Raw genomic sequence first — 282,621 nt, 5'->3', positions numbered from 1 at the left:
TCTCTACCATACTTATTTTTAAGCTTTAGTTCTCCTTTAAATACACCTGAAAATCATCCCATATGAATGATCTATTTCTGGCTACATGTGATAGTGGATAATGCATTTTCTTACAATTTTATACTAGTAAATACATTGCACAAATAAAATAACATTTTCTTAATAAAACAGTTAAATTAATCACAAGTTTATTGCCCTGTGGTGTCACACAGCTGGATATATGATTCTTAACTTTTTTATCTGCTGGTGATTCTCCTTTCCTGCTGGATTTTCTTCTGTCTTTGATTACGTAGACAAGACAATGTTGGTATTTTAAGATGTACTATAGTTTAATCTAAGACCTAAAATTCTGCCTAATAAAGTAAAATAGCATTTCCAGTATAACAGCTAATAACTAAATAAAATAAAAATTACTGATAATGAGGGTAAATAGACCAATTCATTTTTATGCTCTACATAGAATATAGTGCCAAACATTCTCAATATGTGCTGCTGAAAAATATATTTTTATCATAATAAATAATGGGTTACTTATTGTTTACCACATTACTATTAGACTTGACAATACATCTTTAAGCACTTAAGAGATATTTAAGTATTTAAAATCATATTTATTTTTAACCATAATTGAACTAACAAAAAAAGTATCTCTTTTATTGCACTCAGTAAATTTACTTCAATTTTATTTTACTTTAATTAATTACTCTGAAATCTCCCAATTTCATCAAACACCCAAAATTAACATCACAATAAATTCAAATATATTACACCAATCACATTAATAAATAGCATATTATATTGCACATTTGAGTGGATATTTTACATTTAGATATTTAAATTCACCCTGAGAAATAACCCCATCATCTTATGCTTCTAAAAGGAGTCATTCTAATCTTTTTTGAATTTCTACTTTGGTATCAAACTGGAGTCTTTCATACTGTTGTCTGTCATTTAGTTGTCTTTTAACTTCATGTTTGTACTTTGTTTCATCCATGAGGACTACATTTCCCCCTTCATCTGCCACTTTTATAACCAAATCTTTTTTACTCTGTAATTCTGTTAAAGCATTGAGTTCCTGTCTTGTTAAATTATCTAGGCTGATCGATTTTTCTGCAAGTGTCAAAATCTCTTTCTCAACTTTCTGGACAAATGCCTTGATGTTAGGTACCTGAGTTAAAGTTGGTATGTATGTTGATTTCTTTTTTAGTATGTATGTTGATTTAATTTTTTTAGTGAGGAAAAGCCCATTGTCTCATTTACATAGTTACATAGTTACATAGTTAAATTGTGTTGAAAAAAGACAAAGTCCATCAAGTTCAACCCCTCCAAATGAAGACCTAGCATCCATACACACACCCCTCCATAATTTCACATAAATTATATATACCCATATCTATACTAACTATGGAATTATTATCACAATAGCCTTTGATAATATGTCTATCCAAGAAATCATCCAAGCCACTCTTAAAGGCATTAAGAGAATCAGCCATCACAACATCACCCGGCAGTGCACACAACCTCACTGACCTCACTGATTTGAGTCTGTGCTGTGCATGATTCTCATGGATAAAATTAAGGATAATTTAGTGTACCTGCTTCACAACACTTCCATCTTCTTGTACAGTATATCACCAGTATATATGTTACCATAGGTTTTCTAAAATTAAAGGAATATATATACATATATATATATACATATATATATATATATATATATATATATATATAGATATATATATATATACATATATATATATATATATATATATATATATATATATATTATATATATATATATATATATATATATACATATATATACATATATATATATATATATATATATATATATATATATATATATATATATATATATATATATATATATATATATATATATATATATATATATATATATATATAGTTCCAAAGTCGCACACCATTTGAATGGAATACCTGGGTGCCAGAGCCAACAAAATAAATGTTGAAGTGAAGAATGGTGACACTCACAGGATTTTCAGGAAAAAATAAAGAAAACTTTTTATTTAACTCGACATTTTCGATCTCTCACAGAGATCTTCTTCAGGAGTATACAAACAAGCCGGGCAGGCACTTTTGACCAGGGCAGCCTGGGTGGGAGAATGGGTGGAGACATAAGGGATTAAAGGAAGAAAGAAGAGAGGGGGTGTTCTATTTTACCTTGAACAGCCACTCTCCTACCCTCCCTACCCAGAGCATGGGGGGATAGTGATGTACAGTAGGAGGATTTTATTAGTGTAGGGTTGCAGCAAGAGAGGCTCCCCTAGGGGGTGGGGGAGCCAGTAATAGTGGTATCAACTATAGGGGTCACAGGGGTTAGGTCTGGGGCCAAAATGACATAAGAGGTCTAGTGGAATGGGATTGAGGAAAGCTGCACCAAGGAGGAACAACAGGTCGGCCCCTCACTATTGTGTACAATTGTTTTCAGCCTTCAGAGGCAGAGATGTTACAAGAAAGGTAATGGTAAATATTATATAAGTGTAATTGTTTACATTGCCCTACACTTAACTGACTGTTGAAATGTTGGTCATCATTTATGTGAATTTGTTTTTCACCCAAAATATCTCTTGTGGTTTGGTATGGTATCTTAAGGAAGTGGGTAGGAGCTTGGGGGCAAATTCACTAAGCCGCGAAGCGCCGAACGCTAGCGTTAATTCGCTAGCGTTTGGCATTTTCGCTACTGCGCAAATTCACTAACGAACGCTGGCGTAGTTTCGCTAGTGTTACTTCACAACCTTACGCCAGGCGAATTTTGCTAGCGACGAAACTACGCAAATTCACTAACTTGCGCAGTGTACTGAACGCTACCTTTTACGCTAGGCTTCCTTTGCCACCTCAGACCTGGCGAGGTGCAATAGAGTAGATAGGGATTGTTTAAAAAAAAGTCAATTTTTTTTCTAAGTCCAAAAAAACGCTGGCGTGTTTTCTACATGATGGCTGATAGGCTGAAAAAGATCGAAAATTTTTTGGGGCTCCCCTTCCTCCCCCCTACATTTCCTGACTCATGGCAACTTACCTAGACAGTGGGCACATGTGTAGGGCAAAATACAATTTTTATTTGCTGATTTGAAGGTTTTCTAGGCATTTGTAGTGCAGATACGTGTTCCTCCATTGAAATTTGAATTTCGCGCCCTATGCAAATTAGCCTTCGCTAGCGTAACTTCGCTTTATATAGCGAATCAACGCTAGCGCAACTCCGCAACCTTACGCTACCCCTGTGCGCAACTTCGGATTTTAGTGAATTTGTGGAGCCCTGGCGAAACAACGCCTGGCGAAGTGCGGCGAAGTTGCGCCTGGCACAACTTCGCATCTTAGTGAATTTGCCCCTTGGTGTTTTTGGGAGGGCCCGTCAGATTGACATTGACCCTGTCAAGTGACTAGTGGGAGAAAAGGTTACAGAGAAACATGTATGTGAAGGGGAACGAGGGAGCATTGGGGAGGAGACACTATCTGCTTCTTTCTTTTTACCAAGAATCCAGAGCAAAGTTGATTTAGGATAAATAGACTTAAGACAATAATTACTGCAGAGTGGAACTTAAAGGAAGCAATATGCAGGCAAACATCTCCTTTGACTGTGTTGTTTCTTTCATACAACCGGGAACAGCACAGTTTAGAATACATTTATAGTCAACCTGCTATGTGAATGAGTTATTGGGTACTTGTCTTGTACTCCACAGGAAATAATTCAGAAATACTTTTCAGGGAGTGGCTTCTGTTGAAGCTGTAGTAATATATAAATCTATTTTAGATGGAATGCACAGCTGGCTGAAATGTTTATAACTTTAACATAGAAAATAAAATAACAAGAATTGCAGTTTGCTTCCTAGAAGACAGTTTCAGGGCCTGTAATCTCCAAACAGCTGATGAACAAGGCCTTATCAACTATCTTATCTACTTCCCTTTTACTCCCTGTCAGAAGTCACTACTGCAAACTGATATTTGGGGGTGAAGTTATGTCTCCCCAGGACCCATGTTATAGCACTAAAATCAAAGTTATGTTTTTGATCACATCCAATTCTTGTGCTGGAAATGAAAGTGAATGAGTCCAAGAAAGTGCAATTTAGCTTTGAATATGGCTATATCTATATTTCTATATCTATCACTGTCACTGTCTTGGCTATGTTAGCATTATGAAACTGCAAGAGCCATTGAGTTTTATAGAGTTCCTAGATATGAAGCTAAATGTACGAATCAATACAGGAGTCATACAGGCCCATTTGCCCGATGGGCCGCTCCCAGGGGCGATCCTGGCCCCTCCGCCGCCTGAGGCAGCAGCAGTTGCTGCTGCCCCCTCCCCCGGAAATTCGCTCTTAAAGTACCAGGAGCAGCATTTTTGCTGTACCTAGTGGGGCGCTGCCGCCTGAGGCGACAGCCTCAACTTGCCTCAATGGCGAAGCACCCCTGGCCGCTCCGGTTTTAGTAAAGTGGGCCGGGGAACCTGCAAATAGAAGCTGAGAGCCACTGAATGGGAGTCAAACCTGAAGCCGGACACACAATGATACAGACTCGAGGCAGAAAGCGTCATGTTACCAGTAAGAAAGTGGCCAGTCTTGGATCCGAATTGCAAGCACTGAGAGGGAAACTCAGCTGAGGCCGTCAGTCAGCTCACAAGCAGAGCCGGGTAGGGCTGAAGTCGGTGCATCTCCAGTCGCTTTGAGATTGGATAAACTCGGAGGGGCAGTCCACTGTCAGGCTGGATGGTGGAGGGACCCATCTCTCAAATTTGTAGACAGCAAGTTGTAGATAACCAAGTTTATTTTACTACTGACACATTCCTACACCCCCTCCCCCATGCTGTCAGTTCAGCGTGAGTACAGGCTTTAATTTAAATGCAGCTATTCTTTTTTATGTTTGCCTACCCCAAACACTCCCCTAATATATAGCACCCTTTTGGCTCATCTATGGCCCTTCCTTTCTCTCACAAACATGCCATTAACCCTTTCTTACATTAACCATCCTTGCTTTATTTTTTTTTTTACTTACAAAGCCAAATCTGCACCTCTGTACTATCCCATATAATCTCATATATAATAATCCCATATAAATGTGAATAGGTTGGAAATGGATGTTTCAAAATCTCTCGTTTCTGTGGATTACTTATTACTACACTGGGGCACAGAGTTTTTAAATAAGTCCCAGCTTTATAGAAATGTGTCTGTTCAACCTCAGTTCTGAGTGCTACAGCCCTGAATGGCACTTTTAATAACTGTGCATATATTTATTGTTGTCTCTATAAGGGTTAATTTTAGTTAAGGACACATTGGTCATTTGCAGTGAGCCCCTTAAAGGAACAGTAACGTCAAAAAAATAAAAGTGTTTTAAAGTAATGAAAATATAATGTAGTGTTGCCCTGCACTGGTAAAACTGCTGTGTTTGCTTAAGAAACACTACTATTGTTTATATAAATAAGCTGCTGTGTAGAACAGACACTGTGGTTGCCTCTTCTACACTATTGTATGCCACAGCACCAGATACAGTACCAGGAGTGCATGTGCCTTAGGTTATGCTATCATCCAATGATGATAGCACAACCTAGGACAAAAGCTCTCCTGATTGGCCCGTTGCCCAACCTCATCTCTACTTTGAAGCTGCGGTGCCTTGTCCAGAATGAAAATTTGCAATAGGAACAAGGCCCCCTAGGAAATTTGGTCCCCAAACACGACTCAGGCCAGATGATAATCTGCCACTGCACAGCAATTGCCACCAAATAGGAGTCGAAGCTGCCATATGGGAGCTGAAGGTCTTTTTTTCCCCTGACCACCATACTTTTTTTTTGTTTTATGGGGGGGGGGCGAACACCAATTATTATTTTTTAACTTGATGGGGGGGCGACTGGCCGCAAAAGTTGCACATTTATATGTGGGCTGCTTTGATTTTTTGCCAGGGCTGCTTTTTACTCCCAGTCCGGCCCTGGAGTCATATATATATACTAAAGACCTTCAGCTGAAATCTTTTTATTGCCCAGATCTGACAGTATACGCAAAGTATTTATGGCAAACAAAACCAGCATTTTTAAAGCTTACAGTTTAACTATTGTAGCTAAACTAAACTGTAGCTATAATTTCACCCATTTTAAAGTCAATAAGAAGAAAAGCAAGTCCCACAGATCCCTTCATCCTAAGTGTACCATAAAAGCCAAAGAACATTCACAAATACACTAGTAAATAAATACCAAAAATATCAATGTAAATGAGAGCACATTTCATATTAACATCCTTGTAAATACAGAAACTTCCAGAAAAAAACAACCTCAACCATGAGTCTCCATGAGTCTAGTTTATTTGTTTAATTCTCCTTTAGCAATCTAGTGCACAAATCTGCACTTTCTTCAGTTTATTAATATACTTCTTAAGGACTAGAGCCCAAAACGGCACATCATACTCAAGGTGAGTCCTTGCCAGGGAACTTTAAAGAGTCAAAATCATGCTTTCATCCCTCAAGTTATTGCCGTTTTTTTATGCAAGACATAAAAACATAGTTAATTTGCTTTATTAGTGACACTGCCTAAACTTGCACAGCTAGTTATCTACAAAAAATATACAGATCCTTTTCAATTAATGTTGCCCCCACACACTGCCATAACACACTGAATAACTCACTTGAATTTTTTTTTTTACAAAAATGCATACAATGCATTAATAATTCCATAATTATTCCGCTATACACGACCATTTCATTGCAAATTCCTTTAACCTACTCGCACTTACTGAAACCTGGCTTTCTCCTACTGACACCGCCTCACCTGCTGCCCTGTCCTATGGGGGCCTACACCTTACTCATACTCCCAGATCTGGTAACAGACCTGGAGGTGGGGTAGGTTTGCTTCTCTCTCCCCGCTGTACTTTTAAAGTTCTTCCACCTGTTCCCTCTTTATCATTCTCCTCATTTGAGGCTCACTGCATTAGGCTCTTTTCTCCGGTTTCACTGTGCATTGCTGTTATATATCGACCACCAGGACCAACTGCACAATTTCTGGACAACTTTGCTGCCTGGCTTCCTTACTTTCTTTCATCTAACATACCTTCCATCATATTAGGTGACTTTAATATACCCGTTAACAACATTAACAACTCTTCTGTCTCTAAACTTCTTTCACTAACCTCCTCCCTAGGCTTATCTTTGTGCTCAGACTCCCCCTCTCACTCCAATGGTAATGCTCTGGATCTCATATTTACCAGACTCTGTTCAACCACCAATTTTACTAACTCACCATTTCCCCTCTCTGATCACAATATGCTCACATTTCAACTCTCACTAACTCCCTCCTCACCCCCTGCTATTCCCCAAACACGTACCTACCGTGACTTGCAAGCTATAGACGTGTCACATCTCTCTTCTTCCTTTGACTCTCTTCACTCTAATATCTCAGCCATCTCATGTCCTAATGTGGCTACCTCTGTCTACTATAGTACTCTCACCACTGCCCTAAATGAGCTTGCTCCTTTAAAAACTAAACGTTCTAGACCCAAACCACTTCAACCTTGGCATACTGCTCATACAAAAGCGCTCCAAAGACACTCACGTGCACTTGAGCGTCGCTGGCGCAAATCCCGTTCAGAATCAGACTTTTGGAGCTACAAATCTGCCCTGCGCTCCTTTAACACCAGCCTCTTCCAAGCCAAACAAACATACTTTACTTCACTCATTAACTCCCTTTCTAAAAAACCAGCACAACTTTTCTCCACCTTTAACACTCTCCTTTCCCCTTCTCCACCCTCTCCATGCACATCTGTCTCTGCTCAAGATATTGCTGAGCACTTCAAAAACAAAATTGACACTATCAGAAGGGACATTACACTACTCAACCCCCCTAGACTTCCACCACCCTCCCTCCACACTCCCCAGTCCCTCCTGTGCTCCTTCACCCCTGTCACTGATGAGGAAGTCTCAAAGCTTCTGGCCTCTTCTCACCTTACCACCTGCCCGCTTGATCCAATTCCCTCAAAACTTCTCCGCAATACCAATCCGTGTCTAATCAAAGCCTTAACTCACCTATTTAATCTTTCCCTCTCAACTGGACTGTTTCCTTCTCAACTAAAACATGCTCTTGTCACCCCCATCCTGAAAAAACCCTCTCTTGATCCCTCCAATCTTGACAACCTCCGACCTATCTCTCTGCTACCTTTCATCTCTAAACTACTTGAGCGCCTAGTCTACAACCGACTTACCTCATTCCTCTCTGACAATAACCTGCTGGACCCCCTACAATCTGGTTTTAAGCCACAACACTCCACGGAAACTGCCCTGACTCGACTGACTAATGACCTTTTAACCGCTAAAGCCAACAATCACTTCTCACTACTAATACTGCTTGACCTCTCAGCCGCATTTGACACTGTAGATCACCCTCTCCTCCTCCAGTCCCTCCAGTCACTTGGCCTTCGTGACACAGCCCTGTCTTGGTTCTCTTCTTACATCACCAATCGTTCCTTCAGTGTCTCCTACAATGGAGTAGCATCTTCTCCCCTACCTCTTTCTGTTGGAGTTCCCCAAGGCTCTGTCCTGGGACCATTACTATTCTCCCTCTATACTTCCTCCCTTGGCAAATTAATAAATTCTTATGGTTTCCACTACCACCTCTATGCTGACGATACTCAGATCTATCTCTCATCTCCTGATCTCAACCCAGAACTCCTAACTCGCGTCTCCTCCTGCCTGTCCGCTATCTCTACCTGGATGTCACAACGCTACCTTAAATTAAACCTCTCTAAAACTGAAATGGTTCTCTTTCCTCCAACTAACAACAGTAGCATCCCCGAAGTATCCATCATAGTTAACAATTCCACTATCACCCCCTCTCCCCAGGCCCGGTGCCTTGGGGTTATCCTAGATTCTGCCCTGTCATTCACTCCTCATATCCAGTCACTTATTAAATCTTGTCACTTCCACCTAAGGAACATATCCAAAATACGATCATTTATCACCCAAGACGCTGCCAAAATTCTTATTCACTCTCTCATCATATCGCGTCTAGACTACTGTAACTCTCTTTTAATTGGCCTCCCCCTCCAGAGACTGTCACCTCTCCAGTCCATAATGAACACTGCTGCGAGGCTCATACACCTCAGCAACCGCTCCTCCTCTGCCTCGCCATTCTGTCAATCCCTGCACTGGCTTCCGTTACCTTTCAGAATCAAATTCAAATTAATGACACTGACTTTCAAAGCACTTCATAACTCTGCCCCACCCTACATCTCTAAACTCATCTCTATATACTCACCCACTCGCTTACTACGCTCCTCTACTGACCTGCTACTCAACTCTTCTCTCATTACCTCCTCACATGCTCGCATTCAAGACTTTGCAAGGGCTGCACCCCTCCTCTGGAACGCTCTCCCACGGTCTGTCCGACTTTCTCCCAACCTTTCTACTTTCAAGAAATCTCTGAAAACGCACTTCTTTCGAGAAGCCTACCCTCACTCTGCTTAACTACCAAACGCAATACCACATTTCTCACCCACTTAATTCGATCTTGCCCACTCCCACACCTTGTGTATTACTCCCTTCCCTTTAGACTGTATGCCTATGCATAGGGCCTTCCTCACCTTTTTGTACCTGTATTGATTGTGATGTTTGTTACTCCATATATTCTATGTATGTAATTCATGTGATGTAGTTGTATAATCACATTTACTTTACAGTGCTACGCAATATGTTGGCGCTATATAAATACATGTTAATAATAATAATAATAATAATTAATATTGTGGAATGTTGGTAGCTTGCAGCTAGTTTTCCAATTTAGTCACATTACTCTGCAAGTGTCAGAATCCTTCATGGAACTTATAAAGGCTCATTTATGTCTGCAAGTGAGCTAAATGCTTGATGCAACTGCATCCAATTCACCACATGCAATTCATCTAAAACTGAGGTACACTTCTGTCAATTGGTCATCTGACTGGCACGTCAATAATTCCCATATCAATTGATTGTGAGTTTTTTTCCCATGACTTTTTCAGATTTTTGGCAACAAAAAGCCCAAGTTTAGTAAATCAGTCCCTTACCTTACAAGTGACACTCAGCATGCTGGGTTGCTTGTAATAAGCACACTTGCTTTATTTATTCTGGAATGCCAGTCCTTATAGTCGATGTAATGCTGTCAATTAACCATGGACCCATTAAAGGCAGATTTCATTTGAATACGCTCTCTCTCTTAATCCCATATTCTGCAAAACCCTGCCCCTTCCTCCATTCAGTGGCAACATTATATGAACATCAGAGATAGGTCCTGATGGGAACCTGCAATCTGCATTCTCGTCTGGTGCTCTCCTGTCCCTGTCTTCTTGCTTTCATAACACCCATGCTTTTAATGGTTAATAGGTTACTCAGGGCTGAGGGTTGCAGGGGGTTTGGTGATATATGTGGCTGGTCCCTATGGTAGTGGTCTGTCTCAATTCCTTTTTCTTCCTTTACCACATCTCTGTTTCCCTCCACTTGCCCCCCTTACCCCCCATCTCTGTTCCTCTTCACTTCCATACCCTCTACTTTCTCTGCTCACCTCCAACCATTAACTCCTGTTTGTCTTCAGCAGTGCTATGCAAAGTGAAAAATATGGTAGGCAGTTGTGGGAAGGGACTGTGGGCAAGTGGGGGTGGCTAGGGATTCTGGCATGCTGTAGAGTGGGTGCAGTGAAGGGGGAACTGGGCTGTGGCAGAAGGTGTGATGGGTGACTGCTGAGTCCTGGGTGCTGATAATAAGGCAGTTGGTTATGGGCAAATAACACACTGGGGGTCATTTATAAAGTTCGCGCAGCACATATTTTTTCACAAATGGTTGTATTGCCCATGTTTTTTCCTGAACGCTTATATATTGCACTGCTCTGCCCGTCTTTCTGGTTTTTATGAATTCGCATTGTGAATAAATCTTTGCAAATGGTGCGAAATCGAGACGGGAGTCTGCGCCAGCGCACCCAATGTGCAAGGTAATTCTTTTGCAGAGTGTGCGCATAAATATTCGCAATTTGTGAATATTTTACATATTTAAAAAGCTCTTATAGACATTCGCATTGTGAACATTTTTTTGCAATTTTGTTTGTACAATCTTATTCAGCTTTATAAATATAACCATGCGCAGGGCAAATATATTCACTTTGCGAACCAATCTGCCCTGTGCAAAGTTTATAAATGACCCTAACTGAATACAGTGTATGTTTCTTTAAGTTATAAATAGGGCTTTCTGGGGTCAGACCACAAGGGTATAATAAACAGTATGGTGTAGTGAAACATACTGTATTATATATATATATATATATATATATATATATATATATATATATATATATATATATATATATACACACACTGTACCTGCAGTATATTTAAAAACCATACCTGCAGTATATTTAAAACCATAGAGAACAGTCAGGTGGAATTTGATGGACAGTTACCTTTTTCAACTCAAACTATCTATGTACCATACATAAAAATATCCGTTTTGATATATAAAACATACACATAGGGGCAGATTTATCAAAGGTCAAGGTGAATTTTCATATGAAAAAAATTCAAATTTCGAGTACTTCGACTAGGGAATAATCCAAATTCTATTTGAATTTGAAAAAAATAAAATTTACTGTCTCTTTAAAAATTTGACTTTGACCATTTGCCATCTAAAACCTGCCGAATTGCTGTTTTAGCCTATGGGGGACCTCCTGGAACCTATTGGGAGTCAATTGGTGGACTTCTGGAAAAAACTTTGAATCAAATTCGATTGAATGCTATTTCTTCGATTCTTACGATTCAAATTCGGCCGAATACGGACCTATTCGATCGAAAACGGACCTATTAAACTAAAAAAAACTTAGACTTAATTTCGGTTGGTCTTTTTGAATTTCGAAGTTTTTCAATTCGAAATTCGACCCATGATAAATATGCCCTATTAAGAAAACTTTCATCAAAAAATCAACATTACTTTGGTACACATTTAAATTACACAATATGAATTAGAAACATGTCTAGTTTAGTTCCATGAGATTTGTATATTATATACTGTTTACTTATATTGTTAGAAAACAAAATATTCCTAATTGCTTTCATTACTGCTGTCTACTTTGAGGTCTTTTTTTAAAAATTGCTTTCAGGATTTGTGGTTATTCAATTTTGGTAATGAAAGTTGTATTTCAATTAGAGCTAATGGAAATTACTTGACTCTTTGTGGTTACATTCAAACATAATGTACTGTCTTTGGTCTTAGAACAAATTAGACATTAGTTAAAGGGGAGTTTCGCCTTTACCGGTTACATACACACAACTCACTATTTAAACCATATCTTCAGCAGTAATCTATTAAAATGGTCTGAACTTTGGTCTACAGCTATGAGAAAATGCCATCAAGTTTGGAATTGTTTTCTCTGAAAAGACAGTTCTTGCAAAGGGACATTAATCTTAATAAGTACATTAGAGGACATTATAGACAGATAGCAGGGTTTCTTTCATCCCTTAGAAATGATCAAAGAACGAGAGGCCATTTCAAATTCAAAGAACTTTAATTTGAAGCAGCATAGGTGATTCTTCACAGTGAGGGAGGTTGTAGAATGTCCAACTGCTTAAAGAAAAATTAAATCCCTGCATCAAACTATAGACCACTATAGCCTCTTTCAAATCACTATTTATTTTCCTTGAAAATTCTTACTAACAAGCCATATTGGATCCACCAACATTACCCAATAGGCTACTATCGCCAATCTAATTTGGGATTTCCTTGTTCTTTATTGTCTTTAAGAACAGCTTGGATGAATTCTTTAACAAGCCTAATATCTAAAGTGATCTTTAGATCTACAGATAGTTGCTATAGTTATTAGTATATATTGTCTACAGTATATATGTGTGTGTATAGATAAGTTGTTTATGTATGCGATACATGTGCATTAGGGTTCATTTGTATGGTGTGAACTTAAAGGAAAAGGAAAGGCTAAAATGAAGCAAGCTTTATCAGAAAGGTCTATATAAATACACCAGTAAACCATGAAAGTAGTGCTGCTCTCTCTGTCCTCTGTCAAAAGAAACACCGCATTTCTTTACTTCTATTGTGTATACATGGGCTTCTGTATTCATCTTTAACCTCCATTGCTAGTGCTTGAGCATGCTCAGTTTGCTCCTCTCCCCCTCCCTTCTCCCCTCTCTGATGTTATCTGAGCCCAGGGCTATAACTGAGCAGGGAAACTCAGGCCAGCTGTGATGGCACACCAAGTGAATATGGTAGCTGCTATCCTAAACAAACAGAGAGCTTCTAGAGCTGTTTACTCAGGTATGGTAAAGCATTCTACAGAATAAATATAGTGTTATAGCTTGCACTATTGTGGCTAATCTGTTGATAATAAATTGCTTAGGCAACTTTCCTTCTCCTTTAATGGACTTATATCTGCTTTTCAACCCAAATTAACCATGTAACTATGTAACAACACATATTTCTATGCTGTTGACAACCATTCTTCCTCACTGATGCCTATATTATTAGTATGTTGACAACAGACAAGGCAGTGATAGCTCCACCCATTAGTATGCACACGTCAGGTTGAAAAAGGTCCTAATTTCTAATTTCAATTTGTATCATTTAGAGGTTTAGTCAACATTTTTAGATATAATTGTTGGGCAGGAGAACAGAGTAGAAGAAAAGTAGTATAGGGAGAAGAAGTAGAAAGAAGTAAGTTAGACTTTCTGCTGGTTATTTATTATGAGTATGAGGCAGTGGGTGCTAATATTTTTGTTGCATCTTTATTATGTATGTCTCATTGAATCCAGAGAGTATGAGTCCTGTCTTCAGAATTAGTGGTGAAGAAGTTGCCAAATGTAGAACTCAGAGTTTAGTGAATTATTGGCTGTTTATCAACATTTTGTACACTAGTAAAGTGGCTTTAACACAACAGGGTGTAATTTTTTTTACATGACTGATAGGATCATATATGTTTCATTATTTATTACTGTGCAGCATTTGTTTTCAGTTGGTAGCTGCCATCTGACCAGTGTCAGACTGGGACACCAGGGGCCCACTCAAAAACCTTAGACCAGGTGCCCACTCTCAGTACTATTTTTCTTCCTCTCCTCACTTAACCTCTATTCTTCTAGTTTCTTTTCTTTGCATACTACAGTATAATACTATAAATCTATTATTCCATCTATTTAGCCTCTTTGTTCTCATAGAAACAGGGAATGGCAATAAAATATGCCACATTTTTGCCAGTAGTTTCCCCAAGAGAAGGTAGGAGTGGAATAGGGTTAACTGAGTATCAGCTAGACCCTTTAATAGTCTCTCAAGGAGAACCAGTCTGGAGTAGGGCATCCTATATTAAGCAGCTCTGGGCTTCACCAAGGAAATTCGCAAGGACTAGAGTCCCAAAGGCATTGTGGCTTAGACAGGGAACAAGAGCCAGTTTATAGGGATAGCTAGATTCCCACCTGGATTCAACATCAGAGGTGTCCCCCAAGAGAACAGGAAAAACTCAACATGAACCCTTGCAAATTGAAAATGTCAAAATAAAAAAGGTTGAAAGCATCACATTTCTAGGTCTATACTGTACATTGATAATTCTTTAAAATGGGCTCACAACACCAAGGCCAAGGAAGAAAGCTTATCAACAACTTGAATTCTTTAGGTGATTGAAAAGGTGTGGAGTCAACAGGACTACGCAAATCACCTTTTGTAAAGCTACGAAAGCATTCTAACAGGCAACATAGCAGTGTGGTATGGTAGCATCACACAACAGGAAAAAAAAATCTCCCTTCAGAGGGTGGTAAAAGCTGCTGAACGAATCATCTCCACACACTTCCATCACTGTCTGATCTAGACATGGCCAGATGAAAGCTATCACTAGTAGTGATGGATGAATCTGTGCCGTTTTGCTTCCCTGGAAAATTTGTGAATTTACTGGAAAATTTTTAAAACTGAGAAAAATTTGCAAAACTGATTTGATGGCTATTTGTCGCAAACCTGACTTTTGATGCACGACATTATTTTTGCGTAAAAATGTAATTTGATGAAACAAAATTAGAGTCTATGGGTGTTTTGTTTGTGTTGCCTTTTTTCAACTTTGGGGCAACCATTAAACCATTTTCCCTTACTTTCAAGCTTTGTAGACTGTGATAAATGAATATGGTATGTTTTGCTTTGTCAAAATGTGCTCAATTGTATTGGAATCAATGGGAAGACCAATTCATACTCATGTTTCGCTCAGTATACTGCTACACATGCTCTGCCTACATTGTTAGAGGACTCCTATCTTTTAAAAAAAAAAGTGCCAGTTTCTTAAAAACATCTGTGTTTTTTTACATTAGCTTTGGTCGACTGGTAATGGTATCTACTACTACTCAGTCTATTGCTGTTTAACCAAAAAGTACCATCTAGTTAAAACAGTATTATTACTAATAGCTTACTAATACAGGCACAACTAATAATAAATCTGAACAGATAATATCTGTGTGCTTTGTATCCCACATTACAATGAATAAACCATATATTTATGTAAATGACCCACATATTTATGTGTAATGTAAAAAATCTGAAATACTATGTAATTTAATGTGACACGAGAGACTCCAATTGAGAATAGTTATAGTTGTGTTATATTATCCAAACAACTTCAGGCACCATCTGAGTAGTAGTTAAATGAAAAATAACCTCCAAATACATGGGGTTTAACAATTTTTTGTTAATAAAAAAAATAAAGCATCGTACAACGGTGCTTATGCTTGATATAACAATTAATTATCTTAGACTGGAGGAGGAGGAGGGTTATCCCATTAATACTAGAATGATGTCCCTCACATCATTCTGTAACTGTAACTCTCTCCTCATCTGTGTGACCTGCTGGACCAGGCCAGATATCAGGTTGTGATGGTGGTGGTGGTGCTGGTCTTTTTGGGTAGCAGCATCAGCTGCTGCCATGCCTACCACAACATTTCCTTCCTCTCCTGACAGCTAGGGAGCATCTTCTGGAGATGGAGGCAGAGGTATACTGGAGGACCTGCAGCAGGTTCCACTGCCTCTTCCTCTTCCCCTTCTGCTGCCTCGCCCTCTTTCTCTGTTCCTTCTGCAGATCCACTCAGCAGGCAGTGAAAGAATTTCAGTTTGAGTTATACAGCACTTGAATTTGTACAGTACGAATTATACAGGATGAGGTGTGTCCTGATACTACAGGAAAATTAACCAACATCTATAAGGATGGCAATTATGGGACGGGCAACAACATTAAGTTTTTTTGCAGCAGTTAATCTCCATTTGATTTACTTGTTCTCTGCAGTTATCTGTTACTGATAGGCAGGGCCGCCATTAGAAATTATGGGGCCCCAGATCCAGCCCACAACACAGTTAAAAGACCACACAGACATCAGCGCTAAAAACGGTAAACCTCCCACACACACAAGTTATAAAAAGCCATTGATGGGCAGGGCCTCCTATAAGTTAAAAAAACTGTGGCACCATAGCCCCCCATAAAAGTTTGTTTTAGAAAATTGGTGGTCAAGGCCCCCCTACAAGTTAAAAAAAATAATTGGTGACCAGGGTTCCCATATAAGTTAAAAATAACATTGGCGCCAGGGCCCCCCTAACAAGTTAATAAAAAATTGGAGCCCCAGAGAATAATAAAAAAAAAACATTGATTGCAGGGGCCTATAGAGTATTAAAATAATACATTGGTGGCTAGGGATTTGAAAAAATAAAAACACACACATTGGTGAACGCGTGGCTTCAGGATTTTAACTTCGGCTCCTTTCATTACTCCAGGTATTGTCGTGGCTTCAGGACTTCAGAAGAGGCGGCACAGGAGTACCCCCTGTGCCCCCCTGATAGTGGCCCTGCCCCTACCAGAACTGACTCTCCTGAGGAACCTTTATAAGCAGAGGTGTTTCTTTTGGGCACAAGTAGCTTAGAACCATTAAAGGGGTTGTTTACCTTTGCATTAAATTTTAGTATGATGTAGAGAGTGATATTCTGATACAATTTACATTTGTTTTTTATTATTTGTGGATTTTTAGTTATTTAGCTTTTTATTCAGTAGCTCTCCAGTTAGAAATTTTGGCAAGCTGGTTGCTAGAGTACAAATTACCTTAGCAACCACACATTGATTTGAATTAGGAGACTGGAATATGAATAGGAGAGGGCACTAAATATAGTAATAAAAAGTAGCAATTACAATACATTTGTAGCCTTACAGAGTATTTGTTTTTTAGATGGGATCAGTGACCCCCATTTGAAAGATCAAAAGAGCCAGAAGAAGGCAAATAATTAAAAACCTATAAAAATAAATAATGCCAATTGAAAAGAGTGTTTCAAGGTGGCTGTACTCATACTGTGGCAGGGCCCCTGCTGCTGTCAGAGAGCTGCAGAATCGGGTGAGGAGGAGGGACCTGTAGTGCCTGCACATTGCTAACTCCTGTGTGTGCTAGTCTGGGACACTTGCACTTACCTTGGCTAAGCCTCCCCAAACCAACAGGGCAGTGGCGTAACTAGATATTACTGGGCCCCAAAGCAAATTATTTTTCAGGCCCCCAAAATGTTTAGTGGTTGACTTGTTTCTCCAATATTTATTGAAATTGTATATGAATTAGGGCCTCATGGGACCCCTATACCTCCTGGGCCACCTGCAGCCGCAGGGTCTGCTTCCTCTATAGTTACGCCCCTGCAACAGGGCAAATGTCCTTAAAACTTGGGGATTTGAAAGACTGATTCACACACACAGCCATACCGTGCAATAAAAAGCAGAGAGTCCGTTTGACTTGCAGCTCACTGTAGTCTCACACAGGCTGAGAGATCAGCTGACTGAGGGAGGGGGTGGGACCTGCAGAGCTCAGAGCTGATCTTCCTGGAAGCAGCAGTATATGCTAAATAAAACTTCAGCTATAGCCAACTTGTGCAACATCTACAGGACTGCAGTGAGTGTAAGAGATCCCAAGTAGTTATATTTATTTATTGCACAAACCAGGCTGCCTCATTGTCATTTATATATATTTAGGATCATGTCACTGAAAGACTTAAAATACATTCAGAAACGTAAGCATTGAGAATGGAACAATGATTTGCTGTGTGTGTGTCACATGTATTTGTAGCTCCCTTTAACCCATGGATTAGAAATATGTATTAAATCTGAGTCAACTTGCTGCAGTTTTACCCCTTCCTGCCCTGATTCACATGCCAAGATGTGCTTGTCACAATGGAATCCTGGTGACAAAATTGGGTACAGGGAGGAGGACAGTGAGGTGAAATAAAGTAAGGAAACACTGCTGTGTGGTTTTTATTTAGAGAGACTAGCCTAAGTCTGTATCTGTTTCATGTGATCACATGACTTTATATTTTGGGGAAAATATATGTATTAGGTGAAAGCTTCCACTAGGTTCACAAAATGTATTTGACATATACTATTCTGCATTTATTTTTCTATGTTTGTCAGGGATGTTATACAGTGTACACAGAACTAGTTATTTTATCAGAGATACACTCCAGATGGGGCAAACAATAATACTTGTACTTAAAGGAGAACTAAAGCCTAACTAAAGAAGTAGGTAGAAATGTTGTACATGATGTTTTGTGCTTCTGTACCAGCCCAAGGCAACCACAGCCCTTTAGCAGTAAAGATCTGTGTCTCCAAAGATGCCCTAGTAGCTCCCCATCTTCTTTGTTCATTCACTGCACATGCTCTGGGTTTAGGGACAGACACATAATATATAGATAGATAGATAGATAGAAAGATATATATATTGCAATATAAGGCTGATTAGTACATAATTGAGATTATTGGTACAAACCAGCACAATTAGCATCAGAATTTAATCATCAGCCCTGTAATACCAATTTATATAACAGGGCAACCTCATTTCCTGATTTGCATCAAACCCTAAGCTCAGCTGCTCAAAGCTCGCTGAGCATGTGCATGTCAATAACACTCTTAAAGGGGTTGTTCACCTTCAGGTTAACTTTTAGTATTTTATAAATTGGCAAATTCTAAGCAACTTTTCAATTGGTCTTCATTTCTTTTTAATAGTTTCTGAGTTATTCACCTTCTTATCGATCTTTCCAGCTTTCAAATGGTGGTCACTGACCCCATCTAAAAAACAAATGCTCTGTAAGGCTACAAATGTATTTTTATTGCTACTTTTTATTACTCATCTTTCTATTCAGGCCTCTCCTATTTATATTCCAGTCTCTTATTCAATTCAATGCATGATTACCAAGGTATTTTGGACCATAGCAACCAGATTGCTGGAACTGCAAACTGGAGAGCTGCTAACTTAAAAGCTAAATAACTCAAAAACCACAAATAATAAAAAATGAAAATTGATTGCAAATCTCTACATCATACTAAAAAAATGTATTTAAAGGAGAAGGAAAGTCTTCTTCCACTTGGGGGTGCCAAATGTTAGGCACCCCTAAGTGATTGTATTGACTTACCTGAAACCTCGGGCTGGTGCTCCTATCAGCAGAAAACTGCACCGGCCTGGGGTTATTCCAGTGAGCACCACGGAGCGATCCTCTTCAGCTTCTTCTTTCTTCAAATTTCCCCGGGCAGACGCATGCACAGTAGAATGAAATAGTCGATTTTTAAGTTAAAGTTCAGCTCTTCACTCTAAGGCGCATTTGCAGCTGCGAGAAGCAAGAAGAAGCTGAAGAGGATCGCTCCGTGGTACTCACTGGAATAGCCCAGGGCCGGTGCTGTTTTCTGCTGATAGGAGCACCGGCCCGGGGTTTTAGTTAAGCTAATACAATCACTTGAGTTGCCTAACATTTGGCACCCCCAAGTGGAAGAGGACTTTCCTTCTCCTTTAAAGGTGAAAACCCCCTTTAACAAAATACAAGATAGGGAGTTCTATGTTGAACTCCTGGATCATTACTACCATAGAGATGCTGAACCTTTAGGCTGGTTCCGCATGTAAAATATAGCATTTCTAGCCATATTTACCGTTAGGGTTCAATTCTCTTTTAAGAAAAGACCACTATCAAGCACGGTGGGCAATGCACTAAGAGAGATCTCCTAGTGTGGATGGCTGCATTGGGGCACACACATTTGCTTAAAGGACAAGGAAAGGCAAAAAAATAAAATCCCATTTTTACTTTCTTTAATGAAAAAGAAACCTTTCTCCAATATACTTTAATTAAAAAATGTGTACCGTTTTTATAAGAAACCTGACTGTATGCAGTGAAATTCTCCCTTCATTTACTGCTGTGGATAGGAATTGTCAGATGGTCCCTAGCTGCTATGGGGAACAATTATACTTATGAACAGCAGGGGGAGCCCTTGTCTAACTTCCCAGCCATGCAGAACTCAAGCAGCTTTGTTTATGACGATCCCTAAGCAGCCCAGACCACACTAAGCATGTGCAGGGTCAGGGTCAGGCCAAGATGTTTAACAAAGTTGCAAGATGACAGCCCCCTGTGGCCAACTTTGAAAGCATAAATAATTTGTTTGATTAGGCTTTGTGGTGCAGTCAGTTCATGCTTATGTTTAGTATACAAAATACAGCATTTCTAGCCTTATTCTACTTTAGACTTTCCTTGTGCTTTAATGAGTGAGGTGACTATAGCACTCTATAGGGGACTTTTCTTAAAAAAATACTATTGTTTCCCCTATCTGCACTGAAAGCACTGTTAGCCTGCACCTCTGGTAGGGGAACATTTTTTTGGTGATAGGCGATCTTTAATTAGCCTTCCCAAACTGGAAAGTCACCCTCCGCCCTTGCCCTTGCCCATACCTCCAAACTGTCCCACTTTTGACAGCTCAACCTGAAGTCTCTCATTTGTACTGGAAAGTCCCGTTTTTCTCTGCACTGAACAGCCAGAAAAAAAAACGAAGTTTCTAACTTAATTTCCTTTTTGCAGAGAGCCCAGAACAGCCACAGTTGCTTATAAGATACTTTTATAACAATTTCAAGATAAGGAAACAAGTAATTGTAACAATATAAGATAACAGGTACCTTGGGAAATGTTAGAATCACAGCTTAAAGGGCAATTTAACTTCATTAGCTAAACTGTAATAACTGGAAAACAACATAAACATTTTCAAACTTTCATAACCTGCCAAATTTTGTAAAATGAACATGGTAAATATGGGGTGTGGCCACAAAATGGGTGGGGCCAAACAATTTGGCCGCGCTACGAGCAGAAACTTTTTGTCCATCTTTTTATTCCCAAAATGTTGGGAGGTACGCTTGCCATCCTTGTTCCAAGTGCCTGTATTCCAAGCTCCTGTTTTCCTAGTTCCTGATTCCAGTATTCCTGTGTTCTGATCCCAACCTTTGTGGATTTCCCGGTATTGACTTTGCCCATGTTTTGAATATTCTTCGGATCCTGCTTTTGTACTGCGATTTGGTGTGTTTAAACTCAGCCTGTGACCCTGAGATTCCCCAATTCTGACTTTGGCCTGTTTCTGACTATGATTCCTGTTGTTGTCTGTACTGTGGTTTGCACCTTTTCTGTAAGTTTATTCTATATTAAACTGTGTTATTATGGCTTCAACACTCTCCATCCTGCCATCTATGGGCATACCCCAGGCTTCCCGCCTTACCTATTACCTCCTGAGTACCTCTCTGCAGTGGCAATGCCTATGACTACGTATTTTAGGATATGAAATGCATCAGGAATAGATGTTTTTAATTTGCTAAAATAAAGTTTCCGGAGTGGTTGCCGATTCTTCTCTATTATTTTGGTAGGCCTAAACACACATTTGCTCAAAAATAGCAAAACATATAGGAATCAAGTGGCTTTATTGTAGTTAAGAAGAAATATCTATTCATTCTGTTAAAATAAATCAACCTTTATGTGCCAACTATGCGGCAGTATTAGAAGTAAGATTATTATTAGCCTTGGTAGGCCTAAACACTTATTTGCTCAAAAATAGCAAAATAAATAGGAATCAAGTGGCTTTATTGTAGTTAAGAAGAGAAATCTGTTTATTCTGTTTAAATAAATCTATCTTTATTTGCCAATTATGTGCAGAATAAGAAGTAAACTTATTATTAGCCTTGGTAGGCCTAAACACACATTTGCTCAAAAATAGCAAAATAAATAGGAATCAAGTGGCTTTATTGTAGTTAAAAAGAGAAATCTATTTATTCTGTTTAATTAAGTCTACCTTCTACTTCTGCCCTTAGCTGATTCACGAGGTTTGCATGCCACCCCTTAAGATCTCTCCAGATCAGCTGGATGACACACAGCCTCAGACAGATGTTAAACAACCTCTTCAGCCTGCGCCACAGCCTCTCCATTATGTTGAGTCACAGAGACTGTATCCCGGGGGTCTCAGGGGGGATGTTGTCATTTCCCTCCCTTATTATTTTTATATTATTATTATTAGGAGCCTTGACAGACCCCAACCAGAAGAAATTATACAATTATGCTGACACCTAATTTGAAGAATTTGCTGTTGAGTTGAGTGGCCGTAAAATCCATTTTAGTTAGTTTTTGGTTGTACCTTTCACATAATGCAAACCTTTACACTACACAACAATAGCATTAGTTGAAGACTTTGAATAGATTGTTAATTTATTTGTATGATGACTGAGGCAGCAGGACTTTTGCCAGCACTCGTTTCACAGATCTCATATGTGTACTTGCAGACATCTCACTTAGAGGCAGCACTTAGCAGGACTTTGGGTCCTACATTTGCCAACCATGCAACAGTATAAGAATTAACATTATTAGAATTAGATTCAACCAAGAAATTTGCAAACTATGTGGCTGTAGTAGCAACAGCAGCAGCACTATTTGAATCAACATTATTAGAATTAGAATTAGATGAGGTAGTCCTCAACTAGAAGAAATTTGCCAACCATGTGGCAGTATTAGAAGCAACATTTTTAGAAGCTATGGTAGGCCTCAACCAGAAGAAATTATTGGCAGTATTAGCAATAAAAGTATTAGAAACCATGACAGACCCCAACTAGAAGAAATCTGCCAACCATGTTGCTGTATTAGAAGCAACATTATTATTAGCCTTAAAAGGCCCCCACCAGAAAAACATTTGCTGACAATGCAGAAGTACAGCAGTAGGAGCCTTGATAGGCCCCCACCAGAAAAACATTTGCTGACAATGCAGCAGTACAGCAGTAGGAGCCTTGATAGGCCCCCACCAGAAAAACATTTGCTGACAATGCAGAATGCCTCCTAGCCGCATTCTTATTTTTATAGAACTCACTGGGGATCATGATCGGCCAGTGTCCGGGAGGATGACTGTGCATGTGTGCTCTTGAGGGTCACAATGGGAGGGGAGTGAGTTTTACCCTCCAGCCTAGGGTGGACGAAACAGAAATCCAGCTCTGAATACAGCAGTAGGAGCCTTCATAGGTCCCCACCAGAAAAACATTTGTAGACAATGCAGCAGTAGCACTAGGAGTAGCAGGCTGCAGCAGCATCAGGAGCAGACATACCGGCCAGATGGGGAATATGCAAAATGAGGAAGAGTCTATGAGAGGAGAGTATAGGCAGCAATGGAGACTGGAAGGTGCATCTGTGAGGAGGAGAAGAGGCTAGTCTCTGATGTCTGCAATAGGCACTTGGATATCCCCGCTTATCCATGTCTAATTCATTTTTTATAAATGTCAGCATATCTATGCTGCCAGTGTATAGCCATGTCCGATTCTCAGTGACACCCTACCTGTGGCACTGATGACATGCTCTGACAGGACACTGGCATGGGGGCAAGCCAGTACCTCCAGAGTGTACTGTGCCAGTTCAGGCCACTGGTCGGGCCTCAACACCCAAAATGCATGGGGTCATCAACAGTGTGCATGTCGTCCTTCACACTGACAGACCCATGTAGTCAGCCACCATTTACTCCATCCACTGTTGGTGGTGACTTTGAGTGCTGACTGGGCCTGCTGCTACCTGATTGATGAGACTTGAAAAAGCTCTTCCACACATACATGAGAAAACCGCCTTTGCTGCTGCTGCTAGGCACCTGTCTCTGCTGGATGTCTGGAGTAATGGAGGCCTGAGAAGTTTCAGACTGGGGTAAGGCCTCCACCAGTTTTGTGCAAAGAGCCCTCTTCAAGTGACCCACTCTCCTCTCTCTGGCTGGGTATAAGGAACTCCCCCACCTTTCCCTTGTACCGTGGGTCAAGTAAAGTGGCCACCCAGTTATCATCCCGGTCTTTGATTGAACAGATCCGGGGATCACTCCGGAGGCAAATCTGCATATGGGGACACATGTAAAAGAGGTGTCCCCAACCAAACTCTCCTTCCCTGCCATCCAGATGCAGCAGATCATCTACCTCCTCCACCTGCTCTGTGCCCTCCCAGCTGTGGACAATAGCTGGGGTGGTTGGGTGGCGTGTGCCCTGCTCCCAATGCTGTGCAGGCACCCAGTCCTCCTCTCCATTATCCTCCTCATTGGGCAGAAATTCCTCCTCTTCCTGCCTCCCAGCCCCTTCTGTCTGCCTACGGGGCAATTGAGGAGGAAAACCAGGGGTATAACATCACTCACACAAGCATTGTCCCTGCTAACGGCCAGCTCAAAGGCGGCAAGTACTCGGCAGAGCTGCCTCATCTTCTGCCACTGCTCTGCATTGAAGTACCCCAAATCTGCCCCCTGAGTACCCCTGGTATTGTGCTCCAGCAGGTAGTTGCTGACCACCCAGTGCTGATCTACAAGATGCTCCACCATGTGCAGGGTGGAATTCCAGTGTGTCAACAGATCAGCCGATGGGGTGGAAGATGATGCTGCTGCTGCATCCATGACAAAGACACGCTGGTGGTGGGGGCAAAAGTGCCCGCATACATGACTTGGAAGACACTACCATGAGTCTTTCAATTCATGGTAGCTCTTCAGGAAGCGATGCACCACAAGTTGAGGACATGTCCACTGCCACCCACCCGAGCCCAAGAGTTGCCTAAATTGTTTTTGCCTATTATTTTATTAGCTTGCAGTTTTACAGCACAATTTAACCACCTGGACACGGTTGTCTCTCAGGCTCATTCCCAGGCAGCTAGCTAGAGCAAGGCATGCGGGGGCAACGGGGTGGTAGCAGTAGCACCCCTGGTCCTGCTGCAGCAGTCAGTGCCAGTGGGCAGAGAATTTTGTTTTTTCAGGTGAGGGGCCAGGTCTGTCAACAGCATGGAGAGTACAGAGCCAGCCTACACCTGAAAGAGAAACAGTCTGATAATTTTTGTTGCACTGCAGCCAGAGAAAATCTGCAGCCCCTGCAGAAAATAATTTTTGTAGCCTGCAGACAGTGAAATCATTTCTGCAGACACAGTGTATATAATTTTTGTAGCCTGCAGCCAGTGAAATCATTTCTGCAGAAGCAGTGAAATCATTTTTGTAGCTTGCAGACAGTGAAAACATTTCTGCAGACGCAGTGAAATCATTTTTGTAGCCTGCAGACAGTGAAATCATTTCTGCAGACACAGTGAAATCATTTTTGTTGCCTGCAGACATTGAAATAATTTCTGCAGACACAGTGAAATAATGTTTGTAGCCTGCAGACAGTGAAATATTTTCTGCAGACAGTGAAATAATTTTTGTACTCTGCAGACAGTGAAATAATTTCTGCAGACAGTGAAATAATTTCTGCAGAACGTAAAATAATTTGTTGTCTGCAAACAGTGAAATAATTTCTGCAGACAATTAAATAAAAGGTCCACTCCATATTTAACTTTTGGACCAGGATAGCACCTTGTCTATTGTGTCACTCTCCCCGCCCTGCTGCAGGTGCACCCTGCCTGCAGAAAGGCTCAAATAAAAATTAAAAGATTTTCAAATAAAAATAATAATTCAATTGGCTATCAATTTGACAATTTGTGTCAATCTACTCTGCAGACAGTGAAATAATTTCTGCAGACAGTGAAATAATTTCTGCAGAACGTAAAATAATTTGTTGTCTGCAAACAGTGAAATAATTTCTGCAGACAATGAAATAAAAGGTCCACTCCATATTTAACTTTTGGACCAGGATAGCACCTTGTCTATTGTGTCACTCTCCCCGCCCTGCTGCAGGTGCACCATGCCTGCAGAAAGGCTCAAATAAAAATAAGAAGATTTTCAAATAAAAATAATAATTCAAATACGGAGACTTGTGTTATAGTTGACTATTCTTGTGGTGCTTCTGTTTGTTATACAGTTGGTTTTAGTCAGAAAAGCAAAATGCTCAGAAGCTGAAAGACCAGCAACCGGTGAACCTGCTAAAGAACCTGCTGGATTTCCATCCACTCATTCTGAATCAGGCCTTGAGCTTACCACTAAAGGAGAGGTTACTTTAGAGATCACAAAACAAGTCAACAATCATTGCTCTGACGGTGATGTATCCACAAATGAACTTTTGTCAGCATCACTGACAACAGAAACACCCTTTGTTTCTACCAACAACCCAACATGCGCTGATCCAGATGTGGCAGACTGTTGTTTCTGTCTGATAGTGGAAGCAACAGGATCAAATTGCTACAGCTCAGACCCTGCATGCTGTGGTAAAGTCAATGAACAATTGAGGGAATACTGGACTAAAATGGGCCCAGAGTTGTATCAAAACAAAGATGCAGATTTTGCAGCATCAGAAAGATTTCAAAAACATCAAAAGAGGTACTTCTCTAAAACACTTTTCAAATAAAAACTAGCAAATGTGGAATGCGTTTCTAGAGAATGGCTGTTATATTCCCCTTCAACAGGTAACATTTACTGTTTTTCTTGTAAATTGTTTGGTGATAGAGAGAGCCATTCTGCTTTGACAACAGGCTTTAACGATTGGAAAAATGTATCTGTTTGCTTGGCTGAACATGAAGGTTCAGAGAACCACAGAAAGTCGTTACTTTCTTATGTTGTTCGGTCTACCAAGAGTGGCACTGGCAGTCAAATAGATTCAGAACTTAAAAAAGAGTTTGACAGTGAATATGAATATGGGACAAATGTTTGGTGGTGGTCGTAGTTAAATTTTTGGCAGAGTGAGGACTACCTTTTAGGGGACACAATGAAATGTTTGGGCATCCTGATAACGGGAACTTTATGGGTGTCCTTGAAGTAATCAGTGAGTTTGACCCCTTCCTTAAGAAACATATAAATTAATTTGGGAATGCTGGCAAGGGAAAGCCCTCATACCTTTCTTTGTGTTATGTGGAACAACATATTGAGCCGATTTCACAAAACAAATACTGCTCTGCAGGCAGTTGACTTGGATTTATGCAATGCAACTGATTTGGTCAGGTAATTGAAGGGTTATGTGTGAAGGGTTACGTGAAGAATTTGACAACTTTGAGAAAGAAGCAAAAGAAACTTCTTCAGTTTCCCAACAGTATAAAGTGGATAAACAGATGAAGCCGCAGAGACAGAGTGCATACAGACAGGACGAGAGAGGTTCAGAACAGGTGTTTTCTTAGCTGTAATTGATCGAAATGGACCAGAGGTACCAGTCTTACAGTGGTATACAGTACATCACACATTTGGATTTTTAAACAACATTTATTCTGTTTCTTCTGATGATCTATATTTACTAGCTAATAATGTTCAAAAAAAATATACAGATGATTTGGAAGGTGATTTTGCTAATGAAATATGTCAGATGAGAGAATTTTTGCAAGTACATGAAACAACACCAGTAAGGGGCCTACTGCAGTTAATAAGGCAGAATAAATTGCTGTCTGTTTTTCCCAATGTTGATATTGCTCTTCAGCTCTTCATGACTTTACCTGTTACAAATGCAAGTGGTGAGCGCTCATTCTCAAAACTGTCACTTATAAAAAACAAACTAAGTTCAACAATGCAACAGAGTAGGCTGAATCACCTGGCACTGATGTCAACTGAAAGTGATGTCCTACAGAAAATGGATTTCACAACCTGATCAAGGAGTTTTCTGTCAGGAAAGCACGAAAGAAAACATTCTATTGATAACTCGTTTTATATATTTTTTAAATTTACCTGTTTATCTATTCATTGTTATTGTGTGTTCAGCTCAGTTACAGTGCAGTAGACACAAACAATCAAAGTGCAATCAATGTTTTAAGGTTGCTTTGTACTCTTTCTTTTTTATGATATGCCTATGATATGCAACCGGGCCAAGTAAGAAGCCTTAAAGTCCCTGTTGACTTAAAGCTAACCAGTTAAGACGTACTACAAATGGTTAAAATAAAACGTAACTTTTAATCTAGGTTAATAAAACACATACACACACCTCCAACAAACTGGATAACAAACAACTTCATAGTGGAAGTGATGAAGTCCGGGACATTGTCCCTAAAAAACATCTTTAAAAACCAGGCTCTAGGTGGAAAGGTGAGCTAACAACGCCTTCAACGCTGCATATAACAGCGTGACTGAGTGGGAGCTACTCGCCCACCGTCCACTTATGCCACCTGCCCGAGGCGGGTAATCACTTTTACATAAAATGATTGAAGTTGCTAATAATTCCTTCTAAGGTTAAATATAGTTGTCCTTAGTAGCATGGAGCCCCATAGCTTTATTTATTTATTTATTTATTTATTTATGTAAATTGAATCGACTTAGTTTCCATCAATCACTTACTAATCCATTGTGGATGTTATTAGCCTCATTGGCTATAGTAACCAGGAGCATTTGGGGCACGCATGCGCAATATGAAATGCCAGAAGTAAGGATGCGCAGGACTTGCAAGCGGTAACGCCGTATGAGAAGCAGGCTTTGACCGTTGTGCACAAGTATGGGCAGCGCATGCGCATTGGTTAGTTGAGGCATTTGAGGGCTAAACATTGAGCGCAACAGGAAGTAACGCATTAAGGAGGCGCCAATGCACACGAGCGGCTAGGGACTTCTATTTAAACCGCATTTGGACACGCACCCGGCACTTATGCCCCTGAAGAAGCCGTGCAAACGGCGAAACGCGTCGGGCGGGTGGCATAGGTGCATGGTGGGCGAGTAGCTCCCACTTGTTCCCCACGTAGTTAGGTAGGAATTTTGGCTGGGGAACGATTGGAAGGGAGGGTTCTAGGACTGCTACTGGCATTCACACTTATAACTCATTGCAGCAGTCATGCTGTTATATGCAGCGCTGAAGGCGTTGTTAGCTCACCTAGAGCCTGGTTTTTAAAGATGTTTTTTAGGGACAATGTCCTGGACTTCATCACTTCCACTATGAAGTCGTTTGTTATCCTGTTTGTTGGAGGTGTGTGTATGTGTTTTATTAACTTAGATTAAAATTTACGTTTTATTTTAACCATTTGTAGTACGTCTGAACTGGTTAGCTTTAAGTCAACAGGGTCTTTAAGGCTTCTTACTTGGCCCAGTTGTCTTTGGTTGTCTTTGTTTTGGTAATACATGTTCTTTAATGAACCCTAACCTGCAGACAAACTTAACTTTGAACGAATTTATACTCACATCGGGGTAATTATATGCCTATGATATGACTAATGTTGTTTTTTTTAGAAACTATTTTACTATTACTGTTAAGTTAATTGCAGATTACTGTGTAAATATGCTAGCGTCATGTGCCATTGCCTAAGGTTTAAACCACTAGTGTATTTACACAGCGGTCTGCTTTTTTTTTTAAAAATATAACATGGCGTGTACTGCCCTAGAAGGGGGCACTGTGGAAAGTGTAGCCTAGGGGCCTCACATGTCCTTTATCCGCCACTGACAGCGGAGGAGGAGGAAGTAGCCATGTCGGGTTTGCCCTGTAACCCCTGTGGGCGGTTTATGAGATGTACATCCCCTGCCCATGCCTGTTGGTCCATGTGTCCATGGTTCAGTGCACCCTGCCGCCAACAGCATGATCCAGCGACAGGGACACATTCTTCACCACCTGATGGTGGAGGGCAGGAATGGCCTTCCTGGCAAAATAATGGTGGCTGTGGATCTGCCAGTTAGGGGCAGCGCAAGCCATCAGCTTTTGGGTTAGGAATGCAATTTTGCATAGCAGAGTGAATTATTTGCTGTGTGATTTTAAAATCATGACAGAATCCCTTTAAGAGAACATTTGTAGTTAAACAGTTATTGAAACTTGAAATGTCTTATGGTACATTAAACAAAAGATAATATACTTAAATGAAATGATGGTGATCATAATCTGAATAATAAAAAATAGTCATTTAAAATATTTAATATATTCTAAAACTGAGTTTTTAAGACACCAAAAATAAAACACCATGTCAAACACATTATCATTAAAAGTTAATTTTTTACTTTGTCTCAAATTTACTTTATTCAGTGTATGTGTTTATTAAAGGGATACTGTCACGGGAAAAAAAAATTTTTTTCAAAATGAATCAGTTAATAGTGCTGCTCCAGCAGAATTCTGTACTGAAATCCATTTCTCAAAAGAGCACACAGATTATTTTATATTCAACTTTGAATTCTGACATGGGGCTAGACATATTGCCAATTTCCCAGCTGCCCCAAGTCATGTGACTTCTCATGTGATATCTCTGCTTACAAGAGGTCCTCTGCACTCAACCCATTATCAATATATTTAAGACACAATAGACATTTTGTGCATACTGCTACTGAAAAATGCCTTACCCTTTAAAAAACAGGGATTGTTTGTCCATATATTGCAATATATTTAAGCTGGCCAACTAGGTCAAAGTCATCCCGTATCTGGCTAGTCCTATGCTCAATTTTCATCTGATTCATTAAGAATTATATTGCTTTTACATATATACTTTTTTTTATATATTTTTACAAAGGGACTAAGTTTTACCTGCAACTTACTAGCTGCTTTCAAAGTAAAACTCCCAAACTTGGCTGCCCTTTTACTAGACACCAGTGGGATCACCTGACTATAGCTGGGAAGGGTGGGGGCTACAACATGCAGCTGGTCAACTGCTCCTGTATGACTATAACAAACAAGGAAAAGATGTACTCACCATTAATTTTTAAAACCATTAGGCAGGGGGTGCAATGAGGCAGTGACCACAAAATACATATAGACAAGAGGTCCCCTGCACTCAACCCATTATCAATATATTTAAGACAGAGACATTTTGCGCATATATATATATATATATATATATTCATTCATACCAATAGATGCTTGCATATAAATTGATCTATAGCAAAGACTGGAAAGTTGTGCACACCACTAAGTTTTAAACAATTAAGCAGGGGTGCAATAAGGCTGTGACCACAAAATTCAAACACACAAAGATTCTCAACCCTGCATTCAACAATACAGTATATTAAGGACTCTGATACATGTGTGCATTAAGCTACTAGAAAAGCTACTAGAAAATGCTTTCTCCTTCAAAAAAAAAGCAGCGATTTTGTCCAAAATTAATAATGGTTTCAAATTTAGTAGTAAGCACAACTTTCCCTGGTTTGTGATAGTTCATACAGGAACAGTGGCCAGCTCCATGTTCCCTGCTAAAGTCAGGTGATCACAATGGTGGCCAATAAAAGGGTTTTAACCTTGAAAGCAAATGAGTAGCAGATTAAACTTAGTCCCTGTGTAAAATTTATAATGAAGCAGTAGAATTCTTAATTAATCAGATGAAAGTGAGTGTAGGAAGCCTGGACTGTTCTCCCCCCTTTCTCCCCTTTTCTTACCCCCCTTTATATGTTCTTTGATCAGATTGCACTATACTAAGATTGTATACTTCTGGCAGCGTACCGAAGATAGATCTGTTTGTTTTATGAAAAGATACATTGCTTAGCCTACTTTTAGGACTTTTTGTTCTTATGCAAGTCTTGATAACTTTAGTAGCAACAAAAGTAATGTGTTTTTGGAATGTTGACTTATTGGCTATGTCTTTAATGGCTATGTGCAATTGCTGTAATGTTTCTTTTTTGCTTGACAAAAAATAAAGATTTAAAAAAAAAAAGAAAGTGAGTGTAGGATTGACAAAACCAGGGATGACTTTGATGTACAGTAGTAGTTGGCCAGCTTAAATATATTGGATAAACAATCCCTGTTTTGTTTAAGGGATTTAATGCACAAACGGGGGAATGTAATAAAAGTCGGTAATAGAAAAACTATTCACAATTCGAAAAGTTATGCGTTTGCGCGAACAAATTTTGCTTTGTGCAAATTCAATATAGCTTTTGCGAACCGGGAAACTGTTTAGCGACCACTTCCGACAGTGAAAGACCGTTTTTTTCATTTTATATTTTATAGTTTGCGCCAATGCACAGTAAATGTCATAAAACGTCTTACTGAAAAAGTTATGTTTGCTCCAAAAGATTACGACTTCAAGCACGTCTTAAGAGTGCACAATTAAAATTCACAATGCGCAATTAAAATTCGCAATGCAATAACAGTTTAAGGAACAATATTAGATTGTGAGTTGTGCATTTTTATTCTTATTGGTGCAATATTAGATTGTGAGTTGTGCATTTTTATTCTTATTGGTAGTGATGGGCGACTTTGCGGCGTTTGCTTTGCCGAAAAATGACTAAAAATTCACGAAATGGCGCCGGCGTCTCGTTTTTGATGAAGTGAAGTTACAGTCACAATATTTAATTTTTAATTTATTTTGTATTATTTCTCTATGTACCTACTTCTCTATTGGTGATTTATGGCTAGTGTAAGGTCCCTGCTGTGTCAGCGTTGCGCCCTGGTCGGTGTGGTCGCAGGTGCAGTAATCAGGCAACTGATGTGCGCCTGCGCGCCGCATCGAATGCGGGCGACGGACGCCGGCGCGGAGGCGCGGGCGACGGTCGCTGGCGCCGGGGCGTGCGCGACGCAACGGACGCGCGCGACGTAGCGGACGCGCGCGACGTAACGGACGCGCGCGACGGACGCACGTAACGGACGCGGTCTGATGACGTCAGTTGGCGCCAAACTAGCGCTATTTAAACCTGCTCCAGTCTCTGCTCTGTGCCTGGTTATTAGGTTTATAACTGAAACCCTAGCGTTGATACCTTCCTGTCGATATTGTGTTTGACCCCTGCCTGTTCCTGGACTCTGATTCTTGCTTGTTGCCTAGACCTTCTGCCTGTTTACCGTTGACGATTCTCGCTGCCTGCCTTGACCCGGATATCCTGACTACGCCTTGCCTGATCCTTCTGTACCTCGTTTAGTCTCACTGGCTACTCTCCACACCCCTGCTCCCCGTTTCCAACCTCGGGTGAGTTAGCGGGTGTGTGAGGCGCTTGTGGTTCATTGTCTTCTGTTCCTACTCCTTCTACGTCTGGATCATACTGGTAAGCCTGACACTATAACCAGGCCATGGATCCAGCTGAAGGGGCTTCACCGCTTACCGTACTCATCCAACAGATGTCGGAATTGACACAAGCAGTGAGGGAGCTTCAGAGCGGATATACCCAGATGCAATCCCAGCTGAGGGCCCAACCATCCACCGCAAGCCAATCCACTGTAGCTGCTACCACTTCTGTTGGTCCCACTGAGGTACAAGTTCTCACCTCCGAAATCTCGGAACCTAAAGTTGCTTTTCCCGAAAAATTCTCTGGGGATCGGAAAGCCTTCCGTAATTTCAGGAGCAGCTGCAAACTCCTTTTTTCTCTGAAACCTCACACATACCCCGATGAGAACACACGAGTAGGGGTTATTATTACTTTTCTGTCCGGAGAACCCCAGACCTGGGCCTTTCGTTTAATGGATCGACGGAGCCCTGTATTAGCTTCTGTGGACACTTTTTTTGATGCCATGGCGATTCTCTATGACGACCCTCATAGAGTCTCCACCGCTGAAGCCGCCCTTCATGCTCTCAAACAGGGAACTCGTCCTGCGGAGGACTATACGCTTGAGTTCCGGCAATGGTCCGAAGATACGGATTGGAATCCTGCGGCCCTTAAGCACCAATATCGTTTGGGTCTTTTCCCTGAACTGAAAAACGAGCTCGCTCGTACAGGAATTCCAGACACGCTGGAGGGTCTCATCACTCTTGCCATTCAGCTCGACCAGAGACTCAGAGAGCGCAGAGAAGAGGAGAAAGCCGAAAAGGCTGGCCTGATACCTCATACCTGGGTTGTACCTACCGCCCCTCCTCCAGTCCAAGTACCTTTTTCCTTGCCTTCCTCTGCTTCAGATTCGTCCTCGGAACCGATGCAAATTGGAGCCATCAGGTCTGCCCTCACTGCGGAAGAACGCCTTCGTCGCCGCAGATTAAACCTTTGCCTCTACTGTGGCCAGGCCGGTCACTTACTAAGGAGCTGCCCAACCCGTCCTACGGGTAAAGACTTTTTTAGTAAAGACTTAAAATGTTGTAACAAACCAGTACCTTTACTGACAGTCTCTCTCTTTCTGCAGTGGGGAAGTCAAACAGCAAAACTCCAAGCCATCCTTGATTCCGGAGCAAGTGGCTGTTTCATGGACAGTACGATCGTTTCCCAACTCCAGATTCCTCTCCAACCTAAGAAGAATCCCATTTCCCTTCGGGTGGCTGATGGTTCCTTAATTACTTCGGGCCCAGTGGTGCAAGAAACCATTCCTCTTTTTGTTTCCCTCAATAAAAAGCATTCGGAAATGATGAATTTAGATGTGGTCACGTCTCCTCTTTTTCCTGTCATTTTGGGGTTGCCATGGTTACAAAAACATAATCCATCCATCAATTGGGCCACAGGGGAAATAACCTTTCTTTCGCAATTTTGTCAATCTAAATGTAGATTCGAAAGTTATCCTTCTTCTAGTCAAGTTTGTTCGTTATCCTCCTCATCCGAAGTTCTTCAAATTCTTCCTCAAAGCTATCGGGAGTTCGCAGATGTGTTCAACAAGAAAGGTGCCGATTCTCTACCCCCTCATCGCATCTATGATTGCCCAATTAATCTTTTGCCCGGTTCCCAAGTACCCTTTGGTCGTATTTACCCGTTGTCCGAACCAGAACTAGCTGAACTTCGCTCATATCTTGATGAAAATTTGGCCAAAGGTTTTATTCGTCAATCTTCTTCTCCAGCCGGGGCAGGGATATTCTTTGTCGAAAAGAAAGATCACTCATTAAGACCCTGTATTGATTATAGAGACTTGAACAAAATAACGATCAAAAACCGATATCCTCTTCCTTTAATTCCAGAGTTATTCCAACGCTTAACGGAGGCCAAGATTTTTTCTAAGTTGGATCTGAGGGGAGCATATAACCTGGTCAGGATACGTGAGGGAGACGAGTGGAAGACGGCGTTTCGTACTCGCTACGGCCACTTCGAATATCTGGTGATGCCGTTCGGCCTTTGCAACGCTCCCGCAACATTCCAGCATTTTGTCAATGACATTTTTCGGGACTTTCTTGACATTTTTGTTATAATTTATCTGGATGACATTTTAATTTTTTCTAGTTCCTTAGATGAACACAGGATCCATATGAGGAGGGTTCTTGCTCGCCTTCGCACTCACCAACTCTATGCCAAAATTGAAAAGTGCATTTTTGAGCAGTCCTCTGTTGAATTTCTAGGATTCTTTATTTCTCCTCTAGGCATCCAGATGGATTCAAAGAAGATCTCGGCAATCCTCGACTGGCCAGCTCCCACATCCAGGAAGGCAGTTCAACGCTTTATTGGTTTCGCAAACTTCTACAGGAAGTTTATTAGAGGTTTCTCTCAGACTATTCTACCAATAACAGAGCTGACTCGCATGAATAAGAAATTTTTTTGGTCCTCTCAAGCCCAAGTATCTTTCGAAAACTTAAAGAAACTTTTCACATCAGCTCCTATCCTTTGTCATCCTGATTTATCCTTACCATTTGTTCTGGAAGTCGATGCCTCTGAAGTTGCGGTGGGCGCTGTTTTGTCCCAAAGATCTGGGATCCAAGAGGAGCTCCATCCAGTAGCTTTTTTTTCCCGTAAAATGGCAAAATGTGAATGCAATTACGATGTGGCCGATCGGGAACTACTCGCTATTAAACTGGCACTGGAGGAGTGGCGGTATCTTCTGGAAGGTTCCAAGCACCCTATTCTTATCTTCACCGACCACAGAAACTTGGAGTACCTTCGTTCCGCCAAGAGACTGAGACCAAGACAAGCGAGGTGGGCTCTTTTCTTCATGAGGTTTAATTTCCACCTTACCTATCGGCCTGGATCTAAGAATACTAAAGCCGACGCCTTATCCCGTATGTTTACCCTCGATGACGAAATACCTTCTTCTCCTGAAACCATCCTGAAATCCAACAATTTCCTTTTACTACAGCCGACCCTTCTTAAACAGATCCAGAACGCTTCCAAGTCCATCATGGAACCAGCCCTCGTTCCTAAGGGAGGATTTCTTCTTCTAAAAGACAAGATTTTTGTTCCTGAGGAGATGCGGTTGGAGGTTCTTAAAAGTATACACGACTCCAAATTGGCCGGACATCCAGGGGTCAAGAAGACTATTATCGCAGCTAAAAGATCGTTCTCTTGGCCAGGATTAGCCAAAGATTGCTTCCAATTCGTTTCTTCATGTGAAATTTGTGCCAGATCTAAAGACTCTCATTCTAAACCCTTTGGCCTTCTTCAACCCCTTCCTGTCCCTTCCCGTCCCTGGAGCTCTGTTTCGTTGGACTTTATCTCGGAATTACCACAGTCTGATGGATGTTCTACCATAGTGGTATTTATTGACCGTTTGACCAAGATGGCTCATTTCAAGTCCTTGCCCAAGCTCCCTTCCGCTTCCGAAACTGCAGACGTTTTTATCAAGGAAGTTGTTAGGCTCCATGGTCTTCCGCAGGAGGTGATATCGGATCGAGGCCCACAATTCACATCTCAGTTCTGGAAAACCTTGTGTGGCGCCCTTCAAATTTCTGTTTCCCTTTCTTCAGCCTTTCATCCTCAATCCAACGGCCAGACGGAACGAACCAACCAGACTTTAGAACAATATCTGAGGTGCTACTCTTCTCATCTTCAAGACAACTGGGCAAACCTTCTACCTCTTGCTGAATTCGCTTACAATAATGCTCACCATTCATCCATTAACCAGTCTCCTTTCTTTGCTAATTATGGTCTCCACCCTTTAACCTTTCCTTCTTCTATAGTGGCTGATATTCTGGTTCCCGCAGTTCAAGACCGCCTCAACTTCCTAACAGACAATTTTCGGAAACTGCAAGAGAACATGTCCAAGGCCCAGAAGAATTTCAAGTTATACGCTGATCGGAGACGGAATAAAGACCCAGAGTTCAAGGTGGGTGATCGAGTCTGGTTGTCTACTATTAATCTTAAGTTATCTTCTCCCAGCAGGAAGCTCGGCCAACGTTTCCTGGGTCCTTTTTCTATTGTTCGTCAAATTAATCCTGTGGCCTTTCAGTTAAAGCTTCCTGCTTCTTGGCGTATTCATCCGGTGTTCCATTCGGCTCTCCTGAAATCTGCTTCCACCTTCCAGTTTCCAGGTCGTACGACTCCTCCTCCTCTCCCAGTTCTAGTGGATAATCAAGAGGAATTCGAGGTCGAAAAAATTCTGGACTCTCGTATTAGAGGCAGGCAAGTACAATACTTGGTGGGATGGAAGGGCTATGGCCCTGAAGAGAATTCCTGGGAGCCAGTCAAGAACATTCACGCTCCAGATCTGTTGAAAAAATTTCACGAAGAGCATCCTAACAAGACCGCTGGTTGTCGTGTCCTGAGGCCACTCCTTGATGGGGGGCAATGTAAGGTCCCTGCTGTGTCAGCGTTGCGCCCTGGTCGGTGTGGTCGCAGGTGCAGTAATCAGGCAACTGATGTGCGCCTGCGCGCCGCATCGAATGCGGGCGACGGACGCCGGCGCGGAGGCGCGCGACGGACGCACGTAACGGACGCGGTCTGATGACGTCAGTTGGCGCCAAACTAGCGCTATTTAAACCTGCTCCAGTCTCTGCTCTGTGCCTGGTTATTAGGTTTATAACTGAAACCCTAGCGTTGATACCTTCCTGTCGATATTGTGTTTGACCCCTGCCTGTTCCTGGACTCTGATTCTTGCTTGTTGCCTAGACCTTCTGCCTGTTTACCGTTGACGATTCTCGCTGCCTGCCTTGACCCGGATATCCTGACTACGCCTTGCCTGATCCTTCTGTACCTCGTTTAGTCTCACTGGCTACTCTCCACACCCCTGCTCCCCGTTTCCAACCTCGGGTGAGTTAGCGGGTGTGTGAGGCGCTTGTGGTTCATTGTCTTCTGTTCCTACTCCTTCTACGTCTGGATCATACTGGTAAGCCTGACAGCTAGTCACTCATATTCCCCTGCTGAATGTTGAATTCTCTCTTTTCCAATTTTCCCAGGGATAGGTTTCTATTTCACACTATACTATTCATCCATTATGTAGTTTGTTGAAAAGTGTCAATGTTCTCAGATTCACACATCAGCACCGAGAAAATGTTTGAAATATACCAGGACTGAGAAAAAAATGTTTAAAATAGGGCTTACATTTCCAAGAGTTGACGTGATGGTCAGGTGAAAAAGCACTGGGAACAGGAGTATTTTCATAATGCACACATGAACTAGTTGTTTTAGAATCTCATGAATAATAACCTTTATTGTGATTCATTCTGTAAATACTGCTTTGTTTAGCAAAGACTGTTATGCTTTCATTTTCAAAATTATTTTATTTATAAGATTTTGTAATCCAGTCAGACAAGTGAAATGCATACTGAAAACAGCTTGAGTCGAGCAAAACAATGCTCTAGGTTGATGTTGGCATTATTGTTTTTCTATAGTTCTGTGGGTGGAATGTAAATGTCTGATCCTGCATTAATGAAAATAAGCTAAGAATGAATTTGCACACATACCTTTCCAGAAAATAAATGGTGGAACTTGTGTTACACTGGACTCTTCACCAGATAAGCTCTAACTGAGTCGAGGAAGAAGGGAGAGGGTGTTGTGCAGCTTCTCTCTGGGTTCAAATGAACCACACAACAGGGTTAATACGCACATATTTGATTGTGGTAGTATTAGTACAGACAGATACATTCATGGATAAAGCTTTTATCTGTGATAGGATATTGGCTTGTTTAGGAGATTGGCTTGGTGTCCATTCATTTGAATTTTTTTCATTCGAAAATTCACCTTGACCTCTGATATAACTTCTCAGACACATCCACCAGGATCAAAAGAGGCCAAAGAGGCCAAAGAGGAGAACCAGTCCCTTCGGACTAGTCCCTGGATCAACTGGTACTATGAGCTATCTTCCATAAACCTGTATTCCCTCACTTGCTAAAAAGCCATCCAACCCCTTCTTAAAGCTATCTAATGTATCAGCCTGTACCACTGATTCAGGGAGAGAATTCCACATCTTCACAGCTCACACTGTAAAAAAAAAACCCTTCTGAATATTTAGGCGGAACCTCTTTTCTTTTAAACGGAATGGGTGACCTTGTGTCTGCTGTAAAGACCTACTGGTAAATAAAGCATTAGAGAGATTATTATAAGATCCCCTTATTTATTTATACATAATTATTATATCACCCCTTAAATGCCTCTTCGAGTGAACATCCCCAATTTGGCCAGTCATTCTTCATAGCTAAGATTTTCCATACCTTTTACCAGCTTAGTTGTCCTTCTCTGTACCCTCTCTAATACAATAATGTCCTGTTTGCGTGATGGGGACCAAAACTGTACGGCATATTCTTGATGGGGCCTTACCAGTGTTCTATAAAGTGGAAGAATGACCTCTTCCTGTCGTGAATCAATGCCCCTTTAATACAGCTTAAGACCTTATTTGCCCTTGATGCTGCTGACTGGCATTACTTGCTACATCTACAAGGACTCCAAGGTCCTTTTCCATAATGGATTTGCCTAGTGCAGTCCCATTAAGGGTATAAGTGGCTTGTATATTTCTATATACCAGGTGCATGACTTTACATTTATCAACATTGAATCTCATTTGCCACTTAGCTGCCTAGATTGCCAGTTTGTCAAGATCCTGTTGCACGGATGCCACATCCTGGATGGAATTTGTTGGGCTGGATAGTTTTGTGTCATTTGCAAACACTGCTACATTACTTACAATACCCTCCTCTAAGCCATTAATAAACAAGTTAAATAAAAGTGGACCCAACACTGAGCCCTGAGGGACCCCACTAAGAACCTTACTCCAAGTAGAGAATGTACCATTAACAACCAAATTCCAAAACCCACCAGCACACCCTGGCCTCTCTGGTACAAGCTGGCCTGGTGCACAGTTGAAAGGGATCGGCAACCCTTAATGAAACACGATTAGCAAGAAGAAAACCGGCACTCAATGCATGCGGAGCTCAATGCATGCGGGCAAAGCCATGCGTGTTTATTGCAATGTTACGTTTTGGGGGCGTGCACCTTCGTCAGAAGGGGCACGCCCCCGAAACGTAACGTTCCATTAACAACCACCCTCTGTACCCCATCCTGTAGCCAGTTTCCTATCCATGTGCAAATGACTTCATTAAGCCCAACAGACTTAGTTTAGAAAGCAGTAGTCTGTGGGGTACTTTATCAAATGCTTTGGCAAAATCCAAATAGATCATATCTACTGCCCTCCCCCCATTGTCCAGTATTTTACTTACCTCATCATAAAAAGCAATCAAATTTGTCTGACATGACTTATCCTTCATAAAGCCATGCTGATTGCTGCTCATAATGCCATTCACTAGGACAAAATTTTTAATGTGGTCCCTTAACAAGCCTTCAAATTATTTGCCCACCACAGATGTCAAATTTACTGGCCTATATTTGCCAGGCTGAGATTGTAATCCCTTTTTAAATATTGGAATGACATCAGCTTTTCTCCAGTCTGTAGGTACCATAACCAGATGAAAGCTGAGAAAATCAGAAATAGGGGCTGGTCTAAAACTGAACTAACTCTCTTAGAACCTGGGGGTGTATGCCATCAGGCCCTGGAGCCTTGTTTACATTTATTTTTTAATAAAGCTTTATGGATAATATGCTGAGTCAGCCACTGACTAGATTGAGCTGAGCCATCAGTGCAGCTATGAAGTGAGCCTGGGAACTTCGAATCTTCTATTCTATACACTGAAAAAAGAACTGATTTAGCACATTTGCCTTTTCTGTATCTTTACAACCATACTGGTACCATAATTTAATGGAACATCACTCTCAGCCTGCATCTTTTTACTATTAATATATTTGAAAAACTTTTTGGGGTTAGTCTTAGCCTTCGCTGCAATGCATTCATCATTTCCTTTCTTTGCCTTCCGGATTGCTGATTTACAACATTTATTATAGTGTTTACATTCATTAAAATGCAGCTTCTGTCCCAACAGACTTGTAGTTTTTAAATGTCTTTCTCTTATTTCCTATTAACTTCTTTACTTCTATATTAAGCCACATAGGGTGATTCTTAGAGCTTCTACATTTACTCCTAAAGGGAATAAATTGAGAACAGTAATGATTTAATATCATTTTAAATTACAACAATTTCTGTTCTGTGTTTTTAGCTGAAAACTTAATGCACCAATAAATGCTCTGAAGGGCAGCCCTCAGAGCAAACTATCCCCCAAACTAGCAGCCTTTTCTATTTGCATCAGGAGCTTAGCCTCCTCCTCACTTACATTAGGGGGTCTATAGCATACTCCTACAATTAATTTGGGGGCCTTTTTATCCAAAAAAGGATCACTGCACCAGAGGTCACCCCTTCAGACTAGAGGAAAAGAACTTTCATTTGAAGCAGTGTGTGGTTCTTCACAGTGAGGACAGTGAAGTTGCGGAATGCACTGCCGGATGATGTTGTGATGGCTGATTCTGTTAATGCCTTTAAGAACGGCTTGGATGATTTTTTGGACAAGCATATATCCAAGGTTATTGTGATACTAAAATTTATAGTTAGTGTATGAGTATATATAGTTTATGTGAGTGTATGGAGGGGTCAGTGTGTGTATGTATGGATGCTGGGTTTCATTTGGAGGGGTTGAACTTGATGGACTTTGGTCTTTTTTCAACCCGATCCAACTATGTAACTATGTGTAACCCAAATTTGATTACTGTCTCTTTAAATCACAATTAACCCTTGGCAATCCAGGGGCCCTGAGGCTCTTTTGCATATGAAAAGTACTGGGAACTGGGATTTACAGTACAGTGTCTCCACCCAGGGAACACTGAGAAGCACACTAGGAAAAATAAAAACATACAGTTTGCAATAAAACAAATATAAACTTTATGTAAACTATATTTAGTAACTGTAAATGCAAATCACGCAATATAGTTTTTACTCTGGGGAACCTGTGTAGACTATAAACCCCTAGCACAGTCTCTCAATGCCACAGTCCCACATCGGGTGGATAAATGCAGAATCACTCCGTTCAGTTCAATGTCCCTTCCCTCGGTAGCGCTACCTCACCAATTGCCTTTCCCTTTAAAAATAGTAGCTGCTCCCATGTGGTAGGTACACAAGCAAGACCTGTCCTCACCCTGGGGAAACACACAGTAGCTAAAATATCCACAGGCAGGAGATAGAAACTGGCTCTCCATAATGCTCAAATACTTCTCCAGCAGAGCAAAACACAGCCTTTCCTTTTACTTCTTCCTGGAATTCCTTTAAGCAGCTGTGTCACTCTCCAAATGATTCTCTCTAGCTGCTGCAGCAGGGATTTTTCCTTTTCTAAGCTCTGTGAGAAACCCTGTACATTTGGCTCCACAGCCAGGCACTCCCCCTCTCCCAAGGATACACTGGGGTGCCCAGCCAATCTGATGGCTCTCCAGCCTGTACCTGGGCTGGATGATGTCACAGACAGAAAAACAGGGGAATGTTTTGTCTGATCCCCTACACAAATATAAGGATAAGGGACACTGCTAAGGGTGTGCGTTCTTCTATGTGAAACCCCAGTCACAAAGGGTAGGGAGCACCTAATACAAGAGTAAAGAGTTATTAATACCCACTCATCCATTCATTCATTTAACATATTCTTGGTACACTTAGGGATTTCCCTGCCCTATATATTGACAAGCTCACATACATAGGTTTAATGACCTAAAAGAGCTTGAGGGTTTACTAGATTCTTGCTAGGAAATAGATAGCAGGATATTTTTTTAAAAAAACAGTTATAAGATGTAGTATATTTTCATGTTTACTTGGGGCTTTTTCTTATACTGTGCTTGCATTGCATGCAAATGTACACAATATTGTAGGTTCCATAAATGTAAGCAATACGAAATACTATGTCCAAAAACTCCTCTAATAAAAGCCTCCATCATAAATGAAAAGCAACAAAAAGATTACCATTAATGGTTTACCATTATCCCATACATCAAGGGGCAGATTTATCAAAGTCTAGGTGAATTTTCTATTGAAAAGTATTTGAATTTCAAGCTATTTTTGTGTACTTCGACTAGGGAATAGTCCAAATTCAATTTGAATTTGAAAAAAATTTGAAAATTCGAATATCGAAATTTATTATGTACTGTCTCTGTAAAAATTCGACTTCGACCATTCGCCATCTAAAACCTGCCAGATTCCTGTTTTAACCTATGGGGGACCTCCTAGAACCCATTTGGAGTCAATTGGTGGACTTTGAAAAACTTATCAAACTAATCAAATTCGATTGAATGCGCTATTCCTTCGATTTGTACAAATTTGGGCGAATACGGACCTATTTGATCGAAAACAGACCTATTCGACCAAAAAAAAACGTTGACTTAATTTCGGTTAGTCTTTTTGAATTCGAATTTCGACGTTTTTTCAATTAAAAATTCGACCCTTGATAAATATGCCCCCAATGTTCTTGAGTAGTCATCATAGTTACTCTTCACGTGAGCTGACATTGCAGCAAGGAATCATGGTGGTGTGGGGTGAATTCTTGATAGTTTTTCCCACGTTATTGGATGCTTCTCTTGGACAGGTGCAAGTGTGAAACAAATTTAAGTATTGCAAAGACTGATAATTATCATAGTGAAAAGATTTCGGTACCTAGTAACCTAAATAAATTAAGTGTCTGGATAGGTGGCAGAGTAGGTGGCAGAGTAAGGACCCTGCACTTCAGTCTTAGTCTATCAAATTTATTAGGGCTAACAAAAAAAAACCTCTAGTTTCTATTGGAATAATATCATGATTTGTATGCAGAAGCCCCAGACCTATTGATTCTAGTGATATTCACCCTTATTATATTCACAGTAGGACAAAGTAGAGTGCCCAGACCTGTACTCCCTGGAGAAAACCGCACCTTAGGTCACAGAAAACAGCTTTTTACCCTGCAATAGATCACAATTGGTTCAGCTTGTATAGTGCTATAGAATATAATAGACACACATAAAAGAGTATAACTCAACTTATTTTTACCCATGGGTTATAAAGTGGAGTGGTTCTCATATGCTGGGTTAGAGACTATGAAGGTGGCCAGGAGGCCTTGGAAATAGGCAGGAACAAAACATTTTTTATTTAGAAATGCTGTTGATCATGTCACTGCAGTGCAGTGGTAAGGAAAGACTGAAGTTCATCAGAGCAGTCACATGGCTGAAGGCTCTTGGGGTAGTAGGAAAATGGGTAGCCTTAAGTCAAATTTCAAAATTAAATATAAAAAAAATCTTGTTTGCTCTTTTGGAATATATTGAAATACAATACATTATAGGACATTATAGACAAATAGCAGGGGACCTTTTTATCCATGAAGAGGATCATTGTACCAGAGGCCACCTCTTCAGACTAGAAGAAAAGAACTTTCATTTGAATTAGCGTAGGTGGTTCTTTACAGTGAGGACAGTGAGGATGTGGAATGCATTGCCGGGTGATGTTGTGATGGCTGATTCTGTTAATGATTTATAGAGTGACTTGTATGATTTATTGGACAGACATAATATCAAAGGCTATTGTGATACTAAACTCTATAGTTAGTATAGATATGGGTATATATTATGTGAAGGTATGGAGGGGTGTGTGTATGGATACTGAGTTTCATTTGAAGGGGTTGAACTTGATGGACTTTGACTTTTTTCAACCTGATTTAACTATGTAACTATGTAACTATGAAAAACAAATCTCACTAGAGGATTCTGTAGAAGGAGCACTATTTACTGATGTGTTGTGTTTTCCCATGAGAATATTCCTTTAAATGTAAATATGTATCTGGGCCACCTTCCCAGATTAAAATGTATGTAGTACCTTCTCTTAAATTTACTGGATAATACTGGTATCCAAGCCTTTACCACACCACCCTCCACATAACAAACCAAACTATTTTATGTCCTAATTTTGGTATGATATTTAATTTAAGGGACATTTAAAAGATTGTGAACAACAACCCCCATGGTAACCAATTTGATTCAGTTTATAACTGAAAAGTACTATCTGTCTATCCTGTCATAACTGCCAAAGTCAAAGTTCAAAGAAATGAATGCTTTTCGTATTTTACTTTCTTATTGCCTGCTTTCAAATACATGAACAGTCCTGGACCTTTCTGAGCTCTTCTGTTATTGACATCAATGCATTTGAAAATCTTTTCGCGGTCTTTCATCCTCAGTCTACTATGTTCCAATCTTTGTCTTATTTTTGGCTGTTGAATCATTTGTTGTTAATATTTGATGCAATAAGGCAACGATCCTTCTTCCTCTATGTCATTGTTAACTCTAGTTATTTGCCTTTCCTATTGTCTCAACCTTTGTTTTATATATATTAAGCAATCTCATCTTTCAATTTTTATTTAATCTTCATAATGATGATTTTTATATCTCCTTCCTTTCTAATTATACATATTTTGGGGGTAATTTATCAAAGTCCAATTTTTTTGTGGGGAAAACCACCATTTTAGTTATCACTTTATATTTTAACAAACTAAAATGCTAAATTTGAGGCCCATCTCTGCTTAGCCTTAAAGCCTTAAGAAAGGTTATATGACCTGGTAAGTCCATATTCTGAAAAACATTTCCAACACACGAAAGTCTGCTTTGCAGAAATGTAATAGATCACTGTAACACACAATAACTGTAATGACCACGCTGTCTGGAACCTTGGTTGGTGGTTGGTGATTGTACTTTGTGGAGGCATAGGAATACCCTGTGGGTTCCGGTGTTCACCGACGCCCTTTTGGGGCCCCGGGCTTTCTGTTGCAGAATCCAACAAGGAAGTGCAGAGCAATAATCGTGAGTGAGGTAGTTGAAGTCGGGCAAAGGTTCAAGGCAAGCGGCAGGTAACAAAGTCAAGAGACAGGCAAAAAGTCGAAAACCAGGAATTCGGTAATAAAGAACACTTCGGCAGGATCAGAAAAACTGGGACCAGCTTGGGCATCAGCAAAATGGTGGACTGGTCTTTTAAGCAGTCTTTGTCGCCAAAAATTCAAATTAGCCGCATTCTGATGATGTCATGACGACTGCGACTTGATGCAGTGCAGGTGTCAATACGCTCAGCATCGGACGCCAGCATCACTGTAGTAGATGAACCCGGAAGTGAGCGCATGCATCCCAGGAGGTAAGGAGTCGAGAAAATCTCCCAGCGCGTCTTACAATAACAAACTAAATGGTAAAACTAAAATTCATTCATTATATCGACCATGCATACATGCTTTCTTAAAAGAATGTATGCAGAACCTACAAGATGGATCTCTCAGTAACTAAAGTATTGTAATGAATATTGCCTGAAATACAGCACAATGTTAGTCAATGGAAAAATATGAAATGTTATACACTACTGCAGCTTTTATAGTACTTTATCCAGTGCACTTCATAGTCTTCATACATCCAAGTATTGTTATTTACTTAGCTCCATTAGCTGAATAGCTGCATTTAAACTGATCCAAGGATACTTTTCCACTCATGTGAGCATAATTACAAGTCAGCATATGGAAGTTTATAACATAGGGATCTAGGCACTCTGTATTTATAAGTAGTGATGGGCGAATTTATTTGCCAGGCGCGAATTCGCAGCGAATTTGCCGCCAGCGAATAAATTCAAGAAACGCCTGTGAAAATTGGCTCGAAAAAATTCGCCGCCGTCAAAAACGGGTGCTGGCGTAAAAAAAACGAGCGCCGGCATCAAAAATTTTTCGGGCGAACCAAAACGGCGCAAATTCGCCCATCACTATTTATAAGTAACTATTTTACTTTGGCAAAAATTTTCGCTGCAGTTTCGCTAAAAGATTTGCAGATGGCAAAGTGTGGAATTTCACTGTGAATACATGCCTGCCTGAAAGAATTCACTCATCACTAGTACTGAGTTACCTGTGTTAACCTGTCTAAGTGAAATCAAGACTTTAACATTCATTAGCTCTCACTCTCTTGCTCTCACACCAGATTTTTTCCATAAACCTTTTCCAGTAGTCTCTCTACTCTCTCTTTTACTAGTCACAGCTTTAACTTAATCACTCACTCACTCACTAAGTAAACTCTTGTTTATATTTGGTTATCCCCACCGTAAAAACCTCAGTCTTACACCACCACAATAATAGCCTAAACATGTTAAAAATTGGAAAAGAAATGTATTCATATAAGATTTATTTGCTCTTTCAAAAAATGTAGAAAGACAGCCTAGAAAATTGTCTTGCTCATTTCATCAATAATTGTTCTGATATTGTCATCCATTCTAACATAGTGAGATCCCCAAAACTGTATAAACATTCTATTATTTCCATCCCCGAAGCACCAGTATAAATTGATGTGAGAGACTAAAGAAAAAAAGAAGAAAATAAAAGGGTGTTAAGTGCGTCTTTAGCTGACTCATACAGGAAATCTGATAATTCTCCCATCTGCTGAGTTACAGATCACAGTAAATGTGGGTTTTCTAATTATCGTGTAATTTTAATGAGACACTGTCCCAAAAATTTGCATATTTCTAATTCCATTGTTCCCTTTATACTTTATTTCAGCTTATCTAAGAATATGAACATGGTTTGATAACTATGGGCTGGGTGTAGATTCGATCCCAATTATATTGAAGGAAATAATTTAGGAATAACATTATGGAATATGCCACAAAGGTGATATACTGTAATTGCTGTTCCTTTCTGTCCTCATTTTTCAATATCCTTCATATTAATGTAATTTCAGCAAGTTTTGCAACAGAAATGTGATCATATTGATTTCTCGGGAGATTTGACAAGTATAATGATTTTGTCTGTCAATTGTTTAGTTAATTGGTGTATGCTTATAAAACTATTGCAAAGAATTGCATGCATAGTTATGCAGCCTTCATAACCCATTAAGTCACATTAAAAGCAAATATGTCCTTTGCTTATTAGTTCATTGAAAAGGGGATGCATATGCTAGGCTTAAATCTAAAGGTGTTCTTGTTTTTCTGTTGTCAGTCACTTTAGTTGTCACTTTTCATGGTTGATAATGTTATTGCAAATAAAGTCAAACAAAGTACTGCAGTTACAGTCATCTGTCTATAGCTTGCTATATATTCAAGACCAGTGAACGCAAGCTCATTAATCAGATGGTGTCTTTTGAGAATTTATTTATGAGGATTTATTTGGCAGGACACTATACCTTTAAATTACAGTAATACAGGCAGCCTGCCAGCCAGGAGCAACTTCACTGAATAAATGCAGCTGATGATCTCTGAACTGCTGAGGGGTATCCCCACTTACAGATGGAGCCACTCTCTTTTGTGCGTTTAATGCGCTGTAACACAAGATAAGCAGCAGCAAGTGCGATATGTCAAGTTGCCTCGTCGCGTTTATTGCAGTTACCAACATGCAATACCAGCTGTGGCCACTAGAGGCCGCCAAGCGCTAGCTAAAGCATTAGGTAGCATTATACATGCATTAATGAGAGAGAAATCGTCAGCAAATTTAACAAGAACATTTTTCTGGCTACTGAGTAAACTAACAGACAGCTGAGATGTCACATTGATTAAGGAATTGGCTTAATTTTAATACAAGGCTGCTTCAATGGGGCACTGGAGGGGCCTCCTGCTAACATCTACAGAAGGGGTAAACTCTTACATTGCATTGTGAACGACTACATGCAATTGTAGAAGTACCTGTGAAGAACTATTGGGTCTTACGCTCAGAACATGCAACCATTTTATTTGCCCTTATGTAAAACTTGGACTGTCTTGCCTTCATTCCATTCCTTGCTGTCTATTAGTTGTCCAGTGCCGTCTGCATGCTGATGTAATGCCTGTAGCTGCAGTCACAGATAGGTGCTGATCACTTGTATGCTTGTGTATGATCATTCACACAAGAATTTGTGCAGCCATGGGGAGGCAGAAATCTTCATGGTCAGATGGGTAATAGGTGTGTCCCAGCGTTTGATTTTGATGTGATATTGGGCTGTGAGACTGATATTTGGACTGTTCCCGAATAAAGTTTTTTTTTTTTTTTGCTACAACTTTAAGCATAGTGTAGATAAAGATGTATTTTATTCTCTTTACTTCAGGTATGGTGTTTGTAGCCTAGTGGTTTAAGTGTTAGACTTTCATCATATTGTTAAGTGTTCAATTCCCCGAACATACTTTTTTTTTTTTTTTTTTTTAATTTATATTAAAAAGTAAAATGTTCATTTTAATTCAAATTATGCCCAATCACATAATAATAAAGCACATAAAGACTGAAAAGAAATAGTGGCACCATGAACAGTGCAAGGGTAGCTCCGGCAATTTCAAGACATTTAGTCCACCAATAAAATTCCACCCCTGAATTATAATCAGTTTGTTAATACCACTATATCTTTTCATTCCTTAACTCTTAAACATTAAACGAAAAGTTTGCATTCCAATACCAATCAGTGAACTTAATAAAACTTGTGGAGGAAAAAGGGATTGAACTCATAACCTTTGCTATGTAAAGCCAACACCTACACCATTAGGCTACCAGGTCTAGACGCTTCTAATTTCCTTCTATGTGTCTGTACTCACACAGGCACATGAAAGTGCTGAACGCAGGAAAAATGCAGCATGCTGCATTTTTCTGCGTTTTTCCATGGTTCATCGCTTACATGTGCCTGTGTGAGTACAGACACATAGAAAGAAATTAGAAGCGTCTAGACCTGCGCTCCCCTGCGGCTGAACGCAGCCAAACGGAACGCAGGGGAGCGCACGGCCAAATGCTAGTGTGTACGAGCCCTAACGCTGCTTCTTAAACGCCCTTCTGGCCTCAAGTTGCCGCCACTAGGGTTGCCACCTGGCCAGTAAAAATGATGGTTAGACCAAATGTTATTAATAGGGAAAAAAGATAAATATATAGGAAGGCCGGTATTTTTTTCCAGAAAATGTGGCAATCCTAGCTGCCACCCAGAGCCAGAATGGGACACCCTCCCCGTTTGGCTAGGCCCATGTAAAAAACAAAATATGTGGGCCAGCACAGCGGTGTGCATGGCGCATACGTGCCGGCTTCGGTGCATATGTGCCGGCGTCCATGTATATGTGGCATAGTTGGCAGATGCACACATACATGCCCTAGGCAACCTGTCCAGGCGCAGCACTTGCTGAGAGCGTGCATGCGCGAAGTGACGCCAGCGCATGTGCATATGCGCCTGTGTCACTTTGCACATGCACAAGTTCAACTGGTGTGTGCATGCGTGTAGGCACAAAAACAAGATGGGTGAGGGGACTGGACATGGGGTAGGCAACAGAGCTGGTACATGCCTGGCGCCCCCCAGCTTTGCACCCTAGGCATGTGCCTACTCTGCCTCAAGGAGATTTCTCAGTTTGCGACTAATCTTACCATGTGCCACCACCCTTAAGGTGGCCATACACGTAGAGATCCGCTTGTTTTGTGATTTTGCCAAACAAGCAGATTTCTGATATGCCTATGCCTACATTAAAGTGGGCAATATCAGGCTGATCTGATCGTGGCCCCTAGAGCCCAACAATTAGATCATAATGCAGGCATTAGGATTGCGGAACCACATTAACGAACACATATGATCGTGATCTAACTCTGCCCGATCGGCATTTGTCCAACTCTCGGCCAGCTGATCAGAGAAGCCTGTCAAGAGTGCCCCGTGCACAGGCCAATAAGCTACCAACTCAGTCTGTCAGCAGCTTTTATCAGCCCCTGACCAGCTTTAGGGTAGGGGCACACGGCGCGATTTCGCCGCGATTCTGCGCTGGGCGAGTTGTCGCTGCGTTTTTTAAGCCGAAATAGCTTTGTTAACTTTGGCGCTGGCGTCAATGCAAATCACGGCGAAATCGCTGCGCTAATTCACACGCGGCAATTCGTTTTCTATTGTCGCCCGAAGTTGCCTCGCTGGGCGTTTCCGGGCGACAGTAGAAAAAGAATCGCCGCGTGTGAATTAGCGCAGCGATTTCGCCGCGATTTGCATTGACGCCAGCGCCAAAGTTAGCAAAGCTATTTCGGCTTAAAAAACGCAGCGACAACTCGCCCAGCGCAGAATCGCGGCGAAATCGCGCCGTGTGCCCCTACCCTTATAGGTACTTGTCTGAAACTGTAACTTGAGATCACTTAGCTCTAAACCATCCCCCCATTGCTCTGACTGAAAGCTGCTAGCCAGCAGCTGTGTTTTCCCTAATCCTGTTACACCAATTTATAGCACAGGCAGTGTGATAAGGTGGAGAGGTGGGTGTGGGGCAAGTAGCAGCACTAGCCTAATGATTAATGCCTTGTTTTGTCACAATGGTAGTCTAGCGAGTCAGGGGCTTGATTTTCATGTTAGAGCTAAAGTATTTCTTCTGCACCTCTCTTTTACAGGGGCAGGGGAGCAGGGTTAGGGAACCTATGGCTCTGGAGCCAGATGTGGCTCTTTTTATGGTTGCACCTGGCTCTTTGCTAAATCTTTAATAAAAAAAAATATATATATATATATATATATATATATATATACTATATAGCTAAGCTCTAGAATTCCACATTGGTGGCCTGATAGCAGATACTATACCTGTACTATTTTCTTATAATTTGCTTATGTTGCCTAATTACTATTTAATTGAACTTTTTGCTTAAATTGGTGGATATATTCAATATACTTGTATTTCGTTTTAAAAATATTGTATTGAATTACATTTTAAAAAATGTGATGTTTATGGCTCTCTCAGCCACAAAGGTTCCTGACCCCTGCACTATGGTGTTGCTTCCCACTTGTAGTAGCATGGATTAATTTGGGAGAGAACAACCCCAGAGATTATTTGAGAAAACAAAGTTTTATATAAAGACATTGTATAAGCCCAAAACAAAACAGAAACAAATGAATGGGTTAATGCTGCAAGCTGGAAATGATGCAGTCCATACAATACATTCTCTATAGCAATTGTAGTGCAATTCAAAACAAAACACACACAATTACAACTATGTGCTTGAACACAGATGATGTAATTGTGGCAGATGATGTAATTGTGGGGAAAATGCTGCATTGGGCGTAAAAACATGTCAATACTAAAAAATGAATAGTAATTGCTCTGTGTCTAGAGCTTTTTTTATATAGTTCTACTAGTTTTGGATATGTATATTTTCAGGCCCGGATTTGCGGCAAGGCCACATAGGCCCTGGCCTAGGGTGGCATCCATTGAGGGGCGGCATGCCGCCCAGTCGCACAAGCAGTTTTCTTGGCGGAGCACTAGCGCCGAACGGCTAGTGCTCTGCAACCAAACAAGATGCGCATAAGCGCTTTCTTTACAGAAGGAGGGGGTGACGGAGGACGCCGGCCTCGAGGCGCCCTCAGGGCAAATACGGCCCTGTTTTTCCTGCGTCCGGCACCTACATGCACCTGTGTGACTACAGGCACATTGAAAAGAATTGAATGCGTCTCAACCTGCGCTCCCCTGCGGCCGAACGCAAGAAAATGGAACTCCGTGGACAGGACCTGCGCAAAGAGGTAAGTATCGACTTAGGGGCATTTGCCCAAGGGGGGAGGTAGGCCAGGGGGGAGGTAGGCCAGGGGGGAGGGGGGCGGGGGGCCTATGGGGGGATGGGGGCGGCGAGTTTTGCGCTAAAGCCCTTGAGTTCTCCTTTAAGGTAACTTTTAGTATATTATATATAGGGTTGCCACCTGGCCGGTATTTTACCGGCCTGGCCGGTAAAAATAATGGTTGACCCCAATGTTATTAATAGGGAAAAAAGATTAATATATAGGAAGGCCGGTATTTTTTTCCAGAAAAGGTGGCAACCCTAATTATAGAAGTTTTAAGCAACTTTTCCATTGGTTATTTTTTACAGTTTTATAGTTATTTGGCTTTTTCTTCTGGCTCTTTCCAGCTTTCAAATGGGCGTAACTGACTCCATCTAAAAACAAACGCTCTGTAAGGCTACAAATGTATTGTTATTATTACTTTTTATTACTTATCTTTCTACTCAGGCCTCTCCTATTCAGATCCTATTCAGATCCCAGTCTCTTATTCAAATCAGTGCATGGTTGCTAGGGTAACCTGGACCCTAGCTACCAGATTGCTTAAAATGCAAATTGAAGAGCTGCTGAATAAAAAACTAAATTACTCAAAAACCTTAAATAATAAAAAATGAGGACCAATTGCAAATTGTCTCAGACTATCCCTCTCTACCTCATACTAAAAGTTAATTCAAAGGTGAACAACCCTTTTAAGGCAAAGGGCATTTTTTGCAGGCTGAGCAAAATGGATCCTCTCCTTGCCCCATCTCTATTGAGTTTAATAAGATCCACTTTTGTGTAACAGAGCTTAAGCTTTGTCTGCCCTTGTTAAAAGTACAAGTGATCTTGCTAGCTGAATAGCACAGCTAATTGGCATTTGAAAGCAAAAGGATTAGTTAATGTTAAAGAGTTCAAACCTTATTGGTATCACTTAAATATAACAAAGGTTGCACTGATGCACTGATTTGTGGATTCTGCTGAGAAGAAAAGCTGAAGGTGCTCACATTAAGGTAGAGACACACAGGCAGATTTGGGGGGAGAAACGATCGGAGTGCCAACCCGATGGCAATTTACATTCTAGCCGGCGGTAAAAAGAGATTTGTCGCCGGGCGACTAATCTCCACGAATCTGTCCATGTGTCTCTGCCCTTAAAGATGGCGGTAGACGTGGAGATTAGTCACCCAGCGACAAATCTCCCCTACTTTGGGAGACTTAACTCCCCAAATGCCTTCCCACTGGCAAGAATACAAATCGCCAGTGGGATGGTATATATTTCTGTAGTCACCCAAAGCTGCCTCACAAGGAAACTCTAGATGACTTCGGAAATCCGAAACGACTCATATGCCCAGAGCCGGGCCAAGCCAACCAGTCACCCTAGCCAACCTGGCACAACTGATGTTGGCATGCATGTGCAGAGTGACGCTGGCGCGCACACAAATTGAGGCTGACACGCATGCGCGGAACTACTGTGTGAGTTGTCACTATCAAGCGTATGCACAGGACTCAGAAAGTCCGCTATTGCACAAGGGACATAGGGGACCAGACATGGGGTAGGCGACCCACTTGAACTAAATATAAAACGACCCCTCTGGCATTCTCCCGAATCCAGTTTAATGTGGGAAGCTTAAGGGCTCTTACAGACGAGCGTTTCTCCATGCGCTCCCCTGCGCTCCGTTTGTCTGTGTTCAGCTGCAGGGGAGCGCAGGTCTAGACGCTGCTAATATCTTTCTATGTGCCTGTACTCACACAGGCACATGTAAGTGCTGAACGCAGGAAAAATGCAGCATGCTGCATTTTTCTGCGTTTTTCAATGGTTTATCGCTTACATGCGCCTGTGTGAGTACAGACACATAGAAAGATATTAGCAGTGTCTAGACCTGCGCTCCCCTGCAGCTGAACACAGACAAACGGAGCGCAGGGGAGCGCATGGAGAAACGCTCATCTGTAAGAGCCCTTACAGCAATTTAGCATTTTTTGTAGTTCAAATAATATGCAGCTGTGGCCATTAGTGATGTGTGGGTCATGGTTTTCCTGACCAGCACCTGACCCTAACCTGTCCTGCTCCAGCCCAAGCCTGCCCGTACCCATACTTCCGGGGTCCTTATATAAACTTGCTCCGACCTGCCCCGACGATGACGTCACAATGAAGTCACAAAAGGGGCGGGTGAGCAGAAGTGAGACTAAAAAGTTGGTGGGCGGGGAGAGCAGGAGCAGTGCGCAGTCGTCCCAAACCCACCCGACCCACAGGTAAACACTGTGATTTTTTAAAAAAGCTGACTGCTGCATAAATACGCTTAGCAGTTTCAAATTTAGGCAATGGCATTTATACTAGAGTATTTATGCAGTGGTCAGCTTTTTTAAAAACAATGGCATGAACCGTGCCAAACAAACGTATGTGTGCCTTAAAGATAGGGTTGCCACCTGGCCGGTATTTTACTGGCCTGGCCAGTAAAAATTATGGCTGATCCCAATGTTAATAATAGGGAAAAAATATAAATATATAGGAAGGTCAGTGATCCCAATGTTATTAATAGGGAATAAAGATAAATATATAGGAAGGTCAGTGATCCCAATGTTATTAATAGGGAATAAAGATAAATATATAGGAAGGTCAGTGATCCCAATGTTATTAATAGGGAATAAAAATATATAGGAAGGTCAGTGATCCCAATGTTATTAATAGGGAAAAAATATAAATATATAGGAAGGCCGGTATTTTTTTCCGGAAAAGGTGGCAACCTTACTAAAAGAGCAGTTTCTACATGGAATCTCTTGTATACATTTAACTTACTAAGAGGAGGGGAAGAAAATGAATACATGTAAAAATCTATGATCAGAAGAATCTTGTCCTGCCTCCTTCAAACATGTATCTGCTTCAGTATATATTATAGGAATTTTGTAAGCTAAACAGTAACATTAGTACTGGTAGTCTAAAAAAAAAAAAAAAAAATGAACTGAGTAGATTCAAACCCACAATTCCCATATGATAACCCTCTGCCCTAACCACTAGGCTACCAATGCCAATACTGTAATGCTAGCTCCAAAACATTCTCTTATGGCTGATAGAGTCAGTTAAAAACTTAATTAAAATTGATGTACTAAGGATACTATAAATCTTAACAGAAAATGACAAACATTTGCTAGTTTTTATTTATTCATTTATTTTTACCAATTTATTAATTAATTCACTTTTTAAACCTAGCTACAGGGCCAAGTTTATGGAATGAAGAAAATGTAAAGTAAAGCCTATAGTCAAAAATGTAATGCCCAAACATTTACTTGGATTGACTGTGTGTGCCCCAAATGGTTACTCCGTTTCTAAAGTCTTATCAATATTAAGTTTACAGTAGTTTGCTTACTGTCACGACTCACGAGAGCTTAAAGAGCATTGCAAATGAACGGTATATTAGGCGCCACCTGGTGGCCGATTGTGGAATTGCGCCTATTTTAATTTAATTCTCTTCTTCTCTGACCGACGGGGCATCGTGTTTCCCTGCACTTAATGCGAACAGCGCGTTTATCTGGATTAGTTACAGCGCGACAAACGTACAATCAATTCTGGCTTCATCTGTATGTGGCAGTTGCTTCAAAGTCCTGATAAGGATTCCCTTTGGTTTTCCGTGCCCTGAGAAGAGCACACTTTGCTCTTCAGAACCCGGACAAGGACCCTCTTTCCTTCCGCACCATAGAGCATGCTTTTATGCTTGCTCTATGGTGCTCTACTAACTTTCCCACAAAGAAACTCTGGAAACATGCCCACTTTGCTTGTACTCTGCTGCTTCTCTCTCCCAGCAGCCCTTGCTCTCCCAGCAGCCCTTGCTCTCCCAGCAGCGCTTTCACTCTCCCTCTTCATTCCTGTCAGCTTACAGAGGGTGGGGCGGGGCTCCTCCCCCTCCTTGCACAGAAACAATACAGAGGAGAGACAAGTGTACACAGCTCTCCTACATACATTATCATGTTATGTTGGTGGGAAAAACAATCGTATTTGATTTATTAAATATGTGCATGTTTTTTTTTTTAAAGGAACAGTTCAGTGTGAAAATAAAAAATGGGTAAATAGATAACTCTGAGTTAGTCAGCGACTTGAAGGGGGGCCACATGGTACATTTCTGTTCAGTGAGTTTGCAATTGATTCTCAGCATTCAGCTCAGATTCAAAAGCAACAGATATGACTCATGTGGCCCCCCCTCAAGTCTCTGATTGGTAACTGCCTGGTAACCAGGGTAACCAGTCAGTGTAAACCAAGAGAGCTGAAAAGCAGGAAGTAGTGTTCTAACTGACATGTTATACATCAAATCACTCCAGCCTTTATACATCTATTTACCCAGTTTTTATTTTTACACTGAACAATTCCTTTAAGGTATGGAAAACCCCTTATCCAGAAAACCCCACATATAAAATCTTTGTTTCTTTACGCTTTTCCAAGAAGTTGTCCAAGCCCCTCTTAAAGGCATCAATGGAACAGCCTCTCACAGCCCTCACTGTGAAGAACCATATGCATTGGTTCCTCATTAGGGATGTAGCGAACGTCGGAAAAAATGTTCGCGAACCCCATAGACTTCAATGGGAAGGCGAATTTTAAAAGCTAGAAAAGACATTTCTGGCCAGAAAAATGATTTTAAAGTTGTTTAAAGGGTGCAACGACCTGGACAGTGTCATGCCAGAGGGGGATCAAGGGCAAAAATGTTTCTGAAAAATACATTGTTGACACAGCGCTGCGTTTTGTGCTGTAAAGGGCAGAAATCACACTACGTCACTCAGGTGATGTTTCTGGACACGGAATGTGAAAAAGCTCACACAGCTAGGTGGCACTTGGTTAAAGACTGGGCAAACAATGCCTGCAAGGGCAACGTATACAGTAGTGGATACGGAATATATTATTGCTGCTGTAAAAACATCACTCAGGTGATGTTTACGGACACGGAATTATTATTGTTATTTAGACAGAATGTGAAAAAGCTCACACAGCTAGGTGGCACTTGCATACCTCCCAACTGTCCCTCTTTTGACCACTCAGCCCCCTGTCCCTCTTTTGTACTGGAAAGTCCCTCTTTTCTCTGCACTGAACAGCCAGAAAAAAACCAGTTTCTAACTTAATTAGCTTTTGGCAGAGAGCTCAGAACAGCTAACAGGTGCAAATAAGATACTTTGTAACAATTTTTATGAATGATACCGTCAAGTGAGCAAATAATAGTTTTTAATTACTAGTTGCTTGTCACCTCCAGGATGTTCGTCCTGTTGGTGGCAATATTTCTGTAGTGGTGTGTTTAGCAGTCACCGTGCTTGTGCGCACGTGCACGGTCAGGCAGAGGTAATTCAATGTACATTGAAGTGAACCAAAAAACACTGTTTCTGCAGTGTGGGCCCAGTTTTGGTCTACTTTATTGATCACCTGCGGTGACCATAAAAGATGCGATTTTGCCACTGTTGCAGAACCCTGAAAAATTAGGCATGTGTACTTTCCTGAAAAATTATGTTTTTTTTGTCGCAGCCACTGAAGCACAAAGGCCAGAAAAAATATGCCATATAAATGCTAAAAATATAAAAAAAAATTGTCGCAGCCACTGAAGCACAGAGGCCAGAAAAAATATGCCATATAAATGCTGAAAATAGTCATTTTTTTTGTCGCAGCCACTGAAGCACAGAGGCCAGAAAAAATATGCCATATAAATGCTGAAAATAGTCATTTTTTTTGTCGCAGCCACTGAAGCACAGAGGCCAGAAAAAATATGCCATATAAATGCTAAAAATATAAAAAAAAATTGTCGCAGCCACTGAAGCACAGAGGCCAGAAAAAATATGCCATATAAATGCTGAAAATAGTCATTTTTTTTTTTGTCGCAGCCACTGAAGCACAGAGGCCAGAAAAAATATGCCATATAAATGCTGAAAATAGTCATTTTTTTTTGTCGCAGCCACTGAAGCACAGAGGCCAGAAAAAATATGCCATATAAATGCTAAAAATATAAAAAATTTTTGTCGCAGCCACTGAAGCACAGAGGCCAGAAAAAATATGCCATATAAATGCTGAAAATAGTCTTTTTTTTTTGTCGCAGCCACTGAAGCACAGAGGCCAGAAAAAATATGCCATATAAATGCTGAAAATAGTCTTTTTTTTTTGTCGCAGCCACTGAAGCACAGAGGCCAGAAAAAATATGCCATATAAATGCTGAAAATAGTCATTTTTTTTGTCGCAGCCACTGAAGCACAGAGGCCAGAAAAAATATGCCATATAAATGCTAAAAATAGTCATTTTTTTGTCGCAGCCACTGAAGCACAGAGGCCAGAAAAAATATGCCATATAAATGCTGAAAATAGTCTTTTTTTTTGTCGCAGCCACTGAAGCACAGAGGCCAGAAAAAATATGCCATATAAATGCTGAAAATATAAAAAAAAATTGTCGCAGCCACTGAAGCACAGAGGCCAGAAAAAATATGCCATATAAATGCTGAAAATAGTCATTTTTTTTTGTCGCAGCCACTGAAGCACAGAGGCCAGAAAAAATATGCCATATAAATGCTGAAAATAGTCATTTTTTTTTGTCGCAGCCACTGAAGCACAGAGGCCAGAAAAAATATGCCATATAAATGCTAAAAATATAAAAAAAATTTTGTCGCAGCCACTGAAGCACAGAGGCCAGAAAAAATATGCCATATAAATGCTGAAAATAGTAATTTTTTTTTGTCGCAGCCACTGAAGCACCGAGGCCAGAAAAAATATGCCATATAAATGCTGAAAATAGTCTTTTTTTTTTTGACGCAGCCACTGAAGCACAGAGGCCAGAAAAAATATGCCATATAAATGCTGAAAATAGTCATTTTTTTTGTCGCAGCCACTGAAGCACAGAGGCCAGAAAAAATATTCCATATAAATGCTAAAAATAGTCATTTTTTTGTCGCAGCCACTGAAGCACAGAGGCCAGAAAAAATATGCCATATAAATGCTGAAAATAGTAATTTTTTTTTGTCGCAGCCACTGAAGCACAGAGGCCAGAAAAAATATGCCATATAAATGCTGAAAATAGTCATTTTTTTTTGTCGCAGCCACTGAAGCACAGAGGCCAGAAAAAATATGCCATATAAATGCTAAAAATATTCATTTTTTTTGTCGCAGCCACTGAAGCACAGAGGCCAGAAAAAATATGCCATATAAATGCTGAAAATATTCATTTTTTTTGTCGCAGCCACTGAAGCACAGAGGCCAGAAAAAATATGCCATATAAATGCTGAAAATAGTCATTTTTTTGGTTGCAGCCACTGAAGCACAGAGGCCAGAAAAACTCAGGATTTACCTGTCCAAAAAGTTTTGATTCAAATGAAACCAAACCAGTAGGGTTTGCACCCTAGTTTGTAACGGTGGCGGAGGGAGGAGGACGCTAAAGGACAGCTGTGTGTGGAGTCATGCGGCGTGCAGAGCAGGACAGCTGCATGGGGAGTTAGAACTAGTCTTCCGGCGTGCAGTAACCCTCCGAGATCCATGCCTCGTTCATTTTAATAAAGGTCAGGTAATCCACACTTTTGTGACCTAGGCGAGTTCTCTTGTCAGTTACAATCCCTCCTGCTGCACTGAAGGTCCTTTCTAAAAGGACACTTGAGGCGGGGCAAGACAAGAGGTTCATGGCAAATTGTGACAGCTCTGGCCACAGATCAAGCCTGCGCACCCAGTAGTCCAGGAGTTCATCGCTCCTCAGAGTGTCGATATCTGCAGTTAATGCCAGGTAGTCCGCTACCTGCCGGTCGAGGCATTCTTTGAGGGTGGATCCCGAAGGGTTCTGGCGCTGCCTTGGACTGAAAAACATTTGCATGTCTGACGTTACAGAGTGGCCAAAGTGCATTGTCCTTGCAGGTGCGCTCGTGGCAGGATTACTGGCACCTCTGCCCCTGGAATGTTGATGAGTTCCTGAAGTGACATCACCCTTAAAAGCATTGTACAACATGTTTTGCAGGCTGGTTTGTAAATGCAGCATCCTTTCGGACTTGTGGTACGTTGGTAACATTTCTGCCACTTTATGCTTGTACCGAGGGTCTAGTAGTGTTGCGACCCAGTACAGGTCCTTCTCCTTAAGCCTCTTGATACGGGGGTCCTTCAACAGGCATGACAGCATGAAAGACCCCATTCTCACAAGGTTGGATGCAGAGGTATCCATCTCCGCTTCCTCGTTATCAAGGACTACATAATCCACGGTCTCCTCCCCCCAGCCACGTACAAGACCAAGGGTCCCCAAACGGTCACCACAAGCCCCCTGGGAAGCCTGCTCCTGTTGGTCCTCCTCCTCCACAAAGCCACCTTCCTCCTCTGACTCCACTTCTGACACCTCTCCCTGCGTTGCAGCAGGTGCCTGGGCTCGTTCTGGTGATTCCGACCAGAAATCGTGCGCTTCCTGCTCCTCGTCACGCTGGTCTACAGCCTCATCTGTCACTCGTCGCACGGCACGCTCCAGGAAGAAAGCAAAGGGTATTAGGTCGCTGATGGTGCCTTCGGTGCGACTGACCATGTTTGTAACCTCTTCAAAAGGGCGCATGAGCCTGCAGGCATCGCGCATAAGCACCCAGTAACGGGGGAAAAAAATCCCCAGCTCTGCAGATCAAGTCCTACCACCCAGTTCAAACAGGTATTCATTGGCGGCTCTTTGTTGTTGCAGCAGACGTTGAAACATGAGGAGCGTTGAATTCCAGCGAGTCTGGCTGTCGCAAATTAAACGCCTGACTGGCATGTTGTACCGCTGCTGAATGTCAGCAAGGCGTGCCATGGCTGTGTAGGAACGTCTGAAATGGGCCGACACCTTCCTGGACTGCCTGAGAATGTCCTGGAATCCTGGGTACTTCGAGATAAAATGTTGGACTATTAAATTCAGAACATGTGCCATGCAGGGCACATGTGTTAAATTGCCCAGTCTCAGTGCTGCCAACAGATTGCTTCCGTTGTCTCACACCACTTTTCCGATCTTCAGTTGGTGTGGGGTCAGCCACCGATCGGCCTGTGACTGCAGAGATGACAGGAGTACAGATCCGGTATGGTTTCTGCTTTCCAGGCACGTCATCCCCAAGACAGCATGACAACGGCGTACCTGGCACGTCGAATAGCCTAGGGGGAGCTGGGGGTGCACAGGTGTGGAGGAGGAGGACCCAGCAGCAGAGGAGGAGGAAGCAGAGGAAGAAGACGAGGTAGAGAGCGAAGGAGGAGTAGAGGTGGTGGCAGAACCGCGTGCAATCCGTGGCGGTGACACCAACTCCACTGTTGTTGTTGAGCCACGCATTCCCTGCTTCCCAGCCATAACCAAATTCACCCAGTGGGCAGTGTAGGTGACATACCTGCCCTGACCATGCTTGGAGGACCATGCGTCAGTAGTCATATGGACCTTTGCCCCAACACTAAGTGACAGAGATGCGGTGACTTGGCTCTGCACATGGTGGTACAGGTGTGGTATTCCCTTCTTTGAAAAAAAATTGCGGCTGGGTACCTTCCACTGCGGTGTCCCAATTGCTACAAATTTGCGGAAGGCCTCAGAGTCCACCAGCTGGTATGGTAAAAGCTGGCGGGCTAAGAGTGCAGACAAGCCAGCTGTCAGACGCTGGGCAAGGGGGTGACTCGCAGACATTAGCTTCTTACGCTCAAACATGGCCCTCACAGAAACTTGGCTGGGGGCAGATGACTGGGAACTGGTGGTCAAGGTGGAAGGCGGAGTGGAGGGTGGTTCAGACGGGTCAAGGACAGCAGAGGTAGAGCAGTAAGATGCTGGACCAGAAGGAGGGTGGCTTTTAGTTTGTCTGCTGCCTTTGAGGTGTTGCTCCCATAGTGCTTTGTGCTTGCCGTTCATGTGCCTTCGCATAGAAGTTGTACCTATGTGGGTGTTGGGCTTCCCAAGACTCAGTTTCTGACTGCACTCATTGCAAATTACAACGCTTTTGTCAGAGGCACACACATTAAAAAAATCCCACACTGCTGACCTATTTGAAGCTGGCAATCTGGCGGTAACAGTAGAAGTTGGCGGCAATGGCGGGTGCGTTGGCCGGCTGACCACAGGTGGCGATACATGTTGTTGCCCTACTGTTCCCTGCGAGCTGTCCTCCCTGCTTCTTCTAAGTCTTATTCTCCTCCTGCCTCTCTGACTCTCCGTCTCTCCATCTGAACTATCCTCCCCTTGCTCTCTTCTACTGGGCACCCACAAAACATCAATCTCCTCATCATCATTCTCCTCAGATGCATCAATTTCTTCTAACAGCTCACAGAAGGAAGCAGCAGCGGGGACCTCCTCATCACTCATTATGTCCATCTCTGTTGTGTTGTCTGCCAGAATTATATCTGGTGTAACGTCCTCATCTCCTTCATCTTCTTCTGCCAATAATGGTTGCGCATCACTCAGTTCAAAAAACTCATGTGTAAATAACTCCTCTGACTCCAGTGAAGAAGGGGCGCCGGTGGTGGAGGAAGTGTTACGTGGGGTGCCCATAGCAGAGGAGGATGAGGATGTTGTGGCAAAGTTAGAAACGGTAGAGGATGGGGTGTGCTGTGTAAGCCAGTCAACTACCTCTTCAGCATTTTGGGAGTTCAGGGTAATTGCCTTTGTAAAACTGGGCAATTTCCTAGGGCCACAGGATAGCATAGCAGCACGGCCCCTAGTGCCTCTGCGTGGCGGCCTGCCTTTGCCTGGCATTTTTTTTTAAAACAACAACAACAACTCAGGTGGTGTTTCTGGAGACGGTATTATTATTGATATTTAGACAGAATGTGAACAAGCTCACACAGCTAGGTGGCAGTTGTTTGAAGAACACACTGGGCAAACAATGCCTGCAAGGTCAACGTATACACTACAGCAGTGGATACGGAATATATTATTGCTGCTTGAAAAACGTCACTCAGGTGGTGTTTCTGGAGACGGTATTATTATTGATATTTAGACAGAATGTGAACAAGCTCACACAGCTAGCTGGCAGTTGTTTGAAGAACACACTGGGCAAACAATGCCTGCAAGGTCAACGTATACACTACAGCAGTGGATACGGAATATATTATTGCTGCTTGAAAAACGTCACTCAGGTGGTGTTTCTGGAGACGGTATTATTATTGATATTTAGACAGAATGTGAACAAGCTCACACAGCTAGGTGGCAGTTGTTTGAAAATGAAGAACACACTGGGCAAACAAATTGAAACAATGCCTGCAAGGTCAACGTATACACTACAGCAGTGGATACGGAATATATTATTGCTGCTTGAAAAACGTCACTCAGGTGGTGTTTCTGGAGACGGTATTATTATTGATATTTAGACAGAATGTGAACAAGCTCACACAGCTAGGTGGCAGTTGTTTGAAAATGAAGAACACACTGGGCAAACAAATTGAAACAATGCCTGCAAGGTCAACGTATACACTACAGCAGTGGATACGGAATATATTATTGCTGCTTGAAAAACGTCACTCAGGTGGTGTTTCTGGAGACGGTATTATTATTGATATTTAGACAGAATGTGAACAAGCTCACACAGCTAGGTGGCAGTTGTTTGAAGAACACACTGGGCAAACAATGCCTGCAAGGTCAACGTATACACTACAGCAGTGGATACGGAATATATTATTGCTGCTTGAAAAACGTCACTCAGGTGGTGTTTCTGGAGACGGTATTATTATTGATATTTAGACAGAATGTGAACAAGCTCACACAGCTAGGTGGCAGTTGTTTGAAAATGAAGAACACACTGGGCAAACAAATTGAAACAATGCCTGCAAGGTCAACGTATACACTACAGCAGTGGATACGGAATATATTATTGCTGCTTGAAAAACGTCACTCAGGTGGTGTTTCTGGAGACGGTATTATTATTGATATTTAGACAGAATGTGAACAAGCTCACACAGCTAGCTGGCAGTTGTTTGAAGAACACACTGGGCAAATAATGCCTGCAAGTGCACTACTATTGGTGCACTACTATGAAGAACAGCAAACAGCACTGGACACGTTAAAGAACAGTCAGATAAGTAAAATAAAAAATATATATATATATTAAAAAAAAAAAAATTACTCTGGTTGGTGCTGAACTACTAGGAGCAGCACACCAGTCCCACTCCCCAACACAGCTAGACTAATAGCACTGGGCTCTTATAGTAGCAAAGTAAAAAAACAAAAAAGAAAATAAAAGCAGTCCTTACAAGGACTATTGGGTTACAGGCAGCAGTCAGCAGATGAGAGATCAGCAGCAGTGCCCACAGCAGCTACATACAGAGCACTGCAGTAGAAGGTAGATTACTAGCCAGCAAAGCTACCTAACCTAAAATGTCCCTCAAATCCCTGCAGAGTTCTGTCCCTACAATACAGAGCAGTATCAAGTAGATTACTAGCCAGCAAAGTTACTATCAACTGTCCCTCAAATCACTAACAGCTCTCTCCCTACACTAGCTCTTCCAAGCACACACAGGCAGAATGAAAAAACGCTGCAGGACTTCAGTTTATGTATGGAAGGGGAGTGGTCCAGGGGGTGTGGGGGTGGTCCAGGAGGGAGAGCTTCCTGATTGGCTGCCATGTATCTGCTGGTCTGGGGTGAGAGGGCAAAAATAAGCGCCAGCTAAGGCGGACCCAAATTGGCGAACGTCGCGCGACGTTCGCGAACATTCGGCGGACGCGAACACCCGATGTTCGCGCGAACTAGTTCGCGGGCGAACAGTCCGCGACATCCCTATTCCTCATGCCACTTGTGCCTTGTCCTTTTTGTGTGCTGTGCTGGAACAAGCTCACAGCTTTGTGGTTTTAAAAGAATTAATTTTCAAAAATGAGGAGAGCACTTCTCAATAGCAAAATCGCTGTGGTTGTATTTATTTAAAGGCTACTACACGACATGTTTCGGGTTATTACATACCCTTTCTCAAGTGTGTTTTAAAAGAATTCTAGTATCTTATCCCTTGATACCCCTCCAAAATCTTTCCTACCATATATTTTTTAGGTCGGAGAATAGGACCCCTTGTCACTGCACACCTAGCAAACAAGCAGTCGGCACGATGATTGCCACATATTTATAGGGGTAGTACACGTTCTTCAGTGGCCTCTTTCAACTGATATCACAAATGGGCATGTCTGGAACAGCACCACACAATATTCTTCTGATTAAAAAGTGCTTTAGGGCATCAAAGCAATGTTTCAGGCCTTTTATCAAGCCTTGTCCCTGCACTGCAAAAGCCATTTGCCACACTCTCTGCACCATTTAAGTAGTTTGGCAATCAAAGATCTTTTTTTAAGAGGGTTTGGGCATTTACAAACATGATCAAAAGTTCAGCTGTGTGGATGATTTTGGTTTTCCAGATCTAAATCTACCTTCATATTGCCATGAAGGGATGCAATTCCTTGTAGAGCAACCAGGAAATGCTCTCCACATAGCAATGATCATATCATATGCACTTTTTCAATTATTTTCAGGATTGTGTGCTAAAATACTACCCTAAAAACAAATGTTAGTGCTAATGAAAGCATGAAAAAAATTAAAGCATTTCATTTTCCTAATCATTTTCCTATTCCTGGACTGATTATACCTTAAAGGGCCAAATTACCCAAAACATTGGCCCTGCTGGCACTACGGACATTTTCATGACCTGGGCTGTGTCAAGTCACAGACCCTTTCCCAAATACACCTCACCCCATTCATTAAACACACAACTGGACACTTCTTTTAGTGGATTGAAAAGGCCACAGCCACATTTATTGAAACATTGGTTAACAATCAAATATCTTAACTTTTGCAACATGTTAACATTAGAACAACTGTCCAGTGGGATCCACACCCCTAGCTGCTGAAGGCTGCTCCTATGGAGATCCCTTTGCTACTAGGCATAACCAAATCCTGAGGCTAGTCTCCTTGTTTTGCCCTTCCCCTCTTAACCATGGCCAATGTCCACAACCCCTAGCCTCAGACATACTCATCTTCCACTGTAACCTTTGTCCCTTGACTCCAACACCACCTCCTTCCAATGTAGCTGCAACTAAGAAGCCGTTCTCCCTTATATCCTTGCATAAAACTCTCCCGCTCAACCCTTTTCACTCCCTTTTTTGTCCTCCCGCCACCTATGCAAACTACATCCCCGACAACCCCTTGCTCCTTAACTTCCAGTTCCACTTCCTTATTAAACTAAATGCTCTAAAATAATACCATTGCTTGAGGATGCATATTTGAAATTTGCTTATTTCCTTACATAAACGTTGTTGTCAGCTAAGAGGCAGGATGTTTGCTTCAGAGAAAAAAAAGTTCAAAGGACCAAGCAAGTAATTAGGCAATCAGTATCTGATAGAAAGCTGTTTTTTCATTGCTGTTATTATGTACAATTACAGATTGGGCAGCTATTTTGGAGGTTTTCATTATGTTAATCTTCTGTCTTTCAAAGACATCAAGGTTTTCTGCTATTGTGTTATAGTGCTATTGTGTTCCTATTAAATGATGGTTTTTCTTACCAGTGATTTCAAAAGTGCCATAAAATAAGGATATATCTAGGGTAAATTTTCGGAGAAGCCTGGCGCCAAACCAGTGTGTCCCCTGCCTCCACCCTCATGTCCAATCATGTACCATTTCTTCCCGCCCACTCTCAGGTAGGAGAGAAGCTAGGAATGTAACAGTACCAAGCAGTGAAAGGAAGTGGGCATAGGGTAGGATCCACACACAACTCCTTTAGGGAATAAGGCTCTTTATTATAGATCCATTGTTACAAGTTTCTCAAAGTTTAGATGGTAGCCAGCTGGTATTCAGTAGTTCTACCTGAAAATGATGCCAGGGTTGGGCACTGCTACTGCTGGTCACGAGACCATGTGGGTACAGCTGTGATGGTTTACAGCTGGGCAGTTTTTGTGACTTGCAATTCTTGGTATTTAACTTTGTAAGCCAGAAAGGAAACAGTGCCTGTCGTTAATGTAGATCAGGGATTGATTCTTTGTTCCAAACACAATGGCAGCTTCTAGAGGGGGACAATTACATTACATTCTGGGTGGGCCATTATTGAGACCAAACCAGCCCTGAATTGTGATAGTACTAATAACAGCTAATACTGCTGGACCTAAGGGGTACCACATGGTAAGCATGCCATGTTTAGTCTGCATTTAGAAATGCAGTCTGGCTACACAACATCAAAAACACATAGGGAAAGGAGCAAAGTTCATCATACACATGCCATTTGTTGAGGCAGGAGCAATAAAGCATACTAATAACTATTAATAATTTAATAGTTGACATTTTTCCCTCCAGATTTACAGTTGTTTTATCACAAGCGAGGGGGAATTTCTATACTGCAGAGGAAGCAGGTCTTCTTCCTCTACTACTGGGATATTCGTTGCCTATCATGTAGGTAGGGAGACTCAATTAAATACATTTATTTTTAACTATTAGTATATGAATTCCCTTCCTATATGCTTCAGACTATGTTTGCATTTCTACTAATACATTGCGCACTTTGGGGCAAATTTATTAAAAGTTGCAGATCATTTTGACTAATTACGACTAATTACAACTACAAATTTTCCCACAAGTTGCAGTTTTATATCACTACACAATTCCTTAATTTATTGCAATAATTGAATTTTTACTCAATCTATTAGCAATCATAAAGCGCAATTGTTTAGTCACATCAAAAAAAACTAAGAAAAAGTTGTGAATTATTCACATCGGACTGAAATTAGATAAATAAGAAGTACCCCGTTCCACTTAGTAGTTGGTGTCACTAAGGCAAAGCCTACAATATAACACAATATGGTGTATTACAATACATTTGGAAATTATTAAGCACACCATATATGTATATATTCTGAAATTTCATTTCTTGTTGACACAGATAGGATTTGAAGAGAAGTGGTCTACATTATAGGGCTTATTTACATCCTACAACCACAGTCTTGGTCACTCTAAAATGGCCACATGATTGCTATCAATTATTAAAATACTTGAATACAAAGCTAGACCTGCACTTCGGTGTTTTTGCACACTATGCTCCAATGCAACACTCCAGTCTGTTTGGCTAAATCATTTGTAGTGGGCCAATTGACATAGGAATTCAACCAGATTCACGCGAGTATGAGCGCTGGCAATGGTGAAGTCCTGGCAGAACTATAGCACGCTTTTCAGCTTATTGGAAACTAATGCCAAATGTAATGATGTTGGACAAAACAAAAAAAGCTGAATTCTGGGAAAAATCATGCTGATTAACATCACATTTTACTCACTGTAGTTGCATTCATAAATGAACCTCAATATGTACAGCAAGAAGTGCCAGTGCAGCTACATGGCCCTGGCATCTGATGGTCATTTACTCTTAGGCAATATTTACTAAACTCTGGTAGGGCTTTTGGGGCAAAAGTCAAATTTTTCATTTTCTTTTTTAAAACTCAAATTTTCCATGATTATTAAAGTCCGATGCAGCAAAAAGCCCAAAACTGAAAATCCACCATTTCAGACCTGCCGAGGTTGTGTGGAAGGTTTGTGGAAGTTAATGCCGAGGTCCCTGTTATCTGCACTGGAATTAGCCCAAAAATATGACCATTTTGGTGTTATTGGGCAAAAATCCCCAAAATTTTGGCTTTTCAGAGAAAAAGCCAGAAAAAATATAGCGATTCAGGAAAAAACGTATGATTCGTGTCTTAATTCGATTTTAACAGGTTTTTACCCAAACCAATTAAGTCGAGTTTATGGATAATAAATAAGGTTGGTCAGACTTTTTTTTTTATTTAAATAATCAGAAAAATTTGGATTTTAGTAAATAGCTCTCTTAGGGGCAAATTCACTAACCGTCGAAAATTCGCCAGTGCAGGCTTCGCGCACATTGCAACACTTCACCAGGCGTAATTTTGCCTGGACAATGCTGATTCACAAAGATCCAAAGTTGTGCACAGGGTACCTAACGCTGGCAAAATTACACCAGCGAAATTACGCTCAGCAGTTTCAAGTTACGCTAGCATTGGCTAATTAGCATACGGTGTGCAGTTAAAGTACAATGGCCGGATATGCTGCAGCAAATACATTACACTACACAAGGCCAGGGAACCTTTATAAAATTATATAAAGTTGTTATAATGCCCTACACATGCGCCCACAGTATAGTTTAGGTGCCATATGTTAGCAAATGTAGGGGGGAAGGAGGGTAGCCCAAAAAAAATGTACGGTCTTTTTCAGTCTATCACCCTTTAAATAGGAAAAAATGCCAGCATTCTTTGGGACTTAGAAAAATTGTAAACTTTTTTTTGAGGAACTTCTTTCTACTCTATTGCACTTTGCCTGGTCTGAGGTGGCGAAGGCTGGCGATAGAGGTAACCGTCAGTAAAATCAAAAACTTTTGCGTAGTAACGCTCTTTCGCCAGACCGAAAGTTCTTTCATATAACCAACAGAGGGCGCTGTATGATATTGCAGTCACTGTTAATCTTTCATATAACCAACAGAGGGTGCTGTGTGATATTGCAGTCACTGTTATTCTTTCATATAACCAACAGAGGGCGCAGTGTGATATTACAGTCACTGTTAATCTTTCATATAACCAACAGAGGGCGCACTGTTATTCTTTCATATAACCAACAGATGGCGCTGTGTGATATTGCAGTCGCTGTTATTCTTTCATATAACCAACAGAGGGCGCACAGTTATTCTTTCATATAACCAACAGAGGGTGCTGTGTGATATTGCAGTCACTGTTATTCTTTCATATAAGTAACTGCAATCTCAGCTACTGCCCACTGACTCGAGTATAAGCCGAGGTAGACTTTTCCAGCACATTTTGGATGCTGAAAAACTCGGTTTATGCTCGAGTATAAACGGTACCTTTCAGAGATTATGCTAGCACTGACAAAATTTTTATATTGTTGCTGTGAACTGCGATGCTGTGACTCTGCACCGAGGGGTAAGTAAGTAAAAAGTTAGGGGCATTTCCCCGGGGGGGCAGCTAGGCTGGGGGAGGAGGGAGAGGAGTCTATGTGGGGTGGGGGTATGTTTTTTTTTTTTTTTGGTAAAGGGTTTAAAAGGCTTTAAGTGAGATTAGTCCTTAGGACTAGTTATGAGTCCATTGTTTTGCAGGAAACAAACACCCCATAGACTCCAATAAGTGAAAAATATTGTCACGTATCTAAAATGATCTTAGTTGGCCATTTACTTCAATGCATTTTTTGAATTTATCCCCATTTTTCAAATATTTGCCAAAGCAAAACAGGTCAGATTTGCCCATCACTACTGTGCCAAGTTTTTTTTGGAAGAATTAACCTCAAACTGTCTGGACTTGCTGCAGAAGCTCATTTCATAAACAGAAATGAAACTCTGTTTAAAAGAGAAGGAAAGGTTTGCAGCACTTGGGGTGCCAAATCTTAGGTACCCCCAAATGATGGTATCTAATTATCAGCAGAAAACTGCACCAGCCCGGGGTTATACCAGTGAGTACCACGGAGCGATCTTCTTTAGTTTTCCTCCTTCTTCACACAGCTGTGCATGTTCAGTAGAACAAAAAGCCGAACTTTAACTAAAAAGTCGGCTATTTCATTCTACTGCACATGCGTCTGCCCCGGGAAATTTGAAGAAAGAAGAAGTATGTGGATCACTCTGTGGTGCTCACTGGAATAACCCGGGCCTGTGCAGTTTTCTGCTGATAGGAGCACTGGCCTGTGGTTTCAGGTATGTTGATACAATCACTTGGGGGTACCTAACATTTGGCACCCCAAGTGCTGTAAGCCTTTCCTTCTCCTTTAAGTTCAATGATTGCTAGCTCCTTATGTTTCTGAAAAAATCCAGCTTGAGTTTTAATGAAAGGTTTTTTTTCTGTAGATGCTGCTGCCACAGTTGCTGCTGCAGGGGTAAGTAGCTAGGATGAATGCCAAGGGCTGGAAGCGTCATCTGTGGAGGGACCACCTTGGACTGTATTGGCCTCCGCAAGCTTGCATGGACACACTCCAGCCTACAATTGCACAGCAATGCAGCCAATATCTCCAACATCGCAAATGTCAAGTGATGACCGGCGCACAAATGCTCTTCTGGCAGTCCTGGGGCATGCACTGCATGTGCCTGCCTCTGCCGGGTCTGAAGAGTGGTCACTCCCTGGGCCCTCTTCTGCACCTCTACCACCACCCCCACATGCTGCCCAACCAGCTAGGGCAAGGGGGCATGGAAGGGGGTCTGACCCTGTCTGTGGGCCCACTAAAAAGGCAGGTAGGTGTCCTATCCTCACTTCCTCTTTAAAAAGTGGGATCTCATATATTAGCCTTACTTACCCTTTAAAAAGTGAGATTTCATATATTAGCCTTAGGTCCCCTTTAAAAAGTGGGATCTCATATATTAGCCTCACTTCCCCTTTAAAAAGTGAGATCTCATATATTAGCCTTAGTTCCCCTTTAAAAAGTGGGATCTCATATATATCAGCCACACTTCCCCTTTAAAAAGTGGGATCTCATATATTAGCCTTGCTTCCCCTTTAAAAAGTAGGATCTCATATATATCAGCCACACTTCCCCTTTAAAAAGTGGGATTTCATATATTAGCCTTACTTCCCCTTTAAAATGTGATATCTCATATATTAGCCTTAGTTACCCTTTAAAAAGTGAGATCTCATGTATTATATGGCCTTAGTTCCCCTTTAAAAAGTGGGATCTCATATATTAGCATTACTTCCCCTTTAAAAGTGAGATCTCATATATTAGCCTTAGTTACCCTTTAAAAAGTGAGATCTGATATATTAGCCTCAGTTCCCCTTTAAAAAGTGGGATCTCGTTTTTTCTTATGTCACCTTTTTTTCACCAGAGACACTCGTTTTTTCTTCTAACCCCAAACTTCCTGGTGTCCTAGGAGTAGGTTTGAGTGTACTATGAACAGTTCAATCTCTTTTCAGCTCCGTCTCTAGTCTCTTAATTTCTTTTGCCTCTTCTGCCCATTAGGGATGTCGCGGACTGTTCGCCCGCGAACTAATTCGCGCGAACATCGGCTGTTCGCGTCCGCCGAATGTTCGCGAACGTCGCGCGAAGTTCGCCAATTTGGGTTCGCCTTAGCTGGCGCTTATTTTTGACCTCTCACCCCAGACCAGCAGATACATGGCAGCCAATCAGGAAGCTCTCCCTCCTGGACCACCCCCACACCCCCTGGACCACTCCCCTTCCATATATAAACTGAAGCCCTGCAGCGTTTTTTCATTCTGCCTGTGTGTGCTTGGAAGAGCTAGTGTAGGGAGAGAGCTGTTTAGTGATTTGAGGGACAGTTGATAGTAACTTTGCTGGCTAGTAATCTACTTGATAGGGACAGAACTCTGTAGGGATTTGAGGGACAGTGAGTTTAGGTTAGTTAGCTTTGCTGACTAGTAATCTACCTTCTACTGCAGTGCTCTGTATGTAGCTGCTGTGGGCAGCTGTCCTGCTGCTGATCTCTCATCTGCTGACTGCTGCCTGTAACCCAATAGTCCTTGTAAGGACTGCTTTTATTTTCTTTTTTGTTTTTTTTTACTTTGCTACTGTAAGAGCCCAGTGCTATTAGTCTAGCTGTGTTGGGGAGTGGGACTGGTGTGCTGCTCCTCCTAGTAGTTTACCACCACCAGCACCAACCAGAGTCAAAATTGTTACAAAGTATCTTATTTGCACCTGTTAGCTGTTCTGAGCTCTCTGCCAAAAGCTAATTAAGTTAGAAACTGTTTTTTTTCTGGCTGTTCAGTTCAGAGAAAAGAGGGACTGGTGTGCTGCTCCTCCTAGTAGTTCACCACTACCAGCACCAACCAGAGTCAAAATTGTTACAAAGTATCTTATTTGCACCTGTTAGCTGTTCTGAGCTCTCTGTCAAAAGCTAATTAAGTTAGAAACTGTTTTTTTCTGGCTGTTCAGTGCAGAGAAAAGAGGGACTGGTGTGCTGCTCCTCCTAGTAGTTCACCACCACCAGCACCAACCAGAGTCAAAATTGTTACAAAGTATCTTATTTGCACCTGTTAGCTGTTCTGAGCTCTCTGCCAAAAGCTAATTAAGTTAGAAACTGTTTTTTTTTTCTGGCTGTTCAGTGCAGATAAAAGAGGGACTGGTGTGCTGCTCCTCCTAGTAGTTCACCACTACATAGTAACATAGTAAGTAAGGTTGAAAAAAGACACATGTCCATCGAGTTCAACCTTTTTTTTTTTTTTTTTTTTATTAACTACCTATCTGCCAGTTGATCCAGAGGAAGGCAAAAAAACCCATCTGAAGCCTCTCCAATTTGCCTTAGAGGGGGAAAATTCCTTCCTGACTCCAAAATGGCAATCGGACTAGTCCCTGGATCAACTTGGACTATGAGCTATTTCCCATAACCCTGTATTCCCTTACTTGCTAAAAAGCCATCCAACCCCTTCTTAAAGCTATCTAATGTATCAGCCAGTACAACTGATTCAGGGAGAGAATTCCACATCTTCACAGCTCTCACTGTAAAAAACCCCTTCCGAATATTTAGGCGGAACCTCTTTTCTTCTAATCGGAATGGGTGACCTCGTGTCAGCTGGAAAGACCTACTGGTAAATAAATCATTAGAGAGATTGTTATATGATCCCCTTATATATTTATACATAGTCATCATATCACCCCTTAAGCGCCTCTTCTCCAGCGTGAACATCCCCAATTTGGCCAGTCTTTCCTCATAGCTAAGATTTTCAATACCTTTTACCAGCTTAGTTGCCCTTCTCTGTACCCTCTCTAATACAATAATGTCCTGTTTGAGTGATGGAGACCAAAACTGTACGGCATATTCTAGATGGGGCCTTACAAGTGCTCTATACAGTGGAAGAATGACCCCCTCCTCCCGTGACTCTATGCCCCTTTTAATACAGCTCAAGACCTTATTTGCCCTTGATGCTGCTGACTGGCATTGCTTGCTACAGCCAAGTTTATCATCTACAAGGACTCCAAGGTCCTTTTCCATAATGGATTTGCCTAGTGCAGTCCCATTAAGGGTATAAGTGGCTTGGATATTTTTACATCCCAGGTGCATGACTTTACATTTATCAACATTGAATCTCATTTGCCACTTAGCTGCCCAGATTGCCAGTTTGTCAAGATCCTGTTGCAAGGATGCCACATCCTGGATGGAATGAATTGGGCTGGATAATTTTGTGTCATCTGCAAACACTGATACATTACTTACAACACCCTCCCCTAAGTCATTAATGAACAAGTTAAATAAAAGTGGACCCAATACTGAGCCCTGGGGGACCCCACTAAGAACCTTACTCCAAGTAGAGAATGTCCCATTAACAACCACCCTCTGTACCCGATCCTGTAGCCAGTTTCCTATCCATGTGCAAACGACTTCATTAAGCCCAACAGACCTTAGTTTAGAAAGCAGTCGTTTGTGGGGCACAGTATCAAACGCTTTGGCAAAATCCAAATAGATCACATCTACTGCCCCCCCACTATCCAGAATCTTACTTACCACATCATAAAATGCAATCAAATTCGTCTGACATGACCTATCCTTCATAAAGCCATGCTGATTGTTGCTCATAATGCCATTCATTAGGACAAAATTTTGAATGTGATCCCTTAACAAGCCTTCAAATAATTTGCCCACCACAGATGTCAAGATTACTGGCCTATAATTGCCAGGCTGAGATCGTAATCCCTTTTTAAATATTGGAATAACATCAGCTTTTCTCCAATCCATAGGCACCATACCAGATGACAGTGAATCTGAGAAAATCAGAAATAAGGGCTGGTCTAAAACTACCAGCACTAACCAGAGTCAAAATTGTTACAAAGTATCTTATTTGCACCTGTTAGCTGTTCTGAGCTCTCTGCCAAAAGGCAATTAAGTTAGAAACTGGTTTTTTCTGGCTGTTCAGTGCAGAGAAAAGAGGGACTTTCCAGTACAAAAGAGGGACAGGGGGTTGAGTGGTCAAAAGAGGGACAGTTGGGAGGTATGCAAGTGCCACCTAGCTGTGTGAGCTTTTTCACATTCTGTCTAAATAACAATAATAATTCCGTGTCCGTAAACATCACCTGAGTGATGTTTTTACAGCAGCAATAATATATTCCGTATCCACTACTGTATACGTTGCCCTTGCAGGCATTGTTTGCCCAGTCTTTAACCAAGTGCCACCTAGCTGTGTGAGCTTTTTCACATTCCGTGTCCAGAAACATCACCTGAGTGACGTAGTGTGATTTCTGCCCTTTACAGCACAAAATGCAGCGCTGTGTCAACAATGTATTTTTCAGATACATTTTTGCCCTTGATCCCCCTCTGGCATGCCACTGTCCAGGTCGTTGCACCCTTTAAACAACTTTAAAATCATTTTTCTGGCCAGAAATGTCTTTTCTAGCTTTTAAAATTCGCCTTCCCATTGAAGTCTATGGGGTTCGCGACGTTCGCGAACCGTTCGCATTTTTGGACGCAAGTTCGCGAATATGTTCGCGAACATTTTTTCCGCCGTTCGCTACATCCCTACTGCCCATCCAGTTAAATGCATCTGGGGTAGTTGTAACGTCTGAAGAAAAGTTTGTATATCCTCCGGTGTCCTCAATATAACTTGTGTTCCGTCTTTTGTAGCAATAAGACCAAACGGAAAGCCCCATCTATATATAATATTCCTTTCTCTTAACACATCGGTGATTGGTATGATGGGCGAATTTGCGCCGTTTCGGTTCCCGAAAAATCTGCAAAACAAAAAAAAAACGCCAGCGTTTTGCAAATTTATTCGCTGGCGGCGAATCGCGCAAATTCGCCGCAAATTCGCGCCTGGCGAATAAATTCGCCCATCATTAGTGATGGGTTTAAGTGATTTCCATTTCAGCATAGTAGCCCTGGAAATGTCCTGAAAAAGTTTAATTGTAGTGCCTTCAAAACACAGATGCACATTATTATATTTTGAAGAATTTTCTCTTTAATTCTGTAGCTTTGTAGGCAGCATAGTTCATCCCTAGAAGCATTTGGAGGGTCCGCTTTTGGCTTTGGGACCCCATGGGCCCTTTCCACTTCTATAACTGAGTCTCTGGTAAGTAGGCCCTTGAAGATCTACTGCAGAGTAGGTAGAATTTTTTCCCCTGTAATAGTTTCAGATAGGCCTCTTACCTTAATATTGTTCCTCCTGCTTCTATTTTCAGCGTCCTTGAGCTGCCTCTGCATTTCTGCAATTTTACTGGCTTGTGCGATAATTTGAGAGTAGAGAAGTTTTTCATTATGCAGAAATTTACTTTGATTACTCTCTACATCATCAATATGATTAGCCATGCTGGACATATCCCTTTTAATCTCCCTTAGGTCTTCTTTTAGTGCGGCTGTCATCTCCTCCAACATCGTTTTTTTGTGTGAAGGCAAGTTTACAAGGCAGGCATGTATGCGTTGTTCCTCTACTGCCCCACTATCGGGTTCTGTGGTATCGCTCGTTGCTTCCGCATACCTGTCGGCTTCTGCTTGTCTGGCCGCCATTTTGCTTGAAAAACGCTCTGGTTTCTTTTAAGCGAAGAGCGGTGCTAGGTCCTGCTGGGACGCCGACAGCCTGCTGGCAGGCATCCTATATTGCTCCGCTCTCCCTATGCCCCTTCGCTACTGCTTGGTAAGGCCTAGCTCCAGTTTCTACCTCGAGGAGCTCTCACCTCACGCATCCATTTCCTCTGCATCCAGTAAGCCACTCCCCTCCTTTAGAAATTGAATGGAGGAACCTTGTGGAAGAAATATCTAGTATCGGTAAATCTAAAAACTTCACACATCCATTCATGCAACTCTCACAAGTAACACCTCTTTCTAGGAGTTGCATGACGCATTGGATAATCCTATCACAGTAACTACACAGAATCTACACCTTTGTGAATTTCTTCAGATGTCACCTCTTTGAAGAGTTACAATGTGCCATTGTGTTTTATATGCCGAGAACTTCCCACACCAGTCAGTTGAACTGAAGAAGCTGCTCGGATGAGTAGTGAAACGTCTTCATTGATTACTCAGTTTTTAGATTTACCTATACTAGATATACCATGACCTGGATGAATGAAAATCTTCATAGTCATCTTGTGGAAGAAACTAGGAAATTGGAGGAAATTACCAGTTTACTGCATAATAATATACCACAATACCTTCAGATATGGAGACCTTGGTTAGAAAACTTGAAATGGGTGGTTTAACCGGTATAAGGTTTAATGGGATAATGACAACATTGGGCGTTAATCAAAATATTATACAAAATTGATACAAGGTGAATTATTGTTACTCAATGAGACTATACTCTGTTTTGGATGGATTTGATGTGGATTACCTTATTCATTCCCTATTCCCCTTCTTTCCTTCAGTACCCATTTTATTGTTTGTTTTTTTAAACAAAATCAATAAGAGCGTTTATATAAAAAAAAGTGGGATCTCATATATAAGCCTTCCTTACCCTTCAAAAAGTGGGATGCCATATATTACTTCCCCTTTATATAGTGGGATCTCATATTTTAGCCTTAGTTCCCCTTTAAAACGTGAGATCTCATATATTAGCCTCACTTCCCCTTTAAAAAGTGCATTTGCATCTGGATTTGAGTGTCAATATTTCTTTAAAAAATCTTGTCTAAAATGAAAAAAACCTTTTTCATTGTGTAAAGGAAAGGCTTATTTAAATTTAGGAAAAAATTGGATTTAAAAGAAAATCACGAAAATATAGTGATTTCAACTCCCCCATATGGTCCTCGACAGCTCAAACCTAGTGTGGTTTTTATTTTACGTCAAAGTCCTAATTGACATTGATAAATTCCGATGTCTTTACTTAATATATGATCTTTTTGGTGTCAACCTCCAATGTTCACGATATTTTCGTCAAAACAGTTAAAAAAGTCAGAATTTTTCGTGAAACCCATCCGAACATATCGTAATGCTTTCATAAATTCTGAATTTATCGCTAACATTAAAAAACCCTGATTTTTTCTCAATATACCTTAGTAAATAATCCCCTAAGGGAAATGGGGGTTTCCTGCACTAGAACAGCTGTGCTGGTTAACGAGGTGCTGTATATTGACTTTTCCTCATTTCTAAACTATGGCTTTTGGTAGATTTTTAAAATATCTCATTATGTTTTATTTTATGCTATAGAGTTTAGGTTCTTAATAAATACACCCCAATGAACATGCTGTCCAATGTACTTCTTAATTAATGGTTGTTAGATCTGCTCTATTTTGGGATGCCAGGCTAATGACTTGAGACAGACTGGTGGTATTTATTTACAAAGGAGCTAAAAGGTATAATATAAAAAGTAACTAACTAAGATGGAGGGAGGAAGAAAAGGATAGGGAAAGATGCAATGGAAGGGAGTGGAAAGTGACCCTAACAAAGTATTTACAATGCTCTTTATATACACATAAGGAAGACCATTCAAACAAGCATACCACCCTTTTCCCAAAACAGCCACACCCAAAAGACAGTCCCAGCCAATCAGGTCGATGTTAGCTGTTCTTGAAGATGGTTCATCTCTTCTTAGATAGACAAGGGACTGAAATCAAGTTAGGATGCACTGTGAAAGAAATCCCATAATCCAATGCTCCAGGTATCCCTTTGTCGATCCAGCAAAGTGTCATTCCCTTGGGAACTCTTGCTATCCCTGCACCCACACCAGTATGTCCAGTTATTTGAATCTCTTTGATATGGACATTACTGTAGCTGCAAGGATTGTTTTATTGCAGGATGGCTGTTGTCCAGGCTTGCACCTTCACAGTTGTCATTGATGGAAAGGCAGATATCTGTTAACCCATTGCGTGTATGGGCTTATTGTTGAATATCCAAAACTCAATACTACACTGGTTCATTCAATATTAACATCAGTGAACATCTCAACATAAATATGTGACTCTTTCTAAGCATAAAACCTTCTTACAAATGCAAATAAATTAAATGAATATAAGAATCAGTAGAATTCTGGATTAGGGAATTATTATTATTATTATTTAATTTATTTCACAATTGTTTTCAAATCTGCTACTCTGGTTTTAATGCAAATGTTCACATAGACTAGGAGACCTATTTTGTTGAATTGTGTGAATCTGTTTTAGATTTCTTCTTAATTAATATACTACAACAAGTTAGTGGTAAGTAAGTTTAAGTGGTAAGTTTAGTAAGCCTAAACTAAAAGAGATACAGACGTGTTATCTTTTTCCTATTTTAAAAAGTAAAATGAAAAAAGTGCTAAACCTCTAAATTTCTTAATTTGGTTTAAAAATTGTCCAATGGGATCCGCATACCTCCCACTGACCCAGTAGTTTAGCAACTGGCAAAGTTGGGCATTAAAGGCTTTCATGGTTTTTACACTTAAGGGGCAGATTTACTAAGGTTCGAGTGAATTTTCGAAGTTAAAAAAGTTCGAAGTATTCCTATACCATCAAATAGGATACTATGACTTCGAATTTACTTTGACTTCGATTCGAAGTAAAAATAGTTCGAATATTCGACCATTCGATAATCGAAGTACTGTCTCTTTAAAAAAAACTTCGACTTCAATACTTGCCAAATTAAACCTGCCGAAGTGCAATGTTGGCCTATTGGGACCTTCTACAACCATTTTCTAAGTCTTTGTACATCAAAGGAAAATCTTTCATTCAAAGGATTTAATCGTTATATCGAATTCGTTCGATCACCAAATTTGGTGAAAAATCCGTCGACTTCAATATTCGAAGTCGAAATTCGACCCTTAGTAAATCTGCCCCTTAATAAATCTGGAATTTTAAGAGCTTTTTAGAAATATAGGAAAACCAAAAATTTATAATGATCACAGTTAAATTGTTAGTAAATGGGCCTCTTTTATTTTGGATTGATATACATTGCTTGGGCCTATGAACACAGCTTCTGTTTTCACCTTCTCATGTCCTATTAGCCATCAGATGATTTATGTTAATCGTCCAGTTAGGTAGGTGGGATGTTAAAATGATAGAAAATTTTGAAAATTCACAACTCATTAGTCAATCAACCAGTAAACACTACACTGCAAAAGTCGTCAATGCATGCAATATATTCATTATTATCTTTCATATCTGGTCATACTTGAAGTGATTTAACTGTTACTTTTAGCAGTGTATATTTGAAAATTATTAGTCTGAATCATTTGAAGCATTTTTCTGTTTTGTCGATGCTCTTCTCCACTTAAATAACTTAAATAACAAAAAAGTATACATTGGCAAAACAAATCAATTTTCATAACATACAGATATTTCAAATGTTGAATGCTTGTTTTAATATTTCCTCAAATTTACATTCCTTTTACTAACAATGAGCAGATGCTACAAAATTATAATGTTAATATTGTTCTGCAAAACTGTAAGGTCGTTATATTTAATAAAATCCTTCATTTCATTCCAGGTTCCCTACAACTGTCCCCTCCATGTGCCACCAGTCTCAAAATTGTCTTTCTATGAAGAGTTGGACAATGGGGTTGGCAAGTGCCATTTTGCACCATTGTGACTCCTCTTCTGTTTCATTAACAACACATAGCATGTGACATTGAAGCCAGATGTGGCTTCAACTGCACGTCATCTCAAACAGAAGTGGACCTGAAGTAGTGAAAAATTGTGCCTTCTAACCCCAATTGCACCTATGTGAAATCACTATAAATTGATAGCATGGTTGTAATTGCTCTAATAATTTACCTGATCCATGCTGAGAAACATAGTTTTGGCACATTACAATAAGTCAGTGAAACAAATACTGAATAAGTATACTGAAAAATGCAAGGTGCTATTTATACTTAAATATAAATTACTATACACTTTTTTTCTCTGTATTCTTATGATTTTATATCATATTATTGATTTCTCTCTTATCCATTATAAAACATAGTTATAATCCTTTGCTGCATCCTTAAAAAGGATTTTGTTACAAAACATAAAATCAAAGATGGTATACTTGAATACCAATCTCAGTAAAAACAAATTTTCTAGCTTTGTTTTATTATTGTTTTGACTATCATAGTTATCTCATGTTTAACATTTTTGTATGGATTTTGTTTTTACAGTTTTTCCTTAAGTTCTCCATAAAAACAAACATTTTTATTGTAACATTAAGGGGCAGATTTATCAAATTTTATCGAATTTCGAAGTAATTTTTGGGTACTTCGACCATCAAATAGGCCAAATTTGACTTTGACTTCATTTCGAATTGAAAATACTTTGAATATTTAACCATTCTAAATAATTCTTAATGCTTTACCTTACAAAATGTGCCAATGAAAGGACCAAAATACTGTGCAAATAAGGGGGAGATCAACAAAGTGTTTAAACTGAGGAATTTGAATTATGCTTAAAAAAACATAAAGAAATTCATAAAGCTCAAATGTAAAACCTTGCCATCTAAAAGCTACCAACTTAAATAAATAAATGGTAGCAATGGTATGGCAATTTTAAAATATTTTTCAATACAAGTTTTTTTTAATTTTTTCACCCATTGAAAAGATAAATAGATTAAAATTCTAGCAATTCAATTTTTTCCCAAAATTTTTATATTCAGATTTTTTGATATAAACATTCAGTAAACATTACATTTTTTTAAGTAATTAAAATGTATTCAAAGTAGAATTTTTTTTTTTTTATAAATAAGCCTATCATATGTTAACAATCTGAAGATATAAATTGCATCACGCAATTAATGAATTTAATTATATTTTAAATTTTAATATATCTGGGAAATCTTCTTAAATAAATTTGCTCTTTACTAGGCTGAATGCAATAAATATAAACTCTATAAGGGGCATTTTTAAATTCTCGAATTTCTAGAATATTTGAGAAAATTCTGAATGTTTTCAAGAATTTATTGAAATAGTCTATTAGGTTTACAAATTCTAAAAATACATTTTATGTTATTTTGTGAACTAAGGATGAAAGGAGCCATTAAATCCCAACATAAAAATCTGTTACAAATAAGGATGAAGAAAGCTGTAGACAACACGAGGCACCAATATTTTAATTACTGATGTTTTTTCTTATTTTTTTCTTTAATTCTGCTACAGTATTATCAAGATTTGGTGTGGGGGCTAATGCAAAGCCACTTGTTTTATATGAGTGATGTTTGGATCACAGCTTTAAAGAGATTTTTTTAATCAAAGAAGTATAATACTAGAAAGAGTCCTTAAAACCCATGAAGCAAACAATGAATATCTTCACCATTGAAACATTATTTTGTGCTGTAGTTATTCTAGTAGGAATGCAAAGAATTCCTTTTTAAATATGTTCTCATATATTCAGTTAATTTATTCTAGTAAGACAAAACTACATTTGCAACTTTATCAACCTGTGTATCCAAACAGTTATTATTTTAATGTGTTATGTAGTGATGGGCGAATTTGTCCCATTTCGATTCACCACAAAACCGTAGCCTTTTGACGCTGACATATTTATTCACCGGCATCGAAACACGAAAATTTGCTGCAAATTCGCGCCTGCAGATTAAATTCACCCATCACTAGTGATACAATCTTTTGTATATTCCTTAGGAATCTTTCTATTGGTAAGGTCTTCTGCTCTTAAAATCGATATGTCACCCACCTTAGCAAATATTGTAATTTACATATTATAAATTCTACACCTAAAATAATACTAATCTAAATATAACCATTCATTCTTTTGCCTGGAAAAGAGTGGTTATTTTTAATACAGCATTCTGTCACAGTAGTGATGGATTCTATCTAAATGCCACTGTGTACACAATAGCATTCCGAGCCCTTAACTGTTGACGGAAAAAAAATCAAACTTCTGTACATTTATGTAAATTATATTTGTTCAAATAGTAATAGAAAAGCACATTTAGCTTAGTTATTGTATATAAAGAGTTAATGGCACAAATTAAATATGGGGATGTAATGGAACTCTAGTATTCCCTTTAAAAATGAAATAGTCAGGGGCAGACTCATCAGTTTGAAATTAATGTTACTGAAGTATTTAAAGGAGTATTTAAGGATTGATATACGGTATGTATCAATGCAGATCAATGTGTTTATCAGAACAGATCTAAATTGATTTAATTATGTTCTATTGATTTAGAAAGTAAGAATAAAATAATGAGCTTTGAAGTGAATTTTTTAAGTGAATTGTACACAGTACTCTCCTATGAGAACTTGCCATATTCATACAAATTCATAGTTACATGGAAAATTATTTGTGAATAGAAAATTCCTAATGCTAGTAAAAAACTGTCTAGAAATAGAAGGAAAAACAATTTGTAAATGTTTTCCCTCAGATTAATATGCCCCAACTCTTTTATTGCACTTCAACCATATATTTAAACGGTATCTGTAGCATAGACTTATATATTGTATTTACAATGGGGGGCCCATTTACTTAGTTCGATTGAAGGAATAGAATAAAATAGAATAGAATAAAAAAACTTTCGAATTTCGAATGTTTTTTTTTTGGCTACTTCGATCATCGAATGGGCTACTTCAACCTTCGACTATGACTTTGAATCGAACGATTCAAACTAAAAATTGTTCGACTATTCGACCATTCCATAGTCGAAGTACTGTCTCTTTAAAAAAAAACTTCGACCCCCTAGTTCGCCACCTAAAACCTACCGAAGTCAATGTTAGCCTATGGGGAAGGTCCCCATAGGCTTTCTAAGCTTTTTTTGGGTCGAAGAAAAATCGTTAGATCGATGGATTAAAATCCTTCCGAATGAAACGATTCAAAAGATTTAATCGTTCGATTTGAAGGATTTAATCGTTCGATCGTATGATTTTTCGTTCGATCGTTTGATCGAACGAATTGCGGTAAATCCTTCGAATATCGAAGTCGAAGGATTTACCGCAATTCGTTCGGTCAATTCGGCAGTCGAATATCGAGGGTTAATTAACCCTCGATATTCGACTATAAGTAAATTTGCCCCTAAGTAGAAATAAAATGATAGATGCTATATGTTTTTATTTATGGTTGTTATTCGTGATTCTCTTTGCTCTTCTTCCATAACATTTTTATTTTGTCAATGCAGTATCCAGTAAAAGAAAGTTAAGAATTTGGCCAAGGATTCTTAACATTTTAGTGCTTATCCCTTTGCATTGTAGTCATTTATTTTCTAGTTTTAAGTTAAAAAGTACAGGGTTGCTAAACACAATGGTCACATTACAATTTTAAAGACGTAGCCTTAATACAGAGGAATCTAACAACACCCAATACAAAATTATTTTAAACAAAACAAAAACACATATATTAGGACTACATTTTTTCTAGTCTATACATTAAGCATGGGATGCAGGTTCACCATTTTTTTCTTTTGGTTTACACAGTGTTGTGAGTGAATGTTTATACTGTCTTTCTAAACAAAAAAGTAGCATTTCAGAATATTGCTCTCTTTAACACCAAAACATAGTAAATCTCACATATAACACTTAACAAACACAGATTGTACACACACTTAGAATTTGCTCTTTATTATAGGACTTTCATAAAAAATGTAACTCCATAAACCCTTTTCCCAACTGAATATATATTATAACCATGTAATACTGTATTTATTTACATAGAACAGGGAATAGAACATTTCTGAATGGACTAAAAACTAAAGTTTTTACAGTAAAGTAGCTCTCTGATCCTGTTGATTCATTTATCTCATCAAAAAAATCAGAGAAATTGTATTGGCACAAATTTATCAAGGCATTACACCTTGTACAAGCAGTAAGCTCTGCAGAAGGCAAGCGATTTTTAGATTTTTTCTTAGTTCTCTTTATCACATTAACTACAGTGCTAAATTGCCATGTAACAAAAAACAATCTTAATTAAAAACCTTAATTTAGGTTCAAATGGTAATTGACCAAATAAAACAAGTCAATAAATTATGTTATTATATTATCAGTTTAAGCATAAATAAAACATTGATTTAATGATATGAAATTTATGTATGCAAATGATTTATTACATTACAAAGCAATGGCAAATATAAACGCAAGGATAACATCCATGCCTAAATTCAGAAAATTACTTTTTGTATTAACATTTTTATGTTATGGTATCATCTTTATTAAGCCTTTGTTAAACTATCAGGAATAATTTTGGCACATTTCGACATTTCTGTGAAAAATCATTGTTATGGGGTTAAATCAAGAGATATGTAACTAAACCTAATATCTGGAATACATGATTGGTCTGTTTTTTAACAATAGCAATTTAAAAAATTGATCATGTATAGAAAATCGGTAGTCTACTTCACAAACAACAGAGAAAAGAAATGCATTAAAACCAAACTAAAAAGTCCACTGTAAATGGAATAAAACTGGCCCCAAATGATTTACACAATGCTATGCTGCAATGGGATACTTGGCTTGAGAGATACTATGGGGGTTATTTATCAAAGTCTGAATTTATCTCAATATTTTCTGCTACAAACTCCAATAAAATCCGCTCCGTTTTTTTACGCTTATTTATTATTACATATTGCCAAAAATTTGCTTTGCAGGAAAAAAATCAGATTTCACTATTTCTTCAGATTTTTGCATCCGATTTTCAAAGTTTTTTTCTGGAATTTTCACCTGAAAACTCTAAAAACTTCGGGGTATTGCACAAAACCCAGCGCACATCAAAAAATCATTGGGACTTCTCCCATTGACTTATATGCAACCTCAACAGGTCTGAGATGCCGGATTTTCAGATTCAGACTTTTCCATCCTCGGGGTTTAATAAATTCGTAATTTTTTTTATTAAAAAAACCCACATTTTTTGGTGATTTTTGCATTTGTTGTTTAGTAAATAACCACTAGGTCTAGTTTGCTTTATTTGGATGTGCAAGGAGATTTATGGATTGCATAGAATATCAGGGAGAAATAAAATAATCATTAGTTCCCATTTGTTCCTTTTCTATGCTAGGCTTAAATTTTGTTTCTTCATGGACTCAAAGGGGCATATTTATCAAAGTATGAAATCAGAATTTACCACAGTAAATTATCAACCTTCTTTGTAGTTTTCAATGCTCATTTATCAATAGGTAAAAGTTAGAGTTCACCATTTTGTAAATACACTTCTAAAAATCCAAAAAGAATGAATAGAAAGTCAATACATATAGGGGCAAATTTACTTATGGTCGAATATTGAGGGTTAATTAACCCTCGATATTCGACTGCCGAATGGAAATCCTTCGACTTCGAATATTGAAGTCGAAGGATTCTAATCCATCGATCAAACGATTTCTGTTTGACCAAAAAAAGATAGCAAAGCCTATGGGGACCTTCCCCATAGGCTAACATTGACTTCGGTAGGTTTTAGGTGGCGAACTAGGGGGTCGAAGTTTTTTTTAAAGAGACAGTACTTTGACTATCGAATGGTCAAATAGTCGAACGATTTTTAGTTCGATTCGGAGTCAAAGTCGTAGTCGAAGGTCGAAGTAGCCCATTCGATGGTTGAAGTAGCCAAAAAAATCATTTAAAATGCAAAGTTTTTTTTATTCTATTCCTTCACTCAAGCTAAGTAAATGAGCCCCTTACTGTAGTGTGCTCTGGTCTGCCAAACTATTTAAAAGGGCCTTTCTTTGAAAATCACTGCCCGTTGTTAGGTTCAATTTAGCTTGTTCCTGGGTGCTATCCTATTTGAATCCTGATTGATCTTCTGTGTTTTGACCCTTGCTTTGCCTGACTATCCTGAACTCTCCAGTCTGACCATCGCCTGCCTGTTTATTCTGACCTCTACAAACTGACCTTTGCCTGTCTGACTATTCTACGCTCTCCAACCCTGACTCCGGCCTGTCTGACTATTCTACGCTCTCCAATCCTGATTCTGGCCTGTCTGAATATTCTACCTCTGCTTGTGCTTGCCCGGCCTGCCTGCTCCATGCTGTGTTGTTTGGCCTGCCCTCCTGAGGTGTTCTTCCATTCCAGTATCCTGGTGAGACGATCATGCCCCTTTGCTCGTCCAGAACCGTTAGCTTTGCTCCTCTCTCAAACAGTGTCGGACTGGCCCACCGGGATACCAGGAAAACTCCCGGTGGGCCCAGGTGTCGAAAGGCCCTTATGCTGCTAAACATTTGGCCTATTTCTTGGTCATTCTTTATTTCTATGAAGCTAAATAGATGGAACAATAGTTTACAGTATGTAAAGAATAGAGACTAGAAGAATAGAGGTTGAGTGAAGAGAGGAAGAATAATAATACTGAGAGTGGGCCCCTGGTCTAAGGTTTTTGGGTGGGCCCCTGGTGGCCCAGTCCGACACTGCTCTCAAATAAGACCTGGTGGCATCCAATTAGCCAAGGGCTCCTCCCAAGGTGAAAGGTGGCAGTTATAGGCGGAAGTAAGAGCCGAGACCAGGGAGCTTAGCTTGGGTTTTGGATTTAGGGTGCCAATTCATGTCAATAGAGTTATTTTAATGCCGTACACATGAGCCCACTGTAAAATAATGTTCCCATATGTTAGAAAATGTATGGGGGAAACCGGTTAAACAAAAATATTTTCTTAGGACTTTTGCAGCCTATCACCTTGAAAAAAGGAAAAGACGCCAGCTTTTTTTTGAACTTAGAAGTTTTTCCATTTAGAAAATATGATGTAAGTAACTGAGGATTGAGGAAGATCTGTGAACTCCTTTGCACTTTGCCCGGTCTGAGCTTATGAAGGCAAATCTGGCGAAAGAGGTAACGATCAGTAAAATCCTCATTTTAGTGAATTTGCGGAGTAATGCCCATTCGCCAGAGCGAAAAGTCACCTGGCGATAGAGTATGAATCAATGATAGCGTCTATCTCTTTTGCTAGCGAAGTGACGCCTGCGCTCATTAGAAAATTGGTGAAGTCCCTGTGGGCGGTAATGCTAGCGAATAGACGCTAACATTAGCTACTTCGCCCTTGAGTAAATCAGCCCCATAGACAGCCCCATATGCGTATAAAATGATTTTGCACTGACCAATTGCCCCGTTTGGCAGATATTTTTTAAATATAAACAAGGGAGGGCTGCAGCAAAAGGAGTTTACTTTTAAGGCATATGTAATGGTTAATAAAATATAAAGTACAGTTAGAATGAATCCCATTTCATGCACAAAATAGCACAAACAAAAATGAAGATGGAATCTAGCCATCATTCAGCTGAAATGGTGCAGACAGACACATAAGGAAAATGTAAGTTGTGTATATTACACATACACACATATAGTTGTATATGGTACATCACATTTTGCTGAAGTTTGGCCCCAGTGGTTCATGCATATATGTGTGTGTATATATATATATATATATATATATATATATATATATATATATATATATATATATATATATATATATAAAACTATTTTCTTTCTTTTACTTCAACAAAGTGGTTGATTGCAGCTTTATTTCAATGAAATAGTACTACAAAATGAAAATTCCATTATACATTTAATTTAATTACATTTAATAACATTTTAATTTGGTTACATCCTGCAGTAAACTCAATTTCCTGAACTCTTTGTGAAGAAATGCACTCTTTGAATAGAAAAATTTCCATAAGATTTAACATCGACATCTGAAAGGTCAGTGCAAATTACCATTTCAGATGCTTAAAAGTAAAAGTGAACTATGGAACTCAGTAAATGGAGTCACCCAATCCTGAGTATTGTACTGTTAAATGTCATGACGTACATAATAAATGATATTGTTTATGCTTTATAAGGCGCATATCACTTATATGTTACTAAGGTGTTTATTTTTTAAAGATAAAGGTATGATACCCAGTAAACCAAATTAAATAAGCAAAAGGCAGTTGGGAAGAAAATTCGTGAATAGGAGTCAATTTTTGCCACTCGAATATGTAATCTTCCATGTCTCCATGCTCCAGTTCGGCAGTCCTCAAAGCAGCAGAAGAAACTGGCACAATCTTTCCCATCAAGACACTCATACCCATATTCTTCATCTCTTTCTTGCAGATGCGTGGCATTATTCATTTGAATAGTTGCTGAACGAGGGCGGATATCAATAGTTGGTGCCTTTAATTAAATAATATGAAGTTAGAACTTATAAAGAAACTATGTTTTAACTTACTACATTTTATAAAAATATGTTAACATAAATAGCATATAGAGTTATATAAAGTAATGCTAAATCAACCATGCTGCATATCAGAATAGAAGATAAAATAAAGGGTTACAAATTATGAGGAGTGGAAATGTATGAAAAAATGTAAAGGCATCATAAACTAAAAACATGAATATTAAAAAGAAAAAACAATGTTTTGGTTGAACCTTTTACAACTGGCACAAAAAGTAAAGTATGATTTGCCTTTATATTAACAAATGCAACTTTTCAATTGATCTTTTTTGTTTTGTTTAATTCTTAATTAGCCTTCCTTGTCTTCCTATTTCTAGACTTCAAATGAAAATAATATCCGACTGACCCGAGCAACTATAACAACCAAACCAAAAAATATAAATATCAAAAACCTCAAAAAATAAAATAAATAAAAACAATTTTCCCCTTAAATGAAAATAAGGTTTTTGCATATTATTTGATTACAAAATATAACATATAATGAATGGCTTGTCAAGTTGGGGTTGTTTGCACATAAGGGGTGATACAACTATATTGAAATACAGGTATATAAGGGGACCATGTAAGAAACATTTACCAGTAGGTCCTTCCAGAAGTCACAAGGGCATCCAAGAGTTTAGAATAAATGAGGTTCTATTTTAGCATTTATTACAGTGGGTAGGTTCATTGAGACAAAAGTGATATTTTTCCTTCTCATCTACTACTTCTAAATCAGTACAATTCCACTACTATTGAAAGATTTGTATATAATTCAATAAAAGTGATATAAATTAATGTTCAAAAGACCAACCGAAATGAATCAACGTTTTTTTTTTTGGTCGAATGAGTCCGTTTTCGATGAGATAGGTCCATATTCACCCGAATTCGAATTATACGAATCGAAGGAATATCGCATTCAACCAAATTCGATTCAAAGTTTTTTCCAAAAGTCCACCAATTGACTCCAAATAGGTTCTGGGAGGTCCCCCATAGGCTAAAATAGCAATTCGGCAGGTTTTATATGGCGAATGGTCGAAGTCGAATTTTTAAAGAGACAGTACATGATAAATTTCGATATTCAAATTTCTTTTCAAATTTGAATCGGATTTGGACTATTCCCTAGCCAAACTACACAAAAAATAGCTCGAAATTCAAATTTTTTTCATTAGAAAATTCACCTTGACCTTTAGGGGCACAATAAAAAATACTTCTAATTTTGAAGTATTTTTTTGGCTACTTCGACCATCGAATTGGCTACTTCGACCTTCGACTTTGACTTCGAATTGAACGTTTCGAAGTAAAAATCGTTTGACTATTCGACCATTCGATACTGTCTTTTTAAAAATAACTTCGACCACCTACTTCGCCACCTTAAACCTACCGAGGTGCAATGTTAGCCTATGGGGAAGGTTCTAGCTTTCCTAGCTTTTTTTAATCGAAGGAAAATCGTTCGGTCGATGGATTAAAATCCTTTGAATCGTTCGATTCGAAGGATTATTCCTTCGATCGTTCGAACGAACGAATAGCGCTAAATCCTTCGACTTCGATATTCTAAACCCTCGATATTCAACCATAAGTAAATGTGCCCCTTAGAGTCAACATTTAGAAATCCTTAAAGTAGTAGTTTAGGTTTTTTGAATCCTTTATAAAATAACCTTATAAAAGGGTGTGTTTACTTACATTGGAAAAAAATATGGTTATATTTCACATAGCAACCAATCAGCAATTAGATTTCAATAGTCACCTACAAGTTAGAAGACAAAATAAACTATATGATTGGTTGCTATGGGCAACATCACTGGTGATATCTATCTCCATAATGTGCCCCCTGATCCTTGTTGTCTTTTTCTAGCAAGTTAATATTTTGTTATTGGTATTTAACTATTATTTGTGGTTTTCAAGACATGCCTTTTTATTCTGCTGCACTTTAGTATATGAAATGCAATGGCCCCACTTATTCTAGCAACCACTTAGTCTAGCAACTAAGTAGCTTCATGAATGGCTTTCTAAAATATAGTAAAGTAAAGAAGTTACCAATAGAAAGATAACTGATAAAAATAATAAAAGCAATAACAACCTAGCCTAAGCAATAATCTGCTTTCAGGTTATGAAGGTTATTGACTAGCATTTAAGCAAGGTAGAAAGGATGGTAGAATATAAAAGAAAATAGACTAAATATAAAATAAAATTAGTTGGAGAATAGTATCTACATTTGCATCATACTTACATGATACCAAGGGACAGATTTATCAAGGGTTGAATTATAAAGTAATGGGAGTTTTTTTTAACTCCCATAACTTTGAAATTTGAAATTAAAAAAGACCAAGCTCAAAATTTTTCGAATCGAGCTAACAGCGCATTAGATCGAATTTGATTAGACTCCAAATAGGTTCTAGGAGGTCCCCCATAGGCTAAAACAGCAATTTGGGAGGGTTTTAGAGTGAGGATGGATTAAGTCAATTTTTAAAGAGACAGTACACGATAAATTCTAATATTCTAATTTTTGAATTTTTTTTCAAATTCTAATCGAATTTGGACTATTCCCTAGTCAAAGTACACAAAAAAATAGCTTAAAATGTATTTTAATTTGAATGTTCACTTCAACCTTTGATAAATCTGCCCCTTAATATTAATCTGAAGGTATTTTTAAGTAGGGTAACACTTTTTGCCTACACCACTTCACTTCTGTCCTAATTAATGTGGTTGTACCTTATATGACTAAGAAGGTTATCTATACACGTAGGAGTTAGAATATTGGAATAGTTGGTGAAAACTGTACGTACAGGTTAGGATCTTATGTTTGAAAACAACTTATCTAGAAAGCTTTAGAGTAGCTTTTACTCTATTTTACTTTGTAGTGCACGGTAACTAAGCTAGCATGAATCCATGTGGATAGCATAACAAACTTTTTAATGTATTTTTAGTAGCCCTAATGTACTTTGCTCCATATTTCCATTTCCTTATCTAAAAAACAGGATTCAAGCATACTGGATCATTGATCCAATAACTTGAATAGCTATGCATACGTTTTATTCATATCTTCATTTTTACAAATTTCAAGAACTACTTACCTTTACCTTTTGTTTTATATTTCTCCAAAAGATTTGCTCTACTAATTATAAGTTTTAAGCCAATGTTCAAGTCTCATTGCCCTTATATAATAAGAAATTTGGGGAGGCTTATTTATCAAAATTTGATGGGTTTTTAAATTTGAAACCTGAAAATTTACAGAACTAGAATGGGTATGTATTTAAGAAAAAAACTTAAAAAAAATGTCAAATAAAATGTGGGGGAAAAAACCCTCAAATGCAGCATATTCACATACTGCTAATCATTTTCAATGGGTCTACCAACTCTCAAAACAATTTTAAAAACTTGAAAAACAAATTGCTTACATTTTGTCTATGATAACTCCCATTGATTTCTACATGAATTTAGCAGCTTGCAGCTTTTAGATGTTGAATTTTTACATTCAAGTTTTAAGTCTTAATAGCTCTCAAAATTTTTAGTTTTTGAAACTTTATTTTGAATTTTAGTGCACAAAATTTAAATCAGTAAACACTTGAATTTGAACATTGATAAATCAGCCTCCTAATAAAAAGTTTCCTAAATTTCATGGCAATGTGAACACTTTCATTTAATAACATTCAAATTATAAACACATATCCAAAGTCAATTTTTTATATTATGAAAAAATGTGGAAGACATGATCTGTGAATAGTATTATATGAATAAATTAATATTCTCTTGAAGAACTTCATGTTCGCCAAACATTGTATAATTGATGCAACTTTTAGCAATTATTCTATTTGAGACAGCAATGCAGTTGTCATTCATACAAAGTGATTTTCTTGAAGGATGGGCGAATATTTATATTTGAGGAATTGTTGAAATTGATTTTAATATATATATATATATAAGTAATGATTATATTGTAAATTAGAAATGTATGTCAATGTAATAATGGGTAATGTTGCTGAAAATCTTGAATAAATGTTGAGATTTTTCATTAATGATAGAATTTCCAACATAAGAAAAATATTAAAGATGGACAAATAATCAGTTTTTTGAGGTTTTTTATTAACTTGCAAACTTTCATGCATATTTCTATACCAAGCAGGCTGCACATTTACCAAAATATTAATATTTTAAGGTCATTGCAACCAGTTGTCAGATATGCTACAACCCAATGTATGAACTAAACACATTTCCAATCTTTATTTTTTTCATGTTACAGGGCAACCCTTTTGAAATAAAAAATAACAAAAGTGGTATAAAGGTGATACCTTTATTGGCAAACTAATATAATCATAGCAAGCTTTCAGAACATTTTAGTTCCTTTTTTGTTCAAGCTGATTATAATGAAGCTGTGGTGTTCTCTGGTATATATGCAAAACAGAAAAATATATGCAACATTCAGCTCATAGGTCAACTTTACCTATTTTTTTTCATAAAATGTACCTTATATTTTAAGATCACATGTGAGCAGAGCTACAGTATAACAGTACTGCTTGGAGTACATACATTTGCCCATACAGATGATGTTGGTGGAAGGAATGCATATGAAGTTTTGCAGGTGTAGTGACAAACAGCTCTTATCTGCAGATATACAAGTAATGTTGATTTGCAGAGAGTTTTGGCACTTCTTGCAAATGTTATATGCATGGAGATAAACATTTGCATCATTCATTGCTATAGTTGTGTGGTGCAATGGAAAATGATATGAGCACATAATAATTTGCTGTTGTGCTATCCATTTAAGATCAATACCATCCAAATAAGCTGAAGTTGCGTGGTTGCTGCTGAACTGACTTTAATGCACCATTATTTTGTCATATTAAAAATCTTTTTCATTATTTTTTTTTGTGCGTATTGTCAATCAAACAAAACTTGTTTTATCATTGATAGCTCAATTCAGCAGACACATGCAGTGCACTTTCCATTCCAAAAACATTATACCTTGAAGGAAAACATCCAGAGAAGCTATTGTTGTATAGATAAGAAAAGAAAATCAGATTATAGGGAAATTAACAGATAAAATAAACTAAAGAAAAAGGAAGAGAAAAATTAAGTTTCAGCATTTTCTAGACATGGTAAGCTGAAAAATATAAAAATAAAGAAGTAAAATATAAGCTTTGTTAATAGATAAAGCTAGGAAATGTATTTTAAATTATGATTGTGCATTGATAAATATAATGTGTCATCGTATAACCTCATTGTTTACAGAGTAATTTTTTTCTGCTTCATATTTTCTTTAGGTTGAATTTCAAATTCATGTGAGTTTTTAAAAACTCCCATAAATTCGAGGAATCAAAATTTATTTAAAAGAACACATTTTTTAAACTTGGATGAATGGAATCAACATGAAAACTTGAATCAAATTCGAATCAAATTCTATTTGAATTTTAAAAACTCAAGTTCTTTCTCTGAAAAAACCGCAAATGTCAGGAAGGCTGCAAACAACTCAAAATTGATCACAGGACCTCTCCCATTTACTTAAACAGCAATTTGGCAGGTTTTAGATGGCGAATAGTCAAATTTGAGTTCTTAAAAGGACTAGAGTATGATAAATCTTGAAAAATCTAATTTAAAATCTTTAAAAAGAATCAAATCGAATTTGAATAACTCCCTAGTTGAATTTGACAGTTTTGACCATAAAAATTTAGAATATTCGAATTTTCAATTTGACCCTTGATAAATCTGCCCCCAAATGTCATCAATGAAAATGTATTTGTAAGGTAAAAAATTATGTACATGATATACAATATTAATTACTACAAAAAATACAAAATAGCATTTAATACATTCTTGTCTATGATGATACTATGTTTTCTGTACTACATTACAGAAACTGAGAAAATGGATTGGCAGAATTGCTATGACAAACTTTTCTGCGGCCAGGCTTATCATACAGAAAGAAACACATATAATAGTTTGTAGTTCCAAACTACCTGCCATGGCATCCAAAACTTCTAAACAGCTTGTCCTAATTGGGAATGAAACCTTGGAAGCTTGGTAATCTTGGTAATCTACCTGTATGGATATCCATACTTTTCCACAATTTGCCAGAACTCCTGACATTGAAAGGACTGTTCAACAAGGCCTTCCAAGAATCGAATTCAGAACTCCTCTGGAAAATGGCACCATAAGGCCAAGAGCAGGACCAAAAGTTGCTATAAATAAGAGTAGAAAAGCTTCCAAATCCACCTGATTGTGTCCTCAAATATAACAACACACTGTGCAATTATGCTAAATACTCCATATGTTTATAAGAAAGCCTTGTGTCAGAATGCAATTAGGCAAAATTCTGAGCATACTCTAAAGACATCTGAACTGATAAGCAAAGCATTCCAATAATATTATATGGAAAAGGCAGAATCTTACCTAGCCGGCAAGCCCAATGGCTTTGAGCTATTGTGCTACTAACATTTGAACAATAAATACCACAAAAGAGTGTTAAGTGGACTTTTCAATTAATTCACTGTAAGGAATATGTTCTTAAATATTGCATTTTCATCTTGGATTGTCAACATTTTATAAATACCACACCAAGAAGAATAAACTGTATATTATCAAAAACATATCTGCAGATATTGATCTGGGGGTTAGCAATACATTTCTGTTGTTTAAATGAATATTATGTCCTTGGGGCTCTTAATATTTTTCAAAGAAATTAAAAGAAGGCAAGTATAACAAAAAAAATATTAAGGTACCTGCTGCTGGAGTCAATCTCCCACCTACAGTACTAGCTAGAAGAGTGAACTGTGCAAGTGTTCAATAAAACAGCCTGTTTGCTTGATATTGTCTCTTTACTCTTAACTTTAGTGTACTTAAGAAACAGTTTGGTACCAATACTTAAGAATTAGAGACCATCAACTTATCTTAAATGTGTACATTTGCCAGAGTTGTACACCTACTAAATCGATGTCACAACACAACAGCTGAACTCTGCACACATAATATCATTGGAGCATTTACAAATCATGGTGAAGCATTTTCACAGATTTTATTGCAAAGTCAAAGTTCTCAACCCCCCAAAAGAGAATATTTATATATATATATATATATATATATATATATATATATATATATATATATATATATAGCCTCCGTGCAAGTCCGCACACGTCACTTTGTCTATTACTTCGGGTGCAGTGTGTAGATTGTAGTAGACAGCATTCCAAGGTTACACGCACACCATGTTGAGAATCAATAATTTATTTATTAGCACATTAATGCATCCGCGGTGCTAATAAATAAATTATTGATTCTCAACACGGTGTGCGTGTAACCTTGGAATGCTATATATATATATATATATTGTGAACCGGTAACTGGAACACAGTGTGAAGGGAGATATATTTCCCCTAGGTTCATGTCTTACTCCCATATGTACAGCAGTTCTGAGTGGGTTAATTCCCCTAGAAAGTCTCACCTGGGGAATAATTAACAGGCTAGATCAGCTAGCTGCTAGAGAGGGTTGGGGCTCAGAGTGAAAGCTTGAGACACACACTGAGGAGAGCTGGGAGCTGAGTGTAGCCATTGGAAGCTGCTGTTTATGTTTCCCCAAAGGGAATGGACTTTTGCAAAGGTACTGTGACTCTGGGGAGTTGTACTGTTTGTGTTTGACCGGAAATCCCAGTAGGGGACCGGTAGTAGAGAGGGAAACTACTCTGTGTATTAGTTAGAGCCCAAGTGGGGCAAGGATTTTGTTTTGTTTTATTTTGTTTTATGCTGCTTTGCTCACAGAATCTTTATATGTGAACAATGGACTTTACCCTGTTCAAGACCTGTCTGTTCATATGATCCTGCTCACAATATATATATATATATACAGTGGTGTGAAAAACTATTTGCCCCCTTCCTGATTTCTTATTCTTTTGCATGTTTGTCACACAAAATGTTTCTGATCATCAAACACATTTAACTATTAGTCAAAGATAACACAAGTAAACACAAAATGCAGTTTTTAAATGAGGGTTTTTATTATTTAGGGAGAAAAGAAATCCAAACCTGTGTGAAAAAGTAATTGCCCCTGAACCTAATAACTGGTTGGGCCACCCTTAGCAGCAATAACTGCAATCAAGCGTTTGCGATAACTTGCAACGAGTCTTTTACAGCGCTCTGGAGGAATTTTGGCCCACTCATCTTTGCAGAATTGTTGTAATTCAGCTTTATTTGAGGGTTTTCAAGCATGAACCGCCTTTTTAAGGTCATGCCACAACATCTCAATAGGATTCAGGTCAGGACTTTGACTAGGCCACTCCAAAGTCTTCATTTTGTTTTTCTTCAGCCATTCAGAGGTGGATTTGCTGGTGTGTTTTGGGTCATTGTCCTGCTGCAGCACCCAAGATCGCTTCAGCTTGAGTTGACGAACAGATGGCCGGACATTCTCCTTCAGGATTTTTTGGTAGACAGTAGAATTCATGGTTCCATCTATCACAGCAAGTCTTCCAGGTCCTGAAGCAGCAAAACAACCCCAGACCATCACACTACCACCACCATATTTTACTGTTGGTATGATGTTCTTTTTCTGAAATGCTGTGTTACTTTTATGCCAGATGTAACGGGACGCGCACCTTCCAAAAAGTTCAACTTTTGTCTCGTCGGTCCACAAGGTATTTTCCCAAAAGTCTTGGCAATCATTGAGATGTTTTTTAGCAAAATTGAGACGAGCCTTAATGTTCTTTTTGCTTAAAAGTGGTTTGCGCCTTGGAAATCTGCCATGCAGGCCGTTTTTGCCCAGTCTCGTTCTTATGGTGGAGTCGTGAACACTGACCTTAATTGAGGCAAGTGAGGCCTGCAGTTCTTTAGATGTTGTCCTGGGGTCTTTTGTGGCCTCTCAGATGAGTTGTCTCTGCGCTCTTGGGGTAATTTTGGTCGGCCGGCCGGCCACTCCTGGGAAGGTTCACCACTGTTCCATGTTTTTGCCATTTGTGGATAATGGCTCTCACTGTGGTTCGCTGGAGTCCCAAAGCTTTAGAAATGGCTTTATAACCTTTGAAATTGAACTCAGGTGTGATAAACCACAGTTAAGTTATTTTTTAACAAGGGGGGCAATCACTTTTTCACACAGGCCCATGTAGATTTGGAGTTTTTTTTCTCCCTTAATAATGTAAACCTTCATTTAAAAACTGCATTTTGTGTTCAATTATGTTATCTTTGACTAATAGTTAACGGTTTTTGATGAGCAGAAACTAAGTGTGACAAACATGCAAAAGAATAAGAAATCAGGAAGGGGGCAAATAGTTTTTCACACCACTGTGTGTGTGTGTGTATATATATATATATATATATATATATATATATATATATATATATATATATATATATATATATATATATATATATATATATATATATATATAACAACTTACACATCATCTCAAGGATAACTTTTTAATTATTGATAAATGTACTCCTGGCCTACACTGTAAGGGGCACATTTACTATGGGTCGAATATCGAGGGTAAATTAACCCTCGATATTCGACCATCGAAGTTAAATCCTTTGACTTCGAATATCGAACGATCGAAAGAAAAATCGTCCCCATAGGCTTTCTAAGCTTTTTTTGATCGAAGGAATTTCGTTCGATCTGAAGGTTCGATCGAATTGCGGTAAATCCTTCGACTTAGATATTCGAAGTCGAAGGATTTAACTTCGACAGTCGAATATCGAGGGTTAATTAACCCTTGATTTTCGACCCTAAGTAAATGTGCCCCATAATGTTACGTTACCTGCTGCCCTATTCAATCCCATAGAGGTGGACCTGCAACGCTTAAATGTGGACTGGTTCCCTGTTAGTGCATTAATATGACCTTGTAGAAGGGTATGTCCTGGAATGTACTGCCAGTCTGCACCTACTGACAAGTATTTTGCTACTGTCATGCTCCCTTGTTCCCTTATGCCTACCTCATTTTATCTAAAATTCAGATTTATATTTTCTTATTTTAATATAAAAAATGACAAAGTAGTATTTAACTGGTCTTCCCAATGACCAAATGTTTAAAATGAAAATTTAATTTAATTTAATACTCACTGGATTTTTCTTCTTTTTTTCCTTGTCTTTGCTTGGCTTCCTGTTACTCACAAAATAATGAAGAGTTCCATATTCTATAAGAGCAGCAAACACAAAAATAAAGCAGACCGACACAAAAAGGTCCATAGCTGTCACATAGGACACCTTAGGTAATGACTTCCGAGCAATAGTACTCAAAGTTGTCATTGTTAAAACAGTTGTGATACCTGCAAGTGAAAGAAAGCCAAAAATGTAGTCCTACATAAGGAAATTATATACACCATCATTGTTTCATGCCCTATTAATGAATATATTTTAGAATATTCCTCTGCTTAGGTATATTGTCACCAATTACAAGAAATGGGCATCAACAGCAAATTAACCTTAGTGTCCTACATAGCATTTGCATATTATATTTCCTGCAAATTGTTCTCACTCTTTATGCAAATTTAAGCAGTTGTCTGGTGATGCAATCCATGGTCTAAACCATTAGAGCTAAAACAACACAAAATTTAAACCTATACACAGTATTATGGAAACATTAACAGCAATAACTTTATTACACATAATCTAAATGCATTAATGGGAAAGAAATACAGTATACCACCAAAGATGTAATAAAAGTGTAAAAAAAAATTATAAAGCTGTTCTTTACCCAGTGATGTCCTAGCTGGTACGGCATCCTTATTGATCCAAAATGACACCCAAGATAAAACCACAATAAGTGTACATGGAATATAGGTCTGGATAGTGAAATATCCCATTCTTCTGCTTAGATCAAAGTATACTGTCATTACAACATAATCTCCTGTAAGTAAAAAGAGAGTGCACATTAAAGGACCAGTACTACTACAAAAGGAAAGAGTCCTTCCAATAAGTCACAATAAGTCACAATTTTTATCAAGACTATGATGTGTGTGTGTGTGTATATATATATATATATATATATATATATATATATATATATATATATATATATATATATATATATATATATATATATATATGTGTGTGTGTGTGTATCCTGATGACGGTCCCTTGAGGTACCGAAACGCGTTGATGTTTGCATGATCCAGTAAAAAGTTTTTCTAAGAAAAATCTGCCGTGAGTGCTTCCTTCATTTTTTGGATTATATGTGTGTGTATATACACACACATATAATCCAAAAAATGAAGGAAGCACTCACGGCAGATTTTTATATATATATATATATATATATATATATATATATATATATATATATATATATATATATATATATATATATATATATATATATATATATATATATATATATATATATATATATCCAAAAAATATAGATGCACACTGGGTACGTTTTAAAGATAAAAAGTCCAAAATTTTATTAATTTACATAATTAAAATTAGGTTGACGTTTCGGTCTGTTTCTAAGACCTTTCTCTAGACCATAGAACATTTGTAAAATCACAATCCACTTAAATAATTAAAACCAAAAACACTCACCCAACAGTGTGTCTCCCCACACCCATGTGACAGGAAACACAACCCTGTATCAGAAGAACATGAATAGTCAATCTAAAGTTCGTTACTAAGGCACTTTCACCATTAGCAACAAAATATTGGCTCAATCTAGAGATATTTATTTACACAATATTTAAATAAGTTAAAGAAAGAACATCAAATTATCTTATAGCATTTCATCTATCGCTGATCCAAAAAGCATAAAAAAAGATTCCAATAATGAATGTTTCACTGAATCAATCCCAGCCTCATGGGGAATACACGTATAGAGGCTAACAACATCTAAACCAGCCAGCATGAAAGATGTCAACCAGTGGTTCAACATACCCCGACATACTTAAAAGATACTCCTCACCTACTTGAAAGTTTGCGGACATTATCCATTCCTGAAGGGACATCTTTCATGCTGGCTAGTTTAGATGTTGTTAGCCTCTATATGTGTATTCCCCATGAGGCTGGGATTGATTCTGTGAAACATTCATTATTGGAATTTATGCCGTATGACGGCCCCCAATTACATTTGTATTGGAACTATTATCTTTAGCCCTTACACTCAATTACTTTTCTTGCAGGTTGCGGGGACGTCGATGGGTGCTGCCATGGCGCCCGCGTATGCCAATCTCTATATGGATCAATTCGAGAAGAATATGATAATTCCCAAATATGGGGAAAAGATGCTCTTCTTCCATCGCTACATCGATGATATTATCATCTTATGGTGTGGCACTGAAGAAGAGTTTCAAATAATGGTCAAAGAATTAAATTCCTTGGATAGCCCAGTGAATTTTACTAGTGAAATTCATAAAGAAAGGTTGCATTTTTTTGATGTGGAACTTTTGGCAAATGGTGGCGCCATTCCCTTTATCATAAAAGCACGGATAAAAATAATTTATTACACTATGATAGTTGTCACCCAGGCCCAATGAAAAATTCTTTACCAGTCTCCCAGTTCTGTCGAGTACTCAGGAATACCTCAAATTTGTATGTAGCTAAAAAACAGGTCCATCAAATGTGGTCTCGTTTTAGAGAACGTGGTTACCTGGAACCAATTTTGGATTGTGCCCTAACTAAAGTTAGGTCATGGGTTAAATCTCCTAAAACACAAAATAAAGAGTGCCCTAATATAATCTATAGTTCGAATAAAAATATGCAGTCAAATAAGGTCAATAAGGTTATTAAAGATCACTGGGGCATCATTACTGCAGATGGGGACCTTAAGAAAGCCAATGTTTTGCTATAGAAGGGGCACTAGTTTGAGGGACCTTTTGGTAAAAAGTGACCCTGTTAAATGCTATCAAAAACCACGGGAGAATCGGCTACAAGTGGGTAAATCTGGTTGTTTCTGTTGTCCCAATTGTTTATCATGTAGACATATGAGCCCAGATGACAGCTTCCTGCATCCACAGACTGGTAAAAGATTTTTAATTAGACAACACATTACATGCATGACCACTCACGTAATATATTTAATAACTTGTCCCTGTGGTTTAGCCTATATAGGCAAGACCGACCAGAACTTGCGACTACGAATGGATGGCCACCGCTCCGCTATAAGTACGGCATTTAGAGATGGATATACCAATAAACCGGTGGCCAAACATTTTTTGGAATTTGGACATATTCACTTTTACCTTTTCGCTACATTGCAATTGATCATGTTCCACCATTAAGAAGAGGGGGAGATAGATCTAAGTTGTTACTTCAAAAAGAAGTTTTTTGGATGAAAAAGTTAAACACACTGGTACCAGCAGGGATCAATGAATATTGCTCTTTTTTATGCTTTTTGGATCAGCGATAGATGAAATGCTATAAAATAATTTGATGTTCTTTCTTTAACTTATTTAAATATTGTGTAAATAAATATCTCTAGATTGTGCCAATATTTTGTTGCTAATAGTGAAAGTGACTTAGTAACAAACTAGATTGACTATTCATGTTCCTCTGATACAGGGTTGTGTTTCCTGTCACATGGGTGTGGGGAGACACGCTGTTGGGTGAGTGTTTTTGGTTTTAATTATTTAAGTGGATTGTGATTTTACAAATGTTCTATGGTCTTGAGAAAGGTCTTAGAAACAGAGCGAAACTTCGACCTAATTTTAATTATGTAAATTAATACGATTTTGGACTTTTTATCTTTAAAACGTACCCAGTGTGCATCTATATTTTTTGGATTTTTCTACTTATGGCATCTGTGGTTAGCACCTGGGTCAGCTAACGTTGAAGGTGTGCTGGATGAAATTGGGACTATGTATGTATGTATGTATGTATATATATATATATATATATATATATATATATATATATATATATATATATATATATATATATATATATACACACACACATACATACTGTTTGCATGCACTATAAACTGTATTCCATTCACTGATGATATCACAATTCAATAGATAGTATCTTTGGAACAACACCACCTCTATACTATTTTCCGTTACTGACTTTTATTCATGAATTGCTGGTGCCTGTTCTTATTTATAGATTAATGAACTATAATTGTTTAAACAGAAGCACTTTATTTAATAAATTTAATATATACCTTAATAATTGATTTTTGATTAATTAATGTGTGTGTTGGCACAGAATTGATTGGAATTGTGCATATGATAGCATTGGCACTAAGCACTTTATAGAACACATTAGCACTTTATATTTAATTTTCAACTATTTTGGTAACTGAAGGAAGTGTGTGGTTTTACTGCTATTCTCTTTCTAAATAATTTCATTGGTGTTTATATATTACACTTTCCTAAGTCATTTAGTAAAAAGTGAGTTTATATTAGTATCTACAAGGAAATTCTTCAGTTTTTAAAATTTACATACAAGTATAGGTAAATCTAAAAACAACTAGACTTGCTGAGTAATCAATAAAGACGTTTCACTACTCATCCGTCTTCATTGATTAATCAGCAAGTCCAGTTGTTTTTAGATGTACCTATACTAGATATACCATGACCTGGATGAATGAAAATCTTCATAGTCATTTTGAAATTGCATATAAAATCGATGTGAAATAAAAAACAGAATTACAACATATTTATAGTTTTTTAGACAGAATGGCAATTCTGTTCTAGAGATGGCATTCTGCCTTGTTGCTACAGTATTTATAAATGGTTTAAGTTATTACATTGCAAACAAACAAAAAAAAATGCTGACTAAGCATGCATGTTGGTCAACAAAAGAAGAGCAAAACATGTTCTGGGAAATGTGCCCTGAATGCCTTGATAGTCAAGTATAAGGAAAACAGCTGACTTTTCTAAAATCAGATTTGGCTTCAGACTGAAATGCAAGATAAAAAATGTATGTAGAGCTGTCACTTCAAAGGGAGCTGTGTGGGATATGTGTACCATGCAACAGCAGCTAAGGGGTGTATATTGAATTTATATTATTAATTATAAAATTTAAATATTTATTTTTATGATTTGCTAATGAAATTGACTGAAATTATATTCATTGCAGGTTTTTCCGTATGTCCAGATCAATGTTTGCAAAAATGTATAATTACATACATTTCATACGGCTTGGCAGGTTGTTTGGTTGACTATATATTTGATGATCCTATACATTTAGTCCTTTAAACTCATAGCTTATGCCTGGCAGTATCCAAAGGCTGTGTATCCCTTTACCGCTTTTTCCTGATTTTTACTATCCTTTCTAGCTCACCAGTGGAATAAAAAAAGTATTCATACAATCATATTAGCTTAAATGCAATACCACTTCATAATATTCACCTAAGAACCCTACTCAACAACATTAAAATATTAAAAGTAACCATGATGATAATGTAGTAAAAGCCCAACAAACCTACATTATTTGTCAAACGTCTAGCATCCTATTCCCAGTAATTCAAGAACCTCCTTTAAGGAAAGGAAGCCTCCTTTTTTATGGTGTTGCTCTCACTCTCAAATCCAAGGCCTTTAATAGTTTTTTAGTACACCTATCATCTACCAAATTTTCAGAATGTATACATTACATATTGCCCTCTTACAGCAGATGAAATGAGGTTACATACTTCTTTAGGCTGAAAAAAATAAACATGTCCATCAAGGGCAACCCCACATAACTGCCAAGTTCAGTTCTTCAAATTCAAGTGATGTTCTTTGTTGTTCTCAATGTGAAAAAAATTTCCAACTGTCTATGACGTAATCTAATGTACTTTTAAAGAGTAATCCTGCTCCCTTGCAAGTTATCTTTTATACTAGATCACTTATAAGGGCACTTATAGAAATATATCTAGAAGGACTGAACTGATTGTGTTCAAAAGTAATAATGTTTCAATCAATTAAGTCATTCAGCTTGCAAATATCTTTGGAGGTAAATCCCTCAAACCTTGTCATAGTTAAATTTTAAAAAAGACAAGATCTTACTCTTTTTCAGCTATATTTACTCCAGTCTTTTACATGAAAAGAAAAAAACGTTAATTCTCCTGTTTTCATTTCACTTTTATGTTTTAATGGTTAGCTGTAAATATTCATGTTTAATTTACACAAATGGCATATTTGTAATTTGATACACATTGTAATAGTTTCACAGAGGAACCTTTCACACATTCTGTAGTTGTTCTTACTACAGTTGGCTTGTTTGATATGGGAATTGAGCATTCAATTGCTTGCTTGTGAAATGTATCTGAAATGGTGAGCAATGTAAGCAGACAGCAGTGGAAGTGCATTAAATATGCTGGTAAATTGTGGTCAAGTAATATTTATCAGTTATCATTTCTGCCACTCAACAGAAGGCATTCTGAATATGCTGTACACTGTGTAATCATTTCTGTTTATTCAAGATATGTATTTCATTAGTTTTAAGTTTCATTAATTTTAAGTACATTAAACTATGTAAATTCAAATCAATAAATTATTTACTATACAGGATTGTAATTGAATCCTTTAATAAAAAGAGTTTTGTTTCTTCCAACAAAACTACACATTTTAATATTGTGTGCAGATATTTAAATCAATCCGACATTCTTGAAGATATTTATAAAATATTTTTGGCCAACTTAATCTATTTAAGCATGGTTATTACATTGGACCCTGAATACTCAGAGAGCCTCCACAAGGTGGGGAAAGCAGCCAGGAGCCACAATAGTTGCTGAGATTTGTATGAAATTAATTTGTTTAGTCAGAAAAAGTAAAATAAAGTATGTAGGATGCAGCTGTCTTCTGAATGATCCCTTAAGGTCTACAGAAATAGTTTTGGTTGTTTACCTAAAATTACATTTTATTATGATGTAGAGAGTGATATTCTGATACAATTTGCAATTGGTTATCATTTTATATTATTTGTGTTGTTTGAGTTTCTAAGCTTTTATTCAGAATCAGAAGCTCTCTCATTTGCAATTTCAGCAATTTGGTTGGTAGGGTCCAAATTACCCTAGCAACCTTGCACTGATTTGAATCAGAGAATGGAATATGATATAGAGTCCCTGAGGTTTAGGTATTTTTTACTCAGGCAGTTTCCCCTGTATTTGGACACCTCAGTGGTCTCTTTTCCTGGGACCATTGTAGTTCAAGGTACGCCCAGTAGGTGGCAATATAATTTTGGTTAAAAGGAGAGCACTAATGTGATCATGGCTCTTCCCGGATACTACCTAGCAGGGAGGTGGGTACAGGTCTGGGCAGTTCCCAGGCCTGTTAGTTAAAGTTCAGTATAGTTAACATTGTTATAGTCACTCTCGGAGTGAAAGGTATGGGTCAGGTTTTGCAGCTGGGCAGCTCAAGGCCCCAACAAGGAGGAGTAGAACAAGGGTTAGTACCCTAGCAGGGATCAGTCACCATCACAGGGACACAACTGGGTGAGCTAAGGGCAGGAGATTTGCCAGTGAGTGAGACAGAAAAAAAGGCAAATAACTAAAAAAGTAAAACATATAAATAAAAATAAATAAAAACATAAAATAAAATAATAAATAAATAATTAAAATAATAAATATAACATATAAACAATTGCAAAGTTGCTAGAAACTGGACATTCTATAACATAGTAAAAATTACTTCAAAGGTGAACCACCCCTTAAACTTTGCCAATTTATGATTTGGGTGTATGCTCTATTGTTTAACAATGTATTTTATTTCCCCTCGAATATTGGAATACCCCAGATGATTTCTGCATTCTTTGTATATGTGCATATACAACACTTCTGTTATCATTTTCCGTCTGACATAGCACATCTGATTTTTGCAAAGTTGCTAGAAACTGGGCATTCTATAACATACTAAAAATTACCTCAAAGGTGAACCACCCCTTAAACTTTGCCAATTTATGATTTTGGTGTATGTTCTATTTTTTAACAATGTATTTTATTTCCCCTTGAATATTGGAATGCCCCAGATGATTTCTGAATTCTCTGTATATGTGCATATACAACACTTTTTTCCCTCTGACATCTGGTTTTTGTTTTATTCTCTTAAAATTCTTGGGGGGATATTTGGAGACACTATATTCAACATATTATTTTTCCTCTCTTGGAATGCTACATTTTTTTTTTTACAAATTAGCTGGAATTCTGACAGTATCTATGCCGAATAGATTTAGCCACAGCTGAATGCTCTATAGCAAAGTGGACTTGGACTTAAATCAGAGGTTCAGCATATAATGCATATCTGCTAGTTCAACTTTTTTTTGCATTCTATATGGATATTAAGCTAAATATGTAGGCTAGAAATGTTGCAACCACATCCTTTTAGCAGGGAAAATCTGTGTCTCCAAAGATGCCCCAGTAGCTCCCCATCTTTTTTTTCCTGCTTATTCACTGCACATGTTTAGTGCTGCTGTCATTTACTGAGCTTAGGGGCCAACTCAAAATATACAGTACACATTGAGAAGCTGAAACTTTAGGCTGGTGCAATAAGTTCAATATATAAAACATGGCATTTTAGCCCTATTCATTTTTAGGGTTTAGTTCTCCTTTAAAGACCCCTAACGTGCCAATTAAAAAGTATAAATGGACTGAGCTACTACTAAATGCTCATGAATAAAAAAAAAAAATCTACAGACAATATTTAGTTGTCATTTTGTTCAATTAATAATCTCAGCAATGTTTTTCTGTTCTTAAAAATGAATAGGGAAGGTAAATGTAAAAACTCAGAAAAAGTAAAACCATAAAATATTAACATTTATCATAACTTGGGGCCTAAATCTGTTGTTGAGGTGATTGAAATGAAGATTATGTAAAATGTCTATTCCATTTTCAGCATAAATTGAAACTAATGGAGCAATTATTTTAGTGCTCCATGGAAGGGTCAGTAGACAAATTATGTAAAGTTTCCCATAAAATGTCATATTTCTCATCTTAAGCTACTACTGGAACTCAACAATATATCTTGTAAAAAATAAAATAAACTTTTTGTCAGAAGCTTAATCACTAATTTAAAGGTTAAAAACATATACGGTCTTTCTACTGAAGTAGAAATTGTTATATTGTTATATTGTTTTATAACACATCAAACATATTACAATACACATGCTGTAAATGCAGTTGAGTTTCTATTACAGAGCTTTGAGCAAAATATACGTATATACTTAGACATTTGCTTAGTAATTTAGTTGGTCCACTGTTCAGCTAGAGTATTGTTCAAGCATTCATACATCAAGAAGTGGATCTAACATCCCAAGTATCTTATCATCGACCTGGAACAATAACAGCATATTCTACATGAATTTAATAAATTTTTGACTTTTATATTATAAATGTTCCCTTTCATGTTAGGGAGCCCTGACCCCCCCCAGCCCCACCTCCCACCATGGACTGCATATTTTTTAAAATCTTTTCAGTGAGCCTCTGGCTAATAAGTTAAGTTTGATGAGAGGCAGATTTTGATTTACCAATGTTATGCAGTTTTGCACTGTGGATGGTTGGGGACCCATACATGCGATAGCAATTACTTTCTTGGCATAGTATAGAAGTGTTCGGTATCTGACTCTGGCGTGATTAGTGTATATGATTTCATTTATGACTCCTAATATGCACACCTGTGGGGTCAGTAGCTTAGGGAAATCTAATTTGTCTGCTAAAATATTAGCTATATATAACTTCGGTCCAAAACTTGTATACCGGTGTACACAACCAAGCCATGTGTAAGAAGGTTGCTCCTTCTTACTAGCCCCCACACTTATGACATCTTGCAGTTGGATTACATCCCATGGCCTTTAATCGCACAGGGGTGATATAGAATTGGTGAAGCCAAATTAAACTAGTTTGTCTCATATAGAGTACAGGTGACTATAACTTCTGTCTATTGCTTCCTCAGTCCTCCTCATCGAGGTCTGGGATGTCAGCTTGCCATTTCTGTTATAAAAGCTTAAAAGCTTAAAATCTGGGGGACACTTTGCAACAAAGTCTTATACAGTGTAGATGTTAGTTTAGTTAGGTAAGGAGACCATAACACCATTTCAAATTAAGGTTGTGAGGTTTGTATTTCCATTCCTCCAAATTGTGCTTTGAAAGTACCTAAAGTGGGATAGATTGAGCTCTGCAAGTTTTGCATATGAGCCAAATGTAGCACATCCAGCACATCTTGTAAGCGCTGATGCGTTTACGTGGCCAGTAGAGAAAATCAGGGAATTGGGGAAGGTGGGAATTAACCCACAATGGCACATTAGGCATTAAAGTTGAAGGATTCTGCGGATATAGTTTTAGTGCCAAATTCCAGGCCTTTCTAGGGGTTGTCATAACAGCTGGGAGTTTCTCGTGGTCTGTGGATGCTCTATATTGAAGGTGCCTAAGTCCTTCTAGTGACATCATAGCTAGTGACTGAAGCGTTGTGATGGGGTTATAGGGATCGAGGTCAAACCACTATTTGACATAGTGCAATTGGCTGGCTAGGTAGTAGAGGTATAAATCTGGTAAACCTGGTCCCCCATCTTTCATGGTGGGGGTAAGTTTTCGCCAGCCCAACCTGGGTGTTTTAGTTCCCTATATAAATCTTACTAAAATCTGGTTAACAGTCTTAAAAAAGCCTTTTGTAATATGAGTAGGTGAGTTGTGAAATATATATAGAAACTGTGGCAGATACACCATTTTAAAAATTCTCCTCCAAAGTGTCAATGGAAGCTTAGACCATTTGGAGAGAGTAGTAGTGAGGAAAGATTTGACTGGTTCAAGGTTGCATGGTATAAAGGTGCATAAGTCTGGGTTAATATTGATTCTGAGGTATTTAAATTCCCTCGCTACTATTATGGGGATCTCCCGTGGTAAGGCAGGAAGCGGTGTTGGATCTATTCGTAGTAGGGCAGATTTATCCCAGTTGACCCGCAGTCCTGACAACCTTCCAAAATGTGTTATAATGGTGGCTAAAGTATCTAGTGATCGTCTCCCATCTGCCAGGTAGACCAGCAGATCCCCAAACTTTAGAACCGTGAGCAACATTCAGAAGTAAAAAGAGTTGGGGAGCAACACTAGAATGAAAAATGTTCCTGGGTGCCAAATAAGGGTTGTGATTGGCCATTTAGTAGCACCTATGTGGATTGTCAGCCTACATTGAGACTTTGTTTGGCAGTGCACCTGTTTTTTTTTGCAGCCAAAACTTGCCTCCAAGCCTGGAATTTGAAAATAAGCACCTGCTTTGAGGCCACTGGGAGCAACATCCAAGGGGTTGGAGAGCAACATGTTGCTCACAAGCTACTGGTTAGAGATCACTGGCATAGAGTGATATCCTCTATTTCAAGGGTCCCAAGTGCCATCCCTCTAATGTGGGAGCCTATCTAATTTTGATTGCCAGGGGCTCAATGGCTAGAGCAAACAGTAAGGGGGAGAGAGGGCATCCTCGCCTTCTATCTCTAGCCATTGGAAAGGGTCCAGATGTTGTCCCATTCGCCCTGACCTGTGCTACTGAGCATAGCATTTTGATCCAGCTTATAAAGTTGGGTCCAATGCCAAATTTAGTATTGCCCATAGGTAATTCCACTCCACCAAGTCAAAGGCCTTAGCAGAATCCAATGATAGTATTATTCTCGAGCCTGTGTTGTCATGTGTAGGTTAAAGAATAGTCGACTTAAATTAATGTCAGTGGTTTTGCCAGCCATGAACCCAGATTGGTCTGGATGATTAAGATCTGGCAGTACTTGGGCTAATATACTTGCTAGTATCTTGGCCATTATTTTAGCATCAATATTAAGTAATGATATTGGCCTGTAGGAGCTACAGGACTGCGGGTCTTTTTGGGACTTCAATACCATGTCAATGACGGCTTCTAGAAATGAAGGTAGGGGGATAAATTTTGCAATGCCATTGTGAGAGTATTTAGCAAGTGGGGAGTTAGCTCATCAAAAAGACATTTGCTCAGATCTACTGGAATACCATCTGGACCCAGGGTCTTGCCAGGAGCCAAGTCATTGATGGCTCGCTGAAGCTCTTGTTTAGAAATAGGGGAGTCTAGAATGTCCCTCTGGATTGTTGTCAGTGTAGGAGTGGTAATTTGACTAAGGTGGTGTTGTATCTCTGCCTGTGTGTATCGGATCTGGGTAGCATATAATGTCTTAAAGTATGTTGCAAAGGTTTCTACTATATTTTGTGGCATAGATTTGAGAGTTCTGTCTGTGGTTGCTAGAGCTGCAATTGCAGTTGATGGAGCCTGTAATTTGGCTAGATAGGCCAGTGTCCTGCTACTTCTGTCTGCAGTTTCAAATGTACGCTGGTAAGTGTATAGTTGAGCTTTTCGTGTAAGGTGAGTTTGTTCCCTGGCCAGTGAGTGGTGGGGGTCTACTAGCTTATTGTAGGTTGTTGGAGAGCGATTGGATACATAGTCCGACTCAGCCTCATCTAATTGCTTTTCTGCCTCCATTACTTGGCCTTTGGATTCCATTATAGCCTTAGTGACTGCGTTGATGAGTTGTCCTCTCATACATGCTTTTGAGGCATCCCAGAGTGTGGGGGGGGGGGGGCGATCCTACATTTAATTCCCAGTAGTCTCTAACTGCTGTAATAGCCTTTTCTTTCACCACAGTTTTTTTAAGCCATAATGGGCTAAATCTCCAAAGATTAGTTTGAGGAGAGCTTACCACATTTAAAGTGAAAGTGAGTGGCGAAAGGTTGGAGAACGCAATTGAAGATATTCTATTTTTACTACTTTGGGCAGGAGGTCGGGTGTTGCTAATGCTAGGTCAATCCATGAGAATGAGTGATGGGTAGTGGAGTGGCAGGAGAAGGCTGTTTGTTTAGTGTTTTTCAATCTCCACACATCTGTTAAGCCCAGTGCCTTGTCCCATGTCATTAGTTTGTCCCCAGCGGAAAATCAGCATTGAAAGCACCCATATAACAAGTAGGAGCTGTAGGAAGATCTGCCAGCATTTTATCAATTGTATTGAGTAAATTCATATTAAATGGGATGGGACATATAAGTTAACTATAATCAAAGGGAAGTTAGCTATTGTGCAGTGAAGGATAACAAATCTACCATAGTAATCGGTTTTGAGAGTAAGTAAATTAAGAGAGACTTCCTTACCAAGATTGATACTTCCCTAGCATATGTTGAGTAGGTGGAGTGATAAAGCCTGACCTACCCAATGTCTCTTTACTGCTAGTATTTTTTGCCCAGTCAGGTGAGTTTCCTGAAGCAGAAGCAAAGACAGAGGATGTCTTTTACAATAATTAAACATTTGTGCTCTCTTGAATTTATCATTTAATCCCCAGATGTTCCACGAAATTAGTGTAATATCAGCCATGAATCAGCAACATATGGGAGGTGGAGCAGGGCTTTGTATACTTGTATGAAAGATAAGTATAGGCGTGTAAAAAGTTTTCTGTGTCACTATTATAGTCAGCAGTGTATTAGATTGCGGCATGTTAACATAACAAAACCAGTACACAAACAATAAACATAATATAACTCCCTTACCCTACCTACCCTCCCTCCAAACCTGGGCAGGTCTTGTACCCTGTACCCTGCGTGTGCATCATAGCATAGTCCTAGGATGATGGTGGCATTTCCTTCAATGTTCATCAGTGGGCCCCTCATCAGACTGTCAGGGCTCACAAATAAGAGCCTATGAGTATCGTTTTAGTAGAATGTATAGGTAACTAAGTTCCTCTGTTTCAGAGTCACTTTGCAGGCCTGGAGAGTAATACAGTGCTGAGGTCTGAGGTCTCAACACATTTTACTTTAGGATAATTTGCTTCAGTGCAAAAAAAAAAAAAAAAAACCTAATATAGTTAATGACATTTTCCATGTTATTTTTAGAGGACCATTATGAATTACAGACACTGGCATTTGACATATTTCTTGTTCTGTATTTCAAAAACAAGGCTGTTGAGAAAAACCCTACCTTTAGGGATGAGAAAGCTTTTTTGACCTGGTACAGATTTGTCGAATATTTTGTGGTGTCAAGATTGACTTGTCTGAAACATCCCTACATAAAGATCAGCACATCCAACACATTCATTACATTGCCCTCTGCCAAATTTCAATCACTAAGAGCAGGAACCCTGCACTAAGCATGGTGCACAATTCTGAAAAGCTATCAAAAGCACTTTAACACAATGTAATTTCACCTTCTCATTGATTCCAACATATTTAGATTTTTGCACATTTTCTGCAGTTTTGTAAAACTTTGAAGAAGCAGAGCAGAGCAGTTTTGATTATGACTACTTGTCTGTCATGTAATACTTGTAATTTTACTGCCTTGGAATTCTAGCCAAGGAACAGAATAATAATACTGTAGCATACACTGTTACAAGCATGTAGACATACCAACATATTAAATGGTAGTTTCTATTTGGTGAAAGAATTCAGTTTTACATGTTTCTTATTTCAGTGTAGCTGCTTATAATTTGCCTAGACACAGATTTAGCCGTAATGTTGTACATTACATACAAATGCATAACATAATAACAAAGTGACCACTAAACAGAAGGGCATTTGTGTTTAATGCCATCAGATGCAGCAGATGAATCACAGGAATGACTTGCAGAATGGTAAATAGTACAAATCACCTCTATGCTTATAATTACCCATTACTCTGATAGCCCTCTTTCAAGAAAATGCTAAACTATCTATTTCACAAGGCCATGTGGATTAAAATATACCAAGGAATAGTTCAAATATTTGTTTCCTTTTGATAACAATATCATGATATTATTTCTCAGTCCTTGTGTAGGGGACTGGTAAATTAGCCTCCCAGTATTATTTAGCAGGCAGTCCCCTAGTGTTACAGATGCCTAACTGGGTAATAAAATACAGTTAGGAGGGGGACCTGGTTCCTTATCCTGCTTAAAGCTATGCCCCTTGGTGTTCTAACAGTGCCCAGTAGATGGCTCGTGTTAAAGTATAAAGTTCTGGGCAGCCATGTGCTTAGGGTCCATTTTCTGAGCAGGCAGGTAGAACTTTAGTCCAATTATTGTACCCTGCACCAAGTTACAGTTGTACTACACCCTACCTCCACACTGTTTGTGAGGGCTTACCCCTGAATAATTAAGGTCTCATCCGAAGCACAGTATAGGGGTGAAGAATATAGATAGAGACTCGTGCACTCAATTTACTATAACGCTATACTTGGAAAAGAGTGAACAAAACAGCTTGCTTGATGTCGCCAACCCTCCCCCATTCTCCAGTTTAGACTGTTCATTAATGCGTCTTTGAAGGCAAAGACAAACATATTTGATGTATATGAATCAATTTTTTTTTTTTTATAAATCTGTTTTTATTGATTTTGGAAAAAGAGAAAAAGAAAACAAAATAGGACGGTATACAACAGCACAGTCAATACAGAGATAGAGCACCAGTAACCATACAGAAAATAGCATCAGTCTGATAGCCATGCACAAATGCAGAATGACTCTACATCAACAATCTCAGGAGACCAGACCAACATGAGCAGCATGTCGAGTCTCGCTCGCCACAAGTACAATGTTACGCATGGTGATGGCCACAAAAGCAAAAACAAAGGCATTGTAAACAACTCATGAGACGATGAAGCTGTTCAATCTTCGCGTTGACATGGCTACGCAAAATAACATATAGCCTGGGGTGCTAGAAATTTGACCATAGAGTGCCGATGTATCCGGTTTTGGAGTCAGTACACAGAGGGTACAGTAAGAAAGAAGGGAGAAAAAAGAGAGGGAGGGAGGAGGGACTGGGTAGAGGAAGGTAAAAGGGAAGGTAAGGGGGGGGGGAAAAAGAGGGGAAAAAGAAAAGAAGATAACAGAAATGGCATACCGGCCTGAAGATATCCAAAGTCGTAAATGGCGTGGTCGAGCTCAAATCCACTGATCACTGATTGGAACCTGCTATGGGTGGATAATGATCAAATATAAGCATGATAACAACGCTACTAGTCTAGATGGGCCACCTGGGCAGGTACTGCTGGAACCCCTCGCCTCCCCAGGAAACTCAAGAGAGTGAAAATAGAGAGTTATAGATAGAATAACAGGTCGAATCTCACACGGTGCACAATTGGACATAAGAATCTGAATTGGTAAATGCAATCCAGTGATACCATTTAGTCATGAAATTCTGGAAATCACTAGCAGTTTCAGTCTTCAGCTCCTCGAATTTATGTATCTCTTTGATCTTAAGCAACCAATCTTTCACGGACGGACTGTCTGTCTGTCTCCATTTAAGGGGAATTAATGCCTTGGCAGCATCTAGCATTATGGGAACAAGAGACTTCTTGTATGTCTTTAGTGGCAGTGAGGTGTCATGTAAAAGGACGGCCAAAGGGTTATCAAGGATTTCTATGTCTGTAACAGTTTTGATAGTGTTGCGTATTGAGGTCCAAAAAGAGTTGAGTATAGGGCAATCCCAAAAAATATGCGTCAAGGTGCCGAGATGTTCCTTACATCTCCAGCAAGTAGGGGAGACCGCCTTGTAGATTTTGCTCAACTTGGTAGGGTAACGGTACCACTTAGTTAGTAATTTATAGTTAAGTTCTTGGAGTTTAGCGCATTTAGAGGATTGGTGTACCAAAAGAGTAATTTTTGCCCATTGGGCGTCCGAGACAGGTAAGGTCACATCTCGTTGCCACTTGTCTTTTAGGATAGAGAGTGGGGGGTCTATAATGTTTTTGTATATCCGAGAAATCGCACGGCTTGGTGGGTTTCCCAGGGACCAAATATGTTCCATGGGAGTAAGAGTAGGTCTATCTTTATGAGGTGGAAATGTTGCCTGTAGAAAGTGGCTGATTTGCCGATACTTAAATCTATCTAGGTCAGTCGGCGTGATATTAGGCAATAGTTCGTCCAGGTTTTTCAATTTGCCACAACGGTAAAAACAAGCAGCTCCTGCGTGTAAGAGAATGTCCCAACCCCTGTAGCTATCTAGATTCAGGCCTGGTGTGAAGGCAGGATTGCCAAGAACCGGAGATAAAGGGGAGGGGGAGTTAATCCATTTGCGTGATTTAGCTAGGTTGTCCCAGGTGTCTAACGTGTATTTAAGTTTAGCATCTGTCCTATCTCTATACATTCTGTTAGCCGGAGATAACCAGGGAGCCGCCCACAAAGGGGTTACCAGGGATTCCTGCTCTATCTGTATCCACAATTTGGCCTTCCCATAAAAGGCCCAGTCTAGGCATCTGTTTATAATTGTGGCTTGATGGTATATCTGCCAATCTGGAAGACTTACACCACCCTGTGCTTTAGATGCTGTTAGTGTTGACCTCGCCAATCTCGGGTTTTTATCCGCCCAAATGAACAGTTTCGTGAGAGTATGCAGTGTTTGCAAGGTCCCCTTGGGAGGGGGGTATGGGATGGCCTGTGAAACATATAGGAAGCGGGGGAGAATGTTCATTTTAAGGGAATTAACGCGGCCAAACCACGATAACGTTTTAGTTGTCCAATCCCTCAAATCCGTCTTAATGGAATGTAAGAGATCACTATAATTTCTAATGACGATTTGTTTCACGTCCGGAAATATTTTTATGCCAAGGTAGGTGAAGCATGTAGTGGATGTCCTGATCGGAAACGAAGTAGTAGCAGCCGAAAACTCCTCCCGGGGAATAGAGACATTTTGGGCGACAGATTTAGTCAGATTTATTTTAAAATTACTAACCGAATTAAATTTATGCAATTCCGCTACTAAGTTTGGAAGCGAGATCCTGGGGTTCCGCAAAAAGAAAAGCAGATCGTCTGCGTATGCAGCGATCTTATGTTCCACAGAACCAATTGTGACTCCATTAATGTTTGGGTCTTTCCTAACCCTGTTGAGAAAGCTCTCAAGCGAGAGGATGAAAAGGAGGGGGGAGAGTGGGCAGCCTTGACGAGTCCCGTTATGTTTTCTAAATGATTGCGAGTATTCTCCATTAACCCTAAGTTTAGCAGATGGATTGGTATATAAGGTAGTTATCCACGATAGCATTCTAGGTCCTAAGTTTATGTGTTGTAGGGTGGCTCGTAAAAATGTCCAGTCTACCCTGTCAAAAGCCTTCTCGGCGTCAGTAGATAAGAGCATAACAGGGATGGAGCGGCTTTTACAGTAATGAATTATGCTAAAGAGTCTGTTCGTGTTGTCTCTAGCCTCTCTGTGCGGGACGAAACCCACCTGTTCCGGTGAGATCAGGGAGGTCAGGACTTGATTTAACCTGGTGGCTAGTACCTTCGCGTATAACTTGGTATCGACATTCAGTAGGGAAATGGGACGGAAACTGCCAGGATCTGTGGGGTCTTTACCTTTTTTATGAATTAAGGTTATATGTGCCGCAAGGGCTTCCGAGGGGATCGTATTAGTGGCTGTGATGGAGTTAGTAGCGGCAACCAAGTACGGTAGGAGGCAGTGACTCAGTTCCTTATAGTATGATATTGAAAAGCCATCAGGCCCTGGGGCCTTACCGGCTTTGGTAGTCTTAATGGCTGCAGTAAACTCGTCTATAGTCAAAGGGGAATCTAGGGTCTTTCGAATATCGTCAGATAATCGCGGGAGATCGGAATCCACAATATAGTCAGCGCATTTAGTCAAAGTACCAAGAGATTTGTGTGGTGTAGTAGTTGGGGGATGAAGCTGATAAAGTTTAGTATAATATTGATGAAAAACTTCTGCTATATCTGTGGAAGTGTGCACTGTTTTCCCATCCAATGTTCGAATTTTAGGAATATAGTTTCGTAACTGCTTTTTCTTTAATGCAGCAGCTAAGAGACGGCCACATTTGTTGCCGTGTTCGAAATAGAGTTTTTTATGAATTTCAACGGCTCTAGTCATGTACGCCGAATATGTGTCCCTGAGATCTTTCCTAGCTTGTGTCAGTTCGGCAAGTATGTGTGTGAATTTGGAGTATTTATGTTGCGCCTCGAGAGATCGAATTCTAGTTATCAGCTGTTGTACTTTAGCGTTGCGATCTCTCTTTTTGCGTGCTCCCAACTGTATCAGTTCCCCTCTAATAACACATTTGTGAGCCAACCATAAAGTCCATGGGTCAGTCTGTTCTAGGTTATTTTCTTGAAAATAATTCTGAAGCTTTTGAGTGAGGTCCCTCTTCGTAGTTTCCTCTCGGAGAAGAGAATCGTTTAATCTCCAGGAGAAGACTCTACGAATGGGTACCCGCCGTGAAAGAGTACACGTAATGGGGGCGTGGTCCGACCAAGTTATAGTGTCTATTGTAGCGTCTTTGAGAAGATTGATATCGACATGACGTATGAAAATGTAATCCAGTCTACTATAGGTATCATGCGGATGGGAGTAAAAAGTATAGTCGCGTACAGAGGGTTGCTTGAGGCGCCAGGTGTCCACTAAAGTGAGAGATCTAAGCTGTTGTTTAAAAACTTCAATTTTCCTGTGTGGTATGCTAGATCGTGTGGTAGAGGAATCCAGGAGTGGTTCAAGCGTCATGTTCAAATCACCACCCATAATGAGCATACCTTCCTCAAAATCTGTTATAGCATGAAGTGTTTGCGTTAGGGCAGGTAATTGCTCATTGGGAGGGAGATAGACTGAGGCCAGAGTGTACATGCAGTCATTGATATTCCCCTTGACTAAAAGGTAAGTGCTCGCCTTATCGGATTTTGTCGCTATGGATGTGAAGCCCACAGAATCTGCTACCATAATCATGACCCCCCTCGTTTTGGTGGCTAAAGGAGTGCTATGAAAGACGGTCGAGAAACCTTTAAATCTGAGGAGCGGAGTTTGTTGTTTTTTAAAATGGGTTTCCTGGATAAAAACTATATCTAGTTTGAGTCGTTTTATGTCCCGTGCGAGATTGTACCTTTTGATGGGAGCATTCAATCCCTTCACGTTTAATGATCCAACTCGGATGTCAGACATCATTCACCGTGGATACCGAGGGGGTCCAGCAGCAGCGTCCCATGGCAGGAGAGGCTCGTGTGCGGTAAGGGAGCAGGTATGACGGAAACCCAGGCCGGATGCCAAGAAAGAAAAGTAAAGAGAGAAAGTTGAAGTACACAAAAGATAAACATAATCAAAATGAGCAAGATAATAACAAAATGAAACTGGGGTGTGATTGACCGAACAGCGAGTGGGGGAATTCCCCTTCCCACACTCGAGGTTAACCCAAAGGTCAGAGGTAGGGAGTACGTGAAAGTGGCGCGCAAAAGGAGCCTCAGCCAACCTCCCGTACCCGAACTGCCACGTAGACGTGGCGAAAGAGTCTCTATAAGCAAAGATATAGACAACAGGATAATAAAAATATCAACAGTATGACCTCCACTGACGGGAATACCAGAAGGGGATCGGGGAGCCATAATTAAGTGCAAGCATTCAAAATCATGGAAATATTATCCCTTGATACATAATATAAAGATTGCAAACATAGGACAGGGAAGGGAGCTGCCGAAGGGTGGTAGGAGTTATGCTAGATGGCAAACCTTGTTATGAGAGAGAAGTAGATCTAAAATAAGTGGTAAGCATTAGACCGGAGAGTGATTGAGGGGCATAGGTGATGGGGGGCCTAAAGTAAAACCAACAGTAACAACATATGGAAAGGAACCAGCTGTTAAGCTACCATATCCTCAGAACCAGAGTAAGCTGAAGAGATTGATGTGCTGTAAAAGGAATGAATCTACTGCACCTGAAAAAATATAGAAATCAGTCAAAATAAGGTGTAAGTGGGATGTGCGGCACTGTCCAAAGTTGTTCCGGCAATTGCAAGACAAGTGAGTCCGGGAACTCCCCTCAGCAAAAGATAGCTAAGAATGCCAAAAATCCGGAGAAATAATGAGACTCAGTACCAGAGCAGAAGTCACTCAAAAAGTTACTCAGTTAAGGGTTGTATCAATATCCAAAATGGCTCAGGCGTAGAAAATGTTGCAAAGTCCGGAAATGTCTGAGTATAGGCATCAGTCTTCCATTATGAGAATCCAGTGTCCCTGTATGAGAAGAAATCAAACCTATTCAAAGGGCCAAACAATAGTAGGAGAAAAAGCAGTAAGGCAATAAACCAACATGGGTAGGTACAGGCTTGGTGTGGGAAGGTTTTGTCATTACTATATAAAGTTTTTTTTTTTTTTTCCCTTTCCCTCCTTTTTTTTTTTTTTTTTTTATTTCCCCCCTTTCCTTTTCTCTTCTCCCCTTTCCCCCTCTTCATCCTCGAACTTCCTTCGTCTCTCCTGTTATCCTCTCCCATCACTGCTCCGAGTCCTTGTCAGGACGTGTCCCTCCTAGAAAACAGAGGTATGTAGAAGCGACAAAATTGTGCCCATAAGCCAGCATCGTGTTGTGTGAGCAAAGGCCTCAGAATCAGTCCATGCGCCTAGGGGTGGAAGGGCTAGAAGGTTTACTCATTCTGCTCCTGCAATGCCACTGTTCCGTGTCTAGAGTGTCCACCAGGTCTCCATTATAGGCCAGTTCCCTCCATTCTTTAAGGTCAATAGAGGGCAATCCCAAAGCTCTCACAAAGTCCTCCAGGCCGTCTGGTTCCTTCAGACTGTATTGCCTGCCCTCCTTCACAACAGTGAGGGCAAACGGGAAGCTCCACCGATATGCAATATTTTGTGCTCGCAGGACCGTGGTAAGTGGCCTAAGGGCTCTGCGTTGCTGGATTGTGAGCCACGCCAGGTCCTGGAAGATGGAGACTTCATAGTCCTGGTACTTAAAAAGCTCCACATTCCGCAATGCGCGGGTAATGTCCTCTTTAATAGTGAATTTGTGGACACAGCATACTACGTCCCGGGGTCGTTCCGATCTAAACCTCGGGGCGCCCAGAGCACGATGGACTCTGTCTAATTCAAGAGGGCTGGCGGGATCTCTGCCCAATATAGAATTAAAGATGGCTCTTACCGTGTCGCCAAGATCTGCTGCGGCAACGGAGTCGGGAATACCTCTAATCCTGAGGTTATTGCGGCGGCCTCTATTGTCCAGATCCTCCATATGTTTCCGGAGTAGGTAGATAAACCTATGATGGTCATTAGATCTGTGGACTAGATGATTATGGGCCTGTTCCGCCTTGCCGAGCCTGGCGTCCATCTTGCTGCAGGCCTCGCCTATACTGCGCAGCTCAGCTTTGATTTCCGCAAGGTCTGCTTTCTGCGACTCTCGCAGTGTTTTCGCCATCGCCCTTAAATCATCCTTGGTCGGTAAGGCAGACAACAAGGCGCGGATGTCCGTGCGCGTAGAGGCAGTGCTGTAGCCGGAGGCCGTAGACCCGACCGGGCTTGGACTGCGTGCGGCCGACTCCGCCATCTTGGATGTGCGTCCGTCCGAGCGGTGAGAGGATTTCTTGCCAAGAAATGGTGACATCGTGCTCTGGGCGGATTGTGAGGCACTCTGTGGTGTCTGCTCTGCTTTCTTGCCGTGTTTCCCCATAGTAGTGCGGGTCGGGTACTGCGTAGAGAGACGCTTCTGGCAGTTCGGGACGGGAGAGTGTATCAGGTGCGACCGCTCAGCACGCCATCTTGCCACGCCCCCCTATGAATCAATTTTTGTTAAGCAGCACTTAGTATATGAACTCCCTCCTTGGTGCACCTGTGCTGCAGTAGGATTTAACATGCCACTGCACAGTACAATGGCATTTATATTCAGATTTATACTTCAGAGGTGCATTGAATTTCAAAGACATTGCAGAATGCCATTTCCAAATGAGACATAATAAGCGAGCAGCATTTTTCAAAGACTGCAATTTTTCAAGCAATATTTAAAGTGACACAGGCACTATCATCATTTAATGTCTGGAAATGAAAATATCCATCATCTGACATTTCTTATTGGCATTAGGGATGTAGCGAACGTCGGAAAAAATGTTCGCGAACATATTCGCGAACTTGCGTCAAAAATGCGAACGGTTCGCGAACGTCGCGAACCCCATAGACTTCAATGGGAAGGCGAATTTTAAAAGCTAGAAAAGACATTTCTGGCCAGAAAAATGATTTTAAAGTTGTTTAAAGGGTGCAACGACCTGGACAGTGCCATGCCAGAGGGGGATCAAGGGCAAAAATGTTTCAAAAAAATCCATTGTTGACACAGCGCTGCGTTTTGTGCTGTAAAGGGCAGAAATCACACTACATTTCTAAACCTGTGTAATAAAATGCTTTAAAACGTCCGGCATCTACATGCCAATCAAGTCGTGTAAAGGTTACAGCCTGTTCACACGCAAAGACGAAACGCGGTGCTTACTGCAACGCAAAAAGACGCAAAGAGCTTTAATGAATGATACCGTCAAGTGAGCAAATAATAGTTTTTAATTACTAGTTGCTTGTCACCTCCAGGATGTTCGTCCTGTTGGTGGCAATATTTCTGTAGTGGTGTGTTTAGCAGTCACCGTGCTTGTGCGCACGTGCACGGTCAGGCAGAGGTAATTCAATGTACAGTGAAGTGAACCAAAAAACACTGATTCTGCAGTGTGGGCCCAGTTTTGGTCTACTTTATTGATCACCTGTGGTGACCATAAAAGATGCGATTTTGCCACTGTTGCAGAACCCTGAAAAATTAGGCATGTGTACTTTCCTGAAAAATTATGTTTTTTTTGTCGCAGCCACTGAACCAGAAGTCCAGAAACAATATGCCATATAAATGCTGAAAATATTAATTTTTTTTTGTGGCAGCCACTGCAGCACAGAGGCCAGAAAAAATATGCCATATAAATGCAAACAATATTAATTTTTTTTTGTCGCAGCCACTGCAGCACAGAGGCCAGAAAAAATATGCCATATAAATGCAAACAATATTAATTTTTTTTTGTCGCAGCCACTGCAGCACAGAGGCCAGGAAAAATATGCCATATAAATGCTAACAATATAAATTTTTTTTGTCGCAGACACTGAAGCACAGAGGCCAGAAAAAATATGCCATATAAATGCTGAAAATATTCTGTTTTTTTTGGCCGCAGCCACTGAAGCACAGAGGCCAGAAAAAATATGCCATATAAATGCTGAAAATATTCATTTATTTTTGTCGCAGCCACTGAAGCACAGAGGCCGAAACAATATGCCATATAAATGCTGAAAATATTCATTTTTTTGTCACAGCCACTGAAGCACAGAGGCCAGAAAAAATATGCCATATAAATGCTGAAAATATTCTGTTTTTTTTGGTCGCAGCCACTGAAGCACAGAGGCCAGAAAAAATATGCCATATAAATGCTGAAAATATTCATTTATTTTGTCGCAGCCACTGAAGCACAGAGGCCGAAACAATATGCCATATAAATGCTGAAAATATTAATTTTTTTGTCACAGCCACTGAAGCACAGAGGCCAGAAAAAATATGCCATATAAATGCTGAAAATATTCTGTTTTTTTTGGTCGCAGCCACTGAAGCACAGAGGCCAGAAAAAATATGCCATATAAATGCTGAAAATATTCATTTTTTTGTCACAGCCACTGAAGCACAGAGGCCAGAAAAAATATGCCATATAAATGCTGAAAATATTCTGTTTTTTTTGGTCGCAGCCACTGAAGCACAGAGGCCAGAAAAAATATGCCATATAAATGCTGAAAATATTCATTTATTTTTGTCGCAGCCACTGAAGCACAGAGGCCGAAACAATATGCCATATAAATGCTGAAAATATTCTGTTTTTTTTGGTCGCAGCCACTGAAGCACAGAGGCCAGAAAAACTCAGGATTTACCTGGATTCAAATTAAACCAGTAGGGTTTGCACCCTAGTTTGTAACGGTGGTGGAGGGAGGAGGACGCTAAAGGACAGCTGTATGTGGAGTCATGAGGCGTGCAGAGAAGGACAGCTGCATGGGGAGTCAGAATCAGAAACTCAGAACAAGTCTTCCGGCGTGCAGTAACCCTCCGAGATCCACCCCTCATTCATTTTAATAAAGGTCAGGTAATCCACACTTTTGTGACCTAGGCGAGTTCTCTTCTCAGTTACAATCCCTCCTGCTGCACTGAAGGTCCTTTCTGAGAGGACACTTGAGGCGGGGCAAGACAAGAGGTTCATGGCAAATTGTGACAGCTCTGGCCACAGATCAAGCCTGCGCACCCAGTAGTCCAGGGGTTCATCGCTCCTCAGAGTGTCGATATCTGCAGTTAATGCCAGGTAGTCCGCTACCTGCCGGTCGAGGCGTTCTTTGAGGGTGGATCCCGAAGGGTTCTGCCGCTGCCTTGGACTGAAAAACATTTGCATGTCTGACGTTACAGAGTGGCCAAAGTGCTTTGTCCTTGCAGGTGCGCTCGTGGCAGGATTACTGGCACCTCTGCCCCTGGAATGTTGATGAGTTCCTGAAGTGACATCACCCTTAAAAGCATTGTACAACATGTTTTGCAGGCTGGTTTGTAAATGCAGCATCCTTTCAGACTTGTGGTATGTTGGTAACATTTCTGCCACTTTATGCTTGTACCGAGGGTCTAGTAGAGTCGCGACCCAGTACAGGTCCTTCTCCTTAAGCCTCTTGATACGGGGGTCCTTCAACAGGCATGACAGCATGAAAGACCCCATTCTCACAAGGTTGGATGCAGAGGTATCCATCTCCGCTTCCTCGTTATCAAGGACTGCATCATCCACGGTCTCCTCCCCCCAGCCACGTACAAGACCAGGGGTCCCCAAAAGGTCACCACTAGCCCCTGGGAAGCCTGCTCCTGTTGGTCCTCCTCCTCCACAAAGCCACCTTCCTCCTCTGACTCCACTTCTGACACCTCTCCTGCGTTGCAGCAGGTGCCTGGGTTCGTTCTGGTGATTCCGACCAGAAATCGTGCGCTTCCTGCTCCTCGTCACGCTGGTCTACAGCCTCATCTGTCACTCGTCGCACGGCACGCTCCAGGAAGAAAGCAAAGGGTATTAGGTCGCTGATGGTGCCTTCGGTGCGACTGACCATATTTGTAACCTCTTCAAAAGGGCGCATGAGCCTGCAGGCATCGCGCATAAGCACCCAGTAACGGGGGAAAAAAATCCCCAGCTCTGCAGATCCAGTCCTACCACCCAGTTCAAACAGGTATTCGTTGACGGCTCTTTGTTGTTGCAGCAGACGTTCCAACATGAGGAGCGTTGAATTCCAGCGAGTCTGGCTGTCGCAAATCAAACGCCTGACTGGCATGTTGTACCGCTGCTGAATGTCAGCAAGGCGTGCCATGGCTGTATAGGAACGTCTGAAATGGGCCGACACCTTCCTGGACTGCCTGAGAACGTCCTGGAATCCTGGGTACTTTGAGACAAAACGTTGTACTATTAAATTCAGAACATGTGCCATGCAGGGCACATGTGTTAAATTGCCCAGTCTCAGTGCTGCCAACAGATTGCTTCCATTGTCACACACCACTTTTCCGATCTTCAGTTGGTGTGGGGTCAGCCACCGATCGGCCTGTGACTGCAGAGATGACAGGAGTACAGATCCGGTATGGTTTTTGCTTTCCAGGCACGTCATCCCCAAGACAGCATGACAACGGCGTACCTGGCACGTCGAATAGCCTAGGGGGAGCTGGGGGTGCACAGGTGTGGAGGAGGAGGAGGACCCAGCAGCAGAGGACGAAGAAGAGGAAGAAGACGAGGTAGAGAGCGAAGGAGGAGTAGAGGTGGTGGCAGAACCGCGTGCAATCCGTGGCGGTGACACCAACTCCACTGTCGTTGTTGAGCCACGCATTTCCTGCTTCCCAGCCATGACCAAGTTCACCCAGTGGGCAGTGTAGGTGACATACCTGCCCTGACCATGCTTGGAGGACCATGCGTCAGTAGTCATATGGACCTTTGGCCCAACACTAAGTGACAGAGATGCGGTGACTTGGCTCTGCACATGGTGGTACAGGTGTGGTATTCCCTTTTTTGAAAAAAAATTGCGGCTGGGTACCTTCCACTGCGGTGTCCCAATTGCTACAAATTTGCGGAAGGCCTCAGAGTCCACCAGCTGGTATGGTAAAAGCTGGCGGGCTAAGAGTGCAGACAAGCCAGCTGTCAGACGCCGGGCAAGGGGGTGACTCGCAGACATTGGCTTCTTACGCTCAAACATGGCCCTCACAGAAACTTGGCTGGGGGCAGATGACTGGGAATGGGAACTGGTGGTCAAGGTGGAAGGCGGAGTGGAGGGTGGTTCAGACGGGTCAAGGACAGCAGAGGTAGAGCAGTAAGATGCTGGACCAGAAGGAGGGTGGCTTTTAGTTTGCCTGTTGCCTTTGAGGTGTTGCTCCCAAAGTGCTTTGTGCTTGCCGTTCATGTGCCTTCGCATAGAAGTTGTACCTATGTGGCTGTTGGGCTTCCCAAGACTCAGTTTCTGACTGCACTCATTGCAAATTACAACGCTTTTGTCAGAGGCACACACATTAAAAAAATCCCACACTGCTGACCTTTTTGAGGCTGGCAATCTGGGGGTAAAAGTAGAAGTCGGCGGCGTTGGCGGCAATGGCGGGTGCGTTGGCCGGCTGACCACAGGTGCCGATACATGTTGTTGCCCTACTGTTCCCTGCGAGCTGTCCTCCCTGCTTTTTCTAAGTCTTATTCTCCTCCTGCCTCTCTGACTCTCCGTCTCTCCATCTGAACTATCCTCCTCTTGCTCTCTTCTACTGGGCACCCACAAAACATCAATCTCCTCATCATCATTCTCCTCAGATGCATCAATTTCTTCTAACAGCTCACAGAAGGAAGCAGCAGCGGGGACCTCCTCGTCATCACTCATTATGTCCATCTCTGTTGTGTTCTCTGCCAGAATTAAATCTGGTGTAACGTCCTCATCTCCTTCATCTTCTTCTGCCAATAATGGTTGCGCATCACTCAGTTCAAGAAACTCATGTGAAAATAACTCCTCTGACTCCAGTGAAGAAGGGGCGCCGGTGGTGGAGGAAGTGTTACGTGGGGTGCCCATAGCAGTGGAGGATGAGGATGTTGTGGTAAAGTTAGAAACGGTAGAGGATGGGGTGTGCTGTGTAAGCCAGTCAACTACCTCTTCAGCATTTTGGGAGTTCAGGGTCATTGCCTTTTTAAAACTGGGCAATTTCCTAGGGCCACAGGATAGCATAGCAGCACGGCCCCTAGTGCCTCTGCGTGGCGGCCTGCCTTTGCCTGGCATTATTTTTAAAACAAAAACAACAACAACTCAGGTGGTGTTTCTGGAGACGGTATTATTATTGATATTTAGACAGAATGTGAACAAGCTCACAGAGCTAGATGGGAGTGGTTTGAAAATGAAGAACACACTGGGCAAATAATGCCTACAAGGTCAACGTATACACTACAGCAGTGGTGGATACGGAATATATTATTGCTGCTTGAAAAACGTCACTCAGGTGGTGTTTCTGGAGACGGTATTATTATTGATATTTAGACAGAATGTGAACAAGCTCACACAGCTAAGTGGCAGTGGTTTGAAAATGAAGAACACACTGGGCAAATAATGCCTACAAGGTCAACGTATACACTACAGCAGTGGTGGATACGGAATATATTATTGCTGCTTGAAAAACATCACTCAGGTGGTGTTTCTGGAGACAGTATTATTATTGATATTTAGACAGAATGTGAACAAGCTCACACAGCTAAGTGGCAGTGGTTTGAAAATGAAGAACACACTGGGCAAATAATGCCTACAAGGTCAACGTATACACTATAGCAGTGGTGGATACGGAATATATTATTGCTGCTTGAAAAACGTCACTCAGGTGGTGTTTCTGGAGACGGTATTATTATTGATATTTAGACAGAATGTGAACAAGCTCACACAGCTAAGTGGCAGTGGTTTGAAAATGAAGAACACACTGGGCAAATAATGCCTACAAGGTCAACGTATACACTACAGCAGTGGTGGATACGGAATATATTATTGCTGCTTGAAAAACGTCACTCAGGTGGTGTTTCTGGAGACGGTATTATTATTGATATTTAGACAGAATGTGAACAAGCTCACACAGCTAAGTGGCAGTGGTTTGAAAATGAAGAACACACTGGGCAAATAATGCCTACAAGGTCAACGTATACACTACAGCAGTGGTGGATACGGAATATATTATTGCTGCTTGAAAAACGTCACTCAGGTGGTGTTTCTGGAGACGGTATTATTATTGATATTTAGACAGAATGTGAACAAGCTCACACAGCTAAGTGGCAGTGGTTTGAAAATGAAGAACACACTGGGCAAATAATGCCTACAAGGTCAACGTATACACTACAGCAGTGGTGGATACGGAATATATTATTGCTGCTTGAAAAACGTCACTCAGGTGGTGTTTCTGGAGACAGTATTATTATTGATATTTAGACAGAATGTGAACAAGCTCACACAGCTAAGTGGCAGTGGTTTGAAAATGAAGAACACACTGGGCAAATAATGCCTACAAGGTCAACGTATACACTACAGCAGTGGTGGATACGGAATATATTATTGCTGCTTGAAAAACGTCACTCAGGTGGTGTTTCTGGAGACGGTATTATTATTGATATTTAGACAGAATGTGAACAAGCTCACACAGCTAAGTGGCAGTGGTTTGAAAATGAAGAACACACTGGGCAAATAATGCCTACAAGGTCAACGTATACACTACAGCAGTGGTGGATACGGAATATATTATTGCTGCTTGAAAAACGTCACTCAGGTGGTGTTTCTGGAGACGGTATTATTATTGATATTTAGACAGAATGTGAACAAGCTCACACAGCTAAGTGGCAGTGGTTTGAAAATGAAGAACACACTGGGCAAATAATGCCTACAAGGTCAACGTATACACTACAGCAGTGGTGGATACGGAATATATTATTGCTGCTTGAAAAACGTCACTCAGGTGGTGTTTCTGGAGACGGTATTATTATTGATATTTAGACAGAATGTGAACAAGCTCACACATCTAAGTGGCAGTGGTTTGAAAATGAAGAACACACTGGGCAAATAATGCCTACAAGGTCAACGTATACACTACAGCAGTGGTGGATACGGAATATATTATTGCTGCTTGAAAAACGTCACTCAGGTGGTGTTTCTGGAGACGGTATTATTATTGATATTTAGACAGAATGTGAACAAGCTCACACAGCTAAGTGGCAGTGGTTTGAAAATGAAGAACACACTGGGCAAATAATGCCTACAAGGTCAACGTATACACTACAGCAGTGGTGGATACGGAATATATTATTGCTGCTTGAAAAACGTCACTCAGGTGGTGTTTCTGGAGACGGTATTATTATTGATATTTAGACAGAATGTGAACAAGCTCACACAGCTAAGTGGCAGTGGTTTGAAAATGAAGAACACACTGGGCAAATAATGCCTACAAGGTCAACGTATACACTACAGCAGTGGTGGATACGGAATATATTATTGCTGCTTGAAAAACGTCACTCAGGTGGTGTTTCTGGAGACGGTATTATTATTGATATTTAGACAGAATGTGAACAAGCTCACACAGCTAAGTGGCAGTGGTTTGAAAATGAAGAACACACTGGGCAAATAATGCCTACAAGGTCAACGTATACACTACAGCAGTGGTGGATACGGAATATATTATTGCTGCTTGAAAAACGTCACTCAGGTGGTGTTTCTGGAGACGGTATTATTATTGATATTTAGACAGAATGTGAACAAGCTCACACAGCTAGATGGCCACTGGGCAAATAATGCCTGCAAGTGCACTACTATTGGTGCACTACTATGAAGAACAGCAAACAGCACTGGACACCTTAAAGAACAGTAAGATAAGTAAAATAAAAAAAAAATTATATGTATATTTAAAAAAAAAAATATTCTCGGGTTGGTGCTGCTGAACTACTAGGAGCAGCACAGTAGCACACCAGTCCCACTCCCCAACACTGCTAGACTAATAGCACTTGGCTGTTAAAGTAGCAAAGTAAAACAACAAAAAATAAAATAAAAGCAGTCCTTACAAGGACTATTGGGTTATTACAGCAGTCAGCAGATGAGATCAGAAGAGATCAGTGCCCACAGCAGGCAGCTACATACAGAGCACTGCAGTAGAAGGTAGATTACTAGCCAGCAAAGCTACCCTAAAATGTCCCTCAAATCCCTGCAGACTTCTGTCCCTCCAATACAGAGCAGTATCAAGTAGATTACTAGCCAGCAAACTTACTATCAACTGTCCCTCAAATCAGTGAAATCACTAGCAGCTCTCTCCCTACACTAGCTCTTCCAAGCACACACAGGCAGAATGAAAAAACGCTGCAGGGCTTCAGTTTATATATGGAAGGGGAGTGGTCCAGGGGGTGTGGGGGTGGTCCAGGAGGGAGAGCTTCCTGATTGGCTGCCATGTATCTGCTGGTCTGGGGTGAGAGGTAAAAAAAAAGCGCCAGGTAAGGCGAACCCAAAATGGCGAACGTCGCGCGACGTTCGCGAACTTGCGGCGGACGCGAACAGCCGATGTTCGCGCGAACAAGTTCGCCGGCGAACAGTCCGCGACATCCCTAATTGGCATTGTAGTGTAAAAGCACCCTTTTTGTCAATTGGATATACGTATTGATTACTATGAGTCTGTCTACGTAGAAGAGAAAATGAGAGGACATCAACATATTAATATAAAAAACATCTAAGCTCCACATAGTATCACAGCATTAAAGATGAAGCATAATTATTGTTATTATGTTTATAATAAGTGATTGCCTCAGAACCCAAAAACATGATGGAAATCTGTAATTTACTTCTTTTAAATAGCTGTTTTTAAAAAAAAAAAAAAAAAAAATTTTTACTAAGAATACATTTCAGAGATGCAATATCCAGCACATTTATTTAAATTTTTTTTTAAACTCAGGTGAGGGTTTTATTCAGTGAAATAAATACACACGGTGAGAAGTCAAACATCTCAGTACACACAAAAATAAAAATTGCAGAATAACAGGATACATTGGTTACAATAAAGCAGCGAAGAAAGGCATTATTTGTAGAAGATGCTTGCATAGAGAAGACAAGGTACTTATACAGATTCTAAAATCCACAACTTCCATATTTTCATATATTGTTCAGAGGTATTATTTCGGCAATTAGTTGCTCCACATTACCCATGTGCTGTACTGCTTTTTCCCCATCAGTATATTGGGGAGGGAGAGCAGATTTCCACTGTTGCAATCAATCTACCGGCTTGAAATAGCACTGTAAGAAGAGCATGACAGGTCAATTGATGAGGTGGGTTAATACCTAAAATATACCATTTGGGGTCTAGAGGAAGATCAAAACCAAGAAGTAGGAAAACTCGAGCATGTATAGCCTCCCACACAGGTTTCTGTGTGGGAGGCATTCAGTCTAAAGGACGCCACAGGGAACTTGTATAGCAATTGGGTAAGTGATATAAAGTGGGGTCCTATCCCAAAGGCTTTGAGAACCCTCCACAAATAATCCCACTCTACAGTGTCGAAGGCATTGGCTATGTCCAAAGCCGCCACTGCTCGCTGGCCCTTGTTGCTGTCATCTAAAGATAAGTTAAGCATTAACCGTCTGATATTATGTGCAGTTGTTTTATGAGGGATTAAGATGGTTTGTTCTTCAGGAATTAACCAGCCTAAGCCTTCTGGCTAACACTTTTGCAAGGATTTTTACATCGGCTGTAAGGAGCGAAATTGATCGGTATGCATCAGGGTCAGTTAAGTCTTTGCCCGGCTTAGGTAACAGTATAATTGCTGCTTCATACATTGAGGCTGGAAGACTATGGCATTTCAGAGTGCTATGAAATGTTTCTAGAAGGTGTGGTGCTAGCAAGGATGCATGCTTTTTGTAAAATTCAATTGGAATACCATCTGATCCCGCCGCTTTACTGGAGGGAAAGGATTCAATTGCCTCCTGGATTTCAGTTGCCGTTATGGGCTGCTCAAGGAATTGGGAGTACTCTTCTGCAAGGGTAGGGAATTGTAAACACCCTAGGAAGCCATCCAATATTGCATCCCCTTGTCCCAATTTGGAGCTGTACAGATCGGAGTAAAAAGCAGTCATAAATTGCTTAATTTCTTTGGGATCTGTGGTAACCCCTGTGTCTGCTTTTTTAAGCTTCACTATCATAGGGGGAGTAGATTGAGCCTTACTCAGAAGTGCTAACATTCTGCCCGCCCTCTCACCCTGCTCCAGAATACGGGCCTTAGCAAACAAATGTTTATACTGGGATCTGTCCCACATAGCTTTAGCATATTTCCCTTGAACTTGCTTCAGCTGGGCTACCAGTTCAACTGAAGGATTAGTTATAAGATCGGTTTCTATGTGTTTAACCTCCTCCTCCACTGTCTGTTGGGCCTGTCTGGATTGCTTTTTATAGGAGGAAATTTCTCTATTCATGTACCTTCTAAGGGTAAGCCTTAAATTAGTCCCAGATGGTATTAACATCTGCCGAGCCCTGATTCAACTGGAAGAATTCCTGTATAACTGCCCCATGTTCATTGTCATTATTAAGGATTGAGAGCCATAGTGGGTGCAGGGACCAACGGGATTTAGGTTGGTCTTTTGTTACAGACACAGTTATCTCCAGAGGGGCATGGTCAGTGATACCCCTAGGCAAATATTCCACAGTTAACATATTAGTAAGAGTCCTATCATTTACAAACCCGATGTAAGGAGAGTAACTCACCCTGGTGGTCCAGTGGTGCGGCGGGGACGCCCGCTGCGCCGCTCCTTTTCTCTTGCACATCCTTCCCCTTAGTGTGCGCACGGCACGCACTTCCGTGTTTCGTGGTGCATGTGCGCTGGCGCGATGACGTCAGCGCGCAAAGGCGCGAAATTTAAAAGTGGTATTTTACTGTGTTGTCATTGCCCGTGATAGGATTGTTATCCTGGTGCTTCTTAGCCTTGTGCTTTCTGTTCCTGAACCTTGATCTTGTTTGTAAATCCGTGTTTGACCCTGCCTGTATACTGACTACTCTGAACTCTGAATATTGACCCAGCCTGAACCTTGACCACTCTTTGCCTGATCCCATCTGCCTGATTGATACCCGGTTTTGACCCTTGCCTGCCTGACGATTCTGTTATCCGCCTGCCTCGACCCAGCCTGTCTGACCATCCGCTTGCCTTGACCTTTGTACCGGGACCTTCGGCATAAAGCCGTGCCCCTTCGCCAGCCAGAACATCTCGTCTTGCACCCCTCGTTAAGTCCAGGTGGCACCCAAGTAAGCTGAGGGCTCCTCCCGAAGCCCAACTGTGGTCACACTACTGGTGAAGCCGAGCCAAGACCAGGGTGCTTGGCACTTTTTCTGGTATTGGGTGCTGGCCGTGACATTATCACGGGCCATGCAGGATGAAAGTCTAGACGGTGCTTCTGCTGCTGCTTCCGTTATGCCTCCTCCAACTACCACCGAAGCGTTCCTTACTGCCCTGCTTCAGCGCATGGAGGACCATGAACGGAAACAAAACTACTTGCTTCAGGGGTTTCACAGTCTGCAAGCTTGAAACGTCACAGCAGCCAATCAGTTGTTTCTTCCCCTGTGGGTTCCTCTGCTATGTGGGGTAATTCTGCTAGACTTCAGGAACCCAAAATTGTTTTTCCTGATAAGTTCAGTGGGGATAGAACAAAATTTTTTGTCTTTAAAGAGGCATGTAAATTGTACCTTGGTTTCTTCCCTCACTCATTCCCTACAGGTGAGGAGAAAGTAAGGTTTGTCATGACCCTATTACAGGGTGATCCCCAAATTTGGGCTCTTAGACTGCCCGCCTCAGATCCAGCCCGTTTCTCCTTAGATACTTTCTTTGAAACCATGGCTATACTTTACGATGACCCGGATCGTGCCTCTTTGGCCGATACCGCAATTCGTAGGTTACGTCAGGGGAAACGGGATGCGGAGGAGTTCCGCCGGTGGGCAGTAGAGACCGGGTGGAACGATATGGCTTTACGTAGCCAGTTCCATAGAGGGCTGTCTGATCATGTCAAAGACAGTCTGGTTAATTATCCTCTGTCGTCAATTCTGGACGATCTCATGTCCCTGGCTATTCAGGTGGATAGGAGACAGAGAGAGAGAGGGGGTGAAAAGGGTTCTTCAAATTTTCTTGGAGCTTCCAGTGATAAATCTGCCTACATTTCATCTGATAAGTTTTCTAAGGCCTCTGCGCCCTCTCCTATGCAAATAGGCACTTCTTATCTAACCACTGAGGAGAAGGCACGCAGGCGCTCCTTGGGTCTCTGCCTATATTGTGGAGAGAAAGGTCATTTTCTAAACTTGTGTCCTAAGAGGCCGGGAAACTCCCGAGCCTAAATGGAGAAGGGGAGCTCCATTTGGGTACCGGAGTTTCCTCTCCCCAATCTGCCTCAAGGATTCTTTTACCGGTCAAATTAACCTGGCCTACGGGCTCTGTTTTGGTGTCCACCTTTGTGGACTCGGGGGCGGAGGGTAATTTCGTGGATGCTGCTTTCGCCGCCAGACATAATATTCCTTCCGTCTCATTACGTGTCCCCATGAAAATTTTAGTGGTGGACAAGAGACCCTTAGGGTCAGGTAACATTTCTAGAAAGACTATGTTTTTATCAATGTGTATAAATAATCTCCACTGTGAGGAAATAGCCTTTTTCCTTTTTGAAGGTGCTTCTTCCCCCCTTATATTGGGGTTACCTTGGCTTCAGGTCCATAACCCCCTTATTGATTGGGTGGCTGGGGAGGTTACTCAGTGGGGGTCTCACTGTGGGGGTGTTTGTATTTGTTCGGTAATGGCCACTACCATACTAGAAGGGTTACCCTCAGTCTATTCTGGTTACTCTGATGTGTTTTCAAAAAAGGCAGCCGAGACTCTACCCCCACATCGGCAGTATGACTTCCCAATTGATCTGGTTCCTGGGTCAACTTCTCCCCGGGGTATAACCTATCCTCTTTTATTGCCCGAAGCCCAGGCAATGAAGGAGCATATAAGTGAAAACCTGGAGAGGGGTTTCATTAGACCTTCTAATTCCCCTGAGCGGACGGGCTTCTTTTTTGTAGGGAAGAAGGATGTCGGTCTTCGTCCCTGTATTGATTACAGGGGACTTAACAAGATCACTATTAAAAACCGCTATCCCCTTCCCTTAATATCTGAACTCTTTGACCAAATTAGATTTGCTAAGATTTTTACCAAGCTTGATCTTAGGGGGGCTTATAATCTAATTTGAATTAGAGCGGGGGACGAGTGGAAGACTGCATTTAACACTAGGGACGGCCACTACGAATATCTTGTAATGCCGTTCGGTCTTTGTAACACTTCTGCTGTGTTTCAGGAGTTTATCAATGACATTTTTGGGGACCTGTTGGGCATATTCGTAGTGGTCTAGCTTGACGATATTCTAATTTTTTCTTCCAATTTATCTGAACATCGTAAACATGCAAAACTGGAGAAATGTACCTTTGAGGTTGCTTCTGTTCAGTTTTTGGGGTTTATAATTTCCAGCAAGGGTCTAGAAATGGATCCAGGCAAGGTGAGAGCAGTCCTGGACTAGACCCAACCCCTTTCGTTACATCCTGGATCGAAAAATGTCAAGGCAGATGCACTCTCTAGGAGTTTCGAAGCAGTTTCATCCGACCCTAGTGAGTGTACTTCCATCATTCCCAGAGAAAGAAATAATTGTTGCAGCCTTAGAGTCTGATCTCTCTTCTTTATTGTCCCCTTTTCAGTCTTCTGCTCCTGCTGAAACTCCACCTGATGGGTGGTTCGTACCTGAGGGGCTTAGAAAACAAGTGTTGAAGGAGGTTCATGACTCTAAGGTGGCAGGTCATCCAGGTATTGCAAAGACAATTTCTCTACTTTCCCGTCATGTTTGGTGGCCTTCTTTTAAGTTGGATACTAAGGCTTTTGTAATTCATGTCCAATTTGTCAAAGATCCAAATCCTCTCATAGTTTTTCCCAGGGTCTGCTAAATCCATTACCCATCCCTGCAAAACCATGGTCCCACATTTCCATGGATTTTATTGTGGATTTACCCTCTTCTCAAGGGAAAACCGTGATGTGGGTGGTGGTAGACAGGTTCAGTAAAATGGCTCATTTTACTCCTCTACCCCACCTTCTTTCTGCTAAAATCCTGGCTGATGTGTTTATTACTCATATTTTTTAAGTTACACGGGTTTCCTGAAAATATTGTTTCTGACAGAGGGGTTCAGTTTGTTTCCAAATTTTGGCGTGCTTTTTGTTCTTTAGTTGGTACAGAGTTGTCCTTTTCTTCTGCCTTCATCCCCAGACAAATGGTCAAACTGAAAGGGTCAATCAATCCCTGGAACAATATCTTCGATGTTATGTGTCCCATAACCAGTCCACTTGGTCTGAACTGTTGCCTTGGGCTTAATTTGCATATAATAATGCTTCCCATTCATCCTCTGGGGAATCTCCTTTTTTTGTAGTTAATGGATTACATCCCAAAGCTTTTTCTTTTTCTGGCTCTGCCTCTCCTGTACCCTCCGCCAATGTTTCTGTAGAACAATTTTCCAAGATTTGGTCCCAGGTCCACAACTCACTGTCCGCAGCTTCCTTGGCCCAGACAACAGCTGCTGATCCAGTAGGGAGGCACCTCAGTACAAGGTGGGGGATTTGGTATGGTTATCAACAAAGACTATTAAACTTTAGGTTCCCTCTCCCAAACTCGGTCCCTGGTTCATTGGTCCATATCCCATCACTGCCATAATCAACCCTTCCTCTGTTCGTCTAAAATTACCTTCTAACTTCAAAATTTCTAACTCCTTTCATGTTTCCCTTTTAGTTCCTTGACTCCCGCCTTGTGCGAGGTAAGCTACAATACCTTACTAGGTGGAAGGGCTTTGGTCCTGAAGAGAACTCTTGGGTCTCAGTTGAGGACATCAGGGCTGACCGCCTCAGGAAGCAATTTCACTCCAAGTTTCCTGGTAAACCTGGGGGTCCAGTGCCCCCCCCCTAGAGAGGGGGGTAATTTAAGGAGAGTAACTCACCCTGGTGGTCCAGTGGTGCAGCGGGAGACGCCCGCCACGCCGTTCCTCTTCGATTGCGCATCCTTCCCCTTAGTGTGCGTGTGATGACGTCAGTGCGCAAAGGCGTGAAATTTAAAAGTATAAAAGGGGTATTTTACTGTGTTGTCATTGCCCATGATAGGATTGTTATCCTGGTGCTTCTTAGCCTTGTGCTTTCTGTTCCTGAACCTTGATCTTGTTTGTTAATCCGTGTTTGACCCTGCCTGTATACTGACTACTCTGAACTCTGAATATTGACCCAGCCTGAACCTTGACCACTCTTTAACAAACAAGGGAAAGTTGTGCTCACCACTAGTTTTTAAAAATCATTAGGCGGGGGTGCAATGAGGGTGTGACCACAAAATACATATAGACAAATACAAGATTCCTCTGCACTCAACCCATTATCAATATATTTAAGACAGAGACATTTTGTGCATACTGCTACTGAAAAATGCCTTACCCTTTAAACAAAACAGGGATTGTTTGTCCATATATTGCAATATACTTAAGCTGGCCAACCACGCCAAAGTCATCCCATATCTGGCCAGTCCTACGCTTAATTTTCATCTGATTCATTAAGAATTCTATTGCTTCACTATACATTTTACAAAGGGACTAGGTTTTACCTGCAACTTACTAGCTGCTTTCAAAGTAAACCTCCATACTTGGCTGCCCTTTTATTAGACACCAGTGGGATCACCTGACTATAGTTGGAGAGGGTGGGAGCTACAACATGGAGCTGGTCACTGCTCTTGTAGAACTATAACAAACAAGGGAAAGTTGTGCTCACCACTAGTTTTTAAAAATCATTAGGCGGGGGTGCAATGAGGGTGTGACCACAAAATACATATAGACAAATACAAGATTCCTCTGCACTCAACCCATTATCAATATATTTAAGACAGAGACATTTTGTGCATACTGCTACTGAAAAATGCCTTACCCTTTAAACAAAACAGGGATTGTTTGTCCATATATTGCAATATACTTAAGCTGGCCAACCACGCCAAAGTCATCCCATATCTGGCCAGTCCTACGCTTAATTTTCATCTGATTCATTAAGAATTCTATTGCTTCACTATACATTTTACAAAGGGACTAGGTTTTACCTGCAACTTACTAGCTGCTTTCAAAGTAAACCTCCATACTTGGCTGCCCTTTTATTAGACACCAGTGGGATCACCTGACTATAGTTGGAGAGGGTGGGAGCTACAACATGGAGCTGGTCACTGCTCTTGTAGAACTATAACAAACAAGGGAAAGTTGTGCTCACCACTAGTTTTTAAAAATCATTAGGCGGGGGTGCACCACTCTTTGCCTGACTGATACCCGGTTTTGACCCTTGCCTGCCTGACGATTCTGTTATCCGCCTGCCTCGACCCAGCCTGTCTGACCATCCACTTGCCTTGACCTTTGTACCGTGACCTTCTGCCTAAAGACTCTGCTAAACAGCCCTGCCCCTTCACCAGCCAGAACATCTCGTCTTGCACCCCTCTTTAAGTCCAGGTGGCACCCAAGTAAGCTGAGGGCTCCTCCCGAAGTCCAACTGTGGTCACACTACTGGTGAAGCCGAGCCGAGACCAGGGTGCTTGGCACTTGTTCTGGTATTGGGTGCCGGCCGTGACACGTGTGGAGGACAGGTGTCTGTGCTACTTTATTATCTCTCAGGTAAAAAGTCTATTTTACTGTTATGCTGTGCATTTTCATTTATTTCCTTGTTCAGCTATTTGCAAAACCATATATCACAAACTGCTAGATGAAACCAAGTTACAACCTCTCCAGGAGTCAGTCTGAACACGTCATGACGGCTTGTGGTCATGACACTCTGCACCTGCTTCCTGAGATTAAGACTGCACAAACACACTCCGAATAAGGACATGTTGTGCCATATGCTATGCTTATTGGCTAAATAGCTAAACCGCATACATCCTGAGCTACCACTCAATTCCCTATTTGACTATATAATTCTCTGTGCCTTAGAATAAAGCAGAAGAAGCATTTTGTATACTGAACAGTCTGTGTCAGTGTCATTCTTCCGGTCTAGACCTTTGCACAAACTAATTAGGACGGGAATAGATACTCTCAGGACTAATTACGTCCCTAACAATTTTGGCGCCCAACGTGGGGCACCAGGTTCTGGCTGACCATTAGCCGATGCCACGGACAGCAGTCACCCAGTAGAGGAAAAGGACGGAGACTGATCACCTCCGGGACACAGGTAAGACCTATGTTATTAGTTTCTTACCTGTGTCATACCTATACCTACTACTGATGGTGCCTGTTGTCAATATCGACTTTTAGCAGCCAGCAAAGACAGGTAACATCTTGCCTGGTGCCATTTACCTGACCTGTATAAGACTATCTATTGCCCTGTTTATGTTTTGTGATTGTGGTTGTAATCATTGCCGGCTGTTCATGTTATGTTTTACTTTATCTCTGGGAGATTTGGATTTTAAAAAGAGGGGACCCTGGGCGGAGAGAAAAGAGATAGTATCGGGTGGTACCACATACCCTCCTTGACTGGTATGTCCAGTGGGAGGTGATACCCCCAAAATATATACCGGGTAAACCTCTCACTGCCACTGTAGCCAGGGGCATCTGGAAATATCCAGAGCAGTCAGTGAGAGGCGGCACAGAGGAGGTGAGCGCGTCCTGGTGTGGCGACTATTGTCTGTGACTATATATTTAGATAGACACGCGTTTGAACTTCATTGACTGGGTTTGTCCAGTGTGAGGGCCTCCTTAACTGGGTATGTCCCGTGGGAGGTGGTCAAAGGGACAGTACAACGTGGTGAAATTCGAGTAACCAGCGTGTGTGGCTGTGCTGATATTTCCGGAGTGTCAGTGGACGTATCATACTATCTCTGTTCGTATCTGATTAAACCCAGTAAAGACATCCCACCAGAGTTGAGGTTGTGTCAATGTCATGAGCTCAGTTATGTCATGTTTGTTTTTACTTGTGTGTATCAATTTAATCATTATACAGACTGACCAAGAACCCTGCGCAATACAGTCTGTACTCCTTGTCTATCCACAAAGTGTATTTTTTGTATTAGGTCTGGGGATAGGGTTATACAGCCAGATGGCAAAATCAAGTATTTGTACCACAGAGAACCAAATATACAGCCACCGCCCTATAATGGCGCCTCAGAAAAAGGACAGATAGTATGAGAACTAAAACGTCATTGAGTTTCCCTGGTGGCCATCTTCCCCTTGGTCACTGTCCCGGTCTGGATCGGAAGAGTAATAATGGGACAAAAACATCAGTACAATGAGTGAGGGGGTCCCGGCATGTGAGTTAGTGGCAGGCCGGGTGAGTAAAAGGTACGTAAGAAAATATGATAGATTGCCGAAAGAATGCAATTTGACCAAGAATGGCCCCCGGCTACAGCCGGAAGAATGGCGTCTTCTCTTAACCGAGAAGAGAAATTGCTACATGATAAGGGTCTTGTAGAGACCGCTGAAGTTCAAAGTTGTTAAATGCTTACACAAAGAATTTTGGTCCGAACAAAGAATAATCGAATCAAATAGTAAAGTTAAAGTGATGTATTAGAAGCTCTAGTCCTACAAGAGTTGAGTGGTTGTTACTCATATGGCATACATAGAGCCGTCAGCCCCCTATACTGGGAATGCTTCCCATAATAGAAAGCAAAGAGAAGAACAAGAAAAGCTGCTAGCAGAAGGGTTAAGTTAGAAAAATAGAGAATAGTGAGAAGAGACAATTCATCTTTCAGTGCTGAAAACAGCAGCGCTGATACAGGCAGTTCTCAGCCCCACAGCCTAGCTCTACCCCGCCCATACAGTACAAACTAGAGAAGAGGGGGGGAGAGGCGGGGGCACACACACACAGCACCATATCTTAGAAGGATTTTTCAAGACATTTCACAACCCCGTACTAATCCACTCAAATTTGGACAGGAACTCTTGTTTATCCATAGTGCCCATAACCCTAATTGGACTGATATGTTAGTTGTAATCAAACATGTGTGTGGTCCTGCGGATTACCAACATCTGCTAGCTAAAATGAATTGGGACATTAACCCTGCTGACCCAGCCCAAGTAGGGGTCCCGTATTTACACAAGCTGCCTTTCTTATCATTGCCCCCATCCCTGACAGTTGCATAGGTAGAGAGATCCTTTGTAAACTAGGGTGCACCATATACTGTAATCGCGATGCAATATTTGTGTCTGTCCCACTTCAGTAAGTGTCTGAGATGACTAATGCCCCAGATACAGCAAATCTTCTGTCACTAAAAGAAATGTCTAAGGAGGAACCTACCTCCTGAATTACAATGTGTCCTAGGTGATGTATGGGCTTTAGCACCGACGGATGTCTAGTTGATGTCATCCATCCCACCTGTGTCCAAACAAGTAAACCCAGGGGCCCCCCCCGCCCAAAATCTCACAGCACCCACTGTCCAGGGCACAAGTAGAGGGGATCCGCCCAGTCATTCAAGGGTTACTTGAAAGGGGGGAGTGTTAATTCACAAGATCAGCCCATCTTGCCAATTAAAAAGCCCGGGAAGAATGAGTGGTGTTTTTTTCAGGATCTCACAGCAGTTAACAAAGTTATTATTGCATCCCATCCGGTAGTGCCTAATCCGACTACCAAAGCAGGTTGCAGTCATTATGTACCAAGCCCATATCGGGTTCTTTGACCCTGTAGCTCAAGGTAATGCTCATGTTGATGTAGCAGCGAAGCAGGCAGCATTGTATAATAAAATGTTTAAAGCATGTGTTGTAAAAGAACCAACTCTATCTGTTCCCTCTAGTGCTGTTTTATCAGCCCTTCAGGACCAAGTGGAGCCTGAAGAGAAGGAACATTGGCTTAAAGACGGTTGCACACAAACTCCCAGTGGTGATGTTTCTGTTTGCCGTTTAGGTGATTGCCCTGTTGCACCCCGTGCTCTGTTACCATATTTGGTTGCTGCCTCACATGGTCTCACCCACATTTCAAAAGGGGGGAGGTGTGATGCAGTATCAAGAGTGTGGTTTGCCCTGGGTTCTCATCTATCCCAGCCAAATATGTACACTCAATGTACCCATTTCAGATATTGCAGATAGATTACATATTCTCTTGACAACACTAAAGTTGTAAATGACACAACCTATGAATCCGGTGTGGAATTCTGTGAGCAAATTAAATCCTGGGCACAGAATAGGTTGGCTGATCAAGCTATAAGCATTCAGGACATCAACCAAGATTAGGCGGAATCCGTGGAGAAATACAAGGTCCGCATGATGCAGGTGTTCTATGATCTGGGATTCAACTCTCACAACAAAGCACATGTCTGCCGACCGCCATCTCCGCCTTCAATGCTCCCTCCTTATACCCGACAAAATCACCCTCTATCCTCAATCCCTCCACACTTCTGCCAATTCCTGAGGGGGGAATACAGTAGGATATAGACAATGACAACGAAAACATAAGGAATGGGAAAGGAGCACATGATGCACATGACTGTTTTGAACTTATGCTACAAGAAACGGCCCATCTTCCCACAGTTAGTGCATCCCCATTGGATAACCCAGATATAACCATGTTTGTGGATGGATCCAGATTTGCAGATGATACTGGAAAATTTCATGATTGGATATGCAGTCACCACCATGGATAAGGTACTTCAGGCAGGAGCCTTCCCCACCATCCTGTCCTCACAAGAAGCGGAGCTAAAAGCTCTTACAGTAGCATGCAAAATTGCTAAGGATAAACGTGTCAACATTCACATAGACTCCCGATATGCCCAAGGAGTGGCATTAGACTTTGGCGTTATTTGGAAGACAAGAGGATACTTGACAGCAACGGGAGCACCTATCAAGCATGGCAAGTCTGTTGTTGAACTTATGGATGCACTAGCTCTTCCAAAACAAGTTGCCATCCTAAAATTTAAAGCTCATGGAAAACTTGACTCCCCAGAAGCACGTGGCAACCATATGGCTGATCAAATTGCAAAAGAAGCGGCAAAGGACCAATTACAGGAATTGCCAGAAGATGTGCAAGTAGAGTCGACTCATCAGGAAGAGACCAATGAAACAGCTCCTCTTTTCCAGATCGATCTCCTAGATAATTTTGACAAACTGAAAGAAAGTCAGACAAACGCAAGTCAAGAGGAAAAGGACGGACGGGTGGCTGGGAAAAGGAGCTGTGTTACGGAATGGAATATATACACACGATAAGAAATTGCGTATACCAAAAAGCTTGTATCCGGCCCTAGTCCAATGGGCCCATGGACCAGCACATATATCAAAAAATTTGATGAACAACCTCATATAAAGGACATATTTTGCTCCCAGGATAACCACTATTACCAGGAACTATAGCGCATCCTGTGCGATATGTGCTAAATGTAACCCAGGACGGTTGGAGAAAACCTCCATCAAAACATTTAGTTAAGCCTTTATATCCCTTCCAGAGGATCCAGATCGACCACATCCAAATGTCAAAGAGTGGAAAGGTGGAAAGGATGAATAAAAAAAAAAAATGGCGCAAGACTCCGGAATGCAGTGGCCAGACAGCCTGCCTATTGCTCTGTTTAGTGTCAGATACACACCAAGGGGGGACCATAAATTGTCCCCCTTCGAGATTCTGTTTGTGTCAGCCCCCAGGTTAGGGTGTTATTTTCCCCAACAATTACAATTACAATCACTGACTTTGTATCTCAATTAACCAGTGAACTAACAAGAGTGCATGCTCAGGTCTTTTCTTCTATTCCAGATCCCTCTCTTGGCACAGGTGCTCACAGCCTCAAGCAACGAGATTGGGTCCTAGTCAAGACGTTTCTGAGAAAGCACTGTTTGGAGCCCAGATTTGATGGCCCCTTCCAAGTTCTCCTTACCACAGCTACTTCAGTGAAACTAGAAGGAAAACCAACCTGGATCCATGCCTCACACTGCAAGAAAGCAGATGCACCTAAGGAACCAGATATTGCTCTATATCCTTTACCTACTGCCCCTGGGACTAGCCCAGGAGGTGGCAATACGCAAGACAAGTGCAGGACAATTCTGATAAAACTCCTCTAGCACCCATGTAGCAACTTACACCTTTAGTGCCCTAGGCAGGACGAATAAGGATGGTAAATTCTTAATCAATAGAATGGCTATTACTAAACGTTTTGCAACTGTCAAATTGAATATTTCCTTCCCAGGGATAGTCAGGTTTGTGGAGTTGGTAGGGTTGGTCCCTGGCTTTGTGCAGGCCTCTCCAGGCTAAGCTGAACATCCATACCCACCCTTATGGTGTATTCCCTCTGGAGCAACTTGCAAACTTCTACATAGGTAGGGACAGCAAAATAGACATTTTTAGGGGGGATTGTGGAGGACAGGTGTCTGTGCTACTTTATTATCTCTCAGGTAAAAAGTCTATTTTACTGTTATGCTGTGCATTTTCATTTATTTCCTTGTTCAGCTATTTGCAAAACCATATATCACAAACTGCTAGATGAAACCAAGTTACAACCTCTCCAGGAGTCAGTCTGAACACGTCATGACGGCTTGTGGTCATGACACTCTGCACCTGCTTCCTGAGATTAAGACTGCACAAACACACTCCGAATAAGGACATGTTGTGCCATATGCTATGCTTATTGGCTAAATAGCTAAACCGCATACATCCTGAGCTACCACTCAATTCCCTATTTGACTATATAATTCTCTGTGCCTTAGAATAAAGCAGAAGAAGCATTTTGTATACTGAACAGTCTGTGTCAGTGTCATTCTTCCGGTCTAGACCTTTGCACAAACTAATTAGGACGGGAATAGATACTCTCAGGACTAATTAGTCGAGGTCTATCCTAGACAATACCGAGTGTGAAAGAGAGAAGAGTATTGATTCGAATCAGGGTGGAAAAATCTCCAAGCCTTGGTGAGGCCCACACTTCTAGTAAGAGAGGCTTAGTTGGATTGAGTAACAGTAATGTCACAAGGGCAAATTCTCAATCCATCTAAGGCGGGGTCCATCAAAGTATTAAAGTCTCCTGTGGCTATCACTTTGGCATGTGGAAACTGGGCAATAAATTGGGTAAGTTGCAATATACAGGACGGATCGTATGGAGGGGGGATGTATATATTCGCAATCACATACTCTTTATGATGCATGGTAGCAAGCAAAAAAAGAAAGTGACCTTTAGAGTCAGATTTGAGGGATAAAAGCTGAATGGGGATCGACTTGGAAATCAGAGTGGAAACCCGGCATTATAATGCCAGCCCACCCAGGCTTTCTTAAGGGCTAATATTTTACTTCCTTCCAGGTGGGTTTCCTGTAAAAGTACAACATCCACGCCTCTTTGTTTCACATAGTTAAGTACTAGCCTACGCTTAATAGGGTGTTTAAGGCCACAGGCATTCCAACATAGTAACTTAAGAGTCATGGAGGTTTCCAGACACAGGTAATGGCTGTGTGTATCATCCCATACAACATAATAGTACTTAAACACCTGAGCTGAACATGCATCAAACCTAAAACAAAAAAGAATATAAACAAACCCATCCTTCTCCCACCCCTTCTACTTTTACTCCCAACTTTAAGTAGAATATGACCCATAACGCAAAACAAGTAAACTTGTGGGGGTGTTAGCACAACCGCTCTGTCAGAGCTGTGAGGGGTACGCAGAGATGTACCATTTACCATGCCCTCACTCCGTCACAGTGCCTGGATTCAAATTATAAAAAGAAGGTAGGCCTTGAGGTAATGTCCCGACCAGCTTACAAATGTATCACATCATATTTCTTACCCAAATGGAATAGGAAAAGGCCAGAGCGATGGAAAAGCTTGTCCCGCCAACTGTCCCGAAAGGGTCTCCAACCCCAGACAGTAATGTGGGTGCCAGAATAGTCCAAAGGCAACGAGGCGTAGACTAGTGAAATGGCAGGACAATCGGGGTAATCCGTGCAGGTCAGGCAAAAATGGAACAGGCATAAGAAAAGCAAAGTGAAATTAACTCTATATAGGAAGTATAGGAATCCTCATATTAGCTTGACTATGGTGATTTACTGCTGCTGATGTGGCCCTGCCCGGTCCTCCTCCACTGGGCCGTGTGTTCTACGATGCAATCAGTCGTTCAGTTCTCTGGGCGATGTGAAAAAGTGAGTGGATCCATCCAAAATTATTCTCATCTGGGCAGGGTATAACATTGCGTACTGGATATTTTTGTTGGCTCAGTCGTTTCTTGCATTCAAAGAACTGGGCCCTTTGCTTTTGCACCTCAGCCAAGAAGTCAGCATAGATAGAAATGGTACAGTCTTCAAACGCGATCGAGCCCTTCAGTCTGGCGAGTTTAAGCATGCCATCCCTGTCGCGGGCATTCAGAAGCCAAGCGATAAGTGGTCTAGCAGGTGAGCAGAGGGGATCCTGTGTGCTCGCTCGAATGCAAAGGAGTGTGATAGGGATTGCTGCCCAAAGGTGGTTTTCAGACAGTTTTCCAGAAAAAGTTCAGGGGCATCCCCTTCTGATTGCTCCAGGAAACCAAAATAACAAAAGTTGTTCCTACGGAGTCTATTTTCAAGGTCGTCCACTTTTTGCTGTGGCAGTTGGAGGGATTTTTGCAAATCTTGCACGGAGCCCTGAAGAGGTAAGCAGGAGTCTTCCAAAGTGCTTATACGCTGCTCCGCAGCCATTGCCCTTTCACGCATTTTATGCATATCATGCTTAATTATAGAAATGTCAACCTTAAGCTCATCCGTTTTGGAACTGATGAGAGAGGCACAAGTTTCTTTGGTTGTGCGGATTTCCAAAAGGACATCCCGAAGAGAGGGTTCTGCAAGTTCCTGAGCATCAGAGTTTTTCTCAGGTGACGGGGAGGTAGGCCCCGAACCAGATGTACCATTTTGTGGAGCACAGCCTTCCCGGGTATATCTCACCCTTTTCTGCGCCCGATTCTGCCCTATTAGGTGCTGCGGTGGAAGGGGATCCCAGATTTGATCCACTTTTTAAATTAGATGGGTCTACCGACCGATATCAGGATAATTATGCAAGCACTGAACGGAGCTCAGCAAAAGTGCGACCGCTCACATCGAGTTGGAAACCACGCCCCGACATTTATTTTATTTATATAAAAAAACACATTAATTATAAATAATATAATTTATGGGAGCACTTCTTTGGGGATCTTAAAATAAATCCCATCCTACATGACTTAAGGTACAGTTATTTAATATCATCACTGCTATTGCTGCTCTTTTACTGTCTCAATCCTGCCCCTATAATCCATATACTGTATGTTTCTTTGCCGATACGCAAATCATTTGAATATGAAACCCGTAACTAATAATCCCTGTCAAGAATTGGGCAGAGATAATGGAAGGCAACTGTAAAAGAGAAAGAACAGATCAAACTATTTCTTTAAACAAACTCAGCTGTACCTGCAACCTTGTGACTTGGCAGTCTGTCAGCCTCAATAAAACCTTCCAGTATGACAGTAGCCTTTGGCAATACTGAGTTGTTGAGTAAAAAGTTAAGAGTTGTTTGAGAAGAGAAGCACAGATAAGTGCTAAACTGCACACAGAAGCAAAAAATAAATTAAAACATACTAAAAATTCAAAAAATCCAAAAATACTGAATTGCTGTAAGAACAAATTATATAGTGCATAAAGTACCCCCTATTGTAAAATATAAGGATATTATAAGTCTAATATCCTCATATTTTCCAACAAGTGGTACTTTATTTATTATAATACACAAGATTTAGTGAGTCATGTGGCAAAATTACACCACTATTCACTGTTTATAACTGATAACAACTAGTCACCATTTATAAGGATACAATTTATATTAATATTTTTTGTGTATTATATTAATATATTTTATTTTATATTTTTATATTGTCAAGGATGGATAAATACACATTAATATAAGCAGTCGGGATTTAGTTGGAAACCCCCAGTCTCCTGTCCACATGGGTTACCCACAGGTATCCTGCATGGGTAGTTGTGGGGAGATTTAAAAAAAAAATTCCAACAGTGTTTGCAGATTTACCCATATCTGACATCTGGGTTTTTGTGATGTAATTTCCATCAGTCAGTTAAGGTTTTGGGGATGATTTATAAGTGTTTGAATTTGAATTGATTTGTGCTAAAACTCCTGAATTTGAATTATGCTTTAAAAAATGTACAATATTTATTGAACACAAAAAATTTGAAGGTAAATCTTTATCATCTAAAAGCTGCCGAGTTCATGTAAAGTCAACTCAAGCTGTTTTGGCCCATTTAAAATGAGTACAAATTCTAGGTATTTGAGTTATTTTCAATGATTTTAGTCAATCAAACATTTTATATGTGTATTTTTTTAATAAATAAGAAAGCATTTTTTTAAAAAAAAATAGAGTTTATTTAAAGTAGAAAAAAAACTAGATAAAAATCGAATTTTAATAAATAGGCTTTTCTGTAAAAACCTTTAACTTTGCATCCCAATTTTCCACACAAAGGTCTTGAGCTTTTTATGCAGTATAAATCCCTACCTGATGTGGTCTTCACTTCTTCGGTTGTATTCCTTAATCCAACAAATGAGAATTGATAAAGCCTCCATGACCTTATGTCTCCAACTTCAACTGAACTGCGCTTCCATTGATAGATTATTTCTTCCTTTGGGTATCCATCTTCAATGCAATAAAAACAGTTAATCAGAATCAGGGTAAGTCCCTCTACATGTAGTAAAAAATAAGTATATTTTCTAAATGCATAAATGCTCATTTACAAACTATGGATCTTATCCCAATTTTATAAACATTTTTGTCTGTTAGCATCATTACATTCCTCAATGTGTTGACTGTTAGTGAGGCTCATTTATAAACTTTGCGAAGTGCAGAATGATTTGCACAGTGAACATATTTGCCCTGTGAATGGTTCTAATTTATAAAGTTGTATATGACTGGTGTATTTAATAGGCAAACAGAATTGTGGAGCATTTTAAATATAGCCTAATCACAAATTGCAAATATTTGTGTGCACTCTGCATGTGAATTACACCACAACTTCCGTGGCAGTACATATATTTGCAAAACAGTTTCGGCAAAGTGCAAATTTAAATTGCTGCGAACTAGAGTCCTGCATCGGGTCGGATACGGCAGGTACCCATGGAATACTCTCAAGGTGGTAGGGTTTTGGGCAGAAATTTCTGAGTACCTGATTGTGCGGGTAGTCCGTGGGTAACCCGTCTGGGTACCCAGCTATGTTGCAGGACTGGTTCCTCCTACCCTCTCCTGAGTTTATGGTAGCGAAATAGGGTCCTGCATGATGTAAATTCTGGTTAAAAGTGACATCACTTCAAGTTAAAAGTGGTGTCACTTCCGTCTTTTTTTTCATTTTTCAATTTATGTGGGGTACAGAATAAAGAAGAGGGGGGATAAAGTTAAAAGGGTATCAAGAATTTAAAATAATAAAAAAAATAAACTGGAAGGTGGAAGCAGGTGATGACTTATTTTCACATAATATGATACGTTTCTATTACTTGTTTGTGTTTCCTCTTTTGTTTACTGCCTATTTGTTTACTGCCTATTTGTGTAGTGTGTTCCAATCACTCCATGTTTTTTCGTATTGTTTCATTTTACCATTTTTTAAGGCTGTCAACTCGTCCATTTTCTTTGTTTCTTCTAGTTCCCTTATCCAGTCCATTTTTTGGGGCGGTTCAGGGTTTTTCTAGAATTTGGGGATTACTATTCTAGCTGCCAGTAAAATGTGTATGGTCAATTTGTCCTGTATTACATCTTTTGTATATCTATTTATATTTAGAATTACAGTTTTTATACAGTTCGGAAATGTTTTAGGTCTCAATTTATCAATTATTCCAAAGATACTATTCCAGTATGTTTCCAATTTATCTCATGTATAACATATATGACTGCATGTTCCTTTTGTTTTTTCACACCATGGTTATAAATGTTGTGTAATGTGCTGGCCGTTCTGTACCATCTGCTCAAAAGTTTAAAGTCTGCTTCTTGTACTCTTACTTATCTTGATCCTTTGTGAGCTAATGTCATTATCTTTTTCCATATTTGTTCCTGGAGGTTAATATTTAGTTCTTTGTTCCATTGTTTTTCAAACCATATTTTCTGAGCAGGGTAGAGTTAGACCTCCTTCTGATTTGGATTTGATCAAGTATGATAGCTTCATTGATTTCTTGCCCACCCATAAAAATTTTGAAAATAATGAATTTTTCTTTTTAAAATACTTCCGTGGAAGTTTTACTGGAATCATTTGAAATAGATATAGTATCTTGGGCAATCGGACATAATAGGACATTCAGTCTTCCGAACCATTTGAAGGAGAAGATTTTTCCATTTTTTTAGCCAGATTTCCTGAGATAGTAATATTTAGTATTTCCAAATTAGAGAAATGTATCTTAAAGTTTGAAACTTCACTAAACTTGGTGAATTCTGTTATCACCTTTGAGCAAAATGAGACCTTTGGGTGGGATACGACTAAAAATGCGGCTGCTTTGTGTTCCTGGGTACCCATTTTTAGACTTGTTATATCCTTATTTTGATGAATTGTTGTTATTAATGTCTCCATAGAATAAACAAGATTGGAGAGAGGGGCGCCCTTGTCTAGTTCCATTAGTGATCTCAAAAGGCGGGGAAAGAATACCATTCACTTTTATACAAGTGTATAGAGAATACCATTCACTTTTATACAAGCTTATGGGGAATTATAAAGTGCCATTATTTTTGGTATCAGATACGGACCAAATCCAAAGGTTTGTAAATTTAACTTTAAGTAATTCCAGTCTACACGGTCAAATGCTTTCGCAGTGTCCGTGGTTAAGAATAATAAAGTGATCTGTTTTCATATGGAATAGTGCATTAAGTTGATAATTTTAGTCGAGTTGTCTTTTCCTCCCTTTCACGAAGCCTGCTTGGTCAGGATGGATTATCGATGGTATAATGGATTGTAGCCTATTGGCTAGCATTTTAGCATATAGTTTTTTATCCAAATTGATTAGTGATATCGGTCTGTAAATTCCACATTCTGGTGGATCTTTGTTTGGTTTGTGCAAGATTGTTATTTGTGCCTCTTGGGCTTGTCTATGGAAATGCTTATGGAAATGCTTCGTTTCTGAAATGGAGTTAAAGTGATTGAGTAAAGAAAGTATTTTCTTTTGTTGAAATTCTTTGTAAAAACCTGTGCTGTATCCATCTGGTCCTGGGCTTTTGTTGGGTGGTGTATTGTTGATTACTTTTATGAGTTCCTCTTCAGTAAAGGGATTTTCTAATTGCTTTTGTACTTTTGTTGTTGTCTTAGGAAGTTGTAAGTGTTGTAAATAGTTTTCCATTTTTTTTTCAGTTTACTCTGGTTTTGTGGCCCTGGATTCAAGTTGTATAAAGAACTGTAGAACTCTTGGAAACATTTTGCTATTCCTGGGTAAGTATGATGTATTTTTTGTTACAGTATATTAGATCTAAGAAGGCTTATTACCCAATTCGTAGAATTCTCTTTTGCATTTCAAATATGCCTGCTCTCTGAAGGAATCTAGCAGTTGTTTCAATTAAATCCTTTTGCTTTCCAGTTGTTCTTGTATTTTTCTCTCTAGTGATTCTTTATGTTTATTTTATAATTGGTTTATTTCTTGTATTGCTATTTGTATTTTCCTCTCATGTTCTTTTTTTACCTTAGTACTTAGTGCGATCAAGGTGCCTCTGGTAACCACCTTCACAGTCTCCCACAATGTCTAAGGATCAGTTTCCGGTAAGTCATTATGCTTACCTCTGTGGTGGTTGTGAGCAAATTGCCACTTTGGAGGCTCGAGTTAGAGCACTAGAGCAACAAATTGCAACACTGCAGTTGATTGACAATCTTGAAAGGAGTCTTTTGCTCACTGAGCAGGACCTAGCGGGGTCAGATACTGTAGTTTGGGGGGAACAAGAACAGCAGCAGGATGTTGAGGCAGGTAGCTGGGTGACAGTTAGAAAATATAAGGTGGGCAAAAGGAAAATGGAGGCTGTTCCAGAGCTTATACATGCAACAAATTTGCCAGATTGTGTGAAGATGATGGGAGTATGAACTCTGGATTGGAAATTCTAGATGGGGCTGATCTCTCTAACACCCGGGAGACCAGTTTCTCTAGTAGTGGTGGGGAGGAGAGTAGAGTCAGGCCTAAGCAGATTGTGGTTGTAGGGGACTCAATTATTAAGAAAAAAAAAAGGTAATTTGTCGTCCGGATCGCTAGAACCGAACAGTTTGCTGTCTACCTGGTGCCAGGATTCTGCATGTGGTTGATCAGATAGACAAATTATTGGGTGGGGCTGGGCATGACCCAGCTGTCTTAGTGCATATCGGTACTAATGACAAAATAAATGGTAGATGGAAGACCTTAAAGAGTGATTTCAGGGATCTAGGCTCTAAGATCAAGGAAAGGTCTTCCAATGTCATCTTTTCTGAAATTTTGCCCGTGCCACGTGCAAGTTTAGGAAAACAGCGGGAGTTTAGGGAGCTAAATGTGTGGCTCAAGTCTTGGTGAACGAAGGGTTTGGGTTCCTAGAGCACTGGGCTGATTTTTCCTTGGGGTACAACCTATACAGTCGTGACGGTTTGCACCTCAATGCAAGGGGGTCCACGTTGCTAGGGGAAAGAATGGCTAAGAGGTTGGAGGAGTGTTTAAACTAGGCAAGGGGGGGTGGGTGAGATAAAGAATTATGGGGAAACTAGGGTAGATGGGGCAGTGGGTTAGTAAGGGATCATGGGGGAGGAATGAGGGGGGGCATACAGTTTACCTGCTAAGGAGGTCCCTCTGTTACAAGGAAAACAGAATAATACTAACTTAACATATAATTCTCCACTAAGTAATGCAAATTTCAAAAGTAAAAGTAGTAACCTACGATGTATGCGAGTTTGTCAGGTAAAATGGGAGACCTAGAATTAATTGTATGCGCTAAAAATTATGATATAATTGGTATCACTGAGACCTAGTGGGATGAAACATGTGACTGGATTGTGAATTTAAATGGTTACACCCTTTTTAGGAGGGACAGAGGGATTAAAAAGGGTGGAGGAGTGTGTTTGTATGTAAAGCCTGAATTAAAGCCATGTAATAAAGAAATAATCATAGCTGGCACTGGTGAGGGTGTAGAATCACTCTGAGTAGAGATTTTGACTGGGCAAAAGGTTACAAAAATAATTATCATTGGTGTATGCTATAAACCACCTTGTATAAGTGTCGAGTATGAAGCCCAGCTACTCTTGCAGATAAAAGCGGCTTCACAGCTGGGTCAAGTTGTTGCTATGGGTGACTTCAATTATCCAGACATTGACTGGAGTAATGGGGTTGCTAAGACAGAAGAAGCTAGTAGGTTTGGAAATATGCTGAATGACAACTTTTTATTCCAGCTCGTTCAAGAACCTACTAGGAATAACTCTCTTTTGGACCTTGTAATAACTAATAATACTGAACTCATCTCTAACATTTGTGTGGTTGAGCATTTAGGGAATAGTGATCATAACATGGTCTCCTTTGAGATTCTGTTGCAGAAGCAAATCTATAAGGGAGTAACTAAAACACTAAATTTCAGACGTGCAAACTTTGACAGTATAAGGGCATCTCTGCAACTTATTAAAGGAAAACTATACCCCAAAATGAACACTTAAGCAACAGATAGTTCATATCATATTAAGTGGCATATTAAAGAATCTTACCAAACTGGAATATATATTTAAGTAAATATTGCCCTTTTACATCTCTTGCCTTGAGCCACCATTTCTTGATGGTCTCTGTGCTGCCTCAGAGATCACCTGACCAGAAATACTAAAACTCTAACTGTAACTGGAAGAAGTGTGGAAGCAAAAGACAGAACTCTGTCTGTTAACTGGCTCATGTGACCTAACAAGTATGGTTTGTTGGTATGTTTGTGAGTACAGTGAATCCTACGATCCCAGGGGGCAGCCCTTATTTTTTAAAATGGCAATTTTCTATTTATGATCACCCAATGACACATACTACTAGAAAAGTATATTATTAGGAAAATGGTTTATTTACATGAAGCAGGATTTTACATATGAGCTGTTTTATGCAATATCTTTTTATAGAGACCTACATTGTTTGGGGGGTATAGTTTTCCTTTAAGTGGGAAATGCGTTTCACAGGGTTAAACACAGAACAAAAATGGGAAGTCTTTAAAATGCTGCTTAATAAATATACTTGTCAGTATATTCTACTTGTAAGCAAGGAATGTCGTTGCAAAGCAAAACCTTTTTGGTTCAGTAGAAGCGTTGGTGTTGAGGTGGGTAAGAAAATACATGCTTTTGAGGCTTTCAAGTTAGCTGGGACAGCCAAATCATTTATAAGATACAAGGAGGCCAATAAATCATGCAAAGAAACTATAAGGCAAGCTAAAATTGATATAGAAAAGGATCAGGGCCGGAACTAGGGGTAGGCAGAGTAGGCGCCCGCCTAGGGCGCCGTCATAGGGGGGCGCAATTTTGAAAAGGAAATTTTTTTTTACATTTTTTTTTTATTTTTCTTTAAAGTTTTAACTCCTTGCGGCTGCCCCAGGCCCCCAGCAGAGTTCCGCTCTGCTTTCGAGACCCAGCCAGTCTCTACTTGTCCTGCTGGCTGGATCCGTCTTCTTTAGAGGCAGCAGGCCAGCAGCGACACGTAATGCGCAATTGCGCATCCAACCAATGGTGCGCCTGTATTAAGAGAGGCGCACCGCCGCGCCGGCGTGCGCGTTGACGTCAGGAGGGACCGAGGGAGCTGTGCGCCTGTGTGGTGTGACCTGGCCTGGCGCGTCGTATGGGTGCGGCCGGCGTTCTTACTTAGCTCTCTCCTCTGAGGTGCCTCTGACAAGTTTCCTCCTGACTGGGGTGGCTGCCTGTGCCTGGCAAGTGGTGACTGATCTGCTGCTGCTGGTATTGGAGCTGTTTGGCACACAACAACAACAGGTACAGACTTGGGGGGGCTGGGGGGGCAATGCATTTTTTTGGCACAACAGGTACAGATTTGGGGCGGGGCAATGAATTTTTTTGGCACAACAGGTACAGATTGGGGGGGCTGGGGGGCAATGAATTTTTTGGCACAACAGGTACAGATTTGGGGGGGCTGGGGGGGCAATGAATTTTTTTGGCACAACAGGTACAGACTTTAGGGGGGAAATATTTGGGTGCTGCTGGCTGGCACAGGTACAGATTGGGGCAATATTTTAGGTGCTGCTGGCTGGCACAGGTACATATTGGGGGAGATATTTTAGGTGATGCTGGCTGGCACAGGTACATATTGGGGGCAATATTTTGGGTGCTGCTGGCTGGCACAGGTACATATTGGGGGAGATATTTTAGGTGCTGCTGGCTGGCACAGGTACATATTGGGGGCAATATTTTAGGTGCTGCTGGCTGGCACAGGTACATATTGGGGGCAATATTTTGGGTGCTGCTGGCTGGCACATGTACATATTGGGGGCAATATTTTGGGTGCTGCTGGCTGGCACAGGTACATATTGGGGGCAATATTTTGGGTGCTGCTGGCTGGCACAGGTAAATATTGGGGGAGATATTTTAGGTGCTGCTGGCTGGCACAGGTACATATTGGGGGCAATATTTTGGGTGCTGCTGGCTGGCACAGGTACATATTGGGGGAGATATTTTAGGTGCTGCTGGCTGGCACAGGTACATATTGGGGCAATATTTTGGGTGCTGCTGGCTGGCACATGTACAGATTGGGGGCAATATTTTGGGTGCTGCTGATTGGCACATGTACAGATTGGGGGGCAATATTTTGGGTGCTGCTGGCTGGCACAGGTACATATTGGGGGCAATATTTTGGGTGCTGCTGGCTGGCACATGTACAGATTGGGGGCAATATTTTGGGTGCTGCTGGCTGGCACATGTACAGATTGGGGGCAATATTTTGGGTACTGCTGGCTGGCACAGGTACATATTGGGGGCAATATTTTAGGTGCTGCTGGCTGGCACAGGTACAGATTTTGTGTGCTGTTGGCACAGGCAGAATATCTTGGCTGCTGCTTGCATGGATAATTGATGGATTGCACTTTTCTCTTAGTAGTTGTGTTAAAAGTAAAATGTTGTAGATATTCTAGTATTTGCACTTTGTTTAACAGGATACAATTATCCTACTGTTTTGGTTTTTATGATATTTTTTTAGTGTACTTTATTTTTGTTTGTTAACATTACATATTTATATAAAAGAAAAGTTTAATTCATTAATGTGTTGTAAGGTTTCTTTATTAAAAAAAACTGTAAGTGATTAGGTGGTAAATGGTCCTACAGAACGGGGGGGGGGGGCGCTGATTGAAGTCCTTGCCTAGGGTGCCAAACTACCTTGGCCCGGCTCTGAAAAGGATATTGCAGCAAGCAGTAAAAAAAATCCAAAATGATTTTTTAAATATGTTAATTGTAAAAAAATGAAGCAGGAAGGGGTGGGACCCTTACTATCAGAGGGGGGTCAGCTGGTTGATGAAAACAAAATAACAACGCAGATTCTGAACTCATATTTTTCATCTGTCTACACAAATGAGGAACCAGTAAGTGAAAGTTTCCTTCTTAATAGTCCCAATTCTAGTAATACAACTAATGATGCATGGTTCACACATGATGAAATTCAAAAGAGACTAGAACATGTTAAGATTAACAAAGGTCCGGGGCTAGATGGTATTCATCCCAGGGTACTTAGCTAGCTTAGCTCTGTGATTGCCAAACCTCTTTACTTAATTTTTCAGGATTCATTGAGATCTGGCATAGTGCAGAGAGACTGGCGAATTGGTAATGTGGTGCCTCCATTCTCTTAGTAGTTGTGTTAAAAGTAAAATTTTGTGGATATTCTAGTATTTGCACTTTGTTTAACAGGATACAATTATCCTACTGTTTTGGTTTTTATGATATTTTTTTAGTGTACTTTATTTTTGTTTGTTAACATTACATATTTATATAAAAGAAAAGTTTAATTCATTAATGTGTTGTAAGGTTTCTTTATTAAAAAAAACTGTAAGTGATTAGGTGGTAAATGGTCCTACAGAACGGGGGGGGGGGGTGCTGATTGAAGTCCTTGCCTAGGGTGCCAAACTACCTTGGCCCGGCTCTGGTGATTTACTTAGACTTTGCTAAAGCATTTGATACAGTGCCACACAAAAGGTTACTGGTTAAATTAAGGAATGTTGGCCTGGAACTGTAAGGTTACTTACCAAAGGGTCCCTGCGGCGGTTCCAGCGCGGTGGCTCTCGGCGGCTCTGATGTCACGAGCGTTGAAGCGCAGGCGCGTGTACGCGCATGAACGGCACCGAACGTAGTGACGCCTGCGTCTTTACGCAGACGTGCTGACGCTGGCGAAAAAACGGCGCCAAGACTCAAGGTATTTAAACCTACTTTCTTATTCCTTCTGTGCCTGGTTATCGTGGTTTATTCCTGAGAAACCTAGCTATACTATTCCTAATTGCCTCCTGTGTATGACCTTTGATTGCCCTCGACTCTGATCTTTTGCTGCATACCCAGACCTCGGCCTGTCTATCGTTCCTGTTGTTTGCTGCCTGCCTCTGACCTCGGATCTGCCTGACTACGCTCTCTCTTCTCAACTCCCTGGTACCTCGATCCTGTGTAGCTTTACTGGCTTCTCTCCACTCATGGCTCCCCCTGTAACATCCTCAGGTGGGTTCAGTGCTGTGCGAGCCGCTTGTGGGTCCTTTACAGCTTGAAGAGATCCATCATCTGAAAACCCTGGTAAGCCTGACAGGAACATAGTATTTGTACCTGGATAGAGATCTGGCTAAAAGATAGACTACAAAGAGTGGTGGTAAATGGAACATTTTCTAATTGGACCAGTGTTGTTAGTGGAGTATCGCAGGGCTCTGTACTAGTTCCCTTGCTTTTCAACTTGTTTATTAATGACCTGGAAGTGGGCATTGAAAGTACTGTTTCTATTTTTGCAGATGATACTAAATTGTGCAGAACTATAGGTTCCATGCAGGATGCTGCCACTTTGCAGAGTGATTTGTTTAAATTGGAAAACTGGGCAGCAAGCTGGAAAATGAGGTTCAATCTTGATAAATGCAAGGTTATGCACTTTGGCAAAAATAATATAAATGCAAGTTATACACTAAATGGCAGTGTGTTGGGAGTTTCCTTAAATGAGAAGGATCTAGGGGTCTTTGTAGATAACACATTGTCTAATTCTGGGCAGTGTCATTCTGTGGCTACTAAAGTAAATAAAGTTCTGTCTTGCATAAGAAGAGCATTAACTCAAGGGATGAAAACATAATTATGCCTATAATTTATAGGTCCCTGGTAAGGCCTCATCTGGAGTATGCAGTGCAGTTTTGGACTCCAGTCCTTAAAAGGGATATAAATGAGCTGGAGAGAGTGCAGGGACGTGTAACTAAAGGGATGGAAGACTTAAATTATGAGGGTAGACTGTTAAGGTTGGGGCTGTTTTCTCTGTGAAAAAAGCGCTTGCAAGGGGACATGATTATACTTTAAATAGCAGGGGACCTTTTTACCCATAAAGTGGATCACCGTACCAGAGGTCACCCCTTTAGACTAGAAGAAAAGAACTTTCATTTGAAGCAACGTAGGGGGTTCTTCACAGTCAGGACAGTGAGGTTGTGGAATGCACTGCCGGGTGATGTTGTGATGGCTGATTCAGTTTATGCCTTAAAGAATGGCTTCGATGATTTTTTGGACAGACATAATATCAAAGGCTATTGTGATAGTTAGTATAGGTATGGGTATATGGAATTTAATTAAAAGTAGGGAGGGATATGTGTATGGATGCTGGGTTTTCATTTTGAGGGGTTGAACTTGATGGACTTTGTCTTTTTTTCAACCCAATTTAACTATGTAACTATGTAACTATTATAGTATAAAGTATCTTTTATGAAAGTAGAGATATTGTTTTTGTTTTGTTTATGTAATAAAAGTCTATCAACTGAATCTCCAAATGTTACTTTCATGGTGTTAGGGAGTTCTAGTTTGGTGATGTATGGTGCATGGTCCAATAGGAGAACTGGTCCTATTTGTACATCTCTCGCTAGGTGCAACCATTTCTGATTTATAAAGATATTGTCTATCCTAGAGTAATTGTTTCTGAGGCTAGAATAGAATGCATAGTCTCTTGTTTAGGGTTGTTTGCCCTCCAGATATCAATCATATTTATTTGATTTAAATATGTTTTGATTTTCTTTATTGTTCTGTATGTAATGGATGATTTCTGAGAAAAGCAATCCATTAGTGGGTTGAGTGTTACATTGAGATCTCCTCCTGCTAGTATTATGCCTTCTGCAATGTCATTTAGATGTACTGTAATTTCTTTCATATATGTAACTCCTATTTGGGCCACTCAGGGTTAATTCACCAGCTAGAACACTAGAGCATGGGTTACACGCGACTTACACCCAGGGCAGGGCCTTCGCTAAGTGGAAGTGTTCCCTCTATGGTGTAGTGCAACTACATCCCCCCCAGGCTACTGTGCAGACAAAAACAACTTGGGCGCCAGGAGGTTCTTAACAATCAGGAACGGTTTATTATGCCAAAAAGGGCAAATGACCACAGGTTTCAGTACTCATGCAGGAGTTGAGGAAAACAGCATATTGAGAGTTCACACAGATCAAAGGCAGGCTCACACAGAGAGTACACAGGCAATTGCAGTACAACCTTTCCCTCCTGGAAGTTGTCAGGCAAGCAGCTTCTACCCTACAGTCCCTCTTCACTGAGGGCCCTGACTGGACGCAACACACAGAGCCTCTGGGAAGCTACTCCCTTTCTGCAAATCCTTGTTGGAGCTTCATCTGCTCTTTCTCTCTATCCTATCTGCCTTTCTCTCCTAGAGAGACTATGACAAGTCTGCCCTAGTATATCTGTTCCTCAATCACGGGGTTGCCTGGTCCCCGACTTGGACACGCCTTCTTCTGGGCCTATTGCACTCAGTCCCCCTGAGCACATCCAGCTGGAATCACATCCAGAGGCAAAAGAGGAAGAGGCCTCTCCCTGCACACACTATATAGGAGTCTGTCAGAGCAGTGTCATCAAATCTCTCAGCCTATCACTGTAAAGGTTATTTTGTAACAGGGATTCTACCCAATAACCCAAGGAAATGGTGAAAAGATTAACTCTATAGGGCCTGTATCCCTATAGGGCCCTACATTTATTTTTCTTGTTATTTGGTACATCCATCGAGCATAGAGTTACTAAAGTATTAAAAGTTTTTGCTTTCACCATAGCATAGTGGTCTTTCGTATCTACTCTACAGTCTATAAAAGAAAATGGTACAAATGTATCATTATGGCTGTTCCTTTAATTTTCCAATCTGGATTGGTACTCAGGAAAATGTTTTGATACCATCTATTTTTCAATATTGTCGAGTGAGTGCTCTTAATATGTGTTTCTTGTAAATAAAACTTTTTTGCTCCTTGTCTGTGGCAGTTATTGAGTATTTGTGCTCTTTTCCTAGGAATGTTGATCCCATTGACATTTTGGACCACACAGATAATACCATATTAAGTTTCATGATTGTTTCATGATCTTTTTCCTGTACCTCCTGAACCTGCTTCCATTGCTCAAAATTGGGTACTAAACAGGGTAGTGACTTTAACTGGGGTATAACTGGGTATTGAATTGTTGTGCTTCCCCTATTCCCAGCAGTCGGACTTTGACTCCAGCCTTTCCTCCTCCGACGAGGAAGAAGAAGAAGAGGAGGAGTAGGGCAGCCTCTGCCTCTCCAGCGGCAAGTGCTGTCTGCAGAATGGTAGTAGTAGTAGGCGGCAGGCGAATCGATCTTTCCTTAATAGAATGAATTCCTTGAGATTTCCCCATGGCATCAGGCTTTCTGGAGGGTCAACGTCAGAGGCCCCGCCCGCCCCATCACTTCCATTTTTTGTGGGGGCCGGGTCGGAGGATAAGCAAGCTGTTTGCGGCCTGGGTTCAGGGCCATAGTGGGTGGTGGGAGCGGGTTGGCTTACAGGTCTGCGGGCCCAGATTGGGCAGGCGTCTGCCCGATTGGACCCATGCAGGACCAGTCTTATTTACGAATATTTGTGAGTAATGCGAATTCGCAAAAAAAATAACAGTGCAATATTTCAGCGTTCAGAAAAAAAATGGGCATTACAGTTATTTGTGAATAAATATTTGCTGTGCACACTTTATAAATCATCCCCAGTCTGTTTGTAGACTTTTTTAGTGTGCATTATTGTCACATCTCATGTACTTACACAAGAAAACAATTTAGAGGGAACACTGGTAGCAGTTCTGTATTACAGTATTGTATAACTATTGATTTATTTCACACATATGGAATAATTTAAAACCACAGGTGCAATTGCAATCGTGCAGATTTCTCTAGAGCCATTTGCACATAAAACCCCATTCACTAAAGGTACTTGTGTCAACATTGTGCTTTTTGCACTTCTGTATAGTTGTATCAGGATTCTGTTGCAGTAAGAATAGGGGGTTAACATCCATGCTGGTTTCCTCCAATCAGCTGTGGAAGGAGGTTTTATAGATCCTGCCCCTCTCAACTCATCACTTGACAGGTTCTGTATAGTGATGGGCGAATTTGGGGCGTTTCGCTTTCCCGTGAAATTCGCGAAACGGCAAAAAGTTAGCAAAACGTAAATTTTGACGCTGGAGTCAAAATTATTTTTACGCCCAAGACAATTCCGCCAGTGACGGAAGAAATTCGCCCACTGTAGTGGCTAATCTCTCTACTTTATTATACTTCAAATGCTGTTACATTAACCGCTGATGATGAAATGAGCTGAGCACTCATTGTATACAAACGGCTTGTGCTCTCAAACCCTCTCTTGTCCAGGTCAGCATGGATCTGAGCAACAACATTAAAGAGGTTATTGAGAGTTATAGCTGCACTAGTGGTATGGGAACTGTTATTCAGAATGCTCAGTACCTGTGGGTGGATTTACAGATCTATCCGTAATTTTGATCTTTGCACCTTAAGCCTACTAGAAAATCATGTAACCATTAAATACACCCAGTAGGCTGGTTTTGATTCCAATAAGTTTATCTTATCTTATATCTTAGTTTGGATCACGTACAAGATACTGTTTTATTATTATAGAGAAAAAGGAAATAATTTTTAAAAAATTTAATTATTTGATTATAATTAAGTCTATGAAAGACGGCCTTTTAGTAATTCTTAGCATACTGGATAATGAGTTTCCAGACCTGCACAGCATTTTCCAGTCACTAAATTGTTTCTAATGTTGCCCCTTATAAAATGTCCCTCGCTGATTAAGTTTAATTGAAATAGATCTAAATTTCAGGGTTTGATCAGTTTGTGTTAACTCCATCTTCTGATCCAGTCGAATTGTTTTCTTATTCTGATCTAATCCTAATGGTGATTCAAAGGTTAAATTCTTTTTAACCCTGGTTAAAATAAAAATGTATGTGGTGGCATATGCTGCCTTGGTTTGAAGGCAGGTGGCTGATACTTCTTGGAATGAGGCTGCCCAGAAATCAATTTTTAGGAAGAGCTTGGCTAAGATTGTTAAAGATTAATTGACCAGAGTAGATTCCCCTGATATTTTTGATTATCTTAATAAACTTTGCATTAGAACTGATTCACATCTTCTAGAAAGACAGAGGGAGGAGTCAGGGCAGCACCAGACAACTTCCCCAATCTCTGTTCCCTGGAGAAATGCCTCTAATCAGCCTTCATCATCTAAGAGACAATTGCAGCTAGGTTTCAGGGACCCAATTTACTTAGCTGAAAAGCAATTTTGCATACAGAATAATCGATGTCTGTACTGTGGTGGAGAGGGTCATTTTGCAGCTACATGTCCAAAAATGCAAAGGAACCAAGGTTTCAGAAATAAACCAAACCTTTCTTCTTCAGGTTAGGCCCCAAAATTCAATAGCAATGTTTTTCTTCCACAATATTTAATTGCAGTGGTTTTATAACAGCATTTAAGCCACAAAATTAATGGAACTGCTCTAATTGATTCTGGTGCAGAGGCACTTTTTCTTTTGACTTTATGCACAGTGTCGGATTGGGGTGTCTGGGGCCGACCAGGGCTGCCACCACAGTGGCCCCCCTCAACTATTTCCAAACTCTTTCGCTCACTCCCGAAAAATGGTGCTTACCTCCACGCCACAGTCCAACCCACCCCCGTGTGTGCCATACTGTTTTGCTGCTTCCTTGTGGCTGCTATCAGAGGTTGAGGGTAGAGTGCCCAAAGAGCAGGTAGTGGACCTGGGTTGGCTGGGCCAACTGGGTTTTTTTCCCAGTGTCCTGCTGGGAAATCCAGTTATTGAAAAGTGGGACTCGGCCACTGGGATTAAAAATACATTATGATCAGCAATCCTAACAAGTTTGCTCATTGTCAACCAGTCCTGCGAGCCTTTTGTTCTGAATCTAGTATCTGATCTGTGACAAAGTGTGGGTGCCATTTTGGAAATCTTGATGCATTTATTGAGGCACAAGCCCGTGAGTGCAAAAAATTGCACTTCGATCACTGCACTGTGCTTGTACATGATACCTATAAAGTTCAATAATTACTTTGCGTCTGTGTGGTCTGTACACTAATTGATCCTAGGACTTATTAGTTAGGCAAATTTGTCTACACATGCGCACACAATCACACTGAGAACATTTGAGTAAAATTTTTTTTATATATTATCTTTAGGTCTATGGGGCAGATTTACTAAGGGGTGAAGTGGCCATCGCTAGCTACAATTAGCCAAAATTACAATCTGCAGGGACATTGCCAGTTTACTAAAATGTGTAGATGACAATTCACTAGCGAAAGAGCTCAGCGCTAGTAAAGTTCCGTGCCCTTTCAATAGGTGAACGATTGTGCAAATGTTCCAATACATTCCCTTTATAATAAGTTATACCAGGCAAACTGATAAGATGAAGCTACACCCTCAAAAATCTTATGTAATCCTGCATAGTTAGTTACATAGTTAAATTGGGTTGAAAAAAGACGAAGTCCATCCAGTTCAACCCCTCCAAATGAAAACCCAGCATCCATACACACACACCCCTCCCTACTTTTAATTAAATTCTATATACCCATACCTATACTAACTATAGAGCTTAGTATCACAATAGCCTTTGATATTATGTCTGTCCAAAAAATCATCCAAGCCATTCTTAAAGGCATTAATTGAATCAGCCATCACAACATCACCCGGCAGTGCATTCCACAACCTCACTGTCCTGACTGTGAAGAACCCCCTACGTTGCTTCAAATGAAAGTTCTTTTCTTCTAGTCTAAAGGGGTGGCCTCTGGTACGGTGATCCACTTTATGGGTAAAAAGGTGCCCTGCTATTTGTCTATAATGTCCTCTAATGTACTTGTAAAGTGTAATCATGTCCCCTCGCAAGCGCCTTTTTTCCAGAGAAAACAACCCCAACCTTGACAGTCTACCCTCATAATTTAAGTCTTCCATCCCTCTAACCAATTTAGTTGCACGTCTCTGCACTCTTTCCAGCTTATTTATATCCCTCTTATGGACTGGAGTCCGAAACTGCACTGCATACTCCAGATGAGGCCTTACCAGGGACCTATAAAGAGGCATAATTATGTTTTCATCCCTTGAGTTAATGCCCTTTTTTTATGCAAGACAGAACTTTATTTGCTTTAGTAGCCACAGAATGACACTGTCCAGAATTAGACAACTTGTTATCTACAAAGACCCCTAGATCCTTCTCAATTAAGGAAACTCCCAACACACTGCCATTTAGTGTATAACTTACAATTATATTATTTTTACCAAAGTGCATAACCTTGCAATTATCAACATTGAACCTCATTTTCCAGTTTTCTGCCCAGTTTTCCAATTTAGACAAATCACTCTCCAAAGTGGCAGCATCCTGCATGGAACCTATAGTTCTGCACAATTAGAAACAGTACTTTCAATGCCCACCTCCAGGTCATTAATAAACAAGTTGAAAAGCAAGGGACCTAGTACAGAGCCCTGCGGTACTCCACTAACAACACTGGTCCAATTAGAAAATGTTCCATTTACCACCACTCTTTGTAGTCTATCTTTTAGCCATTTCTCTATCCAGGTACAAATACTATGTATGTATGTATGTATGCTGAAAAGTCATTAAAAAAAGACAAAACACTAGAGTTTTTTCACATTTTAATGTGGGCTTATGTTTAAAAGTTCAAAAGAAAAAATGAAAAGTAAGGTCCCTGTAGTCCACTCCCCCAGCAGGTTCCCAATGTCCATTCTCCTTTGTATATTACAGCAGAAAAGAGGGTTGAAGATAGATACATAGTTAAATCAGGTTGGATAAAGACCTTCACATTAGTGATGTGCGGTCCGACCCGATACCCGCGGGTTGGGCGGGTTCGGGTCGACCTCGCAGTGCTCCTCGCGGGTGGCGGGCGGGTGCGGGTTGAGCTCTTCTCCTGCTGTCCCTGCCACCTTCAAATGCCGGCATCCGACTTGCAGGTTCCGGTTTTATAGTGTCGCGTATGCTCGCCCCACCCCTTTTGTGACGTCATTGTGATGTCATCGATGGGGCAGGGCGGCGCAGGTCTATAAAAGGACCCCCAGAAGCAGGTGCAGGCGCGGGTATTAGCAGGGCGGGATAGGGTCGGGTGCGGGTCAGGGAAACCCTGACCCGCACATCATTATGTCACATAAATTATATATATCCATATCTATACTAACTATAGAATTTAGTATCACAATAGCCTTTGATATTATGTCTGTCCAAGAAATCATCCAAACCACTTAAAAGCATTAAAGGGGTTGTTCACCTTCCAAAAACTTTTTTAAATCCAGTTGTTTTTAGATTGTTCCCCAGAAATAAAGACTTTTCCCAATTACTTTCTATTATTTATTTTTTACTGTTTTTCCAATCTCAGTTTAAAGATGAATGTCCCTGTCTCTGGTGTTTGAATCTGGCAGCTCAGTGATTCAGGTGCAGACTATAAACTGTTACAATTTTGCAACATTTAGTTGATACATTTCTCAGCAGCATCTCTGGAGTATTAGGGCAAGGCCAGACGTGGCGTTTTTGCTGTGTTTTTACGTTTTTAAAAAAGAACAGCCAGGCGTAAATACGCATAAACTGCACTACCACTGAAACTAATGGAAAACGCACTATGGCAATTCACACAGGGCGCTTGCAAGCTGAAATCCACCACAGGACGCCAGCATTGGCGTTTTTTAGCAGAAACGCCAATACGTCAGAAAACTACCAGATCAATAGACTCTATGGGATCTGCACGTTTGAAACCACAATACGCAGCGTATTTTAAATATGGCGTCCAAATTCTCAATGAGAACAATGAGAAGTGCATGTTGGGAAAAGAATCCTATGTGCTGAGAAATGTATGTTGACGGTCACATGTGGTTTCAGTGGTATTTACGCCTGGCTGTTCTTTTTTAAAAACGCAACGTAAAAACGCCGCAATGCGCCACGTCTGGTCTTGCCCTAATATTCCTTGCATACAAGGGAAATATACCAACAGGTATATGTATTAAGCAGCATTTTAAAGAATTCCCATTTTTATTCCATGTTTAACCCTGTGAAAAGCATTTCCCACTTAAAGGGATACTGTCATGGGAGAAAGAAAATTTACAAAAAGCATCAGTTAATAGTGCTGCTCCAGCAGGATTCTGCACTGAAATCCGTTTCTCAAAAGAGCAAACTGTTTTTGTTATATTTTATCTAACATGGGGCTAGACATATTGTCAGTTTCCCTGCTACCCCAAGTCATGTGACATGTGCTCTGATAAACTTCAGTCACTCTTTACTGCTGTACTTCAAGTTGGAGTGATATCACCCCACCTTTCCCCCCAGCAGCCTAACAACATAACAATGGGAAAGTAAAATAGCAGCTCCCTAACACAAGTTAACAGCTGCCTGGTAGATCTAAGAACAGCACTCAATATAAAAATCCAGGTCCCACTGCATCACATTGAGTTACATTGAGTAGGAGAAAGAACAGCCTGCCAGAAAGGAGTTCCATCCTAAAGTGCTGACTCTTTCTGAAAGCACATGACCAGGCAAAATGACCTGAGATGGCTGCCTACACACCAATATTACAACTTGAACAATACACTTGCTGGTTCCCGAATTAAATTTAAATTGTGTAAACAGTGTCATTTAGAAATAATTATACCTTTAATATGTTGGAGAGATGCCCTTATACTGTCAAAGTTTGAATGTTGAACATTTAGTGTTTTAGTTACTCCCTTATAGAATTGCCTCTGCAACAGAACCTCAAAGGAGACCATGTTATGATCACTATTTGTTAAATGTTCACTAACGCAAATGCTAGAGATGAGTTCAGCATTATTAGTTGTTACAAGATCCAAAAGAGAATTACTCCTATTAGGTTCTTGAATGAGCTAGAATGGACTAGCACTAAAATAACTCAGGGATAGACAGCAAAAATATTAGATAGTGTAGTAATTTTTTGTATTTGTAATATACCCTTTTGTGATAGCACACTTTTAGGTTAAATAAATTGCCCTTTTCCATTGGAGTTATGTTTCCTTTTAAAACAGCATTAGTGCCCAATACCACTGGGGGTTAATATTGAATACTCACAAACGTTTTGAATGTTATTTGTGATCACTTTTCAATCTAATCGATTTTGAATGCTTAAATTAGTCTCTCCATGTTGTGCTCCTCTGGATATTGCAGGCCTAAATCGATCTTAGTTGCCAGCGTTCCAAGTTACAGCCTGCCAGACGGGGCACACCTTGATGATGTCACAGCCTCTCACTTCATCTCAATGACTTCCTTAAGCCTTTACAATATTTTTTGCTGTTGTAACCCTAATTTGGTTACTGTCTCTTTAAATCACAATTAACCCTTGACAATCCAGGGGCCCTGAGTCTGTTTTGCGCATGAAAAGTACTGGGAACTGGGATTTATAGCGCAGTGCCTCCACCTAGGGAACACTGAGGAGCACACCTCAGGGAACTTCCACTAGGAAAAATAAAACATGCAGTTTGCAAATGAAACAGATATAAACTTTATATAAACACAATAGTGAACTTGGGCAATCTAATACACAATTCACTGCTGCACTGGGGACATGTGGGACACTAGCTAACTCACTATTAGGTACCTTACTGTTTCTCCAACATGGTCCTTTTTATTATCAAAGTCCCAATCCTTTGGAAGGGGTTAATAACCACACAATTCAAACAGAATGTCCCTTCCCCAGAGCTCTTATACCACAGGTAGCGCTACCTTTCCCAAAAATACCTCTCCCTTTGGAACTTTGCAGTTCCCACGTAGCAGGTAAATGCACAAGACCCACGTAGCAGGTAAATGCACAAGACCTATCTTCAAGTTGGGCCTCATGCTTGTATCCTTGCCAGTATCCTCCCTTGGGTGGCTCACTCACGGGATGTTCTCAGAGGCAATCACACTGGAGAATACAGGCAGTTCTGCAGAAGGATACATGTCACCAGTGTCACCTTTCTCCTTCTGAGTCTCTAGCAGCTTGGCAGGGAACAGGATGGGCTCTTTCTGTTTTCCCACAGATTCAACAGCTTGGAAAGTTTCACAAGACTTGGTTCTGACTGGATCTTTCACCATACAACTCCTGTTAAGCTTTGTCAGAGACCCTGTACATTTGGCTCCAAAGTCAGGCACTCCTTCTCTCCCAAGGATGCACTGGGGTGCCCAGCCGATAGGATGGCTCTCCAGTCTGTAACTGGGCTAGATAAAGTAACAGACAGAAAAACAGGGGAAGGATTTCTCTGGTCCCCTACACTTTCTATCCCTGCACTATTTTTAGCACTGGTCCATCTTCAACCCTCTTTTCTGTCATGTTTAAAAGTTGTAACTGTTAAGTAAATCTTTTGGTATTTTTTTAACCATTTCAAGCTCATCCATATTTGTTTTAAGGTGGGCTCATGTCTTGCACTATAGAGGATCTCTTTTGTGTTTATTTTGATTCCTTGGACATTTTTTAATAAGTGGCCACTTCCAGCTTTTATATATATATATATATATATATATATATATATATATATATATATATATATATATATATATCATATTTCGATTGACATAAGCACAAGTATGTTACTATGCTAAAGAACATTCGCTTAGAAATGCAGTTTTGAAGAATTTTCGCTGGCGAAGTTCGTCTGCTGAGATAAAACGTTGCATTTTGATAAATAAGCATATAGCTGCAAATAAACATTAGCGATGTTGTGCAAAGTGTGGTGGAGACTTCTGAGGCAAAAATATCGCCCTTTAGTATATTTGCCCCCCATGAGTCATTCACATTCCAATTAACTAACATACATTCATTTTCTAACTTGATGTAAACAAAACCTATATATACATTATTTTAAAAAAATGTACTATACTCACAGCTTGAAAACTCTAGCGGGCAAGAGTGCTCATCCATTGGAAAATTGTGCAACTGCAACTGACATTCAGCATCTATTGTGAGCCTAAAAAATAGCACAGGATCAGCTTTAGTGAGAATGCAAGGAAATGCCATGTAGCAACTTAAAACAATGACACAAATGAATAATTATACAAATAAATATTGTTGTATAAAACTATTCACATCCTTTTCACTTGCAATAGCACATCTACATTCCATGCCAGAAACCTGCTAACTGAAAAGCTGAGGTTCTTTTGTGATGCTTTTTTATGTGGTAATAAAAATATGTTTTTATATATGTAATCAACGTATTCTAAACATTCATGCTTTTTGTGCTGTCCCATTAGTAAAAAGTTTGTTATATTAAAATGTATATGTTTAATGCTTATATGCTGACCCATTATTATGGTGCCACCTAGTGACCAAAGCTATATGGCAGGCTCTATATTTCCTTGTTTGTAAACCCTCCTCCTATTCCCTTCCTCATGTGTGATGTCAGTTCCTCCCATTATCCTTTGTGTTCCTGCCTTCTATGAGTGAGGAGCTAATCTGAGGTTAGGAAAGTAAGTATTCTTTTTGACCTGGAGCACTTGTACATCCACTGCTACATGTGTCCATCCACCCAAAACAAAGCACCTTTATGGATTCCAAGTGTCTGGTGAGTTCAGCTATCTGGCAAAAATTTCCCTCAGCGGTTGTACCAGCTCCATACAGGCCCAGCAGGGAGGTTTCACTGGGAAATCATACAAAGTCAATGCAGGGGATACAGGTATATATGGCACTGGCCTAGCCACTCGCCAGTAGTAAATCCAAGTGAAGAAGAATGCCAATACCTGTGCTTGCAGAAAACGGGGTGATCCCAAATTTATTCAATGGTGCTTCATAACACTTAACAAACGATCAAACGTTTCGGGACCGCATGGCCCTTCCTTCACTTGGATTCACTGGGAAATCAGCCATTATCACAGAAACTGGAGTCAGAATAGTCAAAAAGAATATATTTCTATAACCTGCCCCATCCTGTTCCATCAAGCCTCCACTCACTGGCAAGTCATTTATATTCAATCTGCAGTTAAGTTTAATGCAGTCTAATAGCTCCCTGCAAGCACTGTAAGCACATGGTCATACAACAAGAACATGCTGTTCCCTGTGAATGTTCAGAACTGTTTTATGCAACTGCATTGTGTTATTGTGCCTGCTTAAGCTGCTATATACACTGCTCTAAGGGTCCTGCTATAACACTGTTGCTGTTTTCCCAACACCCCTGCCACTGCTGTAACTTTCTTACAGATACAGCAACCATTTTCAGCAAAATGTCTCAGCAAGAGTCTACATTCATTTCCAACTGAATCTAAGCAAGTACACCATGCATCAGAGTTCACAGACATCCAGGGAGAAAACTACATGCATACTGCAGAGCAAAGTGTTAGGCCCAACCGCTTAATAAAACCATTTTAAAAGTCCTGAGAAAATGAAGCTACAAGGGATGAGTTTTTAATCAAATTATTAGAACTATGGAATAGAACTGTGCACTGCATGTCTGTTCTTTAATATTTTAACAATAACATAGCTGATTTAAGAGACTGTATTGACCACTTATCTGCTAACTGTAAGCATTATCAGTGGCTGTCTGCTAAATATGCTACCTTCTTGAGAGACACTAATAAAGAGGAATCATCAATTGAGCTAACCAAAACTGAAGCCTTAGACCAAGAGAGAAACCTTTTGGTGCAAAGCGCTAATGATAAGGCAGATCTCAGGATTATACAACCACACTTGTACCAGGTCTCACAGAACCAAATCATCACGGCTCACATAACAATCTTCTAAAACCTCTCATTCTAGGAAATCAACACAAACTCATAGAGGCCCGCATTAATGCAGAAGCAGCAGAAGCAGAAACAATACAGGTAAGTCTATTATACAGTACCTATTACTACTAACATTGCTGTACCTTACAGTACCCAAACTGCAGAGCTGCAAACGCCAGCACAACAACAGGCCAACCACACAGATAGTCCACAACAACAGGCCAACCACACAGACAGTAGTCACACAGCACAAGACGCTTTCTCCTAAAATCTCTCAGGTGATTTCAGCAACAAACCTCACTTTAAACTAGAGCCAGCAAAGGCCTTAGAGACAAAACAAACCATGTAATGCTTATGCCACTATCCTGGTTTGTTTCACCTTTATGCTCTGGGAAGCTTATACAACCAAAGGTTCCACAAGTTACTCAGACACCAAGGAGTGTCCAGATCTGTTTTTGCCAGTTACATGATATGTCGTGAGCTCATAAATGTTAGTCCCTCAAGGTTTGATGACTGACCAGAGAATTACAGAGCCTGGAGATCTACCTTTAAAGCTGCAATTGCTGACCTCAACCTCAGAGCCAAAGAGGAACTTGATTTACTCATCAAATGACTAGGTCCAAAATCCGCAGATCATGTTAAGCGAGAGATATTCACATTGACTACCCAGATGCAGGTCTTGCTGCTGCTTGAGGCAGACTTGAACAAACCTATGGTAGCTCTGAAGCCATAGAAAGTGCCTTGTTTAAGAGACTACAATCCTGCCCAGAAATAACCAACAAAGACAATCGCAAGTTGCAAGAGCTCAGCGGGTTCAAGGTACAAGAAACTATTGTCAACATCATCAACACAGCTACTAAACACAAAGATTAGAAAGACAGACACAGAGCTGACAAAACTTCTTCTGGTGGGAAAACTGAGGATCCAAACCGTCAGTGTCCAATTCACAAGAAACCTTCAACTTTATGCGCTGAAGTCTGTGGCAAAGGCTGTAGTCCCAAGTGCTGTGCCAAGGTATGCCTAGTCCAGGTATATCCTGAAGGACAACCAGAGAAAGCAATAAAGACTTATGCTATGCTTGAGGACCAAAGCAACAGATCTCTTGCAAGACCACAGTTCTTTGAGATTTTCAACATCAAAGGAGATGCAGAACCATATACCCTCAATACCTGTGCTTGTCGTATAGAGACCCTGGGCAGAAGAACTAATGGGTACTGTGCTGCCACGCAGTTTTGCTGCCTAGCAGTTGATATTATATGTTATGTTATAATGGTATTTGGTATCATCCGTTCACCCCCACTGTTTCTTGCTAGATAGTTGCTCCCGCCCTCCATTTTCTTCTGTAACCTCCCCCTTGGTTTAGTGTGTTATGAAGAGACTGCAGTGTGTGTAAGCTGTGTAACTCCATTAGAAATTTACCTATGAAAAAGGCCTCTATGTTTAACATTTGCTACCTTGAAGCATAAAGAAGCATTGGAGAACATTTCTGGAGTCTTTATTCATTGAGTAAGCTATCTGTCAAGGTGATCATTCAACCTGCTGCACATATCCTTACAGACTGGGTCTACATGGAGCTTGTGGCCGGTACAACCGATACTGAGACAGAATAGTAAATTTCTAAGAATCCATTGCATGGCTACACTCTGCAGCTTCAGAACCGTGAGTATTCATTTGCCTGTGTGAAGAAAAAAGAAAACCCTAAGACAGGAATCCATCTTCATACTGGGCACTGAAGCCATCATTGCCTGTGTGTTACTGCTACACTTACCAGAAGCATTGCACTGCACTAGAAGCCAACTACCTGCTGAATATTCCCCACAGTATAACCTGTTACTGGTCTGTGCTGTTTGTCAGCAATAAGTACATTCTGAACTGTGCAAAGACTGTTTATGATTGCTATATAAAGTCACAAGGATTCATTATTTTCAAGCTGTTTTGGACTGTGAATTCAATATCTGCATTTATTATAAGAACTTATTCTTGCCTTTTACAAGGTGATTTTGAACTGTGTTTTTCTTTGCCAAGAATCGGGTTTGAGCTGGATTGCAGCCCCAGCTCCAAGGCCCAGCCTGCTTACAAACAAAGTATCAATACTTACAGAGCTGATCTTTGGCAGATTTCCAAGACACTAAACTGCAGCACTTGTCATGTCTGACAGAGATTCTACTGAGCCTGCATCTATTCATGTCAAAGCAGACACCTTGCTTCATTCTGCACGTCCAGCTAGGGCCCCTCATCCATCCTTGAAGGCAAGGGAGGCTTATGAAGCAAATAAGGAAGCAACATCTGATAACCTGATTGCATTATGGGAGAAAACTTTAAGTTGTATAACAGCCGCTAATGAAACTAGCAACAACACTGAGCTATTGAACGCCGCCCTCTCAAGGGTTAAGAAGGCATTTGAGAATTATAAAAGACTTGCTGAAAAGTACTCTTCCCTTTTGTCACGTTCCAACATAGAGGAAGCTTCACTAGAATTAAAAGACTTTACTTCTACTGAGCAGCAGAGACATAGCACATATCTGGAAGCAAAGGCACAGATAGAGGGTAGATTAGCACAGCTACATGAAACTACATCCTGTATATCCGCTTCTTCCAGACACTCAGAAAAATCATATAGATCTGCCAGCTCACATCATAAATCCTCCTCCAAGTCATTGCGGTCCTGCTCTGTAAGGTCATCACTGAGCAACCAAATACTCAAAGCTCGCCAAAAGGCTGCAGTAGCCCAGGTTCAAGCCACCTGTTCTGAAAGAGAAGCAGTCTTCAAGGCAGAAGCTAAGCTTAAGGAAGCTGAAGCACAGGCAGAAGCTAAGCTTAAGGAAGCTGAAGCACAGGCAGAAGCTAAGCTTAAGGAAGCTGAAGCACAGGCAGAAGCAAAACGCATTCAAGCAAGAATACAAGCAGAAACAGAGGCCCATCTAGAAATCCTTCAGAAGAGAAGAGAAGAGGAAGTAGCCTTAGCAGAATTATCTGTCTTGGAACAAGCCCTATTGGAAGAAGAAGGAGCGTCTTGTCCTAGCTTGGCCGCCCGTCAAGATCCTGTTGAAAGGACCCTACAATTTGTTTTGACCCAGAACCATAATGATACGATCCCGCCTACGGTTGTAGACCCACCTCATAATCCTCTAGCAAGTCAGTGTGCACCTCCCAACACAGATACTTCACTACTACCGTATGCCACAAAATCAAGTGTACCAACCTATCCAGCTCATGTGCTGCCACAACCCTATGTGAATAGAGATTACAAGGGCACAACAGGAGACTTCAGAGTGCACTCTATGCCTCCTGCAACACAGCACTCTTCAACTTCAAATGTGCAAAGGCCTTTAGACACGAGACCCATGCCTGGATTGAACCCATCTGCTACACCTTTCTCTCCACCTACTGGCCAGCACCAGATACCAACCTTGATCCAAGATGGTGCACCATCAGTACTTCCTGTGGGTGTAAAAACCGAAAGCACCGACATTGCAGAGTTTAGCAAGTATATGATCCGGCGAGAGTTGATTGCTACTGGACTGTCTAGATTTGATGACCGCCCAGAGAACTATAGGAGTTGGAGATCTACATTCAAGGCAGTAACCAAGAACTTGGGCGTTGAACTCCAAGCAGAACTTGACTTACTAATAAAGTGGTTGGGACGACAATCTTCAGAACAAGTAAAGAGACTTAAATCTGTCTACATTCATAACTTTGAAGCAGGCCTTGATGCTGCCTGGGAACGTTTGGAACAAGACTATGGGAGCCCGGAAGTCATCGAATCTGCCTTATTCCAGAGACTTAAAGACTTCCCTAAAATCTCTATTAAGGACAATCATAAGCTTAGAGAGTTAGGTGACCTTCTTCTTGAACTTGAAATCGCTAAGTCAGATCCTAGTTTGCCAGGTCTTAGCTATTTAGACACTGCTCAGGGGGTAAACCCTATTGTAGCAAAGTTGCCTTATCATCTCCAGGAGAAGTGGACTAGCATGGGATCAAGGTATAAATATGAACACCATGTCTCTTTCCCACCCTTTTCTTATTTTGCAGAGTTCGTGAGGAAGATCGCAAGATCCAAGAATGACCCAAGCTTCTTGTATCCAGACACAACCACCCTTCCTTCAACTACTTCAAAGGGTATTGCCACCAACAGTAAATTCAAGGACTTAAGACATCCTATTGCTGTGAGAAAGACCGCAATTGCATCCAATGTCTTGGCTACAGATACTAAATTACAAGATACCAAGTCAAGCAATATTGATCAACAGTGTCCCATTCATGATGCACCACATTCTCTCTCTATATGTCGCGCATTCAGGGACAAGCCTATCAGAGAACGCATGACATACCTCAAGGAACATAATATCTGCTTCAAGTGTTGCGCATCCTCCGATCACCTAGCTAAAGACTGTAAGAATGATGTCAGATGTTCCCTGTGTAACAGTGCCAAGCATGTGGACGCTCTTCACTCAGAATCATTCAAAAGGAAACCTTCGCCTGGCAGCAACCCCAAGACTACATCAGATGATGGCGGGGAGAGAACTAAGCAAAACGCCAACCCTGTAACCACAAGATGTACAGAGGTGTGTGGAGAAGGGCTTCATAGCAAGTCTTGCAGCAAGATATGTCTCGTTAGGGTTTTTCCTGAAGGATGCCCACAAAATGCTATAAAAATGTACGCCATACTCGACGATCAGAGCAATCGCTCATTGGCCAGTCCAGAATTCTTTGACTCATTCAACATTCATGGAGAGATCTGGTCCTATACCTTGCAGACATGTGCCGGACAAGTCAGCACTTCTGGAAGAAGAGCCCACGGCTTCATAGTGGCATCAGAATATGAGAACACAGAGTTTCCTCTACCAACCAATGTGATCAGCTACCGAATAATAGAGAAGAGATCCCCACACCTGAGGTTGCACGTCATCACTCTCATTTGAATCCAATTGCTGATTACATTCCATCACTTAACAAGGATGCAAAGATCATGATCCTTCTAGGGAGAGACATTCCCAGAGTTCATAAAATAAGAGAGTCATGTAACGGTCCAGATGATGCTCCCCATGCCCAGAAACTCGATCTTGGATGGGTGATAATAGGAGAGGTCTGTCTAAATCGATCGCACAAGCAGTGGGACGTGGCTTCCTACAAAACCAATGTGGAGAGATCAGAACGTACCTATCGGACGATGAAATGTCCATTGCACGTGAAGGAAAGACTTGATTTCAAATCTGAAGCTCCATGTCAAGCACTCCAAGGTATCACTTGCAAGTTCACTTCTCACATGGACCTTGGTGAGTCAGTGTACCAGACTACTTGTGACGACAACAAGATTGCCCCTTCAGTCGAAGACAGGGAATTCATCAAGATTATGAATCAAGAGTTCTTCAAGGACAACTCCAACAGTTGGGTAGCTCCATTACCCTTCCGGTTACCAAGGCTCACTCTCCCTAATAATCGAGAACAAGCTTTTGCCAGATTTGCTGCATTGAAGAGAACCCTTCGTAGCAAGCCTGAGATGCAAGAACACTTCCTAGCATTCATGCAGAAGATTTTAGATAACCATCATGCTGAGCCGGCACCAGACCTTAAGGAGGGTGAAGAATGCTGGTACCTTCCATCCTTTGGAGTTTACCATCCTCGCAAACCGGGGCAAATCAGAATCATTTTTGACTCAAGCGCTCAATTCAAGGGAACTTCCTTGAATAATGTACTTCTAACTGGTCCAAATTTAACAAACAACCTTGTAGGAGAGTTAATGCGGTTCAGGAAGGAACCTGTTGCTGTGACAGCTGACATCCAACAAATGTTCCACTGTTTCATAGTCAGAGAGGACCACAGAAACTTTCTTAGATTCTTGTGGCATCGCAACAATGACATTAACGATCAGGTGACAGAGTATCGTATGAGAGTCCATGTTTTTGGTAATAGTCCATCTCCTGCCGTGGCAACTTATGGACTAAGAAGAACAGCACAAGAAGGTGAAAAGGAATTTGGATCTGACGCCAGGAAATTCATTGAAAGAGATTTCTATGTAGATGATGGCCTGAAATCCTTCTCAACACCTGAAGAAGCCGTCAATCTGATAAAAAGAACTCAACAGCTCCTGTCGACTGCTAACTTAAGGCTTCATAAGATCGCATCCAATAGCAGTGAAGTAATGAAGGCTTTCAACCCAGAAGATCGTGCAAAGGATTTGAAGGACCTGGACTTGGAAACAGATGCCCTACCCACGCAAAGGAGTCTCGGTCTTCTCTGGAATTTGAATTCAGACACATTTACCTTTCAGGTCTCAGACACTGAGAAGCCATTCACGAGACTAGGAGTCCTGTCAACTGTCAATAGCCTTTACGATCCCCTAGGCTTAGTAACTCCAGTTACCGTCCAAGGGCGATCCATACTTCGTCAGCTTACCGAGAGAGTGACCGATTGGGATGCTCCTTTGCCAGTAGACCTACGGCCTAAATGGGAGAAATGGAGAAACTCCTTGAAGGTTTTGAAAGAACTTAACATCCCACGCTGCTATTCACCCACTTCATTTTCAAGAAGTCAGAGGAGAGAGATTCACATCTTTTGTGATGCATCCACAGAGGCGTTAGCGGTTGTGGCCTATCTCAAGGTCATGGATCCCTCCGGAAGATCTCATGTCGGTTTCCTACTAGGAAGAGCCAAGTTAGCTCCAAAACTTGCTCACACGATTCCAAGATTAGAATTGTGTGGTGCAATCCTGGCTGTCGAAGTTGCAGAATCCCTACAAAATGAAATGGACATTGAAATTGATCAGGTTAAGTACTACACTGACAGCAAGGTCGTACTTGGGTACATATGCAACAGTGTAAGAAGGTTCTACGTGTATGCGGCTAACAGGGTAGAACGAATACGAAGAATCAGTAGACCTGAACAATGGAACTACAGTATGTCCCGACCGGTTTGAATCCCGCAGACATCGCCACAAGGTCTGTGCCAGCAGTTGTCCTTACACAAACCATTTGGTTGTCAGGACCCAAGTTCTTAACAGACCAGTCTTCTATAGACTCTGAAGGAGACGTCAACTTCCACCTGGTGGATCCAGATACTGATCCAGAAATCCGACCAGAGGTTAAAACATTGAGCTCCAACATCTGCTCAAGAAGAAACTTGGAGGTGAGACGGTTTGAACGTTTCTCTTCTTGGAAAAGATTAGTAAAGACTATTGCAAGATTGAGTCATATTGCACAGAGTTTCAGCAAGTCCAATCAGACGTCATCTTGTCATGGATGGCATACCTGCAAAGAGCCGCCTAACGCATTAGAGTATGAGAAGGCAGAGTCATTCATCATACATCATGTGCAAGAAGAAGTCTTTGCAGAAGAAATTAAGTGCTTGAGAGGCAATAGACCAGTCTCGAAGGGTAGCCCACTATTCACCCTGAACCCAGAATCGACAATGAAGGAATACTTAGAGTCGGTGGACGGCTAAATAAGTCAAACTTGCCAAGACGAGAACAGAACCCCTTGATAGTACCAAGAAACCACCATCTGGCGACCTTGATTATCCGGCATTACCATGAGGAAGTAAGACACCAAGGAAGACACTACACAGAAGGTGCTCTCAAAGTTGCAGGGTTCTGGATAGTTGGAGTGAAAAGACAAATAGCCACAATCATTCACAACTGTGTCAAATGTCAGAAGTTAAGAGGTAGACAGCAAGATCAACAGATGGCTGACTTACCCGCAGACAGACTGAGCGAAGATGCACCCTTTACATACGTCGGGATTGATGTATTTGGACCATGGACAGTGACGGCCAAAAGAACCCGCGGTGGTCAAGTCAACAGCAAAAGATGGGCTGTAATGTTCACTTGCCTAAGTGTAAGAGCCGTACATATCGAAGCAATCGAATCAATGGACACCTCTAGTTTCATTAATGCTCTCCGGAGATTTCTTGCTCTAAGAGGTCCTGTGAAGATGTTGAGATCGGACTGTGGAACCAACTTCATTGGTGCTTGTAGAGAGTTACAGATAGACCAACAACAAGTTGCAAATTATTTGAGTGATCAAGGCTGCGTGTGGAAATTCAACCCACCACACTCTTCACACATGGGCGGAGCATGGGAACGCATGATTGGGATGGCAAGGCGCATACTGGATGCAATGTTGCTTGATGCAAGTTCTTCACGCCTTACCCATGAGGTGCTCACCACTTTCTTTGCTGAGGTTGCAGCAATAATCAACTCAAGACCATTGACTGCCATATCTACAGACCCAGAGTCTCCAACTATCTTAAGTCCAGCCACATTGTTGAACTGGAAGATTGGACAGATTTCAGCACCAAAGGGTATCTTCGATGAAAAGGACATGTATAAATGACAGTGGAGATATGCTCAATACCTTGCGGATTGTTTCTGGGACAGATGGAGAAAGGAATATCTCACACTTCTCCAAGGTCGCAAAAGGTGGCAAACCCAGAAGCCCAACTTAAAGGAAGGGGACTTGGTCCTGTTAAAAGACCAGCAAACTCATCGGATCCAGTGGCCAGTTGGACTCATTACAAAGGCCATTGCCAGTGATGATGGGAAGGTCCGAAGTGTGGAAGTCAAGATCGTTAAGGAAAAACCTTCCTCAGACCAGTCACTGATATTGTGTTAATTATGCCTGCTTCCAAAGGTTCTGATCTAGTCTAATATCAGGGAACTACTCAAACTATAATATAGCTAACTCATAGACTTGAGAACGCTAAATAGCATTTTATGTTACTGTTACTAATATGTTAAAGAAAAATAATTGTGTAGTGGTATCTCACGATACCAGGCGGGGAGTGTGCTGCCACGCAGTTTTGCTGCCTAGCAGTTGATATTATATGTTATGTTATAATGGTATTTGGTATCATCTGTTCACCCCCACTGTTTCTTGCTAGATAGTTGCTCCCGCCCTCCATTTTCTTCTGTAACCTCCCCCTTGGTTTAGTGTGTTATGAAGAGACTGCAGTGTGTGTAAGCTGTGTAACTCCATTAGAAATTTACCTATGAAAAAGGCCTCTATGTTTAACATTTGCTACCTTGAAGCATAAAGAAGCATTGGAGAACATTTCTGGAGTCTTTATTCATTGAGTAAGCTATCTGTCAAGGTGATCATTCAACCTGCTGCACATATCCTTACAGACTGGGTCTACATGGAGCTTGTGGCCGGTACAACCGATACTGAGACAGAATAGGTACATTATCTCCTCAATCACAGGTAACATTCATTTGCCTTTACCTACACTAATTGAATGTGATGACATACCTAATAACAGGGAAGAAATTCCCACACCAGAAGCTGCATACCAAAAAACCCCACATCAGACACCTGGCTAGTCAAATTCCTGCCATCGAAAAGGATACTGAAATACTGCTCTTATTGGGGAGAGACAGACTTAAGCTGGAAATAGCGGTTGAATCCTACAGAAATCACAGCATCCAGTGTCACTCCATCTCTTATGATGACAACTTTGGGGATACAGTGTTTCATACTACAAGTGATGACAACAAAAGTGCACCTTCTGTTGAGGACAAAGAGTTCATCAGAATAATGGATACTGAATTCTTTAAGGATAACTCTAACAGTTGAGTTGCACCCTTGCCATTCATTTCTACAAGAATCTTCCAAAAAATCGTGAGCAAGCCATGTCTAGATTTGCCTCACTGCAGAGAAGCCTTAACACCAACAGATGTTCCATTGTTTTATCATACAAAAGGACCACAGAAATGTTCTCAGATTCCTCTGGCACTGCAACAATGACATCAACAGGGAAGTAATAGAATATTGCATGGAAGTGCATGTCTTTGGTAGCAGTCTATCACCTTCTGTTGCAACATATGGTCTAAGAAGAACTCCTTATGAAGGTGAAAGAGAGTATGGTGCAGACTCACAACATTTTGCAGAGAGAGAGACTTCTATGTGGATGATGGCCTAACATCTTTACCTACAGATGAATAGGCTATTGACCTGCTCGTAAGATATGCTTTCTGAAGCTATCCTCAGACTCCACAAGGTTGCTTCAAACAGTACTGCTGTAATGAAGGCCTTTCAGTCTGATGATGCAACAAAATTTAAAGACTTAAATTTGGGAACAGACAATTCACCCATTCAGAGAAGCCTAGGCTTAAGATTGGACTTATTGCATGACACATTTGTCTTCCAGGTTGCCACCACAGACAAACCAGTTACCAGATGTGGTGTCTTATCAATAATGAACATCCTGTATGATCCACTGGGGTTTGTAGCACCCATCACCATCCAAGGTAAATCTTTACTAAGACAGCTCAGTGACTGTTAAAGACTGGGATACTCCGTTACCAACTGACAAACATCAAAATGCGAGTCATGGAAGCCTTCTCTAAAGGCCCTGGAAGAGCTATAAATACCTAGGTGCTATACTTCAACTTCTCCTGCTTCAAGTCAGAGGAGAGAGATCCATATTTTCTCAGATGCATCTACTGAGGACATAGCAATTGTGGTCTACCTCAAGGTATGTTAGCAACCCATTAGAAAGAATCAGGAAATGTGTCCACAGCTATCTTTGCAGGTACTTCCTAGTTAACAGGTCCTGAATGCTTGCTGGATCAATCAGAACCTACAACTTCGACAAGACTTGTACCCACCACTGCAAGGTTAGTCCAAATTGCACATTGTTACCACGCACAATCTACAGATGCTAAAGGCTGCTGTGGCTGTCACTAGTGATGGGTGAATTTGGGGTGTATTGCTTCGCCGAAAAATTTACGAATTTTCCGCGAAACGTCAAATTTTTTTCGCCCATCACTAGCTGGCACCTATGCCACAGATCTCCGAAAGTCGTTAATCATAATGTGTTGTGTACAGCAGCATGCATTTTCTGCAGAAATCAAGTGCATTCTTAGTAAGGAGAACATTTCTAAAAATAGTCCGAATATATAATAAAATATTGCCAACCTGAATCCAGTTATTGACAGTGATGGCATGTTAAGTGTTGGCGGCCACTTGAACAGGGTCACTATACAACAAAAGGAACAAAACCCTTGGATAATACCTGGTAACCATCACATTACCACATTGCCTTTTTACCATCACCATGAGCAAGTCAAGCACCAAGGCAGATATTTCACTGAGGGTGCTATTAGAGTTGCTGGACTGTGGATTATTGGTGCAAATAGACAGATAAATAACATAATCCACCAATGTGTTCAGTGCCATAGACTAAGGGGGAAACATCAACAGCAACAGATGTCAGACTTGCTAACTGACCGATCCTCCCTTCATTCATGTTGGCCTGGATGTCTTTGGGCCATGGGCAGTTATGGTATGTAAGACTAGGGCTGGCAGTGTTGTTCACCTGTATGAGTGTGCTCGTAGTATACATTGAGGTCATAGAGTCTATGGATACTTCAAGCTTTATCAATGCCCTTAGGTGATTCCTTGCAGACAGTCAGTGAAACTGTTGAGATCAGCCTGTGAAAGATTATTTAGCCAATAATAGTTGCACATGGATTTTTCAATCCTCCTCATTCTTCCCACATTCCCATAGAATACTGGATTCTATTTTGCTGGACTTGAATTCTACAAGTCTCACTCATGAGTTCCTTACCACATTCCTTGCAGAAGTGTCTGCTATAATTAACTAAAGGCCTCTGGTTCCATTGTCTACAGACCCAGAATCTCCAGTCATCCTCATGACAGCTACTATTTTTACCCAGAAAATTGGGAATGCTCCTGATTCACCTGATGACCTTCAAGCAGGGTACCTCTACCAAACTCAGTGGAAGCGTGTACAGCACCTGGCTAATTGTTTCCGGAATAGATGGAAGAAGGAGTAACTTACTGTTTTGCAAGGACACAGAAAGTAGCTAAGACTGACTTCTAATCTACAGGTAGGAGACCTTGTACTACTAAATAAACCCTGCAAACTGAAAGTATAAGTGAGAATTGCTAAGGATGATGCCATAGAGACTTCCAGTCGGCCCATCACTGAACTTGTTCTGATCTTACCCTGTTGGGATTGAACTCTTATTGCTTCATCAGTACGTAAAGCAAGGGACTCTGTATTTTACAATGCCGTGTCTATTGCATTGCCTGCTTTTTCTTCTCGAGTTTTTCAGATTTCAGGATCTTCAAGCAATATTGCACTAATGTTTATTTTTTATTTTCATAACTACCGTTATGTTAACTATAATATGGTAGTATCTAAAGATACCAGATGGGGAGTGTGCTATCCCAGTAGTTAAAAGTTTGTTGTGTTAAAATATATATGTTTAATGCTTATATGCTCACCCATTATTATGCTGCCACCCAGTGACCAAAGCTATATGGCAGGCCTATAGTTTCTTGTTTGTAAATACTCCTCCTACAGTATTCCATGTGTGATGTCAGTTCCTCCCATTATACTTTGTGTTTCTGCCTTCCATGAGTGAGGAGCTACTCAGATGTTAGGAAAAGAAATATTCTTTTTGACCTGCAGCACTTGTAAAGCCACTGCTACATGTATCCATCCACTCCAAATAAAGCATCTTTGTGGATTATAAGTGTCTGGTGAGTTCTGCTATCTGGCAAAGATTGCACTCAGTGGTTGTACCAGCTCCATACAGGCCCAACAGGGAGGTCTCAACCATTATCACAGCAATTGGAGTCAGAATACTTGTCTAAGATTATACTGTTTGTTGGCAATGGAATTACAAACATTTCCAGCAGAAACCTTAACCTCCAATCTGAGTATTTTATATAAAAACCTATTCATATAATAATTTGCAAATTAAATAGTGAATAAATTTGTGTATTTGCCCCGAAAATTAGCCGGCGTCAAAGTTTTTTTTTTACGCCGGCAACAATTTTGACGCTGGCGACAATTTAGACACCCATGACGATTAACGAAAGCCCATTGACTTTAATGGGCCCCGGCATCAACTTCAACAAATTCGTGTTTCACAAATCAGCACTGTTTTACATGTGAATGAAAAGTCAGGATCAGAGCATTTGCCTCACAAGATACAGAATAGAAGCAATATCCCTTTATCTGAACCAGCTGAAAATGGCCATAAGAGATCAAAACTCAACCAAATCGTTTACATTTAATATATATATATATATATATATATATATATATATATATATATATATATATATATATATATATATATATATATATATATATATATATATATATATATATATATATATATGAATATAAAATGATATGCAAAGAAATTATCTATCTCTCTGTCTGTCTATCATCTTCCTATCCACCTATTTATTAATAACATTGAATAATTATAATTATGAGATAAAACAAAATACCTTAGTGTATAAAGTACTCTTCCATCATTCCATATCCTTAACATTCTGTTGGGTGTTGTTATCCAATGTGCATCAGCTTTTTTTGAGTTGCGAAAAAATGTGTCGGGTATCCAGATCTTACCAACCATATTGCTGTTCAGTCTAAGAACTTTTATAGTGCTATTGAATTTCAGTCGTCTGTCATACCATGTTTGGGCAAAAAAGATGTCAATTGTATATTCCTGAAATATTTAAAACACAGAATATTGAGAATTATGCACTAAAATATGTTTAGCTCTATTGTAAATTTTGGTTGTATTCTCATTATAGATTACTGTTTGATTTTATTTTTACTCACTAGAGTGGGATCACTTACAAAGTTCAGGGCAAGGCACAAAGTGCAAAAAACAGGCACAATGTTGCACTTGCACCCTGCCATACACATTTCAGAATCACTGCAGGTTTCTCTGCTCCAAAATTAAACTCAGAGACCTGTGTGTCCTATGAATACAACATTGTCTGAATTTGCCACTGCTTTATTTATGAGAGGCAGGCAGAGGGGGACACAAGTCATCCCCAGCACACTACCCTTCCCATAAAGTGCAAGTCATAGTAAATTACTTATATGGCTTTGATATAAATGTCTGAACTAGGCAGTGTGGGGGGGGGGGGGTAGCCAGAGTATTATGGTAAACTTGGCAGTGGGATTAGTAAGCATTGAGGAGGGGCACGCAGGTTACCAGATAAGGAGGTCCCTGTGTTACAAAGAAAACAGGTAATAGTAACTTTAGATATAATTCTCCTTTACTACTGAGGCAGTTTATTACCAATAGATTAGCCATAATAGTGCAAGCTAGAACTCTATATTTATACTGTAAAATGTTTTGCAATAACTGAGTAAACGGCTCTAGAAGCTCTCTCTGTTTGTTTAGGATAAAGCTAACATATTAGCTTGGTGTGACATCACCTCCTGCCTTTACCTGCTCACTCATAGCTCTGGGCTCAAATTACAGTTGGGAGGGAAGAGGGAAAGGGAGGGGGAGAGAGAAGCAAACTGAGCATGCTCACACCCAGGGCAAAGAGGTTTAAGCTGAAGGCAGGAAGTCTGATACAGAAGCCCATGTGTAAACAACATAAGGAAAGAAATGCAGTGTTTCTTTTTATAGAGGACTCCGAGCAGCAGTACTTTGAGGGTTTATTGGTGTATTTATATAGGCCTTTCTGATGAAGCTTACTTAGTTTTAAAGTGGACCCGTCACCCAGACACAAAAATCTGTATAATAAAAGTCCTTTTCAAATTACACATGAAATCCAATTTCTATTTTTTATTAAAGCATTCATAGCTGTTGTAAACTCATTTAAAAATCTCAGCTGTCAATCAAATATTGTCTGCCCCGCCTCTATGCAGACAATTGCTTTCACTTTCCATTCAGCACTTCCTAGATGTCACTGCTCTCCCCACGTTTCCCCAATTCTCTTACCCATTTAATTGTGTAACCAGGACATGGAGATGGACATCAGGTCCTCCATTCTGGTGCACAAACAAGATTCTGAGAAGATACAAAGCTTGTCTTAATAACAGTGTCCACAAAATGGCTCCTACCTGCTATATAATTTATATAGTGTATTTAAAGTTCATTTTGCTTGACTAATGTGATAAAATAGGATTTTGAATAATTTTTTTGGGTGACGGGTCCACTTTAACCTTTCCTTGTCCTTTAATGCAAATAGAAGTTAAAGTAATAACTTCCACTGTAGTCTATCAGGTAAAGTAGGAAAGCTGGAGTTAATTGCATGTACTAAAAATCATGATGTCGTTGGTATCAGAGGGTCCTGGTGGTATGAAATGTGTCAGTGGGCTGTTAGTTTCAATGACGGAGCAGTGACAAATGGGGGTGGGGTCATGATATTTGGGGGGTGTTTGTGCCTCACATGGGTGCAGTTTTGACATCAGCTGTGTTTATTGGTCAGATTATTGTTCATAAGGCTGAAACCCGAACAGGCATTTGTGACCTGAGAAAAACTCCTCCAAAGCAGAAAATTATTGTCTGAATCCTTTCTCCCTATATGCAAAACACACCAGGGAGCAAGGGTTTAGACAGGTGATGAACACTGCATTGATTCATAAATCAGAATTGTGTTTCACTAGCCGGCGAACACATTGTAATGAATTGACACAGGTCTTGGTTTTGTACACTGTGTCCATTTGTCTAAAAGTTTAGGAACATTTTGTATTAATTTAGTATTGTCTTTTGTTTCATTTAAAATGTTTATCATGTTTGATGGATGGACTCTGGATTTTTCCTATTTCTGTCTTTAGAAGAGTTTTAAAGGTTACATACCAGAGTTCCAAATAAATATCAACATAGTAGTTTTTATTGTCAAGAATGATCTGAAACTTCTGATCTCCCTTAAACTGTTAAAACGACAAATCACACTGGGATATTAGACAAATTGTTTTGCAAATATACTCACCATATTGATGGCATTTACAGGCCCAATGCTGTTTACATACATATCCGTGTGTATTACTGTTGGTTTAACTGCAGATAAAAGATAATATAGCTTGAATGTAGGATCTACAACAATAACCATTTCATTTTCAGATGTTCTAAATACATTGTGAAACTATTAACATGATATTAACTATATAAAAACTTGACATCTGTGACTTGTAGACAACTGCTTGTAGGAACTTTTCACATATAAGTGTAATAATTTTATAAACCAGGTGAAAATTCCACCAGTGCAGTTTCAAATAGCAACCTAGCAGCAACAAGTTTCTTTCAGTCTACTCTGTTATTAAATATGTTACTGGTCTCTCCACTAGTACAATGTAAAATCTATGTTAGTGAATTAGGAGAATATGGTCAACTCAAAGTGATATCTGACAAAGGCCTAAGCAGTCTAAATAGCAATCTGGAGTTAAATAACCTGTTGGTATAGGTTGGAGTGTGGGAGGAAACCAGAGTACTTAGAAGAAACCCACTTAAAGTAATAAAAATACTAGTAATAAAAATATAATGCAGTGTTTCCCTGCACTGGTAAAACTGCTGTGTTTGCTTCAGAAACACTACTATTGTTTATACAAATAAGCTACTATGCAGCAATGGGGCAGTCTTTCAAATGAGAAATGACTCAAGTTACACAGCAGATAGCAGATAAGCTCTGTAGATCATAATGGTGTTATCTGTTATCCACTATTTAACCTATGCCATATAGTCTTTTTTCAATTTCCAACATTGCTTGTTTATATGAACTATAGTAGTGTTTCTGGAGCAAACAGATCAGTTTTACCAATGCAAGGCAACACTACACGATATTTTCATTACTTTAACACTTTAATTTTTTGGTGTTACTGTTCCTTGACCTGGCTGATATTGAACTAAGGACCCCAGTCCTATAACACCACAGACAAGGTGATATTTCTCTATTATCATAGGAAAGTATAAAATAAGAATTGCTACTAAAGGTATAAGAATCAACATATAATCAATGCCATCATACAACATTCAAATTTTTAAAAATGATTTCCTTTTTCTCTGTAATAATAAATCAGTACTTTGTACTTGAGCTTAAATAATTAATTCATGTTTAAATTATTTTTAGTAGACTTTAGCTAGGTAGATTCCTTAGATGGACTCTAAAAACTCGAGTTACATTAAGGGGCAGATTTATTAAGGGTCAAATTGGAAAATCTAATTCGAAATTTTAGAATATTATTTTGGTCAAAACTCTCAAATTAAATTTGAAAATTATCCAAACTCAATTTGAGTTTTAATTTGAATTAGATTTTAGAGATTAATCACACTCTGGCCCTTTAAGAAACACCTAAAACCTGCCGAGTGTATGTATAAGTGAATGAAAGAGGTTCAGGGACCTATATGGACATGTTACTACCTTTCCTGACATTCTAGTTCTAGATTAGAAAAAAACTCGAAAGGAGTTTATTCGAAGTTTAGTTTAGTTTTATATATTAATTTTTTTTTAATAAATAACTCCCCAATCGAATTTCGAGTTTATTCAAATTTAATAGAATTTAAAAAAACTCACATGAATTCGAAGTTCGACCTTTAATAAATGTGCCTCCTCGTGTAGAAACCATGAAAAACTTTTCCTAGTAATTGTCTAAAAACTAGAATTTTTAGAGCATCGTCCAGCAGTTATTTTTTCAATCATACTTTTTAGAATTCATGCTCAACCTTTAATAAATAGGCCTCAATTTGTTTACAGTTAAAAGAGGTAATGAACCAACGATGGTGCATGCTTACCACCTATATCTGGTCGAAGTTTGTTATCATATCCCTTTAAAAGCCCATTTAAAATCGAGGTTACATCATTATCATGGAATTTACGTGTCAAAAGCCATGTGTTATTAGATGGTGCGTCTTCATAGTCCTCATCATCCTTTTGAAAGGAACTGCAAGAATAAAATTAATTGTAAATGATCATTTAAGAATTTGTAAATCTAACTTTGCATATTTATATACATAACAATATATTTATAAAATACATAGTACAGGTACAGGAACTGTTATCCAGAATGCTCGGGACCTGGGATTTTCCATATAAGGGGTACTTCTGTATTTTAAGGGGGTTATTTTTCAAGCTCCGAATATCTGAACCTCGAATAATTGTAGTTTTCGGAGCAATCCAAAACCCCAGCATCTAAAAGCTCTTGAGGTCCTGTATAAGTCAATGGTCTGCGCTGATGTCCCTACAGATATCCGATGATTTCTGGGATTTAGAGCAAATAACTCTGAAAACTCTGAAAAAATCGTAGTCTTTTCAAAAAAATCCAAACAATTCGGAGTTTTGCCCGACCCTATTTTTTTGGGCTTTTTTCTTCAAAAATAAGGTCCATTTGGGAATTCGGAGTTGCTCGAAGTTGGATATTAGAAATACTGAGATAAATTCGGACCTTGATAAATAACCCCCTATATGTACTAAAATATAATTTTAACATTAAATAGAATTGTTTTGCCTCCAAAAAGGCAGATTTATATCTTAGTAGGGATCAAGTACATGATACTGTTTTATTATTACAGAGAAAAGGATAATATGTTTTATATTTTTGAATTATTTGATTACAATGGAGTCTATGAGAGGTGATCTTCCTGTAATTCTGAGCTTTCTTGATAACAGGTTTTCTGGATAATGGATCCCATATCTGCACTATATTCAACACAGCCAACTCTTTTATGAAAAAATGAATGAGGAAAAGATGACATATTACTAACATATACGGTAATTAAACCGTATATGTCACAAGCGAGTATTGCATGTGATATAAGTGTTTTATGTGAATTAAGTGTTAAGCAGTGTTAAAAACCTTAAGGTGTTGGTGTTTGCTGTGCATGCTGGGAGTTCTGGGTGCATGGAGGGAATAAGTGCAAATAACTGACTACTGTTTGTTCTGAGTGTTATCTGACTGAGACAGACAGCTTTTTATTATCTCAAATGGGGTGCATGTATTTACTTTCTTTGTTTTAGCCTGAGATATAAGAGAAAGGGGGTCATTGTTTTAGTTAATAGGGAGTTGTTATGTTACTGCTGGTAGCAAAAAGCATTGTTTTTCTCTTCCCTCTGCTTGCTAATTAAGGGGGAGGAGTTAATCAGGTAAATTCTAATCAGCCTTAGTGTTCTTTGGTTTTAAACCTTTCTGTTTGCACAGCAAGTGTGGAAGCTGCTAAGTGAGTGTTGCATGTGATCTAAGTGTTGCATGTAAATTAAGGGTTAAGCAATTAAGGTGTTTAAAACCAGAAAGGCGTTTGTGAGGAATTGCACTTGGGAGACTGTAAGTACCCAATGTAAATATGAGTGCAAGTGGGTTTGCTGGTATTACTCAATATGTATCTTCAGACTCTAAGGGGGGAACTTGCAGCACTCAGGGCAGCGGCAAACAGGGGGAGGAAAGGAGGCTCACAAAGCAACCATGGGCAGGGGACAGTGTTGTGGGGGGGTAGAGAAGGGGCAGTGTTACTATTTGTTACAGTCCAGAGGGCATACGTCTTATGAAGTCTTATGGGTTTAGCTCTTCACCAATAATGGGGGATTTTAATAACCTAGATATTGACTAGAAAAATGGTATTCTGGATCTAGTGATCTCTAATGACCCAGAATGTATAGTGAATGTGCAAGTAATTGAACCCCTGCATAATAGTGACCATAATGTCTTGTGCAAAAAACAAATATACACTGGGGCAACAAAAAACATGAATTTTAGAAAGCTAATTTTAGTGCCTTGAGTGCTGCTCTTCAGAGCATCGATTGGGGCATTATGTTTCCAGCTTAAAACACAGAACAGAAATGGTTGACATTTAAAAGGATATTAAATCATTACTGTTCGAAAATTATTCCCTTAAGGAGTAAATGTAGAAGCACTAATAATCACCCTATGTGACTTAATATAGAAGTAAATAAATGAATAGGAAGTCTGTTGGGACAGAAGCTGCATTTAATGAATATAAACACTATAATACAGTAAATGATGTAAAACAGCAATCCGGAAGGCAAAGGAAGTAAATGAGGAGCATGTTGCGGCTGAGGCTAATACTAACCCCAAAAAGTTTTTTAAGTATATTAATAGTAAAAAGATGTGGGTTGAGAGTGTTACTCCTTTAAATAATGGTACCAGTATGGTTGTAAGAGATACAGAAAAGGCAAATTTGCTAAATCAGTTCTTTTCTTCAGTGTATACAATAGAGGAGTCAAAGTTCCCAGGCTTACTTCATAGCTGTTCTGATGGCTCAGCTTAATCTAGTCAGTGGCTCACTCAGGATATGATTCATAAAGTGTTAATACAAATTAATAAAAACTAGGTGCCAGGGCCACATGGCATACACCCTAGAGTTCTAAGAGAGCTTAGTTCAGTTTTAGCCCCTATTTCTGATTTTCTCAGATTCACTTTCATCTGGTATGCTACCTATGGACTGAAGATGAGCTTATGCCATTCCAATATTTAAAAAGGTATTACGATCTTAGCCTGGCAATTATAAGTTTGACATCTGTGGTGGGCAAATTATTTGAAGGCATGGTGAGGGATCACATTCAAAATGTTGTCCTAGTGAATGGCATTATGAGCAGCAATCAGCATGGCTTTATGAAAGATAGGTCGTCAGAAAATTTGAGTGTTTGCAGATGACACAAAACTATGCAGCCCAATTAATTCCATCTTAACAAGCTGGTGATCTGGGTCATGCATCTGGGATGTAAAAATATCTGAGCCACTTATACCCTTAATTCATAATGAAAAATGATCATGGAGTCCTTGTAGATAATAAACTTTGCTGCAACAAGTAATGCCAGTCAGCAGCATCAAGGGCAAATAGTATCTTGAGCTGTATTAAAAGGGGCATTGGTTCACGGCAGGAAGGGGTCATTTTTCTGTACAGTTTTGGTCTCAAGTGCTCAAACAGGACACTTTTGAATTAGAGAGGGTACAGAGAAGTGCAAGTAAGCTGGTAAAAGGTATGTAAAATTTTAGCTAGGAGGAAAGACTGGCCAAATTAGGGATGTTCAAACTGGAGAAAAGGCGCTTAAGGGGTGATATGATAACTATGTATAAATATATAAGGGGATCATATAATAATCTCTCTAATGCTTTATTTACCAGTAGGTCTTTCCAGCTGATGCAAGGTCACCCATTCCAACCTAAATATTCATTTAGTGAGAACTGTGAAGATGTGGAATTCTCTCTCTCTCTGAATCATTTGTACAGGCTGATACATTAGATAGTTTTTAGAAGGGATTGGGTGGCTTTTTAGCAAGTGAGGGAATACAGGGTTATGGAAGATAGCTCATAGTACAAGTTGATCCAGGGACTAGTCCAATTGCCATTTTGGAGTCAGAAAGGAATTTGTTCACACTCTGAGGCAAATTGGAGAAGCTTCAAATGTTTTTTTTTTTTTTGCCTTCCTCTGGATCAACTACCAGTTAGGCAGGTTAAAAATGAGTAAAAAGGTTGAATTTCATGTACGTGTGTTTTTTTTTTTAACCTAACTTACTATGTTACTATGTAAGTTGATACTGAATCCAAATTAAGAACATTTCGCAACTATCTAAGGCTGATTTATAAACATTCAAATTAAAATTTTTACCACAATTCAAGTTTGTTTGTGCTAAAGCACACACGTTTGAATTGGAAATTTTGGATTTTAGAGAAGATAAAACTAAAATATAAAAAACTTGCAGACTTGCAAACTTGCAGAAAATGTGTGTTCAAAAAAAAAACTCAATGAGAGTTGTCATAGGTAAAAGTTGAGTTTTTTTTAAATCTTTTTGAAAGTTGGTAGATCAATTTATAATGATGAGTAGAATACAAATTCACTGCATTCAAGTTTGTTTTCATGTTTTTAATTTAATTGAATATTTTATATTGGAGTGTTTTGTATAAACAAAGCACACATTCGATTTAGTAGGTTTTTGAGTTTATTAAAATGTTAAAAAAAACTAGCAAATTTATTTATATATTTTCTTTGTAACTTTTTCTCAAATTTTTCAAACAAGCATATGTATAAACATAGAGTACAAAAATAAAGAGTTCTATCTTATTATGCAGATACAAGTTTTGATTTTGAAAAATAACATTTTTAAATGATTAAATGTCTGGACAGCTTGTTACAAAGCCTTAATTAATATGTGGCTAAAGTAAGCCATTGAATTGCTAAATTCTGCATGATTCCGAAATATCTAAAATGCACTATATGTGGTAGAAAAATCTGGCAATGTTGTTGAACTAGTGTTTGTTTACTGACTGCTACTGTATGTGGGTCCCAAAGAATGTTTATAAAAAAAATACTGAATTGCAAATTAACTCTTATTTTTCATTTCTGTCAAGTTGATGTCAAAAGTTTGTGACCATATGAATAGTGTTTTTCCAGATATTACTGCCTTCTGTTTAGATCTTCAGTATTCTTGCTAGCATGCTCGTGTTGCTGATGATAGCACCACATTTCACTGAACAAGTCAGCACCTATTTTATTATGCTTTAATCTTAGTAAACTACCATTTTAAAGTTACATAATACAAGTATTTATCTCACAAGTTGAGATGTAGGTCTCTGTAATTTGCATAGTAGGTGGCAGGTTATGTTTATCCAACAATGTTAGTAATGCTAAAATTAAACTGTCAGAAAAGTCATATTTCAGCTCACAAACCTTTCCAAAGTAATTTTTCCACATTCATAAGACCTAACAAAGACTTGTGAATGTTTCTTAATAAGGCAGTTGTTCTCAGTTGCATGTTATGCTATAGTGAATAATGTTATTAAGTTGATTGTAAAATAATCCTTAAAATGCAGTTAAGTGTAAGTAGAAATAAAAATGTTCAGAACAAATTCAGACTTTATATTTTACATTTATAGTACAATGATGATCAGCAAGACATGTAACTTAATTAAAATATAAGTAAAGAAAATTCCAAATATGTTACAGCCAACCCCAAAATATTCTCTAAAAATATACCAACAATATTTTCAAGCTGAGTGTCTGGGTACATATAAGTTGTAGTAGATTAAAACAATGAACATAAATTCTCCATCCTCAGTAGAAACAGAACATAGTTCAAAATAATTATACTAGGTGGGCAGGCCATAGTATCCCGTGCAAGCAGCTTCTGAGACATTAGCTATCAAATTTCATAGACAAACAACACAACATTTCCTGTTCCTGCACGGTGCCCTGAGTTCAAGAAAGAAGGCTCTTCAAGATGCAAGATGGCTGTGTCCAGAGTGATGTGTCCAATCATAATGGCTGAATCATAGCTTACTTTACCTTATCTACAGGCAAACATCTAACCTGGTCAAACACACATACTGGAAAACATTTTACATTATAAACTATTTTTACACAATAACTGAACAATTAGCTTTGCCACAGATCCAAATTAAATCAAATATTTCTCAATCACTTGCTGCATTAGTATCAGCTACAATAAAGGTTATCCAACAGCACTTACAGATCCAGGAAATGTTACAAACCTGAAACCTATACATATGATGTACCTCAAAAGCTTTCCAATTTATAAGTGCATACAGAGCAAAAAAATGTATTCATTAAAGTTACGTTAAAAAGGAGACTTTGCACTTCCATATAGTTGTTCTCAGAAGCAGCTCAGTCCTTCCTGGCTTCCATTCCAAATCAAATGGACAGCATCTATTGACACCAGGGAATCTTGGAGCTACGACCACCTTCTGACCAGTTGGTATGTCCAGGGTTCCCTACAAGCTCAGTGTCAATAGACACAGCGTACATGAGCCTAAAGAATCCAGCACAGAGGCTACTTGCACGGTGAACACTAATAATTTGTTAACCAGCCAGACTTCCATGCAATTGCATTTGAATTTGAATTGTGATGGAATGTGCACAGTTTGATCATTTTAATTCAATGGAAATATTTCCAACCTTTTGTGGCTATTCTTTATAAGGTGTGTTATCTAAAGAACTAACTCATGTAATGCTACATAATAAACCTTTAATTGTATTGGGATTCCAACCAGGAGCTGTCCTCTCACCAGCCTGCATTTGGTAGCTGATTCATGAAGTGTGGAGGCTCATAGGTGTCTGCCATAAATAACACACTGCCTGTGTTGGTAGACACTGGGCATGCTTTTGCACCCATTAGTGCTCTTGCACTTCCACCCTTTATAATAGCCCTTTGAATTTTTTTCCCTCTCTATCAAAATATTATTATGCATTATAAAGGACTACATCTATATATTATAATTTTATGTAAAAAAATATGAATATATTTTAGTCACCATTATACCAAATGAATAAATAAGGCAAACTAAATGGTCAAACTATCTTTCATGTGACATCACCACTACTCAATTAGTTGCATCTATAGTTAAATTTAACAAATGCTTCTCATGGACGGGAGTTCAACACTTTAAACGAATCCATCTAGGATATGGGAAGCTTTATCGTTCCTATAAAGGCTTAGGTCAATTATCATTCTGTCCCAAATGTAAGCAGAAAATGTGAACCTTTTTCATTACTTTTGGAGCTGTCCTCACATTTCTGTATCTGGCAAAAATTAAGAGATTTTATCATCTTAAATTTGACCTAGTGTTATCTCCAGTCTATTCCCTTTTATACATTGGCCCTCCCTCTACTTTGAATAAACATTGTAATTCTAACCCTAAGATGATTTCTAACTTAATTTTTATGCTTTATGGCAGCTACTAAGAAGACCATATTTTGGTTCTGGATTTCGGAGTCTCCCCCCTCCACAAAAGAAATCTTAGCACAATTCAACCAACTATGTTGGCAAGAGGAACCACACTTCAAGCTCAGTTTTACTGGTATTTGGTCTCTTTATTTTGATCAAATAGACTCTAAACATAAATCTAAAATTTTGGAGCTACTAAAATTTTAGCTAACACAATTTTAGGGGTATTAGAAAAGTGGCATCACAAAACTTTCTTGTAAATCCACCATGCGAGATAATGTTAAGTGGTTTTGGTTATATACTGTTTTTCCTGGCTCATTTTCCTTATGCCTAATAGTTTTCATATACAATTGTTGTATGTTCTTGTACTGTAAACTGCATGGTATATGATCATATGCAATTTCATCATTTTAGATATGCTTTGTTAAAAAGTAAATCTTTCATGCTTTGGAAAACCCAATAAAAATGTTGAAACATAATAAGGCAAACATACAACAGAATATTTTTCAATATCTCCTTTGATTGTGTCTGAGAAGACAAAGTGACATCTACTGAGAAGTAAGGAAGGGGAGTTTCATTGTCAGGCATATTTATACAAAGACATTGCACTGACAATTAACATATCTATTCAACTAAATATGAGCCTACTAGATTAACCCATATAGTTTATTCTCTTATATTATCTATCATTAGTTTCATCAACATATGCTCTATAAACAACCTTAATTGAAATGGACTATAAATCTTGAAATGTATTAACAAGTTGCTTTGATAATAGGACCTCCCCCATGCACCTAAATACAAAACCATATTAGGCTGAGCCTATGTATCCAAAATTAAAAGCTTAATTGTTTAATTTTCACTGGGATCCCTTACTGAGTAGAGAAACTTTGGAATTCTGGCAATCCCTAATCCATTGTAAGTCTGCTACAGGGATGTTCCATCAGACATTTGACAACAGTATGTAAGTCAGATTGTCTGTCAGTTCTAATATGAGAGCAACTATTGTGACAGTTAACAAACCTAATTACTCACAACATGCTAGGCCAAATAACACAAAACATATATGTAAACTAACTCAAAAGCTCTAGAAAAAGACATTGCATTGATTTAAAAAACACTACGTCTAGCACCAGCCAAACTATATTATGCAAAGCAGCATAAGATCATATATAAAACCATATTTTTCCAATGTACTGATCATCAGACACTCTTCCTGGAAAAGAATATAGTTAAAGAAATAGTGTATAGGTAAGTTAAAAGAGACTATAAACTAAAAAGCTAACCATAGTATGAGAACAGAGACAGAAGAACAATGGTACCATTAGAGTTCTATACAGGTACAGTCGGACAGACCCGCTGACCCATCACCCAACCCGCACCCACCACCTAATAAATCCCTTTACCTAAAACCTCTACCTGACCCGAACCACATTCAAAACTGACACATAGTGGAGTATATTTTTAGACCTTTGCAACACCAATTACAAGTTACTTTGATAAACCAAACTAAGTACATACAGTATTACAAGGCCTTTTCTACATTTAGATGGGTTTTTTGCCTTCCTGTGGATCAACTGGCAGTTAGGCAGATATAATAAAAAAAAAGGTTGAACTTGATGGACATGTGTCTTTTTTCTACCTTACTTACTATGTTACTATGTTACTATGTTTACAGCAAGACAAACTTATATTTTCAAAAACTTCAATGTCTAGTATTTATTAAGCAAAAAAAACCTTGAAAACTCGAATGTAAAAAAACGGCATCTAAAAGCTGGCAAGTCAGTTGGAGTTGTCCTAGGCAAAATTTTTTGAATTAGGGATACATTTACTATGGGTCGAATATCGAGGGTTAATTAACCCTTGATATTCGACCATCGAAGTTAAATCTTTCGACTTCGAATATCGAAGTCGAAGTATTTACCTTAATTCGTTAGATTGAACGATCGAAGGAAAAATCGTTCGATCGAACGATTCTAAGGATTTTAATCCATCAATCGAACGATTTTCCTTCGATCACAAATTGCTAGGAAAGCCTATGGGGACCTTCCCCATAGGCTAACATTGGTGCTCGGTAGGTTTTAGGTGGCGAAGTAGGTGGTCAAAGTTTCTTTTAAAGAGACAGTACTTCGACTATCGAATGGTCAAATAGTCGTACGATTTCTAGTTCGAATCGTTCGAGTCGAAGTCGTAGTGGAAGGTCGAAGTAGCCAATTCGATGGTCGAAGTAGCCAAAAAAATACTTAGAAATTCAAAGTATTTTTCATTCTAAATCCTTCACTCGAGCTAAGTAAATGTGCCCCTTAGTGTTTTTGAGTTTGTAGGCTCACAAATTTGAGTCTTTTTAATCCTATAAACCCGAGAAATTTGATGTTTTTCAATTTTCTTTATGATTGTCTTCAATCGATTTTTTTACATTTGGATTTTTTTTAAAAAAAAATCTAAAAGTCCAAATTAATTTAAAATGGTCCAATCAGTGCAGCTCCCTTGACTTCTATGGCACCTCAACAACTTTTACTTGGTTTTTATACTTAATAAATCTGGAATTTTTACAGCTTTTAAGAAATATAGAAAACCACAAATTTTTTGGAATTCATGGTAAAAATAGACATTCGAATTTTGTTAGTATTCTCTAGTATTTGTTTTTTAGCTATTCAGACATTTAGAGGGATGTTAACTAGTAATTATAAAAAAAGGTTTGTGTGTATTTTTTTAGTGCATCATTTAGCATTTTTTTCATTCTTGCTTTTTATAACAGGATATATTTTATAGCTTTCTAGGCATTCATGGTCTATAGAGAAAATGAGGATTTTTTAAAACCACTAAAATGAGAATGTTGATAAATAGGCATCCTTACCTCATCTAGCTTTTCAAAGGTGCTAAGTGCAAAGCTCAATGCTACATCTCACTTTGGCATCTACTGATTTTGCTTATCCCCGTGGTCACATAATTCATCTCCTTTTATTATTTTTTTGTATGTAATTTCTATGTTCACTGCATACACTCATTTATTTTACAGTGCTGTTGAATATATTATTTATGCTAATAAAGACCTAATAGGTGGTTTTAAGATTTGCTAAGTGAAATGTTGAATAGTTAATAAAGAATGTCATCTAAAAATAAATATACATTGCCTTCTCCTATCTTTGGGTGAAAATATTGTTGACAGTAATCTCATTTGAATATGTTGAATGAAAACTCGAAAGCTTGTAGATATAATGCAGATTTTAAAGGGCAGAGTGAATATTTTTTTGTAAATTCACACAATAGTTTTAATTTTCTATATGCTTCTGACCCTTTTATTATAGAAAAGTATAATACCCACAAACTGCTGTATTAATTATTGTCTCCCAGTTGGATTCATTTGATTAGCTACTAAAAATGAAACTGACCTTTGATTAGACTTAGAGAGAAAAAAATAACAGATGTTTATGCCCTGAAAAATCGTATTATTTTGGAAACATATTAATAGGTCTAAAGGGTACAATAAAAAAGCTCCAGAGAAGGGGTGTTTTCACAGGAATATATATTTTTGAAAGACATCTATTCACTATTTTCTAATTTCATAGCTTATTGTTCTAATGGAAATATTAAGAGCTGAATATTAATGTGTTTGTTTCCTTTCCACCTCAGTTTCTGTGAATGTGTGACTGGCATGGGTTTTAGATGAAGCCTTGCCTATTTTCCTTTGTCTTACAGGCAGGATGTCACAAGTTTCCATTTCACTACCTCTGTCTTTTCTATCATGTTATTATAACCATTTCAAGGCATGCCATGAACTCATTTGGTGCATGTCCTGCTGAATTACCAGTAGTCCATAAATTATGTTGTCTATAATGGACAGCTCCCAAGATTTTCTTTTATCCAGTATACAAAATTATACCAGCACTGAAACTCCTTGGCCCTTTACAGTATACTGTAACCTTGAAAATGTCATTGCTCATTTGTGTCAAGTAGTCCTATTTAATTACTATTATTTTTAATATGTTTTATTGCATAGATCACTCTGAGACCAAGAGAATACACTGCTCTAGTTATTCTTCTCTAAAAAAACCCACAACAATCAAGTGATTATCTTGCTACTTTAGCTACACATTAGGCTCATGTCATTTAATTTTATCTTAAAAGTTCACTGCTACACTTTTTTTTTCTTTTAAAATGAATTCTGTGACATGGTCTGTTGTCATGTGCCGTGGAGTTTGGTGAGTGGTTGGACTGGGCTTGTGGGACATCCGGGAAAACTGTGGGCACCAATGCTCTCTACCACGCCAATACCAGGATGAAGTATGGTACATATGGTGCATGGTGTGCAGTAGGGGGTGGTGTTTGGAGGAACTGGAACATGCGACTAGGGATAGCTAGGCTTGTGTGCTTGAGTCAGCTGGATTCCTTAATCAGAAAGCAGTATCAGGTGCACATACCATTAGTGGTCCATCATCCACCATTAGTCCAGAGAAGAAATTTTCGTACAGCACCCATCAATTTAAAATGCCTTTATTGGTACATTTTATGGCAAACAGACTGGTCTGCGACGTTTCAGGCCTACCGGCCTTTTTTCAAGCTCTCTGAGAGCTTGAAAAAAGGCCGGTAGGCCTGAAACGTCGCAGACCAGTCTGTTTGCCATAAAATGTACCAATAAAGGCATTTTAAATTGATGGGTGCCGTACGAAAATTTCTTCTCTGGACTAGGGATAGCTAGGCACATGTGAAAAATAGTTAAATAGGATATTATACCATATTTGTTTATACCCACTTTAAAGCATTATGTAGTGTGCAACTGGGGTGTGGTGTATTTTATTTAACAATATTGATTAATTAAGGGGATTATATTTATTTAAATTTCATTTAGTTCTTTACAGACTAAAGGGATAAAAATAGGTTACTAACACTTTTTTCCATTTTTTCAAATGTATGAACTATGAGCCACACAATTATGCCCATTAACACACCAGAATAAGGTCTATGTTCAGTAGGTCACTGATATCAATAACAAAGTTATAAATGATACCTTGCAAGATAGAATGAAAAATAAGAGGAGAGATTCATAGTACATTTCTGTTTTGGTTTTAAATGTTAAAGAAACAGAAAGCAGTTTAGTTTATTGGTGAGATATAATAGAAAGGAAATTGTTTAAAAAGAACCGTGGTAAATAAAAAAAATGAACACAACAGGGAACGGAAGTGAGGAAAGATTGAGTGCTACCGAGTGCAATTATAGGGATGTGCAAAGAGCACAATTTAGTGTACCTTAAGTAGAGAGGTATATGAACCCTAAAGTTAGGGGAATAAATTCTGACCATAGCAAAACTGCAATTTGGATTACTGAAATTTTCAGTGTTCTTAATGTAGGAAACCTAATTTGGATATTTTGTTTCTGTTTTTTTTTTTTTGCATTACTGAGTGAAAATGGAATAGTTTCTAAAATGGAAAGATGGGAAATCATTACTAGAAAGTAAAAATAAAACAAATTTTTCATGCCGTTACACAAAATGAAACTTTTTTTTTTCTCGTCCTCTCAATCTCCATATTTCTCTATAAAATTCCCTTTAGCTTACGTACAGCCATTTTAGATTTGTGTGCTGATACCAAAATGTATAAAATTAAACAATGTGTATCTGCCTGTATAAAGTATTGTGTAGTACATGTATGGGACACCTTCTCTGGTTTCTTGGTACTTCAATGATTGAAACCAATCTCCTCTCCTTTGCCTATTCCCTTATTCCAATTTCAATCAAAATTCTAAGCTTTTGGACAGATATTGGCAGAATTAGAATTAGAGAAGCAGGTTGCTCCAAGCAATGCTGTTTTTGACTCTGTCTTGGAAAAAAAGTAGTTGCACCAACTAGTAACATGCTAGTGAAATACTGGGCCTACCACCACATCCAGGCTGGCTGTCATATTCAAAGCTCTCTTGTGTCAATGAGTACTAGTCAAGGCATGCCGGAGTGTGACACTCACTGCAAGTGCAAGGACTGTGTATAAGTGAATAAGATGTGTATAAGATAAAAGTACCTTTTATCAATGGTGCTAATGAAAAAAATCTTTGTGTCAATTTAAGTGTGTTGATCTCTTAATTGTGCATGTTATGGAGCCCATCTGACTTTACAGAATATGCCAATATACAATTGGCATGTATTAAAAGTGGATTTGGAATCCAAAAGTTAAACCAGATATTCTGGTTTATAATAGATTTCAAAAGCTTTAAGTGGTTTTCTGCCACTTTATTTACATTTATTAACACCACAGACACATATGATGATGTATTTTTTTCTAAAGACATAGGGACAGATTTACTAAAGAGCAAAGTGGCTAACGCTAGCGACTTTTCGCCAGTGTTGCCACCCACAGGGACATCACCAATTTATTAACAGGTGCAGACGCCAATTTGTTAGCGAAACAGATCGTGGATAGTGGTCATTCTCACTCTATCACCAGGCGACTTTCCACTCTGGCGAACTAACGTAACTCTGCAAATTCACTAAAATGACGTATTTACTGAACGTTAACTCTTTCACCAGAGTTGCCTTCGCCACCTCAGACCAGGCAAAGTGCTATAAAGCAGCTAGATCTTCCTCAATCGTCATATCCTGTGAGCCGAAAATGCACCAAAGTTCAAAAAACGCTGGTGTCTTTCCTTTTTTTCAGCATGATTCTATCTTTCTGTTCATAAACCACAAAAAATATAACCTTTTTGTTGGACAGGAAAAATGGTTTTGAATAACTTTAATCAATATGTTTCACTGACACTGATGCATTTGTTAGACAAAATATAGGGTGGGTAGATCTCTATTCCTCTGTAAGATGTTGAATGTACAACTGTTTCTTCCCAAAGGAGGTGGGATTCTAAAGTAGTACAGAGGAGATTTCCAGTGTACATTGTGTTACATTAATTATTGATGGGAAAATATTCAATTTCTTGTCCCTAAAGACCAATTCCTATAAGTAAAACGCCTGATACAGGACATTTGTCAACACAAAGGCCAATCAGGAGATGTGATTGATTCAGAGGAATATTATTGTGTAGTCACTGCAATAAGGAGAGAAGGCTGAAGCAACAGACTTCTACTTTACTATTTTTCTGGAACTTAAGAGGTTTAAAGATAAATAAATATGTTGGAAAGAGAAATCATTTGCATTTGCAATCAACGCTGCTAAATAATTACATTCTTTACTAAGACAATAATCTTCTCTGCAAGGAATATACCATGAAAGTGCTCACAGTAAGAAAAAAAACCAGATATTGAATTTGTAATGCTACTCTCTCCAAGCTCTGTTTAACCTACCTAAATAAACACCAAACATGTTAACAAGAGCTTCATAACTAAATATGTTATTTAAAATATACATTAAAACTGGTATTCCCAACATCCACCATTAAAAGGACATACTGTATGAATTGGGCTGTAGACAGCATTTCAGAGCTCTCAAAGCGGTAACACCTCAGGGTCTTTTAGGCATTTCTTATTAAAGGTGGGTATTGGTAGCCATACTTGCTTTATCAAACTTGGATTAACAGATGTTTCACCATTTGACCATATAGTAGAATATTTGTCCATCACTGTCTTTAATGGTATAGAGGGGTCGAGCGACCTTGGACTTAAATCTTATTGGCTAAATGAGTAGCTGGGGCATCACTTGAGATGGAGCTGAGCTTGAAGAAGTTGGATTTTGGTAAATATTGTTGTGTGATGTTATTGCACCCTGAACCAGATTCAATTTCATAAGGAGAAAATGTAATTCAATTCAAGTAGACTTATTCATCAGAATAACCACAAGACAAGGTTTTTCTCATGGAATTAAATTTGGACTTTTATGTTCTAGATGGTTATTTATCAAAGCCTGAATTTATCTCAATATTTTCTGCTACAGACTCTGATCAAATCTGCTCGGTTTTTTTACGATTATTTATTATTACATTTTCCGAAAATTTGCTTTCGGGAAAAAAACAGTTTTTCACAAATTTTTCGGATTTTTTTCATCTAATTTTCACGAATTTTTTGTAATTTTCAACCGAAAACTTTTTTGTCATTTTCAACCGAAAACTTTTTTGTCATTTTCAACCGAAAACTTTTTTGTCATTTTCAACCGAAACCCAGCGCACATCTAAAAACCATTGGGACTTCTCCCATTGACTTATATGCAACCTCTACAGGTTTGAGATGCTGGATTTTCAGATTCTGACTTTTTCATCCTCGGGGTTTAATAACTTCCAAAAATGCGTGATTTTTAAAAAATCTTTTTTTAAAATTTTTATAAAAAAAGATCACAAATTTTTCGTGATTTTTCCATTCAGAGTTTAGTAAATAACTCCCTTAGTGTCACAGCTTTTGGAAGGTTTCACATTAATATTAGTATTTGTTGTTTATAAATCTGGTAAATAAATGTGTGGGGGGAGGTAGCCTACAGCTTGCCATCCTTTATAGAAGACCAGTTGGCTGAATATTTGCTGTTATGGTTAACTATTTAATAGTCTTAACAGTAACTTAATTTCCTCCAGCAAAGTCATGTGTTGATGTTTAATATCTAGCCACAGTTTTGTTGTCCAAGCAAATGTATCTTAGTCTACATAGGATAGAGGTAGGTTGCATGTAACTTGTAGTATTACAGCTACTCCCAGTACACATTTAGACTAATTTACCAAGACTGGGCAGTAACCCATAGCAACCAATCATCAATTACTATTTTTCAACCAGCTTCAGGAAAACAGTGAAAGTTCAACAACTTAAAGTCTGTTGGCCATCATGATCCAAGTTATTGCTGCAATACTAGTGGTATAACTATGGCATAACTATAGAAACTTTTCCTACTTTGTTGGGGGACAGGGCACATGGGTAAGTGAGAGGTGCACTGAGGGTTACTTAGGTGCGCGCCTCTGAAGATTTCTTTTGTGTGTGTGTGGGGGGGGGCAGCACACTGTGATAGCACCACAGGAACAAAAGAGGCCAACTAGTTCTACCATTACCGTGATAAATGGTTTGAAATATTTTATTTGGTTTTCACAATAAACCATAAAAATCAATATGATAACAAATAGTATGCAGAATAAGAAGATTAATACAATGACATATTAAACAGAATGTATAATTTACAATGAAGTAATATGTAAAATAAAATAGAAACTAACAAGAACTATCACTAACTAAGCCAGTGGACGCATAGACATTCTTAAAAGAAAAAGAAGAAAGAAAAAGCCCATTGTCTTGGGAATGTCAGATAACCCCCCCCCCCTATGAACATTTTACAATTGAAGAAACTGAGATATTTGACTTCTAGTATTGAAGTTACAGAACTCAAAGTAAGGAGACCATATAAGTCTAAATGATTCTTTGGAATGATTTCCTTTAGTTTTTACTAATAAAGCTTCCTGCCAACTAAGCTGGTTCATATAAGCCATTGTGTCTGTAATTGAGGGAGACTCATTTTGTAGCCAACAGTTAAATAAAGCCTTTCTGGAGGCAGCCAAAAATAAAATTGTCAATATTTTATTTTCTTGGGACTTAAATTCTATATTAAAATTTGAAGAGAGCCTACTATCATTTAGAAGCAACAAAGCAAAACCTGGAGATAATTTAATTTTTATTTTCAAATTAATGTTTAGAAAACTGGTAACTTCCTTCCAAAATATACTGATCTTTGGACAAGTCCATAGATAGTGAAAAAGGGACACATTATACACATCACACTTGGGACAGTATGATACAGGACTAGAAAAGATACCTTTAGAAAAAATCTTCCCATAGACCGTGATAAATGAATGTCAGTAAGATTTAAAGTACAGGTACTCCTGAAATAATATGCTTTAAACATACAGAAACCTCAACACTGTAACCTTTCATATTATTACACAGAGTAATAGGCTTTTAGCGGGTAAGGCTAAAGCAAGCACTTACTGTTCTGAAGGCAAATCTATTTAAAGGAGAAGGAAAGGCTAAAATTAAATAAGCTTTATCAGAAAGGCCTATATAAATACACCAGTAAACCCTCAGAGTAATGCTGCTCTGAGTCCTCTGTCAAAAGAAACACCACATTTCTTTCTTTCTATTGTGTACACATGGGCTTCTGTATCAGACATCCTGTTTTTAACTGAAACCTCCAAGGCAGGGCTTGAGCATGCTCAGTTTGCTCCTCTCCCCCTCCCTCCTCCTATCCCTGCTGTAATCTGAGCTCAGAGCTGTAAGTGAGCAGGGAGAGACTCAAGCAGGAAGTGATGTCACACCAAGGTTATATGGCAGCTTCTATCCTAAACAAACAGAGACAGTGTCTAGAGCTGTTTACTCAGGTATGGTAAAGCATTCTGCAGAATAAATATAGCATTCTAGCTTGCACTATTGTGGCTAAGCTATTGGCAATAAACTGTCTTGGAGATTTCATTCTCCTTTAAACAATTATGATAAAGCCAAGAAAGCATGAACAAAGATAATTTGGCTTGCCAAAATTAAAAAATAAAGAATGTCAAGAAGATAATAAATATAATATAAATATAATTAATTAAAATAAATATTCATAAATATTCATTTTCTAATAATGAATGAGAAATAAGAGAATAATAATGGGGGAGGCAGGTGTTTTACACAATCAATTTATATTTGTTTAGTATTTGTTAATTGTCGTTTAACATTATCATTTAACATTAATTAAGTTAAACGATAATGAACTTATCTATTTAAGACCAGGATCAGATGACATATACCCCCGAGTAGTTTGAAGTCTAGGCTAAATTACATTGTGTTATGTTATGGAGCATAATTATGTGTTGCTACTTGTAGCAGTGATTAAAGATCCTGTTACTTGCTGTGGATGACTTCCACCTGACATGAATGTAGTAGTATCCCACCCTCCAGAAAAATATTAAGCTTTCAAAAAGAACCATGTATAACCTGTTAAATGGATCCCTATAACAGTATTAGTGATGTCACATGGCTCATTACTATAAATCCACCACTTGCTATAACATACAAAGATTCAAGAAGCCAACCTAAACTGTATAAAGTGACTCTTCCTGCAGACTCATGTTTATATCTAAATAGAACTCCCTACTGACTTCTGATATTATTATTTTTATAATATTCTATTTATCTATATGTTTGTACCACTATACCACCTATACACCTTGGGGTACATTTACTAAGGGTCGAATATTGAGGGTTAATTAACTCTCAACATTTGACCCTCGAAGTAAAATCCTTCGACTTTGAATATCGAAGTCGAAGGATTTACCGCAAATACTTCGATCGAACGATCGAAGGAGAAAAATCGATCGAACGATTCGAAGGATTTTAATCCATTGATCAAAAGATTTTCCTTCGATCAAAAAAAGGTTAGAAACCTTATTAACCCTCGATATTCGACACTGTCTCTTTAAAAAAAAACCTACTTCGCAACTTTAAACCGAGCCTCAATGTTAGCCTATGGGGACCTTCCCCATAAGGTTTCTAAGCTTTTTTTGATCGATGGAAAATCCTTCGATCGATGGATTAAAATCCATCTTCGATATTCGAAGTCGTAGGATTTTATAAACATTGAGGATCGAATATCGAGGGTTAATTAACCCTCGATATTCGACCCTTAGTAAATGTGCCCCATGGTGTAAAGGTGGTATAGTGGTACAAACATATATATAAATTGAATATTATACATATAATCATATCAGACGAAGTCAGTAGGGAGTTCTATTTAGAAACTCTTTTCTGTGTAAACCTTCTCCTGGAGATTACCTTGATCACTGGGGAGAAATCAGTTGCCAAACACAGCTTTTTACCGATTTCTGTGGTCACTCTACCACAAAAGAAAATGCATTTTTTAGTTGTTTGTTCTGTCAAGCAGCTACTTCACTTGGGACACTATTGGTCATTATTAAAATATAAAGAAAGAAACACTGGAGGGTCATTAACAGTGCTCAAAATACATTGTTCGGGGCATAGCTTTGCTCTGCAACTTGTGGCATATAAAAAATTATGAGCACAGCACTGGCAAGCTCAAGGCAGTCCTGTCCTTACCACTTACCATTCTGTAGCACTAGGATCTAAAGGAACCCACGGGCCCTTATGATGGGGAGGGGGTGGAAAGTTTAAAAAACCTGGCAGCTAACCTTTGTAAATGAGTCCTGCCATGTTTGCCATAGTTGTTGTGAACATAAGCCTCATGTTGTGAACATCAGCCCGAATAGCACTTGCATCTGCATGTTAATGAACAATGACACGGGGGGGGGGGCAGAAGCTCCTGTTTGCAATTAATAGACACAGTATGTACTTGCATAGAAAAAGTCTGTCTTAGACATTATTTTGACTCAGGGCACCATACACTGAAAATTTGGAATTGTGTCCAGTTCACTTTCAAAAAAACATGTGTTGCTGCATCACATACAACTGCGTGAGACCGTTGCAACCTCCAGGACACTATTGTATGTGAGTGTTCAACCCTCAGAGGTTTCTCTGGATTGTTTACCTGTAACATGTATGTTTAACAATGAAAGAACTGTTTTTGGATTTTAATCCATAGATCAAAGGATTTTCCTTTGATCAAAAAAACCTTAGAAAAATAATGGGGATGGTCCCCATAGGCTAACAATGTACCTCGGTAGGTTTAAACTACCGAAGTATGTAGTCGAACTTTTTTTTAAAGAGACAGTACTTTGACTATCGAATGGTCGAATAGTCAAACGATTTTAAGTTTGATACGTTTGATTAAATACCCAAAAAAATACTTCGAAATTCAAAGTTTTTTTACTTTGAATCCTTCACTCGAGCTTAATAAATGTGCCCCCAACTGTGCTCTTTCTCAAGGATAACAAACCAGACTGTGACCAACACAAACTGCTAAATACCCTCCCCCAGAAGTGAATGGCGCCAAAAAAAAAAAAAAAAACTGGTTGTCATCGCAACCCTTGTAAACAAGCAAGTGGACCTGTGTTAAGCAAGGACCTCAGTCAATCCAAGTGAGTAAATGGAAAAGATTAACCGAAATTAGTAAATGGAAAAGATTAGCCGAAATTGTGGCAAAGAATGTTTGCCATTTAGAAAGTGTTTTGCAATGGGCTGATCTGCCTTCCCAGTAGCCAGAGCAGTTCTAATGGCACACCTGTGGTTATTCATCCTTTCTCGGTAGGTAGTGGACCATGCAGAAAAGCAACAAGTTAGTTCTGGGATGCTGGCCAGCTGTGGTGCATACTGTATATAAATTTGGTAAATTTTAACCTGTGTAACTTGATTTGTTCGTCTGTCACATTGTTTTTAAAGTTAAATAACATGTGGGAACTAGCAGCACTTTGATCCTAAAGATTGGACACGTATTTTATAAACAACACACTGTTTCAATATGTATGCACAAGTTTTATTCTATGTTACACAGGTGTTTTTTTTTACCCTTAACACAGTTCCACTTGCTTGTTTACAAGGGTTGCCATGACAACCAGTTTTTTTGGCGCATTCACTTCTGGGGGAGGATATTTAGCAGTTTGTGTTGGTCACAGTCTGGTTTGTTATCCTTGAGAAAGAGCACAGTTGGTGTTCGAAACGTCTGATTTTTTTCAATAAATAAAATACAGTCCAACACTTGGCTTACCTTATCTGGACAGTGGTGACCACCTTTTGGAGACCTTACAGCAATATGGGGCCCAGCAAAATTGTGGTATAAACCATTGTCCTGATAGATTCCCTCTGTACAAGTGTTGTGGCATTACAAAGCATTCTTTCATCTCCCTTTCTATTTGCTTCACCCTTAGCACTGCATGTGTGTGTCTGAGAGAGATGATGGTAGGTACAGACATTCCCCCGTGATATATATGATGCCACAACATTGGGTCTTCAGCTGTTTTCTGTTGTAATGGCTGGTCAGTGATTTTATTTTGACATTTCACATTTTTGACTACAGTATCCACCTTGGTCTGCTAATCACCCCTACCCCCAGCCCACACCATAGCCAGCATGATTCACCTGAGTGTGTGTGTTGGGGGGGGGGGTTGGAAATAAAACCATCCACGCATGAACAGTGAAGACATTGGACACCCACTGGAAATGGTGTGCTCATTTCCGTCATAAACCTTTTCAACATGGCAGCGCTGAGTGCTTGGTGCAGTAACTGGATGTGCTATCAGTGCATCAGCAACTCTACCAATACTAAACACCTTAGGAGTCGATTTATTAATAACAGGATGCTGAGATCAGCGACTTCTGCTTATTAACGCCGTCCCATCCCCTGCTGCACATTCAGCTTCTTTTTAAATGCACTCTCCCCCCCAAAAAAAGGCTGCTTCAGCACAATCCCCAGCACCGCAGTTTAGCCCCCAAACACGAGGTGTGAAATAAACAGAGCAAACAAGGGATAGAAAAAAAACCTCAAGCAGCCTTTCATTTACAGCATTGCGGCGCTAAGCGGTGGCAATTACAAAAACCAGCGAGTAGGAGCATTTGATTATCTCCAACCACAAAATGTTTCTTCTGCAGCCGGGGGAAGCTTTTTCTGTCCATGGTGCTGAAGCTGCTGTTAACTCTGCGCCTCCATTCTGCGCCGCAACACTGGAGGCAAAACGGCAGCACGATTAAAAAGACCAATGTCCAAGGTGTTATGCCTGCAGCACTCATTCTATTTCCAGCTACACGTACCCCCTCCCAGTCTCTGCTAAACGTCCATGAGATACCCCCCTGTCACTGATAAAGATCAGGAAATACATGGCAATGGGCCACATATTTTCTTATTGTCTGTACTGTACATTAAATCGGAGCGTGCGGCAGCTCAACAAAAGCCGTTTATCGCTATTAGCGCTCATAATGTCAAAATGTATATGTTCAGCATCATCGATTTATTGCAGGTACTGCATAAAGGAGAGCCAGATCTTACCATTTGATGACAGAAAGGAGCAGCAGGAGCCTCACGATCATTTTACGGTGGCAAAAGGCTGCAGCCGATAAAGCATTGTCTCCAAAATTTGGCTTCTTTGGCGATCGCATTTCTCCTCTCGTCCCCCCCCCCTCCGTCGCTGTCTTTGTTACGAATAGAATAGTCCCGTCGTGCCCCCAACCTACCCACCCCCCACCCCCTAGCAGGTGCATAGACTGCAATGATACATTCCGCCAGGCTGCTGCGCCAATTAATGTTTTAAGGAACAGGATCCGCTCTCCGCGTCTTGTGGCAGCAGATCCGCGTTTGATCGTGGAAGTGCACGAGCAGATCACAGAGGCATCTGGGGGGAGGATAGAATGAAATAACAGGCAGCAGATCTGTCAGGGAAAAGGGAGCCTCTGACTGAATGCAGATTAACCAGGAGGTCAGAGTGGAATTTCTGTACGTTGCTGATGCAGATTTTAACACATGCTTGGTGTCTTCCCAGGATGCCTTTCATTAGAAACACAAGCACCTTACTATGCACACACAAACTACTATGTAAAAATGCCACAATGTGCACCTCTTTAGTATACATACACTTACAGTATATAATTACCAGCCAGTGGAATAAATAGATATTACTGGGCTCCACAGTAAATTTATTTTATGGCCCCCCAACGTTGGTACAACCATTGCTGATACATGAATCATTGTAGATTGTAGATAACCATGCACATCTCAGACATAAGTGACTTGGTAGGTTCATTGGCCCTAAAAGGGGAAGATAGTATTTATTGAGGTACAGGTATGGGATCCATTCCCTGGAGAATCATTATCCAGACAGCTGTGAACAGTGTCGGACTGGCCCACTGGGATACCATGAAAACTCCGGGTGGGCCCAGGCTTCAGTGGGCTCTCTTGCTTCTAACAGTGTCGACTGGGGTGCCCAGGGCCCTCCAGGAAACTTAATCTCAAGGGCCCACAATTCCCCAGTTCAAAATAGTGCCTACAAATAAATATCAAAATTAATTTTTTTTTAAAAAATGGGCGTAACAATATTAAATAATGTTTTCAGTGCAAAAACCATCTGGAGTGCTGCCTTCATTTTTATACAGAGTCATGCGGAGTTGTTTACCTATAAATGAACTGTTCGTATGATGTAGAGAGTGATATTCTGCAACAATTTGCAATTGATTTCCATTTTTTATTATTTGTGGTTTTTGACTTATTTAGATTTTTATTCAGCAGCTCTTCAGTTTGCAATTTCAGCCATCTGATTGCTAGGGTCTAAATTCCCCTAGCAACCATGCACTGATGTGAATACGAGACTGGAATATGAATAGAAGAGGCCTGAATAAAAAGATCAGGAATAAAAAGTAGCAATAACAATACATTTGTAGCCTTACAGAGTATTTGTTTTTAGATGGGATCAGTGACCTCCCCCCCACACAATTAGCCATTCTATAACATACTAAAAGTTAACTTATACTCATACTGGGTTAAAACTGTTAGGTAAGTTTTCAAAGAGTGGCACTAGTAAATAACTTTTAAAGTCAGTACCTTATGTAGTGCTGCAGCAGGGAATTCAGCCAATAAAGTTGTTTGTTGTGCCAAAACCAAGACCTGCACTTTTGCTCTCACATGGTACCTCAGCCCCCCCCCCTTGTTCTCACGGAATAACCCACCCCCGCCTGCAACACTCCAAGAGCCATGTGTGCAAGGGGGATATTCTGCTGCCTCCTGCCTGCCTGAAATGTAGGATTTACGATGTAGGATTTATGATCAATCGTGCACTCGGGCAGGCACAGAGCAGGCCAGCCACTAGCAGTATCACAGAGTAGGGCCAATAATCACATGACGTGAGAAGGGTCCTCTGCTCCAAGCCTCCAATGGCTTATGTGAGGTACGCAGCACTATGGGCAGATGCAGAGTAATGCGAGCGGTGGGCTTTTACCAGTGCTCTTCTGATTTTGGTGGGGCCCACCACCTGTGTTCAGTAAAATGTTCGGATGGCCCACCTGGTACAAAATTAAGTATTTTTTCTGTGCACTGCAAAATGAATTAGAGAGAGGGCCTAGGGGCCCACCAAGGCCAGGGGCCCACTGGGTTTTTCCCTGGGACCCGGCAGGCCATTTGGCCTATTTCATGTTCATACCCTTTTTCTTTATTGGAAAAATGCTTAATAATGGAAGAATAGAGTAAGTAGATATAAAATACTAAGAGAATAATGAGGTTGAGTGAGGAGAGGAAAAATAATAGTTTGAAAAGTGGGCCCAAGGTTTTCTGGTGTGTCCCTGGCATCCCAGTTCAACACTGGTTGTGAATTATGGGAAGCCCATCTCCCATGACAAGCATAGGTGGACCAGTGGTAGTTATTATAAGCGGTAAGTCTATACTGTTAGAGGGTCACCACCTGACCACACATATTTAGGGTTAGAGACGGACCACAGAGTCCTCCCTTAGTTTGGGGTCCATCTCTAACCCTAACTATGTGTGGTCAGGTGGTGACCCTCTAACTTTATAGACTTACCGCTTTAAATAACTACCACTGGTCCACCTATGCTTGTCATTCTATTTTAACTGTATGTTTTTTAGGGGCACTGGTCCCACACATCCTCCTGATGTAAGGAGGAGTGAGTATGTTTTCATGTCGGTGTGCTGTGTGTGCTGTTTTTTGGTCCTAGTCTTTTTAATGGTCCTATTAAAAGTTATTTTTTAATATCTATTTTCAATTGACCAATAGTGCCTAACTAGTGAGTTGGAGCCTGAACTGGTTTGCTAGTGGGTGGGGGATTGCTGTCCGACTACTGCAGAACTGCAACTCCCTACATCACAACATTCTCTTTTTTATTCTTAGTCTTTTTCAAACCTGCGGGAGTCCTCCAACTCTTTTTTAATTGAATTTGGCTCCTACCGCTTTCTATATTAATATTTATTACATGTAGGGCAAACATCAAGGAAAATTAAAATTAGACTTATTGAAGACAAGAGCACAATCAAAAACTACAAACTGGAACAAGAACAAAAAAGTGAAACGGTAAAAAGAAAAAGAGACAATATTAGCAAAACATTTCTATGAACAGAGTCACATTGTCAGCCAAATTAGATGGCAAATATTTGAAACAGTGGCAGAGCGTGACATACAAAACAAAAGTTATTGTTACAAAGAGAGAGTTATTGGATTTGGAGGCTGGAAACCATCCAAAAGGTCTTAATGAGCAGTGGAATTTGGGTTGTTTTCTGTGATGTCCAAAATGTAACAATATGTTTATTTAAACACTGATCTAACACTTTTAATTTTATTTACAGATAACCGGCCCCGGAATTATATACATGTACGAGTAATGAAAATTTGCCCAGTTGGTAATGTATAGCTTTCTTAAAAATTTTCACAGTAGCATATGGGGGGGTAGGCCTTCCAGATATATCGACATATAATTTGGCATGCAACATTCGGTATGTATCAGATTGGGTTCATAACAGGGAACTGTACGCTGTGCCCCGGCTGGAACAGGCCCTAGTACCAGATCTTTCTTTAGTCTCACTGTTACACTTGACTGAGAGCCAATTCCCATCGCAGGTAAAAGACAATCCTTTATTACACATTACGGTCAGGGCTTGGTGGATGGCACGTCGCAGATTGTCTCTTTCGGCCTCTGACTCCCTCTTTCAACCCTTTGTGAGTAACCCTCATTTTCTAAATAATTATAGAGGCCGGCCATTCCTTGAGTGGGCAGCACAAGAGGTAACACAGGTGCGACATCTATTACGCATTTCGGACACTTTTTATACACTGTCAGAGCTAAGGGAAAAATATACCGGAGTGTCATGGGATATGTTTTCATATTTGCAGGCCAGACATTATGCTCAATCGGTTGTTCGAACTCTTTCCACTCAGGACAACAACAACCCAATAGATAGCATTCTCTGCTCCAATACAGTGAAACCTTCCATCTCCCTATTATCTAAAATATTGAGAACATCGTTGGCAGAGAGGGAGTTTGAGAGAGGAATAGGTAGATGGACACATCAAATTCCATAACTGTCAAAAGACAAATTTTTATCCTTACATGTAAAATCGTTAGCGCTTCTCCGATCCAGCCAGTTTCATGAAATGTTCTTTAAAATACTGCACAGGGGTACTTCTCCCCAGAACTCGGGCATTGTCGCAGCTGTGAGTAGAAAAGCTATATTGAACTGCTGGATTTCAAATACACCTCCAACGCTTCACCTTGCAAAGTTGAAACTGGATTTTGCATTTCAAATGGACTGGCTGGAGGCTAATCTTAATAGGGAACGTCAGGTAGCAAGTTTCTTCAACACTTGGTCAAAATATGTGTATACTTTGTCCCCTCAAAGACAACAAGAAATAGCTTCAGTATTCAGATTCACATCCTGGTATATGTCCGAAGAATTGTCGGGGAGGCAAATAATAACCACAGGGAGTCAGACATAGGGATCGATAAATGGCAGGCTAATTGATTTGGAAGAAGGGAAAGGTTTGGGGAACTGGGGGAATATTCAATTACATAAATTCCATTATGTAAACTCTGTCTTATATTGAACTGTAATTGCATGTTATGCTATTATGACTGGTGACGGTCAAAAAGGGTGTGCAGACCAGACCCAGTCTGAAAACGGCAATGTTTTATTCACAAATGTAATAACATGTTTGCTTTGTAATGTCTGTTGGATATTTTGGTGCAAATAAAAACATTTAAAAAAAAAATGTATATGGTTGAACTATAATGCAATGTCTGTACAAATATATGTTGACTTTAAGTGGACATTAATTGGATGAGAACACCTTCACAAATGATGTCATAGGGGTGAGGTGTTGGAGTGAAGTTAAGGACTAATTGTGCTCACTTGTGTAACCTAGCGAAGGGAGGTGCAAACCCCCACGAATTGTTGTTCTGTACTTGGAGTGGTAAAACTGGCTAAAATAAAGGATTATTTGCACAGCAAGAAGTGGTGAAGTGCTTGCCTTTCCTGTAAAATTTTGCTGAATGTGGACGTGGCCATACATCTAAGGAATAGCACCACTGTATGCAACAACACCCCAAGAGTGTAAGTAGTGCACCCCATACAGTATCTCTTATTTCACATATTGTGCATCAGCTGATTTATTGTCAGTACAGTAGAATGAAACATAAAAGCCCTTGCACATAGCATTACATAATAGCTAATGAATATCCACATCTCGATTTGCATCACCAAGGAGATATGGGGGCCCAACTAGGCCCTAATAATGAAATTATAATATTAATTTGCAAAAAAGGACAACATCTGGATATGTTGGGAGTCCTAAAATTAATTTTCTGTGGGGCCCAGAAGCATTTAGTTACATCACTGTTGCCTAGACCAATGTTTCCTGCCTGATAAATGGAACTTTATGAAGCCATATAACATCACCATCCAGCATAGTTAAAATTGCTGTACAAGATTGCCATCATCTTTATGTACGATACTTGAGCATCAGCAGTTTCCAAGACATTACATTTTGGCTTCAAAAATAGATTTTTAGGAAAAGGAAAGTCACAGTCACTTTGGGGTGCCAAATGTTAGGCACCAGTGATGGGCGAATCTGACCCATTTTGCTTCGCCAAAAATTCACAAAAAGGCGAAAATTCGCCGAAGTGCATTAAAGTGCAAACATTTTTTGATGTGTGACAAATTGTGCTGCAAATTTTTGACATGCATCAATTTTTTTCACCCATTAGAGTTGTTGTAATCACTTACCGGATACCTCAGTCCAGTGCTCCTGTTACCAAAAAACTGCAACAGCCCGGGGTTCTTCACAGTGAGCACCATGGAGCTATCCTGCTTCTACTTTCTTTAAAATCCTGATGCCGATGCGTACACAGTAGTGGCTGGTCTACTGTGGTTAGTATAATGAAACTGCATCTTTGATTGGTTGCTAGGAAGTGGAGTACATTTGCTCAGTGTTACTTTGTTAATCCTTAGTAATGGCACAAGTATGTGGGGGATTTTTTTCCAGGGAACATAAAAGCACCCTAAGTGGGTGACAAAACATTCAATTGTTTCCGGGCATTACCCACCTGAGGAGCAATTTAGCGATTGGCTGGCAAAATGCCTGGTTCACTTTGTGTACGATTTGATGGAACAGCATTTGCTTTGACATACCATGGCCCACAACCACTCAACAACAACTCAACCCCCCACTAATAAAAATCCCTACCCAGTAACCTACATAGTCCCACCTCCCTGCTCCCCCCGCATATGTACTAACATCTATACAGTAAGTGCCCCTAATTCTTTACTCACCTATAAGTACAGAGTAATCGTAGCAGAGTGCATGGGCACCATCTTCTGACTCTTCGGCTTTCTTGTGGTCCTCTTCCTTCCCTTCAGCATTTTCCATCACTTTTGGCGCATGCACAGTTGCTATGAACTGCGTACGTGCCAATACGTTAATTACTTCCCGAAGAAATCTGAAGAGCCAGAAGATGGCGCCCACAAGCTTCGCTAAAAATGACTCTGCACCTTTAAGGCGAGTAAAGGATTATAGGCACTTATAGGTGTTATCACCTATTCGGGGAGGAAGCAGGGAGGGGAACTATGCATGGTACTGGGTAGGGGGTTTTATTACTCGCTACCAATATTGTAAGTTACATGCCAGATCTAAATGCCACATGTACTGTATCCTAGGGTTTGGTGAAGAGAGGGAGGAGTTGGAGTAACAAGCATTGATTTTGGATGTACAGTATCATTAGTTGCTTGCCTCGATATGATATACAATCTGTATTGCAGATCAGTACTCTCCAATAATCTTTTCTATACAATAGGAATTTATATTCAGAGCTTTACTTGATCTTTAAGCTTTTTGCTTGACTGGTTATAACCTTTTTAGACATGCTCCAATTAATCACAGCTTAAATGTGAAACATACCGAAACATTTTCGTAGGTTTATTCAATAATTAATAATGACACGTTCATGCACAGTAAGTTAGTAGTTCAATAGGAAGGGCCAAATTCAGACAAATTAATTGAAATTGTTATAATAAAAAAACAAAAAGAAATAAGTAATATAATTTGGTTTATCAAGTGCCTATGCCTCTTAATGCTAAAAACTGTTTATTACACTTTTTTGTCTAATGTTTTGTTCCCTGGATATTTTGTACTCAGAGTGTGGTGTGCCATTCATAGAAATTATTCTTTACTGAGCAAAGTTTTCCCTGCCATGTCTTTATATTTACATTTCACTTAATACAGTGGATTTCAAATGTCTTTAATAATTGGCTAAAAACAGCTGGGACTTTTCCCTTGGCACTGCTTCTAAGCACAATCATATTTAGTCATATACTGATGCAAGTGGAATTTTATTAGTAGAGATGCAGAATACATATCACCATTTTATTTTATTTCTTTGAACATAGTACAGTGAAACTTCAACTTTACATCCCCTGATTTTAAGCTTTCCATCATTTTGCACTGTGGATAGAGTGATCAAAGAAATGTGTCAAAAGGGTGAATATTTCCTTTAATTTCTTCCCAATCAGAGATGTAAACTGCAAAGGAAATGTTACTAATGTTACTAAAATATATTTAGGAAGGCTGTTCTGTGGAAAGGTATTGAAAATGTTAGGAAGGTCTTTCTGAGCAGGGCACAAAACAGGAAGGTTAGCTTGCTATGTAAGGTACTCCCACAGGGGCTGGGGGTGCTGCCTTCCACTGCAAGGAGTAGAGTTAGCCATGACCAGGTGACAAAGTCTGAAATGAGGAAAGTCAGAAGGTGAGCCAGGACAACGGCTGGTGAATTTGTGTCCCCGGCAGGGAAAGTCAGCAGGGCTTAGTAAGAAGCCCAGAATATTCCAGAGTGTGGATGCCACCCTGTATGGTGAGAACCCCAGAGTGGGGAAAAGTCTTGAATGGGGGCTGTTGAAACGCTGTTGAACAGTGTTCCTGTCACCTTTGTTGGGAAGAGTTTGCCCGAAACAAACCTGTGTTCTGTCTGGAAACATGTCATCCCTGCCTTTATGTTCCAGATCCTACGCTAGCCTACCAGACTAATTCCCCTAAAAACTGCATGAACAGGCAGCCAACTTGTCACGTGTTTTTTTTTTTAGTCCAACCAATACATAATGCATTATGCCTTTCCCTGATAAAAATGTTTCCCCTGAAAAACATAAAATGTAGATATTTTACAATTTGTTAAGGACATATTCCATTGAATTCTATGTGACTTTGTTTTTTAAATGCAAACATTTAATACCAGAGTGACAATAATAGCGTTTTTTCATGAATTTTTCATTAAGTAAATGTTAAAAAATTGAGTTTGTAATGTCGTTTTTAAGTGTAAGAAATGTAGAGCATTAACGTTTGATTCAGGGAAAAAAAAAAGATATGAACACTGAAGAATTAGCCCCATAGTGTCTCAGAAAATATGCCAAATAAGTGGTGGCTAGAATTTATCACCTCTACAACACCTGGAATATAAGGGCCCTTACTAAGCATTTTTGCCCAGCGTTTGGTGCTTACATGCAGTGTCATGAGTATGTGGCCCTAAGGAAGAATCAGCCCTGTGGCTGAACAAACTGAAACAGAAAGCAGGGGATCAGATGGCAAAGACGCTTTTCCCTACAAAAGAAAGAGATAGAGAAAACACACAATAACCAAACAGAACAGATATCCTCTGAAACCCAAGAGAGTGCAACATAATAGCAATACAGCAACATTGTTTAACGGTATGTCTACTTGTATCCTATTAACACCCCCAACCCAAATACCCTCCCCCAAACCTGTCCCCTTTTAACTGCCCACCAACCAAACTCTCCCCTCGCCCTCTGCTAAACCACAATCTATTGCTCCCCTGTAATGATTGTGAATGCAAATTGACATTTCTCTCGAAATGATAAGCCTGTGATTTTAAAGTTTGTAACATTTTTGTCACAATTCTGCCTGTTGTTCTTGGGAAGCTGCATCTACTATCATGGATGTCAAGGATATCAAGATTGAAACATACTTTATAAGCCAGCATTTTATAGAGTAAATAAACATTAAAATAAAACAACAACAATTGTATATAAAAATGCCCATTTACTTTTCAGTAAGGCCTTATGGTTCTGTATTTTGTAGCCTTTTTGATTATGTACCTTCCTAGACAGTTTTGGTTTCCTGTAGCTTTTTGAAACTGCTATCAGTTCCTTGAGCTCTTAAGGCCAATATTGCATTATTGAATTTAGAAAAAAGAAAAAAGTTTATAGACTTCAGTACATGAAACCCCACTCCAGCTTTTTGTTTTCCAAGCTTTTTTAATATGATGCTTAGCCTATATGCAATAAATAGTCTTCAATATTTTTTAGCTAAAAACACATCTTCACATGCTCAAAACAGTGTGCACATTAGTAGTGTCTCTTGTCTTGTAGTGGACTGATACCCTGCATGACCGGTCTGACTCTGAATGAACTGTTGAATTTTTATCAGCGTTTACTGGTAATCTATTTTGAGACATAATTTTACTCCTACTGCACAATTCACATTTAGGGGCACATTTACTTAGCTCGAGTGAAGGATTAGAATGAAAAATACTTAGGATTTCAAAGTTTTTTTTTTGGCTACTTCGACCATCGAATTGGCTACTTCGACCTTCGACTACGACTTCGAATTGAACGATTCGAACTAAAAATCGTTTGACCAAGTACTGTCCCTTAAAAAAAACTTTGTTTACCTACTTCGCCACCTAAAACCTACCGAGCACCAATGTTAGCCTATGGGGACCTTCCCCATAAGCTTTCTAAGCTTTTTTTGATCAAGGAAAATCCTTCGTTCAGTGGATTAAAATCCTTCGAATCGAACGATTTGAAGGATTTTAATCCATTGAACGAAAACTTTGTATTCGAAGTCGAAGGATTTTACTTCGAGGGTCGAATATCGAGGCTTAATTAACCCTCGATATTCGACCAATAGTAAATGTGCCCCTTAAAACGCCTTTACTTTTTGAAGATCCTTTCTTTGCTGAAAGAGAAGGCATGAGTCCTGTTTTGTCTGCAGAATAAATGTATTCCTATAAAATGTAATTGCTGTACTTTTATGGTTAATTGGCTTTAATTGAAGGGCAGTTTTTCATTGTTACTTTATAGTTGCCATTATGTTAAGAAAGCTGGAAAGGGAGGAGATGGGGGTAATGAACAGCAGCTGGCCTAGGGGTGCTTGCTATGTAAATCCAGCCCTGATTAGGATATTAAGAAGGTGTCCCATATGCAAACCTCTGGAGTGATGGCACAGGAAGACCTTTCTGTACCACTGAAAATGGTGTGGCTTTGTTTGCCACTTCTTTCAATTAGAAAAGCTTCATCTAAACTAATCTTTTTTTACTCATGAACCACTTTCAGAGATAAGAGTTAGGGAGCAACACATGCATTAAAATAGGTCTGGCTGTGCCAAATATGGGCAGTAATTATTTGACTATTTCGTAGCACCTAGGTGGATTGGCAGCCTACAGAAGCCTACAACTGTTTTTAATCAATATGACTATGAAGATTTTCATTCATTCATTTTTAATCAACCAAAACTAGCCTCTAAACAAAGAATTCAAAAAGTAAGCATTTGACTTAAAGGGATCCTGTCATCGGAAAACATGTTTTTTTTCCCCAAAACGCTCCAGTTAATAGTGCTACTCCAGCAGACTTCTGCACTGAAACCCATTTCTCAAAAGAGCAAATAGATTTTTTTATATTCAATTGACATTGGATTTTTTTATATTCAATGACATTGGGCTAGACATTTTGTCAATTTCCCAGCTGTCCCTGTCATGTGACTTGTGCCTGCACTTTATGAGAGAAATGCTTTCTGGCAGGCTGCTGTTTTTCCTTCTCAATGTAACTGAATGTGTCTCACTGGGACATGGGTTTTAATATTGAGTGTTGTTCTTAGATCTGCCAGGCAGCTGTTATCTTGTGTTAGGGAGCTGTTATCTGGTTTGTTTGGCTGTTGGGGGGGGGAAAGGGAGGGGGGTGATATCACTCCAACTTGCAGTACAGCAGTAAAGAGTGATTGAAGTTTATCAGAGCACAAGTCACATCACTTGGGGCAGCTGGGAAATTGACAATATGTCTAGCCCCATGTCAGAATTCAAAATAGAATATAAAAAATCTGTTAACTATTAACTGATTCATTTTGAAAAATGTTTTTTTTCCCATGACAGTATACATTTAAGACCTCTGTGAACAAAATCCAAGGGGTTTGTGAGCAATATAACATGTTGCTCACGAGGCACTGGTTGGGGATCACTGATCTATACAATAGGGAACAGATTTAGCAACGGTTGAGGAGCAAATCCTTTCTCTTTTTTACATTCTATCTCCAATGGAAAATATTGTTTTTTTCAGGATATGCCTTAATGCTTAACATTCCTCCCTAGCATTCTTAGAAAAAAAATTCTGTTTGGGACATATTTATCAACGTGTAAAACAGAGGTTGCCATAGGTCTATTTCATAGTATGGCATTTTTAGAGGCATGTTTAATGTTTGGTAAGATTTCATCCATTGATATATAGGGATGATCAAATTTGTCACGTTACCCTTCCCCCAAAAATTTGCTAATTTCCCACGAAATCCGCAAAACGTCAAAAAATTTGTGAAACGCATTGAAGTCATGGGGCAATTTTGCCGCAACGACAATTATTTTGCCGCCAACGACAATTGTTATACGCGCACCTATTTCTGGCAAATGGGCGTCTGAATAATTTTGATGTGCAACAATGTTTATGCATGCAACTATTTATTCGCTGGTGGCGAAATGCGGAAATTTACAGCGAATTCGTGCCTGGCACATTAATTCATCCATCACTATTGTTACTGTATATACATCTCTAAAAATTCCATACAAATGAATAACAATTCCTATGGTGAACTGTAGTAAGCTCTGTCTCACCTTTTAATATGTATGTTGTTAATATGCCCTTAAAAGGGACCTATCAATCTAAGACAAAATCCTAAATCATATTTTATGATGTAAGTCAAGCAAAACAAACTTCACTTACACATTATACACTATTTCAATCTTGTTTGTTTTTGTCTTGGAATTCACAAGAAAAGAGCAAGCGGGCGAGTCATTTTGTGGACACTGTTATCATGTCAAAATCTTGTTTGTGCATCAAAATGGAGCACCTGGTGCCCATGCACTGGCTACACAATAAGTAATTGCTTGCCCTGCCTCTAAGGACAGGCAAGATATGATTGACAGCTGAGACTTTTAAAAGAGTTTATAACAGATATGGATGCTGTAATTAAAAAAAATTGGGCTTCATGTTGAAATTGAAAAGGAATTTATATTTGGGTGACAGGTCCCCTTTAATCTGTGCAGTGACAACTATAAAATATATTAGTATTATCGGATATACAGTATAGTACCTGTTGATAACATGAAATTTCAACAGTATAAAAACAGAAGATGGTGGAATGAATTCTACAGCAATTACATGTCATTTTAAACATGTTTCATTTGAGCAAAGAATTAGGATTTAAAATGCATCATAATTATAGGTAACATCCTTGGAGGAAAATGTAGCATTACACCATCAAGTGTAAAATTCACATATTATGTTTCTTGTTCTCAGCATCCTAAAAAAAAAAAGGTAAAGAAAGAGTGAGGGAAATGCATCAATCTTGATAGAACAAAATAAATGAGCGTCTGTTAGTCATAATTTAAGATAAGAAGCAGAAATACAAAGTGGCAAGCTGTAGGATACAGGACTGAATGAGCTAAGTGTGAATGTTTTACTATTAAACCCTGAAAAGGCTGGCGGTGATTAATTATCTAGCCAGTTTCATTCTTTAAGGAAACATAATTTGTAACACAGGCTAAAACTTCCACTTGTAAGGAATTCCATTGTGTCCTCAAGTTAGACAGCAAAAGATAATAGAATAACCGAAGCCACTGTTGTCTGGCAATGACAGTGTAATCACACAATCACTCCAGATTGCCATATAGAACAGCAAATATATATATATATCACAAAACCATATACTCTAGGTTGCTCTCAGAAAAGCATTCCCTTGTGTATATTGTATATTTCCCTACCAACTGCTTTATCATACTGCACAAGCGAATGCTTTTCTGAGACCAACCTAGAGTATAGGGTTTTGTGTTAACTGCAGTCTTGCATAGCAAGTTCAAGGAGAACTTAAACTTAACCAAATAACCAAAGCACAAATGTTGTACAGTATGTTTAGCTTTCTGTACAAGCAGAAGGCAACTACAAGACAACTACAGCCCTTTAGCAGGGAAGATCTTTGCCTCCAAAGATGCCCCAGTAGCTCCCCATTTTCTTTTCTGCTAATTCACTGCACATGCTTTGTGCTGCTGTCAGTTACCTGAATTTAGGGACCAATGCACAATATACAGAATATATACTTTATAAATGTCACAATATGGCAGGTCATAAATACAGTAATTTAAATTATTGGTAAAAACCAGCACAATTAACATTAGAATGTAACAATCAGCCCTGTAGCATCAACTTATGCTTATAGCAAAACTCATTTTCTGCTTTGTGATTTGCAACAGCCCTTAAGCTTAGCTTTTCAACAGTTGCTTAGAACCAATTTAGCATGTGGGTGTCACTGACACACCTAACAAAATTTAAGATGACAATTTTCAAGATCTGGATCATTACTATAGAGGTGCTGACCTTTTGGCTGCTTCATTATGTTCAAAATATAAAATATGGCATTCCTTGCTATATTCATTTTTAGAGTTTAGTTCTTTTAACAGGGCAAAGTCTATTATTAATTAACAAGATTCATTAATAAGATTGATTGTTGTGGGGATTTACCACATTACATTAAAAATGTGTGGCAAAATATGAATTGTAGTACCCATTAAAACAATGCCTTGGTCCATTAATGATGGTGGCCATATATGTACTGAGGTGGCAACTTATTGGCAGTGCCCAGACTGCAGTTTATTGTTCAGTGTATGGTGCCAATTGTGATTGAACAGCACCACTCAATCTTTCTGAATTAACATTGCCTTTATTGCAGACTTCTGGGCATTGCAGCAACGTTTCAGGCCTTAAATGGCCTTTTATCAAGCTAAACTGACAATCCAAACACAGCATTTTAAACCCTTGTGTGCCAGCTAGTGGATAGTTAGTAACAAATTACAATCATGTGATACATGTTATTCCATATATATATAACAGTGTTACAATTTTCAACAGATATCCATCCAAAGTGATTTAAACAGTGCAGGTGAATCATGTTCTTAAAAAAACAGGTCTGTAAAAGATCCAGAATAAAAACAGTATAAAAAACTTAAAAACAATACATTTATCTAAAAATCGGTTTAATGTCATATTCTTTACTCATGCCAAATGGAGTAAGTGTCTACAGTCTCCTTATCCAGTAAGTCTCCCTATATAGTAAAGCTTTTAATTTATTTCCACCTCGATGTTTTGGCTGAATTACTTAAATGACCTGGAATCTTAGTTGGTTAACATTATGGCCTTTTTCTATAAAATGGCCAGAAACTGCTTGATCCTTCTTGCCAGTTCTAATTGTAGACTTATGTTCCCGGATACGTTCCCAGATGGTCCTTGTAGTTTGTCCCACATATGCTAGCCCACATGGACACTTGATGACATACACTGCATATGCAGAATTACAAGAGAACCATCCGGGAATATGTATCGGAGTTCCCTTCCTGGGATGGTATAAAAATTCTCCTTTCTGGACATTAGAACAGCAGTTGCAATTTATGCAAGTAAAGGTACCATTTTTATCCTTATACCTCACTTCCACACTTTTTGTCCCTATATCCGTTTTCACCAGAGTTGAGCCTAGGGTCTTTCCATTTTTATATGCAATCACAGGGGGTCTATCAAAAACCCTAATATGAGGTAGATTATCCTTTATGAGTGACCAATGACATTTAAGTATTTTTGTAATGTGTTTACTAAACGCATTATATATGTTCATCAATTTTCTTTTCCCTTTTCTTTAGCAATGTTGACCTCTATTGTGCCTTTACCTTGTCACATTGCCTCTGCAAAATGTCTTCCGTGTAACCCCTAGCCTGAAACATCAAACATTTCTGTTAATCTAGCATCAGCTATATCATTTGAGGACACTATCCGTCCAGAGATACAAGTGCGGAAACAAAGTAAATTTCAACATGATGCGTCTGATTATGCCAACAATACAGTATACACGTGGGGTTTACTGCAGAACAGGGCTGCCCAACTGGCAGCCCTTGGGCCACATGCGGCCCGCGACCCCCCTCATGTGGCCCTCCACATCAAAATCTGCCTGCTGTGTCTGTTTACCATATGTATGTTTTAAAAGGTATCACTACAGAGATTAACTGGCCCCTGCATTGTCTAAACCACAAATTCAGACTAATCCCCTGCATTGTTCACACCTGTGATCCCCCTGCATTGTTCACACTTGTGACACCTCTAAAGACCTGTACTGTTCACACCTGAGACCCAGACTGAAACTGCCCACATTGTTCACCTGTTCACACTTTATACAAAATGGTAATGGGGCACCAGCACTGTGTCACTGTATGTAGTACATTTTAGAGTGGTCCTGATTCCTGTCTCCTGCTCTGTTCTGCTGTCCCTATGCTCCCTGTGTGTGTCATACTTTGGTATTTGTTCTGAGGGTTTGTTAGCATTTGAAAATTATTGTTAGTGGCCCCTAAGGTGTTTAATCATATGCTGGGGTACTGTATTAAACACAGGGGAGGAGGAGGCATATGGGTATGTCTTAATATGACTTAGCTTTTTTCCCATATGAGTGGTATCCTTGCCAGGGCAGGCACAAGGTAGTTTGGCACCCTAGGCAAGAGCTTCAATCAGTGCCCCCTGTCCTGCATTACCATTTCCCTCCTTACCATGATGGTAAATATTTTAAATAAAGAGAGCATGAAAGTGTACAACACTTTTTCATTTATATTACTGCCCCCTTTACCTGTGTAAGCAAGCCAGCAGCCATCCATCATACAGCCCTCCATCAGCCATCATATTGCCCCCAATCTGTACCTGTGTCAGCAGCAGCCAAAAATAATTCTGATCACATTATATTGCCCCCCAAGTATTTATGTACCTGTGCCAGCATCCAGCCCAGCAGCAATAGCAAACATATGGACCCCAAATCTGTACCTTCACACTTTACAGTAATAGAAAGAATATCTTCAGTTCAATGCAACTGTGCAAGGCTGAGAGCAGCCACACCAAGCAGGCCACCAGCTCTCTGCCTCTCTCTGTCATCCAACACATCAGTGACGTCATTGACGCGTGTATGCATGTCGCGGTGCACTGCACAGAAGGAACTATTACTTGCCGGCAAGAGGGAGAAGGGAAAGGAGATGGATTCCACCCAACTGGATGACCATGATTACTGAAACAAATTATTAAATAAATGCTTGAAAAAAGTGCGCCCCTCAATGATGGCGCCCTAGACAGCCACCTACTATATTGTATCACACATATTTACTCAAAGGTAACTAGCTAGAGAGTACATTTCATTCAGCCCTCTGGGTGCCCAGAATGAAATGTACTCTCTAGCTAGTTACCTTTGAGTAAATATGTGTGATACATTTGCTTCCAACCTAAAGAAAATATTTTGGAAAGTATACGTTTTGTTCTATAGGCTGTGGTTTATAAGAAAAAGGATCATGCAGTTTTGAAGAATCAGGAGCCAGTTTAACTTGATATAATGATGTTTATTTGAAACTGTTGCACCTTGGTTACATAGTTTCTGAGTGTCATTGTTTTTAGCCTTCACAGATGGTCACATTTGATACACTAAAATGATACATTTTAATTGAAGGGTTCTGCAGCTCTTTGCACATATTTAAACACTTTTAATTAACACGAGATTTGTATAAGCCTTGATATGGCCTTACAATATACTGATTTTAATAGTCACTTAATGAATATGAGCAGATTCTCTCTAATATATATTATAATGAGAATAGGGTGATACAATAGGGTGATCTAATTTACATATGTGGTGTTTTAAATACTAGCATGCTGATTGGATATGATTTAATGATTTGCTTCACTTCCTTTTTTCATCCTGATGACGGCTCTTTGTGAGTCGAATCGCGTTGATGCACCATGCACTAATAAAAATATTTTGATATATACCTATATACAATGCCGTGAGTGCTTTCACTGGACTGCTATTGATGAATTTGGTTAGCACCCGGCCACTAATTGCAGGAATGGTGAGTGCTGATTTACCACTGAGGACGGCTAGGGTTCGATAGCCGAAACGTTGAGGAATAAAATCACAGCCCTTGTGGCTTTTTTTTCATACAAAGTCCTGTGAGTGCGGTCTTTTTTCACTAAATATATATATATATATATATATATAGTGAAAAAAGACCGCACTCACAGGACTTTGTATGAAAAAAAGCCACAAGGGCTGTGATTTTATATATATATATATATATATATATATAACCCATACAAAAAAGCCGCACTCCTAGGTCTTTGTCAAATACAAAAATATCCAAGTGTTTATTTATTCAACGTTTCGGCAACAATCCGCGTGCCGTCTTCAGGAAAGTGAACCACATATCACAGTGCTCGTGCTTTTAAATGTGCTCAATGGCGCCAAAAAAACCTTGGGTGACGTCATCATTGTGTGTCTAACCTGTCAAAAATGCCATACATCGTATCTACATGCTAAAGTTAGGGCTACAAAATTGCAATCTAGTGTTAATAGATAGTATTGTGACTATCCCATTAGTCACAATATTTACAAGAAAGTGACAGAGAAGATGTGTGCCCCATGTTACCATCACAAGTGATGGTGTCAGTGCTCCGGTGCAGTTAAAAGCAAACATAACATACAGCCATCAGGACTCGTTATAACATAAGCTTGAAATAAATATAGGATGTTGTACTTGCCCCAGTAGGATCTAGGAAACAGGACGCGAGCTCCATTGTTGCCCATAGCTGCCGCTGTGCGCACCAGACATCGGCTGCCCGTAGTTCACCTTCCTACCGAATCCCCATCCAACGACTCATCTCAACGTGCTGCTCCCCTGCTCGTGTGCGTGCTAGGCTCCGCCCCCATCACCATGGGAACTGGACGCTCAACATTTAGGTGTGGTACCATAGGAGATTGTGTCGGGGCTTCAGGCGCATCAAGGGTAACCGGCATGTCTTACTTGCGTTACTGTAGGAGGGACATCCAGGCGCACCAAGTACTCCTCAGTGTCCCATTGATCAACATCACCTTATCTGGCCTCACGTGAACGGGTCCTGCCTCCCGTAATACCGTGTGCCAGGTGGTGTGCTGGTCATTTCTACAGATCAACAGACCGTGCTCAATTAGTCCCCTTTCCCCTTATACCTGTCACCATCGCTCCACGTTACTGCAGTCGCACGGAGGTTCATGTTGTTCGAATCTACATATCGCCAGGAAACTTAGACAGCCCCGGTGTGCACAGTGTGGCCTGGGCCATTTTCCTTCTGTCCTTTCCTAGATCCTATCTGGGGTTCCGAATCCACCTGAAAGCATAAAGAAGGACAAAACAAAACCATCAAACATATTGTCTTACTGCACGGTACCCCCCAACAAAGGGGAACAACTCATGACTCGGGCCCAAGGAACCTATCACATACGGTAATATGGTTATTTTCCACTGGGAATCCTCTTCAATGAAATGATAATGCAACAAAGTATATAAGCTGACTCTGTGTTATACATCAGTCCAAGAATCGTCTCTTAATAAAAGGATGACATGGGTAATGTTTCGTTTAGTCCTTTGGGAGCTAAAGTATCCAACTTAAAAATCCATTGTGTCTCCCTTTGTATCAACATCAGTCCCCTATTACCTCCCCTGCGTGGAACAGGCACATGGTCGATGATCATGTGCCGAAACTGTGGTAACGAGTGTTTTAATTTGAGCCAGTGTCGTGCTACTGGTTGGTCAGCTTTGCCAGATGTAAGGGCCATACGTATAGCGCATCTGTGATTGTTCATTCTCTCCCTGTACGACGTTCCAGCTTTGCCCACGTAGTACAGTCCACATGGGCACCAGGCCATGTAGACCACATGATCCGAGGTACAGGTCACCCTGTGTCTAATGTCAAATTTCACTCCAGTACTGGGATGTGAGAATTGGGCTCCCTGCAACATCCCACTACAGGTCAGACAACCCGCGCATTTATAACACCCTTTCTTAAGGGGTCTGTCCAGCCAGGTAGTCCCTGTTCTAGGGGGTACAAAAACATCCTTAGTCACTAAAAGATCTCCCAAATTCCGTCCCCTCTTATACGCCAACAATGGTCTTTGATTGGCAAAAGGTAAGCTTTGATCAGACTAATTTCCCACCGGTTCCGCAAAGCTCTTTTCATCTCCCCACTGATCTCAGTCCATTGTGTTGAAAATAACAAGTCTGGAGGAGCCCTCCTCGTATTCAAACCAGGCTTCAATAGGTCATCTTGGGTCTTCAATTCCGCTCGTCTCCGCTGTTCTATCACTAATGTGCGGTCATAGCCCCTCGCCACAAATTGTTCAGTTAGAGTAGTAAGTTGTGTTTGTGCCATGTTCCTGTCAGAGTTGTTTCTGATAATCCTCAAAAATTGCGAGTATAGGACCCCCCGGGACATGTGTGTAGGATGGTGAGATTGTGCCTGAATAAGACTATTTTTATCAGTGGGCTTCTTGTACAAGGTGGTGCCCAACCCCTCTCCCTGCTTGTATAAAGTTACGTCCAAGAAATCAATAGTCTGCGTATCATGGGATAGGGTCAGTTTGATAGGGGAATCTCCCTCATTCAGGGATGCGTGAAAGTCAGTCAATTCCCTCGCTGTACCCCCCCACACCAATAACAAGTCGTCGATATAGCGTTTATAGAAATAGATGTTGCTACCCCCTCTGGGTAAAAACACAGTCTTCTCATAGGGAGATCTTTTAGTGACTAAGGATGTGTTTGTACCCCCTAGAACAGGGACTACCTGGCTGGACAGACCCCTTAAGAAAGGGTGTTATAAATGCGCGGGTTGTCTGACCTGTAGTGGGATGTTGCAGGGAGCCCAATTCTCACATCCCAGTACTGGAGTGAAATTTGACATTAGACACAGGGTGACCTGTACCTCGGATCATGTGGTCTACATGGCCTGGTGCCCATGTGGACTGTACTACGTGGGCAAAGCTGGAACGTCGTACAGGGAGAGAATGAACAATCACAGATGCGCTATACGTATGGCCCTTACATCTGGCAAAGCTGACCAACCAGTAGCACGACACTGGCTCAAATTAAAACACTCGTTACCACAGTTTCGGCACATGATCATCGACCATGTGCCTGTTCCACGCAGGGGAGGTAATAGGGGACTGATGTTGATACAAAGGGAGACACAATGGATTTTTAAGTTGGATACTTTAGCTCCCAAAGGACTAAACGAAACATTACCCATGTCATCCTTTTATTAAGAGACGATTCTTGGACTGATGTATAACACAGAGTCAGCTTATATACTTTGTTGCATTATCATTTCATTGAAGAGGATTCCCAGTGGAAAATAACCATATTACCGTATGTGATAGGTTCCTTGGGCCCGAGTCATGGGTTGTTCCCCTTTGTTGGGGGGTACCGTGCAGTAAGACAATATGTTTGATGGTTTTGTTTTGTCCTTCTTTATGCTTTCAGGTGGATTCGGAACCCCAGATAGGATCTAGGAAAGGACAGAAGGAAAATGGCCCAGGCCACACTGTGCACACCGGGGCTGTCTAAGTTTCCTGGCGATATGTAGATTCGAACAACATGAACCTCCGTGCGACTGCAGTAACGTGGAGCGATGGTGACAGGTATAAGGGGAAAGGGGACTAATTGAGCACGGTCTGTTGATCTGTAGAAATGACCAGCACACCACCTGGCACACGGTATTACGGGAGGCAGGACCCGTTCACGTGAGGCCAGATAAGGTGATGTTGATCAATGGGACACTGAGGAGTACTTGGTGCGCCTGGATGTCCCTCCTACAGTAACGCAAGTAAGACATGCCGGTTACCCTTGATGCGCCTGAAGCCCCGACACAATCTCCTATGGTACCACACCTAAATGTTGAGCGTCCAGTTCCCATGGTGATGGGGGCGGAGCCTAGCACGCACACGAGCAGGGGAGCAGCACGTTGAGATGAGTCGTTGGATGGGGATTCGGTAGGAAGGTGAACTACGGGCAGCCGATGTCTGGTGCGCACAGCGGCAGCTATGGGCAACAATGGAGCTCGCGTCCTGTTTCCTAGATCCTACTGGGGCAAGTACAACATCCTATATTTATTTCAAGCTTATGTTATAACGAGTCCTGATGGCTGTATGTTATGTTTGCTTTTAACTGCACCGGAGCACTGACACCATCACTTGTGATGGTAACATGGGGCACACATCTTCTCTGTCACTTTCTTGTAAATATTGTGACTAATGGGATAGTCACAATACTATCTATTAACACTAGATTGCAATTTTGTAGCCCTAACTTTAGCATGTAGATACGATGTATGGCATTTTTGACAGGTTAGACACACAATGATGACATCACCCAAGGTTTTTTTGGCGCCATTGAGCACATTTAAAAGCACGAGCACTGTGATATGTGGTTCACTTTCCTGAAGACGGCACGCGGATTGTTGCCGAAACGTTGAATAAATAAACACTTGGATATTTTTGTATTTGATAAAGACCTAGGAGTGCGGCTTTTTTGTATGGGTTACATGTTCGTTTGACCTGCACCCAGGCAGTTGGCCTTTGGGTCATGTGTGCACCAATAGTGGGTTTTTGTATATATATATATATATATATATATATATATATATATATATATATATATATATATATATATATATATATATATATATATATATATATATATATATATATACCAAACAGATCCGCACTCTCCTTGTTAACCCTTATGAGGTTCACCCGGGTGCTGCTCCTGGGATTTGGATATGCATAGAAAAAGAATGGTAGCGCACTCCTGGGACTTGAATAATATAGTATTTTATTTTAACATGGCAAAAAGATCGACGTTTCGGCTCCCCTCTAGAGCCTTTATCAAGTCTTGACTTTTTGGTATATATATATATATATAAATATATATATATATATATATATATATATATATATATATATATATATATATATATATATATATATATATATATATATATATATATATATATATATATATATATATATATATATATATATATATATATATAGAAAAAAATATATATATATTTATATATATATATTTTTTTTTTTCACCTTGGATAAGACCTGTGAGTGCATGCCTTATTTGGGACAGTTATATATATATTACATAAGGTAATTCTGCATCAGGTAAATTAAGATGTGATCCGGCTGCCTTAATTTAACAAAGATTGCATATTGCAATTCTAACATTAATAGCAAAGGTTATGCAATCTTTAATATAACTAAATGACTTCCAAACTTAAGAACTGAAATGAAACCCCCAATGAAGATGCTTTAGATGGTATGTGTTGGAAACAGCTTCCAATCAAGCCCACATTCCCAAGGGTGATGATTAGACAGCATTTATATATTTGCCTCTTGCTGAATACTTGACACCTGATATTCCTATTCTGCCACATTTAAAAAAAATGCAATTTCTCAAAGTTTTATTTAAAATAAAGGAATATTATAATTATATATGTGTTTCTTTTTAAAGCTTTTACACTGACTAAGTTTTTGCTGTTCATGCTTTCATGGTCTGTGTATTAAACATGAATTAGTCTATATTTGAATACATGCAAAAATATATGCTTTGATTTATGTTATGTTCCAACACACACACATCTAAATCACTCTGGGGTCAATAAAGGTGTGTACTAAATGCATATGGTGTATGGTAGGTGATCTTACATCCAATAAATCACATATACAAGTATGGGACTTGTTATTCAGAATTCAGGACCGGGGATTTTCCAGATAACTGATCGTTCCATTATTTGGATCTTCATACCTTAATCATACTAAATATTTATTTAAACATTAATTAAACCCAATAGAATTGTTTTGCCTCCAATAAGGATTTAGTATCTTAGTTGTGATCAAGGATAAGGTTCTGTTTTACTAGTTCAGAGAAAAGCATAATGGGTTTCTGGATAGCAAATCCCATGCCTGTACAAATTAATGCATACATTTATAACGTATTTATGTATCTATTTTAGAGGATTTAGAAAAAAAATAATATTTATATATACTGTGTTTAGAATAACCCTTTTCATATTAGAAATCTCCATAGCAACAGTGCCAATACTAAACATTAGCACCATGATGTGCAAAAACATGGGATTATTTCATGAGTACAAACAAGTGCAACCACAAAAACATAGCACAAAAAGTAGCAATGCAAGTGCTATTGTTGGGTCTGTTCACTTAAAGGTGAAAGGTGCAAAGTACTATGTTCACGGGTGCAAGGGAACTACTAAGGTAGAGAGAGTTTCAGTAGCTCTGTCAAGAAACTAATGAGAGCAGGAGCTTTGAAAGTGTGTGGCTACCAAGACTGGGCAGCAACCAAGCCCAACAGGAACACCAAAAGAAATAAGACACATAGTAGGTGAAACATAGTCATCCCAAATGTAGCTGGAGTGTCAGAGAAACTAAGGAGGATTTTCAACAAACACCACATCCCTGTGTTTTTCAAACCTAGCAACACACTTAGACAAAAACTGGTACACTCAAAGGATACAAAGCTTAAAGAAAAACAAAGCAATGTGGTATACGCAGTCCAGTGTAGCGAGGAGTGCACTGACCTATACATTGGGGAGACAAAACAACTGCTCACCAAGCAAATGGCTCAGCAAAGGAGGACAAACTCTACAGGGCAAGACTCAGCTGTCTTTCTATTCCTAAAAGACAAGGCAAAATCCTTTGAAAATAACAATGTCAAAATCTTGGATAAAGAAGATCAATGGTTTGAAAGAGGCATGAAAGAGGCGATTCATGTCAAGGTGGAGAAACCATCCCTAAACAGAGGTGGGGGCCTTCAACACCATCTGTCTGCTACATACAATGCTGTTCTAACATCTGTACCCCAGCGGGTTCAGAACACTTCACACATCCATTCATGCAATTCTCACAAGTAACACCTGTGTCTAGGAGTTGCATGGCACATGGGTAATCCTATCACAGTAACTACACAGAATGACCTCTGTGAATTTCAAATGTCACCTCTCTGTAGAGTTACAATGTGCCATTGTGATTAGATTAGTGGAAGAGTTTATATATCGAGGACTTCCCACACCAGTCAGTTGAACTGAAGAAGCTGCTCGAGTGAGTAGTGAAACATCTTCAATGATTACTCATTACCAATGCATTTGACAATTTTTTTGCCATTTCATGAATTCTATGCAAAGCAAAACGGATCAGATTGTAACTTGGACACAGCATTTGTAAGTTTAAACTTATTCATTTACAGGATACTGAATTTCTTACAGTGTCACCTCCATGAATTGATTTTCCCTGGCAATAATACACAATGAAGTTGTTTTTTCAAGTGCCGGAAAGCAGTACTGGAAAGCAATGGGTTTATAGTGGAATAATAATTTAATTTAAAGAACTACTTAATATTACAGGAATCAGGATTTATTTGGAATAGCACATTTGCTAATTACATAGTGGTTCCAGTTTCCTGTAAATCCTTGGTGTTAGGTAAAGTGATAGAGTATAAACGTTTGTTCCTATTTCAAACATTTTAATTGGCTGAGTGTACTAAGAAATCTGAAGACTTTATTTACCCAACCAAATTACCTATGGTACATTTCTGGCCATTTTGAGCACTATGAAAATAAATGTATTTATACAAAGAACATACAGAATTACGTACTTAGCAACTAGTACAAAAGGTGAAGAGGACCCTGCCCAAGAAGAGCTTACAATCTAAAAGGTGAAGGAGTTGAAAAACAAGCTTTGGGAATGGGCAAGATCAGTTGTCAGAATTCTGGGAAGGCCATTTCCATTTTAATATAATCATTCTCATTCATAGAAATTGTTTCCTTCCTGTAATTAAACAGTACCTCGTACTTGATCCTAATTAATCTGTATGAATCCATATTGGTGGCAAAACATACCTATTGGGTTTATTTAGGGGGTTATTTATTAAAGTCAGAAAAAACCCTCAATTCTTTTTGTGATTTATTAAACCCAAAATGTTTTTAAAAGTCCAAATAAAAAAGTACTCCATCTCAAACCTGCCGCAGAAGTCAATGGCAGATGTCCCGTTTACAATTGGAAGATATCCTGATCTGTGCTGGGTTTCCTACAATAATCTAATGGTCAAAGTGTTGTTAAAAACAACTTTCAGAATTACAAACTCTTTATTGTTCCTCTATTGTAACAAATTACATTATAACAAAAAACAGTATATTGTAATAATGTATACATATTTTAGGTACTGGGCTTCAATCCCTTCTTACATGGAAAACTTCAGGTCCCACTACTCCCAAGAACTCATAATAATAATAATAATAATAATAATAATAATAATAATAGACAGATGGGTTGATCTCAGTGGTTCTCATGATTTCTATATGCCTATAATGCTGAGCTTTATATGACAATGTTACTTGTGTTTCTAGATGGTATAATTCAAATTTTACTGCTTATATTTATCCAATTAACCAATCTCAATGTGATATTTATTGCCTTTTATTTGCTAATTTTAATGCTTTTGTCCCTGATATAGAGTACTTATATTAATGTATAGGCATGGACCACTCCAATTAAGTGTATATTTATTATGTGGTGTAAAAAAACCAGCATTCAAATGTGCCACATATCACCTGGCATATCAAACTTTGTATTGATATTTGACAACCACCTACAGATCCTGTGTAACTACAGTATAAGCAGTTGCTTGAAATTTTGTTTTTAAACTATAAGTGGCAGATTATAGTTGTGGAGACTTATTTATCTACAGTCTCATTTTTGTGGTTTTAGTGGTTAGTGGAAAGCACGACTAAACTCACATTCTGTAAAACCACGAATTCGTTGAATTTGTTTAATGATCCGAATATAAAAAATATGGAAGAAAAAAAGTGCTGAGCAATGTGCTAAAAAATCTGAATACCTAGAAAACATATAATACAATTTTTTCAAGCAAATCCTGGCATAAAAAAATCATATAACATCTAAAAAAAAGTCTGCATTGTTTAAAAGTGGTCCAATAAGATCATTGTAGTTCCTATTAACTGCTACAGCACATAAACAAACTTTACTTGGCAAAGTTTTGCATTAGAGGTTTTTATGATAATTATAATAGCTCTGACTTTTCTAAAGCTTTTAAGAAATATAGTAAAAAAATAACAATTCAATGGGGCAAATACACTAAAGGGCGAATTTTCGTCAGAGAAGGCTCCGCCACACTTCGAGCCACTTCGCCAGGTGTAAATTCATTACCATTACGCTAATTCACTACAATGCAAAGTTGTGTCTCTGTAGCTGAACGATGGTGTCGTTTCGCTAGTGTTAATTCATCAGTGCGAGCATTTTTCGAATATATGCAATGTGCTGTAAAAAGAAGCTGAGTTAATTATCTTGTATCGTTTAATTAAAAACAACATATTTTTAGCAGCGTAGTTTATGATCTACAAAGCCCTGTCTCACACGTTGTTTGTCTTGTAGTGTGGATTGGTGCCAGGTGGCTTCAATGGAATACTGGTAAAGGTACTCATAGTGGGTGAGCACCATCTGATGATAACAAAACTGTAACAAATTAGCCATCTGTTTCTGAACTTTAAGGCCCACAAATTTTTCTCTGTCTAGGTAAAAAGTGCTCATGTTTCATGCAAAACTCTTTTATTGTACCACGGGCCTTTATGTTTTAAAGAGGAAAAAAGTTGAAATTTTGAAGAGTTGAATCCCACACTTTCTTGCTATATCCCATTGGTGTGCTGACAATTGGACTGAAAAAGAAAGAGAAATTACTTTCTTTAACGTCCAATTACAGCACACCAATGGGATATTGCAAGAAAGTGTGGGATTTAACTCTTCATCACCGACTGCAGAATGGTTCTACCAAATACTACCTGCCGGGAAGCCTGTATGTCTAGTCTGTAATGTTTGGAGAAAGTATGGAGATTCGACCATGAAGCAGCTCTGCATATCTGATCCATCGGAACTAGAAATTTCTCTGCCCAAGATGTAGCCATAGCCCGATTTGAATGTGCTCTCAAATATTGGTGGTGAACAATCATCTGCAATATAACATGTTTGAATGATGTCTTTGATCCATCTAGCTAGAGATAATTTCGAGGCTGCCTTTCCTTTGTTCTTTCCAAAAAAGGAGGTGAACAGGCTTTCAGAGTCTCTAAAATCTTGCGTTCTCCCTATATATTCTTTGAGAATTCTTCCTACATCCATTGAATGCAACCAAAGTTCCTCGGGACTGGAAGGTCCTGGTAGAAAAATAGGTAGACAAATTTCTTGATTTATATTGACCGAGGATGCTACCTTCGGTCTTGAAGTGGGGTGTTGTTCTTAGTAAGACGTAGTCCTGAAAAAATCTTATGTAAGGTTCTTTCATTGACAAAGCTTGTAATTCACTGATTCTCTTGGCGGATGTGATTGCCGTAAGAAATAGTGCCTTCAAGGATAAATGCTTTATGTCTGCCTTGTCCACATGTTCATATGGAAAATCACACAATCTTTCCAAGACAACATTTAAATCCCATTGAGGGATGGGTTTAGTACTGTTGGTCTAAGTTTCCCAGCAGCTTTAATAAATCTTCTGATGAGAGAATTTTCAGAAAGTCTGATTCCCAAAAACACAGATAATGCAGATACCTGAACCTTGAGAGTATTCTTCTCCAGTCCCTTCTGTAGAAACTCCAAAATATGGTAAGTATTAGTTTCGGACCAACAACATTTCTGAGAACTACACCACTTCTTATAGGCTTTTACAATTCTGGCATAAACCTTTGATGTTGAAGGTTTCCTTGACTGAAGTAGTGTATTAACCACCTCCTCTGAGAGGCCCAATTTATAAGGGCCTGTTAACTTCCAAGCTGTCAGTCTCCACCTCTGTAGGTCTAGGTGAATCTGATGGCCTTGCATCAGAAGATCCTTTCTCAGTGGGAGAATACAATATTCCCCCTGGCACATTTCCATCAGGCAAGAAAACCAACTCCTCTTCGGCCAAAAAGGAATTATTGCTATCATCGAAGACTGTTCTTGTCTGATCTTCTTTAGAACTCTGCCAATCAGGGGGATAGGGGGAAAGATATATTCCAGTCTGAACTCCCACTGAATGGAGAACGCATCCAGAACTCAAGGATTGTCTTCCCTGTATATGTAGCAAAACCTGTTGGTCTTTGCATTGTGGCGTGTTGCCATCAAACCCACTACTGGCATCCCCCATCTGAGGACAATCTTCTGAAACACATCCTGGTTCAATGACCAGTCTCCTGGACAAACTTTGCCCCTGCTTAGACTGTCTGCTAAGCAATTGCCCTTCCCTCTGATATGAATCACTTTGATGTCCTGTAGATTGTTTTCTGCCCAACTGAGAATCTTGTACCTCCCTGGCTGTTCAAGTAGGCTACTACTGAACTGTTGTCCGACTCAATCATGACTGAATAACTCTTGATTCGTGACTGGAACGCCTTCAGGGCAAGGAACACTGCTCTTAACTCTCTGAAATTCGATGATAGACAGCTCTCTACATGATCCCAGGTCCCCTGAGCTGTGAGAGACCCCACGTGAGCACCCCATCCAACTTTGGAGGCTTCTGTCGTGATCATGAGCCAACTGTGTTCTCTTATAGACTTTCCTCTCTTCAGTCGTTCCTTCTGGAGCCACCACTCCATCGCTTGTACCACCGCTTCCAAAATGACTATCACTGAGTCCAGTGTAGCTATATTCTGATTCCATTTGGACAGTATTTCTTGCTGAAGAAGCCTCATATGAAGCCAAGTCCAAGGAACAGCCTCTATGGATGCTGTCATCAGTCCCAACACACTCATCAACTGACGAAGAGACATCTGGAAACAAGACTGCAATGCTCTGATCTGATCTTGAAGAGCTAACATCCTCTGATCTGACAGTCTTATTGACATATGTTTTGTGTCTATTACAAAACCGAGAAATTGTTTTGAGGGATGAAGGGACGATTTCTCGAAATTCACTATCCACACCAGATATCTTCTAGAACTGCGAGTGTTCTTTGAGTATGACTTGTCAGCTGTGAAGCTGTTCTGGTTTTTATAAGCCAATCATCCAAATAGGGGACAATATGAATCCCTTCTTCTCTGAGACAGGCTACTACAGCTACCACCACCTTTGTGAAGACTCTGGGGGAAGAGGAGATTCCAAAAGGAAGAGCCCGAAACTGGAAATGTCGCAGCTGATTGTTGACAAACAATGCTACTCTTAAAAAATTTCTGTGCTATGGAAAAATTGGAAGATGTAAATACGCGTCTCTTAAATCTAGAGTGGCCAAAAAATCTCCTTCCTCTAAAATCTGGATTACAGATCTTATTGATTCCATCCGAAAATGTTTTCTTCTTATGACTCTGTTTAACCTTTGCTGGTCGATTATCATCCAAAAAGTGACATTTGATTTTGGAACCAAAAATATTCTGGAATAAGTTCCTAAACCTTCTTCCCAACATGGAACTTTCTCTAACACTCCCGTCTGTAGAAATTTTAGTACAGATTCTTCCAGTGTTTGTTGTTTTAGAGGTGAATGGACCCTTTGGGTAATGCAAAATTGTTGAGGAGGTCTTCTTACAAACTCTATCTTGTAACCTACTTCTACAAGATTTAATACCCAAGGATCAGCTATCAATGACTTCCACTGGTGAAGAAAAAAGCTAGCTGCCTCCTACCTCTAAACTTCTGGTGTCATGAGGTGAATCGCTGACCTCCTGAACCGCCTCTAGGTCTTCCTCTCATATATATCTGGCCATTCCTTGACCTCTAAATGATTGAGGTCTATCTTTCTCCTTTTCCCTCTCTGGAAATCTTGACTGACGAGCTCTGGGTAGAGATCTTCTTTGTCTACTAAAAAAGAAACTCCTACCTCTTCTAGCTCTATCCTGAGGAAGAGACTTCCCTTTGTCGTCAGAGAGCTTCTCCATTAGTGAATCTAACTTTGATCCGAATAAATGACCTGCTTCAAAATCCATGTTACATAGATTCTACCTCTAACTTAGAGGTAGAATCGGCTCTCCAGGGTTTGAGCCATTTGAGCCGTAGCCAGCGCCATATTTCTAGATGCAAGTTTCAAAGCTTCAATAGATGAATCACATAAGAATTCAGAAGCCATCTTGATCATCTTTACTTCTTTTATTAACTGTTCTCTAGGAATTTTCCTCTGTACATCATCTTCTAACTGGACAACCCAGTTTCTGAGAGCTCTTGACACCTCTAATGCTGCAATAAAAGGCTTGCATTGATTGGATGCTGTGGAATAAATGCATCCAATCAACATTCTGCCTTGCGGTCCATAACGTCCTTCAGACCTGAACCATATTCCACCGGAATGGTGGTCCTTTTAGATAGACATCCTACTGCAACATCCACCTTAGGAGGTACTTCCCATACCTTCGCTTCTTCACTGATCGGAAACAATGTTTTAAATCTCTTACTAATTAATGGAGCCTTATCCGGGTTCTTCCACTCAAACTTAATGAGATCCTTGATTACAGGATTAACTGGAAAAACTTTCTGTTTCTTCTGAGACCATCCTTTCTCTGTATCTACAGATAAGGATTTCCCCTCCTGATCTTCTATAGCCATTCTGACAGCCTTAATTAATTTTGACACTGCTTCTGCTTGGAATACTTCCATATCTGTTTCTTCCTCTTCCAAGGAAGAAAATACTTCATCAATTACTGTGTATTCTCTAATATACTTTTTCTGAAGTAAAACTATTTCATCTCAGAAAAAGATTGCTGCAGAAAATCTTTGAGCCAGACCATCAAACTTTCTGTCTGTTGAGGTGTGCTATCTGTTTTAGCCAAACAGTCCTCACAGCATCCTTTCCTTTTCCCAGAAGGAGTTTCCTGACTAGACATCTGAAAAAAACCATATGAAGAGAAAACACTGTGGCATCAGTACAACATATGATCTGAAGAGAGAGAGAGGACGTGAGCTTTACCTTAGGCTTTCCAGGTAACCAGCCTTTTGAACCAAGCACAGCTCATTTGGTGCCCGCAGGCAGGCAAAGAATGTACTGAATGTAAAAATTTTTGAAATTTTGCGCTGGAACCTGCACACTGACGTCATAGGCCAGCGATCCAGCGCCAACAAGCCTGCTGATGTCAGACGCAACGTCACCCGGCTGCTGAAACGCGGAAGTGCCGGACCCAGCCAGCAAAGGACTCCGCACAGTGGCAGAACTACCAGGGGAGCAGGGGGTGCGAGTGGGCCAGGGCCCGCACCCCCTCAGGGCCTCCCGGCAGTCCGTGCGCCACTGACAAATGTGGCCGTACAGAGGGGGGCGGGGCCCGGCTGTGCATCACGCACCAGGGCCCGCCCCCCTCTAGGATCGCTACTGACTCCGCAAATTCACTATGGGCCTTGCAACTCCGTGTTACTTCCCCTGCCAGGACCACCAGACGAACTGACTCCCAGCATGTCCACAGCTCACTTAGAGCTGAAAAAAAAAAAAAAGAAAAAATCGTTAGCTCCTACTACCCTACCCAGGTAAGACAGAAAAAAACATGAGGGGAGGAGGAAGGGGTGGTGCCTTTATGGGGTGTACCTTTTTTTGTTCCTACTGTCCTACCAATAGGGAGTGGACCCAATTACCCATTGGTGTGCTGCAATTGGACATTAAAGAAACTTGAATTTTTAGAGAAAACAAAACATCGAGTTTTATTATATCCCGAAGCTGCTAACAATTAGAATCCAAAAATAATCAAGCTTAAACCTTTCAAAATCATTTAAAAGTCAATGGCAGATGGTCCCTCTCAAATTTTGGGCTGTTTGAGCTGGTTTTCATTTGGTTATTAGAATTATTCAAGTTTTTCAGGCAACAACTTAAAGTCAAGTTTTCAGAGCATCGATTTGAAAAAGTTACATGATTTAAATTGACGCTCAATTTGTTCACATTGTTGCTGATCAATCTGAAAACCTCTAAACATTTGTGATTTTTGGACAATTACTAGAAAATAAATCAGAAAACCTCTAAAACTCTGATTTTATTAAATATGGTCCAATAGGATCAGCAAAGCTCCCATTTACTTGGCCTTGTCAGCTCTTACTTGGCGAAGTTTTGTATTAGAGTTTTTTTGTGGCTTTTACACTAGGGGGCATATTTATCAAGGGTTTACCTTCGAATTGAAAAAACTTCGAAATTCAAATTCAAAAAGACCAACCAAAATTAAGTCAAAGTTTTTTTGGTCGAATCATACGAATCAAAGGAATATCACAATCGATCGAATTTGATTGCACGTTTTTCCCCAAAAAAACTTTGATTTTTCAGAATCCACAAATTAACTCCAAATAGGTTCTAGGAGGTCCCCCATAGGCTAAAACAGCAATGCAACAGGTTTTAGATGGTGAATGGTCGAATGTTGAATTTTTAAAGAGACAGTATATGATAAATTTCAATATTCTAATTTTTGAATTTTTTTCAAATTCGAATCTGGACTATTCCCTAGTCGAAGTACACAAAAAATAGCTTGAAATTCTTCATATACTCCATATATACTAGGAACACCAACTTAGGGGCCTATTTACTCTAAAATTGAAGATTTATCAAGGGGCAGATTTATAAACGTCAAATTGAAAATTCGAATTTGAATTTTTTGATTTTATATATGGTCAAAAATGTCTTATTCGACTAGGGAACTAGATTTGAATTTTAAAAAAAATTTGAATCCAATTTTCGAGATTTATCAAAGAAGAATTTGAGAATTAGAATTTCATTATTCTCCACCTAAAAACTGCCAAATTCATGTATAAGTCAATGGGAGAGGTCCAGTGACCAATTTGAAGATGTTTGCAGCTTTCCTGACATTCGAGTTTTTTTCTGAGAAAAAACTCGATTTGAGTTTGGTCGAATTCAAAATGAATTCAATTCGAGTTTTCAGGTTGGTAAAATTCGTCCAAGTTTTACATATTCAATTTTTTTTAATAAATAATCGAATATTCTAATTTAGTAAAATCAAATTAATTTGAGCTAAAAAAAACTCACATGAATTCGAGATTCAACCATTGATAAATGTGCCTCTAAGGGGCATATTTATCAAGGCTCGAATTTCGAATTGAAAAAACTTCGAAATTCAAATTCAAAATGATCAACCGATATTAAGTCAAAGTATATTTTTGGTTGAATAGGTCAGTTTTGGTCAAATAGGTCAGTTTTCGATCGAATAGGTCCGTATTTGGCTGATTTAGAATATTATGAATCTAAGTAATATCGCATTTGATCGAATTCGATTTGAAGTTTTTCCCCCCAAAAAATTGATTTTTCAAAGTCCACCAATTGATTCCAAATAGGTTCTAGGAGGTCCCCCACAGGCTAAAACAGCAATTTGCCAGATTTTAGATGGCAAATGGTCGAAGTAAATTTTTAAAGAGACAGTACATGATAAATTTCGATATTCGAATTTTCAATTTCTTTTCAAATTCAAATCGAATTTGGACAAATCCCTAGTTGAAGTACACAAAAAATAGCTCGAAATTCAATTTTTTTTTTCATTCGCAAATTCACCTCAACCATTGATAAATCTAACCCTAAGTGTAAAAACCACTAAAACATCTAATTCATAAATTCACCAAGTTAAAGTTGTCGGTCAATGAAAGCAGCGCTCTTTTTAGAGGTTTTCGTATTTTTATTTGTATCGTACAGCTTTTTTCCATTTATGGTTTTAATACATCTCATGAGATTTGAGGTTTTAAAGAAAATGAGTTTATTTGTAGTTTCTAAAACCTCTAAAACCACTTAAATGAGATTGTTGATAAATGGAACTTTTAACATTTCTGCACTCCCAGCTCTGAGCAGCTGAATAATGTTGCTGTGCTGGATAATTAAAGCTCATTAAATGACCTAGAGGTGCCCTGCTTTCAGCAGCAATTACTTTTACATGCTTTGTTACAACCATTGAAAAGTTGCAACAAAGTGTTTTGCAAACTTAGTCAGAATGATACTGGGACTCATTTGTAGACTTTGCGCAGGGCAGAATGGTTCCCACAGTGAATATATTGGTTATATTTATAAAGCTGGATAAGAGTGGTGTATTTAATGCGCAAACAGAATTGCAAATTTTTATTTGCACTGCCAATGTCTATAAGAGCGTTTTAAATATGGAAAAAATTGCAAATTGCGAATACTTATGCGCACACTCTGCATTTGAATTTCGATATTATTTTCGAAGCAGTGAAAATATTTGCAAAACAGTTTAGCAAAGTACGAATTTAAATTACAGTCAATGCTATTTTCGCATACAATGACCTCGCACAGTGGCCGTCCTCACACAAAAACCCATCTCATTTGCGAGCTATTTTCAAAAATGTGTCTGGGAATTTGCAAAAAAATAGAAAGACAAGCATAGCAGTGCAATATTTTAGCTGTCAGGAAAAACATGGGCAATACATAGGCACTAGACAAGCTTTATCAATGACCCCCATTATCTTTCATTATACAGAAATTTAGATTTTGTATTGGGGACACCTTAAGAGGGTTATTTATTAAAGTAAGATTTTTTCTGGTCGAAATTTTAAAGGGGAAAACAATTTTTTTGTTGGAAAAAAAATAATCTGCGCTGTTTTTTGTAAAATAATCTAAGAATTTGTGGGTTTCGGACAATAATATGAAAATATAGGAGTTTTCAGGGTTTTTTTTAGCAATTTTATCATGTCTTTTCGCGCACCAGATTTTTTCGAGTAAATTTATTGATAAATGCAGTAAAAATGTGCACAGGAGTTTGGTTGAATTTTAAGAAAATAGTGAGAATTTCTGGATTTTAGTAAATAACCCCCAAATAAGCATTAGAATGCAAACAAAGGAAAGTTGTGCTCACCAGTCACCACAAAGGTTTAAAATATCAAGTGGGAGTGCAATGAGGCTGTGACCACAAAATGCATACAGACAAATACAAGAAGTCCTCTGCACTCAACCCATTAACAATATATTTAAAACACTGAGACATTTTGTGCCTTAAGCTACCAAAAAATGCATTACCCTTTAAACAAAACAAGGATTGTTTGTCCAAATATTGCAATATATTTAAGATGGCCAACTACGTCAAAGTCATCCCTGGTATGGCCAGTCCTACACTCAACTTTAATTTGATTCATTAAGAATTCTATTGCTGCATTATACATTTTACACTGGGATTTGGTTTTATCTGCAATTGCTGCTTTCAAGGTTAAAACTCCCAAACTTGGTTGCCCTTTTATTGGCCACCAGTGGGATCACCTGACTATAGTTGGAAAGCATTGCACTAGAATGCAACATTTCTATTGCTGTTGTAGCTGAATAAACAGGCAATTTAACAGTTTAAAAATTAACCCCTTTTTAATCCCTTTGACCTGGCATTTAGTGCACTTATGATGGCCTCTAGGTGACACTTTCAACAGTGCATTTGGTCTTCAGAACCACTGACTCTAAGCAGTGATCTGCTTCTGTTTCCATCATGTTATGCTCCACATATTTAACCAATCACTCATCTTCTAAACAATTCACATATAACATGAGTAGTAATGGTGAACCTGACCTTTTTCATGCAAAAAAAGGTAAAACAGCAGAAAAGTCATCAAACATTTATATGACCTGTTAAATAAGACACATACAGGTAGACAGTGGTGTTACTAGGATGTGCACCCGCCCCCTCCCCACTGACCCACTTGCTGGTGTGCATGCCAAAAATCACCCCTGCCCTGCAACCCACAATAAACTTTACCTTGGCTCCATCGGCCTCAAGGGGCTATGGGCCCAGGTGTAGTTGCACCCCCCCCCCGCACCCCTGTAAAAAAAAATTACATCACACATTGCACCCTTGCACACCATAGCATGTGTTTTAGTGGAGAAAGTAATGATCTTGATCTTTGTGTGACATGTGGATCCATGTAAACCACATGTCAAAAATTATTCCATCTGCAGAAACCTGCAATATCTGCCAAATTAACACCAAGAAAAACTATTAAAGGAGACTTTTAAAGAGTTTCAAGAAATTAAATCATCAGAATTTTAATGACGAGCTAAAAAAAATAGTCTGGTGGTAATTTAATGTCGCTTAATTTGAAGGATGTCTTAACCGTGTTACATATATACTATAATATTTGTAGAAATAATAATGATAATATAAAGCTTCTTCGATGCAAATGGCATTGTGATCTTAATTAGTTGATGTGCACTGTAATTTAGTGTGAGCTAGCTCATCCAGCTAAATAAAATCACTTGTACAGAAATAGCAGGAAAACTGTATTGTATTTAACCAAATTTGGAAGCTTTTCTCCTTTACATGAAAGGAAACAATTCATCAGCTTGTTCTCAATTTTACCTGTCTATATAATTTATTACTTTAGTGTTCTTAAATCAGTAAAAAAGATTTGAGATTTGTCATCTTTGGATGAGATTATTAAGGCAAGATGCCAAAAAATTTGTAATAATTCGGTATCAGCTGAAAATGTGGCATGGGAAAGAGGGTATTACAAACTTTGTAGCCATTTCAGTATATCGCCTAAAGTACAGAAATGGGATCTGTTATCCTGAACCCATTTTCCAGAATACATGATACAGGAAGCCCTTAAATCAATATTGTTATTGGTAGTTATCTCAAAACTGTTGGAAATTTCACAAAATTTAGGTAGAATTTAGCCAAATGCATTGGCTAAATAGCTGGATTTTTTCATTGGCATCAGTGGGTTTTTTTTATCATTTTTTACTTGTGCTAAATGCATTGGCATCAAGGGTGTTTTTCCAGCAAAAAAAAAAAAAACAAGATTGCTCATCGCTAGTTATAGGTATTATCAGTTTAAGAAAACTGGGAGGTCATATATAAACAGAAGGCTGAAAAAAGTTTATTCGCAGTACATGTGTCCTTTAATATCTTGGAACTAAAAAAATAATACATGTAAATTACAAAAGTGTTTAGAATAGCACTCTTTAAATTTACATTCACTTATTTTAATGGTTTACTCATCCTTTCACTGTACTAAAAACGATTTAAACATTAATTAAAACGAATAGGATTGTTGACATCAGTTACATGGTACAGCTTTATTATAATGGAGAAAAATGAAATATGCTTTTAATTAAAATGGAATCTAGTAGTGGTGGCCTACCCATAATTTTGGAGCTTTCTAGAAAACAGGTTTTCGAATGATGGATTCATATCTGTATTTCAATTCTACTTGTAATGTGTTAAGGTTTTGATCTCTGAAGGAACTTGAATGTGGTGTGATAACTATGTATAAATATATAAGCAGATCATATAATAATCTCTATAATGCTTTATTTACCAGTAGGTCTTTCCAGCTGATGCAAGGTGGCCCATTCTGATTAGAAGAAAAGAGGTTCTGGTTAAATATTTGGAAGGGATTTTTTACAGTAAGAGCTGTGAAGATGTGGCATTCTCTCCCTGAATCAGTGGTACAGGCTGATACATTAGATAGCTTTAAAAATGGGTTGGATGGCTTTTTAGCAAGTGAGGGAATAAAGGGTTATGGAAGATAGCTCATAGTACAAGTTGATCCCCCTCTGAGGTAAATTGGACAGGCTTCAGATGGGTTTTTTTTTGCCTTCCTCTGGATCAACTAGCAATTACAGTAGGCAGGTTAAAAGGTTGAACTTGATGGACGAGTGTCTATTTTTAAACTAATTTATTATGTTACTATATCATATTTTAAGTCTATACAGTATTTATATATTTAATGATTTATTCAGCTATTGCTTTAGCAGTGATTCATTAATAAGCACAAGAATGTTCATTTTTGTTGGCTAAATATTTAATGACTCATAGCATGACCGTTAGTTTAATGGTTGCAAATCTGTATGAGAAAAACTTCTGTTCCAGATTATAATTCTTTAAACTGTTCATTCCTTCATAAAATATTATGACCATAATGGAATATGATGGTGTATAATACAGAATGGTAAGGATTGAAATTGTCGATTTTTCAAAGGAAAGAAAAACTAGCAACAAAAGGATCTTAAGAATGGTAACTGATTCTTCATTCCCAAGAGAAAGAACATTGTAATTTCACCAAGAAAGAATTTCAGCTACTGAACAATCTGTGTGTAAAATTAGATAAATGGGAATGCAGTCTAGATAGTCCTACTAGACCAGGGCTGTCCAACTGGCGGCCCGCGGCCTCCCCTTCTGTGGCCCCCCAGATGCTGTGTCTGTTTACCATATGTAATCTTTAAAAGGTATCACTACAGAGATAAACTGGCCCCTGCATTGTTTAAACCTCAAATTCAGACTAATCCCCTGAATTGTTCACACCTGTGATCCCCCTGTATTGTTCACACCTGTGACACCTCTATTGTTTATATCCCAAAGACCTGTACTGTTCACACCTGAGATCCAGGAAACTGCCCTCATTGTTCACCTGTTCACACCTTATTCAAAATGCTAATTGGGCACCAGCACTGTGTCACTGTATGTAGTACATATTAGCATGATAGCTTTCCTTGTCCCCTGCTCTGTTCTGCCTTCCCTACCTGCAGGGCCGGAACTAGGGGCAGGTAGAGTAGGCGCCCGCCTAGGGCGCAAAATGGGGGGGGGCGCACACTTTTAAGGGGAATTTCCTTTCTTTCTTTTTTAAACCCTGATTTGCTTGGCCTTTAATAGTTTTTCAACTTTATAAACCCCCTGTTCCAGACAGAATCACTCCCAGCTCCCTTTTGGCAGCTGCTGGCACAGGTACATATTTGTGGGCAATATCTTGGCTGCTACTTGCACAGGTAAACAGATGATATGATATTTGGCTGCTGCTGGCACAAGTATATATATGGAGGCAATAGGGTGTATTTTTTGGCTGATGCTGGCACAGGTACAGATTGGGGCAATATGGTGGCTACTGGCACAGGTACACAGATGTTTGAGGGCAATATGATGGATTTTTGGCTACTGCTGGAACAGATACGAATTGGGGCAATATGATGGATTCTTTTGGTTGCCGCTGGCATAGGTGCAGCTTGGGGGTAAAAATATGATGGATGTTTTGTTTTATGCTGGCACGGGTACAGATTGGGGACTGGGGGCAATCTGAGGGATTAACTTCCATTGGCATAGGTACAAATGGAGGCAATATGAGGTACAGGGGGCTATATGACTGGTAAGGTGGGAAATGGTAATGCAGGAATGGGTGGGGGGCACTGATTGAAGCCCTTGCCTACTGCAAAAATATCTTGGCCCGGCCCTGCCTCCCTGTGTGTGCCATTCTCTGCTTGTCCAGTGCTGCTTGTGTATGCCATTCTCTGCTTACCCAGTGCTGCTTGTGTGTGCCATTCTCTCCTTGCCCAGTGCTGCTTGTGTATGCCATTCTCTGCTTGTCCAGTGCTGCTTGGGTGTGCCATTCTCTGCTTGCCCAGTGCTGCTTGGGTGTGCCATTCTCTGATTGCCCAGTGCTGCTTGGGTGTGCTATTCTCTGCTTGCCCAGTGCTGCTTGGGTGTGCCATTCTCTGCTTGCCCAGTGCTGTTTGGGTGTGCCATTCTCTGCTTGCCCAGTGCTGCTTGTGTGTGCCATTCTCTACTTGCCCTACGCTACCTGTAGGATGTAAGTGTAAGGGCCCGAAGGCTCAAACTGGAGTAGCGGACCAAAGAGGAAGCTGAAGTTCAGCACAGTTCGGGGTACAATAGGATTAGGCAAAAGAATGGTCAAAGTCCAGGCAAATAGGTCAGTTCAGGCGGCAAGAGTTCAATAACGATAAACAGGCAATGGGTCAAGATCAGGAACGAGAATCAATATACACTAGCACACCCAGGAACACACGAAGTAGAACCTATAATTGGGCAATGTTTGCAGACCTTTAGGCTCCTTAAATAGGCCTCCATTGGCGCCAAAAGATAAACGTGATGACGTCACTGCGCTGGCATAATTGCGCAGGCGTTCCGACGCTGGTGTCCATCCAGGCGCCGGCGTCCATTCTGACGCTGGCAAAAACGCACTGGCGTCACAGTGCCACGCCTGGGAATAACCTCGTGGAAGGACTGGGCGCCGCCATCTTGGACAGTAGGGCAGCGTCGGCGTGGAGGCAGGAGGTAATTCTCCCTTACAGTAAGCCTGTTACAGGTTTGTTCTTGGGGTTTGTTAGCATTTGGAAATTGTTGTTAAGGGCCCCTAAGGTGTTTAATCATGTGTTGTGGGGGGGGTTGTTGTATTATCCACAGGGGAGGATGAGGCATATGGATTTAAGGGTATGTTTTTAACATGACTTCAATTTTTCACATATGAGTGATGAGGTATTTGCCTGCAGTGAGCACCAACCATTTGGTTTTTTGGTGTGCTGCCACCGTTAATGTGGATATGATCTTAAAAGTTCTTGTGGTAATATGGGTGTGGTTTACAGTGGGTGTGGTTTAAAAGGGCAGTGGCTTCGATTATCAGTCCTCCTCCACATAGGCCAGTAAAATTTTGGCCCTCGGTACAACAGAACTTGGACAGCACTGTACTAGACCAACCTCTGCTGACAAAATTTGAAATAAAATAAATTTAGAAAGGTTGGTTTTAAAAGCTGTACTTTTGTATGATCATTTTTATTGTTACACATAAATGGGATTTCTGTTCATATGGTAAGCACTTATTTTGAATGTGGTTTGGATGAATTATTTGATCTGTTTAGCTAGTTTTAAAAAGAAAAATGTTGGTTAACAGACCCAAAGATGACCACATTTTAGTTGAGCTCCTGCACTAGAGCTGCAATTGAGTGCCATCATAACGCACTATTAAACAAAAAACACCTAAACTCAGCTTCTAGACATCAGGATAACAAGGGGAAATGGTTAATTCCAACATTGGGCTCATCCCTTACCTGCAGCCCCGGAATACAGCATGATTGCTCTACTCGCAGACCCAGACTGGACCACAGTTAAACACCGGAGAGACACAGGAACCAAATCAGAGAAACCGAGTGGGACTTTACCTGTCCACGGGTTCCGGTCACAGGAAAATGAGAGAGACAGACACCCTGGCTCACCTAGCGTGACCGGAAGCGCTGCTTCAAACCCATAAGTGACGCCTCGGTAGGCCACAAAGAGACACATCCTTAAAGAAAAAGGGTGCACATAACCTGCGGACCGGGCCGGATCACAAGAAACAAATGAGCCAAGGAGGCCAAGAGGGAGGCCAAGAGCCACGGTCACGGGAGGGTGGGAAAAATAACTAATTTACCACACCCAAAATGAAAGAGAACTCTGCCCTATACCCACACTCGGTACCTCAAAGGATTACAAAGTGACGCACAAAATTTTGGGGCAAAAGGATAATAATTGAGTCAGAAGGAACTCCCTACCAACCCACCCTATACCCCTTAAGGATACCAGGCACATACAACCATTACCTATATATAAATATATCAAACAGTAAGAACAATAATTGAAATAGAAAACAAACAAAGACCGAGCTTCACATGGACCACAGAAATCCCAAATACCACAACCCCTGAAATTCTTAATCAACACACAACCATCATGAAGCTACTGTACTTCCAGTAAGTAGATATCAATACATGGCTCTTCAAATACTCCATAGCACATGCCTAACTCCAATCAGGAGATAAAAAATGGGAAATCTTACCTCCAATAACTGTCAGGTGCCACTCCCCTAAAGCAGACCTAATACACAACCTATGGTCATGCCCTTCAGTAAAAAACTTTTGGGTAGAAGTAGCAGAATACGGTGCTCAGATGACTGTAAAATCTCTCTGCAATTAGAGTGGGCAATGTTTAGCAACAGCACAGCCTATACACAATTAACAAAAACAGAAAAGAACTTGATTGGAAGACTGGCGGCAGCTGCTAGGAAAACAATACTGCAGTACTGGCTAATTACAGATTCTCCATCCATAACGATAATAAAACTAAAACTACATCATATCTTTCACATGGATTGGGTAGAAGCAACAATCAGGAAGGAACAAAACAAAACAAAATTCTTTAACATATGGACAACATACATAGAATCTCTTCCACAACATATTAGACATCTAACAGTCCACACATTTAGATTCAAAACATGGTACAACACAGCAATACTAACAGAACAACCGTGGGTCATGGAGTCATCCCAGTACCTCAGAAGCCTGCAACAAGAACAAAGACAACCAAACTACGCAACCTCCAGGAGTCATCAAACCAATAGGTTGTTAGCCTCCACAAAATTCTTTATAGGTCATAAGAGCTGATTGTTAGAACTGTTATTATGATGTTATTATTGCAATGTTATTATAATTTTGGTATATAATATTATTGGAATGGACAGAAAACCTATTGTACAATCAATATTAAACGACTGATGTGTCAAAAATTCCAAATAAAAACAAGTGTGATATGGTAAAAGGAAAATGCATGTTAGTTCAGGGCTTAAAGGCCCTGGATGAAGGATATTGCAGTTAAGAAACTGCATTGTTATTCTTCTTTAGGGTATCCAGAGCTGGAATGGAGGGAAGGATCTGGGCAGGCCTTCCATTCCACTCCAGACTGACCTGGATGTGGTGTTAGCCACTAGAGATGTCGCGAACTGTTCGCCGGCGAACTTGTTCGCGCGAACATCGGGTGTTCGCGCTCGCCGGAAGTTCGCGAACGTCGCGCGACGTTCGCCATTTTGGGTTCGCCATTGTTGGCGCTTTTTTTGCCCTCTCACCCCAGACCAGCAGGTACATGGCAGCCAATCAGGAAGCTCTCCCCTGGACCACTCCCCTTCCCTATAAAAACCGAAGCCCTGCAGCGTTTTTTCACTCTGCCTGTGTGTGCTGAAGAGATAGTGTAGGGAGAGAGCTGCTGCCTGTTAGTGATTTCAGGGACAGTTGAAAGTTTGCTGGCTAGTAATCGTTTTGATACTGCTCTGTTATTGGAGGGACAGAAGTCTGCAGGGGTTTGAGGGACATTTAAGCTTAGGTAGCTTTGCTGGCTAGTAATCTACCTTCTACTGCAGTGCTCTGTATGTAGCTGCAGTGGGCAGCTGTCCTGCTTCTGATCTCATCTGCTGACTGCTGCAATAACAGTAGTCCTTGTAAGGACTGCTTTTATTTATTTTTTTGTTGTTTACTACTACTACTACTACTACTACTACTACTACTACTATAAGAGCCCAGTGCTATTAGTCTAGCAGTGTTGGGGAGTGGGACTGGTGTGCTAATCTGCTGCTCCTAGTAGTTCAGCAGCACCAACTTTAATTTTTTTTTTTAATATTCATTTTTTTTTATTTTACTTTTTTTTATTTTACTACCGCTGTAGTAGTGTATAAGTTGACCTTTTAGGCATTATTTGCCCTGTAGGCATTATTTGCACACTGTTTTCTTCAACCCGCCATCGAGCTGTGTGACCTTGTTCACATTCTGTCTAAATATCCATAATATTACCGTCTCCAGAAAAAACACCGGAGTCACTTTTTTCAAGCAGCCATAATATATTTTACGTAATCCGTATCCACCGCTGTAGTAGTGTATACGTTGGCCTTGTAGGCATTATTTGCACACTGTTTTCTTCAACCCGCCATCGAGCTGTGTGACCTTGTTCCCATTCTGTCTAAATATCCATAATATTACCGTCTCCAGAAAAAAACACCGGAGTCACTTTTTTCAAGCAGCATTCATATATTTTACGTAATCCGTATCCACCGCTGTAGTAGTGTATACGTTGGCCTTGTAGGCATTATTTGCACACTGTTTTCTTCAACCCGCCATCGAGCTGTGTGACCTTGTTCACATTCTGTCTAAATATCCATAATATTACCGTCTCCAGAAAAAACACCGGAGTCACTTTTTTCAAGCAGCATTCATATATTTTACGTAATCCGTATCCACCGCTGTAGTAGTGTATACGTTGGCCTTGTAGGCATTATTTGCACACTGTTTTCTTCAACCCGCCATCGAGCTGTGTGACCTTGTTCCCATTCTGTCTAAATATCCATAATATTACCGTCTCCAGAAAAAACACCGGAGTCACTTTTTTCAAGCAGCATTCATATATTTTACGTAATCCGTATCCACCGCTGTAGTAGTGAATACGTTGGCCTTGTAGGCATTATTTGCACACTGTTTTCTTCAACCCGCCATCGAGCTGTGTGACCTTGTTCACATTCTGTCTAAATATCCATAATATTACCGTCTCCAGAAAAAACACCGGAGTCACTTTTTTCAAGCAGCATTCATATATTTTACGTAATCCGTATCCACCGCTGTAGTAGTGTATACGTTGGCCTTGTAGGCATTATTTGCACACTGTTTTCTTCAACCCGCCATCGAGCTGTGTGACCTTGTTCACATTCTGTCTAAATATCCATAATATTACCGTCTCCAGAAAAACACCGGAGTCACTTTTTTCAAGCAGCATTCATATATTTTACGTAATCCGTATCCACCGCTGTAGTAGTGTATACGTTGGCCTTGTAGGCATTATTTGCACACTGTTTTCTTCAACCCGCCATCGAGCTGTGTGACCTTGTTCACATTCTGTCTAAATATCCATAATATTACCGTCTCCAGAAAAAACACCGGAGTCACTTTTTCAAGCAGCATTCATATATTTTACGTAATCCGTATCCACCGCCTGTAGTAGTGTATACGTTGGCCTTGTAGGCATTATTTGCACACTGTTTTCTTCAACCCGCCATCGAGCTGTGTGACCTTGTTCACATTCTGTCTAAATATCCATAATATTACCGTCTCCAGAAAAACACCGGAGTCACTTTTTTCAAGCAGCATTCATATATTTTACGTAATCCGTATCCACCGCTGTAGTAGTGTATACGTTGACCTTGTAGGCATTATTTGCACACTGTTTTCTTCAACCCGCCATCGAGCTGTGTGACCTTGTTCACATTTTGTCTAAATATTGATAATATTATCGTCTCTAGAAAAACCACTTGAGTTACTTTTTTTCAAGCAGCATTCATATATTTTACGTAATCCGTATCCACCGCTGTAGTAGTGTATACGTTGACTTTGTAGGCATTATTTGCACAGTGTTTTCTTCAACCCGCCATCTAGCTGTGTGTATTATCGTTTCCAGAAAAACCAACTGAGTTTTTGTTGTTGTTGTTGTTTTTTTAAAAATAATGCCAGGCAAAGGCAGGCCGCCACGCAGAGGCCGTGCTAGGGCCGTGCTGCTATGCAATCCTGTGGCCCTAGCAAATTGCCCAGTTTTAAAAAGCCAATGACCCTGAACTCCCAAAATGCTGAAGAGGTAGTTGACTGGCTTACACAGCACACCCCATCCTCTACCGTTTCTAACTTTACCACAACATCCTCCTCATCCTCCACTGCTATGGCCACCCCACGTAACACTTCCTCCACCACCGGTGCCCCTTCTTCACTGGGGTCAGAGGAGTTATTTTCCCATGAGTTTCTTGAACTGAGTAATGCGCAACCATTATTGCCAGAAGAAGATGAAGGAGATGAGGACCTTACACCAGATTTAATTCTGGCAGAGAACACGATAGAGATGGACATAATGAGTGATGAGGAGGAGGTCCCCGCTGCTGCTTCCTTCTGTGATGTGTCAGAAGAAATTGATGCATCTGAGGAGAATGATGATGAGGAGATTGATGTTTTGTGGGTGCCTAGTAGAAGAGAGCAAGAGGAGGGTAGTTCAGATGAGAGACGGAGAGTCAGAGAGGCAGTAGGAGAATAAGACTTAGAAGAAGCAGGGAGGACAGCCCGCAGGGATCAGTAGGGCAACAACATGTATCGGCACCTGTGTTCAGCCGGCCAACGCACCCGCCATTGCCGCCAATACCGCCAACTCCGCCAACTTCTACTGTTACCGCCAGATCGCACACTTCCAAAAAGTCAGCAGTGTGGGATTTTTTTAATGTGTGTGCCTCTGACAAAAGCATTGTAATTTGCAATGAGTGCAGTCAGAAACTGAGCCTTGGTAAGCCCAACAGCCACATAGTACAACTTCTATGCGAAGGCACATGAGCGGCAAGCACAAAGCACTTTGGGAGCAACACCTCAAAGGCAACAGGCAAACTAAAAGCCACACTCCTTCTGGTCCAGCATCTTACTGCTCTACCTCTGCTCTCCTTGACCCGTCTGAACCACCCTCCACTCCGCCTTCCACCTTGACCACCTGTTCCCATTCCCAGTCATCTGCCACCAGCCAAGTTTCTGTGAAGGCCATGTTTGAGCGTAAGAAGCCAATGTCTGACTGTCACCCCCTTGCCCGGCGTCTGACAGCTGGCTTGTCTGCACTCTTAGCCCGCCAGCTTTTACCATACCAGCTGGTGGACTCTGAGGCCTTCCGCAAATTTGTAGCAATTGGGACACCGCAGTGGAAGGTACCCAGCCGCAATTTTTTTTCTAAAAAGGGAATACCACACCTGTACCAACATGTGCAGAGCCAAGTTACCGGCATCTCTGTCACTTAGTGTTGGGCCAAAGGTCCATATGGACTACTGACGCATGGTCCTCCAAGCATGGTCAGGCAGGTATGTCACCTACACTGCCCACTGGGTGAACTTGGTAATGGCTGGGAAGCAGGGAATGGGTAGCTCAACAACAACAGTGGAGTTGGTGTCACCGCCACGGATTGCACGCGGTTCTGCCCACCACCTCTACTCCTCCATCGCTCTCTACCTCGTCTTCTTCTTCTTCTTACTCTGCTGCTGGGTCCTCCTTCTCCTCCTCCACACCTGTGCACCCCCCAGCTCCCCCTAGGCTATTCGAGCGTGCCAGGTACGCCGTTGTCACGCTGTCTTGGGGATGACGTGCCTGGAAAGCAAAAACCATACCGGATCTGTACTCCTGTCATCTCTGCAGTCACAGGCCGATCGGTGGCTGACCCCACACCAACTGCAGATCGGAAAAGTGGTGTGTGACAATGGAAGCAATCTGTTGGCAGCGTTGAGACTAGGCAATTTAACACATGTGCCCTGCATGGCACATGTGTTAAATTTAATAGTCCAACGTTTTGTCTCCAAGTACCCAGGATTCCAGGACGTTCTCACCCAGTCCAGAAAGGTGTCCGGCCCATTTCAGACGTTCCTACACAGCCATGGCACGCCTTGCTGACATTCAGCAGCGCTACAACATGCCAGTCAGGCGTTTGATTTCTGACAGCCAGACTCGCTGGAATTCAACGCTCCTTATGTTGGAACGTCTGCTGCAACAACAAAGGGCCGTCAACGAGTACCTTTTTGAACTGGGTGGTAGGACTGGATCTGCACAGCTGGGATTTTTTTCCCCCGTTACTGGGTGCTTATGCGCGATGCCTGCAGGCTCATGCGACCTTTTGAAGAGGTGACAAATATGGTCAGTCGCACCGAAGGCACCATCAGCGACCTAATACCCTTCGCTTTCTTCCTGGAGCGTGCCGTGCGACGAGTGACAGATGAGGCTGTAGACCAGCGTGACGAGGAGCTGGAAGCGCACGATTTCTGGTCGGAATCACCAGAACGAACCCAGGCACCTGCTGCAACGCAGGGAGAGGTGCCAGAAGTGGAGTCAGAGGAGGAAGGTGGCTTTGTGGAGGAGGGAGGAGGAGGACCAACAGGAGCAGGCTTCCCAGGGGGCTAGTGGTGACCTTTTGGGGACCCCTGGTCTTGTACGTGGCTGGGGGGAGGAGACCGTGGATGATGCAGTCCTTGATAATGAGGAAGCGGAGATGGATAGCTCTGCATCCAACCTTGTGAGAATGGGGTCTTTCATGCTGTCATGCCTGTTGAAGGACCCCCGTATCAAGAGGCTTAAGGAGAAGGACCTGTACTGGGTCGCAACGCTACTAGACCCTCGGTACAAGCATAAAGTGTCAGAAATGTTACCAACATACCACAAGTCCGAAAAGATGCGGCATTTACAAACCAGCCTGCAAAACATGTTGTACAATGCTTTTAAGGGTGATGTCACTTCAGGAACTCATCAACATTCCAGGGGCAGAGGTGCCAGTAATCCTGCCACGAGCACACCTGCAAGGACAAAGCCCTTTGGCCAGTCTGTAACGTCAGACATGCAAATGTTTTTCTGTCCAAGGCAGCGCCACAACCCTTCTGGATCCACCCTCAAAGAACGCCTCGACCGGCAGGTAGCGGACTACCTGGCATTAACTGCAGATATCGACACTCTGAGGAGCGATGAACCCCTGGACTACTGGGTGCGCAGGCTTGATCTGTGGCCAGAGCTGTCACAATTTGCCATGAACCTCTTGTCTTGCCCAGCCTCAAGTGTGCTCTCAGAAAGGACCTTCAGTGCAGCAGGAGGGATTGTAACTGAGAAGAGAACTCGCCTAGGTCACAAAAGTGTCGATTACCTGACCTTTATTAAAATGAATGAGGGGTGGATCTCGGAGGGTTACTGCACGCCGGAAGACTTGTTCTGACTTCTATGCAGCTGTCCTTCTCTTCAAGCCTCATGACTCCACACACAGCTGTCCTTTAGCGTCCTCCTCCTCCCTCCGCCACCGTTACAAACTAGGGTGCAAACCCTACTGGTTTAATTTTTTCTGGCCTCTGTGCTTCAGTGGCTGCAACCAAAAAAACTGGGCAAACAATGTCTACAAGGTCAACGTATGGCAAAAAATGACTATTTTCAGCATTTATATGGCATATTTTTTCTGGCAACTGTGCTTCAGTGGCTGCATCCAAAAAAATGCATATTTTCTGCATTTATATGGCATAATTTTTCTGGCCTCTGTGCTTCAGTGGCTGCAACCAAAAAAATGCATATTTTCTGCATTTATATGGCATAATTTTCTGGCCTCTGTGCTTCAGTGGCTGCAACCAAAAAAATTTATATTTTCAGCATTTATATGGCATAATTTTTCTGGCAACTGTGCTTCAGTGGCTGCGACCAAAAAAATGACTATTTTCAGCATTTATATGGCATATTTTTTCTGGCCTCTGTGCTTCAGTGGCTGCGGCCAAAAAAACTGGGCAAACAATGCCTACAAGGTCAACGACGTTGACCTTGTAGGCATTGTTTGCCCAGTTTTTTTGGCCGCAGCCACTGAAGCACAGAGGCCAGAAAAAATATGCCATATAAATGCTGAAAATAGTCATTTTTTGCCATACGTTGACTCAACGTATATGGCAAAAAATGACTATTTTCAGCATTTATATGGCATATTTTTTCTGGCAACTGTGCTTCAGTGGCTGCGACCAAAAAAATGCATATTTTCTGCATTTATATGGCATAATTTTTCTGGCCTCTGTGCTTCAGTGGCTGCAACCAAAAAATTTATATTTTCAGCATTTATATGGCATAATTTTTCTGTCAACTGTGCTTCAGTGGCTGCGACCAAAAAAATGCATGTTTTCTGCATTTATATGGCATAATTTTTCTGGCCTCTGTGCTTCAGTGGCTGCAACCAAAAAAGTTTATATTTTCAGCATTTATATGGCATAATTTTTCTGTCAACTGTGCTTCAGTGGCTGCGACCAAAAAAATGCATATTTTCTGCATTTATATGGCATAATTTTTCTGGCCTCTGTGCTTCAGTGGCTGCAACCAAAAAAATTTATATTTTCAGCATTTATATGGCATAATTTTTCTGGCAACTGTGCTTCAGTGGCTGCGTCCAAAAAAACTGGGCAAACAATGTCTACAAGGTCAACGTATGGCGAAAATGACTATTTTCAGCATTTATATGGCATATTTTTTCTGGCAACTGTGCTTCAGTGGCTGCGTCCAAAAAAACTGGGCAAACAATGCCTACAAGGTCAACGTATGGCAGTTGTTTAAAGAGAACAGTAGATTACTAGCCAGCAAAGCTACCTAAGCTAAAATGTCCCTCAAATCCCTGCAGACTTCTGTCCCTCCAATACAGAGCAGTATCAAGCAGATTACTAGCCAGCAAATTTACTATCATCTGTCCCTGAAATCACTAACAGCTCTCCCCCTACACTATCTCTTCCAAGCACACACAGGCAGATTTTTCAGATACATTTTTGCCCTTGATCCCCCTCTGGCATGCCACTGTCCAGGTCGTTGCACCCTTTAAACAACTTTAAAATCATTTTTCTGGCCAGAAATGTCTTTTCTAGATGTTAAAGTTCGCCTTCCCATTGAAGTCTATGGGGTTCGCGAACCGTTCGCGAACCGCTCGCGTTTTTGCGCAAGTTCGCGAATATGTTCGCGAACTTTTTTTCCGACGTTCGCTACATCCCTATTAGCCACCTACCCACAAATAATTTCAGTGTGTGTGAGGGGCTGAGGAGCCTGCTGTGAACTCAAGCTGAGAGTGACACAGAGATACCACTACAGATTTGCCTGTTTAAACTACAAGCCTGGAGCCATTGCTTTGCACACCAGACACTGAGGAAACCGAGCTGAATCAGTGCTGGACTGTGATACATTTTATCTGCTTTATTTCAACCTGCTGAAACCTTACATTTATGCTGTCTGTGTGATCGGCTTCAAATAAAGCAGCCCAGGCTGAATTGGACTGAATTAAGGCTCTGTGTGTTGATTCTGTGCTACAAAAGTGCCATGGTCATGATTCCTGCTACCTGAAATCTCACAAAAGTTTTTCATTTTGTTAAATTGTGTGAGTTTTTAGAATAAATAGAGCAACCAACACCTTTGAACCAGGCAGTAGATCCAGGGTTCCTATGCTGGCCTGCATCATTAGCCAGAGGAAATTTGCCCCAGAAGAATTGAGCTTTACGGGCGCAGATTAAACCTTTTTCTTCTACGTCCCTCCATGTCAGTACACATGGGCATTGCCCCTCACAGACCTGGAGGTAGGACCTATAACATAGCCAATCAAAATTAATCATGACCTATAAGACCACATGACATCCTCCTCACCACAGTTATTGTTTGTCCTACTGGACAGGAGGTAGGATCTCCCTCCTCGCCTTGTTTTTTTTTTTTGGTTTATTGTAGTAGAAGTTAAACACAGTTTTTGTTTTTTCTTTTGTATTTTTTGTTTATTTTTTACCTCTGTGTGGACACAGAGGGATGATTCCCAGATAATGGAGCAGAATTTACCTGATGCCCCAAGACGCATAATCTGTAACTTATCGCTTATTGGGAAGAAATGCAGGTGTGGGCATACCCATGATCCTAGCCCTGTGCTAAAATAGTGCTTTTTGGGAAGAGACACAGATGTGGGCTTCCCACATTCTTACCTGTGAGCGTTTTTGGCCTTCCTTTTTCTTTTGATACGTGAGGCTTTACAGAACTTTACAGAACTTCTGCAAAAGGGCCATGGGTATGCATTTGTGCTAGTTATAACAGCCTGAAGCTGGTCAGTATGATTCTTTAGTATCCACTGTGTGTGTTTAAAATGCTCAGTCCACTGGGAAGTCTGAATGCTAATTAGCTAATTATGTCCCTCAGCTGAGAGCTATCAGGACTTTAGTGCTTTTTGGGAAGAGACACAGGTGTGGGATTTCCACATTGTTACCTGTGAGCTTTTTGGCCTCCCTTTTTCTTTTGAGTTACGTGAGGCTTTACAGAACTTCTGCAAAAGAGCCATGGGTATGCATATGGGCTAGTTATAACAGCCTGAAGCTGGTGAGTATGATTCTTCAGTATCTACTGTGTGTTTAAAAATGCTCAGTGCACTTAGAAGTCTGCATGCTATTTAGCTAATTATGTCCCTCAGCTGAGAGCTATCAGGGCTTTGGCTGGAGTTTCCATCCAGCTAATTAGTCACTCTGGTAAGGTGCAGGTGTGCCTTTCGGCCCCATTGCTATTGCTGTTTAATATTTTAAGTTTTGTATGGTGAACCTGCATTCTCTGTGCAGACTCAGAGGTTATATTGGCTTATGTTACAAAGGCACTTCCTAGAGGTGTGCACTGCTCAAGCAGTATGGCACCTCCTTCCTTTCTTATGAGTCTGCTCTTAACAAGCAGTGTTCCGCCTGACTGGATATTCCTGCTGACAAGTCGGAGCTATAAGTATGATTTCTCAGTATCCACTGTGTGTTTGAAACATTCATTGCACTGGGAAGTCTGCATTTTATTAAGCTAATTATGTCCCTCAGCTGAGAGCTATCAGGGCTTTGGCTGCAGTTTCCATCCAGCTAATTAGTCACTATCTGTTAAGGTGCAGGTGTTCCTTTCGGCCCCGTTGCTATTGCTGTTTAATATTTAAGTTTTGTATGGGTGAACCTGCATCCTCTGTGCAGACACAGAGGTTATATTGGTTCATGTTACAAGGCACTTCCAGGATTGGCTAGAGGTCTGCACTGCACAAGCAGCATGGCACCTCCTTCCTTTCTTCTGTTTCAATATTTTTATTCAATAAACAAGGGTATGGATGGAGCACATCAAACGCAGTCTCTGCCGCAAAACATTCTTTATTGCATCACAACATGTTTCGGACCCCAAGGATCCTTTATCAAGTGAAATACAAAATTAGAAACACACCTTATAAAACCAACCCCCATTTACAGCTCCACCCCTGTAAATTAGTATAATTAGTTTGTAAGTGCTGCCAAGTGCTTCCTTCTTCCCCTCATTGGGTTTTCCAAGACACGCATCCAAACAAAGAAAACACCCCTTGAGAATGTCCAAACCACTGTGAATGTTCATAGCTGCCCAGAAAAAATAAAATGTAACCATTTTTTAGTGAGAAGCAACCTAACACCCTATACCATAAAATGTTGTACATTAAAATAGTCTAAAACATTTTTTAATTAATAAACAGCAACAAAAGTTGCATTGCTAAAACAGGCTGCATACTGCAGCCACTAAAATACACATAGGTACTACTCATATTAAAGTCTACCTACCAATGTTGTCCAGAAACATGTTTATTTAAACCTAGGGATTATACCTAATTCAGTAGGGATTATACCCAAATCCATTGTGGAAACACTGTACACCACAACATTCTTTTTTTAAAATAATTTTAAGCATATTGTATATACTAAGGTTTAGGGTTAGTACAAAAAACACACCTTACCCCAACTTTTAATTCAATTGACTTTGTAAGGTAAAAAGGGCCAGTATCAAAGAATTCTGAAAAAGGAAAAGTTTTAGCATTAGACACAATTTACAAAAAACATTTAATGCTCCAAGCTTCGTTTAAGCCTTTCGGAGCCAGCGAATTTAGTTTTAAGATCCATTTCACCTCTCTTTGTAACATCTTTTGTTTAAAGTTACCTCCTCTGCTCAGTGGTTGGACTACCTCCAATACAGCCCATTTTAGTTGCCCATGTGTATGTTTTGCTGTAAAAAAATGTCGAGCAACTGCTGTGTCTGTATAAGTGTCATATTTAAAGTTACGGATATCACCCTTGTGTTCCTTGATCCTTGTTTTAATGCTCCTCGTTGTCTGTCCCACATAAACTAACCCACATGGGCATTTGAGCATATAAATGACACCTTTAGAATCACAGGTCGCATAATCATGTAGTCGAATCTTAGTACCCTGCGTTGGATGATCAATACTATCGCCCTTTATAATGGAGGCACAACAGACACAATTTAAACATGCAAACGTGCCCATTTTAGGAGCTCCCAGAAACCTATGCTTCCTTTCTTTCTGGTGCACTGCTGGACACAAAACATCCCTGATACTTTTTCCTTTTTTATAACTAAATAGAATAGGTTCCATAAATAATTTACCAAATTTATTGTCCCCTTGCAAAATTGGCCAGTATTTCTTAATTACCTTTTCAATTTCCTTACTGTGTTTGACATATTTAGACACAAAGGGGATCCTATTACCACTCTTTTTTACTCTCTCATTACTCTGTAATAATTCTTCCCTTTTTAGAGGTGCTACTTCTTCGATGGTATGCTTTAATTCTGATGGAGAATAGCCTCTTTCCAAAAAACGTGTAAACATGATTTGACTTGAACAGTCATAATCAGTATTTAATGTTGTTATCCGTTTTGCTCTCAAAAATTGTCCCTTAGGGATAGCTCTAATTGTACCTGGATTGTGAAAACTCTTAGCGTGTAGTATGCTGTTCCTCTCTGTCTCTTTTCGATATAACTTAGTAATAATGTTCCCCTCAACAATTGATAAATTCACATCCAAAAAATTTATTTGAGTCTCAGATATTTCAACCGTAAACTTCACCGTTTTATGGCTTAAGTTCGCCTCATGTATCATCTCTAATAGTGCTTCCTGGGTTCCATTCCATAACAGCAAAATGTCGTCCACAAATCTCAAATAAGATATAATATGATGACTTAATCTATGTTTCAAAAATAATTTTTCCTCTAGTATGTGGACAAAGATATTTGCAAATGATGGAGTGACCGAAGCACCCATTGAGGTCCCTTGTGTTTGCCAAAAAAACTCATTTTCAAATTTAAAATAGTTTTTTTGTAAAACCACTGTTAAACAATCAAGTACAAAATACATCAGCTGATTATCAATATTAGTGTCAAGAAGTACCTCTTCGACAAACCTGATTCCCTCCTCTTGGGGTATAGATGTATATAGACTCTGTATATCTACTAGCCAACAAGATATTACTTGGGAGGTCTCGTATTTTAGCTAATCTATTTAGCAAATCATTGGTATCTTTCAAACATGTGGGTATATTCATTACTATTGGTTGTAGAAACGCATCCACAAATTGGGACAACGGCTCTAGGACTGACCCTAGTCCTGATACTATGGGTCGTCCAGGTGGATTTTCTAAGGACTTATGAATTTTAGGCAACAAATATAACACAGGTGTTCTAGGATCGTCATTAATCAGAAATTCAGACACATTTTTAGGAATGATGTTATTATCACGGGCTTCTATAACCATACTGTCAATCATTTTCTTGACCTCAAATGTGGGATCAAACCCTATGGGTCTATAGTGTCCTGGGGTATTAAGTTGTTTGTTAGCCTCACTTATATACATCGACTTATCCATTACGACAATGGCTCCCCCTTTATCTGCTTTTTTTATAATTATAGAATCATTATTCTTTAGGGAGTCTAGTGCCTTGTTTTCTTTCAGGGACAAATTATATGTCTGCTTACAATGTAAGTGCCTATCCCACATTCGCTTCACCTCTGATCTTACTACATTTTCAAACGTGTTTAACGCTATATTCTCCACCTGTGGGACAAAGTTACTCGTACGTGTAAATTTCCCCATCACATCACATGATTTAACATTTGTATTAGTATCAGCAAAGTGTATCTTTAATTTTAATGCACGTATAAATTTTTGAAACTCAATTTCCCAGTCAATAAAGTCACCTTTATATGTTGGTACAAATCCCAGTCCTTTGTTAAGTACTGAAAGTTCAGCTTGTGTTAGTTCATATGTTGAAATATTAACAACAGATTTACCTGCGCTGTTGTCTCATTCGCTGCAGGTACCCCTCTCGTGGAAGAGGCGCCCTGGGATTTTTTCGAGTTTGATTGCCGTCTGGTAGAAAGCCTCCTTCGCGTCCTGCGTCTATACTTTCTCGGCTGGAATCTAAAAAAGGAAAAGAGGCAGCAGCTGATCTTGAATCCGATGAGGAATCTCTCCTTCTATCGTCTGATCGATAGTCTCTCCTCTTTCCACGTGTATACCCGGTGCTGTAAGTAATCTTGCGTGTCCCGCTCGAACTTTGCTGATTTTCTTTCCAGGATCGCTCTGTGTAACTTGTCCAGCACATCAGCGTGTTCACTGAATATCATCCGTGCCGTTTCCTCCGTTGCAGCCATTTTTAGATCCGCTTTTATTTTTTCAATTTCAGTACGGAATGGCTGAACTTTAACTTTCAACCTTTCAATGGTGAGTGCCATCAAATCAATACTACATTTGTTACAAATTTCATCCCATCTCTGTCGGAGTATTGAATCATCATCACACAGGTTGGGGCTTAGATCCACTCGCAGACCTCTAGGTATTTTTTTTAGCTTTTAAATACCGTGCCAGAGAGGTAATATGTGTGGAAATATTCAATTCCTTTTTCTGTAAATTTAACAATGTCCTTTGTAGATCTATATTACTGCTGACCAGCGGATCAGCTTCATTTTCCACTACAATGCCAGCCAATATCTGCTGTACTTCTGCATCGCTATATGAAAAAGTACTTGCCATATATTCGGTGTGTTGATCAAAGGACATCTTGTCCAACACAGGGGTGCAGTTGAACTCTGGTGTAGTAGAACTGTAACTCTCAGAGGGTTTGTTCAAACACCTTCACCTGTGCAGTCGTGCTCACTCTCCAGTCAGGCCACACCAGGAAGCCCAAAGGCAAATTCAATAATAATCGTAATGGATAAGTCGATATATATAAGTGAGGCTAACAAACAACTTAATACCCCAGGACACTATAGACCCATAGGGTTTGATCCCACATTTGAGGTCAAGAAAATGATTGACAGGATGGTTATAGAAGCCCGTGATAATAACATCATTCCTAAAAATGTGTCTGAATTTCTGATTAATGACCATCCTAGAACACCTGTGTTATATTTGTTGCCTAAAATTCATAAGTCCTTAGAAAATCCACCTGGACGACCCATAGTATCAGGACTAGGGTCAGTCCTAGAGCCGTTGTCCCAATTTGTGGATGCGTTTCTACAACCAATAGTAATGAATATACCCACATGTTTGAAAGATACCAATGATTTGCTAAATAGATTAGTAATTTGGTTACATCATGAGGGAGTCCTATATTAAGAGCCTCAGTTTTTTCCGGATTGATAATCAATCCTGAGAGATTCTCAAATTTGGTCAAAATGCTATAAAGATTAGGTAGGGATGTCATAGACTGTGTCAGAAAAAGGGTCACATTGTCAGCAAAAAGGCTGATTTTGTGTTGTCTATCGTTAATTATGAGGCCCCTAACATCCGGGTTAGTCCTGATTGTCTCTGCTACAGGTTCAATGGCTATGTTAAACAATAGTGGAGATAAGGGGCAGCCCTGTCTGGTGCCTCTTGCAATTGGGAAAGATTCAGACATATTATAACCTATACGAACTCGGCCAGTAGGGGATTTGTACAGGGCCACCAGCCATGTAAGAAAATTGTGGCCAAAGCCCCTGTTTAACAAGGAGAACCTAAGGAAGGCCCAAGAGATTGTATTGAATGCTTTTCTGAAATCTAGCTTGAGGATCATAGCTGGTTGTAATGTTGACTTGGCCCGAGATGTCATTAGTATGAGCCGCCGTACTGCATCAGATGCCTGACGGCTCCGTACAAACCCCACCTGGTCATTATGGATTAAGTGAGGCATAACAGGGCCTAATCTAGTAGCTAAGATTTTTACTAAGAGCACTGATGGGTCTAAAATTCTGGCATTCTGTCGGCTCGGATGAGTGTTTGGGTATGGGGGAGATATTAGCTAGTAGAGAAACTGGGGTAAAGTGTTCTCCTGAGAGTAGACCGTTAAACATATTAGTCATGTAGGGGGCTAAAATATGAATGAATTTTTTGTAATAAATGGCAGAGAAGCCGTCAGAGCCCGGTGATTTGGATAATTGTAGGGAAGATGTAGCAGAGATCACTTCCTCTATTGTAACCTTAGCTTCAAGTCGACTACTTTGTTCAGGGGCTAAGCGGCAGAGATTGCACTCTTGTAAAAACTGGAGCACTGCTGTTCTAGAAGGTTTAATGACATTCGGGTAAAGTTTACGATAATATTGTGAAAATTCCTGCACAATAGCTCTTACTGATCTAATTAGTCTACCTGAGGTCCCCTTGATCATGGTTATCGGAGTAAAATCAAGCCTATTATTGAGGCGACGTGCTAATAACCGGGTAGGTTTGTTAGTTTGTGTATAGAGTCTTTGTTGGGACCAGCGTAGGGCTTTTTCCACCCGTAATGTTAGGGCCAAATCTAATTGAGATTTGAGGGACTCTATTCGGGTCTCTAGAGAGAGTGTAGGTTTGGTACTATAGTTGAGAGAAGCTTGGGTAAGAATTTCTTGTTCTCTGGAACGTTTCCTCTATGAACCTATCTGAATCAACTTGCCTCTCAAGACCACCTTATGGGCTTCCCATAAAAGAGTAGATGAGGAAACTGAATTTTTGTTATCCTGAAAGTAATCCCTGAGCACCTGTTCCACTTGTTGCACCACCTCTGGGATTTTCAAAAGGGACTCGTTTAGGTGCCAACTAAATTCCCCTGTCGTATTATAGACCTGAGAAATAGTTAAAGGAAAACTGTACCCCCCAAACAATGTAGGTCTCTATTAAAAGATACTGAGTAAAACAGCTCATGTGTAAAACCCTGCTTCATGTAAATAAACCATTATCATAATAATATACTTTTTTAGTAGTATGTGCCATTGGGTAATCATAAATAGAAAATTGCCATTTTAAAAAATAAGGGCCGCCCCCTGAGATCGTAAGACTCACTGTGTACACATACAAACCACATGTAAGGTCACATGAGCCAATTGACAGACAGAGTTCTGCCTTTTGCTTCAACACTTCTTCCTGTTACAGTTAGTGTTGTAGTATTTCTGGTCAGTTGATCTCTGAGGCAGCACAGATAGAGTCACGAAATGGTGGTTCAAGGCAAGAGATGTAAAAGGGCAATATTTATGTATATATATATTCCAGTTTGGTAAGATTCTTTAATATGTCATTCAATTTGATATAAACTATCTGTTGCTTAAGTATTCATTTTGGGGGTATAGTTTTCCTTTAAAGCAATAGGGTCATGATCTGACCAAGGTGTCACTAAAATCTTAGATACGGCTCCTCGTATCTAAGATTTTAGTGACACCTTGGTCAGATCATGTCTAGTATCTGTTGGGAAACCCAAATATGATCTATCCTAGAATGGTGTTTGTGGGAATGGGAGTAATGAGTATATTGTCTTGTCATGGGGTGATCCTCTCGCCATACATCTACCAACCCTAAATGCATCTTGCCCCGTTTAACCTTTTGGACATCAGGATATCGTTTTACCGTGGTCTGGGGAGTCAGTTGTGAGGGCTGTTGTTTATCCCAAAAGGAACCTCCTTCCTTTCTTATGAGTCTGCTCTTAACAAGCAGTGTTCCACCTGACTAGATATTCCTGCTGTCAAGCCTGAGCTATCTGGTAAGGTGCCTGTGCTCCTCTGACTTCTTGTATTATCTGAAGTCTTATGTTGTGAGCTGGAGCCCTCTGTGCAAAATGCAGTATTGGCTCTTGTTACACAAGGTATGTTCAGTACTGGCGGGTGAATCTCTCTGCTGAAGCAGTGTGGTACCTGAATCCGGTGAGTATGATTTATCAGTTTCCACTGTGAGTTTGAAACATTCATTACACTGGGAAGTCTGCATGTTAATAACTAATTATGTCCCTCAGCTGAAAGCTATCAGGGTTCTAGCTGAAGTTCCTATCCTGCGGACTAGTCACTGCTATCAGGTAAGGTGCAGATACTCCTCTGGGCCTTTTTGCTATTGTTGTTTCTATTATCCTCTGTGCAGACACAGAGGCTATATTTGCCTTTTATTACACAGGGTGCTTGCAGGGTTTGCTAGAGGCTTGCACTGCTGAAGCAGTATAGTACCTCCTTCCTTCCTTTCAATGATTCTGCTCAGTGCTGTGGCTTGATGTCATTGGGCCCCACAGCAAATTCTTTTTGGGGCCCCTAACATGTCCAGAGGTTGTGCTGCTCTGCCAATGTGTATTGGGATTGCTCTTTATTGGGCCCGGTGGGGCCCCTGTGCCTTCTGGGCCCACCTGCAGCCGCAGGGTCTGCTTCCTCTTGAGTCTGCTCCTAAGAAGCAGCCTGCCACCAAGGCTCTGACTGGGGTATTCCCACTGTCTAGCACATATTATCTGGTTAGGTGCTGGTGTTCCTCTGACTTCTTGTATTGAGGTCATCTGAGGTCTTAGGTTGTGAGCCCGAATTCTCTGTGCAGACACAGTAGGTAAGTGTGCTCTGATTAAACCTGTTTTTTCCAGGAGTGGCTAGGGGTTTGTTCTGCTGTAGCAGTATTGTACCCCATTTTTTCCTATGATGTTTCCACACTTAACAAGCAGTTTTCCGATTTATATGGTGTCTTTTTGTGTGATGTAGGCTTTCTCTTAGATATTCTGTTCCATTCTGGTGGTTTTTGTTGGGAGCCCAGTTGTAGTTCTACTACATCTACTGAGTTTTGGTGACTGTATGTTTCCCTTCTTTAATTGTTGGTATGTTGAAGGGCACTTACTGTAATGTCTGCTGGCCCCTTAACAGGCTTGAAGCCAGCTTATAGTCTATGGCTCTTGTGTGGCCTCTGGCCATTTGCCATGAAGCTGGGCTTGTGTGGCCTTTGGCTTTCATTATGGCCCTTGGCTTGTTTTGGTCCATGGCTAACAGGTCTGCTGGCCTTTTTCCATGGCCCTCAACTCATGGGTCTGCGTGACGTAAATTCCTTTTCTTCTAGTCCCGACATGTTAGTACAGGGTTTCCCATCCCAAGTTATTTATTTTGGTTACTGTACTGCTATGGCAAAAGTATAACTGTGGTGAGGAGGAAGTCATGTGGTCTTATAGGTCATGATTAATTTTGATTGGCTATGTTATAGGAAAAATAAATGAAATTTTGCCAAAGGCTTTGATGGCAATGGCCATTTTTTCTTTGCTTTTATCTTGTGCCAAATGCATTGGAGCCAATAAGTGTTTATTTACCTCTGTGTTTCTTGTGCTAAACGTACTGAAGTCACTGGGTATTTTTCCTGTTTTGCTCTTGCTCCAGATGCATTGGACTCAATGGGAATTTTTCTCTTCATTTTTTCCTTGTCAACAGCCAGTTTTTCTTTACTTTTTCCTTGTACCAGATGCCTTGGAGTTAATGGGTGTTTTAATTATCTGTGATTTTTCTTCAGCAAAAGCAGTGGGGCCAATGGGCAATTTTTCTCTGTACTTTTTCTTTAGCCAAATGCTTTGTAGTCAAAGGGCATTTCCCTGCTTTTTTTTCCTCCTGCCTAATGGTATTTTCTCTTGCATTTTTTTCTGGAAAAAAAAAAACACCGAAATTGTAGTGCAGATTTGCAAACCATTTTGGCCCATGGGAAAATGTGAACTATGCCGCAAATTTTAAGTAGGGGAGGGGGGGGATTTGCTGATCCCTAATAATTGCTTTTTTTTATCTCATTTTCTAAACAGTATTTGTATAATTTGTGGATTTGTTATGTAATTTGAAGAATCAATTAAAACTTGCCAGCATCTGAAGGTATCACACAGGTATCATTAGACCAAAGAACAATTCATCCAGAAATGCAGTCCAGTAACAAGATCCTGACTGACACGAACACAACCCTAAAGATGGAGCACATTGTGCAAACAGATGCCTCCTCTTCATGGGAAAAAAAGAAGATCCCAATCATTATTTCACTGAAATGGTTTACATTTATTATTGGATAAATACACCTGGGAGCAGAAATGTTTCTTCCATAGGTATATATATGTATATATATATAGGTATACAGGAATAGGTTCAATTATCTGGAAACCTGTTACCTAGAAAGCTCCGAGTTACAGAAAGTCCATTTCCCATAGACTCCATTTTAATTAAATCATATTTTTAAAAATTACTTCCTTTTTCTATCTAATGCAAAAACAATACATTGTACTTGAATCCCACTAAAATATAATTATCCTTAATGGATGTAAAGCAAGCCTATTGGGTTTAAATAATGATTCAATTATTTTTTTCTGAAAACCACTCTGACTAAATCCACACAGACTTTTCTCCTCTATTTATTTTCACAAACATTTCTTAGGCAGGAAAAGTCTTGATAAAATCGGAAAAAATATTTGGATTGTACAAATTGTTTTGGATTTGACACCAAAACCTGTGACCTTTTTGGATTCAATGCCCAAAACCTACAACTTTTTTGGATTATTGCCTGAAAACGACGAAATCTTCGGATTATTGAACGAAACCCATGACTTGCGTATGACTCAATGTTCTAACTTAATCTTTTTACCCCCAGTAAATCACAACACAACATTTTTTTGGGAGGAAAAGGCCGTAGCTTGTTTTATTTCACAACTCACCAAGCTTAGAGTTAAATTATCCACCAACATACCAACATTATTAATTATTATCATAACAAATAAAATAAGCTGTGACAGTGTAAAAAACACTAGCCGCTTAAGGCTGCAAAACATTTCACAGTAGCTTACAATGAATTTACTCCTCATAATCAAACTGTTCTCCAGCCTAAGCAAGCCTTGCCCCTAAGCCTAGCCCCAGGCCAATCTCACCTTAACACTCCAGCCCCCTTTTTCGACTACCCAGTAGGGCAGTCCCATTCCACCTAAGCTGTGACATTCTATCCCCAAACCCTCCTTTACGGGTGGGCGGGAAACACTGCCTCCCATGTTGTCTGAAAAGGTATGGCTAAAATCCCTCAGTTTTACCTCTATTTATAGGTTAAACCCTGCCCCTTTTCCTGCTCAACCTGACTACAATCCCCACAATGCACAACCTGACCACCCCTTAATTTCCTATTCATCCCTCAGTCATACCTTATTCCGGTCCACCTGTTCCAGGGTCCCTCCATAGACTTCTTCACAGATCATTAGGGTCGGACTGGGCCAACTGCCTACATGGCTGCTTCCTGATCTTCCCCCTCCAGGACCCGAAGGTACTTGCCAGGAGGGGGGTTGGAGCAGGGCAGGGGGCCAAGAGGGTGGTTGCGGAGGCCCGGAGGGGGGTTGGGGCAGCGTGGGGGGGGACCTGGAGGTGGTTGTGGCTGGGGGCCTGGAGGGGGCGGGGGCCCCTGTGTTGGAAGCCCCAGTGGGCCTCAGACCCTTCAGTCCGACACTGCAGATCATTATATCATCCAATTGTAAATGGGACATCTGCCATTGACTTCTACATGAACTCGGCAGGTCTGAAATGGAAAACTTTTTTATTCAGCCTTTTACCACCATCGGGGTTTAATAAATCATGAAAAAGTTGTGGTTTTATTTCTATGACAAAATTGTCGTTTCAGACTTTAATAAATAGCCCCCTAGATGTATGAATATGCAAATTATGGAAAGATCCCTTATCTGGAAAACCCCAGGTCCCAAGCATTCTGGATAACAGGTCCCATACTAGCATTAGGCACATCCCTATGCTGCAAGGCAATATTTCCCAGTGTGCTAGAGTGCTACATGAGTGCCCAGGCTCTGTGTGCTTAGTTACAACAATATTTTTAGATTTCTAACAGTCTTTTTTAACATAATAAAATACAATACTGGTATCTAGAAAATAGGGGATCCTTTATTCAATCAATTCAAATATTTTTATTTTGCCTGCTTCCAAAAAAAGGTTTTTGTTTTTTTTATCTTAATTCTAATTAAGGCTTTCTCTTTTTACAGCACTAGAAATAAATCCATTGGAATACATGAGTGTTTCAAATATAGCTAATTGCTCATTGACATTGCTTTACATGTCAAATGCATGAACGTAAATGATCTGATTAGAAATGAAAATGTCCCTGTTTTTTCCTGTCCTAAGAAAGTACGAGCTGTTGAGTCACAAAAGTATATGTAATCATGCAAGAAGACACGGTATTTAATGGGGATAGGTAATAATTGGGTTAAAGCTTACTACTTGTCTAGTAATCCATAGCAAGCAATCATTGTATAGGATTTGCTGGTCAGCTGTGTGAAAGCACCAGTTCATTGGTAGCTATGGGTTACTAGATGTGGGCAAACTTATTCTTACATTTTCTCAAATGTTTTCAAACTAAAAGTAACTATTTGCTCCAGATAGTGATATGGGAAAGCACCAGTATGTACAGTACTTGGATTGCTAAAACTCTAGTTTTTTTACTTTATCGCTACTATACAATATGTATGAAAAACTCAAATCAGATCAGGGTCATCCAGCTCTGTGTAGCTGCACTCAAGCTGATGCTGTGCCAGTCAGTGCAGCTATACACAGGAGTATACACAGTAGGAGCAGATCTTCTTTTGCCTACAAAATACAGGGGGGAAAAGCATACCTTACACACTGTGTCCTCCAGTGTGTCGCTTTACTGGTTTGTCTTGTCTGCTACCCCTATTTTTTGATTTGGGTGAGGGAAGTGCAGATACTGCAGATCTTTCTGCAGGCATGTAACAGTGCCACTGGCTGGTGGGCACCCAATACTGCAAGATACACTTGCAGGCCTTTGCTGCCAGAAAGGCATATGTGCGATGAACTTAAATACACTTTATTGATGAACAACTTCCTGCAGTGAGGCAGCCTTGAGAATGGGGCAATATTTATTACTTCTCTAAATTATTTCCCTCTTTCTCTTTGTACTTCTCTCAAACACAACCTACTGAAACATACTTCACCAAAGCCTCCAGGCCTGCAGAATGCCGCACAGAATGCTATTAGCTGTTCAAGGGAGGTCCTCCTTCCCCCTTTTCCCTGTCATGAATGCACATACATTGCCCAAGCTTCCTCTGTAGGTCCCCTTTATCTGAACCTATAGTACACACACATATCCCTAACACTGGAGGACAATTGCCCAGTTACTCTATTCACCACCTAGTTATTTTTTGTTGGGACAGCAGCCTATCCATGCTTGTTAGCCCTCTCTAACTTTTACTCACATTGAACTAGCCACTAGTGATGGGCGAATAAATTCGGCAGGCATGGATTTGCGATGAATTTCCATGTTTCGCCAGCAGTGAATAAATTTGCAAATTCCACAGCGACAACAAAAAATTGCTTCCTGGCAGAATTGTTGCGCGCATAAAATTGTTGTGTATCAAAATGATTAGACTACCCATTGACTTTAATGCATTTGGACAAAATAGTCGCGCATATAAAAATTGTTGTTCGCGTTAAAATTATTTTGATGCCCCTTGACTTTTTTTGTAAATTTTTTTCAGTTTTTCGGCAAAGCGAAACGCCACTGATTCACCCATCACTACTTGCCACTAATATCCTCTAGCTAGCCCTGACGGTACTAGCACCTCTGTATGTCTGGCCAATTCTGTCTGGATGCTGCTTCTTGATGTTCCTAGGCCAAAAGAGTTTATACAGGCTTCTGCAGGGGAATTCCCCTACAGGCCAATCTTAGGGGGTGGCGCCACCTACTGGCTAAACTAGCACATTACCTTGGCTGACCGCATCATGCTTCATCCCCTCCCCACGTGTGTGCACAAACAAGTGTCCACAAACAAGTGCGAATGGCACTGGAGAGCAGAACTCGCTCACCCAGACTAGGGTAGGCAACAGGGAAGGTATGTGCCTGGTGCTTTGTTACCTAGTCTACCCCTAGTTCTGCCCCTGATTTACAGTAATAAAATATATTTTACCTCCTTAGAGGGATTTTTAGGCACTGCTATGAAGTCTATGGGAGATGGCCTTCCCATAATTCAGAGCTTTCTAGATAATGGGTTTCCGGATAACAGATTCCATACATGTACCACTAATATTTAAAAGCTGTTTTGCACCTGCTATTGGTGTAAAAAGCCATGTGTTTTTAATCTCAAGGCCCCAATGAAACCCACAGCTAACCAATTTACAAGATAGTAATGCAGATTTAGGATACAGTTCTTAGTGATACTGATTATGACGGACCTGTGACAAGCACTGGAGATGTTGATTTGATTTCTATCAAATCTTTTCAGGATTTAGGAGATATTCAAGGTTCCAAGAAGTTTGCATCTGACAATAGGCAGAAGAACAATAGGATCACCTCACTAGCAGTGGGACATAATCCAGTCATACTGGGAGGCTGAGCCATAAAAAGAGTCACCAAGGGAGCCTTGGAGTAGGTCTTCAGAGATAAAGAAAAGGTGTTCTGCACATCGGTTTTACTACCTCACTACTCTTGACCATTATCTACTTGGGCTTTCCTTGGGACTATGGATAGACTTTTGTGGGACTCTGGAACTGCCTTTTTTGTTATGCATATAAGGATTTTATCACTGGGCTTACAAAATAAATTGAAAAAAAATCCAGTGGGCTACTCTCTAGTGCTCTTGCATACTTCGGTTTGGTCATTTTCTTGACACTGATACTACTTTGTTCTGGGCATACATCCAGAGGACCCGGAACAATTTGGACTTTTTGTGAAACATACATGGAGGAAGAGACAGTGGCTTCACTGGGTTATGCTTTTCTAGAAAAGGATGAGCGGGTCAGCATCACGGATCCTGTGGTGGATCGATATAATCAGTGGATCATTATGTTGGGGCCTGATCTTTCTGCTGCAGATCGCCTGCGGGTTCTACAAACTGGTAGAGAAATAAATGGATGCTACCTTCCCCACATTTGATGACAGACAGGAGGGCATTGATTCCTACTTGAAAACCTTTGAAATCATTTGTGACGATTACAATGTTCCACAGGCCAAGTGGCCAAAAATCCTGGCAGCCAACTTTACTGGAAAGGCAAGTGAGATCTACAGGGAATTGCCTTACCCTCAGTGGGCTGACTACAAGGAACTTAAAAGAGTTATTTTTGTGAATTATGCAGTTTCCCCAGATACTTACTGCCAGGCCTTTAGAGCCTTAGCCAAGGAACCTACAGATACCCACTGGGTCTTTGCCAGTCCATTACTTTACACGTTTGACCAGTGGATGAGAAGAAGTGGGGTGAAAACACTCAATGAAGTCATTTGCACGTGGATAGGAAACTGGCTACAGGATCGAGTACAGAGGGTGGTTGTTAATGGGACATTCTCTACTTGGAGTAAGGTTCTTAGTGGGCCCCCCAGGGCTCAGTATTGGGTCCACTTTTATTTAACTTGTTCATTAATGACTTAGGGGAGGGTGTTGTAAGTTATGTATCAGTGTTTGCAGATGACACAAAATTATCCAGCCCAATTAATTCCATCCAGGATGTGGCATCCTTGCAACATGATCTTGACAAACTGGCAATCTGGGCAGCTAAGTGGCAAATGAGATTCAATGTTGATAAATGTAAGGTCATACACCTGGGATGTAAAAATATCCAAGCCACTTATACCCTTAATGGGACTGCACTAGGCAAATCCATTATGGAAAAGGACCTTGGAGTCCTTGTAGATGATAAACTTGGCTGTAGCAAGCAATGCCAGTCGGCAGCATCAAGGGCAAATAAGGTCTTGAGCTGTATTAAAAGGGGCATAGAGTCAAGGTAGGAGGGGGTCATTCTTCCACTGTATAGAGCACTTGTACAGTTTTGGTCTCCATCACTCAAACAGGACATTATTGTATTTGAGAGGGTACAAAGAAGGGCAACTAAGCTGGTAAAAGGTATTGGAAATCTTAGCTATGAGGAAAGACTGGCTAAATTGGGGATGTTCACGCTGGAGAAGAGGCGCTTAAGGGGTGATATGATGACTATGTATAAATATATAAGGGGATCATATAATAATCTCTCTAATGCTTTATTTACCAGTAGGTCTTTCCAGCTGACACAAGGTCACCCATTCCGATTAGAAGAAAAGAGGTTCCGCCTAAGTATTCGTAAGGGTTTTTTTACAGTGAGAACTGTGAAGATGTGGAATTCTCTCCCTGAATCAGTTGTACAGGCTGATACATTAGATAGCTTTAAGAAGGGGTTGTGAACCCCCTGGATTTGCATTTGTAGAGTTTTAAGACCCTCAAAATGCAGCTGCTGCAGTTCAAGAGCTTAATGTGTGGCATTATTCTCTGTTAGGCAGAGAAACCTATAAATAAGCATCAATCGATCCCTAAATCCAGAAACTACAGAAATAGCAGGAATCCTCTGGAAATTTCAAATATTTCCCAAACAGGTTTGATAACTAGTGCTTCTGGGCCTCTCCCTACTGAGGGGAGCCCCATCAACACACATCTACTTGGGGGGAGCCATGTGATGGAACCTTGACAAGCACTGGATAGTACTGTACTTTACAAGTACATTAGAGGACATTATAGACAAATGGCAGGGGACCTTTTTACCCATAAAGAGGATCACCGTACCAGAGGCCACCCCTTTAGACTAGAAGAAAAGAACTTTCATTTGAAGCAACGTAGAGGGTTCTTCACAGTCAGGACAGTGAGGTTGTGGAATGCACTGCCAGGTGATGTTGTGATGGCTGATTCAGTTAATGCCTTTAAGAATGGCTTGGATGATTTTTTGGACAGACATAATATCAAAGGCTATTGTGATACTAATCTCTATAGTTAGTATAGGTATGGGTAGATAGAATTTAATTAAAAGTAGGGAGGGGTGTATGTATGGATGCTGGGTTTTCATTTGGATGGGTTGAACTTGATGGACTTTGTCTTTTTTCAACCCAATTTTACTATGTAACTATGTAACTATGGATATTTGATTTCTTTCTAAATCCATTAAGGAGATATTCAAGGTTCCAAAAAGTTTGCATCTGACAATAGGCAGAAAAACAATAGGATCACCAGCAACGGGGCATAATCCAGTTACCCCGGCTCCAATATCTCTCCACACACCTGCATGAGAACAATGGGGATTTACTGGGAGGCAGAGCCATAAAAAGAGTCACCAAGAGAGATTTGGAGTAGGTCTTCAGAGATAGAGAAAATCTGCACATCGTTTTTACTACTTCCCTACTCTTGGCCATTATCTGCTCTGACTTTTCTTGGGACTGTGGATAGATTTTTGTCCAAAACATGTTGTACACATAAAGTATGAACTGTAGTCTACGTTTGTATTGTGAGTGTTTTTCTCCCTGTTTTATAAACTGGTTCGCTAATGCATACAGATGGCATACGAATATTGACACAAAAAGCAAAATACAATATAATAAGAAATGTTAAAGGAAATTCAAAATGTTGATAAGCACTACCCACATAACAAAGCAGCTAACCTGTAGCGTGTCACTAATTTTGCAGGTATACAACCAATTACACAAAAGCACAGTAGTTTGGGAAGTCAGGAAACAAAAGGCATATACAGTATGCTTTGTAACTGCTGCTACATAAATTTGTAAAGATACCTGTTAGAACAGTGATTTTTCGATCTGCAGGAAACATTAGATGGTATAAACACATGAAAACTATCTATAATCAAATCATCATTCCAAGACTAAACAGATGCTATTGTTATGTTAAATGCTTATTACAGGTTGGCCAATCAAAGCCCATGTTTTCTAAAACAATTGTTTTCTTTTTATTTGTGAGTATAGGATCTGGTTCAATTTTTTGAGGCGTTTAGAAACTATAACATTGAGGCGTTTGCTATGAAAAATTGTGAAATTATCAAGTATGTATGTGTACTAAAGTACACTTTTATTTTTGCATAGGACATCCTGCTTCCTTTTCTGCCTTGCTTGCCTTGTTTGGCCAGAAATGGATCAGTGCCAGTGATTAATAAAGAACATATATTTACTCTTTCTGTAAACTATAAAGGCAGCTGCCACAGGGGATAAACTTTTGTCTACCTATGCACATTAATATAGGACTAGCCTTACAGAGTGTCTTCGTTTACCCACACAGCAGGTTTTCATCTGAGCAAGAATGCAGGCTACATTATATATAAGAGAACCAAATGTAACTATAATATATAAATTGATTTGTGATAAGGGGGCAAGGGTAGTATATTCAGGTTCATGTACTGGTAACACAAAATGAAAATAACACAGATCCCAAAGTAATATAAAATATGTTAAACCATACATTAATATGTTATACACAGTTTTCGAAGTGCCGATTCCCCTCCCCCTTAACTTTATTACAATTAATGAGGTGTTCAAAATAAGCAAAATGTATTATGTCTTCAAATCTCTTTATTTTATCCTAAAACACTAACAGATATATTTTTTTTAATCTTATTTTTTATTAAAATTTTGTTTGATAACACAAGGCATAGTGCAAGCATAAAAGCAACAGCAGTTCGATCAATCATTTTTAAAAAAAGAAGATTGAAAATGTTTCTACCGATAGTTGTATCCCATTTTAGTCTCAAATCAGAGCTATAAAACTCAGGTTGAAAATATTGAATGGCGTTAAAGAAAAGAAAAATCAGTGGATAAGATATGGATATTGCAGTCATCATTCTTTGAGGTAAGGAAGTACAGTCAACTGGTAAAATGAGAGACAAGTTTCTAAATATTGAGCTGTCCTATTCTGTATATAAGCTATCCTAGTGGGCCTTTTTAGTATGTCTGCTGCTCCTTCCACTAAAGGCAAGGTCACACAGGGCATTTTTATATTGCGTTTCTAAAAAATGTGTGATCGGGCATAAATACACACAAAATTAAGCCCTACTGAAAATAATTGAATACACACTATAGTAATTCCCATTGGGCATTTGTGAGCCAATATCCACCATGAGAGGCCAGTATTTGCATTCAAGTTTTTCGGGCTGCAACTTGTTAATTTTTAATTATTGGAGAGACGACTTGAAAGAGTTGAATGATTCAAACTGACGCTCAATTTTGTTTTGAGTTTTTTATTGATCCAATTTTTTCAACCTAAATTATTAGTAAATTAGCCAAATTCTAGGTTGGGAGTTAGTTTAAAGGGAATTTTTTTTAAAAAAAATGAATCAGTTAATAGTGCTGCTCCAGCAAAATTCTGCACTGAAATCCATTTCTCAAAAGAGCAAACAGATTTTTTTATATTCAATTTTGAAATCTGACATGAGGCTAGACATATTGTCAATTTCGCAGCTGCCCCAAGTCATGTGACTTGTGCTCTGATAAACTTCAATTTACTGCTGTACTGCAAGTTAGAGTGATATCACCCCCCTCCCTTTTCCCCCAGCAGCCAAACTAAAGAACAATGGGAAGGTAACCAGATAGCTGCTCCCTTAAGCTCCCCATAGATGCGATGATTCTTCTTGCTGAGCGACCGATTTTAGGGAAGCCCGACCAATCCTTCGAAATTATCGTGCGGTTAATGGGATTCGAACTATCGTACATCTTACGATTTTTCAGCCTACATCTGTCAGGAAATTGATCGGCCAGGTCAAAAAATCTTTGTCGGTCCCAGTGCAATCTATCTATGTTTGCAGGGCCAAGTAGGCAGCTCTCCTTTGTTTTCCTGGAAAGAACAGCACTCAATAGTAAAAACCCATGTCCAACTGAGACACATTCAGTTACATTGAGAAGGAAAAACAGCAGCCTGCCAGAAAGCATTTCTCTCCTAAAGTGCAGGCACAAGTCACATGACTGGGGGCAGCTGGGAAATTGACAAAATGTCTAGCCCCATGTCAGATTTCAAAATTGAATATAAAAAAACCTGTTTCCTCTTTTTAGAAATGGATTTCAGTGCAGAATTCTGCTGGAGCAGCACTATTAACTGATGCGTTTTGAAAAAAACATGTTTTCTGATGACAGTATCCCTTTAAGTTTGTTTTAATGAAAAAATGGGAACATTTTAAATTTTAGTAAATAAAACCCTAAGAGGATTATTTATTAAAGTCTGAATGTCAAAAACTCAAAATTTTGAGTTCTTTTAACAATAAAATCCAAATTTTTAGTAGAAAATCCAAAAATACTACATCTCCAAGCTGTTGGGGTCCTGTAGAAGTCAATGGCAAAGGTCCCATTTCAAATTTGAAGATATCATGTTCTGAGTTGAGTTTCGGGCAAAAATCCAAAAAAATCAGGGGTTTCGAGAGAATGCAAAAAATGTTTTAGTTTTTCCTGCATAAAACTCTTTTTCTTAAACTGTCTTTTTTTTTAGGAAAAACCTGAATTTTCTAGTTTTTTCTGAACCGATTTTATTGACTTTTTTCAATGATAAATAAGGTCAAATCGTGAATTCTGGTTTGGTCGGACTTTTGTTTACTTAAAAAATCTGAAAATTCAGATTTTTATAAATAACCCCCTAATTGTTGCTGATTTCATAATACAAAATAAACTTTAGTCATGGTCTACACAACACACAAATTCAAAGCATATGAATGGATAGCTGGCACACAGAGAAATTAAAAAAACATTAGTATACTAATAATGTATATTGTTTTATCCAGAAATCTTAAGGAAGTGCCAAGTATTGTATGTTATATGTTACAAGGTAGTTGTGTAAACATATGTAAAAACAAAATATGAGTAATTGCTTAGCTTGTATCAACATAGATATTCTCACTGCAAGATAATGGAAACTTAATTGAGAGGACATTTTAATGGTTTATTCAATGATGCAAAAATAGCACATTTTATACTGTATTTATTATAATTCCCCTGCATTGTGTCAAAATGCTAAAAATGGAATGATAGCTTTAACTGTAAATGTAACTACAGATAAAGATTATTTTGGGCACTAATCAGAACTAGTGATGAGCGAATCTGTCTCTTTTCTGCAAAACAATTGCGAAACTGCTAAAAAATTTGCTACATGCAAAAATTGTGACTTGTATACTGTAAATATGATCCCTGCAGTTATGAAGGAGCTATAGGTAAAAAAAAGGCATTGTGGTTTGCACCTGTTTTTCCATTGTTCCTCTTTTGCATAGGACGTTTTCCCAATTAATTTCCCTAATGTTACCGCCCTTTTATAATAAAACACTCATTGACTCCAATGCATTTGGCATGAGAAAAACCCCAGAAAAAAACCTGATTGACTCCAGTGCATTTGGCA

The 282,621-nt window shown here is 40.0% G+C and overlaps 1 protein-coding gene across 2 annotated transcripts; it reads right to left on the bottom strand.

Annotated features, from left to right (window-relative positions):
• Positions 1-88,589: 88,589 nt before the first annotated feature.
• On the bottom strand, positions 88,590-210,663 carry LOC108712645 (gamma-aminobutyric acid receptor subunit gamma-2). 2 transcript variants are annotated; one of them, XM_041588045.1, is made up of 10 exons: positions 210,224-210,663; positions 188,489-188,637; positions 186,693-186,760; positions 184,239-184,459; positions 169,141-169,223; positions 148,349-148,486; positions 99,949-100,101; positions 99,315-99,520; positions 94,235-94,258; positions 88,590-89,235 (listed from the first exon to the last, which is right to left on the bottom strand). In XM_041588045.1, exons 1-10 carry the CDS (start codon positions 210,433-210,435, stop codon positions 88,960-88,962), a joined length of 1,530 nt encoding a protein of 509 aa, XP_041443979.1. In that variant the 5' UTR covers positions 210,436-210,663; the 3' UTR covers positions 88,590-88,959. The 2 variants fall into 2 exon arrangements, with proteins under 2 accessions (XP_041443979.1, XP_041443980.1); XM_041588046.1 differs by lacking the exon at positions 94,235-94,258 and having other exon boundaries at positions 210,224-210,377.
• Positions 210,664-282,621: the final 71,958 nt, after the last annotated feature.

The sequence above is a fragment of the Xenopus laevis genome, chromosome 3S, assembly GCF_017654675.1.
Source record: "Xenopus laevis strain J_2021 chromosome 3S, Xenopus_laevis_v10.1, whole genome shotgun sequence".
Classification (NCBI taxonomy): Eukaryota; Metazoa; Chordata; class Amphibia; order Anura; family Pipidae; genus Xenopus; species Xenopus laevis.
The sequence above is the reverse complement of the archived record's forward strand: the minus strand, read 5'-3'. Positions and strand labels throughout refer to the sequence as shown.

Excerpts from the sequence above, each read along its gene's own strand:
- LOC108712645 (XM_041588045.1), bottom strand. The coding sequence starts at position 210,435 with ATGCACCTGCTAGGGGGTGGGGGGTGGGTAGGTTGGGGGCACGACGGG. Across the intron at positions 169,224-184,238 it reads AGAGTACTTTATACACTAAG|GCTCACAATAGATGCTGAAT; the intron begins GTATTTTGTTTT and ends GCTATTTTTTAG. Across the intron at positions 99,521-99,948 it reads ACCAGCTAGGACATCACTGG|GTATCACAACTGTTTTAACA; the intron begins GTAAAGAACAGC and ends TTTCACTTGCAG.